The sequence below is a fragment of the Tenrec ecaudatus genome, chromosome 4 (genome assembly GCF_050624435.1).
Source record: "Tenrec ecaudatus isolate mTenEca1 chromosome 4, mTenEca1.hap1, whole genome shotgun sequence".
NCBI classification, from domain to species: Eukaryota; Metazoa; Chordata; class Mammalia; order Afrosoricida; family Tenrecidae; genus Tenrec; species Tenrec ecaudatus.
The window spans coordinates 148,536,511-148,792,829 of record NC_134533.1 but is presented as its reverse complement, the minus strand read 5'-3'; the positions used below and the strand labels follow the sequence as shown (position 1 = coordinate 148,792,829).

The following is a 256,319-nucleotide window of genomic DNA, read 5'->3' as shown; positions in this document are numbered from 1 at the left end:
TCAAATGAAAGATTATAGTATCATGAACCCATATAAATATTTCACTGTGTAACATGAGTTTTGCATTGTAGATGATATTATCGGTCTCACACGCTCACTAAATGAGATTGTATCAGCTAAATTAGAAGTTCTAGGAAAGCATACATCAGCAGATAGCAGTACTTAATAAATCAGTATATTGGGAGCTCTTACAGCTCTTATCACAATCCATACATCAGTTGTATGAAGCACATTTGTACATATGTTGCCATCATCATTTCCAAAACATTTTCTATTACAGCTCTTGGTATCGGCTCCTCTTTTTCTTTCCTTTCCCAGCCCTCCCACCCTCGTGAACCCTTGATGATTTATACATTTTTATTTTCATATGTTACACCATCCGCTATCTCCCTTCACCGACATTTCCGTTGTTTGTCCCCCTGAGTGGGGGCAGGGGGCAGAGGGTTATATGTCGATCATTGCGATCAGTTCCCCCTTTCTACCCTACCCTCATGGTATCGCTACTCCCATTACTGGTCCTGAGGGAGTTATCTGCCCTGGATTCTGTGCAGACAGCTGTATTTTTCCTTTCACTAATAGACCGTACGCATGCCGAGTCCTTAGACTGTTGACGTGTCTACTCATAGAGCCTGCTGGTGCAAACCGAATGGTCAGTTGGTGGTTTGCCCCCACCCAGCGGCTCCACAGGGAATGGCCTGCTGTGATCTTGTGATATGCTTGCTTTAAAGATTACAGCCTAGGAAATGCTACGCGTCAGTTCCCCTGTCACGTAGGGTGGCTGGCTAGGCGTCCAAAATGTCTGGATAGCTAGCCCCTACCAACATCAAAAGTCCATTTAAACTCATCTACAATTATAACCTTGTTTGAAACACCGTCTAAAGGGTGGTGTAAATGGACAACCTCATTAAATCCTCAGCACACGTCTTCCGGGGAAAGAATACGGGATGCCCAGAGGTGTGGGGTAGCTTACACAGCTAGTGAGGAGCAGGAGAACATCGGTACCATTTTCAGTTGACAGCAAAGTCTGTTCCAGCCCCGGTCCTAAGGCAGCAGCGGGCTCCTGCGGGCATTTGTAGCTGGGAGAACGGAGTTGGTCTCTTGAGGTGTGCAGGCATTCTCTGAGACTTAGGCTTGAGTCTGTTTGCTTCAGTCCTGACAGTAAAGCTCGAGAAACAGGGTACCAGGCCAAGGACGCCTGCGGAAGTGGGCCTGTCCGGTGTCCACGAGCTGATTCCGGCTCGGGCCGGCAGTGCCCTGTTTGCACACTGGATGTGCCCACAGGCTTTTCAGGGCTGGGGCCCTTCTGAAGCTGAATGCCATGTCTCTGCCAAGACACTGCTCGGTGGGTTCATACCACCAACCTTTCAGCCATTAACTCTTTGCACCAACTGCCATGCATTTGGACGGACCCATATGAATGACGGGCCATGAAAGCCGAGCCAAAGGCTCAGGAGAGCCCGGTGTGTGGGCCCTGAGTGCCAGGCGGAGGCAGCCAGAGCAAATCGTGATTTAGGAGTGAGGTCTGCAGGGGCGGTGAGCAGTCCCGTGTCTGCAGGTAGAGGTGGTGAGGGCTTGTAAGCATCAAGACTCTGGCAGCGCACGGCCCATCTGAGGAGGGCGCTGCCACTCCAGTCTCCTTATACATCAGCGGGTCATCACTGTCTGATCAGATCAAGGATCCTTTTCCATTCAAGAGGCCTGGAACCCCTTATGACGCCCTTTCAATGACGAACTGTCAACAAATATCAAGCTTTTTAAAAGATTTCTTGGGAGAAGTGGATTGGAAATCATTGCAGATAAAGTTCGTCTATTCCGGCAGCCTGTTGCCAAAGAATTTCAATGCTTGAGCGCTAGCAATGCATGACCACTCGTTATAGAAGTGGGCACCGCCCTTTCACGGGCCAGAGGGGGTGACTGCGGCATGCAGAGGCTTACCTGTGCGCGCTCCCATCCATGAGATAACACTGCTCTTTCTTAGCCATCCCTTATTGGGTGGCCGAGGGACAAACTGGCTGTGAAAGGGCATTGGGGACTGAGGTGTTAACAATCCAAATACGGCGATCACAATCAGCTATCTTCAATTCTTCTCATTGCCTGTATTTTGGGATCCAAACTGACCTCACCACGGTTGAGTCAATTCTGACTCAGGACAATACAACTGCCCTGTGGGTTCCCAAATTGTCCCTCTTCAAGGGAGTAGGGAGCCTCATCTTCTCCTGGGGAGCCCCTGCTGAGTTTAAACTGCCAGCCTTTTAGTTAGCAGCCCAACCTATAACCAGTAGGCCACCGGGGCTCCTCTGTTACCGCTATGATTGCTAGTGATTTTGATATCAGGGCAGGGTAAATGAAAAAATACCAAGGACCTTTCTATATAAAGGAATTTGTCATTCTGTATTTGTTCTTAAAGTAGTTGTGTTGCTACTTGATCCCAAACTAAAAAACGAAAAATTGTCGCCCAAATTCACAGGTGGCTCTAATCGTTTGTCAACAAGACCATCTGTGTACACACACACACACACCCCTTTTCCTCCAGTGTCTGTCAACCTTAGGTGACATTCAAGAGAGGACCCAGAGAACGCCGGCAACTAGCTTTCAAACCGAGAAGGGTGCCTGCCATCTCTGACTGAAAAGCCCAGATGGTAAAACACAGACTGTTTACACCGAGGAGCCCCCTCGTCGAATTTGGAGCCCACTAACGAGAGGCTAGAGACTACGCAATGCCACAGGAAGCTGATTTCTAGCGGGGCTAACTGACCGCGGCTCCCGGCTTCCGTGCCCACAGAGGAGGCCGGGCCTGGCGGCTGGGGAGAATGTGAGGCCAGGTGATGGCTGGCGCCACCCAGCTGTACTGGGCAGGAGACCCCTGTTCCAGGAGCCTTCCCGGCTCAAGAGCAGCAGCCTATCTGGATTTCTACGCAAAGCCGGATTTTTAAAATATGACAACTGAGTTGACATTTTAAAAGTAAACGGGCCTCACAAAATGTACGTGTGGATTAGATTTGGCCCAAGGGTTAAAAACAGAAACGGTGCTTTGTGGGATGTGGCTAGATGTACTTCTGCTCGCTGAGGTAATTGCTGATGGAGCTGTGCTTGTAAGTGAACTCTTCTTGTTTGGTCCTCAAGCTTACAAAAGAAGATGTGTTTATTTCCATAGGTTTTACAGAGCTTCCACTTAGAGAAATTTCTAGGAGCAGAAAAAGGCCCCAACACTGTTAATGGAAAGTCTCAGTTATATACACAATTACAAATTAATGTTTATAGTGACTTTTTTTACATTGGACTAGTATATGGTTTACAGAGCATGAGTATGTGCTTATGTGAGAAGAATGTCTACAACGCACATTGGCCCCCTTGCCTGGTCCTGCCTGATGGAGAGGTTTCTGAGCTAGGAGGACCCAGGCACGCCCCTGCGCTCTCTACTTCAGGGAAGAGTTTATGCAGATGCTGCTTGAGTTCGTGAAGGAATGAGCTGTTTTGTCTTTAAAAAAGAAGGTCATGTGGAAGTAATTCTATAAATATTTAGTGGTGTACACATTCAGGAAGGTTGCCTCACGTAGAATTTAAGCTCAAACCAATTTTCACCGTTGTAGTTCACAAACGAGCCGGCCCTCTGGGTTCACCCAGGTAGGCTTCTCGGGCTGGTGGTGACCTTGTCACTAAAGATTGCAAATCCATATCAATTTTACACCACTCAAGTCACTACCTGGGCCTGAGGAACAAGGAATCCGGAGGGATTTTTTTTTTTAAGAAGTATATATATTACAGAGGTCATCTCAAGAAATGAAAGCAACAGCAAGGTACCTTTACACCATTTTTTTTTCTGATAGCCTGCTTCCAACTCCTCACACCTCCCTGGTTCCAACCCCGTCCCCAGCATCTAAGGCAAGAAATCAGATACACGGTCCTGGCTGTCAGGGTAGGGGTAGAACTGACCAGGGATGGTCTTGACAGGCCTCAATGGTTGAGAAGAGGTCAAAGTGTCAGAACACTTCAGAAAGCCTCATCCATCCATCCTTCCGTCCGCTGATAGACACCACACCCTCATGGAACAGGGACTTTCCTGAGCATGATGGAGAGCTTTGAGACTCGACCTTGGATTGAATGCTGACAGGTAAAACCTTCAGGAAGGCGATTAGGAGTTTGGAAGAGACTAACACAGGAAAGGACAGAGGCAATGTGAAAACACAATGAGGAAGAAAATACTGAAAAAGAACCTCCCCCATGAACACCCTGAGAAATGAAACTGTTCCAGCCTCAAGTAAACAGGACACCGCTCAGAGAAACTATGCGAATCTTTCAGGGAATTAAAATAAGCTCTTGCATTTTAAAAAATAGGAATGAAAAACGCACACTGAGAGAAAAGTACAGTGGATGATGTAAGATAGGGCGGTACTAGTAACTACCTGTAATGTAAGAATAAGGGTTCCTGGGGGGTAGGGCGGGGTGGGAGGGGTAGAGGAGAGCTGTTATCCAAGAGCTCAAGAAGGAAAAATGTTTTCAAAATGATGGTGGCAGTAATTGTACAATTATGTTTGATCTAATTGAATTATGAATTGTCTTTAAGAGCTCCCAATAAGCAGATTTTTTTAAAAAAAGGGAAGTAGGATTTAAGTTTAAAAAGAGATGGAAAGTAAGAGATGAAAAAGCACACAAGGGGCCCAATCTAGGAAACCCATTATCCAAACTTTCTAGCTCCAGAAAGTGCTACCAACAAAAGGCTCAAGGATACAATTTTTCAGACTGCCAGAAAAGGATATGCTCTGGGGCCCAGCCCTGAAAATAAGCCCTTAAATTGCCCATGGTTGTGAAAGTTGCTGGCATGCAGGTGGGGAACCCTAGCCGTGTCCAGGTGGAGACGTGGAGACGAGATGGAGACAGGAACCAGAAGGACACTACCATGGATTTCCCGGTGACATGGAGGGACGTCCTGGGCCCGAAGTCTTTGGAAGTCTGATGGGAAGTAATATCCCAACCAAGGATCCTATTTCCAGCCAAACTCTTTAAATGAGGACAAAGGAGGGCATTTTCAAACATTCAAGGTCTCAGGCTTCCCTCCCATGACTGCCTCTTTAAGAAACTCTTTGAAGATGTTCTGCACCAAAGCAGGAGAACCGAGGAAGCCAGGGGGATTCCCCGCATTACGGTGGAAGGAGACCCTGAAGACAACTGCTTGCAGCTGATTTCGAGTACACCAGCCAAACGGGCAGGTCGCAGGGTCTCAGGATTCTCCATGGAGATGAAATGGCTGGACCCACTATGCCTGTGAACACACTGAGAAGAGAGCGCATGCCAGGTCAGAGTTTAGGTGTGTCTTAGAAACTAGGACATAGAAAACTAAGCAACTGAAAAGTATTCGTATTTACATAATTATAATGTAAACACTAAACCAAAATGGCTAGATGATTACAGTGTGGGAACAGAAAATGAGAAATGTGTGAGGGTATGTGTGTTTGGTGGGGGGGGGGATGAAAGCAGAATTCTCATCTGTATTAATAAATCAATAGATGAGACCTAGAAATGAAAAATTAAGATATAGCAGCATATTGGACTGCATACCGCCACGCTAGGAGACCGCCCACTCCTGGGCTCCAGTGTCCCGAGCGTGATCGTTGTTTCTTTGATTAAGGGAGGGATGTGATGTCTGCACCGAACAAAGCCTCACACGTCTAGGGGGGGGGGGGAAGGAGAGGACAAATGTGGCAAAAGGTTCATGCTGGGAGAACCAGAGCCCGAGGAAGGGCTCTGCGGGTGGTCATGACACTGTTCCTGAAAGTTGAAGAGATCTGAAAACATGGGCGTAAAAAGCCAGCACCTGAAAGATTAAGCAGTGGCCTGTGGGGTGGGAAGTTCAGGGAGGAGAGCCACCGCTGTTTCATCATGACAAGATTTGGACATCAGGTTGACTCTTGAACTCCGACTTGGATATTTTGATGAAGAATAAACGGTAAATTTTAGAAATCAAGAAGTAGTCTGAGTAGCGCAATGGTTAAGCATTCAGTGCCTAACCAGAAGGTGGTGGTTTGAAGCCATGCAGCTGATTTGTGGTAGAAAGACCCGATCTTGTTTGGTGAAAATCACAGCCACGACCACCCACCGAGCGCTCCGCCCGGCCACACAGGGTGGCTACGTGTTGAAACCAACTAGCCAACCCCTAACGCCATGAACAGAAAGCAGTATGAACAAAACTGTTTTTCAGGTATATCTATTATATGGAGACCATGACAGTAAAGCACATTATTCACAGTCATCAAGAAGGAGAAATAAACCCCCGGAGACTGGAGGAATGCCCGACATGACGGTCCCCAGATACTCTCTAAACCTGGACTCATCTTTTCACAAGTTAGCAGAGAATTTCACCCTTGGAGCCATACTCTGAAAAAACACCCGAAGGACAAGCGCTCGGCCGCAGCACAGATGAGAAGCCGGAGGAGCAGTGAGGCTAAATCACGGCAGTGGAGCAGAAGTGACAACACTGACTGCTGAAGGCTGCGACCGCTGTCAGCGACCATGATGTGCAGCGAATGTTAGATGACAGCCGGCTTTGCTGTGGAGACCGTCACCCCAGGTGCAGTACAGAGTTTAAAAGAAACGTAAAACTCAGAAAAATACCCTGGACATGAAATGCGGGAGGTTTATATGAAAACTTACTACTAAGGGCCAAAAAAAACCTCATTTGCTTGGCACGTCAATTCATCCTACAATGGATCTTGATCTCATTTTTTAACATATACATCTATCCTAGCTAAATAAAAGGTTTAAACGTAAAAAATAAATAAAACCATAAAATCCATGTAATAAAACTGAGTGAACGTTCTGATCTATCCGGTTGCCACACTACAGCCATGAACATTGTGTTTGAGCATATCATTTTTATAGATCATTTTACTGGGCTCTTATAACATCCCATACATCAATTGTATCAAGTATATTTATACATATACTGTCATCATCTAAACATTTACTTTCTGTTTGAGCCCTTGGTCCCCTTTCCCCCGAACCTACCCCAACTCTCGTGACCCCTTGATAAATTGAAAATTTTTATTGTTTTCATATCTCCCTTCATGTTTCTGTTGTTCATCCCCTCCGGGGGGGACTGGTTATGCAATTGTTCCTCCTTTCTCTACCCTCCTGGTATCACTACTCCCAATTCTGTTCCTGAGGGGTTTGTCTGACCTGGACTCCCTGTGGCATGCGCTCTTACCTGTTACAGCGTACATGTTTTGGTCTCGCCAGAACTGAAAGACAGGACTGGGGTCATGATAGTGGGGGGTAAGGAAGCTCAAAGAACCAGAGGAATGTTGCGTTTCATCAGTTCTATACTGCGCCCTGGTTGACTCATCCTTTCCTTGTGACCCTTCTGTGGGGGGTGTCCTATTGTCTAAAGATGGGTTTGGGTCTCTGCTCTGACCCCCCCTTGTTCTCAACATGTTTGTTAGTTGTCTTCTGATGTGTGATACCTGATCCCATCAACACCTCATGATCGCACAGGCTGGTTGCTTCCCTGCTAGATGGTTACTTGTTTAACTTCAAACCTTTAAGACCCCGGATGCTGTATTTTCTTACAGCCAGGCACCATCAGCTTTCTTCACATTTGCTTATCCATTTATTTTGTCTTCCGCAATCATGTTGGGAGGGTGAGCATCACAGAATGCCAGGTGGTTAAAACAAAGTGTCCTTGCATTTAGGGCGGGCTTGAGCAGAGCGCCAAAGTCTGTTCACTTCCTCCATGTATTGCCCTATAAATATATGTACATAGGCCAATACCTCTATTTTTATGAATTAATATATTTGCATAAGTGCACACCTATGATTATACCTCTATCCATTGCTTTGCTTCCTAGATAGTTCCTGTTTCCTTTAACCTTCCTCCTACCTCATTATGTTGAGAATATTTCACAGTAAACATATCTTACCCCACTACTTTGTTCACTATATTATTATTTCTATACCTTAAAAAAAAAGCCAACCAAAGTTACTGTCATCTGTCATTCCAACTCATACTGACCCTACAGGACAGGGTAGAATTGCCCCTTTGGGTTTCCAAGGCTACTTCTTGACAGGAGTAGACCTCATCTTTCTCCCAGAGAGTGGCTTGTGGGTTTGAACCCCCAATGCATCGCCTTCTACACCACTAGGGCTTGCCTCTCCACCTTAAAGATCACTAAAACCTATGTCTAATGCACACGCTCTTGTCAAAACCCCTTGGACCCATCAGTAGGACCACAATACTGGACTTTCCACTTCTACACTTTCTATCCTCGTTTACTTTAGACTCAGACAACACAATTCTCCCTGGAACATTTTTCTCTCCTCTTCGTGCTTCTTGTTCGTCAAGACTGGGAGCCTTTAGAGCTTCCTGGATCCCTGTGAGAGCCCTTGTTTTAAAAAGGCTCTTGTGGGACTTCGTTTTGTGACCACAGGGATCATGACCCTCTTGTTCATCTTCAGACTTACCAAGGCCTACCATTGTCCCTACCTTGTGCACACAAGAGCTGTTTGGCAAATGCGCTCTTATAAAGTGCTTCTTCACGATTAACAGCAAGATAGTGCAGATTCACATGGCATGAGCTTGGCATTAGTAAACTGCCATGCTCAGCGGACATTAATGAAGCCCATGGGCTGGGTCCGGGTCAGGACTGTGCGTGATCGTTTCCATGAGTACAAACCCCTTCTCCAGGCCAATCTGCTCTGATTCTGAGATATTGTCAACAATGTCAGTTTCTCTGAACTCTGCCTCTTGCAGTTTGGGGTTAGGACGGGTTCTCAGAGAAGTCACCTCTCTCCCATCTTGCGTCCTGCTGCTTCTAGTTGAAGTCATTTCAGACTTGTCTGCTAGTCCTCCAGCTTTGGCAGTGGGAATGGGGTCTTCCAGGAGAAAGTTTGAAAAGGTCTTTTCTTTTTCCATGGAAGAGCAAGGTGGTGCTTATTAGGCTAAGTGAGTTGCCAAGTGGATGAAATCCCTCCTGAGGGCAATGACTCAACGATGCTCCACCCGCAGGCCGCTCTGTCAGATAGTTGAATTGCCAGGACTTCAGACGGTATCCATCTCAGCCCTACCATGAATCTGGTATCCTTTCTATTCCAAACAGCATGGGATGTATTGCTTGAAGTAGAGGTTAATAGGAAATCCTTTGGATTTCATACACTTGAGAGAATCATGAGTCAGCAAAGACGTCACGGGACGGGAAGGAAGCCTTTGAGGACCTTAGGCTTTCCTGCTTTGCTGCGGGCCGAAGGTTGACATTTCTGTGAACGCCTGTGCTTTCCTTCTAGATGTTGGTCTCTAGCTTTGCCAGCAATGCAAAGGTTACAAATAGAGCGGAGAAAATAATTAGTGGGTGAGGATCCGCTATAAATGGATTTGCCTGTCAAATGACTCATTTGAGGTTAATTGAGGCCAGCTTTCTTGGAGAGCTGGATGGGAAGGGAGATCTCTTGCCAGGAAGACTTCAATTGGACTTGGAATTTAGAGTCTAACCTCACTCCGTGTAGCAGGGCAGACGGCCACAACCGACAGATTGGCCTTACAATTGTCATCCAACAGTGAAGCAACCAGCCCACGTGGAAGAAGCACACCAGCCGGTGCGATGGTGAGGTGTCATGGAGACCTGGCAACGGACATGAGAAGATTCACAACAAACAGTGAACAAACAAACAAAAATGCATTGGTGAGAATGGAGGGGGCTTAGAGCAGAGACCCAATGCCCATCTTTGGACAATGGATCATCCCCCCCACAGAGGGGTCGCAGGGAGGGAGCGAGTCAATCAGGGTGCAGTAGAGCACTAATGGGTCACGCCATATACCTCTGATCCCTGGAGGCCTCACCCCCCACCCACCGCCACACTATCACGACGTCAGTGCCGCCTCCCAATCTAGAGTAGATGGGAGCATGCACATAGCTATAGGCAAGAGATAAAACTTACAACACGTGGAACCCAGGAACAAGAATGGGAATAGAGATACCAAAAGGGTAGGGGGAAGGGGGAGAGAGGTGGGGGGAGGGATGGGGTGCTGATTGCAATGAATGGCACATAACCATACACCCCCATCCAGGGGGAAGAGCAACAGAAATCAGAGGGGAAGGGAGACAGCGGTCAGTGTGAGATTTGAAAATAATTAACAATCTATCAAGGGGCCATGAGGGTTGGGGGCGTGGGGAAGGAGGGAGGAAATAAAAGAGGAGCTGATGCCAAGGACTCAATGGAGAGGAACATCTAAAAAAGAACGATGGGATGTATGTATGAATGTGTCAGAAAAGAACGATGGGATGTATGTATGAATGTGTCAGAAAAGAACGATGGGATGTATGTATGAATGTGTCAGAAAAGAACGATGGGATGTATGTATGAATGTGTCAGAAAAGAACGATGGGATGTATGTATGAATGTGTCAGAAAAGAACGATGGGATGTATGTATGAATGTGTCAGAAAAGAACGATGGGATGTATGTATGAATGTGTCAGAAAAGAACGATGGGATGTATGTATGAATGTGTCAGAAAAGAACGATGGGATGTATGTATGAATGTGTCAGAAAAGAACGATGGGATGTATATATGAATGTGTCAGAAAAGAACGATGGGATGTATGTATGAATGTGTCAGAAAAGAACGATGGGATGTATGTATGAATGTGTCAGAAAAGAACGATGGGATGTATGTATGAATGTGTCAGAAAAGAACGATGGGATGTATGTATGAATGTGTCAGAAAAGAACGATGGGATGTATGTATGAATGTGTCAGAAAAGAACGATGGGATGTATGTATGAATGTGTCAGAAAAGAACGATGGGATGTATGTATGAATGTGTCAGAAAAGAACGATGGGATGTATGTATGAATGTGTCAGAAAAGAACGATGGGATGTATGTATGAATGTGTCAGAAAAGAACGATGGGATGTATGTATGAATGTGTCAGAAAAGAACGATGGGATGTATGTATGAATGTGTCAGAAAAGAACGATGGGATGTATGTATGAATGTGTCAGAAAAGAACGATGGGATGTATGTATGAATGTGTCAGATACAATTGATGTACGGATTGTCACAAGAGCCCCCGATAAAATATTTTTTTAAATAAAAAAGTAAAATCGTCATCCAAGCTGAGGCCTTTCTGGCTCCTGCCTAAGAATTGGCCTAAGTGAGGATGGCTTATGCCACGGAGACAGTGTCCCTAAGGAGCGATTTCATTTCTCTCTGCCCCCAGGAGGAGAAGCGCAGCCGTGAGCACAGGTGTGGAAGGAAGCTCCTGTGATCTGGGACCTTCTTAAGGGAAAAGCTGGCTCCCCGTGGCACTGACCTGATAGCTGGTCAGGACACCATCCTTCCGAAGGTCCTGCCTGGCTTTGCTCCTTAATGGCAGAAACCTCGTTTAGACTCCAGGAGGTGGACATGGGAGTTACGCTGGTCTCAACTGAGGGAAATGCAGCAAGTGAATCATTGGGGGACCATTTCCTCTGACACCAGAACACAAAACATTTTGTGATAAACCATTTTCCAAGGGATAGATTGGGAGGAAATAACAGAAGATCACAGCTCAGAATGGACTCCAAAATGTTCTCTTTCCTTTGGAATGATCATTATTCATCCCAGCGAGCCAGGAGGGTGCTTGGACTCATCCATCAACTGCACATTCTTGAGAGGATGAGTCTGCATTCTTCCATCCCCTGGTCTCCATCCAGCCACATTTTCTGATTGCAACCCTCATCAACCTGGGCAAACAAGCACGAGTTTCCCCTGGCAGGATTGGCAGGGCTGGCTAACACCACAGCAGTCCTGGTAAACTAGACACGTCCGGCTAGCCCTTGACATGCTGTGTCGTCGGTGGGGTGTTTTCCTTTTCCGAGATAGGAGATCCACTGGAGTAAAATTCCCCCCACTAGACAAAAATCACCATTGCAGCGAATTATTGCATGTGGCTCTTCTAGTCAGAATCTCTGTAACTCTCACCAAATGCCCTTGCCTGGGCGGTCTGGGTAAGAAGGGGGGATGATACTGACAGGATTCACCTGGCAGTGCTTGGAAGCAGGAGACACTGTGATTAGCATCCTGCTGGGGAGAAAGTGAGCCATCTCAGACACAGGAAGGGAGCGTCTCACTCTCAGTAAGAAGCAGGTTGGCGCTCATCCTCGTGACCCTGAGGTCCCTCCTCTTCCAGGACACTGCTGGAACACCAGAGACGCAGCAGCGGAACCAGTACCTGAGCACGAGACAGGTGATGACTTCCCAGGCCACGCAGCAAGTAAGCTGAGTGCTTCTGGCAGGAGAAGGTTTGTGGAGTAGGCACATCTGGGTGTTGAATTAGGGAGCTGGGTTTGCTGACACATGGAGCTGGAGCCTCGTGCCTGCTACTCAGTTTCCAGTGGAGTGGCATGTATTTGTACCCTGCAAGAACTCTGTTGTGTGTGCTGACTGCACTACTGTATCCGGAGCATGCTCACCTGAATTGTTAACCTGTTAGCTTCCACAACGAACTCCATGATAGTGAGCATTGTGAGTTGTGTGGCCATTGCAATGAATAATGGAACCTTCGTGAAAATAGAGCCTCATGGGAGCCGAACCCCCATCCTCCCTTAAATTACCATGGAGGACATTTTTGAGTGCTCGACACCCACCCAGCTTTCTGTAACACCCCGATTCCTCCCGCCTGCTGAGGGAGGCTTGAATAAGAAAGCTGTCTTGGTGGCCATGAACCATGGAAACCAAAGGCGAGATCCAGCTCTGTCTGTGAGCTGCCAGGGCTGAGACCCTGTTTTAGTTCTTCAAGTGTCTGCCTCGCCAGCGAAGACCATCAATGAGATTAATCACACACACACGCACGCACGCACGCACACACACACGCACGCACACACAATCACCCCCACCTCGGGACCCTGGCCTCCTGGAGCGGACATGTATTTGTGTATTCCAGAAACATGGAAAGCCTAGTCTACCTGTCCCATGCTTTGTTCTAGATGGGGGTCCTCAAACTCTTTAAACAGGGGGCCAGTTCACTGTCCCTCAGACCGTTGGAGGGCTGGACTATAGTTTTTTAAAAACTATGAACAAATTCCTATGCATACTGGATGAGTCGGCTGCTAAACAGGACAGGCAGTGGCGGCAAAAACACCCAGCGGGATAAATGTCCTTGGCGGGCCTCATGTGGCCCATGGGCCATAGTTTGAGGACCCCTGTTCTAGATACTAGAGCTAGAACAGTAAGCAAAATGGACAAAAATCCCTGCCCTGATAAAGCATACATTCTGGAGGGGAGACTCCAATCATAAGTAAAATGTGTGTAATATATTACATGGTAACAAGTTTGGAGGAGAAAACTAAAGCAGGGAAAGGGGACAAGGAGAGAGGGGTAGGGACAGGGAAATGGGGGTGAGTGAGAGAGAGAGGCGGGGGAGTGGGGTGTGAGAGAGAGAGAGCAGAGGGTAAACATTTAGCTGGGTGGTCTCAGAAGTGCCCACCTCAGTTGCATTGGCAACAGCAGCCGCCTTGAGAAAGCAAGGGCGTTTTCTAGGCCGGCAGGCAGGCGGGGTGTGCAGAGGCCCCGGATTAGAGGAGCCCAGAGGCAGGTGCGTTCCTTTGGGAAGAGGAGCAGTGCGAGCGTGCCCTCTGGAAGCTCCGTCTTTGTGCCTGTGAAGGTGCACATGCAATGGCTTTCCCCCAGGCACCTGTGAGCTCGCCATCAACCCAGCTGTGCACGGCTGTCCAGACAGATCCTGTGCAGGCAGCGAAGACAGAGAAAGGGGTGCTGAAAGAGGAGGACATGAAAGCTTCATGGCACGATTGCAAACCCCAAGTGCTCTCTGCCTGAAATCCAGTGGGGACACTTCCCCCAATCCTGCTGATTGGAAAACGCTTACCAGTCACCAGAAGTGGCTGTTTCTCTGCGGTCTCCTGACTTCCTGTTGCCCCCTGGGCCGCAGGCCTGTGGCGCATCACGCTGGGATTCGGCCTGCGCAGGGCAAGAGTGTGCACTCCCCAAGTTGTTCAAGACCCGTTCAGCACACTGATGGTAATGTGGCCCAAACTGTGTGCACCCCCAGGGCTGGGAACCCAGTGTCTTCTCTAGCCCCTGGCTGGGCGTCTGCGCCTACTGGGCCCAGGGCAAGTTGAGGCTGGGCGCCCCTGCCCTGCCTGCAGATCTGGAAGCGCAGTCTCTGCACCTGGCCAGTTCTTGTGCTGCCGGTATGAGATCCGGGGAGCATCTGAGCTCCACATGTGTCTCCTCACAAGGTTTGTGGGCACTGCCTGGAAGCCAGGTTCGGTTCTGGGAACCAGAAGATGCCGGGAGGCAAACGAAGTGAAAGGAGCAGGAAGACAGTGGAGAACAACCGGCTAGCGTTCTAGTGAGAACAGGCCACGCCAAACCAGACCCGATGCTGTCGAGTTCACTGTGACTCATGGTGTCGCTGAAAGAGAGAAAAGGGCCCCTTGGGGTGTGTGAGACTGCACTTAAGCAGACAACTTCCTCTTTCTTCCTCCAAGCAGCTGGCTGATGGATATGAACCACTGACCTTGTGGTTAGAAGGCCAGCGTGCAACCCACTGGACCGCAAGGGCGCCTTTGAGTGAGCAGACAGGCTATGGAGAAGCAAGAGGAGTAGCCACCGCCGGCTGCTGCAGGGAAGACAGGCAGACGAGGGGGAGGTGACAGGGCATGAGGTGCTGGCGTTAGATCCAGTGAGAAGGACTGACCTCTGTAAATGTCTGGTAACCTTCTCACCAGAAAACCAGAACCAACACTCAGAGGCCTGACCTCTATCACGGCAGGGTCAGCAAGGGGCCGGTGATGGGGTACAGAGGGGTCGGGGTGTGAGCCAACGGATGGGAATCAGGTTTCAGGGACAAACTCCCAGGAGCCACGGCAAGGACTTAAAGTCTAATCCAAGTGAGATGGGAGCCCCTGCAGCTTCTTCAAAGGGCACCGTGGCTGCTGGGAGACCAGCCCACAAAGCCTGTGAGGAAGACTGCAGAAAGCCAGGTCCTAAGATGATGATGGAGACGTACCGGTGGGCTTCAGAAAAGGCACAGGAAAATGGAATTAAAAGAGACTGAACTTTTTCCACGAACTTTGTGAATGCCCCTTGTATAGGCACTAGACAAACACAAGTGCCAGCGGGGAGCCTGCTGGTTGGTGTCGCTCTGCGCTCTGACCCCTGGGAATGGCTCGTGGGAAAGGAAGGGAGGTTGTGCTAGGGCGTGATTCATAGCATCCCTCAGGTGGGGATGTGGCTAGTTAAATCCTCGGCGAAGCAGGGCAAGAAATGCAGGACTTCTCAACTTGTAGTTGACTTCAAGAAAAATGAGAAAAGCATTTTGTTTTCCCCAAGCCCTTTGCAGCAGATCCTTTAAAATACCAAAAGGTTACTATTCAAATTTGCCTCTTTTCACCCACTTTCATTCTCCAGTTGCCTGGAACAGCGGGGCTGCCGTGAGCCTGGTGAAGCCCTGGCCAACCACTGCAGGTTAACGAGGAAATCCATCCCTTCACAATCATTAAACTTTCTATTAAAAATCTCACCACCCCAAGGAATCCTCAGGTTATCCCCCTGGACATCCACTGCTTGCTCACCAGCCTCCCCGCCCCTCGTGCCTTGTGGGATCCTCCGTGTTTGCTGGAGAAATCTGTGACCTCTCTCATGTGGGGCCTCCCTGCTGTCTCCCCAGCTTCCCACCACCGGCAGCGTGGAGGCCTTGGATCTCCAAGGCGTGAAGGGGTCCACTCTGGGGGGGGGGGTGAGCATTCCCCTCCCTCCTTTGCACAGTGAGGTAACATGAGGATTTAGTTAAAAATGGGGTGGTTTCAGATTCCTGTGGCCCTGCGTGGCTGTCCCAGTGGCCGGCTGTGTCATGGCTGGTGACAACCGAGGAGAAGGAGACAGAGCTCTAAACGTGGCCAGCGGCTTTACCGCAGCCAATCCCTCACACACCAGAGTTGACTGTCTTCTTTCAGCTTCCACATTTATTTTTTTCCTTTCACAACAATGCCTGCTTGTCTTTGAGTGTTATTTTTCTCAGACTCAGTTTAAAGTTCAGGGGAGAAGAGAGCATCAATCCTTTGGAAAGATGCTGCAGCGTGGCGTGGCTATGCGGCCACACAGAAAAAACTCAAGTCAGCAGTTCAAACAACTCCCCTCAAAGACAGGAACAATTATCCCCATATTCCTAGACAAAATCTTTAATTCGGATTGTTCCAAAGCAGCCCTGCTTTTCTTCTAAGTCATACATTTTAACAAGAACACAACATACTGCCATTGAGTCCACTGTGACTCACAGCGACCCCATGGGGCAGGAAAGAATTGCCCTGTGGTAGTTACAGTACTTTCATGTCAACTTACAGGTTATAGGGGTGGAGTCTAGCCTGTCAATCAGGTCCCAGCCTGATTGATACCTCCCTGTGGGCGTGGCCTTCTCATGAAGATTCTGGGAGTTTTCCTCGCTTCCGCCCTGGAGGTGGGACACACATTCCTGTTGACAAGCCACATGGAGTTACATGATGATGCAGCCAGAACCCTTGAGATGTTTCCACTGCCACTGGCTCCACAAGACTTTCCACCCGCATGCCTGTGATCTTCCTGCAGTGGACATCATTGCATGTTCTGCGTGAATCTGAAGGGGAATTTATAGACTAATACTGGACATATGGGCTATTATCAGACTTATGGACTTGATCTGGACTGGGTTGGGATCTTTTGTGTGTGTGTGTGTATGAAACCTTTTACTTTTTTTATGGACAAGAGTTTTTAATTCTAATGAGGTTCTTTAAAAAAAATGTTATTGGGGGCTCGTACAACTCTTATCACAATTCACCCATCCATGTGTCAAGCACATTTGTTGCCATGATCATTTTCAAAATATTTTCTCTCTACTTAAGCCCTTGGTATCAACTCATTTTTTCCCCTTCTGCCCCCACCCTCCCTCATTCATGAACCCTAGATAATTTTTTTTCATATTTTATACTGATCGATGTCTCCCTTCTCCCACATTTTATTGTCTGTCCCCCTGGGAGGGGGTTATATGTAGATCATTGTGATCGGTTCTCCCTTGCTCCCCGCACCCTCCCCTTACCTTCAGTTTCTTTAGTCAACCGGGACTAACACAGTTTCCAAGACTAATTTCTTCACGGAACTTAAAAGGCTCATCTTTCTCCCATGGAGCAAGCAACTGGTGGTTTTGAACAGCTGACCTGGAGGTTAGCATCTCCATGCATAACCACTACACCACCAGGGCTCCTCATCACTAGCAATGAGATTGTGAAATAGCTTGGGTCGTGAGAGTTTTATCCACTTTAATCAAGAATCCCTACACAATGTTTTCCTATGTTCAGAAACGTTCAGGTGCTTCTATGCGGCCTCAGTGGTGCTTACAAGCTGTCAAGTAGCGAAATGTCTTCTAGGTTTAGAAGCGAGTCCCAGTGCATGGGAAGAGAAGGGAAGTGCAACAAAACTGAGGCTCAACGGCAATGTTTAGCACACACAAACCCATGTGAGCGTGGCCAAATCAGGTCCTCGCCCCAACTCCACCTCAGGATGGAAAACCCAAAGACTGCGGTCATCTCAGGAACCCAGGGAACTTAGGTCTGTTTCTAATAAAACCATCCAATCCTCTGTAGGAATGAACCTTTTACTTGAAAAAGGTTTACTTGAACAATTACTGTTTCAACAGCATCCACTGCCAAAAAGTAACAAGAAACAGAAGAGATTAGTAGGAAATTTTATTGACCCCTCTTAGCCAGCATTATCATTTCAACATACAATTATTGTTTTTCAAAGTATTGAGATATTTTATACAATTTTTTCATACTGTCTTAAAAGCCTTTCTTTCTTTAGATACTAAATTTTCATTTTAAAACACTTTCAATGTATTTTTAAGTATTTTAGATTTCTTAAAATTTACTGTTAAAAAAACCCTTTATATACCCAAGTTATTTCAAGCGTCCTTATAAATTTTCCGCTGAGTAGAATATCACTGTTTAAATTGGTTTTAAAAATTTAATGCAGTTCTTGTCACTCTAGCGGCATCCAAGTGCCCGAGAACAGCCACAGGGTGTTTGCAGAGGGGCTGGCCTTACCTGGACTGCATTCAAGATGGGCTGTCTCTATGAGCTTCTAACAGCTACCCAGGTCCCACTCTTTTGGCTGAAACTGTCCACCAGCCTCATGAGCATTTTTATTAAAAATTAAGTTATGCTTAAATTTTTTTCACATTATATACATCACATTGTGATTTGATGCAAGAATGTTTGCTGTTGGATTCTAGAGGGGCTTTGAATGATACAAACACTAAAGAAGCCCATCAGTCATGCTTCGTCTCTGTGCAAACACCCATCCACTAGAAGACTGGCTTTCTCAACTCACTAGCGCTCAATCAAGGCTCCAAGCCAGTGTGGAAAGGGAGGGCTTGCCATATTTTCATACCACGGTGATTGAATCGTGTTTGAGTATTTGATTGCATGGAGCAGTTCCTGAAAGTAAAAAAGTGAAGGCCTTTTTATGCCCAGGCACCAATGTTCCAAGTTAATTCATGATCTCTTTCCAGCTGGTCTGTGGGAAGAAATACATGTTACACTGAAGCACTAGACTGAGTCACAGCAGTTACGCAATTGCCAGTGTAACTTAAACACATACAACTAGTTGATCCAGGTAGATGCTACAATAACTCCCCAATGTGAGCCATTCACCCTGTTCTCAAGTTGCTCCCAAAGCGCACCATCATTCACAAACCGGGGTTGGTTAATCCGTGGGCGGGTGAGTTGCTGCCCACCGAATGTGGCGCCCCCCTACCCCCTACATTTTGGCCCTCAGCTCTTTGGCTTGGTCGTGCAGCTCCATGCCTGCAATGGCTGACAGGTGAACTTCATCCGGGCCATCGGCCAAGCGCAGAGTGCGGATCAACGCGTACCTGGAGAGCAAAAAGGGGCAGGGTAGGGTTACTGAAGGAGGGCTGATCCTGCAAGGTGAGCCGCTCTGATCCTCAGCCAAGACTTTCACTTGTGCAACCGACCCTCAGAGGGCTTGACTGAGAAAAGGAATACAAAGGAACCCCGAGGGGGTGAAAAAGAGCAAGGCCCAGCTGGGGACGTGGGTTCTGACGTGCCGGGGGTTATGCTCATTACCGGTTTCCTGCAGGTTATTAGAATATGCCAGAAGGCAGGGGCAACTTAGGTATGCCACAAAAAATAAATGAGAGAGCACAGATGTTGCTCTTGGGTTAAAAACTGATGAGGCAAAAATCTAAAAATGAAATGGGCCACTAGCCCCGTGTCCAAGGAGAGAGAGAGAGGAGGCATCAGCCCTGAGAATGCGAGCTGTTGTGGGCAGGATGGAGGGTGTTCGGTCTCGGGCGGGCCAGCACTCAGAACCTGCGCAGCAGAGTGGAACCGGCCAGTACAGCAGCTGCCTTCCCTGCGCTAGTGGTAGACAGTGCCACGTGCAAACAGAGCCTGGCTCTGGGTCCCCCGTTTCGGGCTCACCCCCAGGCTATGGCCACAGTCCACACCCCCGCAGTGGGAGCTCTCCGTGTGGGTGCCCACAGCGGAGCGAGATGATGGGCTCATAGGAGCAAGTGTTCTTCAATGGCACGCTAAGTTTACCACCACAGAACCAACTACAGACCAAACCCGCTGCCACTGAATTCGATTCTGATTCACAGTAACCCTTTGTTTGAGGACAGAGCACACCTGTCCCACAAGGTGTGCAACAGTGTTTGCGGGAGCTTCAAAAGTTCATGGAGAAATTCTATTGCCTTGAAATTTCAGTTTTTCATGAACTTTCTGAAGCCCCATGTATATCTTCACAGAACCAGCCTGCCACAGCTTCCTTCCACAGAGTGCTGGTGGACTCGCGCAAATGTCGTTTTGGCTGGCAGCCGCATACTGAAGCCAGCGCGTCTATCTACCCCTTAAACAAACAGTGGCCAAGTATCCACGCATTTGAACAGTTGGCCAGCTAGTCAATGGCAGCCACTCACATGTGAGCCAGAGGGTAGTCCTGAGAAACGCCTGCGCCTCCGCACACCTGGATGGCCCGATCGATGATGCTGCAGGCAGCTCGGGGGGCAGCCACTTTGATCATTGCAATCTAGGGGAGCCACACAGTCAAACGCTGCATTCTCAGACCGTAAACAACGGAGCGGCATTTGATATCATCTGTCTTCTCTGTGAAACAAACCCAGCGAACTGTCTCACACCCAATTCACCACTGGGACCACATTTCACTCAACACAGACTCCTGGAAAGAGAGATGCCTTCCAAATTCCAGGCGTTCATTTATTTATAACTTGCCTTCTTCCAAAGGGTGTTTAGGCCACCAATAAGTCACCTTTGCTACTTAGGGATTATCAAGAGGGATCGAAGGTCTTTACTAATCTGTTTTCTCTTAGCATACTTATAATTTTTAAGATCAAACAGCTAATCTTGATATAAACCATAAATGCACACCAGGAATTTGAGGGGATTTCATGAAATATTTACCTTGTGGCAGCATGATGCTATAACCATTATCTTGATTACTCTTCACAAGAGACCCTAGGCCTTAAGCAGAACGGTTACATATTTGCCGACCATCAGAGTTAGCTGCTAACAGTAGACCCCAGGGTGCAATGAAGGGTCTGTATAAAGTTAAGGGTTCCCCCCAGGTGTCGTTGCCTCGTGAGATTGCTCACATACTCTGCACTCTGAGAACCAGCCTGAAGCAGCCAGTGGCCGGGAAGCTAGTGAGTGACACACAGAGTCAGTCAGCAAGCACTGTGACAAAATAGCCTTCATGAAGCAAAAATGCCACGATGGGAAGCTGTGGTTTCCCGGCATACCCTCCTGCTTCTGAAGACAGTATTCCCATCCCTCAAGCCCTGCAGGGAGACTACACTTGGATTTGTCAACACAGTTTTGGGATCCTCAAGGGGCTCAGATCATGTTCCTTTGAAGTGCTCCCCGATTTGGAGAACGAGAGTCCGAAGAGGCAAGATTCAGGGCTGTAGGGAGGATGGGCATGGTTTCCCAATGAAATTCTCATAGGACAGCCATTAATACCCTCAAAGAATGAGCAGGTACATCTTCATACTGGGGGAAAAAATTCCTTGGTACAACTTGCCTGGCCTTTTTCTCCTCCATGCAGTTTTCAATTTTCTTAAAATGCCTTCGAAATAAGCCCCATGGTCACTCTGTACTTGGAGAAAATCTATCTTTTGGAAATTAAAAAAACAACAGACAAAAAACAGCCCCATAATCTCAGCTGACATCTTTGCCTTGAATGTAACTGGCCCAGCAGATCCCCTCCGAAGCCACTGGTTTGTTTTTTTTTTAACATTTTATTAGAGACTCATACAACTCTTATCAAACAATCCATACATACATCAATTGTGTAAAGCACATCTGTACATTCATTGCCCTAATCATTTTCAATGCATTTGCTCTCCACTTAAACCCTTTGCATCAGGTCCTTTTTTTCCCCTCCCTCCCCACTCCCCCCTCCCTCATGAGCCTTTGATAATTTATAAATTATTATTTTGTCATACCCTGCCCTGTCCAACGTCTCCCTTCACTCCCTTTTCCATTGTCTGTCCCCCAGGGAGGAGGTCACATGCAGATCCCTGTAATCAGTTCCCTCTTTCCAACCCGCTCTCCCTCTACTTTCCCAGTATGGCCACTCGCACCCCTGGTCCTGTAGGTATCATCTGCCCTGGATTCCCTGTGCCTCCAGCTCCCAGTTGCATCAGTGTACATCCTCTGCTCTAGCCAGACTTGCAAGGTAGAATTTGGATCATGACAGTGGGGTGGGGTTGGGGGAGCATTTAGGAACTAGAGGAAAGCTGTATTCTTCATCGGTGCTACATTGCACCCTGACTGACTCATCTCCTCCCCTAGACCCCTCAGTGAGGGGACCTCCAGTGGCCGACAAATGGGCTTTGGGTCTCCACTCTGCACTTCCCTCTTCATTCACTATGGTAAGATTTTTTTTTTAATGATGCCTTATACCTGATCCCTTTGGCGCCTCATGATCGCACAGGCTAGTGTGCTTCTTCCATGTGGGCTTTGTTGCTTCTGAGCTAGATGGTCGCTTGTTCACCTTCAAGCCTTTAAGACCCCAGATGCTATACCTTTTGATAGCCAGGCACCATCAGCGAAGCCACTGTTTAGAACGGACTTTTTATTTTTTTCACATGGCAGCTTAATGAAGCCAAGACAAGTGTGTCCCTGAGAGAGCTTGCTGCATCCGTCTACTGTTCACAGAGGCATGTTTAAACACATTTTGCTTGGAATAACTTTGGATGTATGAGCTGGAATCCTGGTAGGAACATATTTTAACCTACTCTTGTGTGCTGGCACTCTGAACTATAAATATGTGGCCCTCCACTACTCTGAGTGCCATCAAGGCACCATGGAACTGGGGATGCCCAGTGGACGGGAGACCAGACAGCACCAGGAAGATGATGTTCTTACCTCTTTCTTAGCCTGAGCACTGCCCACCGTGTCAATGCTGTGGGCAGCTTTCAAGGTCAACAGACGGATCTGCTCAATGGCAATGCGGCTCTCAGCAATCCAGTGGGCCACGACCTCCTGCAAGCGAGAAAAGGAAGCAAAAGGGGAGCTAGAATCTGAAGGTCATATGTCACACATCCTTGTTGCTTATGGAAAATACTCTCTAGGCACAGGTTCCTAAACGTAGTGGGCCTACTGCCCTTTTGTCAGAAAGGAAATTACTAAACGAGTCCTGGGAGGGTAGTGGTAAGAATGGGGTTGCTTACTGTAAAGTGAGCAGTTCAAAACCGCCAGGTGCTCTGTGGAAGAAGAAGGGCCTTTCTACTCCCATACAGAGTTACAGTCTGAGAAAGCCACGGGGACAGTTCTACCCTGTCCTGTGGGGTCACTATGAGTCAGCATCAATCTGATGGCAAGACATTTGAATGAGACCCTGGCAAATCAAAAACTTCTGAACGATAGCCCATAGCCCAGGATAAACTGTAGGTATCTGCTTTTGTAGCCCCCCCCCTGAATCATTCCAGATCCCCCAGGTGGAGCTATCCCCCACTCTAGGAAACAATGCCTTAGGGTACGGATTGCTCACATGCCATCCACTAGATGTCTTACATGGAAGAGTTACTCTGTTCAGCAAACACTGGCCCAGGCACCCAGCTGTGAATGCTTCATTTCATAGTGGCAAATTTTAGACAACTTATTTGATCATAAAAATAATTTATTTTGTATTTCTTGATGTCGAAGTTCAAGCTGTCTGAATTGAATAACTGTCTAATTGACAAAGCAATGTCTAATTGACATGCTAATCCGATGCTTCCCGTAACACAGGGAGAAATGTGGCTGCTTTTGGTTTCAATGTAGAGATGGTCCACCAATCTTTTCTTATGCTATTGTTGTCTTATTTTATTTAATAAAAGCAATGGTATATGGGTTTATATCAAGGGTACAGCCAGCAAAATGTTCTTAGCTTGATACCGACTGTCTGATTCATAAAAACAAAAATTGAATTCATCACAATTAAACACTTTTTCTCTGCAAAAGGTCCTGCTAAGAGAATAAGAAGAAAAGACAAGTTACAGAGTGGGAGAAATATTACAACCCACATATCTGAAGAAACTAGAATATGTTAAAAAAATTCTCAAAATTTAACAGTAAAATATACAGTCCAATCAGCATACAGGAAAAAGACGTGAAGGAACATTCCACCGAGGAGGAGACACAGACACAAGTAAGACATGACAGGATGTTCGGCCTGAGAGGCTAAAAAGGACACACAAATTACAACCATAGATGGGTATCACTATACCTCTCTCAGGAGGGCTACGGTTAAAAAAAATGAAAACACAAAGTGCTGACAGGGATGCAGAGAGAGTGGATCACTCCTACATTGCTGCTAAGACCGCAATGGTAAAGCCATTCTGAAAACCTAAATGAGTGCCACTTGACCTAGCAATTGTACTCTTGGGCATTTTCCAAGAGAAATGATGACATATTTATTTTAAATGCATGCAAAAATGTGGATAGCAACTTATTTTATATTAGCCCTAAACTAGAAACAGCCCAACCCTTAATGAATGAATGGTCAAGCAAACTGTAACGCAGCCACACTGCGGAATGCTACTCGGCAATAAAAAGGAACTTGCTATTGATGTACCAACCCCCGCCCCCCCGGCCCCCATCAGTCTTCAGAGAATTACGCTCAGTGACATCCTTGCTCTTCCACACTTTCCAGGGGTCTTGCGCAGCCAATTTCCGCAGGGCACTGCAGTGTTTGCTTTCTTGACTGTTGCCCCCAAGAGCCTTGATTATGGACCCACGCAAGATGAAACTCTTGACTCCCATCTTTTCTCCATTTATCATGATGTCCCCTATTGGTCCAATTCTGAGGATTTTGTTGTGTGGGAACAACAAATAAGGTATATAGAGGACTTTGGGTGGGGAATATGCAAATAAGGTAAAAGACTGTAACTCAGGGATTGTCCCATTTGCCATTGTGCTGGGTATAAAATGAGCCATCTCAGAAGCAGGAAGAGAGAATATAATATCATGACCACTAAGAGTGACGAGCCCTGAGAGCAGGGCACATCCGAGATCCCTGTACAGAGAAGTAGAAGCAGCCTTGGCAGTTGAGACAGAGCTACGGGATTCCTAGCTCATGGATAGCATAAAGGCGAGTGCCTTTGACCATGAGGCTGGCGCACAGAGTGGGGTACCCTTTGGGCATTTACCATCATTAAGGGGGCTTTGTAAAACTTGCCCAAGCAAGGCAGGGCCCAGGGGCTGAGAGGCTGAGGACCAGAGACACATGGCTGGCAGCATGATTGAGAATAGGAGTTATGAACAAAGGACTGTTTCTGATCCTGACTTACTGTAACCTGGAACTTACTGACTTACTGTTAACTTCTCTAACCCCAGGAAGGCCAGTGTGGGCTGCGAGCTCTGTGTGGGCAGTGCAGTGGACTAGTGGACTCAGACAAGAAGTGAAGTGCTGTGGGGGGACAGGAGGTGTCAGAATAAGGTAAAGAAAGTTGGAAGGTAGAGGCATTGTAAGTCTGTGCAGCGTAGGGATCAGCCGTGGGCTGGAGTTGAATTTGATTCCCCGTCTTCCCTGTGTAGCCAGAGGAGGTCAGATGTGGTCCCTACACCATTTCCACAGGGATAATTTATTGCAAAATCTGAAGTTTCTTTTGCTCCCCACTGGCCAAAACTTGGAAGAGAACTGGGGGAAATAAGTGGGTGAATACGGCATGAAGACCAAACATGACCATAAATCCAGTAAGCATTTGCTCACGCACTACATGTCAAGGGGCAAGCCCTGTGCTACCAGCTGGCTACCAGGGGAGTTTGGGTTCCCAGTTCTAAACATAGAACTGGTATTTACAATGGAGGGTAATGTTTGTTAATGTAAGTTTGACCAATGGGCAATTACAGAGTCCAGCCACCCAAACCTTCTGGAGCCATGTCTATGGTTGGTCGTGTTTGTTTTGGTATGTTTCCTCAACAAGCAAATGTATTTGATCAGGATTTCCAGGAGCAGTGGTGCCCAGTGTGCCTACTGGGCATGTTCAACAGGCCCTGTCTGAACTGAGAGGCATGATAAGTAAAGTACGCCCACCTGGTGTCAAATCATCAGCCTGAAAATCAAGTCTCGCAGTAACATTTTCATATCTATCTCATATGGAATGATAACGTTTTGGTTATTTGGGATTAAGTAAAATATAGGCGGGCACTAATTTCACCCAATTCTTTTGACTTTTTACACTGCTAGAAAATGTTACATTACATGTACGGCTGTATTTCCCCTGGACATCCCTGCCCTCAAAGCTGACTCTGGGCTCTGAAAGGAAAACTCCAAAGAAACCATCTGCAGTGACATTTTTGATGGCTGTGAAAGCAGGCTCGGAACCCTGGTGGTGTAGTGGCTATGTGTTGGACTACAATCCGTAAGGTTAGCAGTTCAAACCCACCAGCTGCTCTGCTCTTAGATGGGGCTTTCTACACTCATTAACAGTAGTAGTCTCGAAAACTCAGAGCGGCAGCTCTACCCTATAGGGTCTTTCGATAGATAGGGCTTCTCTATAGGGTTCTGTCCTATAGCGTCACTAAGAGGTGGCATCAACTTGATGGCAGTGAGTTTGGTTTGCGTTCTGGTAAAAGCTAGCAGTGTTGACTCCATACACAGACCCCAACAGCAAGCATTCCATTCCCAAACAGTGCTCTTGGCTGGGCTTCTAAGGGTTCTTCTGCGCCGAAAATCATTCAGCAGCCATACACTGAGTGCTCTAGGGGACACTACAATGAAACGCTGATCTAGAAGTTTGTTTGCTGCTAAAAGGGGGGGTACAAGCTCACCACTGATATCGTTAACACGGAGACACTCACCACCATAAGGATCCCTCATGTGGCTCTTTATGGTCACACCCACTGCTGTTTTGTTTTTGCTTTAAAGTCTGGAATTATTTATGAGGCAGTTGGAAAGAGTCTCCCAATTCAGGGAAATGGATTATTACTTTCTGAATTAAAAAAAAAAAACGAAACCAAAAAACCCTGGCCCAGAGTTTTGTTTATGACTCGCACATATATCTTCTGCATCTGCCATTATTTCCCCTCTGTGCCAGACATAAGATGTTTCCAGAGGCACAGGCTTGAAAAGCCCAGGCTTGTTCTCCATGATGCATGGATTTGGGAAGGCCAAGGGAAGTTTCTGCGAAAAGGAGTGTCACTCAGCACAGTACTGCAACATCGCTCATGAGAGCGGCCCTGGGGCACGTGTTCATGGGCCGCCCCGTCACTCTCTGCAGGCTGCAGGGCTGGGTGGTGATCCTGGCGGGAGAAAAGGAAACTGCCTTGGCCTGGCCGCCAGCAGTGGGATCCATCACTCAATGTTTGCTTCCTCTCGTCTGCTCCCACCGTACCCACCTGAAAGTGGATCCTTGCTCTTCTGCACATTCAGGCGGTCCCTCACAAAGTATTCTGACACGTGATGCCAGGAGAAGGCTGTGTGGTCCCAGAGGAAAAGGGCTGGGAGTCAAGCATGTGTCTCTGAACATGACCTCACAGACGAGGTGGGTGTACAGTAACATCTACTTTAAAAGGTATACAGTTGGCACAAAGGGACTTTGGCGCTGAATGAATGGCGCTGACGCACAGTGACCCAGGCAGACCCGAGCGGCCTGGAGCTGCACAGTGGAGCCCACTGTGTCAAGCCACCCTACTGAAGGTTTTCCTTTTTCCCCCTGACCCTCTACTTTCCCACGCCATGATGTCCTTCTTCAGGGACCGGCCCCTCCTGATAATATGCCCAAATTAAGCCAGACGACATTTTACCCAGGAGCATTCTTCTAAGATAGAGTCGTTTTTCTTCTGCCCATCCATGTTCTTCGGACATGTTTTTCATCAACAACATGATTCAAATTCTGTGGTCTTCCTTAGTCATTGTCAGCTCTCACATGCGGAGGAGGCCACTGAAAATGCCACGGCTGGGGCCGGTGCACCTTAGTCTTCCAAGTGGCAGCTGTGCGCTTCCCAACTTGCTAGAGGCCCGTGCATCACACGTGCCTAGTGCCACACACCGTTCGGCCTCCCAGACAGCCTGCTGCTGGGAGAACTGACTGTGAGGACGGCAAATGAAAGTCTCGGCAACTTAGGTTTGGTCTTTCTGTACTGAATCCCAAGCCACATTTAACGGTATGGTTTCTCAAGCCACATTTAAGGTTGTGGTTTTTCCTTCATCGGTAAGTGCTGTAAGTTTTCTTTGCTTGTGGCAAGTAAGGTCCAATGCATACAAAGGGATGGATATTCTAAAATGTACACATTCAGCAAATACAATCGTATTAACATAAATTTGACCTCACCTTGATGTTAGCGATAATAAATCCCATAAAAAAAAAAACAACAACTTGTTGCCACGGAGTAGATTCTGACTCATGGCAAGACTAGCAAACCAGCTAGAACTGTCGATGGGGCAGCAGTTCTCAGCCTGTGGGTCGCAACCCCTTTTGGGGGTGCGGAAGACCCTCACAGGGGTCACCTGATTCACCACAGTAGCAAAATGACAGTGATGAAGTAGCAACGACAATCACTTTACGGTTGGGGTCCCCACCACATGAGGATCTGTATGAAAGGGCGGCGGCATTGGGAAGGCTGAGAACCCCTGCCAGAGGGTCTCCAAAGCGGTGATCCTTATGGAGGCACACTGCCACAGGGGCCTGCTGCCGAGCAGCTTCTGGGGTCAAAATTGCCAGCCTTCTGTTTCACAGTCGAATATCCAGCCACCATGCACTCAGCTGCTCTCACAAGAAGAACTGTCGTCGTTGTCGTTGTTGTCAAGTGCCATCATAGTGACACCGTGCACCACAGAAGGAGGCGCTGCCAGGTCTTGTGCCGTGCTCACAGTGGTTCCTGTGCTTGAGGCCACGGCGGCAGCCACTGTCCATCCATTTTATTGACCGTCTTCCTCCTTTTCACTGCCCCCCCACTTTACCAAACCAGGGCTGGTCTCTCCTGACGACATGCCCAAAGTACGTAAGACCAACTCTCGCCATCCTTGTCTCTTAAGAACATCCTGGCTACAGTGCTTCAAAGACAGATTCACTTATCCTTTTAGTAGTCCATAGTATTTTCAATATTCTTCCCAAGCACCAGAAGTTAAACTATTGATAACAACTATTTACTATTTAATAATTTTTCTCGCCTTCTTAAAATTAAAAGAGCTTGAGGTGGGGTGGGATTTGGAGATCTCAGTTCACTTAAAAAGCTCTTCAAGAACATCTGAAATGCTATCTTCTCTTCCTTCCTATTAACAGTCTCCTAACTGGGATTATATTGTCCACATGTAAGGATGTGGTTTATGGTCCTGTGTCAACAACAGACTCAGATGTATAAAAATGTTTAGATGAGAATCCGAAACTCATGAAAAGCCCCACCAAATGTTGGCCCCATTTCTGCCTGGTTTTCCCCGTGACAGAGGACTCATACCTGTGTTTAGAACTCTATCATAATGTTTCCCCTGTCAGGGAGTAGGCTGTTTTCCCTTGTCAGTTGCTATCGATTATTATCTGTCCCAATTTCTTCGGAAAAGCCAAACAAGTCGAATTCCTCTCCATGCCAGCCAACGCCAGCAGGAGTGTACCACGTTCTCTCAAGGACGCGTCTGGGAAGGCTGGAGGACTTGTTCATGCTCTGTGTGCAGAGAGACCACGCACTCGAAGAGCAGCCTGATCTTTCCATTAAGACAGACACCTCTCATCAGACTATATTGAAATCAGACATAAACTACTTTGTGGATAAGAATTACCTTGTATGCCCAGAGGAAATCTTTCTAATCAAATAATACTATTTTTGTTCAAGGCTAGTGTGGTAAACGGAACTGCAATAATTAAAAAATAAATAACCATCCTTACGTGTGCATACAGTTTCTTCTTAAAGGCCACCCTCTGGGCTGCACGTTCACACATGATCTGTAAAGCACGTTCGGCCAAACCAACCGTTCTCATGCAGTGGTGGATTCTGCCAGGTCCGAGGCGGCCTTGGGCAATTTCAAACCCCCTTCCTTCACCTAAGAAAGAAAGGACAGCATGAAAAACCATCGGCTGAAGATGCAAGGCTGGGGAGAGTAGCCAGTCTGTCCTGTCTACACGGGAGCAAACTAAGAGGGAAAGAGAGAGAGTGAACCTCATCATGGCCCACCAAGCGCGAAGACCACACCCCTGCTTGGAGCCGCCACGGCACAGAAAGGACGGTAGCACTGGCTCCACCAGGAGACACGATGCCCCCCCTGAACCACAACTCTACACAGTGTGGAAGTGTGCCCGGTCTGGCCACCCCACCCCACGGCGGGGTGAACCATAAAGGAAACCCAACAGGTCAGTTACAACATAATGAAGTCCTTGAGAAATCCCAAAAATAGATTTCTGACATGGGGGCAGGGCTTGGCACCTCAGACCCAAATGGAAAATATTCATAAGGGTCAGCAGTCAGACCTGGGACTATTTATAGGGCTTTTTTCCCTCCATTCTTTTCTTTTTCTTGATGTAGATCTACGTAAGCTAGGCAATCCCGAGGTGAAAACAGTGAGACCAGCGGTTCTGGGGGACATGGAAGAGGAGGGGGTGGGGTGGGATAGGGGAGCCAACAACTCAAGGACAAGGGAACAATAAGAGACCTAGAATTGATGGCAAGGAGGGTGCAGAAAACCTGGTGGGGTTGATCAAGTACAATGTATCCAAGAGGAATTACTGAGAGCTGGATGGAAGGCGAGCACGATAGTGGGGCAGGAAGAAGGTGAAAGGAAATAGAGCTAGGAAGCAAAAGCAAGTTATAGGGGTATAGGTATAGGCAGGCATATATGTAAATGTATCCATTTATAATGATAAGGATATAGGCCAATATACATATATTTTATGCTAAGTATTAAGATAGCAGATGGACTTTGGGTCTCTACTCAGGGCCTCCCTAAACACAAGAACACTTTGTTCTAATAATATGGCACTCTGTGATGCTCACCTTCCCTGAAGGCAAAATGGGTGCATAAGCAAATGTGGTGAAGAAAGCTGATGGCGCCCGGCTATCAAAAGATATAGCATCTTGGGTCTTAAAGGCTTGAAGGTAAACAAGTGGCCATCTAGCTGGGAAGCAACAAAGCCCACATGGAAGAAGCACACCAGCCTGTGTGATCACAAAGTGTCCACAGGATCAGGTATCAAAAGATCCAAAACAAACAATTATATCGATGCCAAAGAGGGGAGCCAGAGTGGAGACCCAAAGTCCATCTGTGGACAATTGAAAATCCCCTCACAGAAGGGTCACAAGGAAGGGACGATTCAGCCAGGGTACAGTATAGCACCGATTAAAAGCCCAACAATATTCTTCTATCAACACCTCCCAATTCTACCTTACAAATCATGACCCAATTCTACCTTACAAATCCGGCTAGACTGGAGTATGTACATTGGTACAGATAAGAGCTCTTGATACATGCAACCCAGGCCAGATAACGCCTCAGGAAGAGTAGTGGGAATAGTGATCCCATAAGGGTATGGGGAGGGCGGGGAATGGGGAGAAAAGGGGGAAAATGATCACAAGGTTGGATATATAACTCCCCCCCCCCCCGTAGGGGAATGAATAATAGTAATGTGGGTGAAAGGAGACAATGGACTGTGTAAGATACAAAATAACAACAATAATATATAATTGATCAAGAATTCATGAGGTTGGAAGGATGGAGGAGGAAGGGGTAAAAAGAGGAGCTGATCTGAGGGCTCAAGTATAAAAAATGTTTTATAAATGATGATGGCAACATATGTACCAGTGTGCATGATACAATTGAATTATGAATTGTTATATGATCTGTAAGAGTCCCAATAAAATTTATAAAAATTTTAATTAATTTTTTAAAAAACATCAGTTTACTATTTGTAGAAATCCCAGGAAAATATTGAGCCAGCTTTAATAAAAATCACATTCTGGCAGGGACAAAACTCAGTTCTGTACTAAGATTCAAAACACATTGATGGGAATTTTTACTTTTGTAAATTTTAAAGTGCCAGTAATAGATATAGATATATCAAAGAAATCTAAAACTATCTCATGGAAATCTATATGACAGAGCTACTGTGTGAGCATCACCATGGCTGCAGTGGTGTGGGTAAGACACACAGCCTGACAATCACCATTTAGAATCCAGAAGATGGGCAAGAATAGTAGAGACAGGACTGTGGAAAGAGACCAAGGGCAGGAAAGATGGGAGACTGTCGATGTGCTGTGTAACCTTAGAGCCTGGCAGGTCTGGGGCTTGTTGACTAGATGGATGAGTCTGACTTGGATAAGAAATACAAAAATTTCCCAAGGTAGGGTACTTAGAATATTCTTCGAGATCAGGTAGGATTCCAATAAGCAGGAGGGTGAAGTCTGTCTAGCCACATGTTGTCAAAGTCATTTTCGGTTTTTAATTAACATGTTCAAAAGATTTGAATTCAGAAAGTAATAAAAGTTTTTGTTAAACAGATAAAGAGTCTGGCTTAAGAGACCATGCTTTCTGAAAAAGCATGTTTCCCTGAGCGGCAATACTTTTTGTATTTAGCCCTATAAGGCCTGAATTTTTTATTTCAGGAAACAAAATCTTTTTTGTTTTTGTTCCTTACTTTCATAGGTAGCAATATATATAACAACCAAAATATATTTTAAAAATATAAAATTTTCAATGTTCTTTAAATGTAACCAAATTGTCACATTTATCCATGAATTTATAATAAATGTTATAATTAAATGTTATGAAAACATTGCACTCAGCATTTTAGGGTTAGATATGGTCTCAATTGATGTGCTTTACCACAAAATAAAATTACCCACACACATCCCAAATTTAAAGAAAACCTTACTATTTATGGAAGGAAGTCCATAAATCACCCCCCCTCCATTTATAAGAATTATCTAAATCAAGGTAAGTTGCATATCTTTTCCAGACTCAGATCCCAAACCTTATTGACCCATAATTCTGGAGAATCTCTTTCAAACTTATCTTACCCAGGATTATATTGGTGGCAGGAACTCGTACTTGATTAAAATGGATCTCAAAATGTCCTCCATGCAAATTATCTATAAAACAAGAAATAAAACCTGAAGAAGTGAACATGCTGACAAATAATTAGCCACACAAAATGAATCTGGGTAAAAGCACACAGAAAAGGTAGGTTTTAAAAGTCCCTACGTATCATGGACATCCCCATGCAGACCTCAGTCCAGAGCCCCCTTGCTCCACAGGCCCAGAAAACTCATCAACTGATCAAGATGGAAGACTTGTAGACACCCTTTAATGAGCTGTTTCCAAACTTGCTCTCTAAGTGTTAGTGCCATGAACTTGAAGACTGGCCTCCATCACTCCAACTAGACTATTTCACTATCGCTTCTTCTTGGAACTATTTTATATGTAGAATTCCAAATGTTTTGCTTGAGAGCGAGAAAACAAAGAGCTCCGATGATACAAAACTTGAAAGTGAATAATGTGATTCCAGGTTCTGCTTTCATCATTGTGAAAACCAGTGCCCAGAGACGAGAAGAGCCAGCTCCAGGGGACAGAGCAGGCTCAGCACGGGTGGGGAAGTAGTGACTCCAACAGCAGGCGCGTTCACACGGAGTCAAGGCTTGTTCCACTAGGTGTTTGCCGCTTGAAAACGCTGACATCTGTACCACGGAGATTGAGAACATTCATTTGTCTTTGTCTTGTACTTCCTCCAAGTTTAAGAGATAACCTCTCACTGACCTCACACCCTTTTCCTGCCAACAGACATTAATAGCCAAGCTTCTCCACACTGTTTCTTTTGGCCTTGGGAAGAAGTGCTAATGGATCATGGACACTGAAATGCAGGTTATGTGATGGAGGGAATTTGTAGTCAACATGTGTAAGCCCATTGTGGGGGTCTTTTGACAATTCTTCGTGTACAGTTTGCTGGCTGTGGTGAGCTGGCTCCCCCCACCTTGCCACTAGTCTCAGCCTGTGCCTACATGTGCGCCATCCTCCAGAGGGGGATAACGCCAAACTCTACAAACTGCAAGTGTTTCCCTCCAATCGTACATTTTCATCAGCTGTCTTCAATCAAAAATAAAGCCTGACTCGTCACAGATCCTAAAGTGCAATCAGTTTTTTCATAGCATTTACCACCTTCAAACACGCTGCATAAGTCTTATTTACACATCTGTAGTTATTGACTTGGAGAAGAACATCATGTTTGGTAAAGTGGAGAGGCAGCGAAAAAGAGAACGACCCTGGGCGAGATGGACTGACACGGTGAATGACATCAATGGGCTCAGGCGCAGGGGCATTTGTGAGGACGGCACAAGATCATGCAGGGCTTTGTCCTGTTGCGCACGGGTTTGCTATGGGTCAGAGGTGACTCAATGGCACCTATCAACAACAACGCTTATTGCCTCTCTCACCAGAAAGTAAGGTCTTTGATTGTAAGGGCCTTAGTCTATTCACTAACATATTTCAAACATATAGAACAGAGCTCAGCATTAGTAGATACTCAGTGAGAGAAAGACACACGTCGTCTAGACAAAATGGATGTGTGCACAGGGCGGGCGGTACATAGACCCATGTCCTTTCTTCTTAGTGGTCCCACCTCAGGACAGAAACAAGGAAAAGTTTTGCATTCAAATATTTCAAAATGCATTGGTCATTCAGGTCTTACATGCGGACTAAGAAAGCTAAACTTGAAGATACATATGTATTTCTGTGTGGGTTATCTGGAATGAATTTATCTATATCTATTTCATTAACCCATTCCCATAGATGGCCGAGACAGACTTGAATACTATCTGCCTTTCCAAAAATAATTAATAAAATGAGGTGAAATGATACATTCTCATTTTATTTGTCCTATTCTGAACAATATCACCATTTACATGGAGATGGCTGTCAGAGCCAAGGAGATTTCTAAGAGCACGCGTCTCATATTAAGAAGCTATCAGTTCCCTTCCATGCTCGCTAATGTGTGAACATGTATATTGAGTACTCACCCAGATAGCCAAAAACCGACAAAGGCCTTATAATGTCTACTCCAGGTGTACTGATTGGGACAAGAATCATGCTGTGCTGTTTGTGTCTAGGTCAAAGGAAAACAGATGTTAGGAAAGTTTCCTGAGAGGAAAAGCCAAGCAGTTGTTAGGTAGAGTTGCATTTCTCTTTTCATGTTATCATGTAAGATAGGAAACTATGTACTAGATCTGCACGGAGCCGCTCCCGGGGTAAGCTGTGATCTGGAGCAATGACAGCAATTTGAAGATCGTATGTTGATGGAGGCTTCCCTGGATCGCTTAACATCGCTAAACAGGACCTGCTCTACAAAATTAAGCATTTCAAGATCATTGCTTTTAATCTAAACAGCTTGCCATTTAATTATTATAGATACTATAGGAGTTTTTTTAATACCCCTATAATGCGATGCAAGGCACCCTGGTGATGCAGTGGTTAAGCGCTCAGCTGCTATTCAAAAGGTCTGTAGTTCAAACCCACCAGCCGTTCCATAGGAGCAAGGCATGGCGGTCTGTTGCTGTCACGGTTTACAGGCTTGGGCCCTCCAGAGTTGCTATGAGTGATGCAGTGAGTTGGGTTTGGGTTGTAACCTGATCCACACAGCTTTAAGAACACAGCAATACTTTTTAATACAGGAAATTCCACATCAAAGAATTCACAGAAACACTCCCTAAAATTGCCTTCCAAATACATTTTTTTAGCAAAATACCTGTGGGAAGAATATGTGACATTTAATCTTAGAATGTATTCTGTATCATCATGAATTATGAGCCCAAATACTTGCAATTTAAGCAAGTTAAATGACTAAGAGAAAAATTAACCCTTATTCCTCTATAGACTTCCCAACCAGACTTTTTTTACCTGGATTCTGAAGAATTTTTGGTTCTTCCCATGACAATTGCAATTTTGCATTTTGGATTCCCAGCTCCTACAACAGGGGAGAAATGAGGACGTGTTATAAAAGGGCATTTTCTAGTCTGACACTGCATCCTGAGGTCTCTAAAGCTTCCAAATTCATTCCTGGTCAATAACAATTCCAAAGGGAAACCTCTGATTTATTAAAACACACAATGTTTTTGTACAAAACTGAACCTCACCCACGGGGGGAGGGGTGGGATAAAAGAATGAAGAGACGGCCAAAGGTGGACTCCATCAGAGAGGGCTGCTGCCGGCTCCAGCAATCACAGAGTCCATGGACAGCTGCTTCCCTCAGATAAAACGACAACCCTCCCTCCCAAACATTTCAGATGTCAGCATCCTAGGAAGGTGGTGAAATTCTTGAGGATTAGTTCCTCCTGTTTAGGTCTCATCTTTCTGACACATGGACAAACCAAAACTCAACCTCGCTGCCATCGAGTCGATACCAACTCACAGCAAGCCTACAGGTTGGGGGAGAACTGGCCCTGTGCGTTTCTGAGAATGTCACGGTGCACAGGAGTAGAAAGCCCCATCTTTCTCCCATGGAGCTGTTGGTGGTTTCGAACTGCTGACCTTGTGTAACCACTATACCACCAGGGCTCATTCGACATGCACAAGGAAGCATTAAAATTCATGTATTTATTTCAAAATCATTGACAAATAAAGGCTGAATTTCCCTGCTGTGGAGTTGGCTGAGGTGTGTCCGTTGAGAACTCTGTATCTACGCCGCATCATCAAGAGGCAGTAGAACTGCCTCTATAAGCTTCGCAAGGCTGTAAATCTTAGGAGAGCAGATAGCTGTGTCTTTCTGGGGAGCTCAAAGTGCTTAATCACTGTTTTATCTTAGTGCCTATCCCAGAATGTGTCACACACCGCTGTTTGACTACAGAATGGTGGAAAGGGTGACTGGGAGCTGCCTGCACATCTGAGGCTCTGATCTCACTCTCACTATGCCCAGATTCTTATTACTCAGGGTCAGAAAATTGAAAATATAATCTTAACTTCTAATTTAATTCAAACTTTCATTTTATGACAGTTTGGAAATCAGAGGTAGCCCCTGAAAGGGGCTTTCTTGGGAAAAAAAAAAAAAGCCTTTAATTTTCCCCAGTAAATAGAAATACTCACTTCCTCAAAGAAAAAAAACTATTTAACTGACTTTCAACCAACAAAACCATAAACAATTGCATCAGATGAAGTTCAGTTCATTTGTACATCATCAATTACCAGGACTTTATTTTCTCCTACTTTCTTGTAGAAAGTGGTGTTTCTAGGTATTTGAAACACATGGTGATTTAATTAAAAATTATATCGAATAGTTGAATAACACCATAAAACCTCCAGTGTTTAAAGAATAAACTCTCTAGAACACATGAAGGATGGTGCAAGGAAGGTATCGGCAAAACCCAGACTCTGGAAAACCTACGCACAGTCCAGTTTCTCCAACAATTAAACTGCAAGGAAAAGAACTCGATGAGATGGCGAGGGCTTTTATGGATTAAAAGACCCTTCAAAGATGATCAACTAGGAGTAATTTTAAGGCCTTATTCGGATACTTACCTTAACAAATGAAGTGCAATATTAAGGAAATGATAAGGTGTCTGGGATTTATTTCAAAATAAATTAGAGAGAGATGGGTATGGGCCTAGGGGTGAAGCAAAACTGACCAAGAGTTGAAAATTGTAAAGTCTCTAAAGTTAAAGAATATGCCCAAGGAATGTAAATGTGCAGCAAGGATATGGAAGAGAAATATGAGTACATAAGTTAAAATGTCTGGAGCCAGCTCACACACAGTGAACATGAAGAATAAAGGAGCCAAGATCTAGAGGAAAGAGACATCGCAACTCTGGAGACTGAGAGGGGTTCCCACAGTGAAGCAGCAGTCCTTGGACAAAAATGATTAGGTGGGAGTCAGTGACCAACAGAAGTAGAGATGAGGAGGGAAGAGAGGATAAGACAGAAGAGTAAAGTTAGAGAGAAGGGGTCTACAATTAAATACCAACCATTTACACTTGAAAATTTGAAACTCCTCACACAGCCTATCTGGGATTTGTGGGGAATGAAATAGAATAATATATAACTGTAGCTCTTCCAAGAAGTCTGTCTAAAGAAATTCTAAATAAATAGATAACTATACAATGGAAACCATCTAGAATTTCAGAAAGGAAACCAAATTGGTAGCTCTTTTAAAACCAACTTGGCCCGTTTTTTTCTAGTCCCGCTTTTGTGTTTTGTAATTGTAGTAAGTATGCTTTTCTTTTTTATAATAGTGATAAAAATAGGATAAAAATTAAAACTTGAAAAGGCCCCCCAAAACAAAAAGCCAACCAAGCTTGGAGAGATACAAGTGTTTGCGCCGGCGCCCTTCTGAAAACCCTTGAAAAAGATCTCAAGGAACCACACAGATAGAGCTAGAGAAGGGGAGCGGGAGGACTGAGGTGCTGTCGGTCACCAACAGAGAGCGGTTTCAGTAAACACTGACACACAGAGGGAGGGAAGCTGACCAGTGAAAATGGACAGGGAGATCAGAGCTTGGAAAATGATGGGAGGATCAGGTCTCTGGGTCAGAAATATGGCTGAAAAGTAGCGCTGTGAATGAGGGCTACGTCCAAGATTTGTAAATGAGCAAATGTGCTGACTGGCACCCCCACCGGCAAGAAGCTGAACACATCCCTCTGATACTTGAGGGCAGCTGACAGCTGGCCTCCCATCAACCCACCCTGAAGTACACCCCAGCCCTGCTCCATCTAGAGTTTTCTAACGTAATTCCTACTCAGGAGAGAAACAGAGCTGGGAAAGATCGCTATTGATGTTAATGCCAACGAAAACCTTACTCAGCTACCTAAGGATCTCTAGTATGGGAAGAAAACCTGTACCATTAGGGAGAATGACTGAGCAGAATAAACAAACTGAAAAACTCACTGTAAGGAACAAAATAAATCAAGAATCAGAGAAACCCTAAAAAAGAAAAAATCTGAACTACATCCAACAAAAACTAGTTAATGTAATCAGAGTCAAATGGAGTATAAACACTGAATCACAAAAGAATGATGTGATACAAGAATTATTTTAAAAGGGAAGAAAACATTCTTTGAAAAGAGAAAAAAATTGATAAAGGAAAAATTTTAATGAAACCAAAACCCACTGCAGTCAAATCAATTCTGACTCCTAACAACGCTAAGTTATGAGGCGCCCAGGAGTTTGCAGTTCACCCTGACTCATAGAAAAGTCTTCCTCTAATCCAACGTCAGAGACTGAAAGCAAGAGAGCAAAGATAAGAGCGCCGAGAGCCAAAACAGAAGGTCTTAAATCAAAGTAAAAGAAACCAAGGAAAAAAGATGGTGGTGGCAGTGGTGCTGGTAGAGAATTTGTGAAAGAAATATATAGAAGAAAAATTTCAAAAACTGCAAGAAAAAAAAGCTCTCCAGACTAAGAGGACCACTGATAGGCAAACAGAATCATTCTCTAGATATGTGCTTGTAAATTTTTAAAATAAGGAAGGTTGATAAAGGAAATCCTAGATCATGCTTGGTAAATTAGATGGTCGGCCTCAGAGAGTAAGACCCACAGTGAGCACACCAACAGGCCCGACATACAATGGCTGTGAGGGCAGCGCAGCACCAGTGCTTTCTTCTGTTGGGCCTGGGCCCACTACGAGTCAGGACCAACTTGATGGTGCCTAAAACAACATATAATGTATGCCACAAACATTTAAACGAATCTCTTTCTGATGAACCTTTCAATATAAGACTGTTCTCTATAGAATGCTTAATTGGCCAGCTTTTATTATTATATGCTACTTTCAAAATACTAAGAAGCTTTTTATTGACTATTAAATATTACATAGACTGTGTCATTGAAAAGTTAAAAGCTGTTGGCACTTAAAAGAAAAAAAAGGAAATCCAAAATGTTTTTAGAAAGACTGAACAAGTCACCTAGATTAGACTGGCACCAGACTACTTAGCAGAATCCAAGCATGTTAGAAGACATGTTCAATCTAGAATTCTTTACATCTAATATATTAATTTCTGTGAAGGCATACTAAATACATGTTCAAAACTATTAGTGCTCAGAGAACTGACTGAGTATGCCTCTCCTTGCAAAGTTAAGTATGTACTCTAGCAGATTTAAGAAAAGAGGATCCATAAGACCCCAAAGATAGTGGGTCCCAAGAAAGTAGTGTTATCAAGTCCCAGGGTGACTGTCTTCTTACTTCTCAATGAAGTCAATACAGATTCGAAAGGAAGGCTAAAAACTGCCCAGAGAGAGGTCTCCAGAAAAGATGGGCCTTGGAGACTCCACGGGGCAGTTCTGCCCTGTCCCATGGAGTAGTCGCTCGCTATGCGTCAGTATTAACTTGACGGCAGTGAGTTTGGGGTTTGATTTTGAGATGCTAAAGCACTCTTCTTAGAATGGTTCGAGTGATACCATGGGAGGCCCATTAGAGAAGGACACAAGATCCAACACAGGACTCAGCAGCGCCAAGCAATATTTACCTCGTCCTGTCAGGTAAAAGTATTTTCAAGGTTTAGAGTCATTCTCTGATCAATCATGACTATGGTTATGAGACAGAACATATATATTAGCAATGCTGACGATGTAAAAGTAAAAACTGTAGCAGCCACAAGGTAGGCTATGGAACTGAGACATTTTATTTTTATTTTTTTTATGCTTTGATCATTTTGTTTGGGGTTCTTACAGCTCTTATAACAATCATATATCAATTGTATCAAGCATATTTGTACATAAGTTGCCATCATTATTTTCTAAACATTTGCTCCCTTTTTTTTAATTAAACAATTACAACTCTTATCACAGTCCATACATACATCAATTGTATAAAGCACATCTGTACATTCTTTGCCCTAATCATTTTCTTTTTTTTCTCCTCTTTTCTTTTTTTACATTTTATTAAGGACTCATACAACTCTTATCACAATCCATACATATACATACATCAATTGTATAAAGCACATCCATACATTCCCTGCCCCAATCATTCTCAAAGCATTTGCTCTCCACTTAAGCCCTTTGCATCAGGTCCTCTTTTTTTTTTTCCCCCTCCCTCCCTGCTCCCCTCTCCCTCATGTGCCCTTGGTAATTTATACATCGTTATTTTGCATATTTTTATTTTATCAAGAACAAATTTGAAGAGAGTCTGTTAATTAAGGATGAAGAGTTTGAAAGACATTGTTTACAGTTTAAGAAGTAATAAAATAAATATTCACATTAGAAAGACACAGAGTTATAATATAAATGAGCTAAATATTCATCAAAGTGAGACTCAGCAGATAGTCTTTAAAATAAGTAAATCAGGAAAGAGATAAAGCAATTTACCTGGAATTACAGTGGTAGCTACACCCAGAAACTCTTGTCTCTATGGCACAATATTAGGGGGGGGTGGGGAGAGAGGGAGAGAGAGCGAGAGAAAGGATAGGAAACAGTATGTTCTTATACATTTCTGATTTGTTTCCATGTATTAATTGGATTAATTTTTTTAAACTAGTCTATTATCTTATAAGCAATTCAATCCAAATAATAAGAAGGAAATGGAGAGGCTGGCTGAGGGAGCTGCACTTTTTTCCATTATGTTTCTCTCTGTTTCAGAAGAGCCATGGAGGCATTGGACAGCTAACAACATGGTTGGTGGTCCAGGCCCACTAGCCACTCTGCAGGACTATCAGGCCACTATGGATTGGAATAGACTCAATGGCAGGGAATGGATCTCCTTTTAACTTGGCTGTGAAGCAGCCTTGATCCATAATAACACATCTTCTAGGTGATCATGGGGCCTTGCTGGCATCGTGGTTATGTGTTAGGCTGCTATCCCAGAAGTTCAAAACCACCAGCTACTGTGTGGGAGAAAGATGAGGCTTTCCATTCCTGTAAGGAATTTCAGTTTCAGTTGCTAGGAGTCAGTTGACACGATGGCCGTGAGTTTGGGTTTCCTAGGTGATCGTATATAACTCTAAACATCCTCTATGTATACTCCATCTGATAAAAACTTAAATAGATTTCACTGAAAAAAGGAAGGGTAAAAGCAGAAGGCAGGGGTGCCTGAGGTGGATGACTCAACCTGCTTCACCAAACTCACTGCCATTGAGTCAATACTGGTGGCAGAGTAAGGACACCTTAAGCTGACAGAAAGTTTGAATCACCAGACTGAATTCTCTGGGCCCTTGCCATTAGACTCGTGAGAACATGGAGATGTGTGTGTGGTGTAATTTATGAACAGAAAGGAAAGGAGGGACTCTTTAACTCACTGGAACAGAAAATATAAAAAGAAAACATTAAATTGACCATCAGAGGTCACACTGAAATCAGATAACAGATAAGTCAGATGAATTTGTTGCCTCTGTATTTCCCCCATTAAGGATTTATTGTCCATGCTATGCATGAGCTAGAGAACACAGTGTGTTCCCCTTGCTTCTGGTAGTTTTCAACATAGTGTTATTACGAAAACAAATTGGAAATTGTTACACAGAGAGGGGCTGAATCTACTTTTCATTAGATGTAAAATATGAGAATATATACACAGTGCTATCCAAGTGGGACATTTCACATTGCCTCCAAAAGTTTGCAGTCTATGCATTACATCAGACAACAGAGGCCTTTGAGAGTAAACATACTTATGTTTTACAGCAGCCAACCATGAGTGGAGGGTTTAAATTCCTAAAGCTTGACTTTCTTTTAAGTAGTGAACTTGCTTTTCCCCCTGACCCTCCAATTATAGATTTTTTTTAATGGGCACTACTTGCTAAAATGATTTCCACTAATCTATGGATCAACCGGAAGAACATGAGGATTATTTATATGGCAGATGACCGGAGTTACAGTTTACTGTGGATCTTAGTTGGAATTTCTTAACTGAAAATCCTGGGAATTGTTTTACCTGTGAATACTCTGGCTGAATAATAATATGCAACAATGCTTTATTGTTAGGTAGAAATTATGCTAATCTTTGTCACAGTGGCTAATTTTTAATTTGTCAACTAGATATTTTTCCACTTGGGTTATCTTTGAGGTTTCAATTACAGGAAGCCTTAGCTAGTGCTGAAAGAATGAAGAATCAAGGCTATTTTACTGTTGCTTCTTGGTGGACATTCATTCTGAAAATTAGATTAAGATGATATGATTAGATATGGTATAATTTAGGGGCTCATTTTCATTTAAGAACCTTTCACTTTTTTACTTCCCATCATGGAAATAAAGAACACTTGGGGTAAATCTTTTAAGGTTTTTCTAATCTTAATTTTTTATTTTTCTAAGTTTCATTGAGTCAATTCTCACTCATAGCAATCTCACTGGTGTAACACAGGGCCTCAGACAGTTTTCTTAGCTGTCATTTTTCAGGAAGAAATCCTTAGGTCTTTCTTCCTTGGAGCTGACAGGTAGGTAGGTTCGAATGCCAGCCTTTCAGTTAGCAGTCACGCACCTAGCCATGTGTACCACCAGGGAGCCTTGATCTGCATCCTAAGATAACTCAAAACCGGGCGTTATGTTGATGAATTCCTTCAAAAGAAAACCGCTGCAGTTAACTTCAACCCTTGATTTTAAAACCTTCTTTCTCTAATATGCAAAAATACATCATTTCTCTCTTTGATATTTCCAAATAGCAAAAAATTCTTGTCTGGTTCTTTCTGTCATGAAAAAAATTTTCATGATTTAAATGCATGTCCAATAAATCTCAGGTATCAGGTAAATTTTGAAGAAACCCAAGAAATAGGGCAAGTGATTCTCTGATTCTCCCTTGCTTACTTTAACAGAGTAGTTCCAGATTTTGGAACACAAAACTCTTAACTTGGCTCCCTTTTGGGGGTCATTACATAGAGGAATTAAGGGTGAATTCATTCTCTGTAAATGTTGAGATATTTTGATTTGATCAGGATGTTTTAGAAGACAGGGAAAAACCCCTCACAAATACCTCATCTCTTGGCTACAAGTAGACTTTGGCAGATGTAGCAGATGAAACAACCTTCTTGCTCGTTTGTCATTTTAGTTAATGAACAGGATATCAAATGTCATAAATAAAACATATCTTGGGAAATCTGCATAGACCAAAGAACATTTAAGCATGTCTCAGGCCTTCTGAATGAACACAGGTGGCACAGATAAAAGAATTTTGTTTTTAATCCCAATTCTGTGGTATTTCAAAACTGCTCAGGATCAAGAATTATGTCAGCCTAAAAATGAGATCTCCCTGGCATTTAATGATGACTTTTAATTTCTTTTTTTTTACTTTTAATTGCTTAAACTTTTATAAACACACAATTATCCAACAAAACCATTCTATAATAATGGTAAAGGCGATGGAGAAAAATATTACATTGGCTTTGGATATGGTTTGTAATAAGCAAGTGAGGTGAAAATGACACACCACAGCTATTGTTAGTTGCCATTGGCTCTTACTCATGTTGATCTTATAAGTCCCAGCACTGCCTGCCAGTTTTTTTTTTCTTTTGTAACTGGCATTTTATTGGTTGTTTTGAGATCAGTACAGAGACATTATGAACAATTTGTACACAATCCTTAACGTAGTACCAAAATCCTAAAATGGCATGTAGACAAAATTTGTTTCTAAATTCCAGTGACTTTCCAGCTTTAAATTTAGAGGCAAATTTTTAAAAAGAGATAGCTCAAGTACCATTATCTTCAAATGCTGGTAAACTTACATCTTAAATCCCACTAATTCACAATTCAATGTCACACACTACACACTCAAATGTTCAATCCTTCATAGCACGTAACAAAGTGATCAGGAACACTGGACTACCACGACCAAAGCTGTTACAGAATGCACAGTTCTGACCAGAGCCATGATGGCAGAATGGTTTCAGACACAGTTCTATTAAGAGAACAAATGTGGAAACAAAGTTTTAAATGTTCAAGTCATACAAATGCATGACAGTGACTCCAAATTGCCATTAAGAATGTTTTGTATTAGGGATACAAAAACTCCCCCCCTTCCCATGGAATGTTATGTTGACACCCAAGACAGTCAAATCTTCCCACAATTTAACATCCCACTATTTTCTGGTTGTACTAAAAAATAAGCAACCAGTAAATGATTTCACATCTTAAAAAAAGCATTTACACTAAAAAAATGGGATGAATTGGGATTTCCTTCTTAAAAATGTTTCTAGAGCTACTAAAAAACTTGCATTTACAAAACAGTTGATAAAAATATTCCTCTGGATTGTACAAGAAGGGAGGCAACAGGGCCCACTGATGAGACATGACAAACATTAATCAGACTGGGCTTCTTTTTCTCCTGCTTCATCAGGGGCTGCCCTCTCCTCGTGTTTCGTTTCTCCGTTTTCAGCTGGTGAATCTTCTTTAGCTTCTTGGTCAGCTACTTCAGCCTGTCCCTTTGCTCCTCTCTTCCCTTTTGCTTGCACTTTTTTGTCTGAAGATTTATCCTTTCCTGGTGCCTTTTTGGGCTTCGTCTCCACTTTTGCCGGCGCAGGTTTCGCTGACAATCTCGCCGATCTCTTCTTGGGCTCCTCCTTCACCGCCCCTTCGGCCGAGCTGACCTTCCTCTTGGGCATCGTGGCTGTGGGGAGGGCGCTTGCAGGACGCCTTCGGACCGCGGGGCACCGAGAGCCTTCTCGACGCTGGATTGCTGGCGCTGCCGCTCTGCCCGCCACTGCCCGAGCTCGCCTGCCAGTTTTATCATAGTGTGGTATCTTCCATGTTGGTATGCTGTTGGAAGATATACCATCGGTATTTCAAACACCAGCAGGATCATCCATGACAGAGAACTTTCCGTGGATTTTCTAGACCAAGACAGACTAGGAAGAAAGGCTTGGGAATCTACTTCCAAAAATAAGTAGTGAAAACTGATATTTGGAAAATCACATTGCAGAACTCCTTTTTTTTTAATCGTTTTATTAGGGGCTCATACAACTCTTATCACAATCCATACATACATCAATTGTGTAAAGCACATTTGTACATTCATTGCCCTCATCATTCTCAAAACAGCCGCTCTCCACCTAAGCCCCTGGCATCAGCTCCTCATTTTTCCCCTCCTTCCCCACTGCCCCTTCCCTCTTGAACCCTCGATAATTTATAAATTATTATTTTGTCATATCTTACACTGTCCGACGTCTCCCTTTACCACTTTTCTGTTGTCCAGGCCCCAGAGAGGAGGTCACATGTAGATCCTTGTAATCGGTTCCCTCTTTCCAACCCACCCTCCCTCTATGCTCCCAGTACCACCACTCACACTACTGGTCATGAAGGGATCATCTGCCCTGGATTCCCTGCGTTTCCAGTTCCTATCTGTATCAGTGTAAATCCCCTGGTCTAGCCAGACTTGCAAAGTAGAATTGGGATCATGATAGTGGAGGAGGAGGAAGCATTTAGGAACCAGAGGAAAGTTGTATGTTTCATCGTTGCTATACTGCACCCTGACTGGCTCGTCTCCTCCCTGAGGCCATTCTGTAAGGGGATGTCCAGTAGCCTACAAATGGGCTATAGGTCTTCACTCCGCACTCCCCCCCTCATTGTCTATGATAAGATTTTTTGTTCTGATAATGCCTGATACCTGATCCCTTCGACACCTCACGATTGCACAGGCTGGTGTGCTTCTTCCATGTGGGCTTTGTTGCTTCTGAGCTACATGGCCGCTTGCAGAAATGTTGAATAACCCCCTAAGCAAGGGTGCAGTTAGGCCCTCCAAATAGATAACCCAGCTTTCTAGAGAGACTCAGTCCCAATGAGTCAGTAGAGGCAGCTTGAAACTGGTGATGCTGGCTTATTCTTATTAGCCTCTGAGATAGAAAACACAGGGCTTGTCCCCTGCGCTCTGTGAACCACACACAAAGTACCACCTCCAGCTTCACAAAAATTCCACAGAAACTACAACCCACAGCAACAGTCACTACAAGAAATCTAGAGAAACTAATCACAATGTCTGAAGAGGACTTGAACCTAGCGACATATATAGAAGAAGTGGACTTTGAACAACCACAGAAAGAAATCTTAAGAATACTGTTTAGAATCATACAGGATATGAGGAAATCAATACAGAAGAAGGATGGAAAAATAGAGAGAATAGAGTCCACATACTGAAGGGAAATAAAAGAGTTAGGGGGCAATATAGCAGAATCAAAGGCAAGGAGACGAGACCTCACCAATAGATTGGAAGAAGCAGAGAACTGTATCAGCGACCTTGAAGGTAACCAAGTAGAATCCAACAAATGTGAAAGATAATCAAACAAGCTAATTAAAGAACCTGAAGAAAACATGAGAACAATGGGTGATGCTATGAAGAGATACATTATCTAAATAATTGGGATACCAGAGGAAAAATGTAACCAAAAAAAGAAACTGTCAAAATCCCGAGGATATTTCTGGAAGAAAACTTCCCCAATATAATAAAAGAGGATCTGGGACTCTTCCAGGAAGCAGAGAGGACACCAATGATACTGAATCCCAGGAAGAACACACCAAGGCTAATTATCAACTTTGAGGAAAAGGATAAAATCATAAGGGAGCTAGAGAAAAAATGCAGTCACCTATAAGGGTAATCAGATAAGAATATACTTGGACTTATCATCAGAAATCATGAAGAAGAGGAGAATGGAGTAGCATCTTCAGATAATTGAAGAAGAAGAATTGCAGCCCGAGACTCTTTTACCCCACCAAACTCTCCATCAAGATAGAGGGGGAGGTTAGTGTTTTCTCAGATAAGAAACACTTTAGATACTACACAAAAATAAACCAGCACTACAAAGATCACTGTCCAAATCACTTTGGACAGAAGACCAACATCCACAGAACACAATATGAGACCACTGCATAGTGCAACACTTTCCAGAAGTCATGCACTGAAAGCAACACTCAAGACATCTTTGACCCAACAGAGGGAAAAAGGCAAGTATGAATCTTCCACACATAAACAACATACAGCCATGAAAGGAGGTAGGAAAATACCTAAGACAAAAAGTACAAGATGGCAGCAAAGAATCCAGGGATGGATGTAATTATTCTGAAATCAATGGTCTGAACTCACCCATTAAAAGACAAAGACTAGCAGCCTGGGGTAGGAAACAAAACCCATCAATCTGTTGTCTGCAAGAGACACAGCTCATAAAAACTCAGGTTGAGGATTAAAGATTGGTGAAAAGTATGCCAAGCAAATAGCAATCTAAAGAAATCAGAAGTTGCAATTCTAATCTCTGACAAAATCAATCTCAAGGTGCAGGACATAATAAGAGCTAAGTATGGGCACTACATAATCCTTAAGGGAGCAGTATATCAAGAGCCCATGAGCATAATACACATGTATGAACCCAAAGAGAGATCCACAGAGTTCGTCAACCAAATCCTTCAGAAGATAAAAAGGAAAAGACAGAATTGACAATCATAGTAGGAGACTTCAATACACTGCTCTCCAAAGAAGACAGATCAATGGGAAAGAAGCTAAGCAAAAGGCTACAGAACAAAATGCTACAATCAGACCATTCGACATGATTGATATATTCAGAGCACTCAACCCAAATGCAAAAAAGCCCCAACAAACAAAACACATTTTTTTCAAGTGCACCTGGCACGTATTCAAAAATAGACCACAGGCTGGGGCACAAGTCAAGCTTGAGTAAATTCAAACATATAGGGGTCACACAGACTTCCTACTCTCACAACCATGCCCTAAAGCTGAAAACCAACAGCGATTTTCACAAGTGGAAGAATAACCCATGCTCATTGATCAGAAGACTCAATATTCTAAAGATGTCAATCCTGTTCAAAATCCCCTATATATTCAAGGCAATCCCAATACAAATTCCAACATCATTTTTCAAAGAAATGGGGAAAAAACGTGACTACCAACTTTATACGGAAAGGGAAGAATCCCAGGATTGGCAAATAAATCCTCTGGAAGAACAAAGTAAGCAGGCTTGCATTATCTGACTTGAAATCTTATTATACAGAGCCACAGTTGTCAGAAGAGCATGCTCCTGGTACTACGACATATACTTGGACCATGATAAGAACATAAAATACAGAAATAGAGAAAATCAGCACATAGAAAGCTGATCTTTGACAAAGGTACCCCCAAAATATCAAATGGGAAGCAGATTCCCTTTTCAACAAATGGTGCTAGAAAAGTAGATATCTGTTTGCAGAAGACTGAAGCAAGACCATTACCTCACTCCATGCACAAGAAAAAATTCAAGGTAGATCACAGACCTTGAAGTAAACCCCCAAACTATTAGGATCATCAAAGAAAATTGAGACAAAGCTAAGAACTTTAGCTCAGGGAATACATGGGCTATCAGAAATTAGGAAAGATATAGACCCAGAGGAAGACAAAATAGATTGAGTAGGACATTCTAAAGATAAAACACTTTTATACATCGAAAGACTTCATCAAGAGAGTAATAAGAGGTCCCTCGGACTGGGAAAATGTATTTAGTAGTGACATATCAGACAAAGGACTTATTACTAAAATCCACAGAATCTTGCAAGCTTGCTACAAGAAAAAAAATGAATAGTCCACTGAGGAGGTGGGCAAAAGATTTGAACAGATGATTTACAATGGAGGAAACTCTAATGGACAACAAACATATGAGAAAATGTTCTCGATCATTAACCATCAGGGAAATGCAAATCAAAGCAAACTATGAGATAACACCTAACACCTACAAAGATAGCCCAATTAAAAAACAAACAAACAAACAGAAAGCAACAAATGTTGGAGGGGGTGCGATGAGACAGGGCCTCTCATACACTGCTGGTGGGCTTGTAGGTACGTACAGCCACTGTGGAATGTGATTTGATGTTACCTAAAACAGATGGAAATTGAGTTACCCGAAAATCCCAAGACTGGGAACCCAGAAGAAATAAGAAACAGACCACTACTAGACATCTGCTCGCCAATATTTGTCGCTGTGCATTCTACGGTCGCAAAAAATTTGGAAACAGCCTAAATTTACATCAATAGACAAAAAGATTAAAAGACACTGGTATATCCACACCATGGAATATTACAAATCTCTACAACATAGTGGTGAGAGGATGAAATACCTCATCTCCTAGAAAGAGTTGGAGAATATTATGCAGAGTGAAGTTAGCCAAACACAAAAGGTCAAGTACAACATGAGTCTAGTGAGGAAAGGTCAAACAGCAGAATGAGCATGGGGGAAGGTGCGCAACACACAATTCCTGGGCTGAGAACCAGATATTTTGGCAGGAGCCCAATGATTCATATGCCATTAAAAATGAAAGAAGATGCAGAAAGCACCTGTGCTGAAAGGCATCTTCTCCGCCCCCACCCCACCCCACCTCCCTGACCCTCATTTGCCTTTAAGGCCCACAGAGGGGTGGGGGAAGAAAAACTAAGGTAATTGAGTGTTAGCGAACTAACCAACCCAAGGAGAGAGTCTCGTTTATATCTCCACAGGAAAGGGAGAGGGAGAGTCGTCCTTATTCCAGCGTGCCAATCCACTCCTGAGCAGAGCAGCTCTTTCCCAGAGATGACAGCAGGGACGGGGGACGTGACAACCTCTCCCTAGAGAACAGCTCTGAGGATACAGTTCAGGGACAGCGACTGGTCTTTCCTCCCATCAGTGATGGGAGCGAAGCCACAAAGGCCCTGAGGAACTCCGATTGTAGACTTCTGACTCCGGGGTAGCAAGTGGCACTCCGCCATTACTGGTTAGGGGTTCCTCACAAGGGGGCCACAGTCTAAGGGGGGTGCGGGTGCGGACTGCTCCATCTCCGACTGCAGGAATAACAACGTAGACTTACGGGAAACTGGCTTTTGGGACATGAATGCAGTTCCGTGTCATGATCCTTGTTAGGCTGTGGCTATCTGTATGTTGTTGTAGTTTGTTAATATTTCATCTTATTATTTTTTGTGTTTTGGTGGTGTTCTATACAAGAAATGCAGGATGGGCAGTCTTACAGAGACAGCGGCTGGACCAATGTTTCCTGGGGGCTTGGGCATGGGGGGAGGTGAGTAGGGGGCTAACAATGACGGGACAGGGAAACAGTAAGAGTTCTAAAATGGACCGTGAGGAGGGTGTAGTTTTCTGGATGTGTTTGATCAATCAAAGTGTATCTGAGAGAATTACTGAGAGGTGGTGTAGGAGCAGAGTAGAAAACAAAACCCAATATATATATATTGTGTATATATAGTATACATTTGTATATATTATATATATATTTGTGTGTATATATATATTAAAAACACATACAAGGTGAATTCAATATGTAATCTCAGCATTAAAGAGAAATCTCATATTTTCTAAGTAATAGTTAATATATATTTCAGTATCACTGATTTTTCGGTGATCATGTAATATAAGGGGAGTTCAAACATTTGTGGAAAATAGAATTAAAAGAGAATTGAATTTTTCATTAACCCTTTGGAGCTCACTATATAGCGTAGTTCAGTCAGCTTGCTTTTCAAACCTGTACTCATCATCAAGACAACATTACAAGAGGAGTGGGGAGAAAAGGATGTGCGAAGGCCATTCAGAGGCAGGGATGCTGCTAGATATGGCAAATAAAGGGGCAGACCAGTTAGAATTACAATGACTCGGTTCTTTAAGACATGAGAACTGGAAGAGAGATACAGAAACAGAGGGAGCTAAAGAAACAGCAAGAAACACTTGGACAAGTTGCTGAAGCTCAGGCACAACGCAGCTTTCTCCACTCGCTGTTATGTGATAGCCTTTCATGTTTAATCAAGTGTCCCCATTATCATATCTTATCTAGTTCTCTCTGGGAAGAAGAAAAATACAGGAAAAGATAGCCAGAGAACTAGTTTCACACGATTCACGCGCAGGGGGGCGGGGGGCTCACTATGTGCTGCCAGAAGAAGCTGGGTCCTGAGACCTGATGCCTCAAGGTCTAGGTATGTGCTTGAATTAGAAAACTGATGTACACATTCAAACAATGTGAAGATTATAGAATTTGAGCTGATTTCCAAGAAGGGACTTCTATTTATAAAGAAAGCATAAAGTTGTTGGGTAGGGGGAGCAAACAAAGGAAAGGGACAGGTACTTTTAAATAACCATAAAACTACCAATCCCAAGAACATTCTTTATTAACTAGAAAACTATTCTTCATTTTATATGGAGAGAAAGTCTTCCTAAACAAATGGTAATTGAAAAACTGAATATTCATTTGCAGACAAAAACATAGGATCCATACCTCACACTTTAAATAAGTCCTAAGCCAAATAGATTAAAGGCCTAAATGTGAAACCTAAATTTGTAAGAGTCCCTGTGAGAAAACATAGGGACAAAAGCTAGGGGTCCAAATTTATAGCGTAAATACACTATCAAACATAACTAAAAGTAAACAAATAACATAAGATAAACTATATAACTAAACCTCCTAAAAATTAAATATTTATACTTAACAAAGGGCTTTTACCAAAGAGTAAAAAAAGAGATACAGACTGGGGGGAAACAAATCTTTGGCAATGATAAAAAGGGACAAGCTAGCTAGGGAGGGCAGAATATTTTCATAAGTAATAACAGAGTGTGATATGCACAAGAGTAGTATGTTTGATTCAGTATAGTAGGATTAGGGGAAGCATCCTGGATTAAATAATGTGGAAGCTCAGACTTGAATCCTGAACAGGGAGTCCCAGTGGAGCTGAAGGAGTATGCCAGATAGGAGCTACACCATGTGCCAAGGGTCACAAATCAGTCTTGTGTATATATTAGGTAGATCGATAAAAGGCATTGCATAATCACTAATTATACAGGGTGGAATTATATAGGTCAGTCATGAAAAAAGTATAGCAGCAAGGGCAAGCAAAGTGACATATTAATAAAAAAGGCTAGTAGGAGTCTTCCCTCCCTCCCCCAACCACATTTTCTTAGTACACAATCCAGACATAGTATTGTTGTGCCAGAAGGAGATCAATTAACCCCCACAGAACTTTAATGAAAGTTAGTAAGCCTTTATTAGCTGGCGGTCACGGGTGGCTAGAGCCTAATTCTCCCAAGACTCCGAGTGCTTCGAGTGGGAGACTTTGATACCCGGCATAGGGCAGAGGGGTCACTGTAGAGAGAAAAGGGTGACTTGGATACAAAGGCATAGGGTGCAGGGGGCCACTCAATGTATGGAGAAAGGGGGAACTTGGACCAGGGGTTTAGACACATTTATCAGCAATTTAGAATACAAATGGTGAGGGCTCAGCAGTTACGGAAAACGGCAGTTCTAAGAGGAATGACAGGATTTGCAAACTGGCCACACTGGGCCAGTACAAAATGGCTATCCTCAGGCTCCCTGAAACAACATCGTTACCCTGGGGTTAGCTGCGGCGGCGTGCTACAATCTCATCCAGTAGTTTAGTCATATCAGCAGTGTTGTGCAATCATGAACACAGTTTCAAAACATTTCTTCCTTCTTGTACGCCTTGATATCGGCTCCCCATTATTTCCCCACCTCCCCTGCTGTACCACCAGGAACCTTCTTCTATTTATTGTCTCTATAAATACACCCATCTTGTGCTTCATATATTGAAAAACATTGAAATACATAAGAGAGAATCAAGAAGGCTACCAATTAAAATATTTATTGAGCACATACTATTCTCTGGTCCACAGATATCTCTGTGAACAAAGCAAAGCAAGTCTCCTTGTACTGATGAAGTTTCTATTCTAATACAGAGTGAGAAACAATAGACAGGAAACATAATATAAATAAGATGCATTTGAATACTCGTGCTATAGGTAAGGTGGGTGGGAGAGAGCCCCCAAACACCTTCAATGACAGCAACTCCTGCCAGGAAAACATATGGAGAACGATTTCTCCCTCGGAGTCAAAATGGAGGGTGGAAAAGTGGAATGAAAAGAGGATGAACTTTCCCCATCAAGTTTCTGAATTCTCTTTACAGAGTAGTCAGAGACTGCCTCAGCGGGGAGGTGGGGATAGAGAACAATGAGGGCACTGGCTTTGTAAAGATAAAGAGGAACATCCCAGGGAGCTAAAGGATCCTGCAAAAGCCCTAAGCAGGAATGTGCGCTATGTTCCAAACAGCAAGGTCAGTGTGGCAGCACAAGTAATACACGGAAGGGGGTCAGAGAGGCAATGGAGAATGGACGCAGATTAGATGGCAACATGGAGATCACTCCAAGCATTTACTGGAGCTTTGTTTGCGCATTTCCTCCTGCCCCAATGCAGGGGTCGAGAAGAACAAGGGGTAACAGATAAGGAAATACCAAATAGTCTAACCTGGGCAGAGAAAACATTGAGTGCCATGTCCTTCGAGAGGCTGCAAGAGACGAAAACAATCATCAGTCACAGCAAGAAGAAGAGAAGCCGCCTTCCAAGGAGGCTGTTCACAGGACTGGCCATGCTCTGGTCATAGCAACTCTGCGTTCAGTGAGTTCACATTGGTCTCCACAAATTGACCATGGTGGGAATATTTATACCATGGAAAATGTTACAAACATAGTTGTGTGTCTGTGTGCACGTGCGCCCCTGGGTGCTAATCTGTTGTTATTAGTTGTTACTGGGCTGATTCCAACTGATGGTAACTCCATGTACAGAATAGAACTGCTTAGGGGTTTCAAGGGCTGATTTTTCAAAAGTAAATTACCAGGCCTTTCAGCTAAGGGTTTACAAATACCTCTTCCTTAAGGAATAAAGGATAGCAAGAGAAGGAAGCTGGATGTACCGTTGGACGCTTATTAAGGGGAAGATGAAGGCTCTGGTGATGTCTTTTCCTTTGAGTCAAAAAGGTTAGGCTAACTGCAGGTGTCTGAAATCACTTCTGCAGGTAGAGACTGAGCTTGGTTGGCATTGCGTGAGAAAATAAACAGGGGAACAGATATACAAATGAGGAGAGGGTCAAGTTCAAATATACCACTGAGGCTCAGACGTGTGCACATTTCTATAGCGCTCATTAGTTGGAATACCAAAGTGGGAAATTCAAACAACCTTTCCAGACAGAAGAGCGCTGTGTTGGACGTTGGAGAAGGTTCAGAGACAACAAGAGTTTAGAATCCCACGGAAAAGCATAGAGAAAGGATTGGGGGCTAAGGAGGAAGATACTGAAGCCATCAGGGGTCTGAAACGTGAAGTAAAATACCAAATGAAGTTTCACAAAATCATTATGCCCCTCTAATGATGGTTCAGAGTGTCCAAAAAGAAAAGTTCCTGCATTAAAATCACTTTAAAATATTACATGCAGTATCATACAAAATATTATAATAAAATATTACCAAAACATCATATAATTATTAAAATTAAACATCAAATATTAAAATGAACATTATTAAATGTGAATATCCTGTTATATATTAAATATCATATTATGGATTAAAATGTACAAACTATAAGCTATTAAAAGTAAAACATTAAAGGAAGTATCATACAAAATTATCATGCTCCTCTAGTGATGGTTCTGAGAGTTCAAAAAGAAAGCTCCTGGGTTGAAACCACTGCTATCTTTTCACCTAGACAGAAACCCTAGGGAGTGTTTCTCTACTTGTGGCCCAGAATTGCTTATTAGCTGCCTCCTGGTCTGGGGCCAATTTTCCTTCTGGTTTGGCAGTTACTGCCTCAGCTGCAGGCACTCTCTTGTTCCTGTTGGCTACAGTGGAAACGTTGAAAGGCTTGTGGTTGTTGGAACAAGGCAGAATTCTTTTAAATTAGTCTCCTTGCACACTTAGGAATTTGGAATGGACTCAGTGGGATGGCTACAAAGAAAAAATCAAGTGCTCACAAGGTTAAGTTTCAGGAAAGCCCTGTTGGATGCAAGACAAAGGCGTGGTGCAAAGCGAAAACAAAAGCAGCCTCTGACTGAGACAGAGGGCATTGCATCTAGCCGCACTCCTTCCAGGACCCTTCTGGCCACGAAGCAGGTTGGTTCTTTCTTCCTTTTTCCCCTCTGACTTGGATGTGATTTTTTTTAGGTCCCTAAGACTTCACTTACGGATTTCCATAGAAGTCTTGAAGCATGGAAGGCTATACGTTTACATGTGCAAAAAAGGTATTTTGAAATCAGTTGTGCACTTTAACCCTAAGATGCAAACCTGGACATGGCAAGAATGAAGTATTTTTAATATGAATACTTGCCTGTAAAACATTGTTAAGGAGAAAATCTGTTTTGCTATGTTTTTTTTGCTTTATTTTACAAACACTATTTTTTGTTCTTGTAATAATTATAATTTCATGTGTGTCTCTGTAGCAAAGGATAATTTCTGAGATTTCTATGCTCACTCTTATAAGTCACATTTTTAGTAAGATTAGTTCTTACTTAAAAATACACTTCATTAACAGTCTATAGTATTAGGCCATATTATTCCTGATTATCCCATGCAAGTTTCTGATAAGAGAGAAGAAAAGAACAAAGTTGTATTGTGTTAATGATTAAGGGATAAGACGGTAAAGACCAGGACAGTCTTACCCGATTGAAACGTCTCAAATAATATTGTGGGTAAAAACAGTCACTTAAAATGATCCGCACCTGGTTCTTGCGTACAGCAAGCAGCTCTCCTGTGTAGGGTATGTCCTCAGGACCTTCTCTGCTTTTCTCATCCAGAAAGGTTTAGCAAGTATAAGATTACACTTTGAAAATGCATACAAATCGGATAAACTGTTAAAAATATTTTCCACTAGTGATATTATAGGCTCACTTGAGATTCTTGGCAGTACAAAAATAGTTAAAGGAGGATAAGAGAGGCTAAAGAAAAAGTTAAAAGTCAGCACTCCAATAAAAACAGGGAAAGTCATTACTATACATGCTCTATCCCGTGGGAATCCTGTGCAAGCTTATGTTAATAGTACGATGAGCGCCGATATCGTTTTTTACCAACTTGACGTTGAGACAGGAAATTCCTGACATAGCAACGATACATTCTAGATGATCAACTTCATGCCCGCTGGCAAAACCTTCCGTTTGGCAAATAATTACTGAGGATCTAGCATGTGCCCAGCACTCTCTATGTATATAGGTTACAAAGAGAAACCAGATGATTCAAACTTTAGGGGAACTTAAGAGTGTAGAAAGGAAGTAGTCAGGGAAACATCGTTTTCCCTGTCATCTGTTCAGGGCGCTGAGCATAGCTTGGGCTGTGTCTTTTAGGTGAAGAGGGGCCATGGCGGACCTAAGCAGGGCACTGACTGACTGACAGACGGCTCAGAGAGAGGCATCTGAGGGCGATAAGAAGAGCCATGTGAGGTGGGGGAGGGGCGAGGAAGAAAAGCAGTGTGATACCGGTTAGGGAGCAGTAGTTGTCAGGGGAATGGCAGTTGGCAGTATGACGGCAAGAGTGCGGGTTAGAAGGGGGCAGTCAAGACGGATGTAGAGGCAAAACCAGAGAATTTAAGAACTGATTTGAAACCAGGGATGAAGAGAGAAGTCAAGGCTATGGCTTAGGTGACTTTGGGATTAATGGCACTATCCAGTGAGTAGAGTTTTGTGGGAAGCAGACTGAAGACCTGTTCTATAAATGTCAACTTGTGAAATTCAGCAGAAATGCTGAGATAGTTTATTTAACTGATTGAAAACAAATGTACACATAATTTATAAAGAGAAGCTAACTTGGTGTCGAGTAATTTATTTTATTTTCATTTATTAATTTTAAGCAGAGGCAATCCATAAGAATCACGTGTGCCAAAAATATTTTTTCAGTGCAAATTTGACCATAATGTCATCTGTTAGGAACTTTTAAATATTAGGGTGCTTGTCATTTTACTGAGGGTTCACTGATTACGGACCTTCGCTCCCTCTTCCCCGCGTGTGTTCAACAAAGCTCCCGCACACAGGCTTGTGGCAGCGAGCGCGCAGAGGCGGCACACTGCAATGGGGCCATTAAAAAGCTTCAGAGAGGGCCAGCTGGAGGCTCACATCAGGTCCGGCAGCATCTCTTTTCTTGAGAAAGAACAAAATGTGCTGTATAAAATACATGTCCCTTCACGTCCTATTGAAACATGTTTCTTTACGGTCTTTGCCAGCTAGATTGAGGCCATGGCGTTGGAACACAACCAGTCGACAGACTACTACTATGAGGAACCCGAAATCAACGGTACCCATGACTACAGCCAGTACGAGGTGATCTGTGTGAAAGAAGAGGTCAGAAAATTTGCCAAAGTCTTCCTGCCTGCCTTCTTCACAATCGCTTTCGTCATTGGTCTTGCCGGCAACTCCATAGTGGTGGCAATTTATGCCTATTACAAGAAGCAGAGAACCAAAACAGATGTGTACATCCTGAATCTGGCGGTGGCCGATTTATTGCTCCTCTTCACGCTGCCTTTTTGGGCGGTTAATGCCGTTCACGGGTGGGTCTTAGGGAAAATGATGTGCAAAGTTACTTCAGCCTTGTACACAGTCAACTTTGTGTCTGGAATGCAGTTTCTGGCTTGCATCAGTGTAGACAGATATTTAGCGGTAACTAGAATCCCAAGACAGTCAGGAGTGAGGCGATCATGCTGGATCATCTGTTCCTGTGTCTGGATGGCTGCCGTTCTGCTGAGCATCCCCCAGCTGGTTTTTAATACCGTCAATGTCAGGGCTAGGTGCCTGCCCATCTTTCCACACCGCCTGGGGACATCAATGAAAGCAGCAATTCAAATGCTGGAGATCTTCATCGGGTTTGTCGTGCCCTTTCTTATTATGGGTGTGTGCTACTTTATCACGGCAAGGACTCTCATCAAGACACCAAACATTAAAAAATCTAGGCCCCTCAAAGTCCTGCTCACGGTGGTTGTAGTGTTCATTGTCACTCAGCTGCCTTATAATATTGTCAAGTTCTGGCAAGCTATAGACACCATCTACTCCCTGATCACCGACTGCGACATGAGCAAACGAATGGATGTTGCCATCCAAGTCACGGAGAGCATCGCACTCTTCCACAGCTGCCTCAACCCACTCCTCTATGTTTTCATGGGAGCCTCTTTTAAAAACTACATCACAAAAGTGGCCAAGACGTATGGCTACTGGAGAAGACAGAGGCAAAATGTGGAGGAGATCCCTTTCGATTCTGAAGGTCCTACAGAGCCAACCAGTACTTTAAGCATTTAAATGAGAAACTGCTCTGTGTCCTGCTTGGCTACCCATGAGTGATGCGACTCCCTCAGCAGGCACACCTGCACTGCTCTGAACTCAAATCTCAACCACTGTGGATACAGCTGATAGCAGAGAATGTGGAGAGCTGGGAGAGTGGGGAGAGCAGATGCGAAGTAGTGGAAACAAGAGTAAATATAGAAACATGACAATGAAACACTACAGGAAAATTGGAGTACCAGGCAGGCATAAACACAAACACTATATTATAGGTTAAGCCATATAACACAGACTGTAGAGACTTACGTTCAGAAGAATTTATAACTTTAATTATCTAAATGTTAAATAAGAACTGCTTCCATATATTATTTTAGTAAACAACTATGTAGCAAAAATGGCCTTTTTTCAGTTTAATTTTTTTTATTTCACAAAACCCCAGAAAGGATAATAAATAATAAAATTATATACAATATGCTTTTTCTAGACTTTTGATGAATATTGGAAAATTTCTAAAGATACAATCTGTTTCCATATTAACTTTCTTTAAAAATAATTGGTTATCGGATCTCGGAGATCTATGTGTAGCCTCCTCTCTGGGGCATGGGCAATGGGAAGGTGGGTGAGGAGAGACGCCGGGCAGTGTAAGATAAGATAAAATAATAATTTATACACTATTAAGGGTTCATGGGGGAGTGGGGAAGAAGGGGGAGGGAAAAAAAGGAAAATGAGCTGATTCCAGGAACCCAAGTGGAAGGCAAATTTTGAGAATGACGAGGGCAACGAATGTATAAGGGTGCTTTACTCAACTGATGTATGTATGGATTGTGATAAGAGCTGTATGAGCCCCAATAAAATGATTTATTAAATTAAAAAAATAATAATTGGTTACCTTAGTATGTATTATATTAATCATTTATATGATAGAATTAATCCTAGACTATATTTATCTAGGTTCTAACCTTTATTAAAAGCTTATGCACTTATATGAATCTATTATGGAGTACTGTCTGAACAATATAGTGACCTATGTGTAGTTTCTTTTCATTTAAAGACATATTTTTAAGCAATAAAAATTCTACCACAATAAACTGTTTTCAATAATGTGTACAACTAAAATTTTTCAAAACAAACAAATATTACAGTCCATGAGCTATGTTCCTATTAAAATGAAATTTTTATAGAAAAAATTGCTCTGATTAAAAATAACACTCACGTAAATTGGTCTCTTAAAAACTCAAGAGAAAACACACGCACACACTCACACCAAAAGATGTATTTTCAGCTCTGAAAATAAAGCTCACCAATCAAGGTGGCATTTGAAAATGACTTTTCAAAATTTTTAAATGCTTTCGAATGAACATTTAAAGTATTTGATCATAAAACTCCTAACATTGTATTATTCCAGCACAGTGTTTGGCACAAGGAATAATCTGTTGAATGAAAAAGAAAATTGTTCCTAACACTTACCACTGCTCCACCATTTCTTGCCATTGATGACATAGCTGTCCCCATCTCGTTGGATACTACATTCAATGTTGGTGGCATCGCTTGAAGCAACATCAGGCTCTATAAGTAAAAAATGCTGAACATAGCAGCAGGTAGAAGAGACTTGGAAAGGGGCAGGTGAACACTTTAAAGGGAGAGGTATGCATGGCTTTCTCGTTCCTGTCTCCCATCTATTCTGGTCCTCCATGAGCTACACATAGCAAATGTGCATTGAAAATGAACGGCGAATTTTACGACAGTGGGTGTCAGCATTCAGCTGAATTGTGTTTTTGGTAGACAGATGACTTAGGAATCACTCACTCAATACTTCCTCACTCTGACTATCAAAAATAGGGGGGAAATCATTCTCTACTTTCCACGATGGAAGCTTGTAGAAAATATTGACAACCCAGAGTTCCTCATAGTTTACAGTCTTAAACAAGTTCTAACAATGCCTTGCAAATATTGAAATGGATTTCTCTCATCAATCTGTATAGATGGCATTCTTTAAGCTTGCTCGGTGCTCACCAACTTCAGAGAGTTTGTCCTGGGGCACCACCATGACAGGCATTTCAGCACTTCTAAGCTACCCCGGGATCATAGAAATCTGCACTTGTTAATAGGTTGTTCTTTTAATCTTCCTGTCAGATATTTGATGTGTTTTATCTCCACTTGGAAAACTAGAGATCCAGTTTCCTGAGAAATGGATGCATATTTATTTTAATCATCCTGCAGGTGTTCAATAAATGCCTCTTAATGACTTAAAAGACCAGCTTGCTATTCACAAAATCAATGCAGCAACATCTCCAAATCAAATCCATGTGTCGAGTCAACTCTGACTCAAAGCAACCTTCTGGACAGGGCAGCGGTGACTTACAGTGTTGGAAGGCTGTAAATCGACAGAAAGAGACCACCGCATCTTTCTGCCATGGATCAGCAGGTGGGTTCAAACTGTGGGTCTGTAAGTTAGCAGCCGGGCACTCGACAATGGTGCCGCAACGCTCCTCTATGTAACATCACACCGAGCAGTAACCTCGGCTAGTATTGAAGACACTTGAAAATCATGACCGGGCTGTTCGATAGCTTGACAGTAGTAGTGGTTATATAGTGTAAACATTTATGATATTTGTCTGCACAGTCAGTATGGGTCTATTTTGCTGTATAAATGATAAATTATACTTTGATAAAACTGAATTTTAAAAGAAAAAACCCCCACAGAATTCAGTGTCATTCTAGACTCAATTATGAATCAACAGAGTCCATTGAATTATCTAAGTGTTCTCATACCCAGTTTTATTATTATATTCCTAGTTTTATTTTTTCACATTATTATATTTGAGCCATGTGTCCAACACTGCTTACATTTCTACTTGTACAGGTCTACAGAATAGGTGATTATTTTGTAAATTTAAAATAGTTATAAAAATGAATATACAATAGGTTAAAAACAAGAACACCTATCTGTGTTCATAGGTGGTAATTTTAGAATTGTCAGTCAAGCAAATTATGAAATGGTTTTTACCTGGCTGTTAATCCCTAAAACAGACTACTAGAAAATATCTAGTTGGTTTTTTTTTTTTTCGGTCCCCTGCTCCGAAGTGAACAACTGTATTCTGCACATTAAAAAATGTCAGAATTTAAAAACTGGGCTCACGACTAACATATTCACATATCTGGACACAGGCAAATTTTCTGAAAACACAGAACTGCATGCTGCCTCTCCTGGGCTCATCGATACTGACTTCGGAGCTGACCCCCCGGGGGCGGAGAGAGCATACGCTCTCCACTTACCTGTCATACAGAAGCAGGAGGCCATGCTGCCTTGAAGAAGAGGCTCAAGCCACTGCTGCTTCTGTTCCTTACTCCCATACAGGTGAAGTACTTCCATGTTTCCTGTGTCTAATAAGAAGACGCATTCATTTTTCACTTGAAAATTCACCAAATACAAAATTCACAACTTTATGTAGCTATTACAGATGTGGGTCTTTTGCTGATGGTACAAATGCACATAGCAAAGCGCATCCCCATTTTACAGTTTCTACCTGCCCAATAGCGACACCGATGACATGCTTCATCTGGCGCAGGCCTTCTGACCCTCCTATGCAGATGTGTTCCTCCTTGTTCCTAGCTAAGCTTTTGAGTTGCTGTTAATATTTTGATCCCATTTAGCAAGTACAGGCATGCATCAACTTCAAGCAAATGCTTGCTCACAAAACCATTTTGAAACAGAGTAAAAACTAAGACTGATGGAGTGCTATGAATATTTACAAGTTTATGGCATTCAGTGAATGAATATTACCCAATTTATTCAGAATCATTGACTCTTGCCCAGTTCATCCCCATGCAGCATGGCTCTCATGGGCTACTGCACAGTTAGGAGTGAGGAAAACCGCTAACTGGCCAGAACCTTGCTAGGAATGATGGCAATCCTCCTGGAAAATGATGCACGCTGACTCGCCGTATGTGCTCAGACTCCAGCCTTAAATGGGCTTGGTTCTCGAATACACCCTGCGCTTTCTAGCTTCCACGTGGCTTGCTTGGTTCAGGCATTTTCTGAAGTGAAATTCGACTTCACATTTAGACGTAAATTCCTGCTTTGGAGCCACTTCTTCTGAGGAAAATTCTCCAGTTCTCTGACCAGAAACATCTCCTTACCCTGAACTCAACTATTCACTGCTTTCTACCTCTAACATGGCTCTTAACGATTTGTCCCCGAGAGCACTAAGGAAAGAGCCTGGCTGTCTCTCTGGGAGGCTAGAAGGAGTCTTTGCCCTGGATGAAACAGGGCACTGCTCACTGGAAAGACCCTCTGGGACCCTCAGAGGGTGTGGTTCAGAACATGAAACACTATCTTAGCACCCAAGTATGAAAAATGTTTCCTCTCTGCCACTGCTCTGGATGACTTCCTCTAATTTTCATTCCAATAAAATTTCCAAAAAAATATGGTCTAAAACCTTTCCCGTTAGTACCAACCACTTATAAGGATAAGTTAAAAATTTATTTCTCTCATTGCTTTATATTTTTGTTAACTTTAATCTGACATTTTTATTAATTAATCTTCATCACAATGAGGTGAAATACTATGTGAACCTCTTTTTTAGAGATATGCTAGTTACACGCAATTAAATATTTCTATACAATATTTTAAATTCATTTGAACTTGCAAAGTGGTAATTCAGTTTTTAAAAAGACTCTTCTTGTTTCCTACTATTTACGGTACTTTGGACTCATAGTGAGCCTACACAAGAGAACAGAAATGCCCCTGTGGGCTGCTGAGGCTGTGGGTTTCCATGCAGGAGCAGAAAGCCACATGCTTCTCCTGAGGTACCCATAAAACTTTGCAGAAGAATTTTTCACTATCACCTCTTACAACAGATTGAGGGCCTGCTATAGAAAAAGCTAGGAAGACTGAGCTAAGCCCAAGCTAAATCTCTCAAGATATGCTTGTTCGCTGTCCAGCCAACATTGTAATTAAAATTGGCAAGCTTCTTATTAGATTAATATAAGCTTAAAATTGTTGTTGAAAGAGGAAAAAGAAGTATTGAATTATAATTAATGCATAATTAATGTCATTATGTTCATATAATGACATTTCTTCTTATAGTTCAAATGAGGTAGGTGAGCACTGAATACATTTTTTCCCCAGAAATTACCAGTTTATTATGAGAAGCTGGCAAACTAAAGGTAGCACTTATGGGTTGGGATAAAGTCCTAGATAAATTACTTCTACAAAAAAAAAAAAACCCAAAAACTTTTATGTTTAAAAAAAAAAGTCAGTTCAGAGACCCAGAGAATTTTCCAGTAAAAGATTTAGGACTGAACTAGCTGTTTTTAACCATTCCAATATATTCAGATAACACTGCATGATTTACTGAATGGCAAACAACAATACAAAACAAAAGCCAAGTTGAAGACGTGTATGTCATCAAGAGCTGTTATAACAGAAATATCATGAGTGGATGGCTTCAACAAACACAAATTTATTCTCTCTCAATTTATGAGACCAGAAGGGAAAACTCATGGTGCTAGCTCAGGGAGAAGGCTTTCTCTGTTAGCAATTTGGGGAGTCTTTGTCTCCTTCAAACTTGTGTGAGCCCAGTGTCCCTGGGAGATCTCCACGGATCTTCCTCTGAGCCCAGGAGGTTCTCAGTGTAGGGATCTCAGGTCCCCAGGATGGGCTCTGCTCCTGCCTCTTCTTTCATGGTAGTAGCCATGCCTGTCTTCCTCTATTGTATTCTTTATCCTTTTATGTCTGGTAAGATAATATAGGATTCATGTCATTCCCTAGGGAAACTCTCCAGGACTTGAAGCAGGCACACCCTTTTTTCCCCTTCTTTTAAAAAAATCATTTGATTGGGAGTTCGTACAACTCTTATCATAATCCATCCATCCACTGAGTCAAGCAGATTTGTACATTTGTTGCCATCATCATTTTCCAAAACATTTTCTTTCTACTTGAGCCCTTGGTATCAGCTTCTCATTTTTACCCCCTCCCAACCCCACCCTCCCTCCCTCATGAACCCTTGATAATTTATAAATTATTTTTTTTCATGTCTTACACCGATTACTGTCTCCCTTCACCTACTTTTCTGTTGTCCATCCCCCTGGGAGGGGGTTATAGATTATTGTGATCCATGCCCCTTCTCTCCCCCCACCTTTCCCTTACCCTCCTATTATTGCTACTCTCAATATTGGTCCTGAGGGGTTCATCTGTCCTGGATTCCCTGTGTTTCCAGCTCTTATCTGTACCCGTGTACATGCTCTGGTCTAGCCAGATATGTAAGGTAGAATTGGGATCATGATAGTGAGGAGGAAGGATTAAAGAACTAAAGGAAAGTTGTATGTCTCATCGGTGCTACACTGCACCCTGACTGGCCCATCTCCTCCCCGCGACCCTTCTGTAAGGAGATGTCCAGTTGCTTGCAGATGGGCTTTGGGTCTCCACTCCGCACAACCTCTCATTCACAATGATATAATTTTTTTGTTCTTTGATGCCTGCTAACTGATCCCATCGACACCTTGAGATCAAACAGGCTGGTGTGCTTCTTCCATGTGGGTTTTGTTGCTTCTGAGCTAGATGGCCGCTTATCTTCAAGCCTTTAAGAACCCAGATGCTATTATCTTTTGATAGCTGGACACCTTCAGCTTTCTTCACCCCATTTGCTTATGCACCCCCTTTGTCTTTAGTGATCATGTCAGGAAGGTGGGCCTCATGGAATGTCAGGTTATTAGAACAAAGTGTTTTTGTGTTGAGGGAGTACTGGAGTAGAGGCCCAATGTCCATCTGCTACTTTAGTACTAAACTTATAAATATATGCACATAGATTTATTTCCTCATCATCAAATATTAATATATTTACATATGTACATGCCTGCATTTAGATATTTATAAGTGAAGCATGCATACCTTAACCCTCAAAGAAACAGCCTTGCTTTTCAGTACTCTGAAAAGGTCATATGCAGCAGATTTGCCCAATGCAATGACTGCACTGTTTGCTTTCTTGACCACTGCTTCCATGAGCATTGATTGTAGACCCAAGCGAGATAAAATTCTTGATAACTTCAACCTTTTCTCCATTTAGCATGTTGTTACCTATCAGTCCATGTGAGGATTGGGTCTTTTTCACAGTGAGCTGTAATCCACATTAAAGGCAGAAATCCTGGATTATCATCTGCAAGGGCTTCAAGTCCTCCTTACTTTCAGTGAGCAAAATTGTGTAATCTGCTTATCGCATCCTATTAAAAAGTTTTCTTCCAATCCTGATGCTGAATTCTTCATCATAGAATCCAGCTACTCTAACTAATGATTTTCTTAGCATACAGATTGAAAAAGTATGGTGAGAGGATACAACCTTCACTCATCCCTTTTGTGATTTGAAACCATGAAGTATTCCCTTGTTCTGTTTGCACAGCTGCCTCTTGATCCACGTACAAGTTCTCCAGGAGCATAACGAAGTGTTCTGGAATTCCCATTCTTCTCACGGTTTTATACACACACACACACACACACACACACACACACACACATTGTTATGACCCACCCAGTTGAATGCTTTGGCTTCCTCAATAAAACACAAATAAAGCTCTTTCTAGTATTCTCTCCTTTCAGCCACGACCCATCTGACTGGTCCTCTTCTTAATCTGGTCCGAACTGCTAAGTGGGGACAAATGCACTCCATGACAAAAATGGGAAACAAAAAACAGCATACGTTTCTTATAAGCATTTACATGTATTTGGGAAATTATTTGGGTTGCAAAGGTAAAAATTCTTCTTTGATATGTACTCAACCTCCCAGAGCATTTTGTAGGCATTAGTCACGTTCTTTTTTTTAAAAATCCATCTAGGAGTTCTCTCAAAATACAGTGTCAAAAAGTGTTCATGAAGCTATCCACACTACAAAGAGAAACTACTTATTAGCTTTTATGGTTTGTTTTTTGTTTCTTTTACAGAATTGGTGATCATAATTTGGTTAAAGAAAGAGTATTTATCAGCTAAATGTTAAATTCCTGTACTCTATGATATCATTAAAACTGACAGTCTCATGTTACCAGGAAGGACCAGCCTCTGCAGGTGGTAGACTAATTACAAGTGATAGACTCATAAAATTTTAGTACTAGAAACAGTGCCTACCCTGTCAGCTCACAGGTCAAATGGAAAAAGGATGTATTGTAATATTACTTTTCATGTTATGATAAATTAATGGGTAATAAAATCAACCCCATGAAGTATAGCTAGTACTTTAATACAATATAGAACAAAAGAGAATCATTACATTAAATGTAGTAGAAAGTATTGGAGTGCACTGCAAATAGTAAGGGGAAGTATTGGTTCATAAACTCTTTGTTTCAGTAATTACAATGCAGTGGATTATTTACTATGGCTTTTCTAGCTATAGTCTTTGTTATGCCCACCATGGATCTGAGAAGAAGGTGGTAGATAATACTGATTGGATTATATGACTCAGCCTGAACAGGTTGGTTGTGATCACCATCAGGCGAGGTATAAAAGCAGCCACCTTGGAAGCAGGAGGGGTGGATTTCATTACCACCAAGAGAGAAACGCCAGGAGTAGAATGCGTTCTTTGGACCCTGCGTTACCTATGGGGTGAAACTCCTGATTCAGTAGGCAGCTTTGATACCAGAAGAGCAGCAACAGCAGAACCAGGAGTCAGAGCACGAGACAGAACAGCGGACTTCTCAGCCACAGAGCAAGTACAGCTGAGTGCTTTGTAAAGCAAGGAGCCTCTGGGCACTCACGTAGGGGAGAGCCTTCAAACTGAGTCTGGACTGCAGAGTGGCATACTTTGGGCATTGGGGCAGCCCTAAAAGAGCTTTGGAACATTACCTGAGCAGGGCAGCGGCTAGGCTAAGTGGCTGAGGGTCAGAGAGGCCTACCTATAGGCACAGCAGAGAAGAAACTGTCTTAACAACAGTATCATGAGCATTTCTCACCTGAATTGTAACCTGTTAACTATTCTAATAAGCCCCATAATAATGAACATCATCTGTGAGCTCCCTGTGGCCACTGCAATGGATAATTTAAAGCAACCCTACAAGTAGAATGTTCTGGAAAGGACAGTTGGTGTCAGAATAGGGTAAAAAGGGATGGAGTATGGAAGTATGTCTGACCTCCGCCTTGTGGCAACCAGCCTTGAGAGCCCGGGAAGGTCAGATGGGGCTCCCACACCATTTTGTCAGTAATGTACAAATGTATACATGTCTATGCACATACATATGTCTGCACACTCATATAGATGTGTGGGAGCCCTGGTGGTGGAGTGGATAAGTACTTGGCTGTCAACCCACAGAATGGCCTTTTGGAGCCATCAACTTTTCTGTGGTGGAAAGATAGGGCAGTCTACTCATAAAGATATCAGCCTTAAAATCCTATGGGGCAGTTCTCCTCTAGCTTATAAAGCGACTACGAGTTAGAATCAACGTGACAGATACAACTACATATACTATATTCACGGTCACAATATGGAATATATCTATTTTTTATTCTGTTGTACTTGCTAGGTGCCATTTCAACTCAAGGCAACCCTGTGTACAATAGAACAAAACACTGCCTAGACCTGTGCCAGCCTCAGCACGGTTTCTGCGTTCAAGCCCATTGTTCAATCACTATGTCAAGCCATCTCATCGAAGGTCTTTCTCTTGTTTGCTGACCCTCTACTTTACTGACCACGATGAGGTCTCTCCAGGGATCGTTCCCTCTTGCTAACATGTCCCCAAAACATGAGATATGGCAATATTCTTTATTGATACCACGATTCAAAGGCATCAATTTTGCCTCCCCCGTGTCCTTATTCATTATCCAGCTTTCACATATATGAGGGCATTGAAAATACTTTGGCATAGGTCAGGTTCACCTGAGTTCTCATGGTAACATCTTTGCTTTTTAACACGTTAAAAAGGTCTTCACAACACATTTTCCCAATGCAATATATCATTTGATTCCTTGATTGCTACTTCCATGAGCATTGATTGTGGGTCCAAATAAAATGAAATCCTTGACAAATTCAGTCTTTTCACTCTATATCATGATATTGTGAGGATTTTATGTGGAGATGTATAAAGTCTTTTATCTTAATCAGTAAATGGTTCAAGTGCTCTTTGTTTTCAGCAAGCAAGGTTCATCATCCAAATATTGCAAGTTATTACTGAGACTTCTCAAATGCTGTTGCTGAATTCTTCTTAATATAGTCCAGATTCTCATAATTTGCTCAGCATGAAGATAATTACTTAACAAGCATTCTTACTATGAGTAGCAATTTTTAAAAGCTTTACACTGAAAGACTACCAGTTCTCTTTCTTCAATATCATGCTATCTTTGTAGCAATGGTTTATAATCTCACCAATAAAATTGAATCTTAAAAAACTGTAGATAAATTAATTTTATAATAGTCTTATTTGATGACAGTGTATCACAGCAGTAATTTGACAAGTATTAGAAAAAAGATAAAAAACACATCATGGTACAGTTCAACTAAAATCAGAAGTCTACTATGAAGGAAAGTAAATATATATATATATATATATATATATATATATATATATATATATATATATACACACACACACACACTACTGCGACTAGAGCTCCAGTTAATACATGCATAAGTTAATTCCAAACAAAACATGTTTGCACATGTCTCTTTGATCAAAGGATGACAGCAGAAAAGAACTCTCAGCAATTCCACCAGGTCTTCTTAATTTTGTTAGTGCGCTTAAAAAAAATACAGTCACAACAATGGTTCCAGAAGGGACCTGTTGGGCCAATAAACTCAAGGTAGAGGTTATGTTGACTATTTGGAGGGATCCCCAAGGGGTAAGCTTAATAGATTTTCCCAAATTACGCAGGTGATCACATAAGCATATTGTGAAGACATTTTAAGAAAAGGGAAACTGCACTGGTAAGAAAAGGGCGGCAATGGTGCACCAGGGAGCATTTGTTCCTTCTCCCATGAGGACAATGCACCTGCTTTCTTTATTTTAGGGTCGCAAGGGCTGCCTGTGAGGAATTTTTTTAGGAAATGTTACCCCATTCACCCTTTAGCCCTGATCTTAGCCTATTCAGATATCTTTTTGTTCCCCAAACTCAATATGTCAAAGGAACATAATTTCAGTGCCTCAAGAACACCCAAACTGCCATTTCGATGTGGTGTAAATCAGAGTGTACGATTCTTTCTGGAAGGGTTCGGGAGTATTTAAACCCAAAGGAAAGACATGTTGAGACACAATAGGGTTACACTTTGGCAGTTTTCTTTAATATTAGCTTCTGTGATTTTGTAGCAGTATTTTTGCTTCATCTTTGTAGCTGTCAAACCAACTCCAGAAAGCTATCATACCAGAGTCATACAATAGAAGGCGACACTGAGCTCTGAGTTGTTCAGGGACACCGAGGACATAGTACCACCATCCCCCTGCTACACATCAAAGGCTAGTCCTGACTGACAAAATCAGAGTCACCAGGGTATCTTGAAGAAGAGTTCCCAGAGTCTGCCCCAGACTAGCTGAATCAGTATCTCCTTGGATAGGTTCAGGGGATCTGGAACTTAAGAAAGGTCCTTACGAGGTGGATCTGCAAATCTAGACTGGAGGACTGCCTATGAACAACATCCCAGGCTTACTGCTTTCCTTTCAACATTCTCAAGAACCACTGACCTCTTTCCTCCACCATTCCAATTGTTTACATGAAAGTCCTTGGAGTTATCCTTGAATCCTCTGTGAATATCCCACATCCAATCAGGGATTCCTCTTGGCTCTCCCTTACAAATTTGTTTATAATTTTTACACTTCTCACTCTCCCTATGACACATCTGCAGTTCAGAACCAGCACCATCTTTCACCAGGATTATTACAATAGACTCACTGCTTTCTTCCTTGCCTCTCAGTCAAATCCCAACATAGTAACCACAGAGACTCTTCCAAAGCTGAGTTACGTCTTGTCCAAAGCTGAGTTACGTCTTGTCACGCATCCACCCAAGACTGTCCAGTGGCTCATTTCCCTATCCCTGGAGGCCCTAAGTAATCCAGTGCCCTTCACATCCCTGATCTCTTCGCCTCTTCTCCCCCAGACACTTTAGCCACATTGGCCTTTCTTGGAATACAACAACCACACTCTTGCTTTGGGAGTCTTGACATTTCCTCTGATATGAACAAGCTTCTCTCAGACATCGTATGGCTAATTCTCTCACCTTTTCAAGCCATTAACCAATGTCACCTTGAAAAACATACACAAATGATTCGATTTAAAATCACAATCCCTGCTCAGAAGCACTCCGTTTCCCCTACCCTGCTCTCATTTTTCCCTCAGTGCAATTTTCACCTTTCAACTTACTATTTAATTATTTATTATGTTTATTGTTAATTTTTCTCATTAATAAAATTTCAGCTTCATGAAGTCAGAGATCTTTGTGGATTTAATTTACCATTCCATCCCAGGGATCCAGAACACTATTTGACATAGTGTAAATGATATAAAAATACTTGGTGAGAATGGCAAGGTAGTAAGGCTAGTCAAAAGATTTAGAACTCTCTACCCATTTCATCTAGCCATAGAAATGTCCAAGCCCCACCAAGATCCTTATGTTGCCAATCTACTCTCCAGCACTTTTAATATAACGATAATTAACAAAATAATAACTTACTGCGAACAACTGTAGATCCATTTTTATATTTAAATTACACTCAGCAAAAATAGCTGTATAGACAAATTTATAAATTAATGGCTTTTAATAGAAAAATGGCCCATGTTGTCATAAAACGAGAAATTTTAAACACTGTTGAAAATATTAGCAAAATCACTGTTATTTTTTAAATAATGTAGTAACCTGGTGCTTGGCAATTAAAGACATCTGGAGCAAAAGAGCATTTTCCTGTTTCTTCAGCAATCAAGGCATAGTCCACCTGGCTGAGACCGCTCACAGCTGGCAAAAACAGGTTCCAGAGGCCCTCTGCTTTGGCCATCTCCTGTCAAGGCAATGAACATGTCAGAGTGATCATAATTTAGCATGACCCAAAGTAGTTTATATTCAAAAGATACTTGATGTTTACAATTTATTTATTTATTTACTTTGGAATTTAAAACATCCAATTACTTGAGCATTTAAACCAACTGATAATTCATTATAGATCAGTGGTTTAGCTGTAAAAGAAATGTCTTATCCTCCAAGCTTCTTTAGATTTAACTGAAAAACTAAATTACTTATGTGAGTGAGTATGTCCTATTTAATCATAGTCTTTACAAAATCCTCCACATTTCAGTATAATCATGCCAAATGTACTATTTTCTACCATTAAATCCCTCACATTTGTTACTGTTAAGATTTGAAAACATTAACCTTAGATTACGACCATCTGGGACAACTGTCCTATAGTGACTTGCGCCTCCTTCAGTAACAGCTGGCAGTAAGTAGTGTTGAGTAAATACATATTTTCTTTGAACAATTGTAAGAGGCTGTCTTCAGCATTTACCGTATTAAGAAAATGAGGCTAATTTTTATATTACATTTCTATTTTACAACTTACTATTTTAAAATGTTATTACTGACATAATTCTGCTGTTGTGTGACATCGAGTTATGTGATGGTTCAAAGACACACTTGTATATACATTTTCTTTTTTTTTCTTTACATTTTATTAGGGGCTCATACAACTCTTATCACAATCCACACATATACATACATCAATTGTATAAAGCACATCTGCACATTCCCTGCCCCAATCATTCTCAAAGTATTTGCTCTCCACTTAAGCCCTCTGCACCAGGTCCTCTTTTTTTCTCCCCTCCGTCCCCACTCACCCCTCCCTCATGAGTCCTTGATAATCCACAGATTGTTATTTTGTCATATCTTGCCCTATCCGGAGTCTCCTTTCCCCCCCTTCTCTGCCGTCCATCTCCCAGGGAGGAGGTCACATGTGGATCCTTTTAATCAGTTCCCCCTTTCCAACCCACTCACCCTCTACTCTCCCAGCCTCGCCCCTCACACCCCTGGTCCTGAAGGTATCGTCCACCCTGGATTCCCTGTGCCTCCAGCTCCCATATGCACCAGTGTACAAAGTATATACATTTTCTAATGGTAAAAGGTTTCTTCTTTTTACCTTGAGTTTCTCAATCACTAAAGGTTTCTTCCACTTATCCATAGAATCTCCATTTTGAGCATAAAACTCAATTACTTCCTTAAAGTAATGAAAGGAAAATAGGTTATCTTGATAACCTTAATGTAAACAATGACAAAGAAGATTATAAAATTAACATAATTTAAAATGAAAACATAAAGGCTTACATAAAATATGAAAGCTGGATGCTCACAAAACTTTCTGCCTATGTGTTAGACAATAGACTTCTAGGAACTTTTTAAAAAACCTTATATTTCTTTATTTACATTGTGATTCACCATTCTTATTATTAATTTCATCATCATTATTAATTACTATCCATTTATGATCTATGGCAAACCTGTGAGGCAGGCAGAAATTTGTCCAAGGTCCGTGAGGGAGAATGGAGTGGAGACTCTTTAACAAGCAGAGAGTTAATCTTTGTTGAATAAGCAAAAGATTTGTTGGGCACCTACTGCGTGCCGGGAACTATGTTCAGCTTTAGGAGGCTGCTGTCACGTCGGTTACGTCAGTTCCCATTCACAGCAACCCCGGGTGTCACAGGGTTTTCAAGGCTATGAATCGCCAGGCCTGTCCTCCTAGGTGCTGCTGACGGGTTCTTCCTGCCCACCAGAGTTAGAGAGGGGTCCAGAACAGGCCTAGCCACAGAGGTAAGCTCATCATTCAAAGCAGACAAGGCAGGCTGAACAAAGGCAAGGGTTCCCAGGGAGAAAGAACTCACATCCTATGAGAGGAGTAGGAAAGACCGTTGTCAGGAAAGAAGGGACATGTAAGAAGACCTATGGAGACTTTGACAGAGAGATAAAGGGCTTCCAGGCATGAGGTCACCAGGAAGAACAAAGTTTGAACATCTTGTGTAGACCAGCCAGAAGTTCCAATGCATATAGCTGAGGAGTAGGGCATGAAGTAGAAGGGTATTTGGAATCACATGGAGGTAGACTGAGACCCAAGCAGAGGAATCTGTTCTTGCTGCTAGATGCAGGAAGAGCTGGTTTTAGGAAGCTCACCAACAGCTTAGCTTGCGGAATGGTTTGAAGAGAGTGGAGGATGGCAGTCTAGAGATGGCTCTATGGCCCTGTCGGAAGGGACAACGTGCGAACAGAAAAGAGGTGAAAGTGAAGGCAGAACGCACTGGGAAGGAAGAAATGAAGGGGTCTAGAAGCCTAAAGACAGGCAGTTCAAGGAGGAGAGGAATCTACAACTCAGTCCAGAGTTCTTCTGCAGGGCATGGCGATGGTCTGTGATCAGGGTGCCAAATCCACAAAGGGTCGAAGGAGCTACCGGCCAGAGGAGGGCTTGGTGTGGTGGCTATGGCTCCTGTCGGGACAGGGAGGACTTGATCCAATTAGAGCCCTGGTGCCTTCTGCCCTGCTCCAGGAGATTTAAAAAAACAAAACATCACAAATGTTCTCTCTTCTCAGGCCCCAAGGCAAAAAGCCTGAGTTCTTTGGAGGCAGAAGAGATCTTAAATGCTCTTCCTTCTCAGCCTTTGAAAAGAGTCCAAAGAACCTGGGGGGCGGGGGGTGTAATCCATGGAGCATAAAGAGACAAGAGCAGGACTGGAAGTGGGCAGTGAGCGTCTTGTCTATTAGCATTCACTGATCTCCTACCCCACGGACACTATGGACACCCCTCAAACACGCCTCGAGAACGGGAACTGAGAACATCCTTTGGGTCCGAAGATGAGCACTGCTAGGGTCTTAGACTCTTAGCAAGCAGGCATCTGCCCAAGAAAATCTAGGGGAACAAAGAGAAAAGGAGGAGTGGGGGAAGGGAAACCCATCTTTTTTGGGGGTCCTTCTATTTATGGCTTTTGAAATATGGCCGTTCCTTCGTTAGGACAAGGGGTACCCAGGAGCAGAGTGGGTAACATCAAGCAGGTCTTGGCCCTCTGTGGCTGGCCCTATAGATGTTGATATTCACGTCCTCGTCCTGCTCGGCCAGCTCCAGTTAGAAGTGCTGAGGAAGGAGGTGCTGAAAAATGTTCTCTGTCCCATGCTCTTCTCTCATCTTGGAAGCCAGATGGATGGTGCTGTGGGGCCCGCACAGGTGTCAGAGGGCCCCCAGCAGCAGTGGGAAGGTGGGCTCCAGGTACACAATATCAGCCCCAATCTGGTACCAGGTCATAGTCACCAGGGAAGACATGCTGATCAATCCCCCAGGATAAGGCACGGACCTGGGCCTGGCCTCCACTTGGCACGTTGGCCTGAACATTGCCTTGGATCTGCTCCAGAGCCAGAGGCAGATCAGTGCTGGTAACACCCCCTCCCTGCAGCACAGCCAGGATCCCCACGATGCTGGTCCCTGCACCCAGTCTGATCACCTGCTTCCCTCGGAAATCCACATTTTGCCTCTTGAAGTAGTTGCACAGGCTCAAAGCCTATGGGACGCGCAAGAGCTTGGAATAACAGAGTGACAACCAGACTCAGGAGAAGCAGGCAAAGGGGAAATGGTTGGGACTCTGGCGCTGGCCTCGCCAGCTCAGCTAGAAGAGAACGAGAGAAGGAACCTTTCGGCCTCTCCTCTTCTGACCCTGCTCGCCGAGCGGAGCCGACTTCGAGGATCTTGCAGTAAGATTTGATCCTTCCACTTTAGCAATATGGCACACTAGATACTGATAGAGCCCATCCTAAGGCAGTCCAATGAAAAAATACTAGGTCAAAAATGAAAGTAGTCTTATAAAATATTAAAATGTCTATTTTTTTAAAAAGAAGACTGGTAGCAAGAAAGGAGCCTGTTCAGGTACCCTACACAAACCCACTACAAGAAAGGAACAAGAGACCCAGTTAAACAGATACAGATGTTAATCCCCAAACCCTCAGCCTCAGAGGAAAGGGCAGAGCAGGACTGAATACAGATTAGGAGAAAAAGCTGAATATAAATGGCCAGACAAGAGACAGATGGGGTGAATGGCAGGCTTACCTACAGCAACACCTTTTTGATTTTTTGCATCCTGACTTTATTTCAATCAAAAAAGCATCCTTAGAACCAATACAAGGGCTCACACTGGTGGATGACAATGAGAAAGTAACCTTGTCCCCATGGTTCCGTCACCTTGTACTACCTACAGACAGCCACACCTACTGGGCAAGGACCATACTGTGCCACCTGGTCATCAGATACTAGCCAACACCAGCCAGACCCACCTTCAACTGTGCTACAAAACAGCCCACAAAGAACTGCGTACACACTCCCATTCCATTTGACACCAACCAGGAGGCAAATGCTGAAGGCCTAAGGTGCCACCCAAATGCAGTCATCAATTAAGTACAAACAGCACCACACCACCACGGGTCAAGGACAACAGACCATTCATTTAACATGAAGAAACAAGGCAGTCAAACAAGTGACCAAAACGCATAGCCAGAAGACCTGGCTCAGGAAGAAACAGCATAGGAACTACCTGATTAGGAATTCAAAAGAGTGGTATTTAGATTCTTTCAGTGGATTGAGATAAAGTCTGAGAAAGTTGAATATGAAAGGAAGGACAGAAAATTTTTTAGAAGAACTCAGAAAAACACAAGGGAAAATTGACAAAATTAATGAAAAAGCCAGAAACTATTTTTTAAACACACCAAATAGAAATCCAGAAGATTGGTACTAACTAAGAATTCAGAACTATATAGTGTATTGAAAGTGCAAAGGTGTATAATTATATCAATGAAAGACTGGATTATTGTGCTTGAAGATAAATCTCTCAAAACTAATCTGATAAAAGAACAAACAGGAAAAAAATGACAGAGAAATTATATTAAGCTAATGGCAATTGAAAAACAAGAATAGCAATACTAATGTCTAATAAAAAAGACTTTAAGGCAAAAATCAGCATAAGAGACAATGAAGGACCTCAAATAATGGTTAGAGAGTCAATTGAACAAGAGACTAAAACCAGAATATTCATACACCCAGTGAGACGGCCTCAAAATATATTACTCAAACGCTTAGAGAGTTGAAGAGAGAAACGGACAATTCATATTAATACTAGATTTTAATACATCCTCCAGTGACAAAAAGAACCATTTGAATGGTGTAGTAAAACTGGATATTCATATTCAGAAAAATGAAATGGCTCATATCTCATACCAAATACAAAGCAAACCTCAAGATGGATCAAAGTTTGTCTTGGGGAGTACAGACTGATGCATGCTAGCCTAGGTCCTGCGCTTTAAGGAACCATATGTACAAGGGAGTAGGGATGGGGTGACTTCATCTCTAGTGTTTTGGTCATCAGGAGAGACCAGTCCCTGAAAAAAAGGCGTCATTCTTGATCAGTAGAAGGACAGTGGGAAAGAGGAAGGTCCTTGCCGAGCTGCACTGGCACTTGGCCGCAACAGTGGGCTCAGCACGCTGTGAGAACGGCGCAGGGCCAGGGCGTGCTGCACTCTGCTGTATCGGGGTCGCCATGAGGTGGAACGGACAGCACTTCACAGCACTGTGCACGAGACACTGGGGGTGAGCATTGGGCTGCTAATCTCAAGGCAGGTGGCTCACACTTACCAGTTGTTCTAAGGGAGAAAGTCAAGGGTGTGTGCAAGCTGTGTGCTTCTGTAACAATCGACAGTCTTAGAAGGCGAAGGCACAGTTCTGCTCCGTCCTGCAGACCTGTCCCGCAGGGTGGCTGTGAGCTGGAACTAACTCAGTGGCAGTGGGTTTACAGGCAGGGACAGAAGGCAAAAGCGAATGTCCTTATCAAGACTTGAAGGTGGTTCAGACCACCACCTTTACTAACACCATCAGCACCACGACCAGTAACCTGTCATAAATCTAAGGCATCTCGCCAGTGAAATCTGAGAAAAAATATTAAAAGATCCCTGTCCATCAGAAGCAGACTGGGCTCATACAGAGTTCTTAGTTCTGAGTGGAAAAGGTAAAAAATTGCTAAAGTCAAGTCAGCCAAGTTTGTTTCCTAAAGTCACACACCTCCACTAAAAAGTAAGTTTACAGTGTTCCTGGGTGAAAGTGGCTGCAGGCAGCTGGCAGAAACAAAAGCAAACCCTCTCGGAAAAGGTGCTTTAAACAAAGGCCGTAGTTAATTCCTAAAGATAAAGCCGCACTCCAAAGAGCATGGGCTCAGGATGAAGATTTACTAGCCACTCAAGGGAACAAGGCAGCCAAGAAAAAATTAGCATGAGCTCTACCTGCTGTATGTAGTCAGCTTTTCAAGGAGGGAAAGGCCTGCTCTTGGACAGGCACCAGGAAGAGCAGCAGTCACCACTTCTGCCAGGAAGCTCCTTTACAGCAGATTTCCTATTTAGGGTTGTTTGTCATTTCCATTTCTTAAGTTGCCATGCAAACAGCCAATGCTATTGTGTTCAACAAGAAATGCACTGTGTATTACACTTACACCGTCCTAATCTCTGAGTGCATTTTGATGATACTACAGCTTTGAGAAATTAAATTATGCCAGTGTTTATATATTTATTCCTAAACATACATAATGTAATACTCCCTGTTCTAAAGTCCACCTGTTTAGATGTTGGAAACCTTTATTTGTGGTGTGTGAATGGGCTCAGGGTTAACCTAAAATTTCTCATTACAGACAAGTTTTCTTTAATTTTGAAAACATAACAAAGAATTTGTTGACGGAAAAAAAGAAAGCAGAAAATATGCTTAGTGCCTCGTCTGTCTTTCCAAAATGCCAACTTTCACGTGCGAGTTCTTTAGTCACTTACTGGGAGTCTCCCCTGGAGCATATAGGTTCAAGATCACAACTCTCATAAGTTTACAGGTAATTTCTAGTATAATGCGCTTTTCACATTAAAGTTACGGCTGCTGGAATGGAAGAAGCTAACAATGCTAACTCCCTAGAGCACTGTTAGACTCAGCAGGAAAATATGATCAGTGCTGTCATTTTGTTAAGTGGTTTCCCCATAACACAATATTCCTAGTCCCGTTCAGAGCTAGTTTTAGGGTTCCTTACCCATGTTGAACTGGAAGAATAGGCTATTAGTGTTTTCATTTTAAACAGATTTCTATGTTCTCAGCTTCCACCTCACTTTTAGATCCCCAAGGGCTTTAAGAAGGCCATTAGGATCGTCACGCTGATTTTTCCACTATAGAACATTTGAAATATACATGCAAGTATGAAGAAGAAGTACTCAAGAGAGTTAAAAACAGACACTGGATGCACCAGGTGGGTTTATTAATCTCTAACCATCCGTGGTTTGATTTGAAGACCACTATAATAATCATGAATATAATTATAAAAACTTTCTCCTCACTTAGTTTGAAAAAGTTATTTACTTGGAATTATTATCCCAAATGTGTTTCACAGTTAGGACTGAGGACTGTTCAGGGTCCTTCTATGAGCAGAGAACAGTGTGTGTATGTGTGTGTGTGTGTGCACGTGTGCATGCACATGTGTGGTGACATGTAAACGATGTAACATTTTCAAGAGTGAGCCGTATGATAAACGTTGGTGCACGTTTCTGAATAACAAGGAAAGGCAGGCCGCACTGACCAGATGGGGCTATGTGGTAAAGACAAGATGGTGGTGGCTTCCCCAGTCACACCAAATAGTCACAACCTTCTCTTTAAAGGGGTAGGCTGCTTTTTCACTTAACATGTTTTTTCTTTTAGTGCAAACATTTTAATATGTTATGATATGGAACTCAGGAGATGTAACACAACTCGACCTGTGACACCTCTCTGTGTCCCCATTGATTGCCTGTGCATCTTTATGAATGAAGGAGTCAGCTATATAGCTCGCGTGCTGGGTCCCTCTGTCAATTCTAACTTCTCCTCTGAGAACCTGTAGCACCTTAATATGCAACTTCAGTCTAGGGTGACCAGGTGGGTGAGCATCAAGGGGCTCTAGTGGCACTGTGGTTGAGCGCTCAGCGGCTACTAGAAAGGTTAGCAGTTCCAACACCCCTGCTGATGTGTGGGTAGAAAGACTTGACTGACTGCTTCGGTAAGGCAACATTGGAAGACCTAGGCGACAGTTCTACTCTGTCCTATGGGATTCCTGAGTCAGAATCCACATAACAACGGGCTGATAGGCGGGAATCAGGCAGGTTGACTGGGAAAAGTCAAGGTCTCCGTTAAACTGCTCCCCACAAGGGGAAAAAGAAAGCCAAACATGGAGGACCATACTCTCAGCATCAAATCCCACCACAGAAGGCCTGACTTCACTGAAGCATCATCGACTAGAATCAGAAATTAAGGAAACAAGTCATCGGTAGGTAGTCCTCAAGCACACCTATGTTCTGTTTGTTTATACAGTACTTACCTTTTCAGCTGGAAAGATGTATTGTTTCATGAAATGCTTCACCCTACTAAGAACTTCCTGGCCTGTCCGAGTCTGTACAAATAAGTGTCCAGTAGTACCAATCTGTGGTAGTGTAGTACCAAAAGTTCTTTATAAAAAAAAGACAAAAAATTTCAAAATCATTATTGTATATTTGCGAATTTAATGAAAAGTCTCTTCCAAGACACACACTTCCAAATTCCTCAGACTGAGTTGCTGTGTTTGGTTTTATCTCCCGTCTTATGGGGTGAATGTAGAATTATTTTATTTTGCATAAGAAACTTTAAAGCTTAAAGTACCACTTGGGGAAAAGACATGAGACCAGCATGACCTCGGTCAATGTGTTTTGAATTCTTATTGAATGTCCTTGTCAGACTCTCTTTTTAAAAAGGAAGAAAAAGGACCAGTGGTGAGAGTGGTGATATTGGGAGGGTGGAGGGAAGGTGAGGGAGAAAGGTGGAACAGAATACAAGGTCTACATATAACCTTCTCGCTGGGGGACAGACAGCAGAGAAGTGGGTGAGAGAGACGTCGGAAGGTGTAAGATATGACAAAAATAATAACTTATAAATTATCAAGGGTTCAAGGGGGAGGGGGGAGCGGGGAAGGAGGAGGAAAATGAGGATCTGATACCAAGGGCTCAAGTAGAAAGCAGGTGTTTTGAGAATGGTGATGGCAACACATGTATGAATGTGCTTGACACAATTGATGTATGTACGTATGGATTGTGATAAGAGTTGTATGAGCCCTTAATAAAATGATTTTTAAAAAGGAAGAAATTTAGCACAAATTTAAGAAGTGTTTGGGTCGGGTCTGAACTAGGCAGCCCCCATTTGGACTAAGCTGAAGCAGGTCCGGGCCCTGCACAAGTTTCCCTGCACATCCCCAAGGTCAGCAGCAGCCGATGTTACCGGCTGGAAGAAAGCAGTAAGGAGTCGACCAGCAATTCTCCTGGTTTCCACACCCCACAAGCTAATAGCCCTACATTCCTCACCACTCCTTTAAAAAGCCCTCCTCCAGCTGCTGAGCACGACTTCCCTGACCTGTTGGCCTAAGTCATGGAACCTCATCCGGGAGTTCCTCTCACCTAATAAAGCTATTTCTGTTTCTGCCCTCCTTTGTCCTGTCATGTCCGTCTTCCTCCCTGTTCCTCAGTTTCGCCTTTACAAGAAGATTCTGTAGTTCATTAAAAAAAAAATGACTCAATGCCACTGAGTCAATTCTGACTCACAGAGACCCTATAGGACAAGGTAGAATTATCCCTGTGGTTTTCATGGCTGCAAATCTTTCACAGGAGTAGAAAATCTCATCTTTATCCCGTGGAGTGACTAGTGAGTTCGAACTACTGATCTTGCGGTTAGCGGTCCAACGTGTAACCGGTATATACCACCAGGGCTGCTGGTTGGTATAGATCTGTTTCATAAATGCAACAGCTGGATATATCATTGTAAATAACAACCGTATTTGGTCATTCTGAAGAACAGCACAGTATCTGTTTATACTGTGGTGATCTCAAAGGTCCATCTCTAAGGTAAATTGTAAAACCAGCTGTCCTACGCGGTACTATGGGGACTGGCAACGGAACTGGCATTTTCACAAACAGCATTCTGCATGTGCTCAGGAAGGCTATGCATCACTTCGCTTGGCTGGAAGTGTGAGTCACAAAATGTGTTAGATGCACTACTGATGGAGACCTGGTTGTCAGAGATGCTTATTCAATCAATGCTTGAATAACATTTCATGAGTCATGTCACTGGTTTAGAGCAATATTTCTACATGAATAAATCATTTAACATAGCATCTCATTGTACAAGGTTTGTGTGTATAACAACAATTATAAGGAAATGTGAGAGTACAAAGAGACTTTTCCCCAGCTTTTTCTCCCCCAAAGAAGGCCAAACATCAGAGGCTATTTGCCAGCATATGGAGGGTGGTCAGATGCTTAAGAGACTTCCTCCCTGAAGGCATTCAGTTGCCAGACTACTGTCTGATCCCACCACAAGAAAGGCCCCCTCCCTGCTGTTAAGGACAATGGGCTACTTCTCCCTAAAGGCTTGCAGGCCATCAGTCTGGTTCCTAAAGGTGGGGTATACTCCCTACTGATAATGGTTTCTATAGTGAACCAGAGAACAGGTCAAACCAGCTCAGTGACATCCAAAATTAGGCTGCATCCCTGAATCTAGGATCCACCCATCTTGTCACATGTGTACTACCAATACCTCCCCCTTCCTAGTGTGTGCATACCCCTAGATTGTCCCCCTCTCACTGCTGTATAACCTTTAGTACAACCCCTTCCTGAGACGTATGTCTTCACCTGTAGTTAGGGGGTTTGCATGCCCCCAGAGAATATATAATCTTTGGTTAGCAATAAATCTCTCTCTCTCCACGTGGACCGCCAAGTGAGATTGAGGTGAGCATGCTACTATGAAATGTGTCTGACTCCATTATTTCAGTCTCTCTTCTATCTCTCATGGTCTTTTTGGCTTTACTATAATCGTTACTTATTATTGCTGTACAATTGTGCCAACCAGACCTGTGATGATTTGTTGGGGGCTAGATTCCTTGACAAGGAAATGTTAGGCAGAGAGTGCAGGGATGAGAATGTCCGTTAAAGCATGCCCAGAGAGCCAAGCACGGGAACAAAGGGCGGCGCACTGCACATGCTCAGAGGCTCAGGTTTCCCGCTGGTGGGCATGGGTGGGCGATAAACCTGGATCAGCCCACCTGGGCCAGGTGAATTCAATTCAGCCAATGGGGTCGATCAGGGGTTGTCCACCACGCCTCCCCATTGAATCCTTGGAAAGGCAGGAGCCCAGAGGGAGATCTTTGCTTGACGCTGAACAATTTCCGCCAGGCTGCATGGTTGGGAGAAGTCCTATGGGTGCCGTGTAAACCTGAAACTTCTTCTAACTCTCATAAAATTCACTTGGGTCATGAACCAGGCTTCGGCGTGAATTCTTTCTTGCATGAAGCCAAGGACGGAGGTACAACTCTATCTCCAGAGAGTTATAACAGAAACTTTTGACCATTTGGTTTGTATCCTTAAAAGATTATGTACTCTAGTTGGTGCCCCAGATACTTTACATTATGAATTTGGGAATCCTTTTTTACACAGCTAGGTTGGTAGTTCAAATTCATTAGCTGTTCTTTGGGAGAAAGATGAGGACATCCGCTCTGTAAAGATTTGAAGCTTCGGAGACGTGATGTCAGGGCACTCTGATTTGGAATGGATCTGGTGGGAGTGGGGTGGGTTTGTCTTTTAACACAGAAGAGCTTTACTTCAGAAACGGCTGGGACTGGCACAGGAATGACTGCGTGAGCATTTCCTAGCCTTTTCAAGTTAGAACATTCACACGCCCACTGGAAGTACAATGAAGATTCTAATTAAAAAAAAATCATTTTATTGTTGAAAAATCAGTTTTGTTTACCTTTTTGAGAGTTGTAGTCCAGTTTCTGCCAGAGGTTTCACAATATTGGCAAACAAACAGCTATTCTCAGATGAATTGTTTCCAAGAAGATATCTACTATAGACACCCTGTAAATTAATAGAGCAATTATGATTTACTGAAAATTATTCTTCAACTCTCTAATAAGTGTATCAATAATTTATCAGCCATGTGGTCCATAGTATGGAATCCAAGCATGGAATAGATTGTAGTAAGTCTACTCTTATTAATCGCAAAACTCACAGATTGGCAGAATGTGAATTAGACTATCATTTCTATAATTTATATGTAGGGGTAAGGTATTTACACACCTATAAATTAAGGAATCACACTTATGTCATCTGGGTAACACACTCTCATCCTAACAGAAGATTTAACTGGGAATACAACCAAATTGGAACATGAGCTCAGCAAATACTAAAGTTATCAAAATCTGTAACTTATATCACTCCTAAACATATTACTCGCCCTTCCTAACAGGGAAACATTTGTAAAGCAGCCACGATAAGATTTGAAAAATGAGAGAAACAAGGAGAAAACAAATTTATAGCTTCTCAGAATGTTTTTCTTCATTTTTCAGAATGTCTATTTTAGTAATAAGTTCTACAAAATGAAAAGAAACTTGCCTAAATTTGAATTAAACTTAAGAATATTTGAGGTTTATCTAAATGTATTCCTTTGAACAATGTTAGTTTCTTTCTTAAATCTCCCTGTTTTATGCTTACAACATAATATAAGATTCCAATCAAAACTATTGCCATGAAGCCGATTGGCAGACCCGGCGGCCCTGAGTGCGTGAGAGCAGAAGTACCCTGCTCCACAGTTTGCAGTGGCTGATCATGTAGGAATCTTCTTACAAGGTATTCCTTCCAACGTGTTCTGGGTGGACTACAATTTCCAATCATTCAGGTAGCAGCTGAAGTCCTTAATCCTTTTCACCACTTAATATGACACAACCCCCCTGGGAAAAATGTGCACTAGAACTCAAATCATGAAAGAGACCAGGCTTACTGGTTGAATAGAGACTGATAGGACCACACCCCCACCCCCAAAATGTAGATCTCAGTCTCCCTTCAGGTCTGGAGTTGAATAGTGAACCATTTAAGATCAGAAGGGTAGCATTTTCCCCCAGACAAAGTTCAGAGGGTGAGGACAGAGGAAGAATAGCATGAGCAAACGAGGAGGAAGTGGGATAAATGACGGTACAAGGAAAGGACTGCAATTCAGATTGTGTATGAATTACTGCATGTGCTAGCCAGAAGGTCAGCGGTCTGAAACCACCGCTGCTCCATGGGCGATAGAAGGGGCTTTCTACTCCTGGAAAGAGTTACAGTCTTGGAAACCCACAGGGACAGTCTACCCTGTCCTGGTAGACCTAGGGTCACCACGAGCTGGAATAGACTCGACGGCAGTGAGTGAAAGTGGATGTTGCTTTTGTAACTCTTCACCTAATTCACAATAAATCGAGGAAAAACAGACCCAAACAAAAAAACGCCTAAAAAAGAAAAAAACCAAAAAAATCCAGAAACCACAAACAACTCAATTCCATTAATTCATCTTATTTTTATACCTCATTCTTTAGGCTATAAAGCACTGCAGAGTTTTCCATTATTTCCAGTTTCACATTGACATTGCTGTGGAATGCTCATGATTATCTGTCTCTAAGGCTACCCGTGCAGAGTTTACCACATGTGCATTAACCGCAATCATAACCCATGCCAAACATCTACTGGAAATGTAAAGCCATTGGAAGTACAAAGCCCATTTGGTGTCTGATCTGTAGAAACTGACAGACACCGAGAAACACACTCCACCCTGTTTTGGGAAACCACCTGGTTTAACATGCTGAGCCCTGAGAGGATGCAGAAAGCTGCAACACATCCATTTCCTAGAAGACGTCCCAGTTGTTTGTGAGAGCAGGAATCAGAGGGCTGGAAAAATAACTAATTTTCCTGAATCCTATTTTGCCCTTCTTTTTTGCTTCTAAAATTTTTTATTGACATCTCCTCCACTCAACCTTAGCTCTTTTCACTTATGCTTATGAGGCATCTCAATTTATTAAATTAATCCCTGAAATTTAAAGTACCTAGAAAATGGATGCAAAATTGGATGTAAAGATTCATCTAACAAAGAATGTTACACGAATTTAAATTAAAATGTAATTTCTAAAAATTGAACTTATGCTCAGTTTCCTCTCAAAATTAGCCACAAAGCTATGACATAATTGGGAATCAGAAAAGTTCACTTATATAGTAACTAAAAGTATATCTTGAGAGGCTTCTCTATTGCTACGGAGGAACCCTGGTGGTGCAGGAACGCAGTGCTTAAGAGCTCAGCTGCTAGCAGAACTGTGGGCGGTGTACCCCCCGCCAATCTCTCCACAGGTGAAAGACGCACGGTGATTTACAGCGCTGGGAAGCTTATGGGGTAGTTCCCCTCTGTCCTCTGCAGGGGTGCTGTGGGTTAGAATGGACTCAAAAGTAGTAGTTGTTTTGCTTTTGGGGTATGCTAAGTTCTGTGCTGGGCCCTGGAAGCTACAAAGATAACTCTTCCCGCATCACCTGCTGTGGTCAATCAATGGCTTGACAGTCTGCGGTCAAGATCATTCAATAAGATTTTTAGCTCTTTCTTACCTGTGCAATTCCAGCCATTTTAAAATATGAGAGAGCCAGAAAGAAGTTCCAGTTAGGAAGAGTAGAACTAATTCCCCTGTGGTGGCAATATATTGAAATCAGCTCTTCCATTGGTGGTATCCCTGTGAAAACAGCACATAATCTATGTGTGAACGAAACACATACCATGGTGAATATTTCAAAATGTCAGAATAGTGCAGATACATTAAAAGCAGAGTATTATGACAATCGATCCAGGCAACAAATGATTCTAACTTTTGGCTCCCAAGAGAACATTATAGACACAGTATCAACATTTTTCAGAAAAATTATTAAAAATGCAATGTAACATTCAGAAAAATCAGTATAAATAAAACAATTTCAAAATATTCCCAAGAATAAGAAAGCTATTCACCTAAAAGAGTAAGATAATCCTAAAGTTTTTAAACTATGAAGAATAAAAAAGATAATCTTATATTAACATCGGACTCGGCATTTTCTTTTCCTACCTCTGTTTTCTTGAAAATAAGAACCATGGTTTATCATTGGAACTGTCTTCGGCCAAAGGTAAAACAGAGAAAGGTGGGCTAAGTCAGCCAAAGGATGACCAATTGTTGAGAGCTCCCAATCCAGTACTGCAATAACTCGTGACTGTAATAAAACATAACGTGGTTTCCACACATGAGTATCCAAACCAGTCGAAATAAAATAGTTGAAACCAGAAGCACTCTAAATTATGTTTTGCATCAAATGCCCAGTCTTTACCCACAGTGGTACTTCTCACCTATCAAATAGCTATTTAGTAAAATTAAATACATACAAGTCCTCAGGCTCCTTTACTGATGCTAATCTTTTGATATCGCTACTAATGAGCGGAGGTAAACGCATGAGAAACTTCTCAGCTGGGCGGAATTGTGATCATGGAAAAGTTTTCATGACTAATTACTTTTACTTCCAGAATCTATGAATAATTATCAGCTGTCTCTGGTCATGGATCTAACAACATAACAAATCTTACAGTGTTTAGGCTGATAGTATGCCAATGATCATGAAAGTAGTCCAAACCAGGTAGCATTTCAGTCTGTGCTATGTAAAGTCACCGTGACTCGAGTCTGCTTGACAGTGACTAGCAATAACAAGGCAATAGTGGTTTGTAAGCAAGATATTTCATGTTGGTATAAGAATGTAATTATTATAAATTAAAAAATTGTCTTATGGATACAAAATCCACCATGATATAGCAACAGGACAAAATAATCCTTGTATAATTTGATCCAGTAAAATAAAAGCTTGTGTGATTGTAGTCTGTAACGACACATATCCAGAGGATCAATATCTTTATGTAAAGAGATGGGGCTTTCAACTGTAAATACAAAGGGAAAACGCCATTTGTTCAATATGTGTAGCACGATATAAATGCTATTTGAAGGAAAGGTTATGAAGAATCGTCGCAGTTGCAAGGCTATCGGTCATGATGATGGCCATGGCTGTGATTACACCGAGGGACTGAGGCAGCAGGATTAGGACATGAGCAGGAGAGCCTCTCCGGAGGGCTTTGTGTGATTCCATATATGATACAATTCATGTTGTAAGGGGGTTACTGCAGCTACTAATTTTGAGTAGACTGCAGGGTGCAGGGGGCACTGAGGAGGATGCCATGTTAGTCCAATACTAAATTAAACCCCATCATTTTAAAGTAGATGGAAAATGGGAACAAATTTCTTTTTAAAAAAGATTATGCTTTTAACCCATAAATTCCTATACTAGCTAGGCTATTTTTTCCCACTCTGATATCATCCTAGTTGTTATTTATGCTCCTGATACTCAAAGATGATATACTTTTTCATTTTTAAGGAAATTTATATTTTAATTCATATATATTTATTTTTTCAAAGATCATCTTATTGGGGGCTCTTACATCTCTTATAACAATCCACACATCAATTGTCTCAAGCATATTTGTCCATCTGTTGCCATCATTTTTTTCTAGACATTGACTTTCTATTGAGCCCTTGGGATCAGCTCCTCTTTTTTCCCTCCCTCCCCCCACCCTTGTGACCCCCTTGATAAATTATTATTTTTTATCTTACACTGACCGCTGTCACCCTTCCCCCAATGGTTTCTGGGGTTCATCCCCCTGGAGGGGATGTGTGGTAATGTGTTGATAATGAGTATAAACCAGCTAGCAATTGTTTATGAAATTCTGATGTGAGTGTTAAGGAGTCCCGGTGTGGCGTTTGCAGTGGGTAAGTGCTGGCCTGCAAACCCAGAGGCCAGCAGTTCAAATTCACCAGTCACTCCCTCCTCAGGAGAAAGTCATGACAGTGTTCTTTCTTCCAGATTTATGACACTGAAACCGTGCGAAGCAGCTCTACTCTGACCGACTGGGTCACTGAGTCAGAAGTGACGTGACACCAGTGGGTTTGCTTCAGTGGTCTTTTGTTAGTTTATTAAATTCCTGTGTTATAAAAAGATCACACATAAGTTCTAGTGGTAGAGACGAACCATTTTACTAGTTGCTGAAGAGCTTATTAACAAAGTGATTTCTGATAGTTTTCCTGAAACCTCAGCAGGATAGAAAGCTTTCTAGTCTGTTGCCAATCTTCCACAGACAGAGGTTTATTTTTTCTAGATACACTTTTTGAGTTCTTACATTTCATTAATACATTACCTTTTCAGACTAAAAGCCCATGCAATCCAATGGAGAAAACAGTAGATGAAGAAAGCCAAGAAGAAGAAAATAATAGGATTTTGAATATAAAGATGAAGCTCAGAGAAAAAGTATTAGGAAACTGAATGCCATAGGCTCATTTCTGGTGCGGGTAGTAGCCTTCTCTGCATTCTCTAGCAGCCAAAATTGGGTGGGGACTATGATTAATCACCGTGTTACCGTGCACATAGACCGAAAACAAACCCTCCGTTCCAGAAGAACGTTTCTTGGCACTAATGACCAGGAAAATGTTTTCCACAGATCTGCATGAAGGAGATATTGTGCAGAATAACTCTGATGAAATACTTTCAGCATCAAGTGAACTTCAAAACACTTGTAACCCCAAGAAAGCAGTCTGTGGTGGAAAATGTCTAAAAGAATAAAACTGAGTCAATTAATTGAAAGGCAAGATCGCATGCCAAAGGGCAGGGATCTACAACTAGAGCATTTGAAAAGAATGGAAAAAGACATGAAAAAACAAACGTTTTTAACGCCATCCATTTTATTAAGAGTTGAAGTTACAACTTAGATGGAATTACACAGTATAAATGTCTCAGGCCCAGCTAACCTAGTTTGATGACTTTATTCTGCAGCAACAATATGATGAACTAAGGCAGCGGTTCTCAACCTGTGGGTCGCAACGCCTTTAGGGGTCAAACAACCCTTTCACAAGGGTCGCCCAATTCATCACAGTAGCAAAATTACAGTTCTAAAGTAGCAACAAAACTAATTTTCTGGTTGGGGGGTGTACTAAAGGGTCGCGGCATTAGGAAAGCTGAGGACCACTCATCTAAGGTGAGGGTTGGACAAAATTCAAAACAAAGGGTGAGGAGATTATGGAATAAGTACTAAGGTCAGGAGCCTTTAGAATTCTTACAATACCTGCATTTATTCACAGTCCAGGTATTATCAATTAAATCAAGACTAGAAAAAAATAGCTTTTGAGATGACTGGCCATGCAGCCACATGAAGTCATCAACAGTTGATAAAGTGTGGAATCTGTGCACAGCAAAGAGGATGTGGTCAAAAGCAAGGGGCCTCCCTTTCCAGATCACTGAAGCGGGGCGGCACCAGGGCCTGGGAAACAGCTGGAGTGGAGGGGCCCCTTTTCAGTATTAGGTGCCTGTGGGTCTGAGTTCAAAATATGGCTTTCCTTAATAAAGAACTTTTAAAAAATCTATAAAGTGAAGTTGGTGGAAAACAATTCCATCTCTTATAGTTATAAAATTAAGTTTTATATCAATGCTTTTTTCCCCAGCTCCACTTACATTTTAGAGCCAAGGGGGGCGGGGAGAGTACAATTACAAATTACCATGTTTTCCACAAATCACTTTTTCTTTATAAACCAATGCAGTACGGTTATGAATGCTGGAATCTGCATAAAGCTGAAACTTGTCAGAAAAGAATAAAAATTCAAATATTTTCCACTGAATGAGCCAGATAGAAAAGTGGCAGGGCTGTGCCCTGTTGGATGGGAATGTGTGAGACCCTGCAAAACACGGGAGTCCCCTCAAGTGCCAGATTTTTCAGTCTGTGAGCAAGATGTTAGATATGTGTACCTACATGTGATAGCTTAAGTGCATTGGACAATTAATGAAAGCTGGTGAAATGCCTGTGGAATTGCCTGTCTCTAATTAAGTATTTGTTTTTCAAGTTATAAATGGGAATATGCTGACATTACATTAAGCTCCCAGTCTCAAACAATGCTTCATCAGACGGTTAATCTTTATATTTGGTGTGAAACTGGACTCCCTGAGAAGACTGGAGGGAGTGTGCCTGCGGTGCTACCGACTCCTTGCTTGGACACGTTTCACATACTTCCCGTGTAAGGAGCTACAAACCAGTGGGATTAGCAAGTTGAGTCACATGCTTTAGTTGTATCATGCCCGTTAGTAATTATTTACTGGTTAAACCCACACATTTCTGGAATGTTTATCATTTACATCTGTTTTCTTTTTCTTTGTTATTGTTTTCTACCAATAAATAAAATGCTTGTAAGAACAAGAACAAAAACATCCCCAAATCTTAAATATTACAGGAGTGTGCAACTCTCAGGTCTCCTACAATTCCATCCCCTGCAATCTTTGTTTCACTTGTCGCAGTTATGCGTCCTCTGGTCAGTTCCAACTCAGGGTCCCTGTCTGTGTCCAACAGGACACTACCTGGTCTAGTACCAGCCTTACAATTGCTGCAGCCCCTGAGTTGATCCATCACAGTGAATGGCTCTCTCTTTTTTGCTGACTCTCTACCAAGCATGATGACCTTCTCAGGAACTGGTCTTATTTGATAACATGGCCAAAGTGTGTGAGACAAAGTTCAACATCCTTTCTTCTAAGGAGTCGCCTGACTGAACTTCTAACACAGATTTGTTTGTTCTTCTATCAGTCCATGGTATACTTAATATTTTTTGCCAACACCTTAATTCAAAAGCACCACTTCTTTTGTCCCCTATATTGATTCTCCAGCTTTCCCATGCACATCAGATGATTTAAAATATCAAGACCCGAGTCAGATGCACCTTGGTCTGCAATATGACATCTTTGCTTTTTAACATTTTAAAGAGGGCCCAGATTTGCCCAGTGCAATATTTCATTTGGCTCCTTGACTGCTGCTACCTGGGATGTTGACTGTGGATCTAAGTAAAATGAATTCCTTGGCAATTTCAATCTTTTCTCTGTTTGTTGTGATGTTGCTTATGAGCCGTTTTTGAGGATTTTTTGTTTTCTGTGTTAAGGGGTAACACATTAAAGGATGACGTCTTTGATCTTCAGCAGTAAGTGCTTCAAGGTATTCTGGCTTTCAGAAAACAAGGTGGTGTCACCTGCATCTTCCTAGTTTTCAGGGTCTTCCTCCAGTCCCGATGCCATCTTCTTGTTTATACAGCCCCGCTTCGCAGACTGTTTGCTCAGCAGGCAGCTTGAGTAAGTGTGGGGAAAAGATACAATCCAGACACACCCACTTTACCTGATTTTAATCCACATGATTCAGTTCCAATGATGGTTGCTTGGCCCATGTACAGGCTGTGAATTAGTAAAGGGAGGTGCCCTGGGGCTCCCATTCTTCCCAATAGAATCCATAACTTATCAGGGTTCACAGAGTCGAATGGCTTTGCATAGCCAATAAAACATAAACAAACAACATAAATACAAGCTACCACAGTATGACAAACTGAATAGATACGTGCTGGGAAGTTTTAGTATATATCATGAAGGATTTATTTTTACCCCAATATGCACTTGAAGATTGAAATTATAGTTACATAGATGTTAAGTTTAGAACTGTGATGATTGGTACATAGGACTCCTCTGTATTATTTTTATAAATTCTATTGACTCCATAATTATTTCAAAATTTAAAAAAATTTAAATTATTTTAAAATAAAAATGGGAGACACGGAGTTGATTAATTTTCTTTAAGGTCAGTCTGCTAGGAGATGAAAATTAAACAAACGAGGTGGAAATCAATCCCCAATGGCATTGAAGGAAGTCAATTGTGTTTCTTTCAAGTATTTTTTGGGTTTTGGAAACAAAACGAAGTCTGAAGGTGCAGGATCAGAGTCGAAAGCGTAGAGCTTCAGTTTTCCCATGAAACTCTCATAGGCTAGCCCTGCTGCTCTGGAAGAATCAGTAGGTGCATTGTTGTGATGGGAATTCCTCGAAAACAGTTTGCTGGCCTTTTCCTCATCAACCAGTTTGATGCAGTACAGCACCGACGAAGCACATAACTGTCCTCTAGTTCTTTGGTGCTTCCTTCCCCCCACTATCATGACCTCAGTACTACCTTAGAAATCAGATTAGACCAGAGCATGCACACTGCTACAGATAAGAGCCCGCAACACAGGGAATCCAGGATAGATGAATCCCTCAGGGCCAACAATGAGATTAGAGATTCCAGGAGGATTAGGGGAGGAGAAAGGGGAAATCAATCACAGGGATCAATCTAGAACCCCCTATAAGGAGGATGAACAATGGAAAAGTGGGTGAGGGGAGATAGAGGACAATGTAAGATATGAAAATAAAAGTCCATAACTTATCAAGGGTTTGTGAGGGAGGGTGGACAGAAGAGGGAGGAGGAAGAAATGGGGAGCTGTTATCAGGGCCTCAAGTGGGAAGAGAATGCTTTGAAAATGATGATGGCAGCATATATGTAAATGTGCTTGACACACTGGATGACTGTATGGATTGTGATAAGTGATGTGAGAGCCCCCAATAAAAGTATTTTTTTTAAAAAAACCTTCATAATGAGCCTCATGATGGTCTTCAGTTCTTTGAGAAAATCTATCAAGATCATGCCTTTGGAATCACACACACAAATTGTCGCCAAAATCTGAGCTGGCCTCCAAGCCTTGAACTCAATTGGCTTAGCAGATCCCCTTGGAAGCCAGTTTTGAGTGGAACTTACTTCCTAGGTAGTACTGGTGAATCCAAGGCTTGGCCCTGCTTGCACCACAGTCTATAAAATTGTCCTCATTAGCTTTAATTTTGCTAAAAGACTGATAAAAAAATCAGCTTTTTGAGCTAGATAATCTTCGTGCATAGGAACAATTGTGAGCATGGCACAGGAGCTGGCAGTGTTTCCTTCTGTTGTGCATTAGGTCGCGAAGGGATGTAATTGACTTGATGGCACCCAACAACAACAACAACAACCTAGGTGCAAAGTTTTCAATACCCACAAAGTCAAAAATTGCTGAAACCAAGATGTTTCTTTAAAATTGAAAATGCTGAAATTTGTGCGAACCCAACAAGAGTACATATCAGAGGTAATTCTATAGTCGTCTACCAGTTCTGGACATAGGTCAGAGTGTCTTCATTATTGGAGGCTGGTGGCTATCTTCTCTCTCTTGGCTCATCCTTGAGCTCTTTCTGACTTCCCTTAAAATGCTTGATCGTGGATGATACCCTTCTGGATTGGGCGTGGGCTGTGCTCTGCTGCACCTCGGCATCTTTTCTCCCGTCTGTACTTTACAGTCACTAAAGCTACAGTCTTTCTAACACACAGTTAGTAATGAACAAATGCTAGCTAAGATGAATTCTGCTGGTCACCTGTTATAGCCATTGAGGAGAAATAACTGCAACATTTACGGAGAAGAGCACAAAGTGACTACATCTGATTTCATTAATAATTTTTGGATTACAGTACAAGGGAGCTTCCAAACATTTGTGGAAAGATGCCATTATCTCTCCATTCTATTTTTCCATCAAGCCCCGCTATACTGGCTAGAAGACTTTTACTAGCTGCTATATAATCCTAAAACATTTACTAATGATACAGAAAATAAATGAGTGTTAGAGCTAAATACCTTTCCCAGTTTAAAAAAGAAGAAAGTTTGTGACTAGTAAGGTAAAGTATGGATTTTGGTTAATACTAATTGATCAATATTGGTTCTTCAATTATATCAGATGCATGACACTAATGCAAGGTAGTAATAACAGGAAAAATAGTGCATGGGGGCAGGATACCTTTCTGTAAATAAAGTCTAGTTTAAAAATGGCTCTCCCCCAAAATAGAATATCCTGCTCTTTTGAAGGAGGGGGAAATCTGTTTGGTAACTTTGATCCTATTTAAAAAACATTTTAAAATATGAGATTAACTACAAAGGGGGGAAATTATTCAGCACTTTGTTAACTATTATTTTCAGCATATCATGATTAATGCTAAAATTTAAATCTCTTAGCAGGTACCCCACCATCCACTAAGACAGTGGTTCTCAACCTTCCTAATGCCACAACCCTTTAATACATTTCCTCATGCTGTAGTACCCGCCCCCACTATCCATAAAATTATTTTCATTATTACTTCATACTGTAATAGTGCTACTGTTACGAATCAGGCAGTCCCTGTGAAAGGGTCCTCGAGAAGGCTGAGAACCGCTACACTAGGATATCTGGGTCTGGATAGTCTCGCCCTTACTTAAGCACAAATCAGAAAGCACTACAGCTACAGGACACTCAGAGGCCTCACTGGTTCAAAAGCAGGCTCCAAGGTGAAATCTAGGCCAACTTCTGTTATTTTTTTCCCAACAGTCTTGTTGGCACATAATTTATGTATCACACAATTCAATAGTTCAGTCACATCAAGGAGAATTGTATAATCACTACTACCTTAATTCTAAAACTACTCACCCATGATTAAACCACCTTTAAAATGAATTGTACAATCACAGTCCGGTCTAGTGCTCCCTGCCCCATCCAGCCTTCATTATTTACTCTCCAAATCCCCTTTCCCTCCCTATCACCTGTCCTCCACCCATGTATTTCCTGCAACACCTTGTATCAGTTATTACCATTACCCACTACACAGCTGTGCTTCACAGCTGGGAGATCCAACAGAAAATGATAAAAAATAAAATTGCACTAAGGTGGTAAGGGTAAAATCCTAATAGTATAAAACCACCATCAGCATTCAAAAAGCTAGAGAAGAAAATTCTGTCATAGAACAAGCACCGTATACACTCGTGTATAAGCTGAGTTTTTCAGCACATTTTAATGTAGTTTCTGTGCTAAAATTAGGTCCCTTGGCTGATATTTGGGCCAGCTTATACTCGAGCATATACGGTACTTGCACCCAGAACAAATTCAGGTCACATCTATAGGGAGGTCAACTGGCCAAGTATTGAGCTGGCTCCAGCATAATCAAGATTACAATGGTCTTTGCCTGATAGTAAGGCTGCTCGAGACTCTTGCCTGTAGCTAGAGTGGATATGCCAGGGGCTCAGTCTTCCTGCTCTGCAGATGGGTTTGGGGTTCACACTATCCCCCATACCTCTCCATAATTGGGTATTCATAATTTTAGCTCTGATGCTTTTCTCATCACCATATTCAAATGTTTTCATTGTCATCTTTGGATCACATCAGCTGGTCTGCTTCTTCCATGCGGACTCAGTTGACTCTTCACTTACATGGCTGCTTGTTTGAATACAAGTCCTCAAGATACTATTCCATTTGATAGCCAGGGCCACTTTCTCTCTTCACCACACTTTGCTGTAGCACCCTTATTTTTAGTGATCATTTCATGAAGGTGACCATCGAGCAGAACTAAGTGTTCTTGAATTGGGCCCAGAGTGTAGTAGGAGCCCAGACTCCATCTGCTTGTCCATGGGCTCTGCATGCCTTATGTTTACTCTGGTGGTCGTGATATGACAAAACCAAAACCCAATAAAGCCCAACTGCACTCATAGCAGCCATGAGGCAACCCGCAACCAAGCAAACAGAACACGCCCCAAAAAGAAAGGAAGAAAAAACAAGCTACCAGCAGGAAAGCAAAAACCCATATAAACAAATAAGCACAGCGTCGTCAATCGCACTATTATCATTATCAATTTTCCCAATGACCCAGTATGCTATATTTCAATGTATAACTTTTATGATCTGTCTGAGTAATGAATTAAAATTCTTTAGTTTTCCTAACCTAGGAGTAGATAGATAATCCACAAAGTTAGAATTAGAAATCCATCAGTGCCACAGATAGAAGGTAAGACACACATGCATCTATGCTTACTGTAAGTTGCTGTGCAGTTGATTCTGACTCATAGCGACCTTATGTGCCCTTGCAGAAGCCGACCACCAAGCCTGTCTTCCGAGGCGCCTCTCAAACAAACTCAGGTGCCATAGAGCGCACTCAGACTCATAGCCACCCTGGAGGACAGGGCCCACTGCTCTTGAGCATGTAGCCATCTGCACCACGCAGGGCGGGACCCATGTATGTGTGACAGATAATCCAAACTGACTTTTGTATGGACAATTTTCTGTCCTGCAGATGAATGTGCTCCAACATCTTTATGTTACTTTCTTTTTGAACTTTCAAATGGTGTTGAATGACAATATAATTATGCCATTCCCCCAACCCCACCTCTGACTCCTGTAAAGGAAACACATGATACTCAACTGAGTAGCACATGAATTCACTCACAGTAACTTTTCCTGCCCTAACACATCTTAACACTTGGAGAGAACGAAGGAAAATCTTCCTCTAACAAACAGACTTCTACACAACTGAAAGTGAAACTGACTGCCACCGAGTTCTGATGGTGACCCTGTAGGACAGAGTGGAAGTACCCCTGTGGGTTCTGAGACTCCACACCTTCACGGGAGTATAAGCCTCCCCTTCTCTCTGAGGAGAGACCGGTGGTTTCCAACTGCTAACCTTGCAGATAGCAGCCCAACACATGACTACTATGATATCAAGGTTCCTAAGAAGCAGGCTTCGGTGAACTTTAACTTCTCATTGCTCTAAGAATACAGAGGGCGAGAGGCTTGCTCCCAGGCTGACGGCACTTCTCATTCCCAACACTCTCCTGCAAGCCTGGACAGAGAACCTGTGCTGGTGCAGGGTGCTATCTCTGATTTATATGTGCTTGACGTAGTTTGTTTATAGTGCCAACCTGGCCGATAAACACAGGTGGGATTAATTGAAGGGTGTAGAGATAAATGGCTCAGTGAGCCTCACCTCTCGTCTCCTGCTCTTTGATCATCAGACCAGTGTGCGGCTGCTTTGCTTGTTCTGTGCCTCAATTTGCAAGCTACCCTACCTGTGGGACACCTAACCCATGGACTGTGTCGCTGCAATTTGAGATTCCTTCAAGACCTGCTTCGCCACACCATTGGAATTTACAGCTCTTGAGCTGGGGACTGTCGGACCCTGTCATCTGGCTGACTGTTGGTGACCTGCCTTGCTGTTTCCTGCCTGTGCCTGGATAGCGTGAATTGCTCTACAGAGGACTACCTGGAGGCCCTCAAGACTTGAAGGACTGCCAGTGTCTCACAACTCTCACGGGAGTGAGTTGCACTGAGTCATTTGTACAGTTAATTTAATTAACTGTTTATTTCTTATGTTATATATCTATCTGTATAAATAAATAAATAAATATATGTATATATAACATTATTAGCATTCTGGTTTGTTTCTCTAGAGAACTCCGTCTCACACAGTGCTCTTTACAAAGATTACACTGAGTGCACTTACACAGAGCAAGGTTATAATCACATGCAATTCTTGTGAGACTTTTTCTCTTTGGCTTATGAACAAACCTTTTTTCATGAGATGTTGGTGGAGGATGGGTGTATGGGGCAGAAGAAGACTCCCCAAGGAATGAAAATGAGCCAGAAGAAAAAACATGAACATGAATAAGAAAAACAAGTAGCCAATGCTTCCTCTGAAGAAAACAGTGTTATGTGCGACAATTCTCAAGTGCTTTCTAGGCTGTAAAGCAGGTCTTACTGAGGATTCCAAAACCCCAAGTCAAAACCCACTGCAGTGGAGTCAGTTCTCGCTCCCATTAAGCATACAGGATGGAGTGGAACTGACCCAGAGCGGTTTGAAGGCTGCCAATCTACACTGAAGCAGACAGCAAATCTTCCTTGGCGGCTGGTGCGTTTGAATTGTTAGGCTCTTCACCCACAGTGTCACCAAAAGCTCCCAATGAGAGGTGGCATTTTGTGACAGATGAAAGGTGCAGGACTCATTTCTTAAGGGTTGAAGTTGTAAAGACAGCCCAGAGCAGTAAGGCAGCTGTGAGGCAACAATAGGGATAGGGTGGGTTCCTTCTGGGGAGGGTCCAATGAGCACTTATGCCTCAAATCACACCTACATGGTAGATTTTACAAACCTCTTTAGGGTGGAAAACTATGTTATCTAGTTTAAAATCTCCATGAATCAAACTCTCTTCATTGTCATTCTCTGGCAAGTTTTTCATTAGCCAGTCAGATAGCTGGTTCATGGCAGGGATGTCTTGATGGGCTGAAGCTTGGTACTGTTTTGTCCAAGTTGATACCTGAGGATGCATAAATAAGAAAACAGACTGAGCTGAAAATGGAGTGTAAGATCCAACATCATTTCAATGATAAACAATTTGCTGTACTCCTAATAGCTCAAAACAAATGCCCGTAAGCAATACTTCTGCCAGTTTCTTGTCTATCTTGTTCCATTTTACTTCTCCAGCTTTTTATCAGGAAAAATTACTCGCATGAAAATAAGACTTGATTCTGTACTTTTTCTCCAAATATTTTACTGAAGAAAGATACAAAAGAAGGAAAAAAGTGTACATATACACATATACAAAAATAAAGAGTAGTCACAGGAAACTTCTTGAAAGTGTCAAAGAAAAAAGAAACTTCAAAAAAAATTAAAAGGGGCAAGAATTGGAGAGATTTACTTTTTATTTTAATATTCTTTCTTATATTCATAGAATTATCTTATTATGTTACAGGTGTGAGAGGTGTGTATGTTCTGTTCTCAGCCTCACATGCAAACAAATCAACCCATTCTCAAAGTCTTGATGAATCGGAACTGTACTATTTATCTGCTTGAGTTCTCCCCAGAGTTGCTGGGTGGTGTAACTGATTGACATTTGGCTGCTAACTGGTTGAAGTTTGGAGTCCACCTAGAGGTGCTGCAGCAGAAAGTCCTGGAGAGCTCCCTTTGAACAACAGCCACAGAGAGTCCTGTGCTGCCCAGTGCTCCTCTGAGACACGTGGGGTCACCGTGACTTAGAATCCACTCCATAGCTACTGGCATCTCTGCACGCCCCAAGGAGTCTCTGCTCAGTTAAGGGCAGTGAAGATCACCAGCCTTCTAGTCACATAGACCTGGGTTTAAATTTCACCTCAGTCACTTAGTGGTATATTACATGATCCCTGTAAGCCTCAGTGTCCTCATTTGCAAAATGGGACAACAATAACTATGTTTTAGGATTGTTGCAATATCAGAAGAGAGAGGAGCCACCGTTTACCTAACACGGGACTTCACATAAACAGACCATCGCTCCAAACCTTCATTTTCTTCTCCCCCTAAGTCTTCCCAAATGCTCCCTACCAATGGGCACGCTAACCAGGGAAACAGCTCCAGGCGTATCACTGCGTTTTTGTAGTTCCTTTGAGTTGAGATCCTCAACACCGCTTCCCCATTGCTCTAAAGTGCACCCTTCTTAAAATATATCCATTTTATATATTCATTCAAACAACTATCAGCTGCTTTATGTAGATGAAATTCATGGGTTAGGACTCTTAAAAGTGGCCACACGTTTCTTTAGGACAAAAACTTCTTTTTGCGTTTTACATGGAACTCAGTAAATATCATCATCATAAATATCTGTTGACGTAATTTAAAAATTATTTTTTAAAATTATTAAGAAATAAATATCTGTTGGCCTGATTTTAAAAGGGAACATAAAACATACTAATAAAAATAGGCAAAGAGCGTGAAACTGCTTTCAATTTACGAGAGGTAGTGAGTAGTTAGTTTATTGCAAGTTTTATGCAAGAGGTAGTTAGTTTATTGTGCCAACCTGGCCGATAAACACATGTGGGGTTAATTGACAGGCAGAGGGATAAATGGCTCAGTGAACCTCGCCTTTCTAGTTCTCGGGTCTCTTGCTTTCTGATGGTCAGACCAGGGTGCAGCTGCCTTAGCCAGTTCCCTGCTTTAGCTGCAAGGCTCACTTCCTGCAAGACATCACCAAGGAGAAGTCACATGGACCTACCCCAATACAGCCCTGGGTGTTGGAGACCCCTGCCAGCGCTGAGATGCTTACACATTCACTGACTCAGCTTTCCTCCTGCAGTCGGCATCATTATGTCTGTTTTGTGAGATGGAGGAGGACTCTGTGGTTTGGTGTTGGACATGTGGGTTAATGGGTTAATGTTGGACTTGTAGGCTTGGGCAGCACTGGGTTGGGATGTTTTCTTGATATGCACTTAACCTTTATATAAAACTCTCTCTTATACATGAGTTTCTCTAAAGTACCCAGACTAACACAATACACATGCTGTAAATTACAGCAGCATTTTATTCTGGGCAAAACACGATTTGCAAAAACTATATAATTTTATGCTAAAACCAAATAGTTCTGAAGGTTGATATTAAGAATCATAGCTAATGCTTCCAAAAACTATGAAATAATAGATTTGTATTTTGTACTTGCATGTTGACTGATGATGGGCAAACAAGCACATGGTTCCCCACACAGGCATTACCTGTCTTTTGCAGTAGTCAGCTCCGCGGCCATAGCCCTCCAGCGGCAATGACCGGACCTGCAGGGAGTGCAATCGCGCCAAGGTTTCGATCGTGGCCACGTATAGGGCTGTGCGCTCTGCTGGGCTGACTCCAGGAATGGTGAAGTCACGGAAGATCCTCCCCTGTGCAAGAGAACATAACAGACCATTGGTCTGCCACATACCTATTCATTGCTGCATCACCATCCCTACTCTATACAAATCCTGAAAAAGGATAACAGCTTTGAAACCAGAACCAATTCTTTGTCAATCAGGCCTGAAAACATTCCTTTGTGAGACATGTTTAATATGAGTGCGTGCTTCAAACGAATGTTCAAGGACAAGCCATGATGCACTTACACACCAAAAACTAACACTCAAGTTCACCTTTTATAAAAACAGTAATAGTTTGATTATTTATGGTTCTTAACGGCTTGATTTTCCATTTGGAGCCTCTCCTTTCTTCCTTATATCGCCCCCCACCCCCACTTCCACTTCCCATCCAAACAAAGCGAAACTCACTGCCAGGAGGTGATACTGAGTACAAGTACCCAGTGGGTCCCCGAGACTATGCTTTCTGGGAGTAGAAAGATATGTCATTCTTCCCAGGAGCAGCTATTTCTTCTACTCACTGCCTATAGAGTCAACGCCAACTCAAAGCAACCTGATTGTGTTCAAATAGCTGGCCTTCTTAGCAGCCCAACACAGAGAATTTACGGTAGTTTATTGCCCTTACATACAACTCTTTACTGACACCTAGAGGAAAAACCAGGAATAAGTTACTAAATTTGTTTCTACTCTATTCCATCCCTTCCACCTGGTATGGATTGAAGTTAAAACAGAAGTTTAAGTCTTTGTAAAGCTGAAAGTTACCTAAAATGTTGCATAAGGAATTCTATTGAACAACATCTAATTTTATAGAAATAAAAGCTGCAACAAAGTATGATTAAATATGAACTTACTTGGACATGTTCCATCACGTAAAATTCTGTCCCAATAATAGAAGCCTCAGCGCAGTACAGCAAAGGCTTGGGAACAGGGAATCCAATTGCATACAAGGCTTTCTGGACTTTAAATTCTCTATCAATCTAAACAGGGCGATGGATGATTAAAGGTCAGAAACACAGACATTTAAAAATGACTGTCTAACCTTAGGCTAGACACACTTACACATACTATAACAATATGAATAAGTTATCTAACCAAAAATGATCATTGTTTCCCTAAAGATACTCTTCAATCATGAACATACTGAGCTAGGGCTAAAAAAATGCATATTTTACAGCTAATAGATGCACATATGCATGGGACTTGATTATGGTTCTGGTAATGTGAAGGAAACCATCCCAGTACAACACTTCACAGATTTGATCACAAAGCATCACAGTTCCCAGCAGTTCCTTGCTCACCAATGTCCTTGCTCTCGCCCTTCTGTTCTCTCTGATGGTTTCCTGGTGAGACTCTGTCCTAGCTTCCAGCAACAGCAGCTAGAGCTAGGCCAGGAGGCCCACAGTGTAAGAGCTTCCTAAGCATCCAGAGTGCATTCAGCACTGCAGCACCTAGTCTGTCAAGCTGCCTCTTTTCTAAGGTGGTATCCCCAACCCAGCTGAGAGTCAGTCATCTGTCCTCACTTTTGCTCACAGGAAACCGCCACGTTTAGACCATTATATACATATATATATACACACACATATACTATTAGTCTATAAAATATATATTTTTATATGTATAAACTATTTTATATGTAAAATAGATACTATTATATTATATCATAGACATTATATATAGACAATATATATATTATGTATCAAACCTCACTTTTTAAAAACACCCCAAATTCTTAGGTTCCTTTAGTCTGGCTGTTTTAAAATCAAATGGAATCAGTGCTAAACTTGAAAAAGATACATTCACAGGAAAGGAATGCACAGGATTCTGTAGGAACACTGGGCCCCAGCTGTTCCTCAGGAGAAAGATGAGACTGACTGTCCCTGCCATTGAGAGGATTCTGACTGATAGCAATCCTTTAGGACAGGGTAGAAGTACCCCTGGGTTTCCCAGACTGTAACACTTCATGCGCGGAGGAAGACATGCCTTTCTCCCTGGGAGCAGCTACTCTTACTCACCTCTGTGGGGTCCTAGCAGCCTGCAGAGATTACAGCCTCAGAAACCCTATCCAGGGCCACTGTGAGTAAGACTCAACTTGATGGCAGTGGGTTTGGATTTGGATTTGAGTTTGGTCAAGTTGCTATGACTTGGAATCAACTGGAAGGCAGTGGATTCAGTTATGTGGTTTTATTATTGCAATTTAAGTGTCTAATAATTGGCAATTTAAGTACCAGTCACAATGTACTAATTAGTAATTAAGCTAATGCAATTACTAACACTAGCAGCTCTGAGGGAGAACGATGCTTTCTCTTCTGAAGATTCATAACCTTGGAAACCTAAAAAAGCAGTTCTATTCTGTCCTACAGGGGCACTATGAATCCAAATTAACGTAATGACAGCGAGATGGAGTTTTTTTGAGTCAGTAAATTCGTCCTCCGTCGCTCCTCACCCACTTTTCCTTTGTTCATCCCCCTGGGAAGGGGTTATAAGGTTTATCACTGTGATTGATAAACCTTTCTCCCCTGACCTCCCCTAAGCCTCCTGGTATCTCTCCTCTCATTGCTGGCCCTGAGGGGTTTATCTCTCCTGGATTCCTGTGTTGTGGACTCTTGTCTGTAGCAGTGTGCATGTTCTGGTCTAATCCAATTTATAAGGCAGAATTGAGGTTATGATAGTAAAGGGGAGGAAGCACCAAAGAATTTGAGGAAAGTTGTGTGTTCCATCGGTACTATACTGCACCCTGACTGGCTCATCTCTTCTCTGTAACCCCTCTGTGAGTGGGTGTCCAATTGTCTACAGATGGGCATTGGGTCTCCACTCAATAACCCCCTCTCCCCATTCACCTTGGGTATGATTTTGTTCTGGGTCTTAGATGCCTGGTACCTGATCACATCAACACCTCATGATCACACAGGCTGGTATGCTTCTTCCATGTGGGCTTTGTTGCTTCTCAGCTAAATGGCCACTTGTTTATCTTCAAGCCTTTAAGACCCTAGATGCTATATTTTTGATAACTGGGCACCATCAGCTTTCTTCACCACATCTGCTTATGCAACCATATTTTCTTGAACGATCGTGTTGGGGAGGTGATCATCACAGAATACCAATTGTCAGAACAAAGTGTTCTTATATAGAGGGAGTACTTGAGTCGAGGCCCAATGTCCACCTGGTCCTTACATTGACTCACAATCCACACTGCAGGCTGCAATCCTTGATCTTCATCAGCAAGTGCTTCAAGTCCTCCTCACTTTTAGCAAGCCAGGTGTGTCATCCGCATATTGTGCGGTTTATAAGCCTTCTTCCAATCCTGCTGCCATATTCTTCTTACATAATCTATCTTTTCTGATGATTTATTTGGTATACAGAATGAACAAGTATGGTGAATGGGTCTAAGCTTGGCACACACCTTTCCTGATTTTAAGCCAAAGTGGTATTCCCTTGTTCGTTTTTGTGCACAACTGTCTCTTCACCTTTGTACAAGTTCCACATAACTACAATGAAGTGTTCTGGAGTTCCCATTCTTCTCAAGGTTATCCATAGTTTATTATTGTCCACACAATTGAATGCCTTTACATAGTCAATGAAACACAAGGAAACATCTTTCAGGTATTCTCTGCTTTGAGCCAGGGTCTACCTGACATCAGCAATGATATCCTTTGTTGAATGTCATCTTCTCAATCAGGCCTGAAATTTTGGCACCTTCTTGTCAATGCACTACTACAACCATTGTTGGATGATCTTCGGCAAAATTTTATTCATGTGATATCAATGGTATTGTTCTAGAGTTTGAGCATTCTCTTGGGTCACCTTTCTTTGTAGTGGGTACAGATATGGATCTTTTCCAGTAGGCTGGCCAAGTAACTGTCCAAATGTCCTGGCATAGTTGAGTGAGTACTTCTAGAGCTTCATTAGCTTGTTAAAATGTTTCCATTGGAATTCCACCAATTCCTTGAGCCTTTTCTTTGGCTAATGCTTTCAGGGCAGCTTGAACTACTTCCTTCAGCTCCATTGGCTCTTGTTCATATTTACTTCCTGAAATGGTAGAATATTGACTAGTTCTTTTTGGTACAGTGACTCTGTGTATACTTTCTTTTCTTTTTTAAATCACTTTATTGGGGGCTTTTACAACTCTTATCACAATCCATCCATACATACATACAAGCACATTTGTACACATGTTGCCATCATCATTTTCAAAACATTCTACTTAAGCCCTTGATATCAGCTCCTCTCCGCGTATTCTTTCCAACTTCTTCTTCTTTTAAAGAAAACACAATAGTTTTATTGGTACTTCATCCATATACCACACAATTCAGTAGTTTAACCATATCAAGTTGTATAATCAGTACCACAATCAATTTTAAAACATTTTCTTCTTCCTTGTACTCAATGTTATCCGTGTACTTAAAAAATTTTTGGCAAAAATATACACAACATTCTCAAATTCAGCAACTTCTACACGTACAACTCAGTGCCATTGATAATACTCTTCATGTTGTGTAACCTTTTCCAAATAATTCCACCACTATTAACGTAAATTCAATGCCACTAAGCTGAAACTCATCCTGCTCGCCTATGGAAACCATCGGTCACCCTTTTCCCCAGGATTTTTCTTGATACAATATTCACACACACACTTCCTTAGTTAGGTCTCTTTAAAAAGGTTTATGTTCATCATCACAATCAGTTCTAAAAACATGGAACGCTTCATGAATCTGTGCGTCATCGCTGTGCAGGGGCCTTGCTAATCCTTTCCGTGTCATTCTGGTTTCAGCACATGTGCTGCACATGTGGGCACTCGACTTCTTTTGAGGCCTCCTGAATCACTCAGTGCTTTGCCCACAGAATCTCTCAAGATCACAGTTGGAGGCTTGCACTGTTTCTTTCCCAGCTTAATGCTTGGAGTGCTCTTTCCTTTGGGTTTTCTAAGTATTTACACAGTTCATTATAATATTTGGCTTTGTTTTCTTGAGCTGCCCTTTGAAATTTTCTTTTCATCTCTTTGACTTTACTATTTTTTCCATTTGCTTTAGCTACCCTACGATTATGAGCAATTTTCAGAGTCTCTTCTGACATCCACTTTGATCTTGTCCTTAAATGTCCTTTTGTTTTCTTCCAGAATGATGTTCTTGATGTTCGCCCACAGCTCACCAGGTCTTCATGAGATGTTCCCAAAATTCAGGATGGACTCAAGACCCTGTGTTGGCTCTTATGGGCTTGTTTTAAATTTTCTTCATCTTTTCTCTGAACTTAAATCTGAGCAGTTGGTGGTCTGTTCCACAGCTGGGCCCAGGCCTGAGTTCAGTTGCTAATAATTAGCTTCTCCATCATCTCTTCCCACAGATGTAGTCAAATTGATTTCTGTGTATGCCATCCAGAGATGCTTTCGTGTTGCTGAAAAAGGTAGTACCTATGAACGAGTTGTTGGCTTTGCAAAATTCTAACCTGTGATCTCCAGCTTCAGTTCTATCGCCAAGTCCACATTTTCCTTCCTGTTTGTTTCCAACTTCTGCATTCCAATTGCCAGTAATTATCAATACATTCAGAGTGAGTGTGTGATCAATTTCCAACTGAAGAATAGGGGAGAATTCCTCAATTTCTTCATCCCTAGCTTTTGTGGCTGGGTGAATGAATTTGAATAATAGTTGTATTGACTGAATTTCTGTGAAGGCCAATAGATATAACCCTATCACAGACAGCATTGCACTTCACAATAATTTTACAATGTCCTTTTGGACAATGAATGTCATTGCCATTCCTCTTGATTGTGCATTCTCAACATAGTAAATGATATGATTTTCTTTCAAAATGGCCGATACCAATCTGTTTTAGCTTGCCAATGCCTGGAATATCAATCTTTATGCATTCCTTTTCATTTGTGACTACTTCCAATTATAGATTCATATTTCACGTTCCAATTATTAGCAACTTTTTTGCAGCTGCTTCCCCATCAGCAAATGAAGATCCCAAGGGCTCCACTCCCACAGGCTTTACCAGACGCACGGCATCATGGGCGAGTCTACTCCAAGCAGTAAGTGTATCCTCAGTCACATTTGGAGTGCCCGCTGACCTGAGGGGCCCATCCTCCAGCCCATCCCAGACAATACTCTGCTTCCACTCCTTACGTTAGGCCTCTCATACCTGACCACGTTCTGAAGGTTCCCAGGGGCTCCTTCCTCTGCAGTGGGGAGCTGAGTCCTCTGTTGTTTGTTCTGAGTTAGGACGCTCCGATGAAAGTTGTTCACTTTGGGTGACCCTGCTGGCATTTAAAACACCAGTGACATTGCTTCCAACATCACAGCAGCACCCAAGCCCCCACAGTACGACAAACTGACGGACAAGTGGTGGAGGAAGCTAGCTTTGAACGAGTTCCATTTTCAGAGCTACTCATTGGGACAGGGTAGTTATCCTTTAGTGGAAACAAAAGAGCATATTACAATAATAGATGTTTTAAACCCTAGGATTTTGGAGAGTTTAAGAAACAAAAAAGGATAAAAAGATTTAAGGTGATATAGGGTTTTTCAAATTTGGCAAAGGAAAATGCAGTTGATCAATGATCCATGGGATTTCGGTAAGATGGCTAGATACAGGGATTTCTAACCATTCCTAACATGTATTCTAGGAACAATGTTTCCTTGCCCAACCTACACACACACACCCCAGTGTGCCGATGTAATAATAATAATGATAGTAAAAAGACAAGCAACAGAGAGGTGAGACTGCTACTGTTTCCAGCGGCCATGCTCCCTCTAAGGAGACAAATGCAACGTGTTTTAGCAGACTATGACTAAATGGGAATGCAGGCCAAATGTTGCCAGCTCAGCTTCCCAGAGGGATACTGATGAGAACCAGACTGATCAGAGGGCGGCAGTGGGAATGTTTCGGGCAAGGTGAAGATAAAGCTATACATTTGGAGTTGCATGGTTCTGGAGGAGGCTATTGGGTGCTGGTGGGAAGAGAAACTCACTCCTTTCTTCAGGAGATCAAAGGAGGCATATGCTTCCAGGGTTGGCGTTGAAAGGGTGGTAGTGGTGGTAGTAAGGAGGGAGAAAGGATGGTACGAGGATTCTTCCTGTTGCCCAGAACTTCTGTGGAGCTCAAAATAACTACTGGGAGCCATGTCATGGTGACACGTAATAAAAGTTTTCCAATGTTTTCAATCATAAGCATCCAAGTTACTTCATGTTTCCAGAAAGATGATGGGGCTCAGAAAGTACAGTGTGCTGAAGTACAGAAGAACCTTCAGTCTTCTATCACTGTGCTATAAACCACACCCTTCAATGGTCTTTTCCAGTGGTGGGGCTGGACAGTACCTGTTATACATGACTCAAAAGAGCCCCAAAGAACAACAAAAACAGTTTTTATGATGTCCATTCCAATTCCTCGCAATGCCATGTATTTCAGAGGGGGACTGTGCACCAGATAGTTTTCAATGGCTGTTTGTTTGTCAAGCCTTTCTTCCAAGCGTGTTGGGTAGACTCCGCCTCCAACTTGTTGGGTTAAGATACAAGAATTTCCCATTGGTGCTGCTCTGGGACATGATTATGATATGTTAAATACACAGTGGTTTCAATGCTTTTTAAAACTTTGGTTTCTGTTCGTTCATGTTGTTTTCTCTAAAAATCTATGGTTAATACGTTTTCTAAAAACCTTTTTTAAAAGCAAAAATACTTTTCTAATCTTCACTGATAAGTCTAATATTTAGAGAATAATGTGGAAGATCTCTCAAAAGCTTTCTCTTCAGAGATTAATCATAACAAATTCATTAAGTAATTAATTGAGCAGATATTATAAGATACTGTAATGTCTCAATTTTATAAAATTTAAGTATTTAAATGAAGTGAAATACACCAATTACTTGTATTGAAAATAGTCACAAAAGGACTATACCGGGAGGAATTAAACCGTGAATATTGTTTAAGATTAATAGACCAGAAATTTCAACCTCAGTCTTATAAATGGACCAAAACCAGACAAAAAGCCCAAACTCATTGCCATGGAGTTGATGTCAACACATAGTGCCCTTATAGGACAGGGTAGAACTGCCTCTGTGGGTCCATGAGACTATAACTCTTTACAGGCGGAGCAAGCCTTGTCTTTCTCCTGCTGAATTGTTGGTGGTCTTGAACTGCTGACTTAGTGGTTAGCAGCCTAATGTGTTACCACTACACTTTCAAGGCTCCTCTCCAAGAATGGACAAGGATTCAATTCAAGTGAAATTTGACTCTAGCTAAGAAAGAAAATGCATTTTTAAAATTGCTTAGTAATCATATAATGTCTTTTTAAAGCAATTTAAATTATTTTTCTATGTATAAAACAATATGCCACCAAAACATGTATCATTGCATGTGAATATCATACCTGGTGTGCTTTAGGAAGAAGAGAACCTGGTGGTTTTTTCCTGAGTACATATGCTTGAATGCCCTTCTGGAGATAGAAGGTTGGATTGGACTGCCCTAGTCTAAAAAAGAAATGAGAGAGGGTCAGTTACAAAAATAGATAAATACCAGAAGCAGCGTGAAATACAATAAATCCAACTCAACGCTAGCAAGTCAAGAGGGATACTGCCAGCCGCCTCCAGCAGGAACTGGTGGTTGCTAACAAAGCAGAAAATCTCACAATCTGAAAAGCATGACATTTGTTCAGAAGACTGTCTAGAACAATGTCTAGATCCAAGGCAATGAAGGCAGGAAGCAGGTATTTGGGGTAATAAATCAGAAAACTAATGAAAAGATGCTGAAGAACTGGATTAGTAACCACTGATCTGTCCCTGGAACAGACAATCCCATACGTGTGGCGGCAGCTACCACCCAAGTCGGCTTGGTACAATGGAAGCGCTAATTACCAATGTGTCAGGTGTCAGAACAGGTATGACAAGGTACATACCAGGGACAAGGTACAGGAGCCCAGCTAACAACACAAATAGCAGCTCTCTCCACTAGACGAACAGAAATTTTTACAAAGACTAAGGATATATAGTCCAGCTACAAAAATTATTCAGTCTAGACCCGCACTTCCAGTATGTAGACAATTAAGAAGCATCAGCTTCTGAAAAATCTAATAACACGGAAGAAAAATCCAAACAAAATAAACAGAAGAATCAGTCCCTGAGATAACAATAGAGGAAAGTGAACAGTTGTTGACATGAGCATAAGTAATAATTTCTAAGACACTGAACCCATAAATTATCCATACAAACAATAAAAAATGAGCTGTTGAGATATAATTAGAGTCTTGGGTGGTAGGAAACCAAGCAAGTTGACATAGAATTTCCTGCACCTTCAAGTAAAAAAAAGAATAAGTTAAAGAGCAGGCTGGGTGCAGCTGAAGACCAAATTAGTGTGTTAAAATGTCATGTGAGGTAGCTTCCCAGTACACAGAGCAAAACAAGCAGAGGAATAAAAAATGTGGTAGAAACATTAAGATATTCAAAAATTATAATTCAAAAATTGTACCATATACACTCGAGTATAAACTGGCCTGAAATCAACCGAGGCACCTAATTTTACTACAAAAACTGCATTTTAAAATGTGCTGAAAAACTAGCTTAAACACGAGTATATAAGGTAAATGTAAATTTTGGGGTGGTGGTGAGTCACTATTTAATCCACTACACAGGGGGACTTTGGAGCGTAAGTTTGGACTTTGGAGCATTGTCACAACCCAAAAGTAAGGATGCTGAAGTTCTCAGACCTGAACCCACTGGGTACTGGCCAGGGACCATCTCAGGCATGATAATATTCAAGCCAAAAAAGGCTCTGATAGCCAGGCGGCCCCCAAAGAGCCACAGTTGGCTGCTGGAGGATGTTTTAGATTGAATTTCGTGTCCCACGAAAATATGTACTTAAATCCTAACCCCTATATCTGTGGCTAATGATCCCTGGTGGCACAGTGAGTTAAGCACTTGCCTGCTAACCAGTAGGTCAGCAGTTAAAGCCCACCAGTCACTTTGTGGGAGAAAGATGAGGCTCCCAGAAAGATGGACAGTCTCGAAAACCCCATGGAGCAGTTCTACTCTGTCCCGTAGGGTCCCTATGAATTTGAATGGACTCAACAGCAGTGGATTTTGTTTTCTAGTTTAAAGCTGTGGCTATAATACCATCCGGGAAAATTGTTGTTGTTGTTGTTGTTCTGTTAAGAGGCCTTATCACTGAATGTTTTAAGCCAATCACCTTTAAGCAGCGTAGGACACAAAACCAAGGTGGGGGAAGAGAGATGCTGTGTCATGATGATCTCACAGGAGCAGAAATTTAAAAGATAAATGAACCTTCCTTGGGCACAGACTGCCTGGTGGGGTTTGCAAATGCACTATAGCTGAAAGGAAGTGCAGGGAGCTGAATGAAGGTTGAACATGATAGTTGGACAGGAGGAAAGTAAACCGAAATAGAGGAAAGAACTAGGAGGCAAATGATATTTACAGAGGTATAAACATAGGCATGTACATATGCAAATATATTAATATATAAGGATATAGGCCTATTTACATATATTTCTAGGTTAAGTATTAAGGTAGCAGATGGACATCGGGCCTCTGCTTAAGCCCTCCCTCAACACAAGAACAATTTGCTCCAATAACCCAGAATTCTGTGATGCTCACCTTTCTGACATCATTGCTGAAGACAAAATGAGTGCACAAGCTAATGTGGTAAAGAAAGCTGATGGTGCCCGGCTATCACAAGATATAGCATCTGGGATCTTAAAGGCTTGAAGATAAACAAGTGACCATCTAGCTGAGAAGCAACAAAGCCCACATGGAAGAAGCACACCAACCCAAGTGATCACAAGGGGATCTGGTGTCAGGCATCAGAAGACCCAAAACAAACACCCATTTTGATGTGAACAAGAGGGGTCAGAAATGGAGACCCAAGGCCCATCTGTAGACAATTAGACATCCCGTCACAGAAGGATCACAAGGAAGGGACGAGCCAGTCAGGGTGCAGTATAGCACTGACGAAACACACACATTCCTCTAGTTCTTTATTGCTTCCTCCCCACCCGTCTCCACTATCATGACCCCAGTGCCATCTTACATCTGACTAGACCAGAGCCTGTACACTGATACAGGTAAGAGCTCTCGAAACATGGAATCCAGGTCAGATAAACCCCTCAGGAACAATAATGAGAGTAGTTATACCAAGAGGTTAGGGGGAAGGTGGGGAGGGGAGAAGGGGGACAAAAGGGGAACTGATCATAATACAGCATGCTTCAAGGGGGACAAACAACAGAAAGAGAGGTGAAGGGAGACAGCGGATGGTGTAAAATATGAAAATTAAAATAATTTATAAATGATCAAGGATTCACAAGGGTGGGAGGACATGGGAGGGAGGGGGACAAAAGAGGAGCTGATACCAAGGGCTGAAGTAGAAAGAAAACATTTTGGAAATGAAGATGACATTATGTACAAATGTGCTTGATACAATTGGTTATATGGATTATTATAAGAGCTGTAAGAGTCTTCAATAGAATGATTTATTAAGGTTTCTTTTAAAAAAGAACCTTCCTCAAGAGGCAGTAGAGAAAGGAAATCTTCCTCTCGAGAAAATCCTCTAAATTCAAACATCTAGTCTCCTAAACTGTGAGCAAATAAACTTCTGTTTGTCTAAGACACCCAGTTATAGTATTTCTAGTATAGCAGCATTAGCTAACAGACAGTGGCAAAAGCCACGAACACCAGAGTGGACGAAGGACCAAGAGGGCCTGGGCAAGCATCGATAAAAATAAGTTTCAAATTCGCAACCATGAATCTCAAATTGAACACTACCTAGTAGTTATATTTCCTTAGCCTGTTTGTTCTTCCAAGCTCTTGGATAACTATTTTATACTTTCTCCACTCTCCTCAAACCTGTAATAATTTCTCCTTCATCTTCACTATCTCTTTTAGTGAGAAAATAAAAGCTGGCAGATGACAACTTCCACGAACTTTCACTACCATATCTACCACTTAACGGCTTCTATACCTGTACACTATCTTCCCTCCAATGTCCACAAAAGGACGCTCACCATTTGTGGCAGTTACATAATCTCTTGTCAAACTATGAAGTGGTGGAGTCTAGCATGTCTATCAGGTCATAGCCAATGAGGCCTCTCTGTGGGCTTGGCCTTCTCTGAGGATTCTGGGAGCTCCTGTCTACCTTCCTAGAGATAGGAGACACACTCTGCTTTGTCTTCCTGCTGACAAGTCAGGTGTGCTATGCTGACGGAGTCAGAGCCCTGGGGCTGGAGGAGCAACATGGAGACCCACACCAGTGCTGAGAATGCTTCCACTGCCACTGGATACACAAGACTTTCTACCCACTGGCGTGTGATATTCTAGCATTCTGCGTCATTGCATGTGCTGTGTGAATCTGAAGAATTTATAGACTGGTAACGGACATATGGGCTAATAATCAGATTAATGGACTTAACCTGGACTGGGTGGGATGTTTTCTTATTGTACCATTGTTCTTTGATACAAAGTTCTCTCTTACACACATGAATGTCTATAAATTTGTTTCTCTAGTCAACCCAGACTAACATACCTTCCTAACTAAAGTCAACCCCTTCTCTTGTGAATTAGATCTTGTCTATTTAAAAACTTAATTCTAGCCTTCTCTTCCTGTCCACCTTTTCTCTCTTCTGAATCACTGCCATTAGAACATGAACACTCATTACTTCTACTACAAGGGGAAAAAATCAAAAGCCCTCTTGACTCCACTTTTCTCTCCACTTGCTTTAGCTGCTCTCTAGTCAGTTCCCGATCCGTGGCAACCCATGTACAATGAAACTAAATGCAGTCCAATTCTGTGTCACCCCTTCAATCTAGACAGTTGTGATTATAGGGTTTTTGTTGGCTGATTTTCTACAGTAGATTGTCAGATCTTTCTTATTAGTACATCTTAGTCTAGTAGCTCCCTCTCTTAAAAAAAAAAAAAGTCTGGAAGCTCACTTGAAATTTGTTCAGCATCATAACCCCAGGTAAGCTCCTGTGGCTTTGCCAGAGGTGTATTGGCTGACAATCAAATCCAAGTCTCCTGAATGGAAAGCAAGATTCCTACACACAACTACCACTGCCTTCACTTCCTCCCCATGAAAAACAGATCTAGTCTTCTCTGCAGAGAAACTCAAGGTATTTACATTTCCTCTAATTCTCCTCTTATTCCCTCTTAAACCCATTTTCATCAAGGATTCACCCCTCTATTTCGACCAAAACTATTTTTCCAATGTCACTAAGAATACCATAGTATCAAACCATGGTTTCCCCTACATTTCTGGCTGTACTATCTCAGACCCCTTGATAGGTACCTCCTTAATTCTCCAACTTCTTAGCTCTCAAGTACCCGGGACTGTCTATATGTACACTTCCCTTTTCCTAATGCAGACTTGTTTCCTAGGAAATCTATCTTCTCTCATTGCTTTACAAACCTCTATGTTGAAGATTAATAAATTTATATGTCCAGTCCAGACCCCTTCCCTGACATCCACATTCATACTTAAGTTATCTTAAACTTAACACTTCAAAACCAAGTTCTTGCTAAAGACCAAAAACCAACTCTATTAGCATCTATTTGATTCCAAATCATGGTGACTCCATGACTCCATGTGAGTTCCTGATATCCCACCTCAAATCCTTTTTACCAAAAAACCACAACCACAAAAACAAACAAAAATGAAAGACATACCTCTCCCATCCCACTCCTCATAAATCTGCAGCATCCAACATATTTTAACAGAGTAGAATTGCACCATAGGTTTTCAAAGGCCCCAGTGGCATAGTAGGTTACACCTGTAACTGCAAGGCTGGCAGTTTGTAAGAACCAACCATTCTGAGAGAGGCAGATGATGCTGTCTGCTCCCGTAAGAGTTACAATCTCGGTTCAACAGAAATACCTTATGCCCCAGGAGCATAAATTATGATGTTCTAGCCCTAGAACTAACAATTAGTTTTTATGACATGGCCCTACTTGATACTCACCCCCATGAAGAGGTCACTGGGTGCTATAGCAAGGTGTGGTGAAGAAACCAGATGGTGCCCAGCTATCAGAAAGAATAGCATCTCAGGTTTTAAAGGCTTGTTTTCAATGAAGCAGCTGTCTAAGTGAGTTGTCAACTAAGTTTGCATGAAAGAAGCACACCAGCCTGTGTGATCTAAGGACTGAAAATAATACAATCCAAATCCAAAGGAGGGAATGGTATCCAAGCTTAAATTCTGAACATTCAGTTGCAAAAGGCTATGGAGGACAGAGGAAGCCCCAAATCCATTTTCAGGGTCCCTACATGGAGTAAGTCTCTCTGACCATAGTCCCGGGGTGTGAGCAGCCTTGCTCTCAGACAGAGAGCATTGGAAAGTCAATTATGGCAGATATAGTTAGGCTAACATGTAATACCTTATCATTTGGTATTCTTTGTGACCCATTGACAATTATTTTAGCTTTTAATATTTGTATTCTGTTCTATTGAGGTTTTTTCCTATGTTTTGTCTAGTCATTGTTGGATTTTTTTTTCCTGTTTGTATTTTGCATGAGTTTCTGTATTTGAAATCCAGCATAGGTAAATCTATAGAGACAGTGACTGGGTTACTAATTACCTGGAGGTATGGCAGAGAGGATGAGGGGACAGGGGCTAAAAACAATGGTACGTGAAGAAAATGTTCTAAAATTGATTGTGATGATTGCATAATTCTTTGAATATGATTGAATAATTAAATATGTGAAGTATATGTCAATAAAACTATTTTACAAATAAGCGTTACGGGCTCAGAAACTCACAGGGGCAGGTATACCCTGTCCTATAGAACCGCTCTGAGTCAGCACTGACTTGAGGTGCGGGGGTCTGCGTGAGTCTTTATGGAAGCCGATTGCCACGTTCTCTCAAGCAGAGTGTTGGTGGGTTCTAACAGCCAACTTTTCACTTAGCAAGACAAGTGTTCAGTCACTGTGACACCACAGCAAAAACCAGTGACTGCCATTGAGTCGATTCTGATTCATAACAACCCTGGGAGAAGAGTAAACTTCCCCTGTGAATTTTTGAGACTGCACAGCTTTCCAAGAGTATAAAGCTTCCTGGGGCAGCTGATGGTTTCAAACTGCTGACCTTGCAGTTAGCAGCACCTGTGTAACCCACTATGCCACCAGGGTTCCCTTAATCTTTTCTACAGTCATCCCTATTTTAGTTTACAAAAGGCCCATACTTCTAGTTACTAAAGCAAAAATGGAATACTGTTTCACCTCTGCTTTTCTCATGTACCCCATATCTAATCAGTTAGTAAATCCTTCAACATACATCCAGAACATGATCATTTCCCACATCTTCTATGTTACCACCCTAGTACATGACATAAATATCTCCTTATCTACTGGATGGTTGTGAGATGCTTCTAGTGGTTTCCTGGCTTCCTGCCCAGCCTCTGTTCAGAAAACTCTCAACAAAAGAGGTAAAAAGGCAAATCATTCCCTTTCTGTGCACAAAACCTCTACTGTCCCTCCATCCCAATTCAAATAAAAGGCCAAAATCCTTACAGGGGTCTATTGGGCTGCTGTTGCCCAGGCCAACCCACTGGGCACAGTCCCCAGTCAGGGCCTTTCCCATGTTGTTCCCTCAGCCTGGAACACTCTCCCCCAGAGAGCAATATGGCTCACATCCTCACCTTCCAGTCTTGACTGAATGCCACCTGCTCACTCAGACTTTTCCTGGCAGACCTATTTTAACACTGCAAGTGCTGAGGCACCGGCAAACATTTCCTGTTCTGCTTTGTTTTTCTCTATAGTGCATATCATCTTATAATATTTAGAAAGTCATTCTTGTTGATTTACTATCTTTTTCAGATAAAATGAATTCCAAGGAATCAGATATATACATATTTAACATATGTTAAAAATAATATATACAAATATAAAACTATAAATATGCGTTTTAAATATTTACATATATTTAATTTATTAAATCTCCAGTGATTGGGAAGGTGCCAAAGTTTAGTGTATTGGATTTATTAAAAATACACATTTTTAAAAGTTGCAAACAGTAAAACAAATCATATTGGAAATACAAAATACGTAGACTTAATAATGAAAGCATTGCTTGATATAACCAAACAGAAAGAAAAACAACAAAATAAACACTGGTGTTCTCATTAAGAAATTGGCAGGCACAGCACAGGGGTTTTGGCCCTGCCGGCTAAGGCAATAGACAAAGGACCCTGTGATACAGATTAGGAAAAAAGAACTCTGTGAGAACCGGCTTGGCAAACACTGTAACCTTGAAATCAGACCCTCATAAAAATCCTGACGCAGGACAGTACTGAGAGATAATCCTGAAACATTCTGAGACACTGACCCGGAGCCACTGCCCAGATAATTTGAAAGAAAGGACGTGTGCGCTTCCAGGAGGAACAAGTGATTGCAAAGTTGTTTGACCATTTGCCAAGTGGCAACTCCCTCCCCTTTGGAAGTGCCACTTAAAAACTAGAAGAGTCCCTTCACAACCTCACCTCTCAAGGAAACCCAAATCGCTGCTGGAGTGAAGTATGCCTTACCTGTGCTTAAGGTGGTCCTTCTCAACTGGAAAGAGGCCCCCTCATTTCTTCTGAAGTGATTCTATGCTTTAACCAAACTATGACTTCACTCTCTACTGCTGTGCATGCATGAGTGAGGCTGATCTCTGGACCCTAGTAAACCTTAAGAGGTTGGAACTAGCTTGCTAGTTCCCCTGTGGGCGACAGTACTGTGTCAAACTTGACCAAAATTACATAATCTAAAGTCGTATGTGCTCCTTACCTTCAGAAATAACTACTCTCCAGAAGTTTATGTTTGTCACTCTCTTCCTTTCCTATTTTACCGTAGCGCTTATCTCCTGGAACAATAGATTGTTTACTGCTCCATGTTTTTGAACTTTGTAGAATAGAATCACGACTTAGTGTCCTCACTGAGATATTCTGTGTCTATGTAGTTGTAGCTGAGTTGAAACAATGGCTGCGACAGTAGGCTACATGGCATTCCATCACATGGAGTCATTAAGCATCCATCTTGCTCAAACAACATGTAACGCCGTGGTAGTATGTTAAAACATTTGTCATTGTGCTGTTTTTGTTTGGGGTTTTTTTGCACTTTATTTGTGCAAAATACTGTAACCATGGATCCATAGAAAGTTAGTCATATCAGCAATCAGGTTAAAAGGAAAATGGTGAGAACCATGAAAGGAGTTAAAGAGCAAAATCTGAATCAGGTCGCTGCTTGTTTGATTTGGCGCTGTTTGTTTGATTTGGCGGTTGAATACCACATGGCTAAGTCAACATTATCAGCAATGTTTTTGCCAACGGTTTTATTGGCACATAATTCACATTATCATACAATTCAGTACTTGAATCACATCAAGATGAGTTGTACAATCATTAACTACAATCAGTTTTAGAACATTTTCTTCAATCTGTACTCATTGTTATTAGCTCCCCATTTCCCCCGTTTCCCCTGCCATGCCCCCAAAGAACCATTAATCCAGTTACTGTCTCTAAAGATTTACCTATCCTGGGTTTCATATAGAGAATATATTAAAGACAAACAAAAAAACTAAGAAGAATAACCAAGTAAAACAGATAAAAATTTAAATGGAAAAGAAAGCAGAGAATACTAAAAACTAGCCCTAAAATGTAAATGGATCATTTGGAAGATCAAATGACAGGGTGCTAAGTTTTAATCTAATTGCACCTGTGAAACTCTGCATGTTAGCAAGGCTGTGCACATCCCTGGTCAGAGGGAATTCCCAAGGGCTTAACCCACATGCATTTCCCCCTTTGCTTTTTTTTTTTTTTTAAATGGAAGCAGCTTTAAAATGGGTCTAAAGGGGCCTTAATTGACTTCACAATGCTTTCTGTCTGATAGAAAGGCAATACATATCCCTGAATTCTGTTCAAAGGGGGTTCATGGGAGGCTTAAACCATGTGGGGATGCTGAAGATGGATTTGGGGCTTTCACTGTCATCCATAGCTTTCTGCAACCTGGGTGTTTGGAATTTAAACTCTGAAACCTTCTCTCCTTTGGATTTGGATTTTATTTACAATCCTAGGGTCATACAGAGTAGTGTCCTTCTTTCAATGTGAACTTAGTTGGTGCCTCACTTAGGTGGCTGCTTGTTTGAAAACAAGTCTTTAAGACCCCAGATGCTATTTTCTAAAAGCTGGGCACCATCTAGCTTCTTCACTGCACTCTGCGCTAGCACTCATCTCTTCATGCGGTCAAGCATCAAGCAGGGCCAGACAAAAGTTGTGAGATCTTTCACCACAAAACAAAGAACCCAGATGCTCGAAGAGCTTAAAACGTTACTGTTAATTCGGATAAATCAGACAGTGGATGGTGTAAAATATGAAAATAAAAATAATTTATAAATTATCAATGGTTCATGAGGGTTGGAAGGTGGGGGGAGAGATGGGCAAAAAGAACTGATACCAAGAGTTTAAGTAGAAAGAAAATGTTTTGGATATGCTGATGGCAACATATGTACAAATGTGCTTGACACAACTGACATATGGATTACTATAGGAGATAGATGTATGAGCCCCCAACAACATGACTTATTAAAATTTAAAAACAAGAAAGTACTCAATGGTGATAGCATATCCCAGACAGTGATATGAAAAAAGGCTGAGTCTCCAAAGTGATCCTCATAATGAAAAATGTTGTGGGAGTGAGTGTGGGGCTAGTGGGAACAATTCAGGAATAGAACAGGCAGAGACAGTGCAGTGTGGCATAGAGGAAGGGGGCATAAATAAAGACGAAGCCAATACAGTCTTGGCTGAATGTGCTAAATACACAGAGGCTGAGGGCTTTGTTCTCTAGCAAGTGTTCAACTCTCACCAAACTGGAATTTTTTGTGGGGGGAAAAACCCAATAGGACCTTCAGAACTGAAGAGAAAGGGCATTGCCAGGACACAAGCCAATGAAAGATAGGCTCACTCTGTTGCTGTATGGAAATGCTGTGGATTTTAAAGTGAAGTCCATGTTGGTTTCAGAAAACTCACTGGTTTTCAAGCATCAAAACCTAATGAAAAACAAGATGCATGTGATATGGAGAGCTAATAAAGCATGGGTGACCAGGAGATTTTTCACTGAGTGGGTACATGAACTGTTTGGGCCTAGTGTAAAAACATACTGCAGGAGAAAAACTTGCCTGCAGAAGGACTCCTCTTAATGGATCCTGCTCCTGCTCATCCTCCAGGTGCGGAGGGCGAGCTGGCGGATACATGCTCCTGTATCAGGAAGTTCTTGCTCCTGAACAGGGCTCCTCTCATCCAGCCATTGCTACTTTCAAAAGACTGCACACCAAACCACTGTTCCAGTCATGCTTTGGAATAACCTCAGACACTCATTGACGCTTCAAGAGTTCTAGAAAAATCATTTTCACAGCCTCCACTACGTTAGCCTTATTGACAAAGCTTGGGGGGAAGCCCCTTATAAGGCCATGAAGTCTGCAAGGAGAAAGTTGTGGCCAGAAGCTGAGACAGAGACTGAAGGCTTGGAGGGCTCTGAGGAGGAGACGATTGTGGAGGCGATTGTGTCTCCTGGCCGGTGAACGGGCCTAGAGCTGAGAAGAGGATGTGGAGGAGTTGGGAAAGGAGCACAGTGCAGAGCTCACCACCGAAGACTCCAGGACCTTGAGATGGAAGCTGAGGAAATTTCCTTGAATAAAAAAATGAATGCTAAAAGGATGGAAGTGGCCACTTTCTGGACAGAACATCACCCAGATGCGGCGATGTTAGACAACTGTGAACCTGGGGTACGAAAATGCTGCCTCTCATTTAAGGAGCATTTTGAAAACAAGGCAGAAGCAGATGTAATTAGATACATTTTTAGTGATAAAGGTGTAAAAAGACCAAGAGGAAACAGTCCCAAAAGTGTACTGCCAGCAATCATGGAAGGAGACTCTCCTTCCAAAAAGTGCCATTTCTCCTCCTCCTCCTCCAATTTCTCTACCGCTCTCAGGGTGCCAGGAGGGCTCCAAGGCAGGCTAAAGTTCCTGTACAAAAAATTTTGGGGGATAATTTTGTTTACTGTATTGTTTTGATATTTAATACACTGTACTTATTATGATTAGATGTTTTAGGTGGTACTTCTACAATCTAGGGCTATTAACTTTGTGCGAAAGTCCTGGGGGGTAAAAATTAATTAAGAGGTATAATTCTTGTGCCTCACAACCAATGGTTTGGTTTACCATTATTTCTTCTGGAAAAAAATATGCTCAGTTCTTGAACTTTTTGGTGTTTGAACAAATTTGGAGCAAATTGAGTTAGACAACTAAGGTATCATTCCATCTGTATATCTATTTATATATATGAGGGGGTACTCTCCCAAAATGGATTTTTTTCACAGCTAAGCATCTATATATTTTTTTACAAAACAATCCTCTCCATTACACTTAATACATTTGTCAAATCTGCGATTCCATTCTTGGGTGCATTTTAAAAACTCATCTGTTTGGAGGGTTGATAGCACCTCCCTCATTTTTTTTCTTCACCTTTCCTACATTGTCAAACTGCTGTTCTTTCATGTCCCTCTTCATTCACGGAAACAAAAAGAAGTCACATGCAGCGAGGTAAGGTGAGTAAGGTGCATAGGGCAAGAGAGGCATGCTGTCCTTTGCCAAAAACAGGTGCGCTGGGATGGCTTCACTAACAGGGGCATTGTCCTGGTGGCAAAAACAATTCCCTGCCTTCCACAAATTTGGATTTTTTGATCACACAGTTAAGCAATATTTTCAGAACCTCTAGATATAAAGCTTGATTAACAGTCTGGCCAGTTGGAATGAACTCCAAATGCACTGAGTCAACATATTCATCTGTTCAGGAAGGTGACAAATATCCAGAATAAGGTTTGTCATCAATCGACATTTCACCTTTTTTAAAATGAGAAAATCACTCATGCACTTCAGATACTACACTATAGCACTATCCTTGTAAGCTGTGTTCAATATCACAACCGTTTCTGTGGCATTTTTCTGGAGCAGGAAACAAAATTTCACAGCCAGACCCTGTTCTCTTAAATCAACCATCACAAAAACGAGGTCAGAGTGAAACTGCTTTTACGAAAAATTCACTGTGACCAGAGAACCTTCCCAGGTGACACCACTGGGTGAACTAACTCAGAGCAAGCTGCTCTATGCCTGCCTAGCGGGAAAAATGATTACTTTGAGAGCTCTGCTCTGCCCAGTGAAATTTCAGGTTTTTTGGCGGGTGTGTGTGTGTGTGTATGTATGTAATACATATATATCTTATATTACACACAGTTACATGCATATATATAAACTTCATTGGTTTTACTTCTCTAGAGAACCCAGCCAAAGTCAAGAAATACATAAGAATCAGATATTGTAGGCATTAGTGAGCTGAAATGGATAGTTATTAGCCATTTTGAATCTGACAAACATATGGTTTACCATGTGGGTTATTCCGGGAGAAACAAGTCCATGGAAACTCACATGTGTATAAAAAAAGAGTTTTACATAAATGGTAAATGCACATTAAGAAAGCATCCGGTCCAGTCCAGACCAAGCCAGTAAGTCCTATATTAGCCCAATGTCCGATGCCAATATCTAAAGTTCTCTTCACACTCACGAAACACATGCAATGATGCCAAGTGCTGGGCAAGCACAAGCCAGCGGGTGGGAAGCCTTGTGGATTCAGGGGTGGTGGAAGCATCTCAGCGCTGGCAGGGGTCTCCATGTGGTTTCTCCAGCTTCCAGGGCTGCATCAGGGTAGGTCCGTCTGGCTTCTCCTCAGGGAGGTCTCATAGGAAGTGAGCCTTGTCAGCAGAGTGTCTTCCAGAGAGTGAACAGAGTCTCTCCCGCCTCTAAGGAGGAAAAATCAGATTTCCCAGAATTCTCAGGGGAAAGCCATGCCCACACAGAGGTCTCATTGGCTATGATCTGACTGACAGACTAGACTCCACCCCTACACTCTTAATCCTCTCAAGTCCCAAATTGACACCAGATTATGTAACTACCACACCATGCTAGGAACAACAAATTCAAGAGACATGCCATTGCATTCCTGGTCAAAATCTATCCATTTCAAAATCTATCTTAAGAACAACACTGTCTGTAAGAGTATAGTATCTATACACCTACAAGGAAGAGCAGTTAATACATATATGAATCAAATTTACATACCAACCACTACAGTCAGTGATGAAGAAGTTGTTTTATCAACTTCTAACAAAACTGATCAAACATACAATCAAGATACATTGGTAACTACTGATGGAATTTGGAAATGGAATGTAAAAGTTGGAAAAAAGAGGAAAGATCAGTAACTGGAAAACTAGTCTTGGTGTTAGAAACAAACCTAGCATTGCATGATAGGAGTTTGCAAGAACAAAGGACTTCTCCATTATAAATATCTATTTAAAACAATATAAACATTGACTTCACACGTGGACCTCACCAGATGGAGCACAGAATCAAGCTGACTACTTCTGTAGGAAGACGTGATAGAGAAGCTCAATATCCTCAGTTAATACAAGGCCAGAGGCCAACTGGGGGAATGCCAGAACTAGAACTGCATCTACTTGCTCATACACAAGTTTTAGCTGAAGCTGAAGAAATGAAGACAAGCCCACGAGAACCAAACTATGTCCTTGAGTATACTCAAAACCTACCTATTATCCAGTAGATTCTGACTCATAGTGACCCTTTAGGGCGGGGTTCTGAGACTGTAACTCTTTATCAGAATAGAATGCCTTGTCTTTCTCACACTGGTGGAAATGGACTGTTAACTACAATGTCGTGGGTTCAAGTCCACAGTTGCGCAACAGGAGAAATATGAGGCTTTCTGCTCTTATAAAGATTTACAGCCTTAAAACCCCTATCTATAAAAGGTCTCTGGTAGTCGGAATCCACCCAGTGGCAGTGGAGTGGATCCAGTCATTTAGTAGGAGTTACAAAGCACCTCACATCCACTAACATTTTTATAATCCAGTTAATCTCATCCCACTAAAATGGCATGTTAGATTTTTGTTCAATCACTAATATTATGGTCACATTTTAAAAGAAGCTACATGGTGGGTTCTGTGTGTTCCAGTAGGCCATGGAGTCTAATGTTAGCCAGGAAGAGGCAGGCTCATCCTAACCCTGAGAGGCGGCGGCAGTGGCTTCAGAGCATTGGAAAAAGAGATGGAGGAGAAAGAGGTGAAGAAATTGGGAGCAACTGCAGCAGTCACACAGCAGGAGAGGGCAGAGGACTTCTCCGTTGATGAGCACATCCTTCCCGTCTGGTCCCAAAAGCAGCACCTGGAGCACCTTGTGGTGTGTGGCATGCCTTCTTGGCCGGTGAACAAGATCTTTGGTGCTGAGGTGAAAGGCACCCCTCGCATCGAATAGTCAAGCAAGACATGGCTGCCAGTTCAAATCCTGGACCCAAAAGACATGGCCAGGATCTCGATCCTCCAAGAACAGGAGAAGGAAGAGCCTGTGGAAGCGATTGTCTACTGCCAATGAAGATGGCACCAAGTCAGTTCAGAAAAGAAAAAGATGTTGGAATCCATGAAGATTATTGATGGTCACCATTGGCTAGAAATCTCCAGGCTTCTGAAGTCTTCCCATCGATAGTGACATCAGCACAAAGTGAGAGTGACTGGGTTCTGTGTGTACAGAAGCCTGAGTCCCAGGAAGCCAAAGCCAGACTCAGATACGTGTCACAGAATGTACCTACCTCTGTGTATTTTAACAATAGTATGTTTAGAATTATTTCCTTAAATATCCATCCTGTTCATTTTTTTTTGGGGGGGGGGCAGGGTAATAGCCACTTTATTCTGAGTATAATCTTTAGGCCAAGACTGTTTGCCCTAAGCAAGGACGGTGTGACCAAGGGCATTTTCTTTCCTGCCCCTCCCTCTCAGAAACGTCCCCACATTTAATGTAAAGTTGGTTATATTATTATTTGTTTATTTATTTATTTTCCACTGTTAGCTTACTGTGTAGGCCCCAAAAGAAAGTGGGTTCTTCCTGGGGAGGAACACGGGCTTTCTTATCTATCCGCAGGCAATGCCCGGGCACTCCACAGCGAGAAGGCCCTGGAGTAAGGCTGAGGAAGTAGTTATATTATTTTTAAGAAATGAGATTTCCCACCAGAAGCAGGAAATCCTGACCTAACCACAGAATGAGTCAGGCCCTATCCCCCTATTCCAGCCATCTCAAAGAAGTCTGTTGGGGGTCGCTAGGCCTACTGGAAAAATACACCTAATTAATGGAAGCAGTGGTTATCGTTTCCCAGCCCTGGCCCCACTAACGCACTATTCCCCAGTCTTCCAGAAAACTTGAGACAGACAGAGAAAGCGAGATGGGTGTGAAGAGAGTAAGAAAGTGACCTCCCCCACCCTGGGCCCAAAAGAGACAAGTGCTATTAATTGGGCACAAGGAATAAAAAAGGCCTTGATATTCTGTCTTCTGAGTTATAGCTAGTAGGAACTAGTGGGAGAGGGGGAAACATGGGTGTGGGGTGAAGAGCTGGGAGGGACCGGATGGCTGGAGGTCTAATCCGCTTAGTTTTTATATTGGAAGGGCTCCTCGCCGGTCTCGTTGAGAAGCCACGTGCGGATGAGGGCTCTGTCACCGCGAAGGGGTCACAGTCGGCGGAGGGGTCTTCAAAGTAAACCTTCTTCCCCTGGCCGGTCGAGGATTGCGGATGCTGGCGCCTCGGTTGGCCATGCCGGCGGAAAAGTCGTTGATATTGGAGGTTTTGTGGAATCCCGAGAGGCGCCGGGTGTTGTCCAGGCCCCCTTTGGGGTCGTAGGCGTGGATGTGGTATTGGTGCCTCTTGCTCAGCCTCTCGATGGACTCCTCAACGTACTTCAGACCATTCTCTTTCCGCATGGCCTTGGTGCTTAAGTTGGCATGACAGCCTGCACCATTCCAGTGGCCAGGAATGGGCTTAGGATCAAAGGTTGCTATCACTCCAAAGTCTTCGCACTCACAGTGCAGGATGAAGTGGGTCACCCAGAGATGACCCCCATGTCAATTCCTTCACAGGGTCCTACCTGTAACTCCCACGGGGCTGGCATGACCTTGGCATTCGTCCCTCCAATCTTGATGCCAGCATACAAGCAGGCCTGGTAGTGAGCCTCCACAATGTCTCTGCCATTGGCTTTGTCTGCCTTCACACTGCAATAATACAGACCTTGGGGTCCAGGAAAGCCATTGGAAGGCCAACCAAAGGGGTGCCAATCTGTCCCCAGGCAGGTGTATTCCTGCTCCATTCCAAATCAGGGGTGTTGGCTAGTCACCATGTCCATAATCCGCTTGGGTGTGCCGTAATTTGGTCTCTGCATGCTTTTGGTTGTACTTAGACTTCACAGAACACCAGCTTGTTAGGGTCTCTGCAGAATGGGTCCCGGAACATGGCAATAGGGATGAGATACATGTCACTGTTGGAGCCTTCAGACTGGAGAGTGCTGAGCCATCAAAATTCCACTTGGGCAACTCTTCCACACACTTGGGCTCCCAGTCCAGGGTGTGGGTTTTGCAGCGGAGCCCTTCTCCAGTGCCATCGATCCAGATATACTTTGCGTGGACTTTATTGCCCTGAAGCAGAGCCATGTACATCTGCTTGATGCCTTTGTTCAAGTGGGAACTTGTTGAGGTGGCCATGGTGGAAGGTTTTCTGCGCTGGCAGCTGGCTGGAGGGAGAGCAGGTGGCGAGAACGAGGTGAGGAGCGCAGAGGCGGCCAGGTGGACGGCTTATGAGCTCGGCTCTGCCTCCCTCCTGTTCTTAATGTCATGTTCAAACTGTGTTTCATGCAAAAATATAATTTTTCATTAATTGAAAAATGTTACATTATGGATGGGTAAAGCACCCATACATATAAATATAAATAAATGGGTTTCAAAAAAAATCCATTATCTTCCATTTCCATTTTTTCAGGAAATATTTCGAGGCTTCCATTGGAATGGGTAAATAGCGAAGGTAGAGCCACAGACTTAGCAGTATTGAGAGCTCTCACCTGCCTTCATCTGGCCATACTCACCAACCTTTCAGCTAGCAGAGAGTGCTTAACCATCCAACAACCAACCAACCAACCAACAACTCTAGAAGGTACGTATTATTATCCGCACTTCACAGAAGTAGGGCTGGCTGCTCAAAGGATTAAATAACTTGTCCTGATTCCGACGGCAAGTGGAATAGCTGACATTTGAACTTTGATCTGTTTTGTTTGCCACACAGACCTTTATGCTAGAAGCCTGGTTATCTTTGCTTTAGCTTCCTTCCATCCCCCAATGTTTATTGGTACATGGTGGCTTTTAATCCCAAGCCCCCAAGCTCTCTGATCTATCTCCTTTATTATTTTTCATTTTCACTGGAATTGGCATACTTCGGTGACATTTCAGATTTGGTTCTAGACCAGTGCAATGAATTGGCTAGTGCAATAAAGCCAGTCACACCACCTTTTTACTTTCCAAGTGCAGCAAAAAAAAGAGTTATGTTTAAATTAAAGTGTAGGCTATTAGGTGTGCAAGAGCATTATGTAAAAGTTTGAAACACTGGTAGAATTACCAAAATGTGACAAGGCATGAAATGAGCATGCAAACTGGGTCAAACAGGGAAAAGTGGGCCTGGAACTTCCATTTCTAAAAAGCCCACTATCTGTGAAGTATAACAGAACAAGGTATGCCTAATAAAAAGTGCCCTGGTATACAGTGCAATTGAAACATCTAAACCCTTTCACTCACATTACTTCCATTAGTCATGAGACTCATAAAGAGACTCAGCAAAATGGGCAAGAATCAGATTAAGAAATGATTCCCAAAGAGCTTATGTAACATATTTCAACTTCCAGTCACAAGTCCAGTTTTGTATTTCAGGAACCATGTCTCTTTCTATAGCCCTGTAATGAACAAAATACTATTTCTAGAATAAAGTTTATTTTAATTTATTCTCTATGATAATATATCAAACAAGAACCAGATTCATGATGGTGGAGAACTCTCAAGGTTGTCTCCTCCAGTTCCATTATCTCATTCAAAAAAACAAAAATCTGGGCCCTACAGTGGTGGTGTGATTTACTGAGCCTGATAGTGATGGTTAGAATTCGAATTCCCAGTTCATAGCTTTCGGAAATACCACCAATTTTAGCGTAATTACAACAGCTTCTGAGGAAATAGAGCCCTGGTGGCATAGTGGATAAAGGGCCCAGCAGCTAACCAAATAGGTCTGCAGTTCGAACTCACCAGCCCCTTCTGGGAGAACAAGGTGGCAATCTGCTTGGGTAAAGATTTACAGCCTTGGATAGGGGGTAATTCTGTAGGGTTGTTCAGAATCCTAATGGACCGAGCTCCAGGTTTAGTGTCGCTCTTAGGTAGAGGTTCCCACATATACAGGAATCGTGAATGTGAACGGGTTTCCAATATTGTCTTAGAAATTAGTAACACCCCCGAGTGAAAACAAGGGGAGTGTGAGAGCCGGAGAAGAAATCTAGACTGGGGAATTAGGAGCTCAGGACAAAAGGAAGGAAAAAGCCCAATGCAGATAGGTTTCTGTAGGATACCTGTATTGAGCAACTGACAGCGTGGTCTCAGGCTCGGCTGCAAAGCCCGGCAAGTGTCGGTTTAGGTAGTTCTCCAGGGTCCTGAGGTCCAACTTGTGCTGGGGAAGCACCTCGGCCGTTTCAGGCTCCGAGGAGGCAGGGGCCTTCATGACTGCCACCGCTGAAGTCCGCCGAGACGTGCAACTGATCTGGATAGTGCCAACTTTCAGCCTGGCAGGCGCGAGGGCGAGGACACAGCACGGCCGAGGGCGCGGCGGGGTCGGTGGGCGGGGCGAGAGTCGGAGCAGGATTGGGCGCGACGACTGCAGGGGGCGGGGACGAAGCTCGGGGCTCCAGCCAATTACAAACACCCTGGGCGCCGCTGCCGTTGCCAAGCAACCGAGGCCCGCTAGCTCGGTGAGGTCCACTCCTTGGTGAAAATGACCAGGGTATTAGGATTACCATTTAAAGAACGCTTCAGAGTTAGAGGTCTCCATTCTCAAGAAAGCAAAGCCCCAGTCACCGTTACAGGCGGGTAGAAACGTAGAGGCCGCCGCGGGCCTCAAGGGAACGCACCGGCAGCCGGAAGACTTGCAGGGTCCGTTCAGAAAGGAGCCCCTCCGGGGTTGGGAGTCCGAGAACAAACACTCCGGACGTTTCTCCTCGCTCCCCAGTAAGAATCTCCTCGCTCCCCAGTAAGAGTCCATCCTGCAGGCCACCGACCGCAGTTGCTCAAAACAGGTATCCAACAGAAACCTATCTGCATTGTGCTTTTCTCCCTTTTGTCCTGAGCTCCTTAATCCCCCAGTCTATATTTCTTCGCCGGCTCTCACACTCCCCTGGTTTTCACTCTATGTCCCAGGCTTTGTAAAGTCCTGTTTTCGCAGGACTGGTCAAAAAAAAGAAAGCGAAAAGGGGCTGGGCTTCCGTGGCGGGGGAGCAAAGAGAGCAGCGCACCGGAAGCTGGATGCGGGAGGCGGGCACAGCAGCGCACCGGAAGCTGGATGCGGGAGGCGGGCACAGCAGTGCACCGGAAGCTGGATGCGCGAGGTCCGCACAGCAGCGCACCGGAAGCGGGACAGTGGGAGGTCCGCCTGAGCGGCGGCGACGTGTCTATTCCAGAGGCCCTGGAAGGAACGCCCAGGGCTCTGCTTGAAGGCGGAGGCGACGTGCCTCCGGGTGAAGCTGTCGTGGGTCCCGCCGACCGAGCAGCGTGGGGCGGCGGCGGCGGCGCAGGCCGGGGCTGGGCGCGTTGGCGGCCGGAGACCCAGCCATGGCCGCGTCCGTGGAGCGGCTGCAGCAGCGGGTACAGGAACTGGAGGTGGAACTGGCCCAGGAGAGAAGTCGGCGTGCCCAAGGGGGCGGCCGGGCCCGCATCGAGAAGATGAGCCCGGAGGTGGTGGACTCCAACCCTTACAGGTGACCTGCGTCCGGGCCTGGGGGAGGCAGGCGAGGGGGCCGAGGCGCGCCCAGCCGCTATCCGGTTCTCTCGGTCTTCCATCACCCTTTCGCTCCTCCAGGGTTCCGTTATCAAATGGGTAAAGCCAGGTCTCAATACTGGGTCCGAAGCCGTTCATTCCCTTTTTAAAATAATCAAGTGAGTCAGCCATATGGTCCTGCACTTGCGATTACTGGGGACACGTAATCCAGTTTTCAGTCGCCTTTTAACCACTTTTAAGCATAGGTGGAATAAAAACGATGTTTTGACACCGACACCGACCACCTTTTAGAAACCATGAGTTTTGATATAAAGCGTTTTAATTTGTGCTATGTTAAAAGCTTCAGTGGAACTCTTATGGTAGCCCAATATGAAGGGTTAATGAGCTAAACTTCATAAGATTGAATAAGCATGCGCTGACATCTCTAATCAGAATTGTGTGGAAACTATTCCATTCAACACTTTTTAATATTTAAAATTTTTGCAAATGCAGTTTCCCCTCAGAACGAAAAGCAAAGAAATATGGGTTGTTCCTCTCTAGTCATTTCTGATACTGTTTCATGGTAACACGATTCCTTTACATCAAATCACATACAAAAAAACACCTTTCAGAACTCAAATCTAAACAATTTGTATTTTCTCAACACTCATTTGTAATTATGTTACAATTGTGTAACTGTTAAAATTGCTATATAGGAGATGGCTGTTGCCTCCACAAACTGTTCACTGATAAGTGGGAGATTTCATAAAGGTTAGCTGTAAATATTTGACTGATTCATTCAGAAAATGTGTTTGAGCACCCTTTCATCTCCAACCCTCTTAATCTTTCCACCATTTATTGAGCATTTCTTATGTACAGGTATGGGGGATATAAGGAAGACACGGTCTGTTCCCTCTAGAGCAGCTGTTCTCAACCTTCGTAATCCCGCCACCCTTTAATACAGTTCCTCATGTTGTGATGCCCAACCATAAAATTATTTTCGTTGCTACTTTGTAACTGTAATTTTGAGTGGCCCCTGTGAAAGAGTCGTTTGACTCCCAAAGGGGTTGCCACCCATAGGTTGAGAATATATTAAAAACTAGAACAAATTTAAGTGGATCATAGGGAGATTAATCATAGGGTGCTAACTTTAGCCTACCTGCATGTGCAGTAATCCACTTTCTCATGCAATCTGCATGTTAGCAAGGCTACTCAAGTTCCGCTGTTCCATATAGCATTCCAGCTCACTCAACTTTTAAACACTCAGGTCTTTTGTCTTCATCAGTCACCGTTGAACTGACTGAAATAATTTGAAGCCTTGTATAAAAATGTCTACCACCATTATATGAAGAAGAATGAAGCATCAGGATTGGAGGAAGGCTTAGTAATACAACTTTGATACACAGGTGACACAACTTTGCTGAAAGTGAGGAAGACTCAAAGCACTGTCGAACATCAAGAATTCCAGCTTCCGATGTGGAGTGCAACTCGATGTAAAGAAAACCAAAATCTATGCTCCTGATTGTAGCAATCAAGAGATCAAACAACGCACTGCATTGAGTGAATCTGCTGCACAAGACCTCTTTTAAAGTGTTGAAAAGCCTTTGAAGACTAAGCCATGCCTCACCCAAGCCATGGTATTTTCATTTGCCTCATAAAATGCATATGAAAGTTGGACATTGAATAAGGAAGGCCTAGGAAAAATCTATGTATTTGTACAATGGTGGTGAACTGCCAAAAGAACAAAAGAGTCTGTCTTGGAAGAAATTACATCCAAAATGGTCCTTGGAGGCAAGGATGGTGAGACTTCATCTCATGTACCTTGGCCATGTTATCAGGAAAGACCACTGTGGAGAAGGACATGCTTGGTAGAGAGCATTGAAAAAAGGGGCAGGCCCTTGAGGCGGTGGTTTGACAGTGGCTGCAACAATGGGCTCAAAAGTTAAGAATAGTTATGAGAATAATGCAGAATTGGGCAGTGTTTCCTTCTGATACACTCATAGGGTCACTGTGAGTTAAAACTGACTCAACAGCACCTAACAGCAGCAACATAAAAGAGATTAAAGGCCTATACACATTTTGTGTTTGGCCAGAGGTAACAAGTGAATGGAGTTCTGAATGTGGAGAACTGAGTGTTAAACATGATATGTTTGTGTATACTGAGATAGCATGGGAAAATACTGGAATTTCACTTTGACCCTTACTGTGTAGACACACATTTAGTTCTCACACTTGATGCTACGATGCCAGAGGCACTTCAAAAAACATCTTGTTGATCAAGCATCAATGTTTGTAAAACTTCCCTGGTGATTTTAATGTACTGTTAAGACTGAGAACTCCGTTAAGGTTGTATGAACTACATCTGGTAAAAGACAGCTGCTTCTCCCATTCCAAAGGTATTAATGATTGAGATTTGGAGTTTATATTTTGTGATCATGTATGTCTGTATCTCTCTGACCTTAAAGGTTGTAAGCATTCATGTTTTTCCTTTGTTTTTAGCCGTCTGATGGCCTTGAAACGAATGGGAATTGTAAATGACTATGAGGTAAGATAAACCCGTGAAGACAGTGACTGTAAATGACAGTGATTTCTGGTGGCATATTAGATGAAGAAGAGTTTTTTAACACTTACATGATTTTGTATTTTGCAGAAAATCCGTACCTTTGCGGTAGCCATAGTAGGTGTTGGTGGAGTTGGCAGTGTGACTGCTGAAATGTTGACAAGATGTGGCATTGGTAAGGTAAAAACATTTCTCTTTGCCTGTCCTGTAGGAAACCACTCACTTCTGAAGTAAATCAGGTACAAATTAGAATTCCCCCCCCCTCAATACTAATGGCTTATTGATTTATGCTGCTTGTTTTCCTATCAGTCTTCCTACCTGATGGTCTAAGCTACAAGTCTATCCAAACGGAAGCTGATATTGGGACAAAGGGTAATAAAAATTTTATCTTGGATATAGCAACTTAGGGGAAAAGGCTTTTAAATTCATAAAAGTCTATGAAAACACTAAACCATTCAACAAATATTTTCAAGTGTGTTATTAAATACATTTTCTATGGCTAGATCTAAGCAGACTAGAAAGTATATACCTCTCTCATTCTTTAATTTGAACTGGATAGTACTCCAGGTTTTTTTAAACCTATACTTTTACTTTTTTCTAAGATTTGTAGAGATTGTGGGTAGGTGTATTAGTCCGGGTAAACTAGAGAAACAAAATTCGTAGACACTCCTGTGTACAAGAAAGAGCTTTATATAAAGAGTAATTGAATATTGAGAAAACATTCGAGTCCAGATCAAGTCCATAAGTCCGATATTAGCCCATATATCCGATACCAATCATAAATTCCTCTTCAGACTCACGCAACACCTGCAATGGCGCCAAATGCAGGAAAACCACAGGCCAGTAGGTGGAAAGTCTTATGGATCCAGTGGCAGTGGAAGCATCTCAGCGAGGGAAAGGGTCTCTAGGTGGCTCCTTCAGCTCCAGGGCTCTAGCATAGCTCCATGTGTCTTCTCCACAGGAATGTCTCACAGGGAGTATGTATGTGTCCTGCCTCCAGTGAGCTATTTATCTCTAATGACTCCATCCCTTCACAGGTTGACACCAGATTATGTAACTTCCATAGTAGACATGAGTAGTCTTTGTCATACCAGCATTCAGTCTACCAATCTTATATTTTTAAAGCCAAAGTCCATGATACATATGGTTTAATAGATAATCATTCCACAATTATATATACAGTTGATCATTGAACATCTCAGGAGTTAGGTGTATAGACCTGAACCCAGAACTCACTGCCACCCAGTTAGTTCTGACTCATAATGACCCTTTAAAGACAGATTGGGATTTCTGAGACTATAAATCTTTTTTAAAATTTTAAACCCCCTCCCCAACTATAAATCTTTAGAGGAGTAGGAAGGCTCATCTTTGTCCTAAGGAGCAGCTAGTGGTATTGAACTGCTGACTTTGTAGATAGTAGCTCAATGTGTAACCACTGTGCCACCAGGTTGACCCCCTACTCAGTTGAAAATCCATGTATGGTTTAATTTGCACAACATAGATTTGAACTGCATGAGTCTATTTTTATAAACAGATTTTTTTTCCTGTTGATATTGTGGGGAACTCATATGAGAGGATACCCCCGCATTCCTTCCAGTAAAGGAAAAAGCTTCTCTGGGGGGAATTTTTGTGGTACACATTTTTCCTACTAGGCAAGCATCCAGCAACTTGCTCTGAGTTAGTGCACTAGTGACATCACCTGAAAAGGTTCTCTCAGGTCACAGTGAATTTTTTCATAAAAGCAGTTTCACTCAAACCTCATTTTTTTGTGATGGTCGATTTAAAAGAACGGCATGCGGTTGTGAAATTTTATTTCCTGCTCAGTAAAACTGCTGCAGAAACTGGTTTGATGGTGAATACAGCTTACAAGGACAGCACTATAGGAAAAATGTAAGTGTATGGGTGTTTTTCTCATTTCAAAAAAGGTGAAATGTCAGTTGATGACACATCTCACTCTGGACGTCTGTCAACCTCCCAAACAGACAAAAATATTGACAAAATTTGTGCAATTGTGATAGAAGACTGATGACAGACCATTGAAGAGATGGGGAAGTTATCTGGACTATCTTGGAGCTCAGTTCAGCAAGTTTCAATGGAAGATATGGGAATGAGAAGGGTCACTGGGAAATTAGAGCCTCAAGTTCTGACTGACCTGCAAAAAAGAGCAATGAATAGAAACATACTTTGAAAGCACACTTTGAAAGAACAGCTCTGAAGTGAGCCCCACTTATTTTCCAAGGTCATTACTGGTGAGGAGACATGGTGCTATTTTTATGACCCCGGGGGAAAAAAAATCAAGCCAGTGGAAGATACCATCACCATGCCCCAAAAAAGCTCAAGTGAAGTCAAAGATCAAGACAGTGCTCTTTTTTTTTTTATGAGGGGGATAATGCATTTGGAGTTCGTTCCACCAGGTCAGACTTAATCGAGCTTTCTATTGAGAGGTTCTGAAACCATTGTTTAACAGTGTGCGACCCCAAAACCTGATTTGTGGCAGATGGGGGACTGGTTTTGCCATCATGAAAATTCACCTACTCATGCAGCCATTTCAGTGTGCCAGATTTTGGCAAAAAGCATGCCTCTCTTGCTCCATACACCTTATTTACTTCATTCCATGCGACTTCTTGTTTCCGTGAATGAAGAGGGAACTGACAAGACAGTGATTTGACGACAGAAGAGGTAAAGCAAAAAACAAGGGAGGTGCTGTCAGCCATTCAAACCGATGAGTTCGACAGATATTTGCAAGAATGGAATCGCAGATTTGACAAATGTATTCAGAGTAGTAATAGAGTACTTTGAAGATGATAAGGATTTTGGTTAAAAAAAATTTAGGTACATAGCTTTGAAAAAGAATCCTGGTTTTATTTGTGTACCCCTCATGTTGGGTGTATCGAATGAAAATACATGTGATACTATTTATCTCTGAGAGCAATTCACCATTATAGTTGTGGGGGTGGGAGGGTGAGGGGCTATCAGGTATTGGAGAGATGAACTGCTCAAATGAAAATGACGAATGGCACACCAAAATTTAAGCAGATGCTTGAAAATCTTGAGCTCCCTTCAGTAGCGATAGGAAACAATCCATATGCAAGTGGGCATCTGTATTTCAAACTAATGTTATGTAAAGGTCAGGCGTGGCTGGTAAGGAGCTATGTCTGGCCAGATTTTGAGGTGTGGGGGGTGGAGCATTCTCACTGGTTGCTGGGTTGGGCACTATGAGTGCTGACCACAGGTGGTTGAATGGCCATAGCCTAGTTTCAGGGAGGGGGTGATGGGCATGGAAGGTATGGCTGGGCTTATATAGGTAAATGCATGTAGCCAGCATCTCTGGGAGTTGGTATTGGGTGTGTCCTTTATCACAGGTCATCTGTTCATTAGGGAATGATAGTGACTGTGGCAAAACTTGCCTGCACCATCTAGGGCCTCCTGCATCTCAGAGAGGAGGTGGGGGTGGCACCGGGCTTGTACTTTTTGGTATAGTCCATCTGTGTTTCAGGGCACACTCTAATGCAGGTGGCAAGCAGGTGACTACTTCCATAGCGATCATTTCCAGGGGACGGGATTTAGTTTTTGTGGGTGGTCTTTTCACTGGTGGCTCCCATAGAAACAGCTGGTACCTCTACAGACAAGCATTCCCTGCACCAATACCTAGTTCTCTCACTTCTTAACACTTCGAGGGGCCTGGAGCTCTTGCTCATCCAGTATGTCCCCTTGCAATTGTGCATTTCCTGTCTACATTTTCTTTTTTGAAGCTCAGTTTCACTTGTCCTAGAAACACTTCCCTGAGGTTTTCTGGCTTTAAAACTATATAACACCTGGCCTCCCTCTGCCAGGAGTGCCTTGTCCCTGATTGTCCTGCCCACCTTGTTTCCAAAGTTGTTGGCATAGAACCTTTGTCACCAGCTAGTTCTCTTTATTGGCTGCCTTCCTGGGTTCCTCACCCAGGTTACAATAACCTCTCTCCAACTGCCTGTGTTGATCTGAGCGGAGAAGCATGGTGTGGTCCATCCATGAAGCTCTGCGTTTGTGCTGCCTTTTCTCCCTTTGGTACTCAGTCATTTCTCCAGTCTGCTTTTAACGTTCTGGGATCTGAGGTCATTTTTCTGTCTATGTTTGACTTAGCTTCTTGATACTTCTCAGGCAGTCATTATGGTGCATGTGCTAAGGCATCAATCATATTGACCCGGAGACCTATCAATGCATTTTGTATGCTAACATCACACACCCCAAAATCTTAAAATAAAATGGTTTCTAGACTTATCAAAATTGAAAACACAAAATACAATGTCTTCAAAAGCATATTATGAAAAAGTTGTGCATGGATTCAAAACTTTTTGGGAAATAAACTCGTACTAAGAAGCCTTAATGATACATTATATGTTGGGCTGTGAATCCGCCTGGTCACCAGTTAGAAACCACAAGCAGCTCTGGATGGAAGGAGGATGAAATTGTTGATGCTTTAAGATAAGTTTATGGGATGCTGTCCCAGAGAAATCAGTAGTTTACTGACGGATGACTTGTGTTAAGAAGGGATGAAACAGTGCTGAAGTTGAAGTCCTCAGCAGTAGACCAGCCATGTTTGTTTGTGAGGAAACAATGATGTTTGTGCCCTAATTGAGGAGAACTGAAGCTTAACAGCAGAAACAAGAGCGAATACTATCGATATCTCAACTGAGTTTTCACAATTCTGATTGACAAACTTCTTGCTCCTTGGGTGCCTATACTGTTGTGCCCAGGTCATTTCCAGACAAGAACAGAGCTTTTCACTAAAAGTGTTAAACAGGTGTATTAAAATCTTGGAATAATTGTAACAGAATTTGAAGCATGGCTTTATCAAAACAAAGCACCATTAAAGCAATAACTACCAAGAGGTGGAGGTGGTCTAATCAAAGCAAAAGCCCAATAAAGAGCAAAGGTCACGGCAACAATTTTTGGGAGGATACTCAAGACATTTTGCTAGTTGACTTTCGGTAGGGCCAGAACATAAAGGAGCCCTGGTGGCAAACTGGGTTATACGCAGGCCTGCTAACCACCAGGTTAGCACTTCACCCTCACCAGCTGCTCCTTGGGGAAAAGATGAGACTCTGCTCCCGTGAAGATTTATAGTCTGGAAACTGTAAGGAGCAGTTCCACTCTGTCCCATAGAACAGGAATTGACGCTGGCCGTGGGTTTACAGAATGATAACATCTGTTTATTGTGAGAGTGTTTGGAGAAAGGTAGCCAAAGCAGTAGTAGAAGAATGCCTGGGAAAGCTCCACTAGAGCCCACCACCACCTCCACCACCACCACCTCCACTTCCACACCCCCCCACCGCCACCTCCACCACCACCACCACCTCCACCACCACCGCCTCCACCACCACCCCCTCCACCACCTCTACCTCCACCCCCCCCCACCTCCGCCACCTCCACCACCTCCACCCCCACCACCATCACCACCACCACCACCCCCACCCCCACCACCATCACAACCACCACGTCCACCTCCACCTGGTTTCTGCTAATTCCTTTCATCACACTAGGGTAATTTGGGAGACTTTTGATAGAAAATCATTACAGTCCTGATTTGGCTCCTTCTGACTTCTTTTTCTCTACTAAGTAAAAAAATCACTTGAGTTTGTAAATTAATAAAGACTGCATCAACCTTGTTAATTCCCAGGACTCTCTAGAGCTAGACTAATTGGCTGGTGTTATCACTTACAAAAATGTCTTGATGATGCTCATGTTGAGAACTAAAAGTTTGTATATTTAAATTCTTAATCCATTTTTTCCCATGAAAGTTTTGAAGCCCCCTGGTACTATAAGTGTTTATTATAGTTTTGGTGTCTTTGATGAAGGCCAGCCAACAAGCACTTTTGCTGACTTACTGCTGATTGTCTACAGCTACTAGAGATCATCAAGATTTTGAGTAAGTCATTGTGAATGAGGGGGAGTGCAGAGTGGAGACCCAAAGCCCATCTCTGGGCAACTGGACACCCTCTTACAGAAGGGTAGCGGGGAGGAGATGAGCCAGTCAGGGTGCAGTATATCACGGATGAAACATACAACTTTCCTCTAGCTCTTTAATTCTTCCCCCACTATCATGATCCCAGTTCTACCTTACAAATCCGACTAGACCAGAGGATGTACTCTGGCACAGATAAGAACTGGAAACACAGGGAATCCAGAACAGATGAACCCCTGAGGACCAGTGGTGAGAGTGGCAATACCAGGAGGGTGGAAGGAAGGAAGGGTAGAAAGGGGGAACCAATTACAAGGATCTACGTATAACCCCTCCCTGTGGGACGGACAACAGAAAAGTGGGTGAAGGGAGACGTCGGACAGTGTAAGACATGACAAAATAATCTATATAGTATCAAGTGTGTGTGTGGGAGGGAGGGGGGAAATGATGAGCTGATAACGGCTCAAGAAGAAAGCAAATGTTTTGAGAATGATGATGGCAATAAATGTACAAATGTGCTTGACACACTGGATGTATGTATGCATTGTGATAAGAGTTGTATGAACCCCCAGTAAAATGATTAAAAGACAAAAAGATTTGAGTAAACACCAGAATCACTTGGAAGGCTTGGCACAGGTTGCCAGAGCTTACTCCCAAAGGGCTGGGAAATTGCCACAGGGGCATAAGTGATATCTTTTCTGGCAAGTGCTAGTACTGGTACGATGGTTGTCTCGTTTTTGTTTTTACGATGGCAGTGTTGAAGATTTGCTTATGGACTCAGAACTGTAGATCAGGAAAGGACCCTGAGACAACTGTGTTTTCTTACTGATAAGAAATGGAGTCTTTTAATCATTGAAATAATTGTGTATGTGTGTGTGAGTGTGCGTGAGGCAGAAAGGAGGAACACTGAATTAGCCCCAAGTATATAGAAAACAACGGATTGGTTGATAATTTTATTTGAAATGGTGTTTCTATACATGGTAATACTTATAAATGGTGTCACACTCAAAAGGAGTCAGGTGTACTAAAGTTTTTAAAAGTTACACTTGTCTTTATCTTTTAAAGCTTTAATTTTTCTATTGGGTTCTTGGTTTATAGCATAAAGTTTACAACTTGGAATAAAATAATATTTTGGAAATAGAATTTGTATTAAAAAAAGAAACTGGAGTGGAATTCAATGAGCTTTAATTTCTCAGTGAATTATTTAGAGCAGCGCAGTGTTGTGATGGGGTGCCAACATCAGGTCTAAGGATGCTAGGCTTTGGAAATCTTGTTTCCACTGCATTCCTTTGAGTCAAGTGTCTTGGTTGCCTCATTTCTGAAAGGACAGTTAATCTATCTGTACTTACATGTTTTATGAACATTGAATGAATTAAAATATGTGACCTGTTTAAAGTTAACTGATATTAAAAATATTGAATTGCTAAACCCATTAAAGTTTGTAGTCTTTGTTACTTTTATGGTCAGGCTTTTTCATCAGAAATATCACTCTTTTCGTTTTAGCTGCTACTTTTTGACTATGACAAGGTGGAATTAGCCAATATGAACAGACTTTTCTTCCAGCCTCATCAAGCAGGGTTAAGTAAAGTCCAAGCTGCAGAATATACTTTGAGGTAAGTGCAGTCGTAACTTAAGTGATGTGTGTGTGTGTGTGTGTGTGTGTGTGTGTGTGTATGAGAGAGAGAGAGAGAGAGAGAAAATATGATTCAGGGGAGCTGCAAGAGTACAAACGTTTTTAATGTTAGGGTACAGTGGGGAGCTGAGTATTTTTTTTCCTGAAAAGGAAGGACTAGGCTGAATAAGTTTTGGCTTGATAGTAAATATTTTTGGTTTTTATAGCCATTTCCCTTTTCCCTCTTAGGAATATTAATCCTGATGTTCTGTTTGAAGTACACAACTATAATATCACCACAGTGGAAAACTTCCAACATTTCATGGATAGAATAAGGTAACATGCTAATACCAGAACTTTTGGACAAGGTCCAGTTCAGCTAAACAATTGCTCTCACCATATAGTCTGCTGACATCAATTCAGCGCATCGGCGGAACGATAGGTTTTTCTTTCTGAAAACACTAATTCCCTCAGATAACAAGACGTTATGTGTTATTTCTATATATTAAGAGGTCAGTACATGGAATCCAGGATAGCTAAACCCCTCAGGAATAGTAGTGGGAGATACCATGAGGGCAGGAGCAACTGGGAGGGGAGAGAAAGGGGAAACTAATCACAATGATTGACGTGTAACCATCACCCACCCCACCCCGCCCCAGGGCCATGAACAACAGAAACGTGGGTAAAAGGATAGCAGACAGTGTAAGATATGAAAATAAGAATAAATAATTTATCAAGGGTTCACGAGGGTGGCAGGGAGGGAGGGAAAAAGGAGCTGATACCAAGGACTCAAGTAGGAAGAAATTGCTTTGAAAATGATGATGGCAACATATGTTCAAAAGTGACTGATAAAATTAATGTATGGATTGTTATAAAAGCTGTAAGACTCCCCAATAAAAATAATAAGAAAAAACGTCTGGGGGGATTCAGTAAAAAGTATATATTGTCAGGAAAAACACAATAATAAAACCTGTAAATTGTACATTTAATTCTCAATTAAATGTTCTGTATTTTAGATAATGTTTCTATATGAAACCAAATTTATGCAGGGGGCAAAACTGACGAATTTCATTCAACTAGCTTTTTAAAAGAATTATTTTTGCCATTTTAAAACTTTTTGCCTGTATAATTCATAAAGACTCCTTATGTCCATCATATGAAGCATTGCCACTTTGGTTTCCAAATTTTCTCATTTTTAACAGAAACTGGATACTTACCCTGATCCCTTTGTACTTAGAACCATTAATAAACTTTGTTGTCTTACATTTCCGATTCTAGATATTTCATACAAGTGGGATCATAAAACATCTTTTTGTGACTGATTTATTTCACTCAGCATGCTTTCAAGGGTCACCCGTGCTATGACATGCAACAGAACATCATTTCTACTTATGACTGAGGAGTAACCCATTGTATGTATGGGGGCGCTTCAGCACGTCTGTGGGAAAATTCTGTTTTGATTTTATTTTCCACAAATGGTTTGAAGCCTCTTGTATGTAACACATTTCGTTTATCCCATTCATATGTTGATGGGCATTAGGGCATTTCCATGTTTTGGCTATTGTGACTAATGCTGCAATGAATGTTGATGTGCAAGTGTTTGTGTTCCTTTCAGTTCTTTTGGCATATACCTAGGACCGAATTGCTTGCTTATATGATATTCTGTGTTGATGAGGAATCAGTGAGTTTTTATTACATTCACATTCATTAAGAAGCAAGATCAAATCTAAAGGAGGATATTAACTCTTCTTCACACTTGAACTTCATAAATTAGTACTACAGTTGCATTTATGTTGTATCTATCTATTATTGTTATTTCAATAGTAGAGATAGACCGGATCTTTTAAAATATTTAATATATACTCTGTTATAATTAAACTCAAAGATTTAATGAAAGAATAAGTGTGACAGACTGAATCAAGTCTACATAGATTGCATTTTGTGCCTTGTTTTTTGTTTCATTTTGTTTTTTAAATAAAACTTGTTTTCTTTGCCTAGTAATGGTGGATTAGAAGAGGGGAAGCCAGTTGACCTAGTTCTTAGCTGTGTGGACAATTTTGAAGCTCGAATGGCAATAAATACAGTGAGTATTCCTGTAGTGTCAAATGTTATATTCATGAATTTATATTTTTCCCGTGCATTCTAACAATATATATTCCCCTTCCTAAAATTTGTCCTGAACTTGAACCTTTTAATAATATTCTTCATTGTTTGATGCCCTTAGTCTATCTTTAGACTTAGCTTTGCCGATGTGGCATATATTACATCGTGTCATAATCTCCTAGGCTGATAAAACCAAACCATTTGCTGTTGAGACTCAACGTGACCTACGTGCTCAGAGTCAGAGTTATGCTCAATAGGCTTCTCAGCTGGTGAATTTTTAGAAGTACAGTACATCAGCAGACCTTTCCTCCAAGGTACCTGGGGGGTGAACTCGAACTGCCAGCCTTTCAGTTAGCAGCCATGCGCTTGTGTGCTCTAGTCTACTCTCCTGGAGGGAATGAGACAATCGAAAAATACTTCTGATACGTACTTGTGAAAGTAAATTATTATTTTACAAAGCAATATTATCCTTGGTCAGCATTGTTGTTAGCATATATATTTGTATTTCTCCAAAGTAAAATTGAATTTCCTGGAAATTGTATTTTTAACTTTTCTAATGACTTTTTGGTGTTTTTATTGCTAAAATTACTTTAGAAAAATGAATTCTTACATTGCTGTGACCAAAAAAAAAAAAAAAGATGCATTGTGGTTTACTTTAATCAGGTATTTATTAGTTTGTGTGTGAACTCTGTAAATTTACTTCTCAGTTACAAGAAAGTTGTTATTTATAACTATCCTCTTTAATTCAGATCCTTTTTAAAACTCAGTAATCCATTCATTTAAGCCATATCATTTTTCATCAAAAGAATTTGTGGCAAACTACATTTTTAGTTTGTTTTTTTTCTTGTTTTCACCCATTTTCTGAAGGCTTGTAATGAACTTGGACAAACATGGATGGAATCTGGAGTTAGTGAAAATGCTGTTTCAGGGCACATACAGCTCATAATTCCTGGGGAATCTGCCTGTTTTGCGGTATGCTTTATTCATTGAGGACTGTTTTCACTCTTAGAACTAGAGTTCTTAGCCTGTTGCCAGTGAGTTGATTCTGAGCCATAGCAACCCTGGGACAGATTAGAACTGCCCCTTGGGGAGGCTGGTTGAAACTGTGAGTTAGGCATTGGGCTGCAGACTGCAGGGTCAGTGGTTCAAACTCACCAACTAGTCCTGTAAAGATTTACAATCTCAGAAACCTCACCTAGTGTCTCTGAGTGGGACTCAACTTGATGACGACGACAGGTGTGGTTTGGTGTTGGTAATCTGTATGGAAGCCGGCTGCCATATCTTTCTCTGAAGAGGAGCTGATGAGTTTGAGTTGCCAATTAAGCGCTTAGCCACTGCGGCTCCCCTCCCCACCTCCCCTGGACTTCTCATTCTGAAAGCATCACTGAGAATGTGTGACAATTCAAAGACAAAGCTCACTTAGACTAGGGTGAAACATCCCTGGGAACCTCACCACCTCTTTCTTGTGAAATGCGTTTTCTTCCATTCCTTTCCGTGCAGTGTGCGCCACCGCTCGTAGTTGCTGCAAATATTGACGAGAAAACTCTGAAACGAGAAGGTGTTTGTGCAGCTAGTCTTCCTACCACGATGGGAGTAGTGGCTGGAATCTTGGTACAAAATGTGCTAAAGTAAGTGAGGACTATTTTTTCTGAATAATTTTCTCTGCTTTTGATATAAATAAATGTATTTCATGAATGACTTCAAAAATTGAAATTACCAGCTAAGGACTGAATTCATTTTTGCTATATTATTTTCATTTTTATATGGATAGTCTGCCCTTTGTATCTGTAGGTGCTGCATATTGGCAGATTCCAGATTTTAGTATTTCCACTGCAGGTTGAAAATACTCAGGAAAACAAAGATGCAATTGCTCACAGGTAAAAGCAAGCAGAAAGATACATAGCATCTACATGGTCTAAAGTATAATAAGTAATCTAGAGGATGTACCCAGTTTATGTGGATGCAAAGAGTATATGTGTGTATGTGTCTATGTGTATATATGCATATACATGTATTTTTTGTATGTAATTGTTGTTGTTACGCACTGTCAAATATGTTCTGACTCAGGAACCACATATATGTACAACAGAGGGAAATACTGCCTGCTCCTGGGCCATTCCCACAATTGTTAGGAGCCCATTTTGCAGCTACTGTGCCAATGTATACGAAGGGGGTGTCAAAAATTCATGAAAAAACAAACTTAAAAGATAATGGTATTTTTCCACCAACTCTTTGAAGCCCCCTCTTACACGCACACACATAAAATTTTTATACATGCATGTGAACTATTAACTACTCTCTACATTTGGACTAGCTTTTGTTAAATAGTACAATAATTCTGTTGCTGTTGGGTCAACTCTGTCTCAGCTGCTAACCATAAGGGTGGCAGTTCAAACTCACCAGCTGCTTTGTGGGAGAGAGATGAGGCAGTCAGCTTTTGATTCCAACTCGTAGGGAGACACCTTGGATGACAGGTGTGTTCATCTGCTACTACACACAAGGTCACAGCTTTGAAAGCTCTGTGGAGCAGTTCTACTCTGCACACATCTACACACACGAATCAGAAAAATATCCCTACAATAAAACACTAGTTATGGCAGTACCTCTGCCATCCCAAAACAATAACAGCTCTGTGAGCAGTCAGTAGGTGTCCTGGTGATTTAGGAGGGCAAGCATTGGCCTGCTAACTCCTAGGTCAGCAGTTAAAACCCATCAGTAGCTCCATGGAGAAAGATGAGGTTGCCTGCTCCTGTAAAGATTTACCGTCTTGTTCACTGTATGGACCAGTCTGTCTGACAGGGTGCCTACGAGTCTGATTGACTCAAAGGCAATGGGTTAGACTGTACTAAAAAGAAGGAAAGAATTTATTTGCAACTGAAATTAATTTCAAAGTGTCTATGTGCCAACTGATACTTTATTAAAAGCAAGGCCCCTTTATATGTTCCCTAACTCAGGCCTTTTATTTTTTTTTCTTCTCTCACTTTATAACTTTTATAAGCTTAGTTATCTGCTTCCTAGGCCTCTAATATAAGAACCAAAAAAAAACCAAACAAACCTGGAGCATGACAGGGAGGCACTCTGTTATTAGTGAGAAATGTCAGTTGCTAACACAGAAGTTCTAAAACACAGACAAAGGAACTCTCGAGGTAGCAGTCTAGGACTGGTTTATATCAACGCAAATCGTCTGTATAGATTTTAATAGGCCCTGTCCTAAAGAACACGTTATGATATGGTAAAAAATGAAGAGAACTTATGGCTACAAAGTTTTCTATTAAGGATGGACTCTATTTAATCAATCCCCCACTGATGAACCCTTAGACTAATTAGAATATTTTGCTATTATCAATATTGCTTCACAACATACTGCATTTGGTTTTGTATTTATTACAGTGTGGATTTTTAGAAGTGGGGTTTCTAAGTTCATCTGGAAAGAGATTGCAAATTTCACCTGCAAAGGAGTGCATTTCCCCAATGCAGGAGTACCTTCCCTCCTTTGATCACCGACCATGATCAGACTGCTTCATCTTTGTAAATCTCATAGGTGAAAAGGGGTATCTCCTCTATTGAAAGAAAGTTGAGGCCACATTTGTTTTGTGAATTGTCCATTCATATCCATTGACTGGAGTTTGGTCTCATACATGGATTTGTGAATATTTTTTCCTTGGTTAATTATCCTTCGCACATGACTTTTGCCCTGTACCTTAAGTTCTCAGACTTACTTGGCCACCATTCCCTTTTTAGAAGAAACCCATTCAGCGCCTCCCTGACAACTAAAAACGTTTGTACTGCAGCCCGGAAGCCAGGGTGATGTGCTGCTACTGCTCTTGCAGCCTCCTGGATCGTTCCCGCGTGTCCCTTCCCTCAGGCAGTATCACCTGGGAACCCTGCTCTGGAGAGCAAAGGCTTTGAGAATGATGAGGCAATGAATGTACAGATGTGCTTTACACCATTGATGTGTATGGATTGTGATAGGAGTTGTGTGAGCCCCAATAAAATGAAATGAAAAAGTAAGATTTGGGAGAGTGTTTCATGGATTCCTATGACACTTTGACAGCATTTCAGTGTCTCTAAAACTGTCTCCTGAAGTTATGGAAAGGTTGTGGTTGCATTGGGGCATTTTTTTTTTTGCATCGGGGCATTTTTATCTGTGTGAGTCATTCACAAAGTTACAGTGTCTTATTTCCTTCAGTCATTTCTCCATGCACTATGATCCTGGCCTATACATGAGAGATTTGGCTTCTGGGGTATAGAATACAAAAATCATGACCTGCTCTAAAATAATCTTTTGGAAATTCAGGTACTTTCTTTAATACTCTTTTGGTTTGATTTCTCTGTTGGTTTTTTTTCTAGGTTTCTGTTACGTTTTGGTACTGTGAGTTTTTACCTTGGATACAATGCGATGCAGGACTTTTTTCCTACTATGTCCATGAAGCCAAATCCTCAGTGTGATGACAGGAATTGCAGGAAGCAGCAAGACAAATATCAGGTACATACATTTCATACATTTTCAAAACATTTTCTTACTACTTAAGCCCTTGGTATCAGCTCCTCTTTTTTTTCCCTCCGTTGTGAACTCTTGATAATTTATAAATTATTATTATTTCTTCATGTCTTGCTACTGTCCGATATCTCCCTTTACCCCCTTATTTGTTGTCCATCCCTCTGGGAGGGGGTTATAGGTCGGTCATTGTGATCGGTTCCTCCTTTATCCCCCCACTTTCCTCCTACCCTCCTGGCATGGCTACTCTCAATGTTGTCAAAACCTTTTCTTGATTTTGGTAAGATTAAGTCTATTTGAATTGTTGGTTAATGCTTCAAAGACCTGAGATAGCATAAAAACATTTTTATTTTGTTTAATTTCCACAGAAAAAGGTTGCAGCGCTGCCCAAACAGGAGGTTGTTCAAGAAGAGGAAGAAATAATACATGAAGATAATGAGTGGGGTAGGAATTCTTTTATAAGTAGAAATGGCCACTGTAAAACAATCTTTTATGGGAGGAAATATTGTACAAATTTTAGGACCCCTGGTAGCACTGTGAACGTTCAAACCCACTGGTTGCTCTGTAGGAGAAAGTTAAGGCTCCCTGCTTCCATAATGATTTACAGCTTCTGAAACCCTGTACCTGGGTCAGATAAGTCGGAATCGACTCCGTGGCAGTGGGTAACCACTTCTGAATTATTGCTTATTAAGCTCCTTAAAAACTGCTATAGGATCACATTTTTTGCAGGTATTGAGCTGGTATCTGAAGTTTCAGAAGAGGAATTGAAAAATTCTTCAGGTCCAGTTCCTGACTTACCCGAAGGAATTACAGTGGCATATACAATTCCAAAAAAGGTATTTTTAAAATCAGATTTATCCATAAGTAAATATCATATAAGAGAAAATATGTCTTATTATTTATCCTAGTTTTAATTCCAATGCATATGTGCTCTTTTAGGTATTTTATACTGTAGACATTAAGATGTGAGAAAGAAAGGTAGTATTAATATGGAGATATGCATAACACATTTTAAAATTATCTGGAAGCAAAAGATGTAAAATTGTGTTCACTTCTTAAGGTATTAAATCGAATAGATCTTAAGTAAAGATAGTTTTGTATATTGATAGTTTCAACCACCACATCATTAGAGGATACTTCTTTTGCAGAGATCCCAAATACTGAAATAACTGCCTTATAAACCAAGAATTGTGGGAAAAGTCCAAGATTTTCTCTCAAACATTAGAAAGGCACATTTATTAAGAAAATCTACTTTAGAAACTATATTTGTTGAATGTAGTTAAACTTTGGTGATAATATATTCCCGGTAATCAGAAGCCTATGCAGTTCTTTTTTCACTGTTTCTCTCCTCTCTTGATAGCAAGACGATTCTGTACCTGAGGTTACAGTGCAAGATTCTGGTGAAAGCTTGGAAGATCTCATGGCCAAGATGAAGAATATGTAGATAAGGAACCAACATATATTTTACTTCCTAGGTTTAAACCTCTTCCTTTTCAGTTAAAAAAAAAAACTAAAAGAAGGGTTTGAAAACTGCTACAGCATTGGGCAAGCAGTACCAATGGATGTGCCATCCTGATGGAATTGCTGTTCTCTTGAAAAGTCTGTGACTTTTATGTATGACTGTTGTTTCATGCCACCTCCAGCCAAATCAGTGATTCTTCTAAAATTGATGTTCCACTCTAGTAAGAAAAGTCCAAGGATTATTGTAGGTGGTTATGAGTTTTACTGAAAACATCGCCGTTAAAATGTGTTGTTTTGTGTTTGGGCCAGTCAGATGTTATTATTCACTCCTTTTTCTAAAAATTCCTTGTGGTCTATTGACTGAGGCTCATGGACAGTAAAGCAAGCATATGACCCTCACATACCGAAATAAGGTGAAAAAGTATAACCTATTGATCAGGCTAGCAAGCACCTGTTCACTGTGATTGGACTTGCTCCCTACAGGAAATTGCCCAGGGCCACTCACTGGACCCCTAATGAGCTAGAAATAGTCAACCTGTAAGAAAAAGGCATCTTCTCAAATGTTTCCTGAAGTACACATTGAAATGTAGTCATTGGAAACATTTGTAAACTGGTGAATCATGCTTGAAACAAAGAAGGTAGGCAAATAAAAATGAAGCTTTCCTTATGGATAGAAAGAGAAAGGCACTTTCAAGAAGGCCACATTATATTTTAGTTTTCCCTGGCCAAGGAAAGGAACCACTGCATCTGTGGAACAGGTATCTGGATTGACTCTGTTGAGGCGCTCTAGAGATAAATTTCTGGTATAATCACCCCAATTATGCCCATCACAGACTACCTTTTGAATACTTTGCTTCATTTGAATTTGATTTTCTAAGTAGTAAGATATGGTTAGGGATTTTTCTGGGTGGTGGGCATAATAGCAGAGGTTCAAGGAATATTATTTGCTTTGATTGTGATCACTAAACTATAAACTAATACATGTCATCTTGGAGTTGCCTATAAGTAATGGAAGCTTAAAGTGCCTTGGGGAGCCCTGGTGGTGTGGTGGTACTTGTTGGGCTGCGATCCACTTGGTCGGCAGTTTGATACCACCATGCCCTCGGCAGGAGAATGCCAGGGGTTGCTCTGAGTTAGCACGGACTTGATGGCAATGGGTTTGTTGATTTTGAGAAAGCCTGACTGAAGTGAATTCCTAATGGTTTGGATGTCAGTAAATTACAAATTAAGCATTAGCTAAATAGCCTATTCTTTATATCTGTATATTTTTTTGATTTGTTTTTGCTTTAAGATACAAATGTTTAATGTTAGTGTAAAAGTACATTACCTTCTTATAAAATGAAGTTCAGAAAGTGAACCTTAGAAAGCTCAGTGATAAATATGTTCAATATATACATTTTATGGGTTTAGGGCCATTCTGTAATTCTTACGCTTACAATGAAGTCAGGAAAGTGCCGATATCGTTCTACTCTGGAAGCTTATTTATGTTGTCTGGGTGGGTCGTTTACCATTAAAACAGCACAAAACAAAACTTGATTGTATTCATCTATACATCTAGTTACTGGAGATGTTTTGAATTTCAAAAAATAAATTCTTTGTAAAAAGAATTCTACTTCCTTGGAAGATCTAGTATACAAATTTGGTTGGGTTTTGCTTATAAAGAGAATTTTCATTTGATAAGGTATAATAGCTAACCACTTATCTAAAGACACCTGCTCAGGTAAGCTTGGTACATCATTGTTAGGTCTGTCCTATGTCTGTTGCTAGGGGTTGGAATTGACTTGTTGGTAGTAAGGTTAGTTTCTTTCTTGTTTGTCACATTGTGAACATAATACTCATATTTGAGAAACCCAAATACATACACACAAAGAAAAGTTTCTTATCTTTAAAGTAGGCAATCTACATGAAACATTTGAGTTGGTGGTACAATTAAATATAAGGACCTAGTAAGCGTCAGAATGTGAGGGTCCCAAATAATTTGGCAACAGTAACAATTTTCTGAATGTGTAATGATGGAAAAAAACAATGAATCCAAGGTGCTTCTGGCAGCGCTTTCACCTGTTGCAAATTTCTCAGGTGAAAGGCAGTAGGAGTGGGAAGAGCTTAAGCCCTGTAGCACTGATCTCTTATGATTCCAAGCAGGTTTTAAAACTTGAAACACTAACCAAATTACTGAGGCTACTAAGGAAATTCCAATCTCTAATAGCTTAATTCTAAAGGTCTGATATGTCAACATAATGATTTTGTGGCCTTCACAGCTGGCAAACTCAGGTACATTACTGGTCACACTTTTTTCCCCCTCTTGAACAGTTCTCAACCTGTGGGTTTTGACCCCTTTGGGGATCGAACAACCCTTTCACAGGGGTCCCCTGATTCATAACAGTAGCAAAATGACAATTATGAAGTAGCAACGAAAATAATTTTCTGGTTGGGGGGTCACCACCACATGAGGAACTGTTTGAAAGGGTTGCAGCACGAGGATGGTTGAGAACCACTGCTCTTAAATGTCTCCCCAAAGGGAGAATGCTGATTTCACATGTTGCTATCTAATTGCTTTAAGTCACACTATGCCTTGAGGAACCCTGGGAGCACAGTGGTTAAAGCACTTGGCTGCTAACTAAAGGTCCCTGGCTCAGACACGCCACTGCTCCCCGGAAGAAAGATGTTGCAGTCTGTCTTGGGAGCTCTAGAGGGCAGGTCTGTGGTACAGGATTGCTGTCAGCTGGTACCAATTTGAGGGCAATGAGCTCGTGGCTGGAGTGCCTAAAGTTAATGGTGAAGTGCTTAACTACTGACCCCCCCCCCAAAAGGGTAGCAGTTTGAACCCACCAGTTACTCTGGAAGCTAGACCAGGAGGCATCTTGTAAAGAGGACAGCCTAGTCAATGCTGCTTTAGGGCAGCACTACTCCCATCGCGTTGCATGCGTCATTTTGCTAGCACACAATACGGGGCTTGAATTCTCTTGCTGATACATAACTTGGTGGTAGGTAAAAATTCACAGCCATCAAGGAAATTCCAACTCACGGTGACCTTATGCAGTAGCAGAGCAGCACTGGCCCTCTTGAGTGCTCGTTTAGTTGCAGTTAGCCCAGTACAGAACAGGCCACACCACCCAGCCTGGCCTTATATTGCCTCTTAAGCTAAGGCGCCTACCAATCTTCTGAAGATGTAGATAACTGCAGATTCTTACTCTAGCTCTGCGGAGAGGCTCACACCTGCGTAAGGAGCTCCCAGAAGGTGCTGAGAATATGGGTTCAGGGACCACCTGAGAAGCTAGGCCTTGGAGAACATTAACCCAAACCCTGTAAAAGTCACCAAGCTGAGGAAACACAGAGTACTGGCAGCATTCAAATCTTGTAATGTTTTTAGTTATGCAAAATGTAGACTACTGAATAAATTGTAGTAGAAAAAAACCTTAAGAGTTCACTTTTATTTCAGAACAGTGAAGTACACATTGGAATCATACAAGAATTACAATTATTCACATTTAAATATATGTATATTAACTTCAAAACAATATCCAAAATATTGTAGAAAAGCTAAAATGTGAAAAAGCATTTAATTTCCAATATAAAATGACAGATTAATTTGAGTTTGAGGTAAATGGAGAGACAGATTTAGGCCATTTAATAGAGAATGTCATGTCCCTATTTGGTGAAAGGTCAAACAATGCCAATAAGCTTGACCTAATGCTGCTGGTTTAATAACTTCCAGCATCATTCAGATACATATTACCGTTAGATAACATTGATTGAGTCCGTGCTGGTTCAACGACCAACCCCAGGTTCACAGACTGGAACACTGCCTGGTCCTGGCACTAATCTTCACAATTATTGCTGTGTTTAAGTTCATGGTTGCAGTAATTATCATGAAGGGTCTTCCTCATTTGCTGACCCTCTACCAAGCATGATGTCCTTCCCATGGGATTGATTCTTCTGGATAACATGTCCAAAGTACGTGAGCCAGTATGTCACCATCCTCGTTTCTAAAGAGAATGCTGGTGTGCACCTTCCAACATAGATTTGTTTTGATTGTCCATGGGTAATATTAAATGTTTTTCACCAACATTCTTTGTCCAGCTTTCACATGCATATGAGATGGATTAAAATACCACGGCTTCAATCAGGTCCACGTCAGTCCTCAAATACAGTCTTTGTTTCTCAACACTTTAAGTCTTTTGCAGCAGGTTTGTCCAAAGCAAATGTTAGTGTTAGGGTTACAGACAAAGACAAAGCAGAGGGAGGGATTGGCCCAATCTGCTCAAGAAAAAGAATCTTTTAAATGCAGTAAGCAAGGATTCCCACGACTCGATCTTTGCACGGAAGAGAACTCAAGGCTTTCAGAAACAATCATTTTCAACTTTTGAAACTTTTCTTTGAGGTAGAGAACTGGACCAGACTAAAAGCAAGATGAGATTAGTAATGTATCTCTGAAGAGATGAACAGAGTAATGGAATTCTTGGATTTTGCCATCTTCACTGCTGTCAGCATTTGATCAGAGAAGACCAGCCCATCTTCATGTCGCCTTAAAATTCTAATGTGTCGACATCCTTGGGCCCCACAGAAAGTCGAGGTTTTGATCCAGTTAAAACAAACATGGTCAGGATTCTAGCTTCAAGGTACTCCAATACAGTTTTGTACAAATATCAGTTAAATTATACAACTTAGAAAAAAAAGAAGTCTTAAAAACAGTTTTGAATTCAAATGTTCAAATACTTCTTCACTTATCCTCAGGTGAATTGGAACTGTTGCTGTTAGCTTCGTCCCTGGTGAAGGGAGGCATTAGGAGAGTGTGTCCTTTTTAAGCTACAGGTGTCTCCACTTGATGAGTGCTGAGAAGGAGCCTTCCCTCCCACGAGTGATGTTTCTGCTTCCTTTATTTCCATTGCTCTTTTGTACAGTTCAGCAGCCTTTTCAAAATCTCCTTCTTCATAGCTTTGAGGGGGAAACACAACCAGAAAGTCTTACAGTGAGAATTAAAGTGAGCTACAGAAAACAGTGGATAATACTCGACTTTTTTAGTTCACTCAGCAGTTAGGCTGCTGTGGAGCATTTCAGGGACTCTGAACAGCATTGACATGGTGTTCTAATGGAGGCTGTGAAATTACTTAGGGAGCCTGGGTGCTCTGCAGCCTGAGATAAGCAAAGAAGAGCAAGAAAGCCGACATTTACGTTATGGCAAATTTAGGTCTGAGGACAGCAAATTGCCTATACTTCCCCAAGTCAGTTAAGGTACAAATGGGAACTGTCCATGGTGCAGACTCGATGGCACGGCCTTCATTCACTCCCTTCTGGAGACTGCCTTCTTTCTTGATGGGGATCAGCACACACCCCCTCTCTACTCACCCCATCACCAAGAGAAAAGCATGCCGCTCACAGGGAAGAGTCCTGTGAAGAGCCAGATTCAAGCTGTTGTAAAGGGGTGCTGCACTTTATTAGGGAAGTGGGAAGAATTCTTACCTAAGCACTGCTAAATTTTTTAATGTTTCTCCAACTCGAGGATGCATCCGACCCAGGCTGTCTTCATAAATCTTTAATGCGCTCTCATACAATGGCAAGGCTTCAATGTGTTTTTTCTTATTAAGAAAAAGTAATCATGCTTAAGATATTAGGTTTCTGACATAATGTATTCTAGACCAAGCTAACATACTTAGGTAAACACTTCACAAATGTCAGTACTCCTAAAAGATCTGGATAAGCAGATTAATTAGTGACTAGCCATAGGAGAGTAGTATCGTCATTGGAATTTAAGCACAAACCTGTTTCTTCATTGCTCAGTGGGTTCCACAACGAATCTTTCCCCATCACTGGAAAATGCCATAAGCTTAAAAGTGCAGAAAGGTAGGGAGCCTCCAACATTTTTAATAAAAATGAGTTCTATACCATAAACTTAATAAAGAGTTTTACAAGAGAGAGGACTATCTTCTTACAAATGCAATTCAATAATTTCTCAAGTATTAACGGAAGCATGGGCAGATAATTAAAGTTTCTGTGCTACGCCTAAGTCAAGCTTACATTTTATACTCTATGAAGTCATACAATTTTACAAGTTAAAATGAGGCTTACCATTTGGCTATAGAGAACAGCTAAGTTCACCAGGGCAGTAGCTACACTAGGATGCTTTGGGCCAAAGGATTTCTGACGAATTTCAACAGCCAACTCATACAGGGGTACAGCTTTGTCAAGTTTCCCCTAAAAATTGAAAGTGAGTTTTACTAAGAATATTATGTCATAAATACCATCATCCCCCAAATCCTTCATAGATTAAGAAACCTTCCATCTACTAAGTTAGGTGGAAATAGCAACAGTGGGCTGTGTAATGCTCTAGCATCCTCCAGTGCCAGGGGAACCCGGGAACCCCACACGCTGTAAGGACTCCATGCTGCAATAACTGCATCAAGTGAAAGCCAATTTTTTTGAAAATAGCTAAATAAGACATAAAATGAAGGGGGAAAAACACCTTATAAAATGCTCTGGAGAAAATGGCCACATTTACCTCAGCCCATAATCAAGGAAGAGTGAAATAAAAAGGTTCATGTAATCTACAAAGACCCCTCGTCAAACTCAGGTAAGTTGTGTTATCTGTATGTGTAGTTTACACATATATCTTGATGTTGGCTCCATTTTAAAACTTCTGAAGCCTAAGAGGGTAAGCTGTCCTTAGAATGCTGATGAATACGGCAAGGGAGGAGAAGAACGGGGAGAAATGGGAAACTGGATAGCAGTGATGGATGTATAACTCTTCCTCAAGGGGGACAAATAACAAATGTGGGTGAAGGGCTATATCAGACGGTATAAGATATGAAAAGATGATATATTAAGGGTTCATGAGGGTAGTAGGTTGAAGAAGGGAGGGAATAAGGAGGAACTGATATCAAAGGGCTTAAGTAGAAGATGTTTTAAAAATGACAACATTTGTACAAGTTTGCTTGATATAATTGATTATGGTTTGTTATATCTGTAAGAGCCCTAAATAAAATAATTAAATTTAAATAAATAAAATTTAAATGCAAAAAATGCTGATGCATGCACTTGTAGTTGGAATGCATTTTAATGAAATCAATCTAGAATCGTAGTCTAAAGCAATATTTTGAAATGTTTTAATCAGTTCTTTGTTAAAAAATCATTTAAATGTTGACTTGAAAGAACTGATCCAGCAAACAAATCATTTTGCTGGTAGTAATTATAGCTTACTTGTTAAATTATGACACACGGAAGCATTGGAAGATTGCTTACCATTTTCTTATACAAGATTGCAAGGTGCTTCACCGTATAAGCCAAAGAAGGGTGGTCAGGTGCTAATGCTCGCCTCCGAATGTCTAGAGCGCGTTCATAGAGTTCTTCTGCTTTATCATACTGTTTCTTTTCATTGCAGAGAGCTGCCAGATTATTCAGAGACTGGGCACAGTCAGGGTGGTCTGGTCCTAGAACTCGCTCCCTCATCTCTAAGGAACGCTTCAGAAACTGGTCAGCTGTGCTGTGAACAAAAGCGCAAACAGATGGAGCAGTGTGGTCTTGGGTAGTCAGAATCCATAGCCCTGGGGACGTGGTGACCACGTGAGATGCTTTTATTCTTACATCAAAAGCCGAAGCCCACTGCTGTTTCATGTGGTCCTCCCTCTAGGACAGGCTCAGACTGTCCAGCAAGGTTTCCAGAGCTGTAGTCATTTTGGAGCAGACTGACAGCTTTCTTCCAGGAGCAGCTGGTGGGTTTGAACCACCAAGCGTTAGCAGCAAAGGACTTTGACCAGGGAGACTCCAGGGCGTTTTCTTAAATTCAAGACACTTAAAATGAAGGATTCGTTCAACAGTGTCTCTCTCTGCCTCTCCATCCTTTTCCTGCCCTTAAATTAAAAAAAAAAAAAATTCTTTCCTAATAATTGAAAACCCAGAATTTCTTGAGGAGTGCCTCAACTCTGCTTCTTAAGCTAAACCCTATCAGTATTTCCAAGACAAAATGTTTATGATTTTAGCATTATGTAGTCCAAAACACAAAACTAACCCCACTGCCATCATATACGTTCCGGCTTGCAGTGACCCTGGATGGGGTACCAGAGACAAACCCATTCTGGGAGCTGGCAGCCTCCTCTCCCATGTCGTGCATTAGGACGAACGAAACAAAAGATCCCTCCAGGGTTCACAGTAAATCATTTTTAAGCAAAGAATCTTCTGAAAAGTAGACTAAGTGCATGTATTTGCCTGGAATCCACAAAGACCATACATATTATTTTTTAGAAAATATAAACGCCATCTTGAGTTTTATTAGTGTCCAAATGAAATGAACAATAAAATCAGCAGGCATCTACATTCTGCATTTTTCCCCTGTGAGCGTTCATATCTAATAGTGAAGTGTAAACTCACTTCATAAATATATAAAACATACTATAGACGTGATATTTTTTAAGTACTAAAGAAGCAAGGTGAAAAGAAGTAGGTAGAAGGCCCTGGCCCTGTGAAGCGCGTCTGTGTTCAGAGCATATAACTGAATATGACATCTAGCATGGGTTTTGATCACTTGTTCCTAGATGAAAGTTGATGGAACTAACTGTACAGTAGCGTTGTCTGCAAGGGATGAAATGGTGCATGGTAGCCGTGATACTCACTCCAGGTTATTTTGAAGATAGTAGAGGACGCCCAGTTCGTTGAGGGTGCGGGCGTTGTCGGCCGTGTCCTTGCCGAGCGTGAGCTCCTCTAGCTGTAGGGCCCGTCGGCGCAGGAGAGCAAAGCCGTACTGGGGCAGACACAACAGTCAATCACTGAGGGCCATCTCTGGCTCTAGATCACACACTCAATTCCTTAAAATCCCCTTTTCTTTGCTTTAAAGAAAAGAACTACTTCAAGCATCACACTGAATTAACCTAATGGTAATTAAGAATATATGCATGCAAAAGCTAAAATATGTTAAAAACGTAAATGCAAATGAGTACAAGATATTGTCTTAATCCTATGCAAATGACTATGCAATATTGAACTAGACTACACAGTACTTCAGAAAGATTTGGAAACAATTAACTTGCAAATATTTACCACCCCCACCTACTGTTAAAACACTTAAACATGAGGTGCTTAAAGGTGAATATAGGGTTTTAAGTTATAACAAAGGAATATGCAAAATTCAGGTTTTGTCAGAAATTTAGAAAAATGAAAGTTGTGTCTTTATCACTCAAGGGGAAGAATTATTCCGCATTTGAGTCTAATGAATCGTATTAACCAAGTCTCTTGTATTTCCTTTTCCAACTCTAAGGAAAAGAATCAAGCCACCTTTTAAAAATGGAATGAAAACGACTTTATAAGTCTTTGATTGGCCTTCCCAGTCGTCCTGATATTTAAATACATACAAATCAATAAGCAAGTGTCAGTGAGAACTTTTCCAGAAGTCACTGTCCAATGTGAAGCTCTCCACGTGTGAGCTTTGTACACCTGTATCAGTCCACGTGTGCTCTTGCTCTTTCAAAACCCAACGCAAAAGAAGTCTCCTTACCAAGTTGCCTTTTCTCTTAGTAGCTTTCTGGCGAATTTTAAAGGACTTTTTTCGAAAATGTTCAGCTTGTTCATATCTTGAAGTGGGGGGGAGGGTAAAACAAAAGAATCAATCCAAAGGATCACATTCCCGTGAGGAGAAAGTCTTCCTCACCGAGTGTACAACGTTTTCCTAGACTTAATTACTTTTAGAAGTGGTTTTCATATGAATTAGGAATCTGTACCAACTAGTGCTTAACATAAAATTCAATGAAACAAAATCAATCTAGCCTCCAAAGAGCGGGCATTCAATTGTTTGAATCGCTAATGGGCAACCTAACTAAATGAAAATGCTACAATTTCAGTTTGCCAGGCCACCTTCTGTGTAGGGTGAGTTTTGGTCACAGGTGCCTGTGGTTCACAATACGTATGTGAAACACTGTCCTGAGAAATATCGTCACTTTTGATGAAGTAGAAGAAATTATTCTGACAGAAGCAGCCATGTCATTCGGTGGCTGTCTAGCAGACAAATGAGACTTCAGATTATACCAGGGGCTGGCAAGCTTTTTCGTGAAAGGACTGGGCAGCAAATCATTTAGGGTTTGTGTGCATATGGCTCTGTCACAACCACAGAACTCTATTGTGGGTGGATGGATGCAACCATGGGCAATATATACACCAAGCGATGTGGCTGTGGTCCAGTGACCCCTTAACTGCAAAAAGAGGGGCTGGTGGGGAGGAGCAGAAGGCTACATTTGTTTCATGGGCAGTAGTTTGCCAACCACTAGATCAACCTAAAAGGAGCTCTGGTGGCATAGTGGTTTTTGAGTTGGGCTGCTAATAACCAGGTGGACATTGTTCAAACCTACCAGCAGCTTCCCCCGAGGAAGATGAGGTTTTCTGCTCCTGTAGGGACTAGGGACGTACAGTCTCAGAAACCCACGGGGTTCTATAGGGCCTCTGAATCAAACGGGACTCATTGGCAATGCGAGGAAGAGGGTTTTCAATACCCCAGGAGCCCTGCCAAGTAAGCACTGTATTGCTAAGCACTAGGTCTGGTTTTGAATCACCAGCCTTTCTGGAGAACCATGAGACTTTCTGGCCAGGAGCTTGGTGGGTTGTGTTAAGTAATGAACTCAATTTACAAAGCTCATCAGTGAGTAAGATAAGATTCAAACGCAGGATTCTCTGACACGTGATCATCTAGAAATGAGTCCTGTAGTGTCAGTTTTCTATGTTAACCCAGGAAAATTCAGGCAAGGGAATATTATTTGAACATGGTGCATTCAAAATAACAGAATAGGAAAAAAAAATTGCACCAAACAAGGTTTATCACGTGAGTCTATTAAAAAACTTGAAACTTCCCCTCATCCACCAGTGACTTCGTAAAGTAATTCTTACTTGTTTTGCTTCTGGTACAAAGTTGCCAGGGCCTCAAGTTCCCGAGCAGTCTGCGGGTGGTCGGCGCCGTAAGCGCTCTCGGAGATCTCCAGTGCCTGCTTATATAGCTGTTCAGCATTGCCGAACCTCCTCCGCTGCACGTACACGCCGGCCAGCTGGTGGAGAGACTGAGCCACTCGTGGGTGATCCGGGTCCAGAGCGGTTTCCCGGATTTCTAGAGATCTCTGCAAAGGCACCACAGCCTGGAGAAAGGTGAAAGCCAGTTCCAGGCTGTGAAAGGCTCCCAGCTCTGAGCGCAAGACAGGAAAGCTTCTTAGGGAGAAAGAGAGCAGAGTATAGTCAGACCTCATGAGACCCTACCCTGTCCCGGGCTCCACCCCGGTGCAGTTACCTGACCGAGAAGACCTAGATCCTTGAGAAACCGCCCCAGGGTCTCATAAAGGTCAGCTAAGCAAATCATGCTCTCCTCGCCATCACAGCTTTCCTCAAACTGCTTCAAGGAGTCAAAGTAGTCCGTTGCCATCGCGCTCTTGTCTTTGCCGACAAACTGCCAGTAACTCAGCAGCTCGGCGAAGTGGCCTCTGCATGAAGAAATGGCCGTCGTTCCGTGACAAGCGCACGCACCTGTGATGCGCAGCACTGAGGAGTGAATTCACGTTCAAAGGCACCATGAGAAATTGGACTAGGGATCGGAAGTAACTGAAGGAGGGCAAAGAGATTGAGGAGTGCACACTAACAAATTGTGCAGCTGTGCTATGAAAAAATGACTCAGTTTCTAAGGAAGTAAAATCCTCAGTCAGCCCAGGAGGTCAAAAGCTTGACTCCTAAGTCCCTGACAAAAGAGACGCAGAATACATGGCCACTCTTCTGTCCATCTGGAGAGCCGAGTCAGATTCAGGCTGCTCTTTTCAGATAGCGAAGGCCCTGAAAGGCACCCATGAACCACCTCGGGGTGGCTTAGAGTTAAGTTCTCACGAAAGAATAGAAGCTCTGGAGCAAAAGGGATTATGCCCTGGCTTTCAACGGACAGGTTGGTGGTTGGAGTCGCCAGGTGCTCCTTGGAGGAGATGTGGCAGGTCACCCCTACCCTACCCTACCCTACCCTGTAAGGTCACTATGGGCCAGAATGGATGTGACTGCAACCCAAGACTAAGAGACAACGCTGTCTCCAGGAGCAAGCCAGCTCTGATTTTTAGGAAGAGACAATATTCTTTTTACATGTCCTCTTGGAAAAAGATCTCACAGCATGGTTCACACACTCTTAAACTTTCCCCGATACAGTTTTGGCCACCAACTAGACTTATTTCTAAATTGAAAATATTTATTTCCGTTGTGAAACAGAACAGCTGTTTCAATCTATCCCCCAACCCCTCATTCCCCACCCCAGAGAAAGGTTTCTTACCTTTTGTAAAGGTTTTGGGAGACAAAGAGGTTGAGAAGGCAATTGTGCAACATCTGCTTGCTTCCCTGCTGCTGAAAAAGCCATGGAAGCTCATCAGCACTTCGCCAAGTCACCCTGTCCTGACTGTCAGAGAGAAGGACAGCAGGCACTCAGTAATACTGTCCCACCATGAGATTGCTTCAGAGAGGCTTGAGCAAAATGCTGAAGAGAGAAATGTATGGAAGATATACCCCAGATTCGTAATACATAACCAAATACTGACCCGGGCCAAATCAGACGCGTGGCCAACCTAACTGAAAAATTCAGTAAGATTCAGGATCACCAACCAAACTCCTAAAAGGCATTTTCCAAATACTGAACTATTAAAAAAAAATCTTGTATGAGCCCCCAATAAAATGATTAAATAAAAAAAGACAAAAAATCTTAAATGGATCTACTAGCACAGACAGACACACATATAGATGCACACATGATCATGTATTTAACTGGATTAAAATATAGATAAAACTATCCTGAATTGGGTTTTCTTGCAAATACTAAAGCATTCATCCCATCTTATGCTTTTTGACTTTAATAGAAAAGGAAGAGACGTTAATTCGTTCTGTAACAAATTTTCATTAAGAGAATAAGGATGGACACAAGGGAGGTGTGCTGTTGACAAGGCTAAGGGAATTTATAATACCTTAGCTGCTGAGTGAAATATTTGATGAGCTTCTGCCTATATGAAGAAATAATGGCTGGGCCTTCCATATACTCCAATCTTACTGTTTCCCAAGCCTAGAGGAAGAAGAGAACAATATTACATTTTATTTGCCGTATGTCGCCAAGCAGCGAATGAATGTTAAAAAAAGGAATTTATAATTGTTTTGATTCTATAGTTATATAACAAAAATGGTATTAGGATCTTTAAAAAATGCAGACTATACATATATGGAAAGCAGATAATAGAATAAGATTTTCTATATGAATAATATCTCAAAACAACTTCATTCAAATGCTTGTTAATACAATGGGCTTGCAAAAATTTTGTGGTAAAATTCCCTTATCTCTTAATTCCATTTTTCCCTAAGCTCTTTGAAGCCCATTAGAAGTCCATTAGAAATCTCAAAAACATACAGTAATAAGGGTAACAGTCAAAAGGAACACAATAAAGGGGAAAATGAAGCCAGTGAAACCAGTCACATCCACAAATGCAAGGCATAAGAATGGGAACTTCCATTTGTATCCATAGGTCATAGCAACAGAAGCTAAAATTGCTGCTAGACAGTATTTACCAAGACTGTAACGATGTGCCAAACATCTTGTCTAGTGCCTCACAAGGACTAAAGATGGTTCACTACCCCTGTGGAAGGCTTTTCAGTTTGCCCAAGGTTTACAGAGAACTTGCCCAAGATTGTATGACCATGCTAAGACGGAAACTAGATTGTAAATAAATGGACTAAATTGTACTAGTAAACTAATTGGACTAGATTGTAGACTAAATGGAGCTCAAGTTCTTTATTTATGGATATGTTTGTGTGTGTCTAAGGATCCTTGGAGAGATAGTTCAGCTGCTAACCAACAAGTCAGTGGCTGGAACCCATCAGTCACTTCTTGGTCTGCTTCATTAAAGGTTTATAGCCTCAGACACCTTGTTACAATTCTATGTTGTCCTATAGAGTCACTGAATAGAAATTGATTCCACGACACATGAATTTGGCATTTTATGTTATATCTAAGGAGACCTCGTGGAGCAATGGTTTAAGCACCTGACTACTAACTGAAAAGCTGAAGTTCAAACCCACCAGTCATGGAAGGACTGGCCAATTGCTTTCATAGAGAAGTCAGCCTGGAAAACCTTATGGAATCATTCTCCTCTGCCCTGGAGGTTTATTATGAGTTATGGTTAACTTGATGACACACAAAAGAACAACCTATGCATCTCTGTTATCGGGTGACGTTTACTTGTTAGCTCTTTCAGCAATAATCTTTGTAACTCCCACCACACATGTGGATGAGACCATTTGGATTTGAAGTCCTGCTTGTTTTCCTGATGGATTTGGGTAAGAGGAGGTGGGGGTAGATGCTTACAGGGTTATTTGATTCAGGTGTGACTGACTGTTCACAGGGATAATTGGACTGTAAAAGCTTAGAACTTTTATCAGTTTTGCCAGCTTGCTGGGTATTAAGTGAGCCATTTCAGAAGTAGGAGGGAAAACGCTCACCACCATTGAGGAAGAAGAGCCAGAATTGGAGCATATTCTTAGGAGCCCAAGAACCCTGTGCTTTTAACTTTATTGAGGGACCCACGGACAGGAAGCAATAACACCAGAGAAGGGGCAGAGATGTGCCAGCAGCAAAACCAAGAGCCAAAGCAGGAGAAAGAGCTTGGGCTTCCTGGCCCAGGAGCAAGTCACATGCAGTGCCTTAGGTCAGGAGGCTCACTGCGGTGGGATGCCTACAGGCACATGAGCTAGGTTTGCTGACCCAGGGAGTTAGAGCTGGGCGCCCTGGACTGAGGCTTAGGGAGGAATGGCGTGGCCTTTAGGCATTTTATTTATCAGCAGCAGTAAAATTGCCCAAGCAGGGCAGAGGTTAAGGAGCCATGTCGCCGAGAGGCCAAGGTCACAGAGGCATGCCTGTGAAACATCTTCGGAGAGGTAAGAATTGTAACGTGCTAGTTTCCATGATAAACTCCATCACATGAGCTCGGCGTGCCCCCTTCAATGAATTACTAAAGCCTGCAAGATCATTAAAGTGCCGTGAGAGAGGTGGCACGCCATTTTTATTGTATTGATACCAGTAATTCAATGAAACGTCACAGTGAAACATATGTCTTCCATTTTTCAGAGACAGAATGTTTTTTATGGTAATAGCTACCGCATAAAAGAACTACATCGACATATGTGTACTATCAGCCAAATTCTGTATCTGACTTAAAACCACTGCAAACTATGTTTGCAATACAACTTTCTGACTTCAATTTTGGCTACAGTTGAATATAGTAAGGCACTGTCCAACCAAGCAATGATATGTTGACACAATTAAAGAAAACCATATTAAAAGATTACATTTACCTGAAGATGTTGAAACTTAAGCAAGCCACAACCATAAGTTAACAAACACATTCTGTGTAGACTGTGAATAAGGGAGGTCAGGAGAGCCCAGGACATCTCGGGGTAGAGTTCTTTCAGTTCGGACTCACTCACGCCATCGTGACTAACACTGATGAGGCAGAGAATCTAGACAGAAGAACCGATGACAAAGCACCTCCATCAGGAACGGTGGCCATTAAAAACTATAATAACTACTGTAGGCTTAGGAACTTACTGAAACTTTTAATTCAAATGAGTTATTAAAATATAGAACAAATATACAATACTTCACCAAAAGGCTTTAATCAACAAAAAGTGTAAATATATAAAACCAGTAACACCAAAGAAAAGAGTTTAATGAAAATTAAAGTTACATGAAACGGATTACTGGACTGAGTCTAAATTTCTGGGAGACAGACTAAGCTCTCCTGCTCCCAAACCCAACTTGCCATCGTGGAATCAACTCTGATTCAGAGCAACCTCACAGGATGAAGGAGAATTGCCCCCTAAGGGTTCCAAGGCTGCAGTCTTTTTGGGAGTAGACGGCCACTCTCCTACACGGGGATGGTCGGCTCCAACCCCCAACCTTCAGGACCCGAGCACTTTACCCACTGGGCTATCAGGGTTCCTCTCAAGATTACAAAAATAAAAACCCAAGTAAAACCCACAGCCAACAAGTCAATTCTGACACTTATTCACTCTAGAGTTCCTGGGGCTATAAAGCATTATGGGGCAGAAAGCCTCACCTCTCTCCTGAGGTGGGTTTGAGTTACTGACCTTGTAGTTAGCGATCCGTAGGAGACAACATATATAAAACATTACTAAATGCACAATTGAGCTTTCGAAAAAGAAGCAGAATCCCCTAGGTGCCAGCAATGAATAGGAAATTGATAATCAGGGAGCTCAGTGCTGGACCTACAGGGCTGCTGCCTTCTGGACGAGGATAGGCAGCAGCTCCAGTCATTTAAGGGTTTGCACGCCCACAGGGGATGGGAAGTCAGTCCTGACGTCCTGACACACCATGAGCTACAACTGGAATGCCTGCCCCAGGAGCTGAAAGCTGATCCCTCACAGGAGGTACAGCCAGAGGGTGATCCCTGCCCACAGACATCCGATGACAGGAAAAGTGTGGGCTGGGCATGGGATGAAAAAGCAGAGCCCAGGTGGACTTAGGTTCGGACTTTCAGAGTCTGGAAAGGTTGCTAGATATAAAAGAAGTTTTCAATAAACAAAATCCCATACACTAGCAACAAAACAGTGAAAAACATTACAGAATACTTAGAAATCAATCTTAATAAAACATGTGCAGGACCTCTACGGAGAAGATAAAACATTATTCAAAGACATTAAAGGAGCTGTTTAAATAAATGGAGACCTACAGAGGTTTCTATTTCCACTGAGAGAAAGACATAATTCTCCCCAATTTAATCTCTAAATTCAATGCAGTCCAATTAAAATTCCCAAATCGGCTCCCATGGCACTTGCTGAGTCACTTCTAAAAATGCCTATGCAAAATTAGCCAAGCCAGCAGGGAAGAAGACTAAGTAGTAAGCGGGGACATGCTCAATCAAACACCAAGGCTTGCTTTAAAGCACTAAGAACTAAAGTCATATGAACTTGGCATGACCAGAACAGAATGTCTCCACGTAGACCTTTGTTATGTGAGGTTGATCTGATAGTGACATTACAAATCCCTAGAAATGAGAAACTAGTAAAGAGGACAACTTGGCAGCCATATGATGAGATTAAAAAGTAGATCCCTTACCTCGCACAATGGATAAAACTGATAAAAATTAAGCTTTTACATGTGATGAACAAAACTATACAATTTCTGTGAGTACGATGGGGGCTTCAAAAAACTCATGGAAAAATGGAAATTAGAAAATGGAATTTTCCCATGAACTTTTTGAAGCCCCTTTGCATGTGTGTGTGTGTGTGTGTGTGTGTGTGTATCTGTTCTAAAGTAAGTGTGAACAATGAATTGGTGATTACTAAACCACTGATTCTAGTGGAAGTACAGGCTGGTGGTCTCGAACTGCTGACCTTGTAGTTGTTAGCAGCCATGATGCCACCAGGACTCCTTCATTTAGGAACTTGAACCTCAACTGACATAAATTTTTCACTACTCTGCCCAAGGTCCACAAACAACTGTGAGAGCAATGTGACTATGGATTTGGGGGTTACAAATGCTTTACAGTGAGTAGGGAGCCCTGATGGTCGTGGTGACACATCGGGATGCTAAGTGCAAGGTCAGCAGTTTGAAACCACTCAGGAGAAAGATGAGGCTTTCTATTCTTGTAAAGCCACAGGGGAAGCTCTACTCTGTTCTATAATATTGCTGAGTTGGAATAGACTCGAGTCAAATAGAAGCACAGAGTCTGCATATAAAAAGGTCTGGCGGTGTGTGAATACCTTTACTACAGCAAAGGCTTTGTGATAGCAAAGTATAAGCCATCAAAGAAATGCCGATAAAAAGACTTCATTAAAATAAACCTTTGTACTAAGAATCAGTCTATAATATTAAAAGACAAAAACATACAGGAAAAAGACATTTATTTGCAAACTCTAAAACAAAAGATTTATATATAGAATGCTAAGCATTTAAGAACTTTTATATAGCTATATGAAAAATACCAACAACCCAAATTAAAAATGAGTAAAGGACTTCACATGGAAATTCAAATGAGAAGAAACAAGAGTAGTCATTAAGTAAAAAGAGGAAGCAAGTCTTACTCCTACCACACAGTGGCTGGGGGACTTTCCAGCATGTTTGAAACAGAAAACAAAAACACACACAAACAAACTCACTGCCATCAAGTCGATGCCGACTCGTATACTTAATGACAAATGAAAGAACTAGCTTTTAATTCCATTCGCAAAAAAAAAAAAACCAAAAAATACTCTCTCTTATAAATTTATTACACTTTACCTGTTTCATCAATTCTTTATCCGCATCATTCCCCAAAGACTCCTGGATGGACTGCAGCACAAGTCTATACAACGAAACTGTGTCTTGACACTGGACACACTGCTGAAGGGTTTGGTCCACACTGCCAGCTCTCCCACCACTGGGAATGAGAATGGATTGCATCTCTTACAGACTGCCAACATTTGTCATCTATTTGTCTTACAGAATGCAGTAGAGTCATCAGTTCGTTTGCTCTACCACGTAACTCACTTCAATCAGTGTGTGCTGGGGAGTTCTACATGGCAAGCAGCTGCTATTTGGTGTGGGATATCAGAATGAATCAAGCGAGCCCTCTCATCCAGAAGTATGCCATTCACATATATGATTAGAAATCAGTGTTGCTTGTTAGTGAGCCATGCAAATTAAATTTGTTTAAAACCAGGATCTGCAAAACATAAGGCTAAAGAAAGTGAGCAAATGGGGGTGTTAAGACAGTACAGGAGCTTTAAAAGTGTGTGAAAAAGAATCCATTCTCTGTTTTCTCATGAGCGTTTGAAGCACCTTTCAGATGTATTGGTCATGTTCGTGCGCAGTGGCTATGCGCGGGGGCTGCTGTAAAGGTCTGGAAGAAGGCACGCGGGCGGCGGCCCTGCTGAGTAAGCAGAGGACCGCTCACTGAAAGGTCAATGAGGACAGCGCCCACCAGCTACAATGTGGGAAACTGGAGGCGATCTGCCCCTGTGAAGACTTTCCGGCATTCTAAGCGGGTTGCTTTCAGTCTGACAAGAGTTGATGGCAATGGGCTCTTTTTGGTGTGTGACGAGAATTAAACAACAAAAGAAGGGCTATAACCAACCCAAACAAACCCACTGCCTTCAACTCTGACTCACAGGAACACTGCAAGACAGAGCTACAGTGTTGGGTTTGTGAGGCAGTAAGTCTTTGTGGGAGCACCCCTTCCCCCCCCCCCCCAGTTCTCTTTCAGAGAGGCTGGTGGATTTGAATTGCTGACCTTGTGGTTAGCAGCTTAAACCTTACCCTTTAGGATAGCAACTGACTCCAAACACTGGAGTTGCCCACACGTACCTGCATTCAATGACACCTGAAATAACACTTTCATATTTCAGTTGTTTCTCTTTTCTGAAACCAGGGGCCTCACGTAGGAGGGAAAGATGGCCTGTGTTTTGCCACCCCCAGTAAGAAAAGGTGCGATGTGATGAAAATGAGCCCTCGATCCCTGGTCATAAACAGTCCCATTCTCACATGTGGTTAGCACACTGTTAGTTTAGCAGGGACAGACTGAGGCGCCAGAGACTGCTGCAGAGCTCAGTCCTCAGTGGCAGAGGCTAAGGAGGCCCAGCGGACACAAGCATGCAGAGGATCATTGACATTTCTCACCACTTACTGTGCAACCATTTTGCCGAAAAGGGTGACATAAAGGGCATTGCAGGTTGTAGCAGAACGACAGTGCCGTTCTAGCTGCTTCTCCTGCGTCAGTTTACCAAAAACGAAACAAAAATACAAAAACCACCCTGGAATTAAGCAGTTTTTACCACGAAGCCTCCAACCAACACCCCAGTGGAAATGACCAGTGTCCTCGGCGACCTCCCCACCATGCTGTAGTGGACGTGTCTTGCTGTGGTGTCAGTCTTCCGACTGCAGGCTGGAGAAACACCCAACATACAATTGCTTTTGGCTCCAAACGCCTTCTTAACATTTCATCTTAAAGTAAGCCTTCAGACCAAATTCTTGGTTATTTCTGCATGTCACTCGTTTGAGAGGATGCATTTAACCAAGGAAATACTCTTTTCCCTCTAACAATTACTCAGAGTTCCTATACTGAATTTAAGTCTCATATAAAGTGTTCGAATGATAGTGAAAGATGACATGCAAGGAAAAGTTCCTACCTGCTCTTTACTCAACTGAATGTTCACAGAGTGGCATTCCGCAATTATAATAGATTTCGCATCTTTGGGATTCAAAGGATCGAGATGAAGTGTAGGCCATAACCTTTTAGAGAGAAAAAAATTATCTTCTAATCTTGTAAGAAGATATATATATATATATACACACCCTCCAAAAAACAAATTAAAATCCCATCAGAAATTGTATTTTTAACACTATATAAAAAAATCAAAACAAATCTGTTATTACATAATGCTTATTTCACTCATTGCAATATAGGTATATCTCATTACTTTTAGCAAGCACTCAGAAAACAATGTTTAAAAATAAACGACATGTAGTCTATATATAGCTAATGAGCAAGGCAGTTCTAGTTCTATGTTCTATGACCCAAACTCACAAACATGCTGCATCAGGTTGGTGCTGATTCACAGTGACCCTATGGGACAGGGTAGCACTGCCTCCAAGTTTCCAAGACCGTAGCTCTTTATGAGACAGAAATCCCTGTCTTTCTCCCCTGGTTTCAAACTGCCCATCTTGCAGATGGCAACCCAACACGTAACCACTGTGGCACCAGGGCTCGGTCTACAGTCTACACTCTCTGTAAAACCAAACACAAGCATTGGTGCCAGTGAGGGGTAGAAACAGTCTTTGCCCACTTAGGGGCTACTTGTGATTCGACAAGAGTTGGCAAGCAATCTCTGGAGCAGTGGTGAAAATTGGGGGAAGGGGAGAGGGCATAAAAACCCCAAACCCCAAGCCTTACTCTTTTTATATATGAAACACAGATACACGTCCATTTAGAATAGAATATGTCTGCTGTTAAAGTTTCATGAGGGGGATTAGGGAAAAAAGTTTAAACAGCTCCTTCAAGGGGTAAAAATACAACATAATTGATGTAACGGGTGTCCCTGACTGGTACCCAGACTGCTGTTGAAGCGGCTACTGTCACCCGCGTCTATCATTTGAAAGATCACACAGTGGGGCAGAAAAGGGAGGGACTGGAAAAAAGTAAAAATAAGTTGAGCATCACACTATCTTACAGCCTGTGACCACGAGGTCCCTCTACTGATGGATGAGCTTGCACTGCAGGAGGACAGGGCTCATATCTTCCCGGCTTTCGCCTCTCCCTGTTTTCCTTCATCCAAAGAAATCACTCCTGGAGCTACAATAAGCAATTCAAACTAACCCTTGCCTGCAAATTACACGCACAGCCCACCTGGTAAACTCGCTCCACCTGTGCTCCCTCTTTCGGTTTACTTAGTGGCCCAGAAGAGGCGTCTGGGAACCATCCGATTCTCCGTGGCTCTCCTATCCCAGATCTAGCCTCTCACCCCGCCTTCAAGACTGTCATTTTCTTGAATGGATCACTTTCCCCTGCTCTCACTGCTACGTATGGGGAAAATGGGTGAATAACAAACAATCGCATATCAAAAGGCTTTCTTTCCTCCTTTTTACTTAAAACAGTTCAAGGAAGGGCAGGAAAAAGAGGAGCTGATACCAAGGGCTCAAGTAACTGTTTAGAAAATGATGGCAGCATGTACAAATGTGCTTGATACAACTGATGTATGGAATATTATAAGACCTATAAAGAGCCCCTAATAAAATGATTTAAAATAGATAAATAAAGAGAGTCACAGAAACAGCAACAACAACAACAGCTCAAGGCACTGGAAAGAAGCCAAGTTGGCATCATACCTCCATGCCGGCGGGCATGTCTCCACATTCACGGAGACAATCACTCTTACGTTCACTGGCAGCGGGTCTAGCAGCCATTTCATGTGTTTTTCAACTTGCTTAAAAATAGAAAAACAAAATTCAATCTGTTAATTCAAAAGCTTTCCAAATAATCCAATCAATGAGTCCCCAAACAAAGTGAGACTCCCCGTGCTGTCTCTTCTGCAGGTAAGCCCTTCTTTGGGGACGATTCAGCCCAGCGTGGTGGAAGTACTGTCACTGCTGGGAGTTCTCAACACAAGGCTCTATAAAGATGCCAAAATGACCCCTCCTGGTTAATCGTGTTCGCTGTTCTTTCTCATTAAGACATTAGTGTCTACTGGATAACAAAGCATTTTGTACCCGAAATAAAATAAACATCAACATTTTAATTTACAATGTATCATTTAAAAGGCTGCTATAATTATCACTGATAGTTTTTGCCTCCTTTTGAGAGTATTAATAGGTTACAGTGTATTAAGAGGTACAAAGTAAACTAACACACAAGTAAAAACAGTACCTGAACTTGGTCGATAGAATCAATAATGATGATGATACTGCCCTGATGACGAGCAGAGAGCTTTTCTAGCCAACGCGGAAATTCCTCTAGAAGCTTAGCAGGGTCCCATGTCAAAGCAGGTGCTGACCAAGAGTGCTGCGTCAACTACCAGGTGAGAACATGGGAAGTTACCTTAAAAACCTCCATCCCCACTCTAATCAAAAACTGAAGTTACCAAGAGGACCCACGTGTATTGTGCTACTCCTAACCTTACAGAAAATCTAAATGAGAGTGTAATACTGGATATTGGTTGTATCCGCAAGTACTATCAGCTCCGACCATATCTGAATATAAAAGAGCATTCTGATCATTTCATAAAATGGCATAGTAATACCTTTAAAATTAGTCGTTTAATAATCAAGGAAGCCTCTGAGCTGGTGGACAAGGGCCTCCCCACAAAGTGAGAAATGATTAGCGTGTTAGAGGAATTCTTTTGTTGCAATTGAATCCTGAAAGAAAAAGAACTTTTATAAGACTGATGCGGCTCTTTCACAACAACGTATTAAACATTACGTGCTTTCTGTCAATAATCACATCATCACTTTTAATACATTCAGGGATATTCCTTTGTAGCCCATTCTCAGATCCTTTTAAATAAAGTTTAAAAAATATAGACTCAGTTTTAGCTACAAATTGAGATCAACTAACCTACCTCAAAATAGTTTACATGTGAGGTTAGGGTATTAGTAAAATGAACATTAACCTTTAATTAAAAATATGTTACTAAAGAAAAAAGACATTTATCTGTTAGGTAAAAAATATTATCTCCCAAACATAACTTCAAATCATTGGGGGTGAGGGGGAGAAAAAATCAATGTAAACAATAATTATGAATGAAAAAAATATATATTTCTACTAATGTCCACTGCTGTTGATTCTGACTCATAGAGACCTTATAGCAGTGGTTCTCAACCTTCCTAATGCCGTGACCATTTAATACAGTTCCTTATGTTGTGGTGACCCCAACCATAAAATTATTTTCGTTGTTACTTCATAACTGTAATTTTACTGTTATGAATCGTAATGTAAATAACTGATCTGCAGGATGTATTTTCATTGTTACAAATTGAACATCATGAAAGCATAGTGATTAATCACAAAAACATTATGGAATTATATATTATGAAACATTCATATCTAATGAAAAATAAGTGAAGTTTTGCCTGGAAGCATGGTATATAGCATGGGTAAGTCTTCACACCGGGACTCCTATGTGGGTGTATCTGCATGTGGGTGGACCCACCTGGAGACGAATAGAGGAGCGGTGTCTCAGCTCCTAAGACCATTGGAAATATGTGTTTTCCGATGGTCTTAGGTGATCCCTGTGTAAGGGTACTTTGACCCCCATAGGGGTCGTGACCCACAGGTTGAGAACTGCTGCCTTATAGGATTCAGTAGAATGGCTCCACAGGGCTTCCGAGGTTTGTAGATTCAAACCGTCAACTCCTCAGTTAGCAGCCAAGCACTTAGCCACTATGCCAACTGGTTACTACCCTGTTTCCCCAAAAATAAGACCTCCCCGAAAGTAAAACCTAATTACAGTTTTGCCCCTCACTAAAATATAAGGCACCCCCCGAAAATAAGACCTCCCCAAAAATAAAACCTAATTACAGTTTTGCCCCTCACTAAAATATAAGGCACCCCCCGAAAATAAGACCTCCCCAAAAATAAAACCTAATTACAGTTTTGCCCCTCACTAAAATATAAGGCATCCCCAGAAAATAAGACCTCTCCGAAAGTAAAACCTAATTACAGTTTTGCCCCTCACTAAAATATAAGGCACCCCCGAAAATAAGACCTCCCCGAAAGTAAGACCCCCTGAAGCTACCATAACTCTGAACCATTGTGGTGGGCCCGCTGTGCAGCTCACTGTTGACTGCAGCACAGCCGGAGCAGACAGGAAGTGCGAGGTCTATTTTAATAAAACAATAAATGTGAACCAGAGTCTTCTTCATGGGAAAATAAGACATGCCCTGAATATAAGACCTAGCGCATCTTTGGGAGCAAAAATTAATATAAGACCCTGTCTTATTTTGGGAAAACAGGGTATGAGTAGGAATTAACCACGATGTGATGACACAAAGCAACAATAATATTCCCAACATTAAAGAAAAACCCTAAAATGAAAGATTGTTAATATATGAAGGTTTAACATACAATCTGAAGAACGAGTCTGGAGTCATAGCTCTGTGATGATATTTTCATTTTGATGTACATATGTGGATAAGTTAAAAAGCTTTACTACCAAATCATAGAAACTTTTATTCAATAAAAATACCCAAATGTGAAGTGACTGTTTCTCAACACATCCTTTAATTAGGTCTACCAATTTCTGAAAATGGTGTTTTCATCTCTCTAACCCTTCTACCAAAGGGTTCTGTACTCTAATTCACACCGTGTCAAAAATAGCGGTTTGGGCCTTCCTTGGGCACTCAGATTGTGTTCCTTTTAAATGTTCTTGAATTTTAGGAATAAAAAGAAGTCTGACGAGGCAGGCTAAGGGAAAAGGTTTCTCAATAAAATTCTTGTGGCGCAGTACTTGCGCCCTCAAAGAATGAGCAGGTGGACTGTGTTGGAAAACATTCCTGGATGCAGCTTTCCTGGCCTTTTCCTCACTAACGCCGTTTTCAAATTTCTTAGAATTTCTTCATACTAAGCCCCTTGGAAATTTGAAAAGAAAAAATGTAGTCACCATAGCAAGAGGACCACTTTGCCTTGAATTTAACTGGCCCAGCAGATCCCTAGATCCCTAGTTGTTTTGACCCAACTTTTTCTTGACAACTCCTTAAAAAGACGAAGACAAGTGTATTCCTTTAAGGACTTAACATGATCAGAACTACTGAACACAGAGACAGGCTTAAACTCATCCCTGTATGAATTGGAAACCTCATAGCAATACTTTTCGACTTACCCTTACAGTCTATCTTTGACTTGTTCCAAATATTTAAAATCCCTGTGGAACTTTTAATATGAAGCAAAAAACTGAAAATAAAGGCACATTACCTCCATAACTCACATAATCCAGCCAGTCACACTGACCACTCCCTTACCCAGCATGCCCTCAGCTCTTCCCTACATAATTTATGTACTCATCAGGCTCACATTTCCTATTCCTTTTTTCTGTATCTTCATGCTAACATCCAAATTGTCAAACCTATTCTATTCTTAATTTCATTCTTATTTTATTATTAAATGGTTAATATAGGCCATGCAATGGCTGTAACAACGGACTCAAACATACCAACTAATCATGAAGGTGGCACAGGACGGGTGACTGGTTTTCTTCTGTTTCAAAAAAAGGGTGCATGATTCACTGCTGGCTGCTTACTCAATGGCAACTAACAAGATCAGCAGCATCAAGAGCAGCAGGAAAGCAGGCAAGCAATAATCCATTTCACTGAAAGGATTCAGCCTTCAAACAATGGGAACAAGAATTTCATTACACTACATCATACATACCACTTTGATAAAAGATGGGACTTTCCAGAACCTGGTCCACCAGATACAAGAAGAGGTGGAATCGGTGCTGCTGCCGCCACTAGATCATTAAGGCGCTGATAATACTGGAAACAAAAATGAATTTGGATTGTAAGCATGTATATTCCTATGAGAATGTAAATCACAGTTATTTTCTGATGATCTTCTGAAAACATTAAAGAACACAGAAAACAAAGTCTACTTTTAGGCTGTGACAGCACTATGAGAATTTAGTTGTATGGCTGGCTAAAAATGCCCAAAGCAGGAAACTGAGAACAACCTTGCCTTCTACATAAAGTCTTGTGAAAAAGTAATGGTAAAGGATAAAACCGAAGATTCCCGAGGGGTACCCAACGTTCCCACATTTTGTGGAATGAACCCTAGAGCTGTTAGAGCAACTCTTGTGAAGAGCATCTGTTTCTGGGAAATCCTGGGAAAAGGCCCAAACTCAAGCCGATTTTGTGTAGGGCATTGGAATTTCCAACCTGCTCTAGAGAGTCAGGGTAGACTAGGTCTTTTGTGAGCTTTCTGAAATTGACTGAATTCTAAGCAACGTGTAAGAATTAATGTTCTCTGGCGTTCCCCAGTCATTCAAAACTGGCTCTGAGCTGAAAAGGACATACCCAATTATTTTCTACCCTCTCCAGTCATCCTGGGGGTTGAGATCCTTATTACCTATACCGGTGGTCTAAGCGATCGTTGATGAGGGATTAAATAAACTTGTAATTAAGTTTGCGGTAGCTAAAATTTCTAGGAGCTGCCACACACACACACAAAGATTATTTGCCATAGTCCTTCAGTGCCATATTGTTTGTCATGGCTACGTACAGAATACATTCAGTGAGAGCTCAAATAATTCTGACAACAATCATGCTTCTTCTAGTGCTACGGGCTAAACTGGTTGATTATTTCAAGAACCCAAGTTACTAAGGTCATGGTCCCACATAAAGCCCATTCACGAACCTGTGATTACCAGTTTCAGCCTCCTGTGATACAAAGACGAACACAAGATGTGGAATCAGAAGATGCAGCTTCAAATGCTGGGTCTGGCATTTATTCCCATGCCCTCTTAGGCAAGCTATGATCGGTTCCTCAGTGTCTTCATTTAGAAAATCACGGTAATGCCGCTCTCACCAAAGGACAGCAAATCTGACCATTGTTATGTGCCAGGAACTGCATCAAAGGCTCTCCCTGAGTTACCTGGCTGATTCCTCACAGTAATGCTCTCAGGTAGTCCCACACCCAACTCACTGCCATTGAGTCAGTGCTGACTCAAAGTGACCCACTGCGATTTCCAAGGCTGTAACTGCTGGTGGGAGTCTTTTGCCTACGAAGCTGCTGGTGATTTCACATGGCCCACTATGTGGATCACAGCCCAACACATAAGCACTGTGCCACCAGCATGCCTTCTGAGGTAGGCACTGCTAGTTATTTTCATTTTACAAATAAAATAAGTTAGGAGTAGTTGCTTGATCTCCACCATCAAGGGATGGGGAAGCCAGGACACACAGCCATACCGTACAAATGAGAAATTTTCTAGAAAAACACAACTGTTGATGTTAGCTACTGTAGTATTAGTTACCACAGTAGTCCTTATGTTATTAAATAGTTCTGAACATGTATGTAAATATCTAACATGTATTAGATATTTAATGATGATGACTAGGCCAATAAAAAGTGGTTACAGGTTGGGCTGCTAACCACAAAGTCAATAGTTCAAATCTACAAGCTGCTCCTGGGGAGACAAATGGGGCTTTCTACTCCTGTAAACAGTTAGCCTCTGAAGCCCACAGGGGCAGTTCTACTCTGTCCCCTAGGGCCACTAGGAGTCAACATTGACTTAGAGAGAGGGAGAGAATCTGCCTACTGCACAAGCAACTGTGATATGTTTTCTGAATATCTTGGACTTTGATTCTTCCAAGTAGAGGAAGTAGTGGTACTTTTTTACCATGCGTCCTAGAAATCCCAATTTTGGTCTAGGTGAGTTGCAATGGTGACATGAGGAACATGTAGTCTGTAAAGCCTAGTGTGTAAGTGAAAATGTTTGTTGTTCATAAGAACATGTAAATCTCTTACATACAAACCTCAGCACATGTCTCAACACAGACCGTCAAGCTACAAGGGCAGACAATGAGCAAAATCATTACTCTTGTACTCTTGAGAGGAGCAAAAACGTCACGACAGAGCCTTTAAGAGGGGACTGGACCTCTGATGGAAACTCCTCCATATGCTTACTTTCTCGAATCCCAATTCGTGGACTGAACGTGAAGCCTGTTGAAAAGTTTCCATTTGCTCTTGTTCATCATGGATGTCCCACAGAACGTCACCGAAATCATCTTCTTCTGGGATGGAATCGTCACTGCCCAAATCCTTGGACTCCAGGTCTGCATTCTCGAAGCCCAGAATGTCCTGACCACCAAGTGCAAGCAATGAAAGTTAATGAAACACACAAAGACCTGGGCACAGGTTAGCAATGTGCCTAACGTGAAGAAGGCAAAGCCAAGCCCTGCGGCCATTGTTTAATACCTAACAAGCACAATTTACAATTAGAAAACACTAACATAAATATAATGAAGAGAGTAAATCCTGTGAAAGCAGGACCTGTGTAAGATGGAAGCCTGTCAGAGAAGGAAAACTCATATACTCCCATTAATAAAGAGTGATAGAAAAAGTGGTAAGACTTCAAGGCCCTGAAAAACAAAGAAGTCCCACTGAGTTCTAGCGCGTACAGGTTCTACTGTATTCAAAACAAGAAAAACAAAGATAGCTCCCTTTTATTACAAACAAAGCTACAGGAGCAACTTGATTGGCATGGAATTTGATTTAGCTACATCTGGCTGGTGGAATTTTATTGACTCTGCTAATTCTAAAAGAAGCACACTGCTGTACAGTTTTATAATAATTTAATGACCAAGATGAGGCTTCTTGATATCAAGTATCTCTCCTTTTATATCTAATCTTCATATCATACCCATGAACATATGCTGTCCTTCACGCACTGGAAAATAGCAATCATGCTCCCTTCCGCTGGCTGCCAGTCATTCCACTCATTTTACTTTATGTATCTTACTCCCCAAGTCCACCAGAGGGCTGCGAGGCTCAAAGTTGCTCCCCCAATCTTTTCACTAAGGAAGGCCAGGCACATGTGCAGTCGGAATGTGTATCAATAGCCTGCAGCTGCCTTCTTTTGCTCCGAAAACAAGCCTCCCTATTTACAATGTTAGCGAAGTCAAAGAGATAATCTACTGCCTGACTTCTGAGAGCGGGTCCCTGACACCACAGGGAGGTCTCAGGAGGGATGGGCAACCACAGGCTAAACATGGCACATCATCCTATAGTGCTCCTGTTATCTGAGATGAGGGCATTATTATCACTATGGAAGTTCTTATATTAAACATAAACATGGGCACAATATGGAACTGGATAAATATATGTGAGACACACACACACACACACACACATATAAAAAACAAAATTTCAAGATAACACTTGTGATGTCATAGGGATTTCCAACCCATGATCCAGACCCTTAGCAGTGAGCTCTGCACAAACAGTTGCACTAGAGGACCGGCATCAAATGGGATGATGATGGAGAGGACTAGGCTGGCCACAATAACCCCAAGGGGGAGGGCTCTCGGCAGAAGCAATGGTGTTTTTTCCTGGCATTGTTATGTTCTCTGGAAAATTCCGTTTTAGGGAAAATATTCTTAAGACTGGATGGAATTTTACAGGAAAAGTATAGTTACCTGTTTAATCATCTTTTCCACATAAATATAAGTTTTATATACTCCTTCTGCAGGATCTCCTGAATGATCAATGATCTGAGGGGGGGGGGAAATGAAAGAAGCATAACCATCAGACATACCATTACCCCCAGGAACAGCAAAAATAATAGGAAGAGGCTGGCGTGGCTAACATATTTATCGAGTTCATATATGCCAGGCAATATTCCAAAGTATTCCATGAATCCTAGCTCATTTATTCTCACAGCCCTATGAAGAAGACACTATTATTATCTCCATTTACCGAGGAGGAAACTAGGGCAACTTAAGTAACTTGTCCAGGCAATTTATTGTGCATTGATCACATGAAGTTTGTACTTCATTTTCACAGAGCATTTGGTTTTATGTAAACAATGCTGCAATACAAAGCCCATTTGTGTGTGTGTGAATTTAGTCTTGTGCATATTCACCTGCCTCAAAATCAATATTTATGCCAATTACGCTATAATTTTACAAAAAGACAAAAGCAAGATGGTACTTTTGTTATGTGAAGCAGTAGTCTTCTGAGTTTACTAGGAGCATGTCCACTATCCGTAAAGAACATATATATTACTAAGAAGTGATCAGCATTAGCTAGGATCAGAGAGCTTATCAAGGTAATAAGCATGGGAACTTGCCACTGCCATTAAGTCCATTCTAACTCACAGTGAGCCAACCGGACAAAGTAGAACTGCCCTGGTGAGTTTCTGAGACTGTAAATCTTTGTAAGCTGACAGCCTCATTTGTCTCCCGAGGCACAGCTGGTGGGCTTGAACTGCTGACACTAGTTAGCAGCCCACCGTGTAATGATACATTATCAATGCTCCTTAACCTGCCCTCTAAGTACTTCTAAAATCATGAGCAAGCTCTACCTTTACTCATGCCTTTATAAAAAGAGTTCATCATTCTAGCATACTAATTTTTAAAAGCAGTATTTAGAGAATAAAGGGTCCTATAGCTCATGGGGTCTAGTACACGAGGCTGATATAAAATAATTAAAGAATGAATTGACTCTGGGGAGTACACTAAAAATGACTTCTTTCAGTCTAAGGCTCTTCAATCTCTCATGCTGGCCTCAAGATACCTTTTCACACTACATGACGCAAAGGAAAATGCTTGAAAGCTACAGTTGATTTGATTTTCTACCTGAGCAAGAGAAATTACAACTTTGACAAGATACTGCAGTTTTATTTAAATTTTACACTTAACATTGACTATAGCACATTTACCAAGCCACTTCAGTGTACTTTACTGTAAAACCCATAATTTTGGTTCTAATACCATTGCACTATGCGTGTAAAGTCAAAAACAAAACTTACTGCCATGGACTCGATTCTGACTTACAGCCACCCTGTAGATAGGGGTTTCCAGACTATCAATCTTTATGGGAGCAGAAAGCCTGTCTTTCTCTTGCAGAGTTTGAACCATTGACCTTGTGGCTAGTGGTTCAATGCATACCTGACAGCGCAGTGGGGCTCCTTGCATTTAGGGATGATGAGATCTTCCTTGCACAAACAGTCAGTTTCTCCCAATCGCCCTAGGAAAGATGACTATGCAGACACTCCTCACTATCCTTGCTCGGTAGGCAGACTTTGTAGGGAGAGCAGCGCAGAAAAGAATCTGCTCTGTCAAAGTACAGATGCTACTCTTGTTAACCATACACTAATTGATTCCTCTCTCTCTCTTAGAATTGTTGTTCTGCAAAAGGAGTTTCTGTAATGTTGGGTCAGGACATTAGAAACAGCCTGCTGGCCCCTCTCAGAGGAAGGTAAATAATTCCAATGGGCTGCGCAAATCAAGGAGCCATCTGCCTAGGTGTCAGAGATCAAAGCACCATCAAAGCACCAGCCTGCCTCAGAATTTTTATGGACAGAGACCCAGAGTCCCCCACCTCCTCCCCCCCAAGCTGAGAATCCTCTCCCCTTCCTCTTCATATGCCACCTGCGGTTTCACACACTCCCTTTATTGCTTTACCCTCCCCCCTGACCAGAGTAAAACGCACACTCGCCATCACAGCTAAGTGTGACTTCTCAGGCCCTCCCAATGGCTGCTGTGGAGTTCCCTGGGAGTTCAGGGCTCCTGTCTTTCTCTCCCTTTCCCTTCTCTTCTCTCCCACAGTAGCAGCACAGGTTCTCTAGCCTCCCCGCTGGGGTCCATGAATCCCTCAGGAAAGCGCAGAATAAACTTGCCCTTTTCTTTCTCTCTGGCCTGGCCTCGGTTTATATATGTGGGAAGCTTAACAGCTTCATGGTTACGCTCTGGGCTGCTGACCGAAAGGTCAAAGGTTTGACCCTCCTGGCTGTTCCTTATGAGAAGGGTGTCACAGGTAGCTCCACAAAGACTGATAAGCCTTGGAAGCTCTAAAGGGCAGTGCTACCCATCCTTTAGGGTCCCTGTAAGTTGGAATCGACGCCCCATCAATGGATTTATTAGACTCCATAGAAACTCCTCCAACGGCACGTACCGCATCTCGTACCAAGGGAGAGGAAGGATGTTAAGATGTCCACAAGGGCCTTCGGCATCCTCTCCTCTCTCAACTCTATTTTAAAATAATTTTCCCATAGGACCTATAACGTTTTAACATACTATATATCTTATATATTGTTTTATTTATCTCTTGAACTTAGCACTAAAGCAGTGCTTGGGACATAGAAGGTGCTCATTATTCTGCGTCCAATTTGAATGAATGGATGAGTTGATTCATATTTAGATTCGCATGACATATAGATGCAAATACAAATGTACATAAAATACCCATAATGGACTTCCTTGTTTTTATTCAAAGTTTCGCTATTTTTGATATTTCTTTCATCAAGTTTCAGCTGTAAGTTTAAAAACAAAAACAAAAATGTCGACTTTACCTTGGCTTTGCTGGTCTTGTTTAGGTTAGAAACTTGATCAATCAATTGCTGGACAGAGTCAGAACTGACTTGTCCATCTTCCACACGATGATAAATTAATCGTGGTTTTCCTTCAGGGTTTTCCAGAAAGGCTTCTTCACAGTCTTCCAGTAAAAGGCTAGATTGGAAACCAGCAGTTTGTGTGTGTGCTACACAACAGCATTGTCAATTAACCAAAGTGCCAACAATGGGGTTTACTAAAATGACTTAACGGCCTATCAGCAGAACAAGCGAAGCTTTCCAAAAACTGATGATTTATAGCTTGGTCTTAAAATGCAATGCTTTTATTAGCAGACGATGAAAGTGGGTACAGTAAGTTGTACATTAAATTTAAAGCGCACATAACTTCGTTTTTTTTCGTTAAACATGAAAATAAAATCTCAGAAGTACCGTTTAATGTGGCTCAAAATAATGGATCAGACTCTTGTAACTCTGCAAACAAATGGAAAACACAATTCTATTTACAAACTGTGATTTCCAAATAAAAACACACATATCGCCAGCTCTCAGGTTTCAAATCTGTTTCTTTACTGGAGCTTTTGTCTCTTCTCATCATTACATGTCAGGCATCTTTACAGCCAAGATGACTATAGAGAAGCACTGCGGACATGGGGGAGAGGTTAGACAGCGAGGGAAACCATGCCTGAAAAACACTTTACCTGTTGTGCTACAGCACAAACACAACATACAAAACTGCACACTGCATTACGATCTAAACCCTAGAAAAATCTGAGTAATCTATTGGCGTTTTTATACTGCAATGACAACTGCATTCAATTTCCCTCAGGAACATGAAATGAAAGCTTGTCTAGAGAGGTGTGTGTGTGTGTGTGTGTGTGTGTGTGTGTGTGTGTGTGTGTAGGGAGGCGTTTCCCGTGATTCAGAATTAATATCATAAACTTGAGGACCAGCCCCAAGAGACAACGACTATCCCACAGCATGTTTCTCTGCCATTCCAATCTATCAAAGAAAAAAGGAAGATCATTTTGACCGTCTTCTGTAGAATTTTGGCATTTTAATGGATCACCTGTGATTGCTTTGTGAATACAAGCGTGGGCCTCGCTTCTAGGCATATATTCCTATTTCAAAACCACTCCCTACAAAGTTGACACACAGTACTCAGATGAGTATGTTTGAGATCTAGTCTAGATAATGTAGTGGGAAGAAGATAGGGTACAGACGAAAAAAATCTCATCAAAGTTGATAATTGGTAAAGCGAGATAATTCATAACATCAACAAATATTTTAGCTACTTGCCCCTTTGCTGTTCATAAAGCAGCCCAAACCTCCAGCCAAATGCCCCACATAATCCCCCACTCACACACTGAACATCAGAGATAGCCTGCAACAATAATTAAAAAGTGTTTGGGAAAGGCTAAATCCAAGGAGACAATAGATCCGGCGAGGAAAGCTAGCCTCGTGTTAGGTCTGTTTTGTCTTCTATCTGTGTATATGGTTGGTAAAAACTGTATTTACAGATAGGTTCATCAATGTGATTATATGTGCATTCTAAGAAATCTCTTGACATTACTGAGCTTATTTATGCAGCAAGCTCTTTAGAGCACTTAAAGTGTGACTCAAGTGTTCAAGTGCACAGGCGCCATCTAAGTGCACACACGTCTCAATTCTCATGCAGGGAAGAAAGCAGTGCAGGTCAGTGAGGACCACTGGAAGGCGGGTCGTCCTGTGCTTTGTAAAGGGGCAGATGGCAAACACTGTAAGCACTGCAGACCACCCAACTTTATCACAATTATGCACTTCTATTGCTCCAATGTAAAGCACTTGGAGAAAATACATGAGTGATGAAGGTGGCTGTTTTCTAATGAATCTTTATTTTTAAAAATTGAATCTGGATGGATTTTGTTGGGCATAGTTTGATAGTACCTGGAACTTTCTATCCATTTTATTGAAATGGGAAACAGTTATAGAATTTATTGAATTTCAAGGGTTGTTTCCAATGATAAGAAAGTGTTTAGAATTTACCTTTTGAAATTCATTTTGCAATCTCAGTTCTAGTGAAAACCTTAACTCCTGCCATATATGACACACAGATTCCCCCCCAGCTTACCTTGGTAAAGTTAAGTGAATGAATAAAATAACTAATGAACTCTTCTCAATTTCCCATTTTCTTACAGTGAGGTATTGCTTGTCTACGTCCATCGGAAAATACACAACATGGAAAAAATATCCCATTGTTTCACACATTCTTTTAAGTTTTGGTGAATAATCCTAAAGACAAAGAACATATACAAGCATTAAAGACCATATGTTGACTTACATTATGTTACTAAATAATGACAACTGTTATGCAAAAAATTAATAATTTTTAAAAAATTCCTTTTTTAGGAGCCTGTATTCAATGAATGGGTGAAAGCTTTGGGCTTTAAAGTATTTCTTTTTTGACCAAAATTAACTAATAACACAAAGTAAATGAATTTGAGCCAACAATTGAATATTATAGCATGTATACCACGTGACAGATGGATTTATTTCAAATTCATAAGCAGTTTAACAAAACAATAGCTTGACAACCTGGTCACGTTGGCCTGGGTCATAGTAGTCGATGTGGTCTGTACCACGACTTCTTCTAAAGCTGGGTGTGAGGCAGGACGAGATCACGTATAACAAGGAAGTGTGGCTTAGAGACAAAACCTACCGATACTAAAATGTTGAACTTCATCTAATTTTCCCTTGTCATGAAATATTCTTTTAATTTTTGTGTCCCCATCATTCAATAATGTAAAACCTAGTCTTAGCTCTGGGCATAGAGAATAGATGGCTAGCTAGAATGTGCTCCTTCCCCTAGAATAATATAAATACTACAATATAAGGACCCTACTAAGGAATACATATTATTATAATTGCAAACAAATGCCAGGAGAGAGATGGTAGCTATGAAAGCGGGCACTTGCAAGGGTGTGACATTTGGATAGAATGTACAATGCACTATTCTAAGAGCAGAGACGTCCAATGCCTTCATCTAACCGCCAGTTACAACCTTCTTTTTCCTGTCTAGAGCCCAACTTCTTATTCCCAGGAGTTAAAACCAAAACAACAACTACTACTCCATCCCTCCCACAGATATATTTGTATTATCAGTATGTAGAAACTTGCATCTTTCTCTCTCTCTACATGCACACACATACACAGGAGTACCGCCAAATACCTGGAATTGTGTTTTTAAAGCTAAGTATTTAAATTTTTTTTACAAAACAACCTTATCACTTTCTAAGTACTCTCCAATACACTTAGTACATTTGTCAAATCTGCGATTCCATTCTTGGAAACATTTTTCAAATTCATCTGTTTGGGTGGCTGACAGCACCTCCCACTTTTTTTCTTCACCAAATCGCTGTCCTTTCATGTACCTCTTCATTTGCAGACACAAAAGAAGTTGCAGGGAGTGAGGTCAGGTGTGTCAGTTGGGTGGGGCAAGAAGGCATGCTGTTTTTTTGCCAAAAACTAGCGCACAGAGATGGCTTCGTGAGCAGGTGCATTGTTGTGGTGGCAAAAGTCCCCTGCCTGCCACCATTAGGCCTTTTTGTCACACATTGTTACATGATCTTTTCAGAGCCTCTAAAGAGAAAGCGTGATTAACCACCTGACCTGGGGCAATGAACTTTAAATGTACCATGAGCTGACATTTTCATCTGTTCAGGAAGTTGATGGATGTCTAGAATGAGGTTTGTCATCAATCAACATTTCACCTTTTTTGAAAGGAGAAAAACATTCATACATTGAATTTTTCCCATAGCACTGTCCTTATAAACAATGCTCAACATTACAACAGTTTCTGCTGCATTTTTCTGAGTAGAAAACAAAATTTCACAGCCATATGCTGTTCTCTTAAACTGGCCATCACAAAAAAACGAGATTTGAGTGAAACTGCTTTCACAAAAAAATTCACTGTGACCCGAGAGAACCTTCCCAGGCAATGACACTGGGTGCACTAACCCAGAGTGAGTTGCTCGATGCTCGCCTAGTGGGAAAATGTGTGCTATGGAAGCTCCATCAAGCGGAGCTCCTTTCAATTTTGGGGGTACTCCTTTGTTTATATACACTGATAATACAAAACTGATTTCTCTTAACAAAAGTCCAAGATGCTGCCTGCACTTTAAGGACTGAAATCTAATAGGTAATAAACTATCATGTTTGATGTAGTATATCATAAATATTAGGGCAGATGCTAATATTCATTTGTGATCTACATCAGTGCATACAGAATCGATAAACAGCCTCACCTTAAGGAAAAGTTCCATTTCAGGCTGGGTTTCTTCCGTATAAATGAGGTAACACCTGACAGTGTTACTCCAGAGAGAATGTGAAAACAAGGGAGTAACTTGTAACAGACTGGCTACAGCAACATCCCAGTCATCTGGAAATAAAATTTTTCATAAAATCATGAAAAAAATCGCCAGAAAACACTAGACAGGATGATTCAAGAGAAGCCTGAAAAAAACACGAAAGGCATGGCAGAATGAAGTCTAAGCTTACATGCTACTACTGCTAGAGCTTCTAGAATGACACAGAAATCAGCTAGTCCCTACCCTCAAATTCTATCATGAGAGTCAATGCAGTGGATGTCACCAGTGGGCTTCCCTGGGATACCAGCGGCTCCAATCAAATGTCATTGAATTATTTGACAAGAGACTGTCCATCTGTTTGCTGTCTGAGGGGAGCCCATACTCCAAGGTTGGCCAATAGCTCTGTCCTAATTATTATCCCAACATTATAGTGTATCAAAACAGAAAAGTTTAAAGATGACAAACTGAAACTAGAATATTTATGAAAATAAGTATTTAAGACATACTCGACTAATTCAAAACTGACCATTAAAAGACAATTTTCATTTTGCAAAGAGAATTTTAGCTTTAAGGAAAAAAAGGAGTGGAGCTACTACTGACTTCTTAGGTAGGCACAGATACTCACTTTGTGACTAGCTCTTAGCAGTAGGGACACCGAATGACATAAAGCCATTAAAAATATTCTTTGTGTAAGAATACTCAGCATCCTACTCAGCATGGATTTTAGTATTCTGCTCCTTAACTTGCTGTAATCTCCCCCAGCAATGAAGCAGAGGGAAGAAATAAACCTACTGTTTCTCAGTTCACCTACGCTCTCCTTTTGCCACTCCACTAAAACATCTGAGCGTCTGAGCGACTAGTCCCTGATGGCCAGGGTGTGCTAAGTAAGGGCAGGCAGGCGCCCAGAACGCTAAACTCATGTCCTGTTGATGGTACTCCTCTCTTTTACCGGATTACAGTACAAAAGCCCTCACACTGGTTACCACGGTAATCGGAAGAGAGCATGTATCACCTCTGTTGACGTTTGCAAAGGGTCCTTCTACATCGATAGAACTGTGGGCGAACTCAGGGCCTCGGAAGGACTGCTGAAGCTGCATCATACTCCCGATGGAAGGCTCACTGCCCAAGGCTCCACTGGGCCAATATTCACACTGGGTTCCAGCAGCTGCGAGCAAATAATTTTATCGTTTGAAAATGTTTAAAAGCTTACCACATCCTCAGAACAAGATCTTTGATTAAAAATATATATATATATATATATATATATATAAAATAGTATTATTAGCACAATGAAAATCAAACTGCTGGCTAATGTAGTTCTGGTTATCATCTCAAATTCAAAGAGAAGATCAGAAACAGAAATTTGAAAAATAAAAATGAGTACAATAAACAAAAGGAATTACAATGGGAGAAAAGTTACAAATACCCTCCTCCAAATTACAAAATCCATTTCTAATTGTCCAGTCCAGGTCTTGATGTAAAATGTCAAGGAATGAGCCGTTATAGGTAGACTGTCACTAGCACACTAGTAACCTTTGTCATTCATCCGACTATACATTTTCTTTGGCAGGGAATACACCCTTGTTAATCTCCCAGAACAACAAATGTAGTGATTAAATTTATAAAGAATAACTTCATAGCATCCTGGACTAGCTATACGTAAATGGCCTCCTGGATGAAATTTCTGGCAAACTTGAGATTACTCTCTATGGCTCACTGGATCTTAAAGAGCGACATTCCCTCAGATGTTGTTGCTTCAAGTTTAAATCAAAATACGAGGAAGGAAGACCCAGGAGGGCGAGACCTAGGAGAGCCTAGCACAGTGGTACCCAACCTCCCTGATGCCACGACCCTTTAATCATTCCTCCTGTGGTGGTGACCCCCAACCATAACATTATTTTTGCTGCTATTTCACAACTGTCATTTTGCTACTGTTAGGATTCGGGAGACCACTGTGAAAGGGTTGTTTGACCCCCAAAGGGGTCGCCACCCACAGGTTGAGAACCACTGGCCTAGGGAATTAAATCACCGTAACTTTGAGACACTAGACACTTGACAGGTCACCGCTGAAATACCACTCAGACCAAGGTGGGGCATAAAAACCTTTTCCTCAGTCACTCTTGGCCAGAAAGAATCACGTCTCTTTTGTTCCTCAAAAGTGAGGAATAAACCGTCCCAGGATGCTGGCCAGATGCGAATGCTAGTCAAATGCAAGTGGAATGGGGAATGCTGGTTGCCACATTTCAATCCAAAAGGTAGTCAGTTTGTAAAAACACAATGATAGTGCTTGATACACAGACAAGTGACTATATTTTCACTACATTTAAAAATCAATTTCTTTTTTCCCAGTATCTGTCATACTTAAAAAAAAATTCTTGGAGTAAGGCGAGCCCTGTCAATCTATCATTTCAGGTTTTTCTTTCCTTAAAAAAGCATATTTTACCAGTTTCATGAAAAAGTGAAGTATTTTAACGTACGGAGACAGCAAGTAGAATAAGGGTTTCTCAGGGGGGAAGGGTAGGGGGTAAAGGTGAGAGGACATTAAGGAATTTAAGAAGAAAGAGAATGTTCGGAACCTGATTATGGTAGCAATTGTACAATACTGCTAGATGTGACTGAATTATGGAGTGATAGGATATCTGTATTACCTTCCAATAAAAAGATTTTGGGGAAAAAATAAGATAATGTATTTTAGTGATTCACAAAACTGCCTGAAGAACAACTCAATAAAATGTTCGGCAGAGGTTATGAATGCTTGTTACAAAGAATATATCACCGTGTGCCAAAATCAGAGCCTATGAACTGTCCTCCCGTATTCACTCTCTCCTCCTCCTTCAGTAACAGGACCCTAAATCTCAGTTGGACAAATGGCTGGCTGGCTAATGATGACCCCTTCCAGTCTTCCTAGGAACAGTTCAGGTCAGGGAGCCTGAACTGAAACGCTGGCCCCTCGAGCCCCCTAGCTGCTCAGTGGGAGAGCAATGAGCCCGCCTGCTTCCATGACGATGAAAACTCCATGAGGCAGTTCTTCCCTGCCCTCTCACGGCCTGGGTGAATCAGAATCTATTCAACAGCAATGTGCCAATGAAGTCTGAGCAGAAGGGATCGATGGACCTTCAAGGAGAGACGTGTGTGTTCCCCACCTTTCCTCTTCCTCTTGACCAAAGTGCAGAAGTGATGACTGGAGCTGGCCAGCTACCTTAGACCAGAGACAGAGAAGCATTGGCTATGGATTAAAGTTGGCCGAAGGAACCTCAGCCCGGGCAGTTGCACGTGCTTGTGTTTCCCGGAGCAGAGGTGCCACCACAGCTGAACGAGAGCAAGTGAGGAAGAAGGGAATCTCCATTTTGCTAGATAGATCGGTAAAAGGAATAGAGTAGGGCTTAAAGTTGGCTCTGCAACCCCACGGCAGGCTTTGGAAGCTAAAAGTATTATAAATGGGAAATAAGCTCACCAGTAACAGCTGTATAGTTGTCATCGGAGTCAGACTCCCCCGGGTCAAATACTTGGACCCCCTGTGCCTGTAGCCTCTGAAGTTTGCTCTCCAACTCTCGCTTGGCTCTCAGTAAGTCCTGAATCTCATTTTCCTTCGTTTCCCGAAAAATCTTTAAAGAGAGCATTTTCAGTTTTACATGTTTTCTTTCTTTTTTTATGGTCAATAGGTTATGCCATTAATCTTCCGGGAAAAGGCCCTTCATGCTGGAAGCCAACACTACATTCATTTGTCCTTTGATCTCCTCCTCTGTGGCATGAGCAATCCCACTCCCTTGCCCTGGAATCCTGGCAGGATGTGTGTCTGTGGCGTGTGACTGTCCTGGGTGCACTGCGGTGTTCAGCAATTTGTCTCTGGCCACTAAATGCCAGGAGCCATACAAAACATCTGCACACATTTCCAAATGTCTCCTCCACATACAGAAACAGTTACTTTTTTTTCTTTCCCCAAATCCCCATTTAAATGTCCCCTTTTATACCTGATCTCTGAAACTATATCAAATTTACCATATCAAATTACAAAACAAAAAAACACTCTAGTTCCATTAATTTTATAAACTGTAACAAACCCACATGATTTACTTCTTTTTCTTTTTCAAAGAGGGACGCTGCAGTGGTTTGCAGTGAACTAAAGGTTAGCGGTTCAAACCCACTCCGCAGCACCACAGAGGAAACGGTCTGCCCTACGGACTGAAGCTCAGAAATCACTGTGGAGTTTTCAGAAAACACTACCTCGTCACACCTGAGGTTACCAGGCACTGAAATCAATGCAGCAACAGGTGAACAGGTGTATTATCTGCAGTCCTGTCACGCTTTAAAAAAAACTGTTTGGGGGGAGGGGGCATGAAAAATAAGGAATTTACCTTGAATTGCCTTTTCACTTTATCCCTGTCACCTTCAAATGTAGCTGCTCGCTCCATGGCTTGGTATTTTGCTTCTAGCGCACTTTCCTTTTCCCGAAGTATCTTCTGGTAAGTTTTCTGAAGTGCCTGGAATACCAAAAAAAACATATTCCTCCCCAAATTTCCATTGCCTTGCACATATATTACACGTCTTAGGATTTCCACCAATCTGCCTGCCATTTTACCAACTTTCGAGAACTGAGCATCGCCATTTTGTTCAAACACAGAATGACAACGCTGGAATGCAGGCAAGCTTGAAGCATGGAGCAAAATGAAGACCCTTCAACGGGAAGCCTTCAATGGAAATTATTCCGATCTCAACATCAGCTCTTAGACTTCCCGCCACCGCAGTTTTTTTCTGTCTTTAAGAAAACAAGAATTACTGTTTGCATGATGGAATCTGAGATGGCAATGGGTGTGTCCTGGTATCGTGATCTACTCATCTTGCAATCCCCAGGACCCTCCCACGTCTGCTTCCCCGCGGGCCTCCAGTGAAAATGGGACGGATCGGGATAAGACACACGTGTGAGCGGCGGTGTTGTTTTTCATGCCTGGATGTGTGAGAAGGAAATCAACTGAGTTACCTACAGAATTCGGATTGGACACAGTTACAATCAAGGTCTTGTCAGCTGGAACTGCCCTTCTTTTTTACCTGCCATCACAAAGACACATCAAAGTGCAGGAAGCACTGAGGTGGCCAAGTCCCCTCTTTATGGGCGCGGACTGGACACATGAAATCAGATAGCTGAGGAGCACAAATCCATGCCATACAGGTGTTTCCAGCCTGCTCTAGAAAATCTTGTAAGGCAACAGATACCTGCTGACATCTATGTCCTCTGGGAGAACACGGCATTAAGCTAACTAAGCAAAACAAAGAAAATCTGATTAAAGGAACATTAAGAGAAGGCATAAGGATTTTCTTTTAGAAACATCAGCAAAGGCATTTACCCAGCTCCTGGATCTATTCAAGTCCAGGAGAACTAGCAGTGCCGCTGCTGCAAGCAGGGAAGAAAAAGGTACCCCATAACCTCAGTCAGGTTGTTCTCAGCTCACGGTTGGAGAACTTGACTGACAGGAAAGTAACCTCCACTGTATACTATGTCCACAGACGGCGTTTATAGGCTTGTTTTTCTCTTTTGTTCAGGGTGTTTGAGTGGTCAAATGGACTAACGGGAAGTTGACCGCATCTTTGAAAGATTTTCCACCAGACGGTGAAATCCAGGGGTTTTCAAAGCTTCCAGCAAGTCATGGGAAGATCAATGTGAGTCCTGGTTGAAGGGATGCAAAAACATTTTTTTTGCACAAAACTCCTAGAAAGGGTTTATAGAGGGGCTTAAACTGATGTCCCCAAAGTTTTGTGTACATGCGTGCCTCATGTGAACCTGTGGGGGGGGGCCCTTGGAGATTGACATTCCTTGCTGCTTCCAGGTGCCTGGATGAATGAACCAGAAACAAGAGCGTCGTGGGTGTGTATGGAGGGAGGTTCAGGGATCCCTTTAGAACCTAAAGAACAAGGTCCTGGAACTGCAAGACGGTGCGGTTTCCACCCCCATTTCAAAAGGACTAGGTTTCGGGGGAAGGGCTGGATGCAGGGCGATCTGGTGTCGCGCACCCAACGCGGCGGAGCCCCGGGCGGCTGCGCGGCCGGGCGCGGGCCTGCCCGGGCCTCAGTTTCCCCGGCGCTGCGGCGGCCCCCGGCCCCGCGTTACCTGCAGCTCGGCCCGCAGCCGCTTGTTCTCCGTGTCCAGTTTGGCCTCGCGGCGGCCCATGGACAGCAGCTCCTGGTTCTTGCTGACCCGGAAGATCTCGTACTCCTTCTTCAGCCGCTCGTACTCGGCCGCCGCGTACTCCAGCTCGGGCACCGAAGAGCCCGTGGACTTGAAGCTGGCCCCCAGCAGCCCGCCGCCGCCCGCCCCGCGCGGCAGCGAGCCCGGCCCGGCCCCCGCCGCCGCCCCCGCGCCCCGGCGGAACGAGCTGCGCAGCAGGCGGGCCTTGGGCTTCACCTCCACCGGGATCTCGCAGGCCTCGCCGCCGCCCGCGCCGTACGTGTCCTCGATCACCTCCCCACCCGCGGGGCTCACGAGCGACGAGGCGGTCCCCATGGCGCCCGAGGCGGCCTCCGCCCGCCCGCCGCTACCCTGAGGGAACGGGGCGGGGCGAGAGGGCGGGAAGAGGCGGGACTAGAGGGCGGTAAGGGGTGGGGCGAGAGGGCGGGGCGGGGCGAGAGGGCGGGAAGAGGTGGGACTAGAGGGCGGCGGGGCGGGGCGAGAGGGTGGCGGGGCGGGGCGAGAGGGCGGGAAGAGGTGGGGTAGAGGGCGTCGGGGCGGAGCGAGAGGGCGGGAAAGGGGCGAGAGGGCGGGAAAGGGGCGAGAGGGCGGTAAGGGGTGAGGCTAGAGGGCGGCGGGGCAGGGCGAGAGGGCTGGGAGGCGGGGCTAGAGGGCGGGAGGGGCGGGGCCGTGTCTGGCGGGGCAGGGACTGCGGGACGTTGAGCTCGCCTGCCGAGCCTGCGGAGTCCCGGGGAGAGGGAGTGACGCCGCGCCGCGGGCTGAGATGCTGCACGGTCTCTGCTGCCCTCGCGGCCGCCGCTAATGTCCCGGTCCGGCGGGCGCTCCAATCGGACGCCTGGATGGGAAGTCCGCGGGGGCTGTGTGTGCCCGTCACTTTGTACCTCTCGGTACGCACGTGGCTACGAGGACCAGCCATGGATGAGCTTTTCAGCCTAAGATAACAGGTGCAAGCCTTAGTCCACCAAGGACACGTTTTCTGACTCACGGCGGAGACCGGCACTGGAGCTTGCACACCAGAGAAAGGCAATAACGGAAAAGATAGACATGTTACAGTATTGGGGGGGAAGTGTGGAACTTAAAACCAGGACAACCACCGAACAAAGCCAAGCCACCCTGCTGCCATCTAGGCTGTTCAGACTTAAGGGGACCCCTGTGTTTTAGGTGATTTGAAAAAATGTAAGAAGATGCTGTGGGAGCGGAAATGGGATTGTTCTAAATTTTAAAAGATTTGTCCATCAGGTATAGGGTCGTGTGAACTCCTTACCTGCTCTTGTGCGTCTGTTAACTGGGGTTTTTAACCTGTGCTTTGACGGGTTTGCAGTCCTGGGATATAGAAAAGGTGGCGGGGGAAGGTGTACTTGAATGACTGCTGGTGTGAGTTGACTATTGTGCTCTGTTGATAAGAGGCTCAAGCTGACCCGTTTTGCCACAGGTACTTTGGGAACTTCTTTAAAGATATTCACCCACCCCGATCAATGGGGGTCTTTAATTCTTTGACCAGTGGATTCGTTGTTACAAGTCGATTCCAGCCCGTGACAACCCCATGTGTGTCGCAGTAGAACTGTGCTCTCTACAGACTTTTCTTTTTCGCCTGTTTTCTTTGTGGTGGTTAGGTGCTGCTGAGTGACTCAATTCCGAGCGACCTTGTGGACAACAGAACAAAACACCCCATCATTGTGCAGTTTGAGCCCATTCTTTCAGCCTCATGTCAGTCCATGTCACTGAAGGGCTTTCTCTTTTTATGCTGCTCCTCTGGTTCTCAGAGCATAATGTCCTTCTCCTGGGCATCAAGACACTTGCCCATCCCAAGTTCTCTTCATTTTCAGCAAGCCAGGTTGTGTCAGCTGCGTGTCGCAGGTTGTTAATGAACCTTTCTCCAATCCTGATGCTGTGTTCTGCATAAAGTCATGCTGCTCAGGTTGAAAAAGAATGGTGAAAGACTATGGGCATCATATGATGCCTATTTCTCCTGCTTTTAGACCATAGAGTGTCCCCGTTGCTCTGATCAAATGACTGCCTCTTGGTCTATGTATACATTCCACAGAAGTACAATGAAATCTACCGGAATTCCCATTCTTTGAAATGTTATCCATAATTTCTTACGATTCACATAATCAAATGCCTTAGCATTGTCAATGAAACACAGATAAACATCTTACTGGTAATTCTTACATTCAGCCACGGTCCATCCAAGTATATGCAACAATACCCCTCATTCTATGTCCTCATCTGAGTCTAGCTTGAATTTCTAGAATTTCTTTGTCTACGTACTGTTGCAACCATTTTGAAATTGCTTTGAGTAAAATCATACTAATCATACTTGCACGTGTTATTAGTGAACCTGTGCAATAAATCCTGCATCCTGTTGGGCCACCTTTCTTTGGAATGAGCACAAATTCCATTCTCCTCCAGTTGGTTGGCCAAATAGTTGTCTTCCAAATTTCTTGGCATAGACAAATGAGTATCTCCAGCCCGGCATCCACTTGTTGGACATTTCAGTGGGTGTCCTGTCCATTCCTGGAGCCATGCTTTTCATCAATGCCTTCATCGCCTCCTGGATTTTTCCTGCGTTACCACTGCTTCTTGAGCCTTCGCTGCCTCATGAAATGGTGACAGATTCATGTCAAACAAAAGCAAGAAAAAAGAAACGGTTGAATTTCAACTAATTTTTTTGATAGTCACTTCCTTTTTTATTATAATGAAAACAGACTCAATGAAAACATTTCAAAATTCAATAATATCTACATATACACTTCAGTGAAACAGATTACAGGCTTCATGTTAGACAACCAATACATAGGACTTTTAATGGGAGCATTTTCAGAGGTTGGTTCTCAGGCCTTTCTTCTGTAGTGCCTCTCCGCAGACTCAAACCACCCTCTTTTGGTTAGTAGCGCAGACTTACTCCACCCAGCAGACTGACTCAAGCTCCGGTAGCTTGATTCCAGCGGTTGCTCACTCCTTTCTAGGCTGCAAGGGATCAGCCAGGGGTCCTCAACCTTCCTAATGCTGCAAACCTTTAATACAGTTCCTCATGTTGTGGTGACCCCCAACCATAACATTATTTTTGTTGCTACTTCATAATTGCAATTTTGCTACTGTTAGGGATTGTACTGTAAATATTTGATATGCAGGATATATTTTCATTGTTACAAATTGAACATGATTAAAGCATAGTGATTAATCACAAAATAATATGTAATTATATATTGTGAAATATTTATTTCTAAGGACAAATAAATGAAAATTTGTCTTGAAGCATGGTATAGTATGGGTAAGTCTTCCCATCGGGTATTCATATGTGAGTGGATATGCATGTGGGCAGACCTGCCTGGAGACAGATAGAGGAGAGGAGTCTCGGTTGCTAAGACCATCGGAAATATGTGTTTTCCGATGGTCTTAGGGTACCCCTGTGAAAGAATCCATCGATCCCCAACGGGGTTGTGACCCACAGGTTGAGAACTGCTGCTTTAAGCATTCCCTCTATTATTGGCCTTTCAACCCTTTAGGACAAACCTGAAGTGTTCCTTGCTGGCTTCAATTGCCTGTTGAATCACATCTAATCCACAGGTGCTGTAGGCCAGGTTCCCAGGGAAGCAGACTCCGGGATGGAGAGAACCATGCAGCTTGTTAGGGAGTGCCCGTGGGATAAACACCTATGGAAAGGAAGGGATAGAAGCAAAAGTGGGTAGAGGGAGAAGTTGACTATGATGCAGCTCCTCAAGGGAAGCCTCGTCAACCCTTCAGGGAGGTCTGGGATGGCCCTGAAGTGGCCTGAGTTGAGTGTGAATGGTTGGATGTTATACTCTTATATCATCCAGTTATTGGCTCAAGAGCTAGGCTATCTTAGGCTAGCAAAACCAGTAATACATGTGCATATAAATATGTACAAATTTGCATCAAGAAAATGACTCATGCAATTTTAGAAGTGAGCAAGACCAGGTTCAGCAGATTCCAAGTTCATGGGTCAGATGTTAAAGCAGGGGTCATTCAACTTTGAGACAGAAGAACCAATTTCATCTCTCAGAACAATTAAAAATTCTTCGAGTTATAAGTATATTTTTACAAACAAATCAAATCACCATTATCTGCATAATAGCCTTTACATTTTTTCAACTTTATTTAGAGCCACATGTATGTACCAAAAGAGCCACATATGACTAGAAAGCCACAGTTTGCCGACCCTTGGGTTAGAGACTTCTTTTGATTTGTGTAGTTATAGAGGCTGATGAACCCTAGGTTGGTAGAAAGATGACAGACTTGTGGCTACAAAGGCTAATGGGTCCAAGGTCAACAGAGGCTAATGAATCTAAGATCAGAAGATCAGCTTGCAGATGGCTGATGACTCCCAAGATCAACAGGCAATATGGCAGACTGTTGGCTCAAGTCCAAAGAACCAGAGGTCAATGGACTAGATAAAGGCACAAGACTCAGCAAAAAGCAAAGCAAGCTTTTCCTCATCAACCACTTATATTGGAAGGATGTCACACACCCAAGGATACTGTCTTTCAATTGTATTAGGGTGGTGACTTGAGTCGTGGTGTCACATTCCACCCTAATCTTCTCCCATAATGGAGATAAGAGATTGTTTGACTGTAACTACATTGTTTTACATTATCTCATGAAGGATTATTAGGTGTCAACTGAGAATCTTAGCCCAGCTAAAAACCTTAATGATCACAGCCCTCTCCAGCAGACAACAGTTCTGTTGCAGCTGACAGCTAAGGGCTGTGTGCTGGTAGTACTTGCAGTTGTTGGGGAGAACATATTTTTTGGTGTTGAAGGGGAATCTGGGTGGTACATCACAACTTTCACCACAGTGAGAAATATATGCTCTCTGGCTCAAACAACTTTGAGGCTGCAGGCCAATTCTAGCTCAGCGGTACCAAAGTGGATAGGCATATTTTTCTCTTACTCATTAGAATTTCTTCCGGAAGGTGTCAAGCAGTAGGCCTTTATGTTCTTCAAAATCCACGCAATACAACACACTAACTTCCTTAGATATTCTCCTGAGATCAAAGGAAAGGTTCTTACCTTCTAAATACCTCTGGAACGCTCTCCCTTTTAAAGCCAGTTGTTGAGGCGTCAGTTCTGACTGTGGTGACCTCATGTGTTAGAAATACTGCACTTCTTAGAAATTTCCTTTTTCAATCTTAAAAAAATCATTTTATTGGGGGCTGATAAGCTCTTATTATAATACATTCATACATGTGTCAAGCACATTTGTTGCCACCATCATTTCCCAAACAGTTTCTTTCTTCTTGAGCCCTTGGTATCAGTTCCTCATCCCCCGCCCCCCTCCTGTGATCTTCTGGAAGTAGATGGTCAGACTTTTCTTCCAAGGAACCTCATGGTGAATTTAAGCCATCACTTTTCAGTTAACAGCCAAGCAATTTAACCATTCAAACCACCAAGAAACTTCCTTTTTATCTTTAAAAAAAAAAATATATATATATATATAGTTGATTGTATTTTGGGTGCATGTTTGTCCAGAATTAGGTTCTCATTAAACAGTTTTTACACAAATTACTTCATAACAGTGGTTCTTAACCTTTGTTGCACATTAGACTTGCTTGGAGAGTGAGGAACTTGAAATCCTACCCCTGATCAATTACATCAGAATCTCCAGACATGGGAACCTGACTATCCTTTTTTCCCCCTCAAAGTTCCCCAGAGGCCTTTAATCAGCATTTGTGGCTGAAGCCAAGCCCATCAAATTAATTTCAACTCATTGCAACCCCACGGGATAGACCAGAACTGCTGTACATCTTTATAGGAGCAGAAAGCCTCATCGTACTACTGACCTTGCAGTTAGCAGCCCAGAGCCACCAGGGTTTCTGCATGGCTGAAAACCAGGGGCTCAATCCTCTGCCTTTTCACAATTGCCAGCAGGCATGCAGCTCCCCTTGGCACGTGTTTGCAGTGCTGCGATGCACGCGTCCAGGGTCCCGATTAAGTCTCTTCTCTTTCATCACAGCTCAGCGGGCGTGAGTTTAGTTAGAGCTACAGTCTGAACTTCAATTTTAGAGAGAGCTAGCACATCACAAATGGTTATAAGGTTCCTGAGAACATGTATAACTTGACATCAATGATGCCGTGCCATTACAGACTTTGAAGAGGAAAAAAATAAAAAAGAAGACAACTCTTAGAGGAAGGTAAACTGGTTCTCATTAAAACAGCCAAGCTACTCCCAAGCCATTTAGTCTTGCTCAGGTCTATCAAGCGAACTCTGATTTCTAAAGTCTCTTGCTCCAGAGTCTGTAAACATGACTCCAATTTCAGGAGTTAATAGGGATCATTTGATCTGATGAAGCATGTGCAATTTGACATTTGCACCACTAGGGGACAGGAAAACTCAAGAAAAAAATAATTTAGCCTGTAATGTTTATTTGGAAACCCACAGGGGGGAGCTGTGAGTCAGCGTTGGCTCTATGGCAGGGAGTTTAGCTAAGTTTTGTATTTTAAAAAAAGTTATTTCCTCTTGATAAAACCTGTAGGGACTTCAGGCAAGGGATTGTTTTCAGTAGTGATAATCTACATTGTTTTACTTACAAGTAATTCCCATGACAAGAAATAACAGGAGGCTGAGAATTAGGTATGGACAGACCAGAGCTGAGGTGGGCAAACTTTTTCTCTAAAGGACGGGGCAGTGAGTATTGTAGGCTCTGCAGACCACGTGGATTCTGTTGCAGCTGCTCAATTCTGCCACGGTAGCCACATACGGTGCACAGCAAATGAGCATGGCTGTGTTGTGGTAAAACTTTATTTGCAGTAGGTCAGATTTGTTGTGGGCAGGGCTTTCGTTTGTCGACCCTGAAGCTAGAGGGATCATTCTCAAATCTCATTGATTTTCAGGGAGTTTGATAAAAATTTAGAGTCATCTACTAAATCAAGCTGCCTGTGGTTGAAGCCCAGGCATCGGAATTGTTAAAGCCCCCATGGGATTCTGCAGTAAATGCTAACATAGGAAGCCTCCTTGTTGCTGTTCACAGTGACCAAGTCGGCCCCAATTAAGTCATGGTCACCCCGTGTGCAACAGGAGCGGACCACTGTGATGCAGAGAGTTCTAGCTGGCTGATTGTCAGACCACCAGAGCTTCCTTCTCGTCTGCTTCAGCCAGGCAATTCACCTGAAGCCTCTTAAGCAAAAGCCTCCACCCACATGCAGGTGGTGGCTCCGATGAGTTACATTGGTCAGGAACTGAACGTGGGTCTCTCATGTGGCAAGTAAAAATTCTGCCAGCATAAAATTCACCTGGGCATATTTCACTTTTGATGTCTGAATAACTCTCCACGGTGCAAAAGATAAATGTGTAAAATTTAGACCCAGATGATCTCGTACCTACTCTCAGAGAGCATCAGTGAAGGATTCCTTCCTATGTGATCATTTATATGAAGCCATTGCTCTAGAGCAGTGGTTTTTAACCTTTCTAATGCTGTGACACTTTAATACAATCCCTTATGTGGTGGTGACCCTCCAACTATAAAATTATTCTCATTGCTACTTCATAACTGTAATTTTGCTACTGTTATGAATTGGGTGACCCCTGTGAAAGGGTTGTTCAACCCCCAAAGGGGTCATGACCCACAGGTTGAGAACCGCTGGTCTAGAGGCTTTTTTTTTTTTTTTTTTTTTGTCTTTAGTTTTAACTACAGGACAGGTCACCTAGCCTGACAGAGACAAACTCATTTCCTGCCATGAGTTGATTCTGACTCACAGTGACCCAGTAGGGCAGGGTAGAACTGCCCCTGTGGATTTCCAGGACTGTAACTCTTTATAGAAATAGAAAGCCCCATCTTTCTCCCACAGGGGTGGCTGGTGGTTTCGAACTGCTGACCTTGTGGTTAGCAACCAAATGCATAACTACTATGCCACCCGAGCCTATTGAGCTTGAACAGGGATGGAGAAGAGATTGAAGACAATGAGGAAAAGAAGAGGATAAGGGATTAGAGAGCTTAAATTGTTGTGCAATATGCCAATTCAAAATGCCCCAAATCTTCAATAAATTTACAGACTTACAAACTTTTTTTTTAGTGATACTACATTTCATTTATTCATTCGTCTGTTGATCGTTAGTAGGTTCGTTTTTTCTTCTCTTACTTTTATCAGGGGTTCTTACATCTTTTATCACAATCCATACATTCTTCCAATGTGTCAAGCACATTTGCACATATGCTGCCATCATCATTTTCAAAGCATTCTCTTCCCACTCAAGCCTGATATCAGCTCCCCATTTCTTCCTCCTCCCTTCCCCACCTGCTCGCTATCTTCACAAACCCTAAATGAGTTACAGATTATTGTTTTCATATCTTACATTGTCCTCCATTGCCCCTCACCCACTTTTCCATTATTTGTCCCCCTGGGAGGGGGTTATAGATTGATCCTTGTGATCAATTAATTCCCCCTTTCTCCTCCCACCCTCCCCTAATCCTCTTGGTATTTCTACTCTCCTTGTTGGCCCTGAGGGGTTTATCTATCCTGGATTCCCTGTGTTTCGGGCTCTTATCTGCAGCAGTGTGCAGACTTACAAACTATGAATGGAATTTTTCTTCAGTAACTGGTGAAGGGGAGGAATTTAGTGCCTAACACAGAGGTGAAACAAGGCAACACACACAGAAACAATGATCAGAGAAAGTGGGTAAGAATATTTTAAAGCCAGCATGCCAATTTCTCACTAAATGTGTTCCCAAAAGATTGATAGGCTTGCCCCGGGCTAGCTCACCTTGGTCTAGTAAACATATGGACCCACGGAGGCCGTGCGAAATGATGAGAGAGCTGCAATGGCTTTGGTTTAGAACACGATCAGTCCATTTCTGTGCCCCTGTATATGCAAGCTGCACATTTTGATCGTTTATTTAAGAAATAAAGCCGTTCCGTGGGAAGCAAGAAGGCATTTCTTTCTTACTTGCTGAGGACTGTCCCTTTGCTTCCCAAATTCGGGTGGATCCTCCTTCCTTCCCCTCTTTCCCCCCCTCAAATTAAGCTGTGAAGTTGGCTGGAGCTTTAATTTCTTCCAGACCGATTGTATTAGCGTGGGTACTTTAGAGAAACAAATCCACAGAAAATCATATGTATAAGAGAGTTTTATATAAAGGGTAAATGCACATCAAGAAAACATCACAAGCTCACAATTCCAACATTAACCCATATGTCCAAAACCAATCCACAAAGTCCTCCACCATCTCACAAAACTGACAGTGATGCTGGCTGCAGGAGGAAAGCCAAATCAGTGAACATGTAAGCATCTCAGCGCTGACAGGGGTGTCACACGGCTGCTCCAGCACCCAGGGCTGCACCGAGGTAGGTCCATGTGGCTTCTCCTCAGGGATCTTGCAGGAAGTGAGCCTTGCAAGCGGAAGCAGGGAACTGGCTAAGGCAGCTGGCACCCTGATCCGACCATCACAAAGCAAGAGACCCGAGAATTCGAAAGGCGATGTTCACTGAGTCATTTATCCCTCTGCCCTTCGATTAGCCCCACATGTGTTTATCAGCCAGGTTGGCACAATAAACTCACTAACTCACCAACAATCACTTATTCACCCCATTTCTAGGAAGCAGGGCATGAGGCAGATTTAACCAGCTCCTACAGAGGAGACAGGGAATCCTCTCAAACTCACTGCCGCCACGCCAATGCCAACTCGTGACAATCTTATAGTTTCTGAGACTGTAAATCTTTATGGGAGAGGAAAGCCTCATCCTTTCCCCTGAACTGGCTGATGGTGTTGAACTAGTGACCTTATGGTTAGCAGCCCAACACATAACCCACTGCCTCACCAGAGCTCCTCCGTTCTCCTTCTTTAGAATCGTCTTCCCTGCTGTATAAACTTGAGTGGGGATATGCCTTCCATGGCCTAAGTGGGCCACACAGGAGAGTAAGTTGACATCTGTAGCTACAAAGAGAAAAATAAATGTCTTTTTACAAGTAATGTGTGGGTAAAGGTGGTAATGGTAAGTTTTAAAAGCTTGCATGCTGAATTTATCTTCTAGGTAAATTGATCCACCACCGCACAATTTTGCTAATATTTACAACATCATTGACGGGAATTTTGAATGGCTGAGTTGAAGCCCCAAATTGTAAATGAGTTGTTTTCCAAAGATTAAGAATCTGATAGCTAGTATTTGAACTGCATTTTCTCAGTAATATTGGTTCGGTTTAGGCCCAGAATACTCTTTTTACTAAATGTAGGATAAAAGGAAATTCAATGAAGTAGTCAGTGGAAAAATGCTTGCTACTAATCAGCTCAGGTGATCTCAGAACTCAGGCTTCTTTGTGTTATGAAGCGTTTGATATCACTGCCGACAGTCCAGCCCCTGCCCTTTCTTGTTTTGTGTGTGGAGAGGTCAACTCTTCCCGCAGGCAGGTGGCTGCAGCCCACTGGTGTGAGATCTGAGAAAGCTGCTCTGCAGGAGGGACAGAGAACAAGTTAGGTATATTCCATTGCTCAGATTCTAGCAAGAAACCTTACAACGTATTTGGTGTCTTCCACTTTCATTTTCTTTATAAAAACGGGGATACGAGTATTAGTTCACTTTTAGCAGCTGTAAATTATAAGAGTAAACTATAGGGTTGAAACCAATTATATTTCCTTCCTCAGGGATCAAGAAAAACCACTACTTAACTTAGCGATATTCTACTCTCTAAGTAACCGAGGAGGGTGACTGACATTGACAGGCCTGACATGTGATTATTGCATTCATGGTAAATGGAGGGCTGCGCTGATTGACAGGCTTAAGGCTCAGCCTCCTCGTGACAAAGGCAAACCAGGCATACCTGCGTCCGTACGTGCCTATCACCACTGCTCTCCCGACTGGGCTTGTGTTTATTCCATTTGAATCAGTCATGGCCTTCCACAGGGGTGACACCTGTTTAGTAAAGTGGTAAGAGCTTGCTCACTCAGTTTTTGATATAACTAATGGTTCCTGTTACAGTCAAGAAGTCTTCCCAACATTATGTCCTCTGCTTATCTCCTCAGGTGTTAGAGGCTTCAGTGGCTCCATCCTCAACGCTGAGGTGAGCTGGCATCGTGGCCAAGTGCATTTGAATCACTGTCCTGCTCTTCAACTTCGCTCTCTTTCCAGTTTTGCCTTGTCCTCTGTCAGCCACACGTCTTCCACTGGACTCTCATTTCCAATTCAGATTATAACTAGGAAAGTTGCCTGTCATTTTCTTTTTTTAAAATTTCATTGTACTTTAGAAATTTCTGTACAATCTTTTCTATGACATTGGTTATGCTTTTCCTTCTCCGTGGACATTTCCCTGTTTTTACTGGTCTACCTTTCCTGTCCCTCGTTAGCTTCTTTCTTTCAGGGCACATGCTGACTGTTTGTTCTCATCTGGTTGATTGATTTAAGGGAGCACAGTATTCACAGGTGATAATGTTGATTTCATAAGCCAAGGTGATGATCAGAAAGAAGTGTTTTCAGTTGCAAGTTCAAAGGGTATCTTAGGGTGAACGTCTCAGGGGTTTTTCTAGTCTCTGTTAGTCTAATAAGTCTGACTTTTTAAAAGCAATTTGAGCTTTGGTCTGTGTTTTTCTCCCATTTAAACTGAGATCGTCTATTATGCCACTATACTCATCCATTGCCTAGCTTTTCTTCTTGCACCATTTAATCAAGTCAGACAATTAAGTCACATTTGTAACCCCACCTCCATCAGGCAGTGTATACAAATTCACATGATACCTTGTTACCAGGAAGAGTTGCTCTGCTTTAAAGTTCATTGCCCTTGCCTTCCCCTACATTTTAAGGAAGTTAATTTTGGTCCTTGGTGGCTCCCTATCATTTCTCTTTAGGGTAATTTAAAAATACCATCTAAAAAGAATAATCTTTAGATGAACTTAAGATCTATTCTTGTTCTTATGCCTCTTTCACTTAAATTTATTTACCTTTCTCTTAGAGTATTTTCAATATTAGGTTGATGTTTACCTGTGGCCATGCCATAATATTGTCCAGAGCACTGAAACTGCCTTTTTCTCACAAGGGACTCTCCAGCACTTGCCTTTCCCAGTCAGGCGCCAGGCTTTCCAAGGCTTTGACATGACACAGTGAGAGAAAGACAGGAGGGCTGGAACCTCAGTGCTGGCATTTTCTGGCAACGTGACTTCGGTTAAGTGTTCGGTAAACTCTCTAAGCTTCTTTTCTGATAGTTTAGTTTCTATAACTGTAGGAAGGAATTGGCAACATGGGCCTCAGAAAGCAGTTGTAAGAGTTAAGTGATGCAATATGGTGTGGTCCCTACTTTACCTACCAGGATTCCCACCAGGTGCTCAATGGCCGCTTTTTTCTCCCTCACATCACAGCCTACCTCATGTCTTTGTGTCACCTGGGAGCGAAATAGAACCAATTTCTTAAAAGAGTTAAGAGTTCAGTCAGAATAGGCTTTCTGCACTAGAGGCATTGTTAATAAAACTCAGCAAGCAGATGCTGTCACCGCCTGGAGTTCGCTGATAGGAAAACCTCGGCTACGTGAGCCGCTCTATGCAGCCTGCGTGTCCAACATACAAATGCGATGCTGATAAAGACCCATGAACTTTTCATGCCCAACATTCACCCAGCTCACAGATCTGGACCGTCATGGAGGCACCGTTGTGCTGGAGACTGGCACCTAACTTGCAGCTGTTTAGAATGGACTAGATGCTTCCAGTAGGAACAGAGCTAGCAGCTGTGACCCGAACTTAAAGTGGGACCATTGTAAAAATCAGACAGGTGAATGAACGAGGGGGAGAGGCAAGTCCAGCTACTTCAGCACTTCTGTAGTCCCTGAGAACGTGGTAGAGCAGTACAATATTCAATGTTCATAACGATGCCCACTAGGGGTGACACCGTGGGTTAGGCACTGGGCTGCCTACCACAAGATTTGTGGTTCAAACCTTCCTGCCCTGCGGCAGGAGGAAGGGGAGGCGGTCTGCACCTGTAATGATGTACAATCTCAGAAACCCCCTGCATAGGGTCGATACTCGGCAGAATGGACCTTACTGTGTGCATTGCCACTGAGTCTATTTCAACTCACACTGACCATATGGGACAGAGGAGAACCGCCCCTTTGGGTTTCCGAGACTTTTAAGTATTTTCAGGAGTAGAAAGTCTCATCTGTCTCCCTCAGAGTGACTGCTGAGTTCAAATCACTGAGCTTGTGCTTAGCAGCTAGTGTGTATGTCAGTCCACTCCATGATCAGGGTCCCTGATTTGATGGCAGTGGATTTTACTTTTAAGTACAAAGTATGCATTAAGATGTTTGTAGTTGTTTAAGAGTATTGGGAAAGTGTATAAAAGATGTTTTAAAATTCCAGACTAAGCAGTTGCCATAATGTGTTTTCTTAAAATGAATGATGGTCTTTATCAGAGAAATCTTAATTCACTTGACATTTTAGTATTTGGGGCACCTGTCGTGTGTGTGTGTACATCTGGACACACAATTAGACGCCACTAAAATATTGTGCTATAAGGTAAAATATTCAAGTGAATACTAGTTCTCTCCGCAACTCTGAATTAAACTCTGCAACTCAGTTATTAAAGGCACCAAAATTCCTCATTCTCGTCTGATTTTACACACTGCTGCTACAATGGGCCTCAGAGGATAAAGCTGCATCTTTCAGTTCTGTGTGCATTTGCTCCTCCTTCACCTTAAGACAAAGATCATTAGGTTTCTCATCATCCTCTAAAATGTAATTTTTGTCATTACACTGTCAGCATTAAATGATCCTGAATATTTCAGTGTCTTTCAATGAATTGGTCTCCCCAGAACTACTTATGTTTTTGAAATTACTTTTCCTTCCTTAGAAATAATTTCCATCTACGATTGAACTCTATCAAGAAGCTTTTATCTGGGGTTATTTTTCTTTAGCATCTTTGTGGAATTTAATACAGTAGCTATGTATGCTATATGTCATGGGGGCAGTATTTATGAGGAGTTCTCAACTCTTTGTTTTCCCTCTCAAATACAGCAAAGACCTGTATCTAACATATGTTAGAGTTGTACTTTCATTTAAAAGGAAAAAAGACTATACTAGCTATATCTTCCATTTACCCTGATTAATCAAATATTTTAAAATTGATACTCCATAGCTCCATATTAGCTTGCTAATTGCTCATTCACATATTAATTTTTATATTTACACTAAATATCTTAACAAGTATCCTTGGCTCATTAGCGTTTTTCGTGAATTAGAACTTTATCTCTTCTCATATACTGGAAGAACATTGGACATTACCCTCACTGTATGTGCATGTTTGGTGGTACGTTTTAATTCTGTATATATTTTAGATCATACAAGATGTTATATTTTTATATAGTCAATATTGATTCCCTTTAATCACATTTTATTGTTCTTCTTTCCTTGTTATATTTTTATACTTCCTTTGGGGATTATTTTTATTTACCTGAAAAAGTCCCTATAGTATTTTATTTTGATGAAAGTCTTTAATACTCTTATATTCTAGATTGCTTTTCAGAAAAGGATGTGACTATTTAAATTCCATCCAGCACCACATGAGAATGGCAATCTTATCATATCCTCGAACAATCCTGCCTTAAGCTCTTTTCTCCTTAGATAGGTTAAAGAAAACATTTCTTACAGTGTCCATGTCTTTTATTATAGTATAGTTGAACTTTGAAAATGGATGTATGAAGCTTGTTTTCTTAATTTTAAAACCACGAGTCACTGTGTGTAATCAAGGAGCCCCGGTGAAGCAGCGGGCTGTGCACTGGGCTGCTGACCATGAGATCAGAGCTGGGCTGGACATCACCCACTTTCTCTGTGGGAGAAAGACGACACTATCCATTCCCGTAAAAAATTATCTCAGAAATCCACAGGGGCAGCGCTACTCTGTCCTATATATAGGGTGGTGATGAATGAACTCAAGGGAAATGACTCTGTGATGACTAACTCATTACTTATATGTAGAAGTCCTTTATTTTTGTCAGTGTGCTCAAGAACATTATATGTTAAAATATTCCTCCATCTTACTCTATACTCATTTTGTTCTCATTATTGTTTGCCTCTCATTTTTCCTTTATAATGTTAGTGGTTCTGGCCAAAAAGAAATTTTTTACCAGCATTATCACGATATCTGCAAATTTTTATAGTGTATAAAACTTCAGAGTCTGAGGGAAGAAGTCAGTGGTGAGCTATGCATAATGCCTTTTGTTGGAAAGAAGGAATAAGGATTTTCATTTTTGGTTGCTTAGAGATTCATATGCACTCATGAATAGCTTCCATGTTTACTTTCTGCTTGATCATTAATGTGTATAATATAGGTAAGTACGCATATCTGTGGATAGGCATTAAAAACGCACAAGACTCCTGTGTGATAGAATACAATCAAATGCAAAGTATTATGCCTATTAACTATTTTAGCTTATAATCTGTGAACTAGGTAGGGACCCATTTTCCTTCTTTTTATATTTACAGGAGACAAAAACATAACAATTCACCATGTATCATTTCACTTTTATGGTAAAAATATAAATTTATTATATTTAGGAAAAGCAGTCCCCTTAAAATAAAAAATGTGTCATTGAAGACAAATTCAATAGCCATGGCATACACACACGAAGAAAGTAACCGCTTAATTAAAGATGAGGATGTATTCCAATGACACGCCTGTTTATTTATTTATTTTATTAAAAGATCACTTTATTGGGAGCTCTTAAAACTCTTATTAAAATCCATACATCAGTTGTATCAGGCATATTTGTACACATGTTGCCATCATTCTTTTCTAGACATTTACTTTCTATTGAGCCCTTGGTATCAGCTCCTATCCCACCCCCCTCCCGTGGTCCCTTGATAGATTATATATTGTTATTATTTTCATGTCTCACATGTACCACTTTCTCCCTTCCCCCATGTTTTCTGTTGTTCTTCCTCCTGGAGGGGAGGGGTGTGTGGTTGTGTGTCAAGCATTGCGATTGGTTCCTCCTTCCTCCCCCTGCCTCCTACCTTTCTGGTATCACTATTCCCATTCCTGTTCCTGGGTTCTGCGTGTCGTGAGCTTTATCTCTTATTTATACCTGTGTACATGCTCCGATCCAGTCCAGAGTGAGAAGCAGCACTAGGGCCATGACAGTGGGAGGCAAGGAAGCCTCAAGGAACCAGAGGAATATTGTGTGTTTCATCGGTGCTTTACTGCACCCTGGTTGACTCATCCCATCCCTGCAACTCCTCTGTGGAGAGATTGTTCTATTGTCTACAGATGGGCTTTGGGTCTCTGCTCTGACCTCCCTCATTCTCAACATGAGCTTTTGTTTGTTTGTTGTTTGTTATGAATCTTCTGATGCCTGTTACCCCATCCTGATGACACCTCATGATTGCACCAGCTGGTGTGCTTCATCCATGTGGGTTTGTTGCTTCACTGCTGGGTGGCTGCTTGTTTATCTTCAAGCCTTTAAGACTCCAGATGCTATATCTTTTAATAGCAGGGCACCATCCGCTTTCTCCACCACATTTGCTTATGCACCCATTTTATCTTCAGCAATTGTGCTGGGAGTGGGGTGGGGGCTGGAGTAGGGGGTAGGGAGAGCATCACAAAATGCCAGTTTGTTAGAACAAAGTGTTCTTGTATTGAGGGAGGGTATGAGCTGAAGCCCAGTGTCTGTCCACAACCTCAGTGTATTGCCTTATAAATATATGTACATAGGCCAATACCTCTATTTTTATGGATTAATGTATTTACATAAGTACACACCTCTGATTATACCTCTGTCTATAGCTTTGCTTCCTAGAACCTTCCAAAGACACTCTTCACTATCAGTTCAACTGAGCTTTCTGACACTTGACCATGAGCAGCTGCATCCCTAGGGAGGTCAAACTAGAATTCGTAAGGAATCCTTTTGAAGTCAACCATCTTACTTCTGTCAAATTGCCTCTTGGTTAATGAAGGCATAACAGAGCTGTAGATCTGAGATATTCTGTCTAGTTGTATCGTCATGATAACTGAGACCAAAGAATTGCCGTTGTTGTCATTGTTTTTCAAAAACAAATGGTTCCCCAAAACTAGTGTTAGGACCCACATCCAAACTAGGAGTCCCTTGCCTTTAAAACTTCTCCACACTAAGTTCATGAAGTGAGTGAGAAAACTCAAAAAGTGTAGGAACTGAAACATAAAGAAAAGGCCACTCAAAACTTGTACTTTTTAGCATGAAATCTATTAGCCCAAGAATCAATCAACTTCCCTGTTCTAAAGCAACAATTTGATAGTTTCTAAAATAGTACGAAAGAAGCCACCAAACTCTGTGATTTGCTGTTGTTATTAGGTCTAGTCCATTCTGACCCACAGCCACCCTGTGTGCAACAGAACAAACACAGTGCCCAGCCCTGTGCCACCCTTACAACGTTGCTATCTTTGAGCCCACTGTTGCAGCCACTGTGCCAGTTCTTCTCGCTGGGTTTTCAGTTTTCATCTTCTCCATGTTATCTCCTGAGAGCACATCTCATATTTACCAGCCTCCCTTCTAAGGAGCATTTTGACGGTACTTCTTTCAAAACCAAGTTGTTGGTTCTTCTGTCAGACCATGGTGTGTTCCATGTTCTTCAAGGACACCCTAATTTAAGGGAACTCAATTCTTCTTCTGTCTTTCTTATTCATTGTCCATCTTTCGCTTGCATATGTGACAACTGAAAATATCATGGCTTGGGTTAGGAAGGAGCTCTGGTGGCACACTTGATTACGTGTTCAGCTATCAACCATACGGTCAGCAGTTTGAATCCTCCAGCCTCCAGGGAGAGAAAGGAAGCTTCCTGCTTCTGTAAAGATTTGCTCAGGCTCAAGCTAAGCCTGACTTGTAGTGACCCCATAGGGCAGAATGTGTGTTCCTGAGACTGTAGCTCTTTTTTAAAAATCATTTTATTGGGGGCTCATACAATTCTGATCACAATCCAAACATACATCAATTGTGTAAAGCACATTTGTACATGTGTTGCCCTCATCCTTCTCAAAACATTTGCTCTCCACTTTGACAAAAATAATAATTTATGAATTATCAAGGGTTCGTGAGAGGGGAGAGTGGGGAGGGAGGGGGAAAATGAGGAGACTGTAGCTCTTTACAGGAATAGAAAGCTTCATTTTTCTCCCACAGAGAGGTTGGTGACCTTGTTAGCAGCTCAACACATAACCATGACACCATCAGTGTTCCTTCTTGACCCAATCATCCATATATATGTACACACATATATATACACACATATATATGTATATATATGCATATACACACACACTCTCAGAAATCCATAGGGGTAATTCTATTCTATCATATAGGATCGTTCTGAGTCAGTGACAGTGAGTTTTGGGGAATGTAGTATCAGGAACACCTGAGTCCTCAAGGTGACTTCTTTGCTTTTTAACATTTTAAAGAGGTGTTTTTTCCCCAGCAGATTTGGATCAATGCAATATGTTGTTAGAATTATATTTTGCTGCAACCATGGGCATTGATTGTGGATCGAAGTGAAATGAAATTCTTGACAACTTCAATATTTTCTCCATTTATCATGGTGTTGCTTATTGGCCCAGTTGTGAGACTTTTTGTTTTCTTTCTGTTAAGGTAAAATATGAAGGTTACAGTCTTTGATCTTCATCAGTCAGTATTTGAAGTTCTCTGTAATGTCAGCAAGCACAGCTGAGTCATCTGCATGGGGCAGGCTGTTAATGAATCTTCCTTCAATCCTGATGTCATGTTCTTCTTCACATGGTCCAGCTTCCTGGATTATTTGCTCAGCAGACAGATGGACTAAGGCTGGTTAAGGGATAAAACTATGATGCACACCTCTTCTGATTTTAAACCAATCAGAGTGCACTTGTTATGTTTGAATGACTGCCTCTTGATCTGTTTACAAGTTTTCCACGATGAACACAAGTGTGTACATTGCAGTTTCTGTTCTTTAGAATGTTACTCACAGTTTTATGAGCCACACAGTGGGGTGCCTCTGCACAGTCAATGAACCCAGTGTATAGTTTCTGTTTATGTTATTGACAAAAGGTATTTGTAGTAAATAAATAAATAAATACTGGTTCTCCTAAATTCTACCATGCAATCTCCATGTCATTTTTATCGCCAAGGTCACATATTTCTCTTACTGATTCTTCATCTTTACTTCTGATTTTTGAACTCCAATAACCAGTAATTATCAATGCATGTTGGTTAGATGTTTTGTCAATTTGACACTGGTGAAATTGATTTTAAAAAAACCCTTCAATTTCTTCATCTTGGTATTAGTGGTTTCTTTTTAAATTCTAATTATAGTCATATTAACCAGTCTTTCTTATAGGTGTGTGACATTATCATATCACTGACAGCATTATACTTCATGATAAATCTTAATTTTTTTTACAATTAATGCCAAGCCATTCCTCATTGTCATTCTTTGCATTCGGTACCATATAACTATCTGATTCAAAATGGTCATTACTAGTTTATTTCAGCTCACTAATACCTATAATATTTACCTGTTGCATTTCATTTTTGAGAACTTCTAATTTTCTTAGATTCATACTTCATACATCACACATTCTGATTATTAATGTATGCTTGCAGCTGATTTCTCAAATTGAGTTGTTCCACGTTACCAAGTGAAAGTCCTGAAAACTATATTCCATCAACCATCAGTAGGTCAACTCTACTTTGAGGCATTCTTTCCCATTATATTTAGAGGACCTTCCAGCCCAAGGGGCCTGTATTTAGACAATGTTCCACTGCTATCTTGGCGGTTTTCAGGGCCGCTTTTTGCACAACTTGATTTCAAAACCCTTCTTCCTCTTCTCTCTTAGTCTGGAAACTGCTGAGGCCTGTCCAGCATGAGTGACCACGCCAGTATTTGAAAGACTGGTGGCCTCGCTTCCAGCATCACAGCAACATGCAAGCCACCACAGCACGACACACTGACAGAGAGGGGTGTCACCAAACCCCTGGCAGCTGGCAAATTATCTTTTAAAAGAGGCTCAAACTGATTTTCAGTGAGTTTATCCTTTGTGAGGCATGGCTTCTGCTTATAAGGCTTTCTACCAGATGTCAGAAGGCATATTTTCTACATAAGGGGGGGAAGTATGTGTAATATTCATAATTATACAAGTATGTTGATAATTTTCTAATAAAATACATAATATACATGTATATTATTCAAAATCTCTCTTACATTTGCTTCAAAGGGGGAAAATAAGTTCTTCAAAGACTCTTCAGCTTATTTATGAAAAATGAATTGTCATTTCATTTTGGAACAAGGTAAACAAAGCCATAAAAAGCATAACTCAGAACTGTCAAAAATGCACACAGCTTTTAAATCAGAAAGGAAGCTCCTAGCTGCATTTTAAGCCAGTGCTTTGTTATGGCAAACCAAGGAGGTAGTTGAATGATGACTTTTTACAAACTAGTCTAGTGTTTACAGTGACAACATGCTATCTGTATTCTCTCTAACAACTGCATCGTGTCACACACGGAAGGGATCCGCTGACATTTAGGGAATAAACTACTTTCTGTAGGCTACGTGGAAAGCTTGTTATTATTGAGATTTATTTTGCTAGATGGACTATTGCTTGGATAACGTATCGTTCGACCAGCTATCAATAAAGAAGACCCAACTAAATCCTATTAATTTAGCTACTTTCCCTGAAAACATGTTTTATCCACCAAGTGTCTAAGTAGACATGTTGGAAAAGAAAGGGATCCTGGAACTTTTAGAGGACCTTTCTGAAAATTAATCAGGAAGCCAGATACTGAATGCAGGGTGCTTAAAGTCTAGTCAGTAAAGTTAACTTGGTAAGTTCAGCTCAGCAAACTGCCCATTGGCTTCTGTTGTTCTTTCTTACAGAACATGAGATCATCATAAAAGGCATGACTTACCTTTTCCATTTTACTAAATTATGTGTTTATTGTTCGTTTGTTTAACCAAACTATTGTCTACTTGTGTGGCTGATATATTTGTAAGTTGGTGTAAGTTAAAAAAATTTTTTTTTACTATTATGAAACCACTTCAAATGGGAGAAAGATCCACTGTGGTTCCTTAGAAAGTGGATAGGATGAATGGTGGAGTGCAGGATCCTGGCTCCTAGCCCAGAGCTTTCTCTAGGACCCAATGCTAAGAATATGTTCTATCTGTTGAAGCTCCAGGCAAAGGTGAAATTGATGTTTTCATTTTGTTGCATCATTTTTTTTCTGTGAACAGGAGATTTGTAGAATTTCCACTCTGATTAAACCTTCAGGGGTCCTCAAACTACGGCCCGCGGGCCACATCAGCCCACGGAGGACATTTATCTGGCCCGCCGAGTGTTTTTGCTGCCACTGCCTGTCCTGCTGAGCAGCCGACTGGTCCAGTGTGCATAGGAATTTGTTCATAGTTTTTAAAAACTATAGTCCGGCCCTCCAACGGTCTGAGGGACAGTGAACTGGCCCCCTGTTTAAAGAGTTTGAGGGCCCTGCATGACCAGGAATGTGAGTAGTCTGACCCTGAGACAGAGGACAGTGGGGAGTGGATTCCTGCAGGCATTGTTAGGCTAAAATTTAACATGTTACCATTTGTTTTCGCTTTTGATTCATTTTTAATTTGTTCTAGCAATTATTATCTCCTGCTTTCTCTTGGATTGCGGTTTTTCTGTGTTTTAATTTGTTGTGATTGTTACACTTTTTGGTGTGATTTTCTTTATATACATCCAAGATAAGAAAATAGTTCCTTGGAGTTATGGCAGGGGAGATTGCGGCAATGGGGAGCTAATAATAATAGGTCCAAGAATAAGGAAAATGCTGTAAAATTGATTGTGGTGATGCTTTCACAACTCTTTTTTTAACCATTTTATAGGGGGCTCGTACAACTCTTATCACAATTCATACATACATCATTGCCCTCATCATTCTTAAAACATTTGCTCTCCACCTAAGTCCCTGGCATCAGGTCCTCGTTTTTCCCCTCCCTCCCTGCTCCCCTCTCCCTCATGGACCATTGATAATTTATAAATTATTATTTTGTCATTTCTTGCCCCATCCAATGTCTTCCTTTACCCACTTTTTTGTTTTCCGTCCCCCAGGGAGGTTATATGTAGATCCTTGTAATCTGTTCCCCCTTTCCAACCCACTCCCCCTCCACCCTCCCAGTATTGCCACTCACACCAGTGATCCTGAATGGATCATCTGCCCTGGATTCCCTGTGTTTCCAGTTCCTATCTGTACCAGTATACATCTTCTTGTCTAGTCATATTTGTGAGGTAGAATTGGAAGCATGAGAATGGGGGGGGGGACATTTAGAAACTAGAGGCCAGTTGTATGTTTCATCGTTGCTACATCACACCCTGACTGGTTCGTCTCCTCCCCTAGACCCTTCTGTAAGGGGATGTCCAGTTGTCTGTAGATGGACTTTATGTCTCCACTCCCGCATTCCCCCTCACTCACAATGGTATGATTTTTTGTTCTAACGATGCCTGATACCTGATCCCTTTGACACCTTGTGATCACACAGGCTGGTGTACTTCCTCCATATGGGCTTTGTTGCTTCTGAGCTAGATGCCTGTTGTTTACCTTCAAGCTTTTAAGACCTCAGATACTATATCTTTTGATAGCCAGACACCATCAGCTTTCCTCACTACATTTGCTTATGCACCCGCTTTGTCTTCAGTGATTGTGTTGGGAAGGTGAGAATCATAGAATACCAGTTTAATAGAACAAAGTGTTCTTGCATTGAGGGAGTGCTTGAGTGGAGGCCCAATGTCCATCTGGACCTTAATACTAAACCTATAAATATTTGCACAGAGATCTATTTCCCCATCATCATATATAAATATATTTACACATGTACATGCCTGTGATTAGACGTCTATAAATGTCCTTTGCCTCCTAGTTCTTTCCTCTATTTCCTTTTACTTTCTTCTTGTCCCACTATCATGATCAGCCTTCATTTGGGTTTCAGTGATTCTTCTCGGTTACATTGCCCTTGATCAAACCCTACCAGGCCTCTTACACCCTCCATGCCACCAATTTTGGATTACTTGTTGTTCCCTTGTCCCTGGGTTTGTTAACACCACTACCTTTCTCCCTCCACCCCGTCTCCCATGTTCTTCTTGTTTTCTCCTCCAGATTGTTTATCCAGCCTATCTTATCTGGATAGACCTTTAGAGATAATAATATGCACAAAAACAAGACAGAGCAAAACAAAACAACAACAACAACAACAAAACCAATGACGCAAAAAAGAAAAACCTGTAAATATTTCAAGGTCTGTTGAACTTTAGGAGTCTTTTCCGGTGGAGTCTGATGGAGTGCCATGCCCTGGCCCCAAAGTCTAATTTTGGGACTTCCTTACTCTGCTCCCTTTGCTGTTCTGTTGCACGCCCTTAGTGATTTGCCTTGGTGTGGTGTGGTCAGATTGGCACAATTCCCACACTGTGTCTCCAGTGTTGTTCCCTGTAGGGCTATGGGTCAGTGAAGGACATCTTGTCTCGTGGTATGGTCCTCTCTGTGCATTTACTGCTCTGAGCAGGGATTTCGTCCTCAAGGCTTGATGGGCCAGGATGTGCCCACTCTCTTTCTCCCCCTTCATTTGCTCCCATGTGCTCTCATCAGACATGTCTCTCTCCCTGAGCTGTAGCTTCAGTGCTGATCTCTGAATTAAATTCTTCTGAGAGGAGGGGCAGCTGTCCACGTAGTTGGGATTGGGGCCAGCCCCTCAGACTTCTCTACTGGTTGCCTGCTTCACGCCGCTATGTTGTACTCACATCTTGGAGGACCAGGTTGAAGTCTGGTCCCTCTTTCCCTGTGGAGATAGAAACACTACCCTCCCCTTGGGTGGGTTAGTGCCCTGCTTTTCCATTACCCTTAAAAAATTTTTTTTCCATCCTCCATTTTAGTTGCCTACCATATGTATCCCTGGATCTGGTCTGGCCCCTGCTATACTACCTGGACCTCACCCTAGTAATATTTGTATACAGTAGCCCCTATTGCTTTTTTTTAAAGCTTACCTCAGTGGCCTCATGTTGTATGTGTCCTTTTGTGCTTGGGTTACTTTGCTTAGCATAATTTCCTCCAGTTCTTCCCATGATGCTTCATGTATCATTATTGCTTTTTAACAATGCATAGTCCTCTATTGTATGTATGTACCAGTTTTTTAATCCATTTGTCTGTTGATGGAAATTTGGGTTGTTTCCAACTCTTTGCAGAGGAAGGGATGTCCAGCTGTCTACAGATGGGCATTGGGTCCCCATCACGCACTCCCCCTCATTCACGGTGATGTTATTCTCACCACCACTCTGCCTTTGTTGTTTGAGACCTGGTCTCCTTGGGCCTTCACGATCACCTATGTTGGTGTGCTGCTTCCGTGTGGGCTTGGTTGCTTCTGGGCTAGATGGCCGCTTGTTTGCTTTCAAGCCTTTAAGTCCCCAGACGCTATATTTCTCAGTAGCCGAGCACCATCAGCCTTTTCCACCACACTTGCTTATGCACACTTTCGTCTTCAGCGATTATGTGAGGAAGGTGATCACACAATGCTTGTTTTTGTTCCTTGGTGTCTGCTACATGGTCCATTCAACACCTTGTATTTGCTTAGGCTGTGTGCATCTTCTCTGTGGGCTTTGTTGCTTCTGAGCTAGATGGCCGCTTGTTTGCCTTCAAGCCTTTACGAGCCCAGACGCTATATCTTTTTGATAGCTGGGCACCATCAGCTTTCTTCACCACGTTTGCTTATACACACGTCTGTCTTCAGTGATCATGTCGGGAAGGTGGTATCATGCAATGACCGTTTAGCAGGGCAAGGTGCTATTGTATTGGGGGATTGTGCATGAGGAGGCCCAATGTCCATCTGCTACCCTACTACTGAACCTATAAATATATGCACATAAGTCTATTGCCCCCATAATCATAAATATATTTACATATGTACATGTCTGTATTTAGGCTTCTCTGTATGCACTTTGCCTCCTATTCTTTTCCTATATTTACTTTCGCTTTCCTCCTGTCCCACTACCATGTTTAGCCTTCATTCTGGTTTCAGTAATTCCTCTCAGTTACCTTGCTCTTGGTCACTCCCTACCAGTCCTCCCCTCCCCTCCCTCCTCTGGTTTAGAACCATTCGCTGTTCCCTTGTTCCTGTGTTGGGCGACACCTCCTCCCTTCCCCTACCTCCCACGCTCTCATGTCCCCCCAGGACCGTTGGTCCTGTTATTTTCTTCTCTCATTGTTTGTCCAGCCTATCTTTTCTAGGTGGACCTGCTGATATAGTATTATGTGCATACAAATGCATATGACTTTGATAGCGCCCAAGTGGCACATAAGAACATCGACATGCTGATAAACAGAAAAGCCACTAACATACAAAATTTACAAGGTAAAATAAAGAAAAGGAAAAAAACACAAAGGACAAAACAAAAAGATACCAAATATTAAAAGAAAAATTGCTAGTAGTTCAAGGTCAGTTCGTTGGCCTTTAGGAGTGTTTTCTAGGTGTGGCTTGTGAGGTGCCATGTCCTGGCCCGAAAGTCCATCCTTTATACTCCCTCGGGATCCCTTTGCTCTGCTTCCCCTGCTGCTCCATTGCACGCCCCCAGTGTTTGCCTCAGTGTGGTGGGGTCAGCTCAGTCGCACATCACCCACTGTGTCTCAGGTGCTGTCCTGTGTAGGGCCATGTGTTGGTGCAGGATGTCGCATCTCACAATGTGGCCAGCTGTATGGTCCTCTCTGTACTATCGGCCCTTCGAACTGGTCTATCGACCTTGGGCTTGGTGGACCCAGGTGTACTCCACTACGTCCTTTCTCCTTCCTTTGTTTCAGCTTCATTCTGGATGTGGTGTGGTGGGTCAGTTCCTTTCCCACTCCAGACGATCTATTTTTGTTTTTTTGTGGTATTCCCTTAGAATATGGGGGTCAGCCTAATTCTGGTTTGGGCCAGTGTGTCGTCCAGCCTCTTTGTATAGTCCTCTGTACTTTACGTTGCCCTCCTTGTTTGGTGTGTCGTGGTGGGGTCCGTATGCATGTTCCAGATCTGTGGGGACACAACCGATACTCTCCCCTGGGTGGGTTAGTACCCTGTTCCCCCTCCCATATCATCCACTCGGATTCTCCCCCTCCCTGCCCCACTTCTCCTTCTTTATGCTGGGCTCTCATGTACCTCCCTAAGTATGGCCTGCCCTCCTTCCAGCTATCTATGCTTCCCCCCGTTTATTGTGGGATGGATATTTATTCTTCTATTTCTGTCATGCTGATTGTATTTACCTCAGGGGACTCATGTTGTACCTGTCCCTTTGGGTCTGGCTTACCTCGCTTAACACAATTCCTTCCAGCTCTTCCCATGAAATAACGTGTTTCATGTGCTCATCCGTGCTTTTCAGTGCTGCATAGTACTCCATTGTGTGTATGTGCCAAAGTTTACTAATCCACTCGTCTATCGATGGAAACTTAGGCTGTTTCCAAGTCTTTGCTATTGTGAATTGTGCCTCAATAAACATTGGAGCGCATATGACTGGTCGTGTTTTATTTGCTGCTTCCATCGGGCATATGCCCAGTAGAGGGATGGCTGGGTCATAAGGTAGATCAATTTCCATTTTCTTTAAGTATCGCCAGATTGCTTTCCACAGTGGCTGTACAAATCTGCACGACCACCAGCAGTGGAGGTGGGTTCCTATTTCACCATAGCCCCTCCAACACTGTTGCTCTCTGATTTACCGATCTGGGCTAGCCTCAGGGGTGGTAGGTGGTATCTCATGGTTGTTTTGATTTGCATTTCTCTTATGGCAAGGGACTTTGAGCACTTTCTCGTATGTTTATTGGCCATATGGGTCTCCTCTCTAGTGAAAGTTCTTCTAAATTCTTTTGCCCACTTCCTTAGTGGGTTAACTGTTTTCCTCTTTTTGCAGGTCACGATGGTGTTGTAGATTTTAGTAATGAGCCCTTTGTCTGATGTGTCATTACTAAAAATCTTCTCCCAGTCTGTGGGTTGTCTTGTCACCCTCTTGGCGAAGTCTTTCGAGGTGCACAGGTGCTTTATTCTTATTAGATCCCATTTGTCGATTTCCAGTTCACCTGTGTGTGTACCCTTCCCTATTGCAGTGAGCCCATGTGCTCCCTGGGCCAGTGCTCTGAGATTAGTCCCAATTCCCTCCTTAATCGTCCTGATGGTTTGGGGTTTGACTTCTAGATCTGTGATCCACCTTGAGTGTATTCTTGTGCATGGGGTGAGGTAAACGTCTTGTTTCATCTTTCTACATGTGGATATCCATTGTTTCCAGCACCATTTATTAAAGAGGGCATCTGCTTCCCACTTGATGTTTTTGGGACCCTTGTCGAAGATTAGTTGTCTATATGCTGATGATTTTACTTCTGGGCTTTCTATTCTTTTCCACTGGTCTGAGTGTCTATCATTGTGCCAGTACCATGCTGTTTTGACCACTGTAGCTGTGTAATAGGCATTAAAATCAGGTAGGGTGAGTCCTCCAATTGTGTCCTTCTTCTTGAGGAGTTCTCTGCTAATTCTGGGTTTCTTCCCTCTCCATATGAAGTTGGTGGTCAGTTTTTCCAATTCTTTGAAGAAGGTTGATGGTATTGGAATCGTATAGCATTGAACTTGTAGAGTGCTTTAGGAAGAACTGACATCTTTACTATGTTAAGCCTACCTAACCATGAGCAGGGGAGGGTCATCCATTTGTGGAGGTCACTTTTGGTTTCCTGTAATAGGGTTTTATAATTATGCTTATAAAGGTCTTTAGTATTTTTGTTAAATATATTCCTAGGTATTTCAGTTTGTTCTTGGCTATTGTGAAGGGTACTTCCCTCTTAATTGCCCTTCCATGGCTCTGTCCGATGTGTAGTAGAAACCCTACCGACTTCTGTTTATTGATCTTGTATCCTGCTACTCTTCCGTATTCCTCTATCGCTGTAAGTACTCCAACTGTGGAGTTTTGGGGTCTTCAATGTATAGGATCATGTCATCTGCAAATAGAGATAGTTTCACCTCCTCCTCTCCCAACTGGATCCCTTTGATGTCCTTCTGCTGTCTTATGTTGTTAGCCAGAACCTCCAAAATGATATTGAATAGAAGAGGGGACAGGGGGCATCCTTGTCTTGTACCCTTTTTCAGTGAGATTGTTCTTGTCTTTTCTCCATTGACTATGATGTTGGCTGTTGGTCTTTCATAGATAGCTTGTATGAGCTTGAGGAACTTACCTTCCAATCCTATCTTCATTAGTGTTTTGATTACGAATGGGTGCTGGATGTTGTCATATGCTTTTTCTGCGTCTATGGATATTATCATATGGTTTTTATCCTTTTTCTTCTCGATGTGGTATATGATATTGATGGATTTTCGGATGTTAAACCATCCCTGCATCCCTGGGATGAATCCGACCTGGTCGTAGTGGATGATATGTTTTATTTACCTTTGTATTCTATTGGCCAATATTTTGTTAAGAATTTTTGCATCTATGTTCATTAGAGATATTGGTCTATAATTCTCTATACCTGTGGGGTCTTTGCCCTGTTTGGGTATCAAAGTAATGCTGGCTTCGTAAAATGAGTTTGGGAGCTTGCCGTTCTTTTCTATGTTATGGAATACTTTGTGGAGGATCGGTGTCAGCTCTTCCCTGAATGTTTGGTAAAATTCTGCTGTGTAGCCATCTGGCCCTGGGGTCTTTTTCCTTGGTAGGTTTTTGATGACACTCTCTATTTCTTCCTTCGCTATGGGTTTGTTGAGGTTCCTGTCTCAGATAATCTAGGGAGAGATTGTTTTTCTAAATATTTATCCATATCTTCTAGGTTTCTGAATTCATTAGAATACAAACCTTCATAGTACTTTGTGATTATCCTTTTTATATCATTGGGGTCTGTTGTTATTGCCCCCCATTCATCCATCATCCTGGCTGTTTATGTTTGCTCCTTTCTATCTTTGGTAAGCTTTGCCAGAGGACTGTCAATTTTATTGATTCATTCATAAAACCAGCTTCTAGTTGCGTTAATTCTTTGCATTGTTCTTTTGTCTTCCCACTGGCTTAACTCCCCCCTGATTTTTATTATTTCTCTTGCTATTGGAGGGGTAGTTCTGTTGACTCTGTTCTAGTTGTTGAAGGTTTTGTGCTAACGTTTCTGTCATATGCCTTTCTTCTTTTTTCATATATGCATTCAATGATATCAAGCTACCTATGATAACTGCCTTTGCTGTGTTCCGTAAGTTTTGATATGTTGTATGCTCGTTCTCGTTAGTTTCTAGAAACTTCCTAATATCCTCTCTGATCTGGACCTGAACCCATTCATGTCGCAGGAGATCGTTGTTTATTCTCCAATTGGTTGCCCTTGCTTTTCTGGATGCCCTCTTATTAATCTCCAGTTTTATGGCATGGTGGTCTGAGAAAGACGTCTGGATAATATCTATGTGTTTGAATTTACTCAGGCTGGCTCAAGTATCTTAAAGATGAATTGGTGTTGGATATTGTCGAATGCTTTTTCTGCATCTATTGATATTATCATGTGGTTCTTATAGTTTTTCATGTCAATGTGGCGAATGATACTAATGGTCTTTCGTATCTTTAGCCATCCCTGCATCCTTGGTATGAATCCCACTTGGTCATGGTGAATTATTTGTTTTATATACTTTTGTATTTCACTGGCCAGTATTTTGTTAAGGATTTTTGCATCGATGTTTATTAGGGATATTGGTGTGTATTTCTTGAATTTTGTGGGATCCCTGCCAGGTTTTGGTATCAGAGTTACACTTGCTTCATAGAAGGATTTTGGGAATTTGGCATCTTTTTCTATGTTCAGGAAGATTTTGTGTAGGATTTGTGTCATTTCTTCCCTGAACGCTTGGTAGAATTCTCCTGCAAAACCATATGATCCAGGGTTGTTTTGGTTTTTGTTGTTGTTGTTAATCCCTTAATAGCCTTGTCTATTTCTTGTATTGCTATGGGTCTGTTGAGATTCTTTATATCATTGGATATAGTCTAGAGAGGGATTGCTTTTCCCAAGAATTTGTCTATGTCTTCCATGTTGTTGAATTCGTTGGAGTACAATCATTTGTAGTACTGTGTAATTATCCTTTTGAGTACATTAGGGTCTGCTGTAATGTCCCTTTTATCCCTCATCTTTGCTATTGAAATTTGTTCCTTCCTTTCTTTGGTTAGGTTTTCCCGTGGTCCGTCTATTCTGTTTATTCTTTCAAAGAACCAACTTTTAGCAACATTAATTTTTTTCTGTAGTTTTCTTATTTTCTCTCTCCTGAATTTCAGCTCTGATTTTTATTATTATTATTTTTTTTTTTGCTATTGACAGGATTGTTCTGCTGATACTGCTCTAGTTGTTGTAAATTTTGTGTGAACATATCAATCATGAGTTTCTCTTCCTTTTTCAGGTGTGTATGTATTGCTATGAAACTTCCTCTGATAACTGCCTTTCCTGTGTCCCATAAGTTTTGGTATGTCGTGTTCTCATTCACATTGGTTTCTAGAAATTTCCTAATTTCATCTCTGACCTGCGCCAGTACGCCCTCCTTTTGCAATGGAGAGTTATTCATCCTCCAATTTTTTGCTCTTGTTTTCTCGTCTTCCTTTTGTTGATTTACAGCCTATGGCACAGTGGTCAGAGAGAGAGGTCTATATGATATAAATGTGCTGAAATTTATGTAGATTCACCTTATGCCCCAGCATGTGGTCTATATTCGAATATGTGCCATGTGAGCTTGAAAAGAATGTAATTTTTTTTGGTATTTGGATGAAAAGCTTTGTAACTACAGGTCTAATGATCCAATTGTAATGTTTAGATCTCTAGTCTCCTTGTTGAGTTTATTTCCCTGTGATCTGTCTTTCTCAGAGAGCCTGTATTGAAGACACCCACTATAATTGTAGAGGCTGTGGTTTCTTTTCCATCTTTTGGAGTATTTGGTTGACGCATTCAGCGGGTTTCTCATTCGGGGAATATATGTTTACAATGCTTAGTGGTTCTTTGTCTACCATTACCTTGAGCGGTATGTAGTGTCCCTCCTTATCTGTTTTTATGGTTTGCACATTGAGGTCAATTTTTTTCTGAGATTAGGATTGCAACCCCTGCTCATTTTGAATTGCTGTTTGCTTGGTATGCCTTTCTCCAGTCTTTGATTCTCAGCCTATTTTTGTATGTAGTCTTGAGATGTGTCTCCTGTAGGCAGCAGATTGATGGTCTGTGTTTTCTAAACCAGTCTGCTAGTCTCAGTCTTTTAATGCGTGAGCCCATTGATATTCAGGATTATTATCTCCATATGTGGACTCTGTGATGTTATCTTATACCTTTTGTGTTGGGTGTTTTCCTACCTCCATTTCTTAACAGTGTGTTGTGCATGTGTTTGTGGTTCATTCTTGACTTCTTTCTGCCCTTAAGCCAGTGCTATTGTGGGGGCTGTATTCTCTTTGTTGCCCTCTGGGTGGGGTTGTCCTATGTGATGGTCTCTTATTTATGCTTGGTGCATGCTGTTCTTCCACCCGTACTGGGTCAGCAAGGATCTTTTGTAGGGCTGGGTTTCTTCTAACATATTCTTTGATTTTTTTCCTTGTCTGGGAAGACTCTTAGTTCTCATCTATCTTGATCGATAATTTGACTGGGTAGAATATTCTTGAGTTTGAATGATTTTCCTTCATTTTTGAAAGATATTAATCCATTTTCTCCTTTTCTTCATAGTGTCCCCTGATAGGTCTGCACATATTCTTGTTTGGGAGTCTTTATATGTGATTAGTTGTTTTTCCATAGCTGCTGTCACGACTTTCTCCTTTTCCTCAAAGTTGGGTAGATTAACTATTATATGGCTTGGTAATTTCTTCTTGGGATTAAGTCTAGCTGGCTTTATTTCAGCATTCTGAATGATTGCCTGGTTTTCATTCAGTAATCTGGGGAAGTTTTCCTCCAAGAATTCTCTCACTTTTGTTGCAGATGGCTTCTTTGTTGTGTCTTCCTCCAGTAAGTCAATAATTCTAATGTTGTTCCCTTTCATAGCATCAGACCTAGCTCTTAGATTTTCTTAAGCATCTCGGATGATATTAGATTTTTGTTTGAGTTTGTTAAAGTTGGCTTGGCTGTCCTCTAGGTCACTGGTGCTGTTGTCTACATCCTCAAGTCGATTGGTGAAGTTCATGAGTCTGCTACTGGTTTTTCTTATCTTCTCCTTGTATTTTCCTTTGGTGTATGGACTTTATCTCCTCTACCATTTCATCCTTTTTCTGCATTGTTTCCCTCATATCCTGTATTACTCCAAACAGCATCCTGAAAATTTCTTTCTTTGACAGATCAATGTCTGTTTCTTCTATGCACATTGTAAGGTTCAGGACATCTTTTGTCATTGCCTTTTGTTTCTCCTGTGTTTTCATTGAGGTCATTGGTGCTGATTACTGTTTAAGTTGTTATTTTAGAGCAACCAGGTGACATTTTCCAGGGTGTTGATGAGCACTGGTTCTCTCTGGGGGGACTCATAGAAATGTGTCTTCAAATTGCCTGCAGCGACTATCAAATTGGGCTACCACTTTATCCTCCTGTGGCTTCACTCTTTCCTGAATCAACCAGTATTCTTTTATTTGAAGGGCAAGTTGGATGGTCCTCTCAAGGGACTCTAGTTGGGTTGTTGAGGACCCACAAGGATGGTGCTGCACTGGATGATCTCACAAAAAGCTGTGATAGTGTGGCAAATGGCAGCTTGGGGTGTCACAGAGGGTGTGCGGGGTTGCCTGCTTCAACAGAGTGCCACAGAAGGCTGGTGGGTTTCCTGCTTCGGTGTAGAGCACCGCGAATGGTGGGTGGAATTGCCCTGGTCAGGTAGATCATTGCAGAGGTTGGGCAGAGGTTCCCGCAACAGCGTGGAATGTTGGTGAGTGTTAGCGAACCTGCATTAGGCTCTGTGAGGCCCTACGGCAGGCGGGAGGAAGTTCCCTCAGCCACTCAGGACCACAGAGGACAGATAGGAGCTCCCCCAGCTATTCAAGTAGGATTTCCCCTGAAGAAGCTGGGTGGGATTTCCTCAGCCGAGTGTTAAGCACTGCAGGAGGTGAGTGGGTAGAAATTCCCCTGGAAGAGGTTGGGCAGGATATCCCTTGGAGGAAGGTGAGTGGGCTTTCCCCAGCCTCTGATTACACTTCAGAGGGTAGAGCATGCCAGCTGGGTGGAGGGCAGGCGTAAATGCCCTAGGCTAAGGGGAGTGGTCTAGAGGTTGGCAGTGGTGTGTGAGAGAAAATGAGAGACAAAACAAAACTGAAAAACAAAACAAAACTAAGCCTGCTGAGACTGTGGTGGTATAGAGAGAAGAGGGGGAAATGAAAGTAAGAGTATAATTGAAACTCGATCCCTGATCAGCGGGCTGGAGGGTTTTAACCCTGTCCCGAGGTGCTGGCAAGCTATGGCTGTGTTGAGATAAAGCCCCTGCACTGGCTCCAAGTGGTCCTGGGTCCAGCTGAGACAGTGCGAAGGCGAAGATCAAACCTTCGTGGCCTCCATGTTGATAAGCCAAAAGTCCCCAGCCTCTCAAAACCTAGTGGATCTGTGCCTACTTATCTTTATAATGCTCTTCCTGCAACCTGGCAGTGTGGAATTTCCCTCTTATTAACTCTCCGGCACTGATTTCTGTGGTGTCCCTGGTATTTGTTACTCAGTCACCATCTTCCCAGAAGTTTCCGCTTTCACAATTCTTATAAACATATTTAAACTTTTGAATTGAATGGTTCATGAATTAGCTGCCAATAAAACTCTTAAAAAAGAAACCAAAATGTTATTATATAACTAATTTCACATGCAATTCATTTTTGAAAGTTATTTTAACAGGAAGTTTATTATACTTTTCCATTTGTAGCTCAAGAGAAATGTGTTCTAATGGTCTTCAGGAGATGTTGAAATACATACCATAAGTCCCTGAAGAGAAGTATGAAATTTGAAAATCTGCTCACTTATCTAATGATTAGCACAAAGAAATGCAGACTGTATTCTAAGATCCTAGTCAATTGCCAGTGTTGCTTTGAGGTTAGCTTGACATATGCATCTGTTCCATAAGGCAGAGCCAGCAGAATTCCTTGTTGGCAATCTACTTTATGATGCTCAGAGAGCACACTGTGGACTGCGACAAGACAGCATCAAGGGTCTTGGAAGCACACAGCAGCATAGTCACATGAGGACACCTACTTCCCACAGGGATAGAATATGATCTTTGACAAACTGAAATAAGGTGACCACACAGTGGTAGATCACCTGGAGAATACTGCTCTCAAACGGAACTTCTTGTCAAATCAGGAAAGACGTCAGTCCCCAACATGAATTGTTTAAGGATGTGGCTAAAATGGCAGACAGAAATAGGAACTATAAAACAGGTTGACAATGATCACCCAGCCTTATATCCTGATGATTATGCCTACTCATACTGAACTTCAGAAGTACCCAGGCGAGAGCACTTCACCCCACCCAGCTCTAATCATTTCCAGCACATTAATGAGGTCAAGCCAACACTTATTCATAGCAAACTACTAATTAATATATTCTACAGTTTTTTTTCTATTGAGTTTTCGAATTCTAGTTATGTGAGTGGGATGCATGGAAATCATTTTTGAGATGGAAAGGAGGAGGATGATCTGATTTGCTCAGAGTTTTTCCTTCTTTTTCGTCTTCCAGCTCTTGGTATTTTAGGCCACTGGGAAAATGTCCATGTGCTACAGCTGAGCTTTCTGCTAAAACCAATAGCCAACCAACAGTTCAGTGCTTTAAAAAAATTGGGTTTAAAAAAAATTACTCCATTTTAAAACTAGGGCTTTATTTGTTTGTTTAACATTTTCATTCTTAATGGATATGGTCTTGAGTAGTTTGCTGTTTAGTCCTTTAAGCCTTAGTATTACCAGAATTATGACAGAAAACATTAAAAAATAAAATCATAAGTAGAAGATTCTTCAAAAAAATTCTGAAGAAAAGTAGTGGGTAAAAAGTGCCACTGTGTAGTACTTGATATTGTCTGTGAAGGGTTCAGCATACGGGCTGCCAGCACAGAGTAACACCTCAGTAAATGATTGTTACATTATTATTAAATTGAATTATTATTACTTATGTTACCATCTAAAAAATTTAAACAGTTTTACTGACACATAATCCACCTATAGTACAATTCAAGAGTTCAGTCATATCAAGAAGAGTTGTCCATTAACTATCTTAGAACATTTTATATTTTCTTGTACTCATTCTCATTAACTCCCCGCTTCCCCCCTAGGTCCCCTGCCACACCCCAAGAAACCATGAATCCAATCAATCCAATTACTCTCTACAGATTTACCTATCCTGGATTTCAAATGCTCAAAAACACACCAGAACAACTTTAATGTTAAAAACTAATAGCGATAATAAAATAAAACAGAAAAATCTCAATACAAAAGAAAGTAGAAAATATTAAAAATTCAAACAACTTGAAAATGGGTCCAAGGGGAGATCAAATTTCAAGGTGTTAAATTTTAACCTAAGTACATTTGCGCTTTCTAATTCATTCTGCATGATAGCAAGGCTTTTGACATCCCTGGTTTATGGTAAAGGGGATTCACTAGAGTCTTAATCCATGTGTATTTCCCCATCTTTTTTTTTCTTCAAACAGAAGCATTTTTTAAGTGAATCAAAAGGGAGGTCAAATAAGATGTTACATTTTAACCAAACGATATCTACCATGATCACATTTGCCATGGTCTCTGCTGATAACCAGGCTGTTCACATTCCTGACTGCAGTCGGCGAGCATTCACTCGGAGCTCATTCTATGTGTGGACCTTGCAAATGGATTTTGAGCTTCCACTGTGAGCCGTAACCTTCTTGAAACCAGTTGTTCACAGTTTAAGCTCTGATACCGTTTCCCCCTTTGTATTTGGGTTACTGTATATTATTTACAGTCCGTGATCACAGAGGCTGGGGTGCTTCTCTCCATGTGGACTTAGTGGATTCCTCACTGAGATGGCTACTTACCATCAAGACCTCAGACACTATTTTTTTCCCTGATAATCAGACACCATCTGGATTCTTCAGGATACTTTGCTATAGCACTCCTATCTTCAGTGACCTATCTCTTCAAGAGGGTGAAAGTCAAGCAGGGCCATTTCATAAGAATTAATTATGCTTGATTAGGGTTAGAATTAAGTGCAAGAGCAAAATCCATTCATAAACCTAAAGCTTATATATGTCTTTGGTTCACCTTAGAGACATCATATTCATTTAATGTTAGAGACCATTATCAATTATCTCCCTGGAGCATTAGGTAATTCTATTGATAATGTCATTAGTTTTACCAAAGGTATAAAACAAAGTTGATAAAGGAAATTATACAAGTATAGGTTGGCTATACACAACAATACGTGTGCAATCTGTACGAGTCACCAATTTATTTTATTACTCTTAATGAGATATTGAAGCTGAGATGGTATGTGTGTGTTTGTTGCCTTGAAAAGCTTATCTGTTGCTTTGGTGCTGTCATGTTAAAGTTGGGCAACAACTTCTGCACTGGCATAGACAACCACTGAGCACAGGGAAATATTTCCTGCCCATACTCCCTTTCCTCTCACTGCTGGCTTGCTGCAAGTGCCCCCGCTAGCTGGTCAGCATGCATATTACACTGCTCAATTGCTTGAAAGATTGGCTGACCAGTTGACCATCAGGCCTCAACTAGTTCAGCAGTAAGTACATCTATCAGACCAAGTGCCTCATGCAGGAGCACACATCATCACCCTTTATCCTGTCACCACTTAGACTTTATATTAATTATGCCATTTGTTTATATTAATTATGACATTGGTCTATGTGGTTGCAGCCAGATTTGAATGTATGAGGGAGGACTTTGATAACATTGGAATTAAGAATACTGTAGGAGGAATTCTGATTGCATATAACTATTTCCTGCTACAGCCGATAAACTTAAATCCAGGAGAAGATGAATTCCAAGGTTGTCAAGATGGGTTCTGTAAGCTGGGATCACTGATGACTGCATTGATTGATAACTGTCAGAGATAAAATTTTGAACTTCCTCAGAATCCATATATTCTTGCACATACTACAGGATCACAAGAAGCTCTTTTTGGTTCAACTTCAAAAGAAAACATGGCCATGCTAGATGCTCAGTCTCATGTAGATCACTGAAGATATGGGGGCGAGAGCAAAGTGTGGTGAAGAAACAAAATGGTGCCTGGCTGTCAGAAAGAATAATGTCTGAGGTCTTATAAGACTTGTCTTAAAACATGCAATCATCTAAATGATATATCAATTAGCCCACATGGAAGAAGTACATCAGCCTGTGTGATCCAAGGATTGTAAATAATAAAACCCAAATCTGAAAGATGGTATGGTATCAGAGCTTAAATTGTGGATACATCGTTTGGAGAAGGCTATGGATGATAGTAGAAGCCCAAAATCCACGTTCAGGTTCTCACATGGCTGAAGTCTCCAGTGAATCCCCTCTGACCACAGTCCAGGGATGTGAGTACCCTTATCAGACGGACAGCATTGTGAAGTTGATTATGGTGGATGCAGTTAGGTTAAAATATATAGTCTTATAATTTGATCTCTCCCTTGACTCATTGTGAAGTTGTTTTAGTGTTTAATATTCTCTCTCTCTCTATATATATATTAAACTATATATATATATATATATATATATATGGTTTTCTCTTTGATTGAGGCCTTTCTATGTTTTGGCTAGCCATTGTTGTTTTGTTTGCTTTCTTTGACTTTGTATGATTGTATTTTGATTTGTATGATTTTGTGGTTATGAAATCCAGGGTTGGATGGGATGTGGCAGCTGGGGATGGGCCAAAACGAAGAGCTATTAATGAGCATGAGAAGAAAATGTTCTGAAATTGATCGTGGTGATGATTGCACAAATGTATCTGAACAATTAAATTGTATGATAGGTGCCAATAAAATATTTTTTTTTTTCAGAAAAAGAAGATTGGTTTGCAGTCTGGGACAATTCCAGGTCGGTAGCTGCATCTTCGTTTGAATTATATGACCATGCACCAGGATGTAGACCCATTAGTTCTTATTTCTCCAGCAACCGAGCTGTTCAGTTTAATGTACAGCAGGATTCCTGGGCCGGAGAGAGGGAAAGGAAGCCCTCTCCAAGAGCCCTGCTGTCTGCAGTTAGAATAACAGAGGAGGTAGACAAGGTATTTGGTTTTATCTTTTTCTCGGTCCTTCAATTGCTCCCTACTTTCTGTTGCTTGAATAGTGAAAATAGTATGGGTAACTAGAGAGTGTTATAAACAAACACATGTTTCATTCGCCTTTGATTCTATTCATAACTTTTTGTACAACATTAAAAAAGACAACTTTTGTAATGTTATCACTCTCATTTCCAATAGTTAGTTTTGGTTATTTAAAGTTACACAGTGTCTAAAACTGTCTTACAAGAGCAGATAAATTTCATCCCTCAAAGAAACACACAGCAAACAAATATTGACTATGAAAACAAACAAGTAATATGGATACACATCATAAATATTTACTGTGTGTTATTTAAAAACATCAGCAGAAAGCTGAGCACTTTGATGGAAGAAGTGGAGGGTCTTTATTCCGAAACAGGTGAATTACAGCTACCAGAATTAATAAGGAAATCATGGGAAGACAGCCATGGTAGCTATTTGCATTTGTTTAAGTTATTTTTAAGCAACAACATTTTTCAGGATTATCTCACTAAGGAGATAATTTAACAGGGCAGTGTTTTATTTTGTTGTATGGAGGATCCTTGAGTAGGAACCAACTAGATGGCCCTTAACAACAACAATATCACACTAATGGGACTTTACAAAATAACTTTGTCATTGTCAACTAAAATAATAAACAATTTTATCAGGATTGTTCTCCATTGTCATAGATTTACAGTTTTTATTTTCTTCCATCTCAAAGGAGCTCTGGTAGCCTAATGGTTTAGCACTTGACTGCAAACCAAGAGATTAGTGGCCTGAACCCACCCAGTAGGAGAAACACCTGTTTTCCGATGGCACATTTCTCCTTTGTCACATGTGGTTCCTATAAATCAGACTTGACTCACAGCAACCAACAAAAACAAAACACATCTCAAAAATGAACCACCATTAAAATTATACTTACCTTAGAAGGGGAAATAAACAAACAAACAAACTCAACCCTCTTCATTTCGTCAACGAGACCTACAATTCCGTATCAGGTAGGCTCAAAGCCTTGGTCCAGATTGAATTATAACTGGGCACCACAGCCTGCTGCAGTCTTATCGTAGACCAATGACAAGGCAGAGCCTCAGACAGGAGAACAATTCGTGAGAAAACAAACCATAATTTAAAACTATTACTAGTCCTGGGTAAGGGAGGCCAGAGGTGGGCAGATGGCACACTGAGAAGTCCTTGCTCTCTTTCTGAACCCGTCTCCATGGCATCCATTCACGTGAGTTTCAGCAGTGCTGCTGTCTGAGAACCGACAGCCAGAGATGAATTAGGGCAGACCCTCCTGTAGCACTCATGGAATTTGAATATGGGGAGAGTACTAATAGTACTAAAAATAGAAATACAGTCATCTTTCAGTATCCATGGTTCCAGGATTCCTCCGGATACCAATGTCTTTTGATGCTCCAGTCCCTTTAAAAAATGGTGCAGGATTTGCATATAACTTATTCATATCCTCCCATATTCCTTAAATCATCCCTGGATTACCTACACTACCAAATGCAATGCAAATGCTATGCAAATGACACTTTACACTCCCTCTTATCCTTGAAGGATTGCTTTGACCACTTAATTGCTTCCTCTACTCCCTGTATTTTATTTAGATTGTAGGGGTCTACTGCAGTAATCAAACAAATTATGTGAATCAGTATGAAACTGCCACTGTCATGAGAGGTACATGGAAGCTTTAACCTCATCTCTGGCCCATGTCTTTACAGCCTGTCCAGCCTGCTTGAACTATATGTCTGTTTTAACTATAAATCCATCTGTGGGTCAGGGTCTAGTTGTTTGGGGTACACTTCATAGTGACCTTTTCTTAAGTTCTTTATTATCTTCAATTGTCTCGAGAATCAACGTCTATTCTAACTCTGTTTCACCTGAAGCTACTTATTAAGCCTCATGGTAAATTGTTGTTTCTTGTGAGGGATTTCGTCTTTCTTAACAAAAAATATTATTATTAGTTGCATGAAAGCTTACAGGGAAATCAATTCCCACTCACCAATCAAACATATTTCTTTCATCTCCTTAATTGTAATCCCCACAATAAATAACATTATATTTCTCTCTTCCTCCCTTGGTTTCCCATTTTCGTTTCTCCTTTTCTAATCCTTCTAGCATTCTGAATTTTGTTCTTGAGTCAACGCTACCCGTTATGTGTCTAATTGCAAGTTATACTACTGCTGAGACCATACCTCTTTGGGGTAATTGTTCACTTGACAGATTTTTCTATTGTTTGACTGGAAATTAATCCATGGTACTGAGTTAAATTCCAGACCTAAGGGGTGACTAAAGGCCATAGTCTGAAGGGTACCACTCTATCTGACCAGTAAACCTCATCATTTTTTAGGATTTTGAGTTTTAGTCCACATTTTTAACTCCCACTCCATTTAGGACTTTCTAATGTGACCCCTTTCAGAGTAGTGGTAGTGGTAGCCAGGTACCATCTGGTTCTTCTGATCTCAGGGTCATAGAGGATGAGATTCAAGTGATCCAAAAGTTCATTGGACTGATTGTTTCCATGCATCTTTGATTTTCTTCACTCTTCTTTGCTCTGGAAGAGGAGAGACCAATTGCTGTTCCTTCGATGTTCACTCATGTGCTTTTAATACTATAATCAATTCTCACCAAAGAAGGATGCAGAGCATTGTCTTTGTGGACTACGTATGTTATGCCAATTGACTTTGATGTACCCTGAGACTCTGGTCCTGAGCCTTAGCAGGGTTTTTTGTTCCAGCTGATGTGTAGAACTGAGAATATTGATAGACCTTCAGCATATTCATAATTTCCAGTTCTTTCTATTTTTTTACTGCTTGCTATTATATTTTTTACTTTTCTAGCATTCCATTTTTTAATTTATTGATTTTTATAGTTTCATTGATGTAGCATTCAAGTGTACTTCCACTTCATACACTTCCATCATTAAGTTACTTTTACAAATATATATATATATATAAAATCACAATCAGGACTAGTGCACCCACCCCCTTCCCATATTCATTATTTGCTCCCCAAATTCTCTCCACCCCCATTATCCATAATAAATGATCACACCAGTTATTGTATCTATGCCTCCACTCCTGTGTTTCATAAACCTGGAAAACTAAAAACTAAAACCAAACAAAACAGAAAGAAAAAAATATAAATAAAGAGGAAGAAAGAACTGCCAGCAATACTAAAATAAGCCAGAGAGATCTCTGTCATGGAACAAGTGATAAATATTTTAAACCTAATTCAGCTTGGGTGTAGAAGGAGGTAAACTGACCAGGGACATGATACTGTCACACCATTCAACGTAAGGCAAATTTACATTAATCTCTGTTTGGTAGCAAAGCTGTTTGAGTCTCCCAGTTGTGGCCAGAGGGGATCTGTCAAAGGCTTAATCTGACGAGGCACTCTGCATGTGGCAGTTATAAAATTTCATGTCAGCTTGATAAATAGAGGGAAGGTGTGGAGTCTAGCCTGTCCATCAGGTCACAGCCTGATCATGTTTCCTTGGGGTGAGGCCTTCTCATGAGGACTCTGAGAACTTCCTCTCTTTCTCCTGAGAGGCAGGACACACTGTCTCTCATCTTTACCTTCCTGTTGACGAGCCACATGGAGCCATGCTGAGAGCAGCCTGAGCCCTGGAGATGTTTCATTGCCATTGGATCCACAGGAATTTCCACCCACCAGCTGGTAATTTTCCTGTATCTGGCATCATTGCATGTGCTCTGTGCATCTGAAGAGGAATTCATGGGCTAATATTGGACTTATTGGCTAGTATTGAGCTTATGGACTTGATCTGGACTGGGCTGGGATGTTTTATTGATGCATAATTACTTCTTACACATAGATGAGTGTCTCTGGATTTGTTTCTCTAGTCTATCCAGCCTAACATATTGCAGATGAATTTGGGGTTCCCACTGTCCTCTATAGCCCCCTACAAACTAGGTGTTCACATGTAAGCACTGATATTTTTTCTTTATTATATTTAGATTTTGTTATTGTCATTTTTTGATCACATAGGCTGATGTGCTTCTTCCACGTGGACTTAGTTGATGCCTCACTTAGATGGTTTCTAGTTGGGATACAAGCCTTTTAGACCCCAGACACTATTCCAATTGATAGGTGGGCATCATCTATTTTCTTCCCCACACTTTGCTGTAGCACCCATCTCTTCAATGATCACATCATGAAGGTGAGTATGAAGCAGGGCCATGTTATAAGAACTAACTGTTCATGGATTGGGTCTAGGATTATTGGTCTAGATGGTCTAGAACCATCTGCTTATCCATGGGTTATGAACAACTCTGGTTTACTTTGGTGGTCTCATTCTCACTCTATGACAAAGGAAAAATGTTATCAATCATCCCCCTGGGGTAAAAGGTGATTCCATTGATAACATCATTCAGATCCTTTTTGATAACTTACCTCTCAAGTAACTACCATATATACTCGTATATAAGCTGAATTTTTTTCAGCACATTAACAAAATCATTTTATTAGGGACCCATAGAACTCTTATCATAATCCACACATACACCCATTGTGTCAAGCACATTTGTACATTGCTTGTACATCTCAAAACATTTGCTTTCTACTTGAGCCCTTGGTATCAGCTCCTCATTTTGCCCTCCCTCCCCACTCCCTCCCTCCCTCACAAACCCTTGATAATTTATAAATTATTATTATTTTGTCATATCTTACACTGTTTGACATCTCCCTTCACCCACTTTTCTGTTGTCCATCCCCCAGGGAGGGGGTTATATGTAGATCCTTGTGATCAGTTTCCCCTTTCTACCTCACCTTCCCCTTCCCCTCCTGGTAATTGGTCCTGAGGGGTTTATCTGTCCTGGATTCCCTGTGTTTCCAGTTCTTATCTGTACTAACACACTGCAGATCGATTTGGGGTTCCCACTGTCCTCTATAGTCTTCTACAAACTAGGTGTTCACATTTGCTTAAATGTGACATTTTTCCTTTATCATATTTATATTTTGTTATTGTCATTATTTGATCACATAGGCTGATGTGCTTCTTCCACGTGGACTTAGTTGATGCCTCATTTAAATGGTTTCTAGTTGGCATAAAAGCCCCTTAGACACCAGAAACAATTCCAATTGATAGCTGGGAATCATGTTTTCTTCCCTGTTCTTATCTGCACCTGTGTACATGCTCTGATATAGCTGGATTTGTACGGTAGAATTGGGATCATGCTAGTGGGAGGGAGAACGCATTAAAGAACTAGGGGAAAGTTCTATGTTTCATTGTTTCTATACTATACCCTGACTACCTCGTCTCCTCCCTGAAACCCTTCTGTAAGGGGATGCCCAGTTGTCTACAGATAGACTTTGTGTCTCCACTCCTGCACTCCCCCTCACTCACAATGATATGATTTTTTGTTATTTGCTGCCTGATACCTGAGCACATCGACACCTTGTGATCACACAGGCTGGTGTGCTTCTTCCATGTAGGCTTTGCTGATTCTCAGCTAGCTGGCCACTTGTTTACCTTCAAGCCTTTTTGACCCCAGATGCTTTATCTTTTGATAGCCAGACATCATCAGCTTTCTTCACTACATTTGCTTATGTATCCACTTTGTCTTCAGTGATCATGTTGGGAACCATCATGGAATGCCAGTTTAATTGAACAAAGTGTTCTTGCATTGAGGGAGTGCTTGAGTGGAGGCCCAATGTCCATATGCGACCTTAATACTAAACTTATGAATATATGCATGTAGATCTATTTCTCCATCATATTTAAATATATTTACATGTGTACATGCTTATAATTAGACTTCTATAAATGTCCTTTGCCTCCTAGTTCTTACCTCTATTTCCCTTTACTTTCCTCTTGTTCCACTATTACGTTCAGCCTTCATTTGGGTTTCAGTAATTCCTTTGGGTTACATTGCCCTTGATCAGGCCCTACCAGGCCTCTTTCACTCTCCTTGCCACTGATTTTGGATCACTTGTTGTTCCCTTGTCCCTGGGTTTGCTAACACCACTTCTTTCCCCCACCTCTCCCTCTCCCATGTCCCCCTGGAACAGTCAGTCCCATTGTTTTCTCCTCCAGATTGTTTATCTCATCTAACTTATCTAGATAGACCTGAAGAGATAATAATATGCACAAGAAACAAGACAGAGCAAAACAAAGCAGCAAAAGAAAACAAACCAACAATGACAACAACAAACCTATGACAAAAAAAAAAAGAAAAGAAAGAAAATCCTGTAATAGTTTAAGGTTTGTTTATTGACCTTTAGGAGCACTTTCCTGATGGGGTGCCATGCCCTTGGCCCAAAGTTTATTTTTGGTGTTCCCTCAGGACTTCCTTGCTCTGCTACCCTTGCTGTTCTTTTGAATGCCCTTAGTGTTTCACCTCAGTGTGGTGGGGTCAGATCAGGTACAATTCCCACAGTGTGTCTCCAGTGTTGTCCCCCATAGGGATATGGGTCAGTGAGGGATGTCATGTCTCATAGTGGGGCCTCTCTCTGCATTGACTGCTCTGAGCAGGGATATCATTCTCAAGGCTTGGTGGACCAAGATTTGTTCCACTCTCTCTTCCTCCCCCTTCATTTCCTCCTGTTCAGCACATTTTTTAATGCAGTTTTTGTGGTAAAATTAGGTGTCTTGGCTGATATTCAGGTTGGCTTGTATCAAGTATATTTGGTATGTTAAAGTAAATTACTGAAAAACTGTGCTTTCAATGTTAGAACTAAAAAAATGGCTGACAAATGTAGTAATAACTGTTCCTTCCAAAAGAGTAATATCAATTTTAGTATATATGAGGGTACTTCAATAAGTTCATTGAAAAAACATTGGCACATTTAATCCATTGACATTCAGTGTCATTATTGGTATATGTGGGTTTCTTGCTGTCATTTTGCTGTGTTTGCGTTTATTTTCTTTTTTTCTTTGTGTGTGGTTTTATCGGTGTCTTTGTTCTTCCTCCGTTTCGGTGTTGTTTTGAGTGCTGCTTTCCTTGTATTGGTTTGTGGGTGGTGATATCATCTGATACTCTCAGGTTTCTCTGCTGTTGTTGTTGATGATTCTTTGTCCATATGGATTTAGCTAATTTTTTGGTAATTCTGGTTTTTATAAATTATTCAAATTTTTCTTGATCTGGAAATACCTTTATTCATCCCTGGTAATGAGGGCTAATTTACCTGGATATAGGATTCTAGATCGGCAGTCTTTTATTTCACAATTTTTATATGTATTCCATTGTCTTCTTTCCTGCATAATTTCTGCTGAGAAGTCTGAGCCTATTCTTATCTGTGACCCTTATTTTTTCTCTAGCTATCTTCAGGTTTCTCTCCTTTTTCTTAAAATTAGAAAGTATGTCTATGGTAATATTGCACTGTTTTTCTTTTGGAATCTATCCTATTTGGAGTTCTCTCAGGTTCTTCAACAGTCATTTCTCCCCCTTGGTGATATTGGGGAAATTTTTCTTTTATGATTTCTTTTTTTATTAATAAATCTTTTTATTGGGACTCATACAACTCCCATCACAATTCATACATACATCAATTGAGCAAAGCACCCCTATACATTCGTTGGACTCGTCATTCTCAAAATTTGCCTTCCACTTGGGTTCCTAGAATCAGCTTGGTTTCCTTTTTTTCCCTTCCCCTCCTTCCCCGCTCCCCCCTTCCCCCTGCTCCCTTAATAGTTTATAAATAATTATTTTATCTTATCTTACACTGCCCAGTGTCTCCCCTCACCCACCTTCCCATTGCCCATCTCCCAGAGAGGAGGTTACACATAGATCTCCAGGATCGGTTCTCCCTTTATACACCCCCTTCCCTCCCGGTGTCGCCACTCCCACCGCTGGTGTTGAGGGGTTCATCCGTCCTAGATTCCCTGTGTTTCCAGATCCCCACTGCACCGCTGTGCATCCTCTGGTCTAACCAGGTCCGCAAGGTAGAATTGGGGCCATGATAATTGGGAGGGGAGGAAGCGTTCAAGAACTAGAGGAAGGTTTTGAGTTTCATTGTTGCTACACTGAACCCTGAGTGACTCATCTCCTCCCCACTACCCCTCTGCAAGGGATGTCCAGCTGTCTACAGATGGGCATTGGGTCCCCATCACACACTCCCTCCATTCACGGTGATGTGATTCCCACCACTACCCCACCTTTGTTGTTTGAGACCTGATCTCCTCTGCCCTTCATGATCACACATGTTGGTGTGCTGCTTCCGTGTGGGCTTTGTTGCTTCTGGGCTAGATGACCGCTTGTTTGCTTTCAAGCCTTTAAGTCCCCAGATGCTATATCTCTCAGTATTTATCATAGTTTTAAAAATTTTCTTTTTGCTTTGGGGTCCCCGTGACATAGACATATTCTCTTGACAGTGTCACACATCATTCATTATTGTCAGGCTCTCTTTTGATTCCTTCACATTTCCTTTTCCTGATTATTTCTGTCTTTGACTGTTTCCGGTTTCTGGAGTGGTTTACCTTAGTTCTTGCTTCACCGCACTGAAAGAATTAATGTGGCAGAAACACGTTTGTGATCTAAGTGACTTTTGTGAAGGAAAGGGAAGTCTCAGGTATTACAGTCTCAAAAAGTAGATAACATTTCTGGAAAGTGTACAAGGTCACTTGAGAACCATGGAGGAGTTCACGACTGAATGTGAAAAACACGTGGAAAGAGCACCGGAATGGGCCCATGAAACCGCACTTGTGGAACCAGGAAATCCCAGAGGGCAAGAGAGCGAGGGCAGCTGTGTGCACGCTGCATGTGGGAGGAGTCTCACCCTCCGTTGCAGTGTGCACCTGAGCAATAGCAGAAAAAGAGGGCTGATGGCCTGCTCACTGGGGGCTTTTATCTCCTCCAGCTGGGGAAGCGTGGTTGAGGGTTTTGGCTTACTGTCTGAATTTAGGCACGCCTGTGTGATGTCATGTGCCTAGATTGTGGCTAGGTTTGGTTTCACCTGCACTTAGGTGGTCCTAGTCTGCACATGCTAAGTTTGGATTTTTCCCATAGGTTAACTGGTGCCTGATTTCTTTCCAACCCCATTATTGTAGCACGGACAGCTAATTTTCATTTAGCACAGGCATTAGGGAAGACAACCCCCTTTATCCCTAATCTAGCGACCTGCCAATTGTAGTTGGAGTGATTGTGTTCCTGCTCACTGATTTGATTTCCCTTTTCTTCCATTCTAGTCCTCATGTCTTTTACTATGTTGCTTAATTCTGTTATCTCATCGTTTAGCCTCTGTGATTACCTTTTGGTTTAAGGATTTAGGTTTTCAATTTCTTATATTACTCTCACAAAAATTGTTCCCCAGATCCCTTGATAGGTCTTAAACATCAATCTTTATAATTCTGTTTCTGGTATTCCCAGGGCCTCTCTTTCAGAGCACTCCATTGGATTTGGGTAATTTTCAGTAGTCTGTGGGTTATTTCGCTTGTTCGTTTTTATGGGTAAGGAAGAACTTACATCAAGGAGTAATTACATATCAAGGAAACATTCCACCCCAGTCCAACTCAAATCCATAAGTCTGATACCAGTGCATACATCCCTCTTCAGATTTACTGAGCCACATGCAGTGACGCAGAATGCAAGAATATGACAGGCCCGTGGGCGTTAAGACATGTAGATCTACTGGGAGTAGAAGCACAGGAGGGTCCCTGTAGCTCTCTACCAGACAGCGAGCAGGAAGGCGAAGGTGGCAGAGACAGAGAGAGAGACAGAGAGAGAGAGAGAGAGAGAGAGAGAGAGAGAGAGAGAGAGAGAGAGAGAGAGAGCTGTGTTTGATTTTCTTTTTATTTGGGGTTTATTGTGGTTGACTGCTCTTTCCTCAGCATCAGAGTACAGATATTAGTGGTGTATGAGTTGCTGAGTTATATAGAAGTAGTTGCCTCAGTCTAGTGATATGGGAAAGGTCTAATTGCCAAAAATTGGTGCACTGAGATGGCTGCGTGGACAGGTGCCTTGGTGTGGTGGGCAAAACCAGTCCCTCATCTGCCACAAATTTCAGAAACTCTAAATAGAAAGCTTGATTAACAGTCTGACCTGGTGGAATGAACTCCAAATGCCCTATCCCCCTCATATCAAAAACCCAAGTGAGCATCGTTTTTTTGGTGGGTGCTCCCTCATGCTTAGCTTTGAAGTTGGATGTTTGCTGCCAGGAAGTGCAGGAGACAGCCCTCCTAGTGGGACCCACTGGAAGTCGCTGAGGAGATCTTCTCATGCTTGTTATCTGGGACCGTATTCTGAAACCATTGGCAAAATCCAATGTCTTTGAATTTCATATTTCCACGAACTTCTTGAAGCCCCTTCATATATGTCTATTTTAAGTAACTGATGGATTCATTCGTTTACTTTACAAAAATTTCCTGGGCCCCCTCTCTTGGGTTCAATTAAATGGAAGACTTTTAGCTACATCTTTCACTTAAAATTGGCCAAGGAAATCTCTACAGTGTAATTAACACATGAATGGAAAATGAATGTTTCTAGTGCTCACAGTAGCAGTAGAGTTAATTAATTTTGACCTGATTTAAAAAAAAAGAAAAGAAAAACCTTTATTTTCTCGCTAGAAGCACCTTCTTGATTTATTTCTCAACAGCGGTATACTAAAAATGCTGACTGAAATGTTGGGAAAAAACCGTAAGCTTCATTCACAAGTCTGTGTGAATCTACCTTGTTATACAATCTTTATTTTTGTCTTCTTAAGTGTAGGTTTCTGAGATAAGTTGACTCACTCTTCTATGTTTTAATTACCATAGATATGTGTCTATTATATATTATTTAATAAGTGAGTCTATAACAATAAAAGGGAATATTATATCCAGATGGCTCTCCACTATCACCTTGTGAATTATTCAAGAAATTGGAAACTGTCACCTGATGATTCTATAATTGTTCTTCAATTTGAATTTTCTCTATACTGTAAACCATGGTTTTCAGACAATTCATTGGTTTTGTAATTAAAACAATTTTCAGCTATGTGTTGTTTGGGCCACTATATATATTATAGCTTCTAGAGAGGAAGGACTACAGCTTTTCTTTATTTTTTATATTTTTCTACCAAAGTCATTGCCATTGAGTTGATTCTGACTCAATCAATCAGGGATGAGGGAATACTTCATTGACAGGTCTGTTCAGCATCTGCTTGCCATCTTGTCATGGTTGGAGGGAAGATTCCTGACAGCACTCTGCTGATGAGTGGTCAGTAATTCAAACATAAGACATATTCTCTTTAGCTATAGCAGTGTATATTAGATACAGGAGTATTTTCTAATATTAAGAAATGAAGAAGCAAATGTTTCTTCCCCAAGTGAATTTTTTATGACATTCCATACATTAAAAAGAGAGAATGGAATGTTGGGATATCCTGATATTGAACTGGAAAGCACCAATTACAGAAAATCTTGTAATTGCAGAAACATTTTGACTTGGATTTTATTTCTGCACATTAAATACTTTAGTTTATAATTTTTGAGCAGCCAAAACAGTTATTGGACTATTACTTCCTTGTCAAGGTTAAATGTCTCATAGAATAAAACAGGATTTCTCTAAAGTGCTGTGTGCAACTGGAATATGTGTTTCAGGGGCAGCGATAATTTGATCTTGTTCCAACATATTTATAAATGTGACTACTTTTGAAGTGATGATCATAATGCGCTCCAACAAGTGTGAAGCTATTAAGATTTCTTTCTTCAGATGCTATCCCTTCGGTCCTCATGGTGGCTCTGTTGATTGCCTACAAGAGTGTTGTTGGGTATGTCAAGTCAGGTTAGACCATTAGACTCTATGTGCAACAGAGCAAAACATCTCCCAGGCCTGCACCATCCTCACAATTGCTTTCATGTTTGTGCCCATTGTGCAGTCACTGTATTAATCCATCTCATTGAGAGCCTTCCTCTTTCCCCTACCCCTCCACTTTACCATGAAGTCCTTCTCCAGGCACTGGTCTCTCTTGATAGCATGTCCAAAGTACATGCGAAGTCTCACCTTCCTTGCTTCTAAAGGGCTTTCTTGCTGTACTTTTTCCACGATACATCTATTTGTTCTTTGGCAGTCCATGATACTTTCACTATTCTTTGCGAACACCTTAGTAAAAATGCATTTATTTTCCTTCAGTCTGCCTGGAAAATACTATGGCTTGGGTGAGGCGTACCTTTGTCCTCAAAGTAACACCTTTGCTTTGCATCCCTTAAGGAGAGCTAGTGCAGCAGATTGACCTAATGCCATGCGCCCTTTGATTTCTTTTTTTTTCTTTTTTAAACGTTTTATTAGGGGCTCATACAACTCTTATCACAGTCCATACATATACATACATCAATTGTATAAAGCACATCTGTACATTCTTTGCCCTAATCATTTTCTTTTCTTTTTTTCCCCCCTTTTCTTCTTTTACATTTTATTAGGGACTCATACAACTCTTATCACAATCCATACATATACATACATCAATTGTATAAAGCACATCCATACATTCCCCGCCCCAATCATTCTCAAAGCGTTTGCTCTCCACTTAAGCCCCTTGCATCAGGTCCTCTTTTTTTCCCTCCTCTCTCCTCTTTCCCCCCTCCCTCATGTGCCCTTGGTAATTTATACCTCGTTATTTTGTCATATCTTGCTCTATCCGGAGTCTCCCTTCCCCCCCTTCTCTGTCGTCCCTCTCCCAGGGAGGAGGTCACATGTGGATCCCTGTAATCAGTTCCCCCTTTCCAACCCACTCACCCTCCACTCTCCCAGCTCCGCCCCTCACACCCCTGGTCCTGAAGGTATGCATTGATGGTGGATTTCTGACAATGTTCTGATTCTATTCATTAGGTTTTCAGTAATTGACAGCGTTTCCATTGTATCCCTAAAGTTTACAGTGGCTAACGCCGCTGAAGTGGACAGCCTGTTTCGGCTTCTAGTCTGGAGTTCTGCTGAGACCTGCTCACATTGGGCTACACTGCGGGTATTTAAGATACCAGTGACAGCTTGCAGCCTCACAGCCACACTCGCGCCGCTACAGCACAACAAACGGACAGACAAGTGGTGGATTGTTATTAGCAGCATGTCCATTCTAAACCTACATGAACCAACCCATTTGCCCTCCACCCCTGCTGAAACTGCCTTTCCACTCCAGATATACTGAATCAGGGTCTATATTTAAACCAAGGATTTGAGAAATTTGATCAAATAAATTTTTATCCAAGGTTATAAGTTGACAAGGAGGAGGTGATATTTATTATTTATTATTACTTATCATGTGTTAGAATGAATAATGAGCATATTTTACATTAGTGAATATGAAATGAGATAGCAATTAAAATTTTTTGACTGGTTTTATGATAAATTTTAAAAAACTACTTTCTATCACTTCTAGTGCTTTTACTAATATCTGACCAAACAGAGAGTAAAAAAGCTGAATTCTCTTACTTAAAGATTTCCAGTTCATCTGTACTTAATTTCTTTTAGGAATTAGGGTATATTTTACAGATCATGAGTATACTCTTTAAAGAGTTTTAACAAATTCATGCAACTGTGTTAACTCACACCTTTATCAAGAAATAGAACATTTCCAACACCCCATAGAGATGTGAGTGCCTCCTTCTAGTCAACCTCACTCCTCAGAAACAATCCCTGTTCTGGATTTCTATTGCCTAATATTAGTTCTAGGGTCTTGGGTGGCACAGATGGTTTGCGCTTGACTGCTAATCGAAAGGTTTCCAGTTCAAAGCGATCCAGTGATCCCATAGAAGGGCTATTGCTCTACAGATCACAGCCAAGAAAACCCTGCGGTGTAGCTCTGCTGTATAACCCATGGAGTTATACACTGTGACTCAGCGGCAATGGGTTTATTGTTTATTATTATTAGTTTTATCTCTTTTAGAAGTTCCTGCTCAAATTTGCCTCAGTGTGGCCTTGAAATTTAACTATATTATTGTAAATATTAATAGCCCTTTATTTTTCCTGTATGAGATTCCATTGTACACCTCAACTTGTTTATCCTTACTCTGTTGTTGGCCCTTTGAATTGATCTTAATATTCACTTTTCAAAATAAGGCTGCTAAGAACATTGTTATAGAAGTCTTTGTAATGAGCAGACGTTTTCATGTTTTTGGTGGCAATACCTACACGTAGACATGTAAGTCATAGGGTAGATGTGTCTTTAATTTTCAAGAACGTGCCAACAGTTTCCCACAGTGGCTGTGCACAACTGTATAGCCCTGCTTTGAGAGTTCCAGCCGTTCCACGTCCTTGTCAACATCTAGTGTTATCAGTCTCTTATCATTTCAGCTATGATATATTGCAGTGTCTCTGGTTCTTTTTTCAAGTTATGGATTCTCAACCTGGTATCTATGGAAACCTATTAGAGTATGTTCATGAAATTTTAGGCAAAAAACCCAAAAAACAACATATGCTTACTTACATTTTTATGAGAAAAGAGCCCAGGACTTTCAGTGTCTTACTACAGCCCCCTCAAATGTTGACATTCATACAAAGCATAGCTTCTAAAGATGGGATTTCTGGTGAGTTGGACATGCTTTGCCATAATTAACTACCAGAAGTCAACTCTTTATACGCTACACCTTAAATATTTCGCATGGTGCATTTAAACGCAAACTCTTACTGGCTCTTAAAAATCTCAAAATAACATTTGGCCTAGATCTCAAAAGTGTCCCCATACATTTATAGTCCTTTCTATAATGAAACCGTGTCCTCTGGCCCTGTGCTATTAGAAGAGGAAACTTGCATTTCTGATGTGATGAAGGAAAAATTAGTCATGGTGCCTTTCACAATGAATGTCTGTTGGTTTCCCTGAAGCGCAAGCACATACGGCAGATAAAGATAATTACCGAAGATTTCAGCAGGCTCAGCGAGGGCCAAGTCATTACCGAGGTTAGCCTCATCTTTGCAGACTCTGAAAAATTTGCTTTCTAGATTATTGGTTCTTTTCATGTCCATAATTTAGCAAAGGTTTTCCAAGAACCATTTCTATGTGTGTGCACACCGATGTGTGTTATTTAAGCCAGTGAACTGTCAGAAGGGATCAAGTTTTCCTTTTACAAAACCCTAGCACTTCATTTTGGAATTCACAGTGATTCAGGATTGAGAGGTGCTTGTTTTGTCTATGGGTTTTTCTAACTGGCACTGATGATGACCTGCGAATCACCAGGTTAGCAGTTTGAAAACACTGGCCACTCGGTGGGAGGAAGATGCGCTTTCTATGCCTCTAAAGAGTTCCGAACGAGGAGACCCCAGGGGCAGTTCTTCTCTGTGAGTTGAACTCGACTCAATGGCAGCGAGTGGCCACTGCAGTATCATCACAAAAAACAATTCCAGGTTCGAACATTCATCTTTGTACATGACTTTGGTTAGAATTTGGAGTCTGAATACCAGGAAAGCAGAATTGACTGATCTACTCTGTGTCCAATTTACTTGAATATTGAAATAACGAGAGGCAACAGGATGGCACCGTTGTTCCAAAGTCACAAAGGCATCTGCTCGCCATCTCACTGGCAGCTATTTGATAGAACTAGTGGAAAAGTTGGGCAGAGGAGAAAGTTCAGATATAATTAAAAAAATTTTTAAAGTAATACTTCTAATGAATTGTAATTTATAGACCATAAAATTCACTCATTTAAAATATACAGTTCACTAGTTTTCAATATATTCACAGAGATGTGAAGCCATCATCAAATCAGTTTTGGAACTTTTATTACCCTCCAAAGAATCTCCATACCCATTAGCAGTAGGTCTCCCATTTCCTCCCCTAGCACTAGGCAACCACTAATCTACTTCCTGTCTTTATAGACTTGCCTATTCTGGATATTTCATAGAAATAGAACCTACAACGTGTGAATTTCATGACCAGCTCCTCACCTAATACTTTAAGGGTCTTCCATGTTGTAGTGTACGCTAATATTGCATATCTTCTTCTTGTTGAAATGGTCTTTTATGATTTTGAACTTTAAAAAATCATTTTATTATTTGCTTGTACAATTCTTATCACAATCCATCCATCCATCCATTGTGTCAAGCACATTTGTACATTTGTTGCCATCATCATTCTCAAAGAATTTGCTTTCTACTTGAGCCCTTGATATCAGCTTCTCATCTCCCCCCTCCCTTCCCACTCCTCCTCCTTCATGAATCCTTGATAATTTATAAATTATTATTTTGTCATATCTTACACTGTCTGACATCTCCCTTCACCCACTTTTTAGTTGTCCATCCCCCAGGGAGGAAGTTATATGGAGATCCTTGTAATTGGTTCCCCCTTTCTACCCCATCTTCCCTCCATGCTCCAGGTATCGCCCCTCTCACCACTGGTCCTGAAGAGATCATCTGTCCTGGCTTCCCTGTGTTTCCAGTTCCTATCTGTATCAGTGTATATCCTATGGTCTAGCCATATTTGTAAGGTAGAACTGGGATCATGAAAGTGGGGTGAGGAAGCATTTAAGAACTAGAGGAAAGTAGTATGTTTCATCATTGATACCCAGCACCATGACTGGCTTGTCTCCTCCCCGTGACCCTTCTGTAAGGGGGTGTCCAGTTGCCTACAAATGGACTTGGGTCTCCACTCTGCACTCACCCTCATTTACAATTATATGATTTTTTTGTTTTTTGATGCCTGATCTCTTTGACACCTCGTGGTCACACAGGCTGGTGTGCTTCTTCCATGTGGGCTTTATTTCTTCTGAGCTAGATGGCTGCTTGTTTATCTTTCAAGTCTTTAAGACCCCAGATGCTATATTTTTTGATAGCAGGCCACCATCAGCTTTCTTCATCACATTTGCTTATCCACACATTTGTCTTTAGTGATCTTGTAGGGAAGGTGTGCATCATGGAAGGCCAATTTAATAGAACAAAGTGTTCTTGCATTGAGGACATACTTGAGTGGAGGTCCAATGTCCATCTGCTGCCTTAATACTAAACTTGTAAATATATGCACATAGATCTATTTTCCCACCATCATATATAAATATATTTACATATGTACATGCCTGTATTTAGACCTCTAAAAATACCCTTTGCCTCCTAGTTCTTTCCTCTATTTCCCTTTACTTTCCACAACTATCATGCTCAGCCTTCTTTTGGGTTTCAGTAATTTCTCTGTTACCTTGCCCTTGCTGAATCCCTAAGTTGGTCACCACCACCTCCTGTACCCCACCTCCCCCTTTCCAAATTATATTCCACTTTAGGATATACCACATTTTATTTACTCATTCACCATTAGGGGACATTTGGATTATTATAATCTTTTGACTATTATAAATAATACTGTAAGAACATTTGTGTACAAGTTTTTGTGTAGACATAGGCTTTTATTCCTCTTGGGTATATACCTTGGAGTGGAAATATTGTATCTTATGCACTGAAGGAGCCCTGGTGTTGCAACGGTTAAGCACTTGGCTCACCAAAATGTCAGGGATTTGAACTAAGCAGAGACTCAGAGGAAGAAAAGCCCTGGTGATTTGCCTAGGAAACCCCGTGAGGCAGTTCTACTCTGTGCTATAGGATTGCTCAGAGTCAGAATCAATTGGAAAGCACGCAGTACTAACATGGCTAAGTCTATTTCTTTTGAGGAAGTGCCAGAGTGTTTCAAGCAGCTGTACCATTATCCATTGTCACCAGCACTATATGAACTTTTCAGTTTTTTCACATCCTCTGCAACACTTATTACCAACACTTGCTATTATTGAGCTTTTTGATGATAGCCACCCAAGTGGATGTGAAGTGGTACCTTATTGTAGTTTTATTTGCATTTCTTTGATGACTAATGATATTGGGAATCTTTCAACGAGATATTGACCATTTGTGTATCTTCTTTGGAGAAATGTCAATTCAGATTCTTGGACCACTTTTTAATTGAGCCATTTATCTTTTTATTATTTAATGGAAAGAGGGTTCTGATATGTTTTTGAGCAATTCCATGAATTAAGAAAAGTGGTGATAATGCACATCTTGAAGTTGATCATACTGTTATGCATATTGATGTGAATAGGAATCACAGAACTGAAGGAATCCAACAGCGAGATCCTCAAGGCAAACCCTTCCTACTATAGGGAAAGCATCAAATAATTCTGAAGGTTATTTGACTTTTCTAACACATTATAACCAGGACGTCAAAGAGCCAAGACTAAAAGTTTTGTCCTTAGATGCAGAATTTGCTACTGTAGCCCAGGCACTTCTCTGCTTGGAAATGCAGTGACAAGCTCTGTGCTGCCAAGATTTCTTTAATCTCTGTTCATTTCTTAATCATTCATAGTGAGTACAATGTTGAGATTTACTGCTATGGGTCATATCAGGTTTCTATTTAAGGCAGCTCTAATGGATAATGTGGCTAATATGCAAGATTAGTGCTTCTGAAACTTGAACTTGCTTCAGAATCACTTGAAGAGTTTGTCAAAACACTACTCTTTCCAATGGTAGTTGGAATATATACTATATTATATCATGTCAATGCATTTAAAAAATATGTAATGCATTACATATTTATAACGTATATAATTGTGTTAGCATATATATAAAAGCTCTCTTCTCTGCTTCACCTTCCTGTTGAAGAGCCACACGTAGACAGCTGGAGGAGTCAAGTGGAGACCTACATCAGCACTGAGATGCTTCCACTGCCATTGGATCCACAAACTTTTGCACCCACTTCCCTGTGATCTTCCTGAATTTTGCCTCATTTCATGTGACTGCATTGTCTGAAGAAGGATTTTTGGACTGGTGTTGGACTTATAGGATAATATTGAATTTATGGACTTGATCTTGACTGGGATGTTTTCTTAATATAAAATTACTCTTAGATATGAAGCTCTTTCATATATATACACATACACACATATATATGTCAATGAATTTGTTTCTCTAGTCAACCCAGTCTAACATAGTAACATATTAGAATATATCACATCATGTAAATGCATTTCAAATGATGTAACATAATGCACAATGCCATCGGCAAAGCCTAGAACATTGTGCAGCAATTATTACATGCCTCTCTCCCCAGAAAAGTATTTACTGACTGTAACTGAGAAACATAACAACTTACTATGGACTCTCATAACAGTGGTTCCGGAACTTGAGGACCCATCCTAAGTACCCGGAGGGCTGCTTAACATGCATACTTCTGGGCTCCCCCTTACAATGTCAGATTCAATAGTTTTGGAGTGGGACTTATCTATTTGCATTTCTAACTAGTTTCCACATGGAGGGTCGCTGGTGGCAATGGGTTATGCATTGAGTGACTAACCACAAGGTTAATTCAAACCCACCAGCCACTTCTCAAGACAAAGATCCCATAAAGGTTTACAGTCTCAGAAATACAGCGGGGGTAGTTCTACCCTGCCGTATAGGATCACTATGAGTTAGAATTGAACTGATAGTGCTGTATTTGGTTTACTGGGTTTCTCTTGTTGCATGGAAAAGGTCTGTGTCAAAAATAAGATTTAGCTAGAAAGCCAACCAGACTTCTCTGGAAGAGCTGAGTTACATCCAGGGGTCATGCACATCATAGCTTCTTTGTAAATATTTCTTGAATGGATGAACATTTTACTTAAAGTTTGAATATTGACTTTTAAGTTGAAGAGCATGACTTGTGGATTTAGTTACACGTTCAGCTTTCCTTATCAAAGTGAGATGCACAGATATTTCATTAAGGCTTTCCGAGTACTTGCACATTTTTTTTGGGGGGGGCAGTTTTGAACCAATATCTGTGTTTAACTGTTAGGTCTTAAATGATAAAAATATATTTTAAAATATGTCTGATACATATTAGACAAGTTTTACTATTCAATTATTCCTGAATTCTAAGGTGAATTATTTGATGAATCAGCTTGTATAGAGTATGTTTTAGGTCTTTGATATACTTTCTGTTTTGGTTGAATATTGTTTAAGAAGGGGATTTTGTGGATATCTGAGAAAAAGATCTTAATTATTAAAGAAAGGATAACAAATTAAAATTTGGCATATTTACATGAAATTGTGAACATTCTCAAGACCCCTAAATGTTTCCAGGAACAAACTAGTAAAAATAATTTATTTTCATTTTTGAAACTTCTTTTTGTTTGTTTGTTTTAATCTAGCCTTTATTTTATTATTTTTAATCATTTTATTAGGGACTCATACAACTCCTATCACAATCTATACATACATCAATTGTGTAAAGCACATTTGTGCATTCATTGTCCTCATCATTCTCAAAACATTTGCGCTCCACCTAAGCACCTGGCATTAGCTCCTCATTTTTGTCCGACGTCTCCCTTCATCCACTTTTCTGTTGTTCGTCTCTCAGGGAGAAGGTCGCATGTAGATCCTGGTAATCAGTTCCCCCTTTCCAACCCACCTTCTATCTGTGCCCCCCCCCCCATCCCCCAGTATCGCCACTCACACCACTGGTCCTGAGGGATCGTCCACCCTGGATTTCCTGCATTTCCAGTTCCTATCTGTACCAGTGTACATCCTCTGGTCTAGCCAGATTTGCAAGGTAGAATTAGGTTCATGATAGTGCCGGGGGGTGGGGGGGAGAGAATTTAGGAACTAGAGGAAAGTTGTATGTTTCACCCTGACTGGCTCATCTCCTCCCTGAGACCCTTCTATAAGGGGATGTCCAGTGGCCTACAAATGGGCTTTGGGTCTCCACTCCGCACTCCCCCCCTCATTCACTATGATAAGATATTTTTGTTTTGATGATGCCTGATACCTGATCCTTTTGACACCTCATGATCGCACAGGCTGGTGTGCATCTCCCATGTGGGTTTTGTTGTTTCTGAGCTAGATAGCCGCTTGTTTACCTTAAAGCCTTTAGGACCCCAGATGCTATATCTTTTGATAGCACCATCAGCTTTCTTCGCCACATTTGCTTTTGCACCCATTTGTCTTCAGCAATCATATCATGGAGGTGAGCAACAATAATATGATATTTTTGTTCTTTGATGCCTGATAACTGATCCCTTTGGCACTTTGTCATCATACAGGCTAGTGTGCTTCTTCCATGTGGGCTTTGTTTCTTCTAAGCTAGTTGGCCACTTGCTAATCTTCAAGCTTTAAAGACACCAGATGCTATATCTTTTGATAGCCGGGCACCATCAGCTTTCTTCATCACATTTGCTTATTCACCCGCTTTGTCTTCAGCAGTTGTGTCAGAAAGGATACTTCTTAAAATGTTAAAATGTGTGGCTGCCCACTGGCTGATTGCCTACTGGGCAAGCACATTGGAAAAGTCCATGGGCTTCGGTGTCGCAATTGTGTTCATATTCTTGCTGTCAGTTTTGGGGTGATTAACTATAGTGGATGCAGTGATGTGCCGTGATTCAAGATTGAAGGGCTAACTGTCTAAGTTACACCAGACTGCACCTAACTGGTTGGCATGAGAATATAAAACCTAGCTCAGTTACTTCAACTTGAGAAAATACTCAAGGCCATGCAGAGCTCCTTGTGGGAACAGCTGAAGTTCATTGAGACTGAATTGAAGTCCAGGCCCCAACTGTGCCTTCTTCCTCTTTAGGCTTTGAATGAGAATCTGCCCTGATACATTTTCAGTCTACAAATCTCCATCTGGGAGTCTGCTTCCGAGAAAGCTAGCAGTGATCTTCTGCAAATGAATTTTTCACCTGAAGTTGCCTAAAGCAATGGTTATCTATTTAAAAGTTTTTCTCACTAAAAACTCACTACCATGGGGTGATTCTGACTCATAGCCACTGTATGAGACACACTAGAACTGTGCTTGTGGTTTCTGAGGTTTTAACTCTTTACAGGAGTAAAATGTTTAATTTTTCTCATGCAGAGAAAACAAGACTCTCTACTCCGGCCAAGAGTTACAGTCTTGGAAACTCACAGGAGCAGTTTTACCCTGTCCTCTAGGGTCATCGCTATGAGTAAGAAATGACTTAATGGTGTTGAGTTTGGTTTTTAAAAAACTTTTTTTGGTTTCTCCTGCAGAGTGGCTGGTGATTTCAAACTGCTAACCAATATGTAACCCCCTACCCATTAGGGCTTCTTTGTAGATACCCAATAATTTAAAATTCCTCCTATTTCCCAGCTAGACTCTCTTCCTGTCTCTAGCTAAGTCAGAATTCTCAGGCCACTCACCTTGTGAAACCACGAGTAACATGAGATCTGAGCGACTGCAACTCCTTAAGGTTGGTGTGATTCACTTCCAGCAAAACAGTTCCACTCCAGGACTGGTTAGAAAGAACAATATTTACGGAATATGACACACAGCTGAGTAAGCCAAGCTAAGGTTTCCAGTGACTGCTTCTGCATGCCCTGGGTTTCTTATGATTCCAAAGAAATAGAAGGATAAATATTTTCAATGGTTTAATGCTTGATTTAAATCTTTAGCTTAAGAGAATATGATCCTATCTTGAAAACCAGTTTTTTTAAAAGACTTTACTTTAAAAAAAATTACATAGTATCATGCAACAGATTGTATCACACGGAGGTGTAATCAACAGTACCATATATGTGGTATAGCACACTTCATTATAATTTGAATATATTATGTGATAGATTATAAACATCTATCATCTATGTGTCACTAGGGAGGCTGAGCCAGGGGATTTTGCTCACTGAGACTGTAGGAGTGATTACAGTTATTCACTGCCATACTCATAGATGAAGCAAAAGTTTGTTAGGTTCTTAAATTATGGAAATGAATAAGATATCACTCTCTGCCTTCAAAAATTTATATTGTCTTAAAGAAATAGTCCTTAAAGGTGCTTCCGGATGCTTGTATGTCTCCACAAAAGGGAATCAGCAGTGTACGGTCTAATGCTGTCCTGGGTATGGATCCATGGAACAGTGAGAGAGTAGTTAGCGTACATTACTCATTATCCTCCAGGGAGCATTCTTTCCTTTTTTCTTTTAGTAACTGACCACTTCCCAAACTTTTAAATTAAGTATGGTCCTGCAGACAGGACCTACAATTCCATGTGGCTGAGAGTCTATGTTCTGGCATCTGCAGTTATGCAATCAGCAGCGATATCTATTGTTTCAGTTACACCTTAAAAATGAAACCTCTTTGCAATCACTAGCCCTTTGCTCCATCTTGTTGGCTGGGATACGACCCATCAACAAGTGAAAGTCAGTGATTAAGAATGTAGATGTTCTTAATATCCTGAATTTCCCACTATCTCTGAATAATAATAAAGTAAGATAGACTTAAGGAAGAAGCAGATTTTTATTTTAAGCCCTTCTGTTTTTAGATTATGAGAAGGAAAGAAAAGATAAAAGTGCATGTCAATAGATATTCTGAAACTTGCTCTTGAATGTGGACTAACTAAGACAAATGGAAGAAATAATGAAGAAAAAAAAGAACGGAGTAGAAAATGTCAAAGAAGACAATGTTATAACAAAATATGAAAAGACCTGGAGTTAGAAAACCACAAAGGAAGGTTACACTTATAGTATATTTTAAGCTGGAAGAATTGAAGGAAAATTCAAGTCTTGAGTTACAATATTGAAAGATTCTATGGGAAAAAGATTGATACAGGAATCATCAAAAGAAGATGGAAGGAATACAGTCACTATCCTAAACAACTGGTTGATTTACAACCATGTCTAGAGGTAGCATATAAGCAAGAACCAATTGAAGTATCGAAGGAAGAAGCCCAAACAGCACTGAAGATGTTAGTGAAAAAACAAGGCTCCAGGAATTGAAAGAACACAAACTGAAATGTTTCAACAAGCTGATGAAACACTGGGATCTATACTAAGACATTTGGAAGACAGCTACCTGGCCAAAAGTCTGGAAGAGATCCATATTTTACCCAATCCAAAGAAAGGCGACTAAACAGAATTCAGCAATTACCAAACAATATAATTAATATCATATACAGGTAACATTTTGCTGAAGATCATTCAATAATAGTCATAGTAGATTCAGAAGAGTATGTGGAAAGAAGGCTATCATTGCTAACATCAGACGAATCTTGGCTAAACTTAGAGAATATCAGAAAAATGTTCATTTGTGTTTTATTGACTATGCTTTGTGGATCATAACAAACCCTGTGTAATACTGAGAACAGGAATTCCAGAGCACCTTACTGTGCTCATGTGAAACCTGTACATGGACCAAGAGTTAGTTGGATGACCAGAATAAGAGAATACTCAGAGATTTAAAGCCAAAAAAGTATACATCAGGGTTGTAGCTTTTCAGCATACTTATTTTGCCTAGCAAAAACTCCTGAGAAACTGGGCAATATAAAGAGGAATGTGTCATCAGAATAAGGAAGGCACACTAACTGTGTGACATGCAGATGGCACAACCTGGCTTGCTGAAAGAGAGGAGGACTTGAAGCACTTGCTCATGAAGATCAAAGATTACAGCTTTCAGTATGCATTGCAACCTAATTGGAAAGGGGATCTAAAATTGATGGTGAGGAGGGCATATAATGCCTAGAGAGTGTGGGGGGGTGGTAATCAAGAGGATTTACTGAGAGCCGAATGGAGGGTGAGCATGATAGTGGGATAGGAGGAAGGTTAAAGGAAATAGAGGAAAGATATGGGAGGCAAAACTATTTATGGTAGTATAGTTATAGGCATGTATATATGTAAATATGCTAATTTATAATGAAAGGGATAGAAACCAATGTACATATATTTATATGTTAAGTATTAAGATAGCTGATGGATTTCAGACCTCTACTCAAGGCTTCCCTTAACACGAAAACACTTTGCTCTGATAACCTGGCACTCTTTGATACACACCTTCCCAACACGATCACTGGAGACAAAATGGTGCACAAGCAAATGTAGTGAAGAAAGTTGATGGTGCCACTATCAAAAGATATTGTGTTTGGAGTCTTAAAAGCTTGAAGTTAAACAAGTAGCCATCCAGCAAGGAAGCAAATAAGCCCACATGGAAGAAGCACACCAGTGTGTGTGATCACAAGGTGTCTATGGGAACAGATATCGGAACCAAAAGATCTAAAACAAACAACTATATTGATTTGAAATATATTGGAGAGGAGACCCAAAGCGCATCTGTAGACAATTGGATATGTCCCAAAGATGGGTTATAAGGAAGGGATGATTCAACCAAGATGCAGTACAGTACTAACGAAACACATATCATTCCTAGTTCCTGAATGCTTTCTCCACCCCCCACTACCATGACCCAGTTCTACCCTGCAAATCTGGCTAGACCGGAGAACACACATTGGTACAGATAAGAGCTCTGAACACATGGAATTCAGGACTTATAAACCCTTCAAGAATAGTAGTGGGAAAGGGTAGGGGGATGGTCAGTAAGAGGAAGGGGGAGAAAAGGGGAACCCATCACAAGGTTGGATATCTACACCCCCAAGGGGATGAATAACAGAAATGTGGGTGAAGGGAGACAATGGACAGTGTAAGATACGAAATAACAATAACAATATATAATTGATCAAGGATTCAGGAAGGGTGGGAGGGTTGGGGAGGGAGGGGAAAAAAGAGGAGCTTATACTAAGGCATCAAATAAAAAATGTTTTGAAAATGATAATAGCAACATATGTACAAATATGCTTGATATGATTGATTCATGGAGTGTTATGAGACCTGTAAGAGTCCCCCCCAAAATGATTTTTTTTTTTTAAAAAAAGGTGAAATGTTGATCGATGACAGACCTTGTTCTGGACATCTGTCAATTTTTCAAATGGACAAAAATGTCAACAAAATTCATGCGCTTGTGCTAGAAGACAGACAGACCACTGAAGAGATGGGGAAGTTCTCTGGAGGACCTTGGAGCTTAGTTCAATGAATTTTAACAGAAGATTTGGGAATACCAAGGGTCGCCGTGAAATTGGTGCCTCGGGTTCTGACTGACCAGGAAAAAGAGCGTCAAGTGGAAGCATCATGCACTTTGGAAGAACAGCTCCAAAGAGACCCAGACTTTCCCCCAAGGTCATTACTGGTGAGGAGACATGGTGCTGTTCTTATGAGCTGGAAGCAAACATCAGTCAAGCCAGAGGAAGACGCCATCATCACTTCATCCAAAAGGAGTTTGTCAAGTGTAATCCCATACCAAGAGGATGATCAGTTTTTAATATGAGGGTGATAGTGCATTTGGAATTCATTCTACCAGGTCAGACTGTTAATCAAGCTTTCTATTTAGAGGTTCTAAAATGATTGCGTAACAGTGTGCGACAAAAAAGGCCTCATTTGTGGCAGAGGACTGGTTTTGCCACTGTGACAGCGCACCGGCTCATGCAGCCATCTCCGTGAGCCAGTTTTTTGCAAACAAAGAAACAAAGCAAAAACCCAGCATGTCTCTCTTGCCCCACTCACCTGACCTCACTGTGTGAATGACTTTTTATGTCCGTGAATGCAGAGGAACACATGAAAGGATAGCAATTTGATGACTTAGAAGAGGTGAAGAAAAATACGAGGGGGTGCTGTTCAGCCATCCAAACAGGAGTTTGAAAAATGTTTCCAAGAATGGAATCACAGATTTGACAAATGTATTAAGTGTAATAATAAACTGAGTACTTTGACGGTGTTTGTAAAAAAATGTTTTGTAAAAAAATTTAATACACAGCTTTGAAAAACATTCCGGTTTTGGGGGTTACACCCTCATTTTGTACTATCTTACAAAATCTTTATTGTTAACAAATGAAGTATTTGTTAGTATTCCTATTTGTAGATGAAGGATGTATTCAAAGTTTAAGTAATTTTCTCAAGTTCATGTCATTGGTAAGTGAGGAAAAAGATTCAAATCTAGATCATATGCATTCAATTCAGTCTATTTTCTAAATGGGTTCTTTTCAGAAGCAAATTTAAAACATTTCATAATCTAGAAAGTAAAAGATCATGGTAACAACACCAAAAATTCATAAAATTAAGTAAGAATAGTTTGAGTTTTTTATGTTTATCAAATCCTGATGATTAGAAATAGAGACCTTCTTTGAAGCTAAAAACTAGAACAAATTTAGCTATTAAAAGAAAGAATTTTCTTCCTCTGGATAGAAAGTCAATGGAGAGAAATTAATACTTCAAGAAAAAGTGTACACTGAATTATAAATGGCTCAAGGATGCTTAGCTCACTCATCCACAGCAGACTCAAATTGGAGAAGTTTTCTAAGTGCACAGATAATACTTAAATTGTGATATAAAGTTTTAAAGAACTCTGTTTCCCCACACAAGGCCCCTGTTGGCGCCTCTCTCAGCCAGCATCTTGGATGAAATGGCTGGCACAGCAGGGCATTCTTATTCTCATGTTGGTGCTAGCAGGACACGCCAACCTGTGAGCAGTGAGGCTGCCAACAACTTCAATGAGGAAGAAGTAGACCATATGCTAAGATGTGACCTCTGTTAACACCCTTATGTTCACACTGATGAACAAGCAGGTGCTTAATAACCATATTTTAAAATCGTGTTAACAGTTTGGGTTTTGGAAGAGCTACGGCTCACTGTGTATCCACAACCAGAAGAATGTAAGCTGCCTTTGAGTTAGTTGTATGTAAAGGTTTCCTTGTGTAGGAAACCATCAGAGTGGAGAACGACATGATTTAGTTCGCCGTCTTTGTGCAGGGCCATCTTTTCTCATAGAGGTCTCAAGTTATCTGCCTCCTTTTGGTTGGTTT

General features: G+C 41.9%; 4 protein-coding genes, 2 non-coding genes and 2 pseudogenes across 9 annotated transcripts; 2 read left to right on the top strand and 6 right to left on the bottom strand.

The window, feature by feature from the left end:
* Positions 1–17,726: 17,726 nt before the first annotated feature.
* On the bottom strand, positions 17,727–128,538 carry ACAD11 (acyl-CoA dehydrogenase family member 11). The gene is made up of 20 exons (XM_075546924.1): positions 128,110–128,538; positions 108,974–109,073; positions 101,470–101,595; positions 100,490–100,651; positions 98,125–98,289; positions 86,320–86,461; positions 85,832–85,953; positions 83,181–83,287; positions 79,735–79,861; positions 72,486–72,563; positions 71,216–71,354; positions 61,671–61,778; positions 59,862–59,960; positions 35,360–35,426; positions 34,483–34,568; positions 32,491–32,562; positions 29,370–29,524; positions 22,432–22,548; positions 19,962–20,071; positions 17,727–18,893 (listed from the first exon to the last, which is right to left on the bottom strand). The coding sequence occupies exons 1-20, from the start codon at positions 128,256–128,258 to the stop codon at positions 18,779–18,781; spliced, it is 2,346 nt and encodes a 781-aa protein (XP_075403039.1). The 5' UTR covers positions 128,259–128,538; the 3' UTR covers positions 17,727–18,778.
* ACKR4 (atypical chemokine receptor 4) lies at positions 54,963–59,444 on the top strand. 2 transcript variants are annotated; one of them, XM_075546925.1, is made up of 2 exons: positions 54,963–55,251; positions 57,351–59,444. In XM_075546925.1, the coding sequence occupies exons 1-2, from the start codon at positions 55,069–55,071 to the stop codon at positions 58,410–58,412; spliced, it is 1,245 nt and encodes a 414-aa protein (XP_075403040.1). In that variant the 5' UTR covers positions 54,963–55,068; the 3' UTR covers positions 58,413–59,444. The 2 variants fall into 2 exon arrangements, with proteins under 2 accessions (XP_075403040.1, XP_075403041.1); XM_075546926.1 differs by having other exon boundaries at positions 55,112–55,251; positions 57,347–59,444.
* On the bottom strand, positions 74,354–76,907 carry LOC142444525 (EEF1A lysine methyltransferase 3-like; annotated as a pseudogene).
* On the bottom strand, positions 105,304–105,410 carry LOC142447524 (U6 spliceosomal RNA). The gene has a single exon (XR_012784220.1). It is a non-coding gene; the product is annotated as a U6 spliceosomal RNA (small nuclear RNA).
* Positions 122,433–126,550, bottom strand: LOC142445262 (glutamine synthetase pseudogene; annotated as a pseudogene).
* Positions 124,530–124,661, bottom strand: LOC142447757 (small nucleolar RNA SNORA49). Its single transcript, XR_012784410.1, has one exon. It is a non-coding gene; the product is annotated as a small nucleolar RNA SNORA49 (small nucleolar RNA).
* A 100-nt stretch (positions 128,539–128,638) lies between the features above and the next one.
* UBA5 (ubiquitin like modifier activating enzyme 5) lies at positions 128,639–149,213 on the top strand. Of its 3 annotated transcripts, none has more exons than XM_075546928.1 (12): positions 128,639–128,829; positions 132,006–132,051; positions 132,157–132,246; positions 139,511–139,620; positions 139,869–139,955; positions 141,618–141,702; positions 142,590–142,694; positions 143,223–143,350; positions 146,073–146,208; positions 146,589–146,664; positions 146,950–147,056; positions 147,581–149,213. In XM_075546928.1, the coding sequence occupies exons 2-12, from the start codon at positions 132,013–132,015 to the stop codon at positions 147,662–147,664; spliced, it is 1,047 nt and encodes a 348-aa protein (XP_075403043.1). In that variant the 5' UTR covers positions 128,639–128,829; positions 132,006–132,012; the 3' UTR covers positions 147,665–149,213. The 3 variants fall into 3 exon arrangements, with proteins under 3 accessions (XP_075403043.1, XP_075403042.1, XP_075403044.1); XM_075546927.1 differs by lacking the exon at positions 128,639–128,829 and adding an exon at positions 129,147–129,507; XM_075546929.1 differs by lacking the exon at positions 128,639–128,829 and having other exon boundaries at positions 132,004–132,051; positions 132,157–132,241.
* A 1,903-nt stretch (positions 149,214–151,116) lies between these two features.
* On the bottom strand, positions 151,117–191,075 carry NPHP3 (nephrocystin 3). The gene is made up of 27 exons (XM_075546923.1): positions 190,651–191,075; positions 188,903–189,028; positions 188,002–188,152; positions 185,560–185,712; positions 184,485–184,618; positions 182,312–182,472; positions 180,205–180,361; positions 177,329–177,403; positions 175,818–175,991; positions 173,565–173,668; positions 170,440–170,554; positions 170,067–170,210; positions 169,529–169,626; positions 167,833–167,935; positions 167,331–167,413; positions 165,947–166,085; positions 163,000–163,164; positions 160,626–160,720; positions 159,944–160,066; positions 158,933–159,122; positions 158,542–158,783; positions 157,163–157,238; positions 156,285–156,412; positions 154,918–155,158; positions 153,748–153,873; positions 153,142–153,257; positions 151,117–152,616 (listed from the first exon to the last, which is right to left on the bottom strand). Exons 1-27 carry the CDS (start codon positions 191,041–191,043, stop codon positions 152,436–152,438), a joined length of 3,993 nt encoding a protein of 1,330 aa, XP_075403038.1. The 5' UTR covers positions 191,044–191,075; the 3' UTR covers positions 151,117–152,435.
* Positions 191,076–256,319: the final 65,244 nt, after the last annotated feature.

Coding starts and splice junctions, on each gene's coding strand:
- ACKR4 (XM_075546925.1), top strand. CDS start 55,069: ATGGACTCAGTGGGATGGCTACAAAGAAAAAATCAAGTGCTCACAAGG. Junction 55,252..57,350: donor CCCTTCTGGCCACGAAGCAG/GTTGGTTCTTTC, acceptor TTTGCCAGCTAG/ATTGAGGCCATGGCGTTGGA.
- ACAD11 (XM_075546924.1), bottom strand. CDS start 128,258: ATGAAGGCCCCTGCCTCCTCGGAGCCTGAAACGGCCGAGGTGCTTCCC. Junction 86,462..98,124: donor TAGTTTTCCACCCTAAAGAG/GTTTGTAAAATC, acceptor GTTTTATTACAG/TCACGAGTTATTGCAGTACT. Junction 83,288..85,831: donor AAATGGCTGGAATTGCACAG/GTAAGAAAGAGC, acceptor ATTAATTTACAG/GGTGTCTATAGTAGATATCT.
- UBA5 (XM_075546927.1), top strand. CDS start 129,362: ATGGCCGCGTCCGTGGAGCGGCTGCAGCAGCGGGTACAGGAACTGGAG. Junction 132,052..132,156: donor GAATTGTAAATGACTATGAG/GTAAGATAAACC, acceptor TGTATTTTGCAG/AAAATCCGTACCTTTGCGGT. Junction 142,695..143,222: donor GGGAATCTGCCTGTTTTGCG/GTATGCTTTATT, acceptor CTTTCCGTGCAG/TGTGCGCCACCGCTCGTAGT.
- NPHP3 (XM_075546923.1), bottom strand. CDS start 191,043: ATGGGGACCGCCTCGTCGCTCGTGAGCCCCGCGGGTGGGGAGGTGATC. Junction 158,784..158,932: donor ATCTAGGTCTTCTCGGTCAG/GTAACTGCACCG, acceptor ACCTTTCTCCAG/GCTGTGGTGCCTTTGCAGAG. Junction 153,258..153,747: donor CTGTTCTCTATAGCCAAATG/GTAAGCCTCATT, acceptor TTTCTTAATAAG/AAAAAACACATTGAAGCCTT.